The 231,578-nt window shown below is 49.4% G+C and overlaps 6 protein-coding genes and 1 long non-coding RNA gene across 12 annotated transcripts; 3 read left to right on the plus strand and 4 right to left on the minus strand.

The window, feature by feature from the left end:
• Positions 1-29,816: 29,816 nt before the first annotated feature.
• FEM1A (fem-1 homolog A) lies at positions 29,817-36,198 on the plus strand. The gene has a single exon (XM_020794137.3). The coding sequence runs from the start codon at positions 30,207-30,209 to the stop codon at positions 32,166-32,168; it is 1,962 nt and encodes a 653-aa protein (XP_020649796.3). The 5' UTR covers positions 29,817-30,206; the 3' UTR covers positions 32,169-36,198.
• Positions 35,219-44,561, minus strand: TICAM1 (TIR domain containing adaptor molecule 1). 2 transcript variants are annotated; one of them, XM_020794261.3, is made up of 2 exons: positions 44,419-44,561; positions 35,219-41,097 (listed from the first exon to the last, which is right to left on the minus strand). In XM_020794261.3, exon 2 carries the CDS (start codon positions 40,836-40,838, stop codon positions 38,868-38,870), a length of 1,971 nt encoding a protein of 656 aa, XP_020649920.3. In that variant the 5' UTR covers positions 40,839-41,097; positions 44,419-44,561; the 3' UTR covers positions 35,219-38,867. The 2 variants fall into 2 exon arrangements, with proteins under 2 accessions (XP_020649920.3, XP_078234993.1); XM_078378867.1 differs by having other exon boundaries at positions 35,219-43,632; positions 44,419-44,544.
• A 1,232-nt stretch (positions 44,562-45,793) lies between these two features.
• Positions 45,794-53,462, minus strand: LOC110079239 (perilipin-3). The gene is made up of 7 exons (XM_072978168.2): positions 53,280-53,462; positions 52,449-52,644; positions 51,255-51,337; positions 49,974-50,484; positions 48,994-49,193; positions 48,236-48,361; positions 45,794-47,684 (listed from the first exon to the last, which is right to left on the minus strand). The coding sequence occupies exons 1-7, from the start codon at positions 53,325-53,327 to the stop codon at positions 47,049-47,051; spliced, it is 1,800 nt and encodes a 599-aa protein (XP_072834269.2). The 5' UTR covers positions 53,328-53,462; the 3' UTR covers positions 45,794-47,048.
• Positions 53,463-58,565: 5,103 nt separating this feature from the next.
• ARRDC5 (arrestin domain containing 5) lies at positions 58,566-62,605 on the minus strand. The gene is made up of 3 exons (XM_020794232.3): positions 62,356-62,605; positions 60,523-60,731; positions 58,566-59,363 (listed from the first exon to the last, which is right to left on the minus strand). The coding sequence occupies exons 1-3, from the start codon at positions 62,603-62,605 to the stop codon at positions 58,890-58,892; spliced, it is 933 nt and encodes a 310-aa protein (XP_020649891.3). The 3' UTR covers positions 58,566-58,889.
• A 3,015-nt stretch (positions 62,606-65,620) lies between these two features.
• Positions 65,621-93,256, plus strand: UHRF1 (ubiquitin like with PHD and ring finger domains 1). Of its 4 annotated transcripts, none has more exons than XM_020794237.3 (17): positions 65,621-65,957; positions 73,707-73,883; positions 79,573-79,836; positions 80,446-80,621; positions 81,313-81,528; positions 81,834-81,943; positions 82,337-82,523; positions 83,195-83,318; positions 83,715-83,822; positions 84,300-84,404; positions 84,808-84,914; positions 85,081-85,243; positions 85,414-85,551; positions 86,347-86,452; positions 86,569-86,726; positions 87,171-87,269; positions 91,864-93,256. In XM_020794237.3, exons 2-17 carry the CDS (start codon positions 73,731-73,733, stop codon positions 92,008-92,010), a joined length of 2,361 nt encoding a protein of 786 aa, XP_020649896.3. In that variant the 5' UTR covers positions 65,621-65,957; positions 73,707-73,730; the 3' UTR covers positions 92,011-93,256. The 4 variants fall into 4 exon arrangements, with proteins under 4 accessions (XP_020649896.3, XP_020649893.3, XP_020649897.3 ...); XM_020794234.3 differs by lacking the exon at positions 65,621-65,957 and adding an exon at positions 71,352-71,477; XM_020794238.3 differs by lacking the exon at positions 65,621-65,957 and adding an exon at positions 71,353-71,574.
• A 3,195-nt stretch (positions 93,257-96,451) lies between these two features.
• On the plus strand, positions 96,452-217,924 carry KDM4B (lysine demethylase 4B). 2 transcript variants are annotated; one of them, XM_078378873.1, is made up of 22 exons: positions 96,452-107,724; positions 112,809-112,976; positions 117,329-117,504; positions 118,386-118,500; positions 119,259-119,452; positions 142,790-142,839; positions 149,780-149,883; positions 157,571-157,708; positions 179,629-179,825; positions 182,852-183,024; positions 190,709-191,205; positions 199,618-199,738; positions 201,204-201,382; positions 203,240-203,456; positions 207,362-207,438; positions 207,827-207,882; positions 209,573-209,681; positions 212,583-212,768; positions 212,898-213,062; positions 213,362-213,481; positions 214,110-214,202; positions 214,719-217,924. In XM_078378873.1, exons 2-22 carry the CDS (start codon positions 112,836-112,838, stop codon positions 214,920-214,922), a joined length of 3,312 nt encoding a protein of 1,103 aa, XP_078234999.1. In that variant the 5' UTR covers positions 96,452-107,724; positions 112,809-112,835; the 3' UTR covers positions 214,923-217,924. The 2 variants fall into 2 exon arrangements, with proteins under 2 accessions (XP_078234999.1, XP_078235000.1); XM_078378874.1 differs by lacking the exons at positions 199,618-199,738; positions 201,204-201,382; positions 203,240-203,456; ... (6 more) ...; positions 214,110-214,202; positions 214,719-217,924 and adding an exon at positions 194,916-195,497.
• On the minus strand, positions 116,895-118,392 carry LOC140701695 (uncharacterized). The gene is made up of 2 exons (XR_012080614.2): positions 118,144-118,392; positions 116,895-117,623 (listed from the first exon to the last, which is right to left on the minus strand). It is a non-coding gene; the product is annotated as an uncharacterized LOC140701695 (long non-coding RNA).
• Positions 217,925-231,578: the final 13,654 nt, after the last annotated feature.

Genomic DNA, 231,578 nt, shown 5'->3' on the forward strand with positions numbered 1-231,578 from the left:
GAATAGTGCTTGGTATTATGTACTGTATAGTGTTTGCTACAACCCACATTTTTCAGCATCCACATGGTGGGGATCGGCACCAATCCCCCACAGGGGGGAGGCGCAGTCCTACTCTTGTCAGATTCTAGTCCTCATGGGCTGATTTATATAGAAGCTTTCTAGTTTGCCCAAAGTTAGGAAATGACAGACCGCAGGAAAAGACCTACCAGAATTTCGAGTGCGGGGGTGGGGGGAGAATTAGCATGATGGAGCCATGATGATTGGATGGGAAAACATACAGGCTTAGAAAGTGCTTTTAAGGTCTGGAAACCACAGAGGGGAATTTGGAGGATGGGGCGGGCTGAGCCCTGTTTGAAGGTCCTCAGGAGGACCCATAGGACCCATGAAGTGGGTTGGGAAAAGACCATTTCTAGGTCTTGTGTGTGTGTGTTTGGAGGGGGGGGTTCTCTTGTTAAATTAAGTTGGGGAGGCCGTGTAGCATAATGGCTAGCCCGTCCCAAGATCTAGGTTCAAATCCCCACTCAAGCCATGAAAACATCCTTAGGGGGCAGCAATGAGATGCCAATTCTTGGGACAGTTCACAGTCCCCATAATCTGTGCCCTCTTCCTCCCCTGAAGAGGAGTTATGTGACATCCAGAAGCTTGCCTTCTTTGTCGCTTTTCTCACAGTCCGCTAAAGATATTCCTGGGACCAGAATCTATCTCGCTCTCTTTCTTTCTTTCTTTCTTTTAAGGAACTGACCCACAATTCTTACCCCCTTCCTCTAAGACCAAACCAGGATTTGAAGCCCCGTATCTGAAAACCAAACCCATGGTCTTGTTTCCAGCGGTATTGTATAATCTCTGCCAACCACCCCCTCGGGGGGGGGGGCACCAGCCAAGGGGGCCAAAGTGAAGAGGCAGGAGCCCTCAGTCCCCTGTATTTTTAAATTTTCTTCTTCATTTCGAACAAGGCAGCTGTGGCAACCTTTTTATGCCCGAGTGTTTACTAAGGAAAAGAAGAAGGAAGGCTTGCAAGGATAATGGAACTGGAGGAAAAGCTCGTGCGGGTGGAGGTGGGGGGAACTGGGGCATGGAGTCATTTTCCATTTCCTTCAAGAGCCCTCCAGGAAGATCTCTTTGTACTCAACCAGGAATTAATTTAACAAACAACTAAGAGAGTTGGGTTTTTTTTAAAATTGCCTCTTCCTTCCTCCCCCCCCCCGCACCGCCTTCTTTCTTTCTCTTGGACTGAGGCTGAGCAGGGAGGGCAAGGAGTGCCAGAGGACCCGCTGTGGGTTTTCATCCGAACCGTCCAGGAGCCATCCGGCAGCAAGGCTGTAGGACTTCAGGCCAGATCCTCTCCTAATTGAATCCTAAGCATGTGCTGACAAGCCAATTCCGTCTTACGCCGACCCTTTGCAATGTTTTCCAGGAAGGGGGGGGGTTTGTCTTCCCTTCCCTTCTTCTGGGAGGGTTCCGCTTGCACCCCCAGGCTGGCTCTTCTCCCTGAAGGCACGCCGTGAGGGATTCGAACTCCCAACTTCTGGCTAATTTGTAGTGGAAAAAAAACACAAAAAGACTGTACACATGGATGTCACCAATAAATGGCTTGTTTGTTTAAAATAATTCCTTGCCGCCTTTCGCGCCCAATTAATGGTGCATGGCCGTGTCGGTTGAAGGTACTTTGTTCTGTGGGGCCTTGTGGAGTTCTAAGTTTTAACCTGTAAGCTACGTGGTGTAGTGCTTGCATTAATAGAGTGGTCTATAAATCAATCAATCAATCGACCAACCAATCAATCAATCAATAAAGTAAATCACAATAAATAAAGTCACCCTTCCCACCTCTTGAGTGGCATCAAAAGGTGCCGTTCCAAAGCAATCTGCAGCATTTTCGTTTTGTTTTATTTTATTTTGGTCAACACAATAGAAGGGATGAGCATTTCGGCTTTTGTTAAAGATATAAAAATTATAATTTGGCCGCTCCATCCCACGCCCGCAGTCGTGGAGGGAGGGATGAGAATAAGAGTCCATTTGTACCTAGACTTGGGGGGGGGAGTGCATTAATGAGCTACTTATAGCTAATGCTCCTTAGCACCCTTTCCTATTAGCACCAGCTTTCATATTGGAAACCACCACCCCTTCAAAAAAAAAAAGGCAGGAAAAAGAATGGGCTGTGCTTGGCCAGGGAAGAATAGAGATAATATTTTAAAGTAGCTGTCATTTCTCTTCTGTAGTGCCAGTGATAGCATGTCCAAATGGGTTCAAAACCATTACCATAATGAAGGTAGAGGGGGAGAGGCCTGTCTCTGGTGGAAAGGGGGGGGGGGAAATAAAATAATAAAAGCACCCACTGATGTGGTTTTCTTTAAAAAAATTAATAAATCTATTTTTCTCTTGTTCCCCGGAAAGGAAAGAGAGAGACTTTGGTGTATGATTTTGAGTGGAGGATTTACAAGGTGGGGGAAAAGAAAGAGAGAATCAAAAGAGAGTTAAAATGGGGTTGAGGGGAGGAGGGAAGGGGACCGGGAGGAGGGATAAATCAGCAAAGGTGGGAAAAGCAGCAAGGTTAAGCCGCGTTTCCTCTCAAACCAAGAAGCAGGTCCCTGATCCTTTACAAAGATCCTTTACTCCTGCTTAACCTTGCCTTCAAGGGTTTAGGGCTTTTTTTTAAAAAAGGGTTGAGGTCCCATTGGGCATCAGGAATCATCCTTAGGGATCATGTTGATTGGCACTTAAAAACCACCAGAAACGGACTTGAGCGGTTTTCCACTCTCCCAGAAGCAGGTCTTTTTTAAAACTCGTGGCTCTCAATTGCCAATCCGACACCAAACTGGCTGGTAGTACATTCTCAGGCCACCACAGCTGAAATCCCACATCAAGTTGCAGCTAGAGGAGACCCATTGATTCTGAGGGGACGTGGAGAGTCAACTCCTCCCTGACTTCTGTTGATTCACTTTGAAAACTAACTTTGATATATTCTTTTTAACGTGAGCTTTCGTGGACAAGTTCACTTCATCAGACATAAGCGAAAAAGATACACGAGTGAATATTCGTAATGGGCGAATATTTATATATAGCTTTGTGGTGGGTGGTTGGTGAAAGCTACTGGGTGTTAATTTTTGTGCAGATAGAGTATTTGATATGCAGGTCTATAGTAGAAACTAAAAAATGGGAGCACCTCTGTCAGAGATTAAGGATTATAAAATAACGATGGTAAGAGAATGATGGTAGAGTAACAAGGCTGTTAATCAGAAGGGCTGTTTACAGTCCTTGATGAACTTTTCCCCTACAAGCTTTTCTTTGCAGTCAGTTCTAAAGTGTGTGAATTTACCCCGAGATGATGGATGAGCAGGAGAGCAGAGTAAAAATCCAGGTTACTTTAGAAAAAGCCCATCTGATGAACATCCTTGTTATTCTACCACTGTAGAATAAGCGAATAACACTTATACCACAGATACCACTGTTATCTTACCATCTTTACTTTGAATATTGTTGTAAGCTGCCTTGGGTCTTTTTCGAGCAGACAAGTCCACTTCACCGGACAGAAGAGAAGGAAAAATAGTGTGACAAATATATATATATTAATGTGAGCTTTCATGGACAAGTCCACTTCACTGGACAGGAGAAGGAAAAATAGCATGACACATATATAGATATATTTGTCATGCTATTTTTCCTTCTATATATATAAAACGTTTTTGTCTCTTTAAAAAAACTTTTATTTTTATTTTGTTGCGGCTGTCCCTTCTACCATTGTTCTCAAAACGCAAAATGCAAGCTGACTCTTCATTCAAGAGGTCTAAATGGAAGCCAGTTCAGTTCATCTCCCCGGGGTGTCAACTCGTCGCTGTCAATTTAATGTGTACAAAGGCACATATTTCTTGATGTATGAATATTTCAATAGAAAAAAAATTCCAGTGTCGGAATTGGCACGTTTGCGCGGGGTTTTAATCCGAACTTTAAAATAGCTACCTAAGGCATTAAATCGACTGATGTCTTTGAATCTGTTTGACCAGCCACGAAGCACCTCTAAAAATTCAATTTTCAAGACTATACGATGCCTTAGAGTGTCAAACTTGCTGGGAGATTGTGGGAAATGTTGTTGTCTCCCCCACCAAAAAAACCCCAGTAAATTCCTCCAAGCCCTCGGCCAAGCATGATTCAATTAGCAGTGAGACAGAAGCTGCGGCGCTCCAGCCACAAAGCCCAGCTCAAGTGAAAATGCGGACGCAATTCAGGGACGTGAGCAGGCCTGTGGGGTTGTGATTGTCTTGGCCCTGGAACACAAAATGGCACAAAGCGTGTGTGCCTTTTTCTCTTTTTTAAAAAAATTGATGCAATTGGGCGTTCGGGGGGGGGGGGGAACAGCATGCCAGGGAGGTTGGAGGGGGTGCATGTCTAAAATGGAAAGAGAGAAAAGATGTTGGATTGATAATGTTCGCTTTCTGTGGCTGGTTTTAACAAGCTTTTGATTTTGTTTGTTTGTGTGTGTGTGTGTGTGTGTGTGTGTGTGTGTGTGTGTGTGTGTGTGTGTGTGTGTGAGAGAGAGAGAGAGAGAGAGAGAGAGAGAGAGAGAGAGAGAGCTCCGTTATTCTCAGCCTTGCTCAGCTCTTACAAACTCAGAGGTGGTGGCTTCCTTTTGGGAGTCAGTCCATCTTGCATTTGGTCTTCCTCTATCCCTGTTGCCTCCCGTCTTTCCCAGTATTCTTGTAAGACAGAGGGTGGGGGGGGGAAGGACGTTTAGCAATAATGAACCAAGAAATCCTTCGTTTCCTCCCACTTTCTTTGGATGTGTGTTTCAATGGTTGTCAAGGGTCGGACAGTCGGTCGTTTTTAATGTGAGTACATGCTTGGCGGTGTTTTAGCGCTATAACGTTTTGCGTGTTTTTTTAGCTACTGTGCTTTAACGCTACAGGAGCAAGACCAACTTTGGAGAAAGGTGAAGGTGTTTTTTTTTTCGGGATTTTATGCACTTTGATTTAAAAACTTTAAAAGACCACGTGTTTTTCCTTCCTTTGATTTAGATTTCACTTGCTTTTCCTTTGTCAAATAGTCTGCGGACAGCGGGCAGATGAAAACAAACAGATGAAATGTAGGGGAGAAAATATCAAAATTAGCAACAAACCTTCTAGATCTCATGGTTAATAAACAAACACGGCTCTTCAAAGCATTTAAGATTACGGCTATCACCACTCAATGCTGGCCGCTCAAGAGGCATGATGGGAGTCGTAGTCTGACCCCTCTCCTGTCAGGTTGAAAGCTCAGATTAACAATTAACTGACCATTAGAGAGTTTTCTAGACACAACTGAACTCCTTGTGAAAGGCTGTGCCGCACAGCACCCCAAAAAGTCACTTTGTGAGCTGCTAAATTATTGTGATCTCTTGCCACAGACAAAAGATTAAGGGATTTTTCCTGCCTTAGGTACAGTTGGTGAATTATTAAGTGAAGGAAAATAAAGTGGAGACATCAGAAGTGAAGAAAAAACATCTTAACCCCCACACCACCTCGAAAGCGAATTGCTGTCATGGCTTGACTCTTTTTTTTTTTAAAAAAATTACTCTCCGTCGGTCTTTCCTCAGAGACATCCAAGTTCAGATCAAGTAACAGCTGCAGGTCCATGGTCAAATCCGCTGCAGGTTTGAGTCCGAAACGTACAGTTCAGAATAGGTTCCGCATGTCGGAGAGGTCCCTTGACATTCAGATAAACACTGAGGGTTGGATTTCATTGCCTACCCCATGAAATCAGGTGCACCTACTCACTCACAAACCCGGGAATGGTAGATTTGACAGGCGTTCCCATCCCAAAATAATCTTCCCATCAGTGAAATTTCTGTAAACTGCTGGCTTACCTTGCAGGGGTTTGATTCAGTGGGACTACTCTAGCGAGAAAGTGCTCAGAAACGCCCGTGGGTCCAAAAGATGGCAGCCAAATTGGTAACCAGAGCTGTTACGGGGATCCCAGGATATGCACACACTCGCACCTGGGACAGCCGCTCCACAGACTGCTGATCCGATGCTGGGAAAAATGCAGAGTACTGGTTCTGACCTATAAAGCCTTAAACGGCTTGGGTCCCAGCTGTCTCAAGGGCCGCTTCTCCCTGGATGAGCCGGCTTGGGTGTTGAGATCGTAAGGGGAGTCCTATCTCTCGGTCCCACCACCACCACCATGGTGAGGACCGGGGAGAGGAGAACCTTCCTTTTGGTGGCTGCTCATTTAGACTCTGGAACTCCCCGCCACTGGAGGCCCACCTGGCCCCGTCTTGGCTCTCCTTCCGCAGGCAGGCCAAGAAGACCTTTCTCTCCTGGCAGGCTTTCCTTTTTATGACCGCCTGCCCCAGAGAGGTTTTTAAATGGATGGTCGGGGCCTTGTTGCTTTGAATGCGTTTTCAGTACAGTATTTATTTTGTTTGCCATTTTAGTGTAGTATTTGTGTGATTTTTTCCTCATATTTGTATACTTCCTAGGGGGTCTTTTTGGGGTTTTAAAATCATAATGTAAGCTGCCTTGGGTCTTTTTTAAGGAGAAAGGCGGGGTAAAAATATTTCTAAAAAAACTTGCAATATTAGAGTGGCCCATGGCTTTGGGCAGGGGTGGGGGGTGGGACGTGGTAAAAGGAACCAAATGTTCTCCCCGGGCTCAGGCAACCCAATGTCTTGGGACACTCCAACGAAAGCAGGAGTTGGCGTGGCATTTTGTAGGCCACAAAAAGCCAACACCACCCATCCATCGCGGGTCGGTCTATATTTCCCTTTCCGCCATCCGTGGAGGGCTGGGGCGGCGTTTGCCGGGTGCTGAGACGGTTCCCTTGGAAACGTGGAAAAGCTCTCGGCAACAGGTTGCTACCCGGGAGCGTCATGTGAGTGGGGAGATTAATCAGGGAGGTTGTACGAACAGGGTCAGCCAAGAGCGAAGTCCAGAGCGCTGCCTGCACACTCTCGCACACGCACCCACACGCACTTAACTTCTTTCCCCCTTGTTGCTAATTGTACAGAAGAAGAAAGGAAGGGGTGGGGTGGGGAGAGACGGAGGTTCAAAACAACTCAGAAATAATTAATTGCACTGTCCTGACCTTTTAGCATCGTTCGCCTGTTCTTTAGCAGGGCTCTCCACCTTCTGAGCAGGACCTGCACACTCACACCTTTGACCAAAAACCCTGACACACACACACACACACACACCGAGAATTTATCCACACCCAGCCTGAGGCCATTGTGATCCAAACTTTAATGATCATAATAATCATCTTGGAACGGCAGAGACGGAAGGGACCTTATGGAGATCTGTGATGCTTGCAGAAAATAGCAAACACTTAAAACAAGGAGCTGATGAAGGTGAAAGAAGAAAACATGGAGGCGGGATGACCGATGAACTTTAAGACAGCGAAAAACAATACTTAGGAAGCAAATGACGTAACTTCAGTGTTGAGGGTGAAGAGGTGAAAGAAATTCTGTCCATCCAAGAAATGCAGCCAAGAAACCAGAATTAAACTGAGACTTAGAAAGGCAACTGGAAAATAAGACCCTCAAGAGGAAGGATGAGTTGCTTAGGGACCAAGATTGAAATAATCTCTACTATGGTATTCAGATTAGCATGTACAGAGGTAAAAACTAGAAAGGGGGGGGGGGGGAAATGAAGAAAGCTGACAAAGAAGAGACCTAAGAAGGAAAAGACTCTGATCCATTTGAAGAGGGGTTTCAGAGCAGAGGTTCATGCACGGTGTAGACCGGCAGAAAGACTAATAAGTAGATTTCGAGATCAAATAAGGTATGAACGCTAAGAGAGAGGCACAAGAAAGAAAGTGGCTGGAAGGAAGGAGGAGGGAAGAAGACCTGAGAGTACCAGTGTGCCTGTAGATCTGGAAAGCACTTCCCATTTTTGAGTTTCTCTGCCTCCTCCGCCAGGTTTCTGCCCCTCGTGGAAAACATACATGCACGGGAGGTGAGAAGAGACCTCCGAGGACCACGGAGATCTGTCTGTCTGTCTGTCTGTCTGTCTGTCTGTCTGTCTCTCTCTCTCTCTCTCTCTCTCTCTCTCTCTCTCTCTCTCCCCCTCTCTGGCTGTAAAAATAACAACTTCATGAAATGAACAACTCATCATGTGTCACCTTTTTCCAACGCCCAAGACGTGCCATCTGCCTTATAGGAGGGCCGGCCCAAGCCTGCCACCACCAGACCCCCTTCCTACTTCTCTGAGACAGACTTTCTGAGACAGGAGGTGGCTGGGCACCTCAAATCGAACGGCAAGATTTTGAGTGGGTTTATTTGTTTATTCCCAAATCTATCTCCCTGATGACCCCTCCACCTTTGGTGAAGGAAACCCTCTCTGTCTTGGCTGCGATTTCATCCTCTTGGCGCCTCCATCTCTTCTTTTTCCCTCTGCGGTTACTATAGAGACGCTAATGTTGCCGTTATAAAGTGTTTACCAAGCCGGGCCTGCACAGACAGATGGTGGCCTCCAAGCCACCTGAACCGGGTTTCATGTTTTCCCCATCCAGGCTGGGATTTGGAGCTTGGTGGGGGATTAGGAAGGAGGGTTAAAATTTACACATCTGTTGTGCCTCCGAAACTTGAGCTGTTCGCCCAGGTTGGCAGGGATTAACTGGCCCCGCCGCGTCGCCAAGGTCTCGCAGGTAGACGCGCCGAGATGCGGGAACACCAGGTCCAGCCGCCTCGAGGAGCTTCTTGGCCCCAGCCGGTGGCAGGGGTTGGGGGGCTTCCCCACGTCTCTCTCTCTCTCTCTCTTTTTTTCTGTGTCACCGAGGCATTTTTTTTCTTGGATTGTGTGGCAGACAGAGTTCTCCTTTTAAATTTTGTTTGGGATGCAGATGTAGTCGCATGGATGGAAGGAAGGGCATGAGGAAGGAAGGAAGGAAGGAAGGAAGGAAGGAAGGAAGGAAGGAAGGAAGGAAGGAAGGAAGGAAGGAAGGAAGGAAGGAAGGAAGGAAGGAAGGAAGGAAGGAAGGAAGGAAGGAAGGAAGGAAGGAAGGAAGGAAGGAAGGAAGGAAGGAAGGAAGGAAGGAAGGAAGGAAGGAAGGAAGGAAGGAAGGAAGGAAGGAAGGAAGGAAGGAAGGAAGGAAGGAAGGAAGGAAGGAAGGAAGGAAGGGACGGAGGAAGGAAGGGACGGAGGAAGGAAGGGACGGAGGAAGGAAAAGAGAGGAAGGGAGGGAGGAAAAGGGGAAGGAAGGAAAAGAGAGAGGAAGGGAGGGAGGGAGGAAAAAGAGGAAGGAAGGAAGGGACAAAGGAAGGAAAAGAGAGGAAGGGAGGAAGGAAGGAAGGAAGGGAGGGAGGGAGAGAGGAAGGAAGGGAGGAAGGGGGGAAGGAAGGAAAAGAGAGGGAGGGAAAGTAATAAAAAGGACAGGAGAGGGTGAAAAGAAAAGAAAAAAGGCTGAAAATGATAATAATCGGTATAAAACATAAATTAATTTAGTTGTACAGATGCCCTTTCAGGATTTTTATATATATATGGAACTGTATAATTTCATATATATCATTTATGTGTCAATGCTGTATGGTGCCTGTTGAGTGAAAAAGATAGAGACCAGGTCACCTGTGTGGCTGATGTGCCGAGTCTGCTGGGCTCTAGCTACTGGTCTGAGTGGATGATGGGCCACGGCTGTCTTCCCCCTCCAGGAGTTACCCAAAGGTCACAAAAGCCACTACATATCCCAGAACCCCCAAGCAGCGGCCCTACGGTCTGAGGGATTATGAAATTAACAGTATTGTTTTTTTAAAAATTTTTTTATAAAAGTTACTTTTGCCAGCTTTTGCCCCTGCAAGGCAGCCAGCCAGCTCAGATCTCCAGCCAGAGGCACCATGGCGAGCCGGCATCTTTTTACAGCTTTCCAGATGCCACATTTCATCTCCTCTGCCCCTCTTTGCAATTTGAAGTTCACAATGGGACTGCTTTTATTGAAATGCTCTGTGCATCTTCAATTTGGTGTTTGAACAGGAATGGATGGTTTTAAAGAGAAACACACTCTGTGTGTGTGTGTGTGTGTGTGTGTGTGTGTGTGTGTGTGTGTGTGTGTGTGTGTGTGTGTGTGTGTGTGTGTGTGTGTGTGTGTGAGAGAGAGAGAGAGAGAGAGAGAGAGAGAGAGAGAGAGAGAGAGAGAGAGAGAGAGAGAGAGAGAGAGAAACTTGTTTGCTGTGATTGAGTTCATATTGTTTCAGCTCATATATTTCAACATGGCCCTCCTCTGGTGTCCTTTGTTATTTACTTTGGGAAGGTCTGATGAAAATATGCAAATAAACCAACCCGAATCTATCTCAAATTACAATTTATTGTTTCATACATATAATTGGAAAAAATAAAGATGTACTGCTGAAAAACAAGGCAAAGATCCTCCGTCGTATGAGATCCCAGTTCCTCTCCGCACAAGTGAAAATTGGACAATGAAGAAAGCTGATGGGAGGGAAAGAATTAGCTTCATTAGAAATGAGGTGTTGGAGGAAAACTTTCGGGATACATTGGACTCCCAGAAAGACAAGTCAGTGGGTCCCGGATCAAATCAAGCATCGACCCTCCTTAGAACTTTGTGCACATCACAAGAAGACAAGCTTCACCGGTAAAGGCGATCATGCTGGGAAATGTGGAAGGGCAAGCAGGAAAAGAGGAAGGCTGAAATGGGAGATGGATAAAAGCTTCTCTCTGAATGATTAGAATGGCAACGAACAAAGTGAAGCAAATTTTGGAAGTGCCCTCCTTTCGCTTGCTGAACGCCTGGCTTCATCGGACGGCGTCAGCATGTGGGGATAAGGAAATTAGAGAGGCAGCCGGGCTACCCTCCTGTGGCAGGGAGTTCCATAGTCTGAGTGTAGCCCCCTGGCGACCCCCTTTTAGGTCCTCCCCAAACATCTCTCTGAAGTTGGCGGGACTGAGCTAACGGCCTCTCATAGAAGATCCCATGGCCTTAGGGAAGGCTTGAGGACAGCTGGAGTTCAGGGGTTGAGGCCTCTGTCCATGGAGCCAGAGGTTGGGAATTCGATTCCCCCCACTGGGTCTCCTTGACAAGTGATGCGCTGGATGATCCATGGGGCCCCTCCCAGCTCTGCCGTTCGAAGATGATGATGATGGGTGTGTACAATGCACACTTGAACATCAAATCCAGTGGTCCGTCATGCCTGGCGGATCCTCGACATCACCATCTGCAAACCTTCCTCGGTGCACCTTTGACACACCACCATTTGGTGCACCCATCTTTCCTCCTCCCTCCGCATCGTCCACCCCCTCGCATGTTGTGTCTGAAATGTCTACAGAACGGCTGAAAGCACAGGGGGGACAGTGCCTGTCTTTGCAAGGCGGAGGTAGACATGTTTTACGTCAACAAATAAATAGTGCTTGTTGAGAGGGGTCCTGCCCCCATTTTTTGAGGCCAAGGAGCCTCCCCCACCCACGCACCCACCCATAGCTTTGCTATTGTGTAATCCTCTCTTTGCTCACTTTAAGTTCTCACTCCCAAAGCTTCACCAAGCATATTGCTGGCTGCTTTTTTTCCTGCCTTTCTTGCCCCCCCCTCTTATTTTTTTCTACCTCTTGCCTTCCCTCCCCTCCCTCCCTCCTTCTCAGGGTAAGAGAGGACTTCTATTCTGAAGCCAAAGCTACGGATCCATGATGTAATTGTTGTCTTGGCCATCGGAGAAGAGAGGAAAGGAGTGGGGTGTGTGTGTGTGTGTGTGTGTGTGTGTGTGTGTGTGTGTGTGTGTGGCCAGCAACTTATTGGTTGCATTAAAAGGTGTTGGGGAGGGGAAGGATGGAATTAGAGGGGAGGGGATGCAAGGGGGGAATTACCCCCACCATGTGGTCAGATCCCTGAAAAGCCCCTCCCAGGCAGGTTCTCTGATTCCTCTATAAAGAGGGAGTTTCTGAGTGCTGGCTGCTTTCTGGAGACCTACCGGGGAATATCACTTTTGAGAGACAGGTGAGGTCTGCATCTTCATATTTTTAAAAACCCTTTTTCTTCCTCATGAAAAACAGGTTGCAAAGGAAGGAAGGAAGGAAGGAAGGAAGAAAAGGAAGGAACTGATGATGGATGGAAAGAGTTGATGAAGGAAGGAAGGTGTTTATTATGGACAGAAGGAAGGGGGGAAGGAAGGGGAGGGAAAGAGATCCATTTACCTGGCCGATTCACCTCTTTAAAGGCCACCCAAGAAATCCTGATTCTTAGGTGGGAAGCAGGACATCAATTCCTAGGCAGCCAGAGTTTGGACGTGTGTTTCTTCGATTATCCCAGACCCATTAGCTATAGAGAGAGAGGGACAAACTAAAAAAAGGGGGGGGGATGGAGAGGAAAAGACAGGAGGAAAATACCTTATAGAAGAGGAAAGGTCTCTGAGCCTAAGAATTAAGGTTTTGAGCCCAGGCACTAAAAACATAAGAGTCCTGGCCTTTGGTGTGGAAATAAATAGAAATAAAAACCCATGCCTCTCTCCTGGCTTTCTTAATTTCGGGAGCACAGGAGGAAGTCTCGGCTGGGTGTGATCCTTGAAGCAGTTGAGTTATCTTTGACGAATGCTCCATGCCAAGCGCCGGCAGTTCAGCGAGAGTAAGTCCTAATCTCTGAGCGGCAGGAAGAATCCAGAAACCACCTGTAACTCTCTCTCTCTTTCTCTCTGTCTCCCGAGGAGACAAAGTTTCAAAGACTAAACGGATTCCCTATCCTTCTGGCTTCTTTCCTACTTTTTCAGGTTCCCTGCTTGTGCCTCCCCATCATTGCTTTCTCTCTCTCTTCTTCCCTTTGTCCTGTTCCTCTTAACTTCACCTGCCGGGAGGAGTTTCCTTTCCTGAACAATCTCGGGCTAAAGAGGGTCTGGTTATAGAAAAGCCATTCTTGTCAGGATTTTTTTTTTTTTTTGCCTGCATTAAAAAAAAAGACTTCAGAATGAGAGAAAGAACACTTTCTCCTCTGTTTGGTTTCCAGGGAAATTAGAAAGGTCTTTGGGCTTTTTCCTTCTTCTTTTATGTTCATGAAATTGACTGTTTTGCCTCTGAGTCTTAAGATGTAAAATTAAAGGTATGCTTGTTTTCTCGCCTCCTCGTCGCTTCCTCCCCTCATTCATCACGAAAGGCCCCCCTCTCATTCTCCACAGATTTTGGAATACAATTCCCATCCACCAGCAGGATCAGGGGGCGAGGGGGATTAGAACCTGGGGCCCACAAGACTGGGATAGTGCCGAGCCCCATTCACCCCATCTCGAAGGAGCTGATTTTACATTGTAAGCTCCCTGGGCAGGAGGATCTGTCTTTTTTTACTATTATAATGTCTAGCCATGTTGTGTTCATTGCATTGAAACCAAGAACCATCCTAATACCAGAAGCCTCTAAAACAGAGAGCAAATGCTGATGTGCGTTGCAGCCCACCCCATCCGATCCTCTGAGTGCCATTATTAAAGCAAAAATATAAGTGTGCTGCTTATAGACCACCCCATGGTACTTAAAGCGTTCTCTTGGCAGTTTACAGTTTAATTTTGCAGGCAACACATTGCATGTGCATGCACGCACACATGCACGTGTGCACACACAAACACACACACACACAGGCAGGTTGGCTTCACTCACCAAGGCGCCTTACCAGTGTTATGAGTATTAAATATAAAAGCTTTTCCCGAAAAAAAAAAACCCGCAGCCCTAATGAGTTTACTTGTAAGTAGACCCTCCTTCATTCAATGAGGCTTCTTTCTCAGGTCCATGTTGATGGAAGAGAATCCTTCCTGAGTTGCTGATGGCTACCAACCCATTGGTTTTGAACCCACTTGGTTGACCAGTGGCTTCGCTAGGAAAAAAAGAGCACTTTTTATTTTCAGCACCACGGATAGTTCTTTTTTAATCTTATGAAAGCGTGAGCAACCAAATATTCCTCAAATGATGTAGAATTGGTTGTTGTGCCTTCTGGATTGCCTGGGCTCCCAATGCCATCGTCCATACCCAACCTGACTAGGGCGATGGGAGGTGTAGTCTTCACACCCCAGGTTGAGAAGCATGTTGTAGAAGAGGAATGATGGGAAGCTAAAGCAAGATCCGCTCGCCCAGTCTGCCAGTAGTTCTCCTCACTAGGAAGCAATCCTAGTGAGAACAACCGCTGATGAATTAAATTAAATTTTAAAATATATATATTTGAGGGGGAACGAAAAGAGAAGTTGACTAATATTAAAACTGATTCTTCAAGCTTGATACCTGTTTGCCAACCTTTTGGAGACGATGGCCTGGCATCCTAGAGGAACATAAGATTTTTTTTTCTTTTTTGACATAATACTTTGTGTTGGCTGTAGGAGACTTTCTGGCCACACAGAACTCTTCCTCTTCGGCCAGCGAAGCTGAGAAGGTGCGCTGTAATGCTTAACCCCCTCCAATGTAGACACTGTTCCACAGGGAAAGGGTTTTCCCCTCTGTGGATCTCTAGAGCTTCCAAATGAAGCTGATGTGAGGCTTCAGGAGGATTAACGTGACTTAATTTTCATTTCAAGTAGTTTGAGATTGCCTGGGACCACTGCTCTTGTCTAAATAGGAATTGCGTATGCATTGGTCACAAACCGGGAGCATGGGTCCTGTTGGACTATATCTCCCATCAACCTCTTGCCAGGAACGGCTAGTCGCACCCCAGTAGAATCCAGAGGGCCGGGTGTGCCTGGTGTTTCGTATAGATCTTTAGAAACAGTGCTAAAATGTAGAATAATTAACCTACCCATCAAACCATGCCATCTTTGGGGAAGCTCAGAGACATAAATGCCAACTTAAGGAAAAAATACCACTTCTCAGCAGGGACCAGAGTCACTTTGACACACGAGGAAACTCACAATATGTTATTTTAAATTTTTTAGAAGTCTTGACCTCCTTTTTCTAGGAGTATTCCGAGCATCTAGCAGCAGAGAACTGGGAAACAAATCAAGACGCAGCCCAACTCCACAGGGTGACAGTAGTTAAACTTGAAAGTTGAGCAGACTCCTGGGGTCTCCCAGTTGCTAACTTAGAGATGTCCTCCAAGCACGAATCGCTTCCATTTCGGCCGACTTGTGTGCCTCTGAGCCCAATCTTGACTTCAATTTAAGGCTACTTCCTCTTAGATCTCACCCGTTGGGGACAAATCCTTCCTGATTTCAGTCCAATGCGGCCTCGGCCTGCCCTTGGCTTCCTCCTCTGAGCAAACGGTGGGGGACATGGCTCCCTGTCTCGAAACAGGAGTCTCACAACAACCCCATGAGGCAGGCCAAGCTCAACAAGAGAGAGAGAGACAAAGAGAGAGAGAGGGCCACCAGGTGCCAAAGGCAGCTTAGTGCCCTTTTCCTGCAGGCACAGCCCTTCTTCGTTGGCTTCATGCCCCCTCCTCCCTGCTCATCTGTATATTACTATCCGGCGCTCTGCTACGCAACAGTGCATGGGGATACGGCCAACTGCATAGAGAGAGGCGAGTGCTGCATTTCCATCGGCTTAAGAGGTGCGTTTGTGCATTTGTATCCAGGTGTGAATCCCACTCTGTTTGCTGGTGCTTCCTCCCAGGTAAGTGTGTGCAAGCTTTTCGCCTCCCGCACCCCTTAACTCTTGCGTCGGCTCACGCTGGGCGTTGGTCCCGATTCCACAGGTTTTGCAGAACCCGGCTGGGGAAGACGAATTATGTCGGGCTGGGCTTTACCTTGTTGGCAAAAGGTTTTCCATGCATCCAGAGGTTTACAGAATCAGCACCGTTTTGATTTGTGCTTTTGCTGCCCGCGGGGAATCTATAGGGCTCGGCCGAAGACATTACGAAAATGACTAGCCCCCCCCCCAAAAAAAACCTGCTAGCCTGTTTTGTTTTTTTAAACTCCTTTTAGGGCCTGGCAATCGAAAGGGTCCCTTGAAGAGTAGCAGGGGTCATTCTGAAAAATGATTTTACAGCCGCCGTTTCTGGACAGAGGAGAGAAAATGGGAATTTCTGCTCCTTCAAAGCATAGAAACACCTGGTGCCACTTGAGGGGTAAGGGAAAGGCTATTGCCACCTCCACTCCCCTTGATTCCCTCCGTGTTCAGAGGAAAGTGCGGTTTTACAGCCCCCAGCCTGGTACGTCCTGTTTTCCACCTGTCCACTCGCCTGCTTCGTCTCCTTTGTCGCCCAGGGCGACCAGGTAGCTGGGTCACTGCAAGGCCGGTGTGCCTCATTTCATGTATCTGGGCAAGGATTTAAAATGTCTATAAATCGCTTTCCTGCCCATGAGGGCCCTCAAAGCAAATAATAAACAGTACAATACAAAAATAGAAGAGAAGCAAGGCATTACAGTATTTAAAAGCAGATTGGAGGCTGTTTTGGCCTTACTTCCAAATATCTTTTCTACAGTTTTTCTGTTCATAAAGGTTTCCAGTCTGTTTAAAATGTTTGGTGCTATCTGGTTTTCAACTCTAGCTCTATTCTGACAAACCTTCCTTCCTTCTTATCATTATCAGCTCCTTCCTTCCTTCCTTCCTTCCTTCCTTCCTTCCTTCCTTCCTTCCTTCCTTCCTTCCTTCCTTCCTTCCTTCCTTCCTTCCTTCCTTCCTTCCTTCCTTCTCTATCTATCTATCTATCTATCTATCTATCTATCTATCTATCTATCTATCTATCTATCTATCTATCTATCTATCTATCTATCTATCTATCTATCTATCTATCTATCTATCTATCTATCTGTCTGTCTGTCTGTCTGTCTGTCTGTCTGTCTGTCTGTCTGTCTGTCTGTCTGTCTGTCTGTCTGTCTGTCTGTCTGTCTGTCATCTTCCTTCCTTCCTTCCTTCCTTCCTTCCTTCCTTCCTTCCTTCCTTCCTTCCTTCCTTCCTCTGCTCTCTCTCTCTCCCTCTCCCTTCCTTCCTTCCTTGATCTACTGCCAAAGGCACAGCATGGGTCCTGATAATTTAAATTAGAGAGAAAGGAGAGAAGTGAAATATCCACTTAAAATCAGATTTAAGAGGATCAGGTATTAGCTGCACTGAGCCACCATCTTCTTCCAAGCTCCAGCCTGAACTGCTGAAATCCCATCCCAATAACCCAGAATTAATATGCACCCGCGGGAGAGGCATTCATTAGTTACGAATAAAATCTCCATCATTACAACACAGAAAACTACAGATGCGGCTAAATTCTTTCTCCATCTAATCCAGTATCTCCAACTCTGGCTGTCAGCAGCTCTCCAGGGTTCTTGGAAGAGGAGGGGGATCTTCCCTGATCTATAAGGCTCTAGTCCTCGTGATGTTCTTAAAGACAGAAGGCTCTAGTCCTCATGATGTTAGATATAAGGCTCTAGTCCTTGTGAAGTTCCTAAAGACAGAAGGCTCTAGTCCTCATGTTTTGAAAGACTTAAACCTCTAGTCCTCATGATGTTATTAAAGACAGAAGGCTCTAGTCCTCATGATGTTAGATATAAGGCTCTAGTCCTTGTGATGTTCCTAAAGACAGAAGGCTCTAGTCCTCATGTTTTGAAAGACTCAAGGCTCTAGTCCTCATGATGTTCTTAAAGACAGAAGGCTCTAGTCCTCATGTTTTGAGAGACTTAAGCCTCTAGTCCTCATGATGTTCTTAAAGACAGAAAGCTCTAGTCCTCATGATGTTAGATATAAGTCTCTAGTCCTTGTGAAGTTCCTAAAGACAGAAGGCTCTAGTCCTCATGTTTTGAAAGACTCAAGGCTCTAGTCCTCATGATGTTCTTAAAGACATAAGGCTCTAGTCCTCATCATGTCGGGAATGAAGAGGCAATTTACATAGGAACAGGGCTGCAACTCGAGAAAGGAAACTAGGTCTTTGCCCCAGGACATCAACATTTACAGGGTACCAAAATCTATTGGTGAACGGTTGCCTCTCCTGGGCCTATTCACTTCCTGAAAGAAAGAAAGAGAGAGAGAGAGAGAGAAAGAGAGAGAGAGAGAGAGAGAGAGAAGATTTTATTTTTCTTTTGGAGCACTACCCCAATCTTTCTCTTTTTCCCACCCAAAGACAGGGTCATGCCTGTGGGTGGAAAACCATCCCCTTTTCCCCAGGCCGTCCGTTGAAAGGGCTAGTTACGGTTTTGTCTCAGAACGTGGGTCACTCCCCCTGATCGTGGGTCATTTCAGACCGAAGACTTGGTCCCGTTTAACAAGAGACCCCATCGATTCAACCCCAGGAATTTCTGGGTGTTTGGCCACCAAGCTAAGATCCCTCAGGCCTTCCCGCAAGTCTGATCCCCTGACTTTTGGAGTGTCTTCTGAAAACTAGGATGTTCTGCCTCTGGTTTCATGGCGGGGATTTTGTGAATGAGATCCTGGGTTCAGACAGCCAGGGGTGTGGGGGGGGAGATTTCTCCCATCACAACCCTTTTCTCCCGGTTATACTTTTTAAGCAGGAAAGACGAAAGAAAGAAAGAAAGAGAGAGAGAGAGAGAGAGAGAGAGAGAGAGAAAGAAAGAAAGAAAGAAAGAAAGAAAGGAAGGAAGGAAGGAAGGAAGGAAGGAAGGAAGGAAGGAAGGAAGAAAGAAAGAAAGAAAGAAAGAAAGAAAGAAAGAAAGAAAGAAAGAAAGAAAGAAAGAAAGAAAGAAAGAAAGAAAGAAAGAAAGAAAGAAAGAAAGAAAGAAAGAAAAATTCAGTGTGGCACAATGATTAGACTTATCAGTCTGATGGGCTATCAAGCTGAGAAGCTTGGACTACGTACTCCATCTCTCTCTCTCTCTCTCATCCTGTCCTACCTCACAGGGTTCTTGATGTGAAGGAAAGGGGGAGAGGAGGAGAGCTCAGGTAGACTTAAGCTTGTGGGGGGGGGGAGAAAGACGGCAGAGCATCAGTGGAGCTAAGAAATCGAGACCAATCCACGCCTCAACCTGTCCCCTCGCTCTCTGCATGGCTTCACCCCTCTGTTCTCACCCACCCACGCCTGGAATTCTTCCCCCCCCCCTTTGCCCCAAGGTGATCCTAGAAGCTTGGGTTGTCTTCGAAAGCCGGATTCCGCATGTGCCAGACATGAGGCCGCCTGGATCTGGCTGGAGCCCCCCAGCCTTCACCAGCACGGCCAATGGGCAAGGAGGATGGCCATTGCAGTCCGCCATTATTTGGAAGCCACTAGGGACCCCTTCCTTCCTCTCCTCCTGCTGCGAGAAGATGGGTGCTGTTGGGATTATTTCCACTCGTTACCCTCAGCTTTCAGCTTTGGAAGGTGATGGAATTCCCTATTCGTTTGAGGTTTGGGGAGCCATCTTTGAGCTTCATTGTGGGGTCAGACTGGACAACCCTGCGGAACCCTTCCAGCCATGCCACTTTAGGACACTGCCATACTAGGCCAACTCTTGCCTAAATCAGCCTGCAGCATCCTTCTTGGTTTCCCAATCGGTTCTTGAAGTGCGGGAGCCCGGTTTGCATTTCGGGGTTTTTCCACAGAGCTCAGTTCCTGGACAAGATCCTCTTTGGTTTGCTCTGCAGATATATGGCTTGCAGTGAAGATTTCTCCTATTGTGAATCTTCTGAGAACAGCAGAGCTGGAAGGGACCCTATGGATCATCCAGTCTAGCCCCTCTCAAAGAGGCACCGTGAGGGGATTCAAACTCCCAACCTGAAACTCCTGTACAGAACTCACCAGGAGTTTGTTCAGCTGGCTTATTGCCCTGCTAAATAGTTTGTGTCTACTGAGCATGCTTAGTCCTTCTGGGGTGGCTTTTCTGGGGATGGGGTCGTCCCAGTGGCGACTGGTGGCCCCGATGTCAGTGGGGCTGTGATTCCAGGTTCCAGCTTCACACCCAGAGCTCTCCATGGTGCTGGAAGCTATTCCATGAAAGAGGCACCACGCTCCAGATTGCCCCTTCAATGTTCAAAACCCGGATTGGATTCGGCGCCCCACTGCAGTCGGAGCCACCGATGTTGACCTTCTTTCTCTCCTGCTTCCATGTGCACAGCTTGGGGTTGCCCGAAGTGGGATATTTCCCTCTTTCCTCTACACCAAGACATTCCTAACCCCAGATGTTCTTGGACTACAATTCCCAGAAGCCTTCATCACGAGCAGTGCTGGCCAGGATTTCTGGAAGTTATAGTCCAGGAACATCTGGGGACCCCAGATTGGGCACAACTCCCCACTTTTCTCTTATTTTCTCCACTGTGCTCAGCATCCTCCAGTTCTGTACTGTTTCTCAAATTCTGGGTTTCTCTCCATCTTTATTCTCTCTCTCTCTCTCTCTCGACACACACCCCCCCCCGGCTTGGATGCACCCTCTCAGATGAAAGCTGTGCTGAATGCAACCTTAATCTAAAGTAACCCTATTTAGGATTAGGGCATTTAACAAATCAGAACTGCTTAGCCGGGGGTCTGTTTTCTCCTGGATGTGGCCAAGATAAGCTTTGATTTTCTTTGACCAAAGAAAAGAGAGAGAGAGAGAATCAGTTCTCCTTAGTGGTCTGTCGGCAATAACTTACAATAAATAAATAGTTTATTCTGATGAATAATAGAAATAAATAATGTTTAACACCCTGCCCTTCCTTCCTGTCAATCATCTATGGGGGGAAACGGTTTTCCTGCTTCCTCATCCCTTCTTGGTCTCGGTCTTCTTGCCCACCTCTCTCTGTCTTTTTCCTCCACTTTCTCCACCCAAGTTCAAATTCTGATGTAGGGTAGCTGCTCTGGCCTTCTCCTGTAAACAGGAGGTGTGCCCAAAACCTAACTGCGCTGATAGAGGTGAGTAAATCCATGCATAGGGAAAAGAGAGAGATATATAACAATCAATATTTGTGCATGTTAACTATTAAAAAATATTCTGCTTAAAAAAATGGTAGTGAAAACAATTCCATCGAACACCGGCCAAAGGTCTCCTAGCCCCTTAAACTAAGACAGTTCTTTCGTTGGCCTAAATTTTGATGGCCCGGCAGGTCATTTCGTGAGATGCCTCCATTGAAAACAGGTGCCGAAGGAAACGGTGAGCCGCCATCACTTCTTGGCTGACTGCCCCCCCCCCCCCACCTGCCAGGCTACCCATCAGGAAATTTCTCTGAGTGAAATGTGGCTTAAATTAGAAAAACAGCCCTTCTCCATCCAGGTGGGTTGGGAGGCCCATAAATTACATACAGGGAACCTTTGGCTTTCTAGAGGTGTGGATCACAAGTCCCATAAGGCTCCCTTGTTGCTGGCGGGGGGGTGGGCATTGTAGTCCCATGCCTGGAGCACCAAAGCCTTTACAAATAAAGATAAATATGGCATCCACTCATTTTGTTGCTACACACACACACACACACACACACACACACACACACACACACACACACACACACACACACACACACACACACACACACACACACACACACACACACACACACACACACACACACACACACACACACACACACACACACACACACACACACACACACACACACACACACACACACACACTGGGTGGCTTCTTTTCTCTATGCACAGGTATGCTCTATCGGCTGACGCATACCTCCCAGTGGTAACCATGGCCATAGGGTACGTACCTTCTGCAGTGAAGAACAGCGGTTATGTAAGCCCGCCTTGCACAATGGTGGGGAATTCATGCAAGGTCATCCATGATTGTTTTTCCTCTCCTTCCACCAGCAGAAGGAGAAGGAAGGGAGGAGGGGCGGGGAAATCTGTCACAAGTATGAAAAATAGGGACCCTTAAGGACTAGAAACTTGATGTGTTCCCTTTCAAAAGGGATTTCTTGTCTGGAGAAGGTGGGAACTGTGCACACAAAGTAGCAGCCAGGCTGAGCCGAAATCCCAGAGTGCTAAAACTGCTCTTCTCTCTAGTGAGAAGGAGCAGAAAGCCGATTAGGGGCTTGGTTTTGTAGTACCTACATATCCCAGAACTCCCCAGGTGGTTTTCTGGAGGATTCTGGGACATGGAACTGTTTGTGGGATTCTGGGAATTGTCATTGAAAAAACTCACCCCACTAATTTCAATGGTTCTGGTGAGAACCTACCCCTGCCTATCTGTCTTCCTTCCTTCCTTCCTTCCTTCCTTCCTTCCTTCCAAGAGTAGGCTGATTTCCCCCACCCTTTTCCCCCCCTTCTTCCTCTCTTCTTTTTTTCTTACCCAAACAGGCTTTCATGAAGGAGAACTGCCTCTGATTGCTTCCTAAGCAGTTCCGTGGAAGTTTCTTGAGCTCCAACTGGTGGACCCTTAATTCAGGACTTACGATGCGGCGCCTGTTCCCATTATGCCGGATGGGCAAGGTGACGGTAGGTCTAACACAGAGAAGAGAATAAGTTCTTTAAAAGGGCCCTCCACTGGCTGTGCAGCCCAGCAACCCAGCGGAGTGTCATTAAACCACGGAAACACATCGCTTCCGTGGGAAATGAAGTCTGCTCCCTCCCGGGGATGTAAAGCCGGAAGGCTTGGGAGTGGTTTGACGAAGGATCCGTTTTGATGTCTACACCAGCAAGGGGGGGGGGTACCTTTCCTCCACCTGAGAATCAGGCAGCCAGAAAGGTCTTTAGAGGTCATCTAATCCAGCCCCACTGGTGGAGAAAAAGGGGAACCACAGGTTATTTCTTGAACTGGGTCATTTCCAGATCTTTACCAGACCATGAAAACCTGGATAATTAAATATCTCTTTCTTTCTCTCTCTTATTCTGTCTCTCTCATTTTCTCAGCCTCCCCTACCTCGCAGGGCGGTCGTGGAGGAAGGCGTCTGCCTCTTGACCTCACCGGCAGGCTAAAACTGTCAAAACAGTAGTAAAACACAGCTCACCTCAGCCCCCCTGATAGTGCTTGATGGGCTGGAGAGGGTGTGGTTCTCCGTCTGTTTCTGGATTGCAGTTCCCATCTTTCTTTGCTGGATAAGGCGAATGGGAGTTGTAGCCCAGGCACCTCTGAAGAAGCAAACACCAGACCAGAGGAATATTCAGACTCTACGAGGTGTCGTACAACACGAGGTAATGTAAATCATTTGGCGACACCACCTGTAAGCGGAAATCTTATTTGGCAGGTTTACAGGCAAAGAATAGACTGAAAATTGCAAACCTTGTTGTTAAGGCTGTATTGCTTACGTTTTAGCATTTCTGACATCCCACCTTGGCAATCTGTGTGAGGTTGAAAGCTAACGTATGTTTGCAGTCTCATAAAAGCATCTCCCCCACCCTTGCCTTACGGAGAGGAGGCGATGTTATCCGGTTCTTCTCCTCCTTTCTGATTTCAACCCCATGAAAACAACCTTGTAAGGTAGAGTGGGCCAAAGTGGGTGTGTGTGTGGGGGGGGAGATACTGTAAGAGAAGGCTAAATCTTTCCCGGATGCCTTCTGAGACAAAGAGGTGGTGGAGGTTGATTGCCAGTCTATCCATTTCGCTTTTTGGTGTGAACTTTGCTGCCACTGCCCGAGCTGCCAGAGCCGGCTTTGGGGGTGAGCCTTGGGAATGCTTCCTGAAAAGTTTGGAGCGGCTTCACACGGCCCGGCCCTCAATAGGTGGTGGTGGGCAGAGCATCAACCTAGGGCTCGGGAGGCCTGGGTTCGAATTCCGGCTCAGACAGGGGAACTCCCTGGTTGTTGGGGGAAATGCCAAAGGTAAAAGCTCTCTCTGAGCATCTCACGGGCCCCAAAAATCCTGTTAGGATTGCCTGAAATTGGGAGCCACTTTGGGGGCCCAGAAAGACAAAGTCAGTATCCCTAAGGCTGAATCATCCCCTTTTAAGGGGACTCTTCGAGGAGTTGCTCGAACCCCTGCTTCATTTCCCCAAAGAAAAAAAGGGAGCTTCTCTCAGGGGCCCTTTCTTCAAAAGCTGCCGCTTCCCCCCCATGTAACCACCCCCTCCCACGACTGTCCGTCCATTCCTATACTGGGTCTTTATTTTAAAATTACCTTGCCTTCCCTTGCTTTCTCTTCTCTCAGGGGCTGTCAGTTTTATTATTATTATTATTTGTAAAAATGGAGAGGGGAGTAAAAAAGAAGAATCGGGGAATGGGGGAGGAGAGAACGAGGGAGAAAAGGAAAAAAAGGAGAAAATTGCAGACTAAAATGGATGAAATTGCTTTTTGGACAAAAGGAACTATCACAGCCCCATCAAAAGGGCAAAGGAGGCTGGGAGGCCAGGAGGAGGCGAGCCTCTCTCTCGCCTACCCCTCCGAAGCGGCTGCATGGCCTTGCCTGGCACTTTCGGAGCAATTAAGTGGCTCCAAGGAGAGACACCTCGGTTCATGTGGCGGGGGGGGGGAGGATAAGGAAGGGAGGAAGGAGCTGATCATGATTAGAAGGAAGGAAGGTTTGTCAAAATAGAGCTAGAGTTGAAAACCAGATCCCACCAAGGACCCTAAGTCCTTATTCTGAAGCTTTGCTGGGGGAGAGGGGGGGAATCTTGAGGCCAGGCCACTGCTCCCTTCCATCCATCATCAGCTCTTTCCTTTCATCCATCAGTCACCAGCTCCTTCCTTCCTTCATCAGCTGGTTGTTTCCTTCCTCTCATCCATCCATTCATCATCAGCTCCTTCCTTCCTCTCATCCATCATCAGCTTCTTCCTTCCTCTCATCCATCCATTCATCAGCTCCTTCCTTCCTTCCTTCTATTCATCATCAGCTCCTTCCTTCCTTCCTTCCTTCCTTCCTTCCTTCCTTCCTTCCTTCCTTCCTTCCTTCCTTCCTTCCTTCCTTCCTTCCTTCCTTCCTTCCTTCCTTCCTTCCTTCCTTCCTTCCTTGTGAGTGTAGCGGGGCTGAGAAAAGAGCCTTCCCTGAAGATCTCACAACCTACAGCGGGGCAGCTTGGAACCCATGGATGCAGGGTTCCTGTTATATCAGTTTCGTTGTTGATCTCCCCATACTTCTTTCTTTCTAAACCTGTATTTTCTTTAAAATGCTGGTTGGTGGTTTTTTTTCTCAATGCTCAAGACAAGAGGAGTCCTTGGCCCACGGAAATCCAAGGGAAATCAAAAGCAGAGTGACTTCTTTCAGATTTCTCCTCGGGTGGAGGAAGAACCGAGCGACCTTTGGCAGCGTGGCAAAAGATCAGCAATGAATTGGGGTGGGGGTGGGGGTGGTTTGGAGCTAAATGACCTTCTTTGGTTTCTGATTCAAGGAACTCACAGACGTTTCTTTCTAGCATGGAAGCCGAGCAAAGAAGGGGACGTCCGGGGAAAGGAAAGGCACCCCGACTTCTTTTGGCCTGATTCTGATTGGAAGACTAGTGATTTTGTTGTTCTGCCTTATCCGAGAGACAACAAATCACAGCCTGCCATCCAGAACTGGCCCATGCTCGCCACGATCCCCCACCAGCCCACCCTGGCCGCCTGGCTTCCTCTTCCTTCATTCCAGAGCCTCCTCCTCCTCCTCCTCCTCCTCTCCCAGAACACGGTGTCGGGATCGATCAAATGGGTTTCTCTATTGCCTCTCATCTGGGACCTTGTGCGATTCTGCCTTAATCAAACTGGGAGGGAAAGGAGGCTGGCTGCTGTTTAAAAAGGTATTTAAAAGTTGAGCACTTCGTACATAGCTTGCAAAACGAAGACCGCGCAGGCCACCGCTGCAGCCATCCTCTAGAAAAAAAAATCAGGAACAAACCCTGGATATAGATTCCTGGAACGATGGATTCCGAAAGCGCCTAGAAGGCCATATTTGGTGTATCTTCATTTATGTGTGTGTTTGTTTATTTATTTTTCCCATTGGCAGATTTTGTGTGCAGCCATGATTTAGCGCAGGGTTCGGTTTTAACGAACGGCGGTGGGTGTCTGGGTGCTTACACATGCACAGATTATTAGAATGGGTGTGAATGGTGCATACGATAGAGAATTAGGTAGGTGGGGAAATGAATGAATGGTTGTGTGTCTGTTTGTGTGACCAATGCAACACCCAGTGGTGACCCCACATGCACGGCCCTTGCCATGGAGCAATCATGCTTTAAGAATGCATCCCAGTCAAAACTAATAAAACCTACAATTATCAGCTTTTAAGTTAATACACTCTTTGTACAGCTGAAATAGTGTTCCTGTTGGTGTGATAAGAAAAAGATCCTGTCTTTTAAACTTACAGTGCTTCTTAACCTTGGGTTACTCAGGTGTTTTTGAACTACAACTCCCAGAAACCCCAGCCAGCATAGCTGGTGGTGAAGGCTTCTGGGAGTTGCAGTCCAACAGCACCTGAGTAACCCAAGGTTAAGAACCACTGCTTTAAATCAACTTGAAATCATGGGTGGGCCGTTTGTGGACCTCCAGTTTAAAACCTGGTTAATGCTCACGGCAGGCTCACTGGATTGTGTGAATAAAGCCGTTTCAAACGGGGAGGGTTGGGGTTCCCCCCCCCCCGTGGCTTGGGCTGCCATGCAACAAATTTTGGAACCTGGATTATAGCAAATGCAAGACATAGCATGGGTTCTGGCTCCCTCTAGTAGCCCAGTTTGGTAACTTCACCTTTAGAAATACTGTATATATTCCTAAGATTTTTCTTTTAATATTCTCCCACTGTGGATCAGTGAATCTGTGGATACTGGTCCCGCAGATAAGGACGTCCCAGCATAGATGTTTTCATTCTTCACCTCCCAACCATACTAGAGTAAAAGAGGTCCTATAAGAGGTAGGTTCCTGCGCCCTTGCGCTTGTCTTATTTACGACTCAAATCCAGGGCGGACGGTCCCAGCTGGGATTTCATGGTGGGAGTCCTAGTCTGGGAAATTTTTATAATGGGAGTTGTAGTCCAAGTCCACAGTGGCTACTAGGGCGTCTCTGTTGCCAGCTCAAATTGAGAAACTCTCTGGATCTGGTGGATTTGGGTGCCATGAAATGCGGGCGACAAGCCAAGTCTTGAAACATCCCTTCTTTCTTTCGGGGGTGGTGGTGGCTAGTGGACCTACAACTCCCAGAATCCACTCATCCACCCAGGGGAGCTGTCATGCGGACATGAAAAGAGGATTCTGGGCACTGTAGTCTAGAGGAAAGGTGCTGTGGGTGATTTCCTATGTTTCTTGGACTCCCAATTCCCAGAATGCAAGCATTTCCTTGCTCAAATCTATATAGGGCTTTTCCTCCTATACAAGACAGTTGTGTGCATGCCCGTGCATAGTTTATCTCCCCTTGCAAAGCAACCCTGCAAGGTAGAGCAACTGGAAAAGCCAGAGCCTTTGAGATGCAATGGTTTGGCACTCTGACATTGGAGATATAGTTCACCTTTGCAATGAAAGTCTTGTTTGCTCATCCTTAAATGTTGCTCACTCCTTCGTAGACCCTGGGTGAGTGTGTGTGTGTGGGGAAATACACTGAATTTTTGAATAATTTTTGGAACACAATCCCACCCAAATCCAGCTGCTCTAGGGGTCTCGGGGGGAGTGTTGTCTGCTGTCAGCGAAGGAACAGAAAAGGGATGCAAATTCATAGGAATGGATTAAACTTCCTCTCCACCGTGTGCATCTGGTGAGTCGTGTCCAAAAAGGGGGTATATCATGATCACCTCCCCCGGTCGCCCTCTTTCTAAGGTTCAGTTTTTCCCCTCCTTTGGCTCCAACCTATGCAAACCCTTTCAGGTGGTTTGCTAGAAAATGTAACCTCCCCCAACAAAATCCCTAATGAAAAATAAATTAAGAGGCACCCCAAAAATGATCTCAAAAGGAGAGAGGAAAAAGCAGGGAGGCGATGGTGCCAGTTTTAAGAGCCGAGGTCGGCCACTTTGGCCCCTAGTCAATTTCCCGGCCTCCCGAGGAGGACCGATCCTGTCCCGAAAGTCCTCCGAATCAGGGTGACCCTTTTAGGGTTTCCAATATGTGTTGGGATATTTGAGGAGGGGTTTTGTTTAAATGGCTTTCCAAGTTGGAGTGGGGGGGGAAGGCAGCTGGAAGTGCCCCCCGAAAAAGTTTGGCTTCTTTGTCACATCGTTTGGAGAAATTCTATAGCTTTGGAGGAAATATCCTTGTTCTGAAAAAAAAACATGCTTTATACAGGTAGCCATACTAACATCCTTCTTTGCAAATTGTATTAGTACAGTAGGATCCACATATGCACGGCGGATCGGTTCCAAGCCGCCCCCCCCCCCGTGTATGTTGAAAAATGCAGATGATAGAAAACACAATTTTAATAGTGAATTCTATACATAGCATGGTCTTTGGCTCCCTGCAGTGGCCAGTTCTGGTAATGGCACTGTGGGAATTATAAAGAGCGTTTAACATAGTCTCTGGTGTCCCCTAGTGGTCAGTTCTAGTGACTTCACCTTTAGAAATCTATACAGTATTTCTAGGACTTTGCTTTTCATATTTTTCAGATCGTGGTAAAGTGTATCCTCGGATACTGATCCCATGGTTAAGGGGGGGGGCTACTATAGTCATCTCACAGAGCAGGGCAATATGAAAGTTTTATAAATAAATAAATAAATAAATAAATAAATAAATAAATAAATAAATAAATAAATAAATAAATATTTGAAGACAGACCAGAGACTGCAAGATCTCCATCTAGCGTGAGGCCCCGGATGAGCCTGGAACAAGGCAAGGCTGTCCCCAAACATTTCCCCACCTGCACTCCGTTCCCTCTCCATTGAATCTCATGATGAGGACTGTCGCGAGTTCTAATCCACGCCGGATGAAATTAAAAGGAGGAAGCAGATGAGGATGATGGGTTTACCGAATGTTACCACGCCAACATTGTTTGCACTTAGGCCCTCCTTGAGGTGTGAGCGGCTCCATGCCATACCAAGTTTATTAGTTTATTTGTCTTATTTCTTGCTTCTACAGCTCACCCTTCGGGCAAGCAAGAAAGGGGGGATGGCCTGCAAAGTCAATTGCACAGCGCGTTAAGAAGGTGGAGATGATACAAAGGGTAAGGAGACAATCTGGGTGGCAGGGAAGTGCCATAACAAGGGGGTGATCAAATCACACCTCTGGGCCCCCGTGCAAAACCCCCTGAAAAATTATCTGGAGCAGTGGAAACCACGAGAAGGCTAGGAATACAAGGCAGCGGGAAAAGAGGAAGGCTGGATGTGGGTGGGACGGGCTGCCTAAAGGAAGCCACGGCTTTGGAGTTTGGAGGCACCAAGCAGGGCTCTTGAGGAGATGATGCTTTGGAGGTCGCTGGACAGCATGTAATAAGAAAGCAATACTGAGATGGTCTAATCTGGAAGGAAAACCTGTGTTTCCCTTTAAATCCTGAAATTCTTTCAAGACCATGAGGACTAAAATCTCTAATTTTAGGAGAAAGATGATTTGCTCCTCCTCTCCTTGCCCGCCCAGAGAGGTTCAGCCAGAGATTGCCTTTGGGTGGGAGTTCTGTGTAGGGGATGTGGGTGGGAATGTTTTCTAAAATACTGTAAAAGGTTTCAATTTTTAAAAAAGATACATATTTTATTTTCTCATCCAAAGCGAACAGGTTTGGGATCACAACGTGTCACAAACGTAAGGGAGGGAATCGATGAATGGACAGGATGGGAGGAGTGGTGGCTGGGGATGATGGAACATGTAGTCATGCGTTGGGGGATGTTGGAACAGCTGTCTATATATAATAATGGGGGCAGCCTAGATGACTCTAAGGGGATCCCAAAGTGCTTCACTCTCCAGGAAGAGCCCTTAAGATCTCAGCCGGACCCCATCCCTAGGGGAAAAAAACCCTCTTTAAGCCATTTATTGCACCCGAAATACATTTCCCACAATTCCTTAGGCTCGTCGCCTCCTTCCCAGAAATCCTTGCGCTCCCCCTTCTCTTTGGTAAGCGACATCCCCTCTCTCAGCAACCCGGCGACCAATAGCAGAGTAGCCCCTGGCCCACGCCCGGACTGCGTTTCCCGACAGCCCTTGGGCGCAGGACACCCCTCCCCTCCTCCTCTTCCCAGCCTCCCTTTCTGCCCGGCCAGACGAGCTGAGCGGACGGCTCGCGCGAGAACTGCCGGGAAACGTAGTCCTCCTGCGGGGCCCCTCCATGTCCTCCGCGGGAAGCCGGACTACCTTTCCCGGCGTGCCTTTCCGCCGCCCCGGCGGGGAGGGGCGGGCTGGCCGGCGAGCTCCGCCATTTTGTTTTCGCTCGACCGGGTTTAAGATGGCGCCGTGTGGAGGCAGAGCCTGAAGGTTGCCTAGGCAAGGGAGGAAGGAGGAGGAGGGCTGGTTGCTAGGTGACCAATCCTCAAAGCGCCCCCGTCCCCGCTCAGGCCCTTTGCAGGCCTCCCTGGGGAGCGAAGGCTTCCCTGCCGGGCGGAGGAAGGGCGGGGAGGGGGTCCCCCGCTTGCGGCTACCCGCCCGGAGACCCCCGAGGGGCGCCTGGGCCCCGGGAGCAGCGGCGGCGGCCGGAGAGGGAGCCCAAGGCCGGGGCCCACGGCGGCCCATGGGGAGGAAGCGGCCCCCGGGGCCCGCCCTGCCGCCATGGACCTCCGCCTGGCCGTCTACAACGCTGCCCGCGAAGGGAAGCTGCCGCTCCTCCAGAAGCTGCTGGGCGGCCGCAGCCCGGAGGAGCGGGAGGCGCTGACCGCCGGGCCCGGCCGGGGGGCCGCCGCCGCCGAAGGGGGACCCCGGGGACCCCCTCTGCTGATCGCCGCCCGCCACGGCCACCGGGAGGTGGTGGAGTACCTGCTGGACCACTGCGGGGCCCAGGTGGACGCCGGCGGCTCGGTCAACTTCGACGGGGAGACCATCGAAGGGGCGCCCCCGCTCTGGGCAGCCTCGGCCGCCGGACACCTGCCGGTGGTCCGGAGCCTGCTGGAGCGCGGGGCCGGCGTCAACCAGACCACCCTGACCAACTCCACCCCGCTGCGGGCCGCCTGCTTCGACGGCCACCTGGAGATCGTCCGCTACCTGGTCGGGGAGCGGGGGGCTGACCTGGAGGTGGCCAACCGCCACGGCCACACCTGCCTGATGATCTCCTGCTACAAGGGCCACGCCGAGATCGCCCGCTACCTGCTGGAGCACGGGGCCGACGTCAACCGCCGCAGCGTCAAGGGCAACACCGCCTTGCACGACTGCGCCGAGTCCGGCAGCCTGGAGATCCTGCGCCTGCTGCTGGCCGCCCGAGCCCGCATGGAAAAGGACGGCTACGGCATGACCCCGCTGCTGGCCGCCAGCGTGACCGGCCACACCAACATTGTGGAGTACCTCATCGAGGGGGCCCTGGAGGAGGAGCCCGCGGATGGGCTGGAGGGAGACGGCGAGAGCGACGGCGCAGGGGCCGAGGGTGGCCGGAGCCAGGTTTACTGCACCCGGGAAGCGGCGGTCGAAGCGCTGGAACTCCTGGGAGCCACTTTCGTGGACAAGAAGCGGGACCTCCTGGGAGCTCTCCGGCACTGGCGGAGAGCCATGGAGCTGCGGCACCAGGGGGGCCAGTATCTTTCCAAGCCGGAGCCTCGGCAGTTGGTGCTGGCTTACGACTACGCCCGGGAGGTGAAGACCGCGGAGGAGTTGGAGGCCTTGGTCACCGATCCGGACGAAATGCGGATGCAGGCCCTGCTGATCCGGGAGCGGGTCCTCGGCCCCTCTCACCCGGATACATCCTACTACATCCGCTACCGTGGCGCCGTCTACGCCGATTCGGGCAACTTTGAGCGGTGCATCAACCTCTGGAAGTACGCCCTGGAGATGCAGCAAGGCAATCTGGAGCCCCTGAGCCCAATGACGGCCAGCAGCTTCCTCTCCTTCGCCGAGCTGTTCTCGTACGTCCTCCAGGACCGCTCGAAGGGCACCCTGGCCACCCAGCTGGGCTTCTCGGACCTCATGGGCGTCCTCAGTAAAGGCGTCCGCGAAGTGGAGCGGGCCCTCCTGCACCGGAAGGACACGGTAGCTGACAGCGCCCAGTTCACCAAAGCCCTGGCCATCATCCTCCACCTGGTCTTCCTCCTGGAGAGGGTGGAGTGCACCCCCGAGCAGGAGCACCAGAAGCGCCAGACCATCTACCGCTTGCTGAAGTGCAACCCTCGGGGCAAGAATGGCTTCACCCCGCTGCACATGGCGGTGGACAGAGACACCACCGCCGTCGGCCGCTACCCGGTGGGGAAGTTCCCCTCCCTCCACGTGGTGAACCTCCTGCTGGAGTGTGGCGCTGACCCCGACAGCCGCGACTACGACAACAACACCCCACTCCATGTGGCCGCCCGCAACAACTGCCCGCTCATCATGAGCGCCCTGACAGAGGCCGGGGCCCACATGGATGCCACCAACGCCTTCAAGCAGACGGCCTACGAGCTCCTGGACGAGAAGCTGCTCACCAAGGCCATGATGCAGCCCTTCAACTACATCACCTTGCAGTGCCTTGCCGCCCGCGCCCTGGACAAGCACAAGATCCCCTATAAGGGGTTCATCCCGGAAGAGCTGGAGGCCTTCATTGAGCTCCATTAAGAAGGGGGCGGGGGGGGGAGGGACACACGCTTGCTCCCGCACAGCTCTGTTCTCGACACTCAGTGGTCAGGATCCGGGGAGGGGCATAGCGTTGCAAAATCTTAGTCTTCCTCTGCTTTGAATCTGAAAGCTCTCCTTTGGGGTCTGGACCGAGTTATACAGCCTCTCTCTTTCCTCTCTCCCCTTGTGACCGGAGGAGCAGAGATTGCTTTTAAAAAATATTGTTTTTAACACTTGTCACGGCCGGCATCGACACCTTTTAGCCCCCAGTGAGCCCCAGGATCTCAGCAAGGTCCCTTTCCTTCCACTCGGGGGCTGGACTCGATGATCCACAGGGTTTCTTCTAGCTTGGCCGTTCTAAGGTTAGTTTATTATTATTTATTCCAGCCCAGAGCTTGGAGCAAAACGGGCTCTTGCTGGCTTTTTTAGTCCTCTCATCAACCCCATTGGGCACCTCCGGTGCTGTGGGCCACTGTGAAATGAAAAGGCTAGCCCATCCTCAGGGCGGCAGCCAGAGGCTTGACCTCGGGTGACCTCCTCCAAGCGTCAGACTTGCACACACACACACACACACACACACCCCGTGGACAGCCAGAAGGGAGGAGCGCGGGCTGGCCGGTGGGGAAGTATAGATTCCCTGCTCGCTGCCTGCTGCCATCTGTTCTTAAAAACACCGACAGGAGTTCTTCGTTTGATCGGCTTTTTTTTTAAAGCTTGCTTTATAACTGGGGAGCTGCTGATTTTGCACCCTTGCCTTGCTGCCCTTCCTCTGTCCCATGGAAATCTTGAAATGGCATTTAGGATTTCAGGGAATCTTTGAAAGCGTCTTAAAGTTCCTTTTCTCCTCTCTTTCCCCCCCCCCCAGGTTTTTTTCCCCTCTCCAAGCATGGGCTGCTTGTTCAGCACTGAGCGGGAAGTTATTTACATTGCTGCTTGCACCCAGGGCCAAGCGGAGTGCCGTGGGTTGGGGTGGCGTTCTGGGCTTGGATTTCTGGCTTGGCCCCGTCGCATCTGCTGAGATTTCACTGGCTGTATTTGAAAAAGCTTTGAGTGGTGGCGATTCTGTTTGTTGGGGCACAGGCGTATGTTTCAGGCACTGCACTAGCGCTGGCAGAAGTGGCCAAAAAAACAAAACTAAAATCCCAAACTTAACAGCTGGGTTTTGTGTGGGATGGAAATGGTACCACCGATGGGCCCCACCATAGCCTCACCTCTCTCTTGGAAAGTCCCCCATTTCCAGGGAGGGGGATCTGGTGAAACTTGGAGAGATCAGGACCCTCCAAGGCATGTGAGTCTCCCTTTCAGGGGTACAGTAGGAACTCCTTATTCGTGGGATCAGTATCCCCTGATTGATTCACTTATCTACAGTGGGGTCTCAACTTACGAACTTAATCCGTATTGAAAGGTGGTTCTTAGGTCGAAAAGTTCTTAGGTCGAATCTGCATTTCCCATAGGAATGCATTGAAAACTATTTAATCTGTATCTGCTCTTTTCTGTCCATAGAAACTAATGGGAAGCTGCTATTCCGCCTTCTGCCACTAGAGGTTCAGGAAACGAGGAGGAAGGCAGGGAACAGTTTGCAAAGCACTTTAGAAATCGTTTTTTTCAACGAAGCCAATTTTAGATCATGTTTTAAAGCAAGCCTCCCCAAGGCTCTTCAGAGCCAGCCCATCAGCTGATAGGCGGGGAGAGGAGGGTGCAGGAGCAGAGAAAAGCACAAAATGGCTGCCAGGCTCCCTTCTGGGTGTCAGCTTTTAGCTGTTTCCTGCTCTTTTTTCCTGCTGTTTGGGGGCTACCAAGGCCTGGTAAGTGACTTTCTTTTATTTATTTTTAAGTTTCTGACCCTTTTTTCCCCTCCAGAAGCCTCTAAGGGGAGGGAGGGGGCACTTTTTTTCCTGTACGTAACTCGAGGGAAGTTCGTATGTCGAGTCCTTGTTTCCCCTATAGGGCGGGTTCGTAAGTTGAATTGTTTGCAAGTAGGGTCGTTCATAAGTCGAGACCCCACTGTATGTTCTGAAAATATAAAATGAAAAATCCTAGAAATATATATTTCTAAAGAGGTAGTCACCAGAATCGTCCACCAGAGGGAACCAGAGACCATGTTTATTATTATTGCCTAGAGAAATACATTTCTGAGATGTCACTACCAGAACCGGCCATTAGACGAAGACACAGACCATGCAATGTACAGTATATTTATTATTTTATTTTATTAGACTTCTATCCTGCCCATTTAGAACATAAAGTAGCGTTCACTATAATCCACGCTTTTCAGCATCCGCAGGAGGGCTTGGAACCAATGCCCCACAAATATGGGGGTCCTACTGTATTTTCCCATACCTACTTTATGTGTGGCTTAAACTGGGTCAGCGGCTGTCACAGGGAGATGAATCAGGTTGTGTTTGGAAAAGGATTGGGTGCCTGGATCCTTTGTGGGCTGCCTTTTTTTATTATTTACTTATTTATTAGCAGAAGAGAGCCAGGGCAGGGTCCCCTTTGCTATTCCAGGCACGAAGGGCTTGCCTCTCGAATGGATTTGATCTTGTGAATATTATGAGGGGGGGGAGTGTGGTGTGTGTGTGGTGGCTGGCAACGCTTTGCTGCCAGTGGTTCTTTGGCTTGTGGATATGCTGGCAGACCTTGTTTGGGAAGCTGTTCGGAAGGAGTAGGGGAGAACCCTTTTGAGATTAGGCTGAGTCTCAAGAAAAACTTCCTGACTGTTAGAGCAGTAGGACAATGTGGGACCCGTGATCTCAAGGGGGAGGGGGTGAGCGGTCCAGTGCTAGAGGCCTTCAGGATAAATTTAGACAACCAGCTGACAGATCTGCTTTGGTCTGGATTCCTGCCTTGAGCAGAGGGTTGGACTGGATGGCGTCTGAGGCCCCCTTCCAACCCCATGATTCCATGATCCCAGGACAGAGAAGTCGAGGAGAAAAATGGGTGTGGGATGGCATGGTGTCATGTCCAGTGTTTACTTGTGGCTGAAATAGAAATGTAAAATTTCCCCCCAAAAAATCCATTTTTTCCCCTGGGTAGTTTTTTTTTTCCCCCCCCAGGGGAAAAATTGAACTTTTTGGAAATTTTACACCTCTCAGATATCTGAACGGAGCCTGCCAGCTTTAGGGTCTGGTTGATCCCAGGTGCATCACTTTCCTCCAGCAAAGGCGAGAGATGTCCCGAGCCTCAGTGGGCCCGTGGCTTGTGGGGTTTTGCACTGTGGGCTGCAGGTGGTTTCCCCCGATGGGCTTTTAAGGGCACTTCAGTCTATAGACAACACAAGGCGGTTGGGAGCAAGCTCTTGGCAGGCCCCGGGTCGCAAACGCGGCAGCCCAGCGCCCCCCGAGCATCTGTGGCATGTTTTTTTCTGTGGTTCTTTCAACCAGCTACGGGGGGGGGGGAACCCACCATCGACCCTCCATGCAGCCAGTCTGCTGTCTCGACCCCAAGGAGTGGCGTTTTTGCTCTTGGTGGAGTTGGAACGAGAGAGAGGATACGTTCCAAGTGTTGTAAGAGTCGTCCCATACCTGTATTTTTTTTTTCTCCCCTGGATTAGGAGAATATCTAGATTTCAGCACATCTTTTCTTGGGACGTAAGCATCGCACAGGAACCACAAAACCCTTCTTTCCCTTCCCTCTCTCTCCTCTCTCGGCGGGCTTGGGGGACTTCTGCGGGGTTGGCCCATTTCGGTCCACGCAGCGTTAGAAGCAAAGGACCCTCCTGACAGTTTGCTTTTTTTCTTGAAGGTTTTCAGGTTGCCGTTGGTTGTTCTCCCCCACCCCCCACCCTGCTTTTCATTTTCTCGTTTTTGCTTTTTTCAGTTTTGGCTGTCGGGGGGAATTTAAGTTCCTTTTACAACTTTGAGGGGGGGCAGGAAAAAAACATAAACCACAAGCTGCTGAAACGTGTGAATAATTGCAAGCCAGCACTCCTGACTTGAAATAAATAAACCCAGAGGTTTTGGGGGGGGGGGATTAAAAAACAACAAAATAAAATAAAGAAAACAAAGTTATTGCTGCTAAAATCTACAAACGTCTTCCGGTTCTTTTTGGATTTGCACATAGCTGTGGGGGGGGAATGGGTTTGCTTGCTTTATCAGCATGACAGGGGTGGGAAAGAAAGGGTTTTGTGTATTTGCGAAGGCTTTCATGGCCAGGATCTAATGGTTGTTGTGGGTTTTTCTGGCTCTTTGGCCATGTTCTGAAAGTTGTTCTTCCTAACGTTTCGCCAGTCTCTGTGGCTGGCATCTTCAGAGGACAGCACTTTGTCCTCTGAAGACGCCGGCCACAGAGACTGGCGAAACGTTAGGAAGAACAACCTTCAGAACACGGCCAAAGAGCCTGAAAAACCCACAACAACCAAAGGGTTTTGTGTCCGTGACAAAGCACGCCACCAACAGAAGACTGGCCGATGGATTGTGTAGTCCATCAACCAGAACCGGATGACCCGGAAAGTAGCTCACGAGCATCCAAGCCAACTCTTCTCAACGGGACCCAGTTCTTCACGCGCCACCTTATCAGCTTTGTTATGTGACTTATGCAGATCCTGATACAGCCTGTGTTTTTCACGCTGTCTTTATGGCCGTGGCAAAAAAAAGTTTGAGACCCCTTCCAACTCCATTGATTCTCTGATTCTATGAGTTCCAATAACCCCAATGGGCTCTATGAGGTATCTGACACATTTAACAGGTGATTTTACCATTGCCACTTCCCTGGGGCGTTTCTGTGGGTGATCGGAGATTCGAACCCAGGTATTCCGCGTCCTCCTCTGGCCTTCTGCACCGCAGTGTCCCTGACAATACAGTGGGATCTGTTCATGTCCTTCCTTTCCCCTTTGTGAGTTTGAACCAGTCCAAAGTGCTTGTTCCCCCCGCCATTGCATCCCCACAACCGCCCTGCGAGGTGGATCAGGCCCCCCCCCCGGGCTCAGCAAAGACGAGACCCAGCCCCTCCCAAGACCTGGTTCCGTTTTCAAACCCGGCTGGTCAAGAAAACCTTTGCGGACGGACTTTGGAGCTACCACCAGCTTCTGGTGAATTTACCCCCCCTTCCAAAAAAAAAAAAAAAAAAAAAAAGCAACCCAAAAGCTTCAGAAAAAAAGAGAAGTTAGGTCTTTTATTGAAACAACATATTTCTTCTAAATGAGATGTTAAACACCCACTATTATCATTGCACAATTTTTCACATTTGAAAAGCTTCTAGCCTCCATGCTTCACTGCCGGCCTTGGTTGTAAAAGGATGTGTCCAGCCGCCTTTAAACGAAGCCCTGTCCCACCCCAAGCCTCCACCGGTTGCCGGCCTCACAATTGCCGATGGCCAGCAGGACCAGTGGTTAGTGAGGCTGGCTGTTGAAAATCCAAAGCATTTTAGCAAAGGGCCAGTAGAATACGTCCCCATGTCTAGCGAAGAGTGGTAGAGGATGATCTTTTAAGACTGATACGGCCACGTGGGGACTTCAGTTCGTGATTTTTCTCCTCTTCAGCCCAAGGAAGCGAATATTATTCGTGAAAGCTTGTGTTTAAGGTTTGATTTTTCGAGTGGTCTGCATAGAGGGACCCCCTCTTCTGCTATAGGATTACGTCTGGAAGGCGTAGGGTTTGAAGATCCACCCCGAACAACTAAGCCTTCAGGTGCATGCACACCCTTGCCCTGGGTGAGGGCGGAGGGTTGCTTTCTCTTAGGAAAGTCCGTTAGTCGTGGCCATAAACCCAACACTGTCTTCAGGATCCACTCCGCCTGCACGGTTGCAAGATGGACCTGGTGTGTCTGCACTTCACGGTTGTATCCATTTGGCGCCACTTCTAAGTCCTGGCTCCGATCCTGGGGGATCCTGAGAGTTGTACTTCGCCAAGAATTCGAGGGGATTTGTTAGAAATGCGAATCGCTCACAATGCTAGAAACTCCAGGACTCCTTTTATCCATGGAGCCGTGGCAGTGAAACTGGTAGTGAACAAGTACCCCTTGCTTGTGCAGAGACCACCTCTTGCAACACAGGCCTCCTCATGAGCAGGCCCATTCGCGTCTGCCTGCATAAGCTGGCCCAAGACTGCAACTTTTCCTTGGGCTTCAGCAAACGTTTGGCCCACAGTGAAGGAGTTTTATTGGTCAATTAATCGGAGAGGCTCTCTGGATCCTTTGTCCTGATTTGTGTTGTTAAAGAAAGTTTTCATTATTAGACAGACTTTTGTAGCCAAGGAGGAAGAATAGCAGGAGGCCAGCTTTTTCTTGGGTCAGGATGAGAAGAGATGATTGCTCGGCAAAAGAGCACACAGAGCTGGGTTCAAGTTCTGCCATTTTTGAGAAAAGCCGCCGGATTGCTCTGCTTCACACATCAGAAGACCTGCTGGCCACGAGAGGAAGCTGCATGCCTTGCTGTGGTAGATGGTGGGACTCATTTGCCACCCTACAGAGTATGTTTTTTTAAATTGCCCGAAAACGGAACTGGAAGAAACAGGAAAGAATCTGTCCCACCTGAGATTCTGGAAGGAAGAGCAGCTGCCGGTCAGAGCAGGCGGTGCAAGGCAGCCAAGCAATCCAGGTGAAGTCCTGAGTCAATTTGGAAAGGAGGGGACCTGTTTCACAAGGCAGGATCCTAGGTTTGATCCTCAGTAGCATTGGTGGAGGAAGAGGAAGAGAGAAGTCGTGGAAGGAGCCCTTAATTTTCAGCCGCCATGTCTCCTCCCTGACACGGCCTTCCACCCCTCAGTCCTCTCCACCGTCTTCATCCGCTGTGCCGAGCGTTGGGTCAATCCTGTCCGCCTGCATGCGGTTATAGTCTCCGATCTGGATCATCTGAGCGTTCTGGATGATGAACTGGGGCTGAGGCCCGCCGGAGCCCAGGGAGAGCATCCACGGCTGAGTCAGAGATGGGTGATCGGGAGGCTGGCCCATCCTGGGAGCAGGGAACGGCGTAGCCGCAAAGGCTGGTGGCGGCGGGGATCCACAGGGATCCTGGAATCCCGGAAAGCCCCCCAGTGGTGCCCGAAGGCGCTCGTTGGGGCTGAGCTCAGAGAGACGTCTCAGCGTCTGCTGGTACTCGTGCTCCCGTTCCCGTTGTCGGCGGATTTCTTGGGCCCGGCGCAGAGTGCTCCACATGGCTTTCTTCTCTTGGATCGCCCTTGCGGTGAAGGTGTTCTGGACCCTCTTTCTGAAAACGGGGGAGTTTTCGTCCATGGCGACCAGCCCAGCCAGCAGGGTGGGCATCTCCTTGAGTGGGATCGGGTTCTCCTTGGGAACAAACGGGATGACCGTGTTTCTTTTGCATAAGCGCTGGAAGGAGTCCATCAGGGCCACGCTGGTCTGGTAGGCGCACAACCGGCTCTGGAAGTTCTCCGTCAGGAGTAGGAGGGTGAAGGCCGAGTTGTCCAGAGCATTTTGGAAGCAGCCGAGCAGGCAGTGTCCTGGCACCAGGAAATCTTCGCTGTACGTGGCTCCGTCAGAGACGCCCAGGCGTTCCAGCTCATTCTTCACCCGGCAGGCCACCTCCTCATCTTCTCCAGCGTGCAGGACCACAAAGCTAAAGAACTGGCTCTCGTCCCCCGCTGGAGCCCCCAGCGAGGAGCCGGGCGGATGTGGCGAGGGGGCAGAGCCGGGATAATCTTGCGGTTCAGCTTCCCCCTTCTTTGGAATCGGGGCAGAGGGACCGTCAGTCAAGGCCGGGGACCACCTTGCAGGGTTGGGCAAGCCAGACTGTGGCACAGAGGGGTTGCCCAGATTTTCTGGGAGACCTTTGTTGGGAGCCTGCAGCCCTGTGGCAACGGCGTTTGGGGGCTCCATGCCATGCATCAGGCGCTGAGCGTCTCCCTCCGCAGACCGGGCCGCTTGAGGGTGACTTGGACCTGGCAAACAGGGCGGGTTGCTTTTGAAATTGCCTGTACTTGTGTTCTCTGGCTTGGTGTCTTTCATAGAGGAGCCGCGCTGGGCGGGTGGCTCAAGGCCAGCTTCCCCTTCACCAGCTGATCCCAGGCGAGCGGAGGTGTTTCCACCGACCGCACCAGTCCCGGCGCTGGGCCCTCGGTCTGAACCGGTGCCACACTGCATGGTCGTGGCCGGGCTAATCTCAAAGTGACTGACGAAGGAGAGCGGGGTGCCGGTGGAGCGCAACGAGCGGGGATCTAAGGAGCTTGCGATCGGCCCCGGGTGGCTTCCCGCCGGCAGGGATGGGGACCCACCACCATGATCTCCTGAGAGCAGGGCAGTGAAACCCACCCCACATTTCTCCTGCGTTTCATCCGAGAGGCTCTTTAGCTGGTCTGCGTCCGCACCGCTCTCCTGAAAAGCTCGGACCGCAACCCGGTAGGCCTCGTCTCTGGCCGGGGGCTGGCACAGTTTCTCCTCCGCCAGAAGCGAGTAGATCCGAGCCACCGCCAGCGCCACCTCTGGGTCTGGTTGGGGGGGAGTGAAGTTGGCCTTGCTCGCCAACGAGCTGCCCCAGTGGCTTCGGTAGATATGGGCCGCCACCAGGTCGTAACCCAAAGCGTCCAGGCTCTCTCGGGCCTCCGCCTCTTCCCTCAAGGTCAGCAGGATCATGGCGCGCAGCAGAGAGCAGATCCTCCGGTCATGCGGCCTGTGGGCCAATTCATGCTTGTACCAGACCAGCTTGTCCCGCGGGATTTGAGCTAGGATTCCAAAGATCCCTTCCATGCTCGGAGGCCCATTGGCCCTCTCCGCCATCTTTCCCAACAATCTACGGAAGCACCGCCTCGGTGGCGGAGGAGCATCTTACGCCTCGGAGGGACGGCGTGGGTGCAGAAGCGAGGCGGGCATCCCCAGAGCCGACAGGTTTGATGAGGCCAGGTGGGGTCGGCGGGTTAATGCTTTGGTCCGGGGGGGGGGGTGCGGATGCTTGCGTCGATCTTCCGTGATCCCTTCAAGAAAGGGAGCTTGGAGAGAATCAGCTTGCCTCCCGTGTCTGCTTGCCCACCCAAGAGACCTGAAATGAAGAAAAAAAGAATGAAAAATATATTGGTTGAGTTTGGGCACTCCCTATTAAGCCGTGGCCTTTAAGGCAGTGTATGCTAGCTGAGTTTTTCCACCATATGTCCCATACGTGGGGCACAGTCAGAATGTGGCACTGGGGCCACCCACAGCCTCACAGGGTTATTTTTGTGGCTCGCGTCTCAATGATACCATTGCCTCGGCCCTACCAGAACGGTGTCCCCCCCCCGATCCCTGCAGAAATGGTCAGTGGTCACGCTCCGAACTCTCCCGGACCAGCCCCTTTTAAAATCCATCCCACAGACTGCCCTGCCGGGTCTTGACAACAACAACAGCCTCTGACAACCCGTTTTTCAAAACCGGCCGTGGATTTTTCAGCACTGTGCAGACTTGTTTGTTGTTTACACACACACAGACACACACACTTTTGTTTGGTCGTCTCTGTGAACCCCAAAGGATTCCCATGTGCGTAAAATCAGCCCCTTGGATGTGCCGGAGTGGTTTGGCTCTGCCACGGACGCTCAGGTAAGGAACCCTTTAAGGACCGAACAGGGTGGATCTGCTGGAAAAGGGACGCCGGTCAGACTAGAGAGGGGTTGCCGATGAAGATTTTGGGGCGAGAAGAAGGGGGGGGGAAAGGAGGGTGTCCGAAAAGATCGAGAGAGGCTTTAGCCCTGGCTTGAAAACAGCAGGATGGAATTTGACAGGGGTAAGGGCAAAGCCCAACTCGGAGAGCAAAAACAAACAAACAAACAAAAAACCACACAAATGCACAGCTGCAAGATGGGGGGCATGCAGCTCAGCAGTACTATGAGCGAGGAGGATTCCTGAATGGTTGTTGATCACAAGCTGAAGATGAGCCCACCGTGCAATGCAGCTGCACAAAAGGCCAATGCGATTTTAGGATGTGTTAGTAGAAGCAGCGTCTCCAAATCCCACGAGATACTCGTTCCTCTCCATTCAGCACTGGGTTAGGCTTCCTCTGGAGTCCTGTGTTCCAGTTCTGGACACCGCAATTTAAAAAGGATGCCAATAAACTGGAGTAAGTTGAGAGGGGGGCAAGGAGGAGGATTAGGGGACTGGAGACCAAACCCTCTGAGGAGGAAAGACTGGAAAGAACTGGGCAGGTTTAGCCTTGAGAAAAGAAGACGGAGGGGAGAGAGGAGAACCTTCTTCAAATACTCAGAAAGGTCATCATGCAGAAGAAGGGCGGGATCTGTCCTCGATCATCCCAGAGTGCAGGACGTGCAACCATGAACTCAAGGGACAGAAAGCCAGGTTTTGGCTGAAGATCTGGAAAATCTTCTCAAATGTTAGAGTGGTACAACAAGGGAACCCGTACCCTTGAGAGGCAGGGAGCGCTCCCAACGCTGGAGGCCTTCAAGGAGAAATGGGACCCCCACCCTCTCGGATCTGCTTTGACTCGGGTTCCTGCCTTGAGCAGTGGGTTGGACCTGATGGCCTTATAGGGGCCGCTTCCCATTCAACGATTCTAGGATTCTCTCCACAGGTATAAAAACCTGCCTGCTTCGATTTCCAATGACCCGATCCAGCTTTCTCCCGTGGAGCCATCAAGAACAAGTCATATCCGTTTCTGGAGCAGCTGTAAAACTCAAGAATCCCTCCTTCTGTTAACAAACCATCATCATGGTTATGATGATCTGAAGGTCATTTGGCGGTGGACATTTTGTTCACGAGCCATCCATTCACCTCCTCTACATGATTAACAAAACAACCCTGTAAAGCAGAGGAATATTATTGTAGCCGATCTTCCCAAAAGCTGAGTGAGGGTGTGTGAGAGAGTTTGCAAATTTTCTTCCTGAGTTCATCGCAGAAATGAGATTCAAAATGGGGGCTTTGCAACTTTCTCCACTCCGTTTAGCCCTGTGCTGCTTCGTCAAGGAGCAGGAACTCTGTGTTTTCACCAGAGGTTAGCTCAAGGGTTTAGGCATCTGGCTCCCAGGTTGGGAGTTCGAATCCCCCACGGGACCTCTTTGACAGGAGCTGGACTGGATGATCCTTAGGGGTCCCTTCCAGCTCTTTTTTATTATTATTATCATTGTCATCGTCATCCCACCCACCCCTAGCTTCTTTGGAAGGAGGAAATTAGAAGCCACTTATGAATCTTCTCTACCTGGAAAATCCTGGAAAAGGTCGCCTTCAGGCAGAACAGATTTGACAGCACACAATGATGATGATTTCTATTAGGGAATACGCCAGATCTTCTGTCCCCCAAAATTAGTCCCCTCCCAAAAAAAGAGGATGAACCTTCATTGATCTGTAGTAACCTACAGTTGGGGGATCACTTTATCGGGATCAAGTCTCTTTACCCTGAACGAGCTACACATTCGCAATCCACGAACACTCACGTGGAGATGAAAGGTTAGGGTGCCGTGAGAGTCTGGTTTTGCTATGGCTGAAGATGGCCTAATTTACAGAATTCTTTGTCAGTGAGATAATTTAAAAAAAAAATTAATGGTGCAGGCCGGGAGCTTGGCGATCCAAATATGCGATTCATCACTGCTGCAATCTATAAATGCCAAAAAAAAAATGGAGGGGGTTTAGATTTTCATATTTATGTGATCTTTGACAGGCCTCCCTGGGAAAAGGACAGGATGCAGATGTTTCAGAGAGAGTTGGGCCTGCATTAGCTGTCGGTGGAATATATGGTTTCCTTCGTAGCCTGAGCAGAGGGAAAGAAAAGAAGAAGAAGTGGAAGAACAACCCACAAAGCTGGAAATTGGATTTAATTTATTTGGCCAAAGAGGCCCTTGTGGGTAGAGGGAGAGACAGAGACGTGTGAGGCTCCGGTGCAGCCTGGCGAGAAAGCTTTCCTCCTCATTCGATCCTGCCCTGAATGGGTTAACACTCCCTGGAGCAAATCTGGGGTCGAGAACAGAGGAGGCTGCACGGATCCACAGGAAGAATCCGGAAGGCTGCCTTGAGGAAGAGCCCAGTCAAGTCTGAAAGCTGTCACCCTTTGTGCCTTTAGAGAGTCCATCGGTTCATTCTAAGGGACAGAGGTTGAGTGTGTTTCGGAGGCTGGGTTTTGCCCCCCTGAGAGACAGCCGGGGATCAATATTGCCGGGCTCTCTGCCCTTTGGTTTTCCCCACCAGCCGGTTCCCTTTTAACCAGAGGTCAGTCCAGGACTTCCTGGTTCCAGCTGGGCCGGTGATGAAGGGACCTGCGTGGCTCCTTCTCCTCCCCCTTCCTTCCAGTCCATCCCCCCACCCAAAAAAAAACAAGCATTCCTCGGACAACAGGCCTGAGGTTTCACGGGAGAGGAGGTTTCCACTCCCCGAGCCACTGACTTACCTTGCCCTGCAAACTTTGCAAAAGTTTGCAAGAAGTTGGAGGCTGGGTTGCAAAAGGGCAGGAACTGAGAGGCGGAAGCTGCATCGTCCCGGGACCAACTCTGCACTCTGCACCTCTCCTCCCCTTTCTCTTTGTGGGTGGGCGTTGCGTTGCAGGGGCGGGAAGAGTGGAGTAAGCATGAAACAGGAAGGGTCTGGAAAGAAAGTGTCTGGAGTGTTTCTGAGCCTAAAGAATTGTTTCTAACAAAAAACAACAACCAGCTGCCGGAGAGGTTGGGAGTTCGAAGCCCCCACGGGGCCTCCTGGACAGAGGCTGGACTGGATGATCCTTAGGGTCCCTCCTGGCTCTGCTGTTCTGAGATTATATACATATATACTGTGGAAGCAGAGCCTCCCTATCTGGTCAAGGTCCGGACAGGCATAGCAACCCTTCGGGGTACAGGCCCCCAAGCTGTTGGCTGGAAGAGCAGCCAACGTGTGGCGTTCTGTGCGATGCAACACTCCAAATCCCATTAGCCCCAGCTGTGCTACACTCCAAATCCCATTCGCCCCAGCCAGCGCAGCTCACAGGGCCCGATGATCAGAGCTGCCGTTCAGCCCCATTGAGAAGCCTGCCTGTTCCCTGGGCCCTGCTTTTCTGGATTTAAAATGCCCGGTTAATCTGCAATGTCATCTCTTTGCTGACGCGAGGCAGCCGGGAAATGTTTTTTTAAAAATCAGATGCAACTAAAAACTCACAAAGTGGCAGCATTATAAAAAAAGATGATGAAGAAAACACACACACAATATTATGAACAAGATTCGTAATGTAGAAAGATTCCCAAAACTCTGGGGAAGCAGGCAGAAACAAATGTGGAGTCTGTCCAATTTAATTCCTCCCAGGAAGGCTTTTACTGTCACATGGAAGGATTTCTACAACCCCAGAAAATACACACGCACATACCCAAAAAAGAGGGTTCCAGTGTTTCCCCGCATTGTCGAGCCTCCATGCTTCTTGCCCTCTGCCTCGGGGTGGGAGCTGTTTCGAAAACCACCCGACTGGTTGCATGGCTTATGAAATTACAGTTGGCAAAGATCTGTCCTGCCGTGAAGTTTTGGGGGCTTTCAGTTCTCTGGCGCAAGCCTGAAGAAGCCACCCTGATGCCTGAAAGCTTGCAGATTATACCAAGATTTATTCATTTTTTAAAAGCCTCTAAAGGCAAGCACCTACTCTTGTGTTTGCATTTTACTTAAAACCGAGGGACTGGCAGCCGGAGAGCCTGTTTCCAGCCGCACTCCATTAAGAACCATCTGGACGGGAACCACCAACCCGGAGCATTTCCCATAAGTCTAGATTCTGCAAGAAGAAAAGCCAACATAAATCACACCCTCTAAGCTTTGCTTACTTATATTTTATTTTCCCCACATAGCATGGGAGAGAAACAAGCAGCTACACAAAAAAATTCCTGTACCCTTTTGCCACTATCCCCCTGACCTCCACCTCGGCACACCTAAAGTCCATTGCTTCTTATATTCCTTCCATTTCCTATATTTTTTGAGGACTCTCCCTTTCCTGGGCAGCCTTTCGGCTCCGCCTTTCACTCTCCCGCGACTGTTTCCAAGTTAGTCTGCAGCCACAATGAGGACTAGAAACACAGGGTTTTGAAGGGAAGGATGCCTTGATTCTAACACAGCGTCTTAAATTTCATCTTTGCTGCATTATGCTAACAGACAGATGCCACTATATATTCTGCTAATAGCTACTGCAACCAGGTATCACAGAAGGAGAATTCCATGTACATAGTTTGACTTAAAACTGAGCCCTTCCAGCTATTAAATGGTAAAATGACCCAGGATTTTAGGAAAGCAGGAATGCAGAGGGGCGGGGGCAAAGGAGGTTGTTCCAAACAGGAGATCTGCTTGCGGGGATGACAAGGCTTTCAAGTTTTCTCAGACAGATTCGCATCGGGTCCTGGGAACAGGGAGAAAGAATCAAGAAAAGGCCAGACACTGGTTGGGTTGGGTTTTTCCTCTGGCTCTCCTGGCCCAGCAAGCCCCCCCCCAAAAAAACACAAAACTTCGGTTCTCCTTTGAAAAATCGGGGAGGTGACCTCGGGGGGGGGGAGCAGCCAGGAAGACCCTGGGCAAAAGCGAAGCCCGCTGGACAAGTTGGAACAAGGACGGGAGAGACCTTCAGCCCCGGGGAGAGCTTCCACGTTGGTCCGATCTGCTTTGATTGGAGTCTTGCCTAGAGCAGGGGGGGTGGACTGGATGGCCTCAGGGCCTCCCCTTCCAACGCCGTTATTCTATGATGAACTCCGGAGAGGATTTTGCGGTGGTGCCCCACAGACAGAACTGGGAGAATCCCCCAGGTGCCTTGCCCGTGTGGGTTTATGGACGCCGGCCGTTTCGTGACGAGCGTCGGCACCCGGGGGTTGATCCACCGCAGAGAGGGTCCCCATGCGTGCACGCTGGAGTGAAATGCCCCTCCACCTGAAGCACCAGAGCCGGGAGCGAAAGATCCGGGGGCGAGTGGGGGGGAGGACATCTAAGAGGATCCCATGGTGCCCAGCCCTGGCATGAAGGACCGAAAGCTGACAGCGGGCATCCGACGGGCAAGACAGAGCCTCTCAGAAGCCAGGCGAGGGGCAGCTACTGCTGCTTGTGGCTTTCTGGGACTTGGTTGAGGGCACTTTTGCTGGGCTTCTGCCCGCTTCCTTCCTTGGTGGCTTCTTTGAGGACCCGCTTCCTTGCCTTCTTGGGCATGTCAGACCAGGTGGCCACCAAGCCCTCCAGGGTCTCCTTGGCTTCACTTCCTTCCCCCTTCTTCTCCTCCTCCTTTGCCGATCTCTGCTCTGCTTTGGTCTCCTTCAGGATCATCTCCGACAGGGAGGTTTCATCGCCCGGCTCGGCGCCTTCTTTTCCCTCCTGGCCACCGGGCTGAGGCGTCTCCATCTCCCCTTCCTCGGGGGCGGCCGGCGAGGGCCGGAAAGGCCCGATGATCCAATTCAGCGGCGTGCTCTCCGTCATGTATCGCACCAGGGCCTCCAGAACCTCGCGGGCTTGGGCGATCTTCTCCCGGCTCTGGGCCAGGAGGTCAGACGAGAGGTCCCGGAGGGACCCCGCGGCCGAGAAGGAAGCGTGGAGCTGGCGGGCGTTGGAGACGGCGTGATCTACCTTCTCCCGGAGACTGACGGGGAGGCCTTCGATGCCGCCCACCAGCCGCAGGTAAGCCGGTCCCAGATCCTGAGTGACCACGCGAAGCATGGCCAGAGTGCGCGACTCCACCTGTCCGGATGAAAGAAAGGCACACTGAGCGCATAAGGTCAAGGAGGCGCCGCGGGGGGGGGGGGATTCGAACTCCCCACTTTGGACTCCGCAGCCAGAGACCCAACTTCCCTGAGCAAAGAAGAGATACGAGGCTTAGAGGACCTCCCTGCAAAAGCATTCTCGTCATCATGATCTTAGAACGGCAGAGCTGGAAGGGATTCCTAAAGATCATCCGGTCCAGCCCTTGTCAAGGAGACTGCCTAGTGGTCTGGATTTGCATTTACAAAATAAACTAAAAGGAGGACAGGAAATTGGGAGCATCTTTATATATAGGCTTTCAGTCGGAATTTAAGAAATATTTTAAAGGTCTAAAAGGAAGCATTGTCTCCTGTCAGATCACAATAGCCATCCTCCTTTTCTTGGGTTCCCTGGCTGGGGCTGATGAGATTTGGAGTCCAGCAGCCCCTGGGAGGTTGCCAGTATCCCCACCCTTGGCTTACAGTCCATGGTGGGCCTCTCTATACAGGTCCAGAGCCTCCTTCCGGAGGTGGAGAGGGTCTCCAAGGTACCTCTGGCGGTGTGTCTCCGACGGAGGCGTCTCCCGGCTGCGTCCCAGTCCATTCCGCCACAAGTTGGTGCAGTTTTAGCTGAGCTTCTTGGAACTGCTGGCCGACCCCTTCTTTCAGGTGCTCGACCTATGAAGGCGCCAGGGAGAAATTGGGGGGGGGGGGGGAGAGAGAGGAGGATGTAAAGATTTTTATAAGACAACCAACACTGATTACGTTTTCCTCCCAGGGAGCTTGAGACAGTACTTCTCCTCCGCTTTTATCTGCACAACAGCCTTGCAAGGTGGATCAAGTGAAAGATTTCCCAGGAAGTCCCATGGCTGAATGAGACTAGAAACCAGATCAAACTTCTCCACCCTCCCACTGCTTCCCCTCGCTGGATGTCTGTCAAAGAGGGGACCTTTAGAGTATACAGTAGGAGCCCTGTATCTGTGGGGAAGGGGTCAATTCCAACCCTTTCGCGGATATTGAAAAATGTGGATTATAGCAAATGCTATGCATAGCATGATATCTGGCACACTCTTGTGGCTAGTTCTGGTAATGACACCATGGAAATATATTTCTCTGGTGAATGCCATCCATAGCATTGTCTCTGGCTCCCTCTAGCGGCCAGTTCTGGTAACTTCATTTTTAGAAATAAACAGGATTTTAATTTCCATATATTTAATACAGTATTTTCAGATCGTGGATAAGTGAATCCGCAGATGCTGATCCCGCAGGGAAGGTGGTCATAAAGTTTCAGTCAAGGACGCCAACCTTACCAGATTGATCACCCGCTGGAGCTGGGAGAGGGTGTTCTGGGTGTTTTCCTTGATGAGATTCAGCCGGCTAAGTGAATGCAAGGAGGCCCGTTGGCGGACCTTGCTGGAGAGGGACCCCAGGCGGACGAAGTAACTCTGTTGCCGGCGCTGATCCTCCAGGGAAGGCGGTCCGAAGCCCTGGACTTCTGTGGCCAGCTTGACTGCAAAGAGAAGTAGCCATGGGAGAAAGGAAAGGAAGGCTTAGGGTTAGGGAATCTGTCCAAGCCTTAGTTAATGTGTCCAAACTGTGATAATAAAAGTTGCCACAAATTTGAGTCAAGTCTGGAAAATACAGAGGTGCAATGCAGATCGATCTGGATTCAGTGGATCGGCTTCGGCTGGAATATTCAGAATCAGACTTAGCCCACTGATTCCGCCTTGCAGAGAAAATGATGTCACTTAGTTCCCCCCCCCCAGCACCCTGGCTTTCTAGCTGCAAGGAAGCTTTGTCCCTGACCTCACGGAAGAAGGCAGAAGGCGTGCAGATACTTTTGCAGACTGCAAAGGGATCATTAACTTGTTTTTCTTGGTCCCCTTTGAAGGGAACAGCTCTCCGACTGGTCCCGATCCTTATCTGACAGGGGTGGAGCTGTGATTCAGCGTGAAAGCGGATGAGTGGGTGTGCTCATTGATCACGTGCACAGGGCAAATCCCAAACGTGATCGGGTCTTCAGAGGGCCCAGCCTCGGCAGGGTTCAACCTCCAGAAACCCTGGCCAGCCCAGTGAGGGGTGAAGGCTTCTGGGAGGTTGTGTCCAAGAACATCTGGGTGACACCCCCCCCCCCAAGGCTGGGATCTACTGGCCGATAGGACCGAGCAGCCTTCTCCAACCGGTTGCAAGTCAGGGACTACAACTCCCATCAGCCCCAGCCAGTGATGAGGGAGGATGAACCTCGTAGCTCAACGCCCTGCCCCGGAGCCATGAAAACGTGTTGTCTCACCCAGTTCTTCTTCTGTCATGGGAAGGTAGTAATCGATCATCTCCTCGGTCTTCTCCAGCACAGCATCCACTCCGGTGGCAACCCACTGCTGTATAAAACTGCCCATCTCTATGCCTTCCTGGGCGGCCCCACAATTCTTCACTTGGCCCGTCACCAAGAGATCCTTCGTCCCGGCGGCCGCTTGGAGGGCGGTGTTGACGGTGGAGGACACCACCGCCTTGGTCAAATCAACGCTCTCCTGAGCGGTCTCTTTGCTCAAGTTGACCACGTCGGTCACCCGGTGAGACACGAGGGTCTTGGCCTCGTTGGCCGCGCTCAGGGCGGTGTTGACGGTGGAGTTCACCACCATCTTGGTCAACGCGACGCTATCCTGGACGATGTCCTTGGTGAGGTCGACGGCGGCGGTCACCCGGTGGGTGAAGAGGTGCTTGGCCCCGTTGGCGGCATCCATGGCGGTGTGGACGGTCGAACCAACCACCGACTTGGCCAGCGTGACGCCTTCTTCAATGACCTGGAAGGTCGAAGGAAGCAGATCAAGAACAGGGGAGAGAAAAGCCTCCATGGGACAGAAGGACTCCAGTGGTTGCCCTGAGGATCAGACCCGGGATCCTCCCGCCCTGCGGGTCCACTAAAGATGGTTCGTACTCTCAGACCTCAGCCGAATCCTAAATTGATGGAGTCGGAAGGGGGGCCTCTAAGGCCATCGAGTCCAACCCCCTGCTCAAGGCAGGACCCCAAATCAAAGCAGATCGGACGCGTGTTTGGCACGGTTTCATCTCTTGAAGGCCTCAACATTGGAGCGTTCACCAGTTAACCCGGGGTGAGTGAGGGTCACGAGGGTTAACTTTATGACCGTGGCTTTTGACGGGTCTCAGCCAACCCTTTGGGGCCACTTCTGAACAGACACGTGTAAGGTCAACACGGAGAAAGGCTTCAGGACGCCGTGACCCCCTCCGTGAGGCCTTGAAGGGGACTCCAGGGCTGCCTAGGGCCGAACGACTCGCTCTTTCACGCCCTCTGATCACACTTTCAGTCTTTCGGGGGCTTTACTGAGCCCGAAATGTTATCCTCCAAAGTCTGGGGCCCGCATGGGTGGCGTAATCCTTTTATCTAAGCCAATGTTAAGAGCAGAACCCCATAGCTCCTGGCTTCTCTGGGACCCATTCTTCCCAAGCTCTGGGGGATTTCTGTCTTCCTGGCAGAAAAGACTCGCCAAGGATCGCACTACTAAAGCCCTCGCTCATTAAATGCACAATTAAGAACGAGGATGTAGTTGGTTACCTGATGAGCCGGCTGGTGAAGGCAAGGCACCCTTTCTTCCAGAGTATCCAGACCCTTACAAGCGTATTCATTCATGGCTGCAACTGTTGAGGCAGAATTAAAACCAAAAAGTCATGTGTTGTTTTTGTTTTTAGCATTCCATGTTAAAAAAAAAATTATTGCACTTTGCTTAAAGAGCAAAACAGGTGGATTTTTAAAATTTTAAATTTATTTCATTTAATAAAAGTACCCTACGCTGGGTACTTTCAAATGCCAGCTGAAGACATGGATGTACATCCAGGCCTTCCCTCCTGTCAACTACTGATTTCTTTTGCTTTGCTATTTATTATTTATTTATTCCTGCACTATTTGTTATTGTTGTATGCTAATGTTTTTATGTTTTTTAATTGTTTTGCTATTCTGTAAGCCGCCCAGAGTGGTAGAATATACCAGATGGGCGGGATATAAATCGAATAAACAAACAAACAAACAAATGTATCCTGTCCCTTTCATTTGCAAGAACTAAGCAGGGCTGTTAATGATAAGATCTTATGAATATATAACAAAACAACAACAGTAACAACAATAACTACTACTACTAATAATAATACTACTAATACTAATACTAATATTAATACTAACAACAACAACACCACTACTACTACTACTACTAATAATAATACTAATACTGTACTACTACTACTACTACTACTACTACTACTACTACTACTACTACTACTACTAATAATAATAATAATAATAATAATAATAATAATAATAATAATAATAATGTAATAGAAAGTCAATTCTGACTTATGCCAACCGTTTTTAAGGTTTCCAGGAAGAGCATACGCAGAAGCGCTTTCCTCTTCCCTTCTTCTGGGACGGTGCGGCTGGCCCAAGGCCACCCAAGCACACAGTGGGGGATTCAAACTCGCAACCTACGGCTCTGCAGCTAGCAATCTCCACCCCTGAGCTCTCCAGCCACCCATTCACTGATCACCGAAATTTGGAAGCGACGCGATGGTCTATATAAGGGCCACACCCCTGCCCTTTAGAGCTCAGGGAGAGCTTGAATTGGACCCCGGCCTCTGCCTTCACCCCAGAGGCGGTGAACGAGCGATCCTTCAACGCTAGCAGGCCTCGTAGGGGGAGACCTTGGGATGGGATGGTACTTTTTTTTCCCAGAATGAAAATGCCCAACAGGACACTCACTCTGGGGCTCGAGGTGACCGACGAGGGGCTGGACGCCGCCCTTGGCGCTTCCCACGGCCATCGAGGCCACCATCTCTGCCACGTTGCAGGCGGTGTTGATGCACGGGTAGTTCTCCTTGGCGTAGGCGTACACAGAAGACAAGAGGTCGTAGGTCGAGGTGACCAACGGCAGGCTGGCGACCCGGGTGACGACGCTCTGGGAAAAGGCGGGCGGAAGAACGTTACCCTCGGTCCGGAGAGCCTTTGCAAATCCCCTGCTTCTGCGCATCTCTTTCCATCCCGAATTAAGGATCTCCCACCCTTCCTAAAAAGCCAGATGCCTTCCCTGCTCAGCTCTCCCCACGGCGGTGCCCTCAAAGAGAACCCAGCCTCTTCTCTTTGGGGTCTCAGGCGATGGTCTTGTCCGGATCTTGAACCCGGGGCTTCTCAACACTATGGCGTCTTAACTCTCGGTCCCACAGCCAGCCTAGCTGGGGGAAATATTCTCTAGAGGTTACAGTTGGAAAAAAGAAATATCTAACTTTCCCCATCTGTACCAGGATCAAGGCTCTCCTTACAGGATGGACAGCTGAAGCCGGATCTCCTGTGCAGATTTTCCTGCCCCACCCCAAGGATCCATGGGTCACACCTGGCCAGTCTTTGGGCAGCCAGCCCTTTCCATCACCACCAGGATCTCCGGACACAAGAAGTCAGCATTTCAGGCCCAAGCCTCAGCAAACCAAGTGGAAGATTCCTTACAGCTCCGCACAGCTTCGCCCAAACTCAGGGAACAGATAAAGGACTTCCAACTTTGGGACCATACTTATAGCACTGGGGTATATTTTTACCTACCTCCGTCCTTGGGGCCTCTGAGCTCTTGCCTTTCACATCGCTGGCCATGGCGTAAGCGAAGCGTTAAGTCTAAAGGCGGAAAAAGAAAGGCATAAACCCAGCTTCAGGAACACCGATCGAGCCAACAACAGGAACGGCTCTGCCTGAGGTCGGATCAGGAAATGCAATCCTATTCCCTGTGGGTTGGATCAAGATAAGGGTGTGTTCTTGTTTTTTCCCCCCAAACCCAACTGCTGATTATCGTATCAACACCAGGATGTTTCTGATGGCTCACTGCTTATTTTACATACATTAAGGCTCTCATAATATGGCCACAGATAAGACATCTTGCATTTTATTCCTCTCTGACCTCACTCAATCGGAGCGCAGAGGAGGTACGAGTAACCAGGACATGACAATTTTATGCTGTGACCTTTTTTCTTCTTCTTCTTTGCACGCATGTCTATCTTGATGAATAAGATCGGACAAGCTTCTGTTATTTTCTGCTCATCCTCAGTGGCTGGCCATCCATCCCCACGCTTCGGTCTTCCGGATTTAAGCTCCATCGTCCTGTAGGGGCTTGAAAAACCCACAGAGGCCGGGAAGGACTTCAGGTTTGGGGCCCTGGGCGAAGCTACGCCGCACATCTCAAGAATGCATCAGGCGCCACGGCCGCCCACACACGGCCGCCAGAGAAGCACAACCAGTTTGGCAACCCCAGCGGTGAACATCATCATGAGATCACAAACTCTAGAAGTAATCCCAATGAGGAAAGACAAGCGAAGGGTTGAGAGCCTCTGCTTGGAATAAGGTCCATGTTTGCAAGAGGACCCCAGCCTTGCCAAAAAGGATCCCGATCCATCTCTCTCCCCCTCATTCACACTCAGGTGGATCTGGAGGGAGAGCGCAGGAGACACAACAGGCGGCTTACTCCTGGAGCCCACGGGCTTGACCCCGTCCTCCGACTGCTCTCTGTTGCCTGGCACAGCTTGAGAGTAAACTACTCACAAGTAACTCAGTGGGCTGTAACTACCGTAATTCCTGGTATGGCGACAAGTCATACAACTAGCACTTACCAAGTTCTTTTCCAAGTTTAACAAGTGACATATACTTTTAGAGGACATTTAAGGATATTTTAACAGGTATTCAGGAAGCATTCCCCCCTCCCCCAGATTTTATAATAATAAATCCTTCTGACTTGGTTTTCCCAAACAGAGAGTTCTCCAAAGTGGTTCCCCCTTCCCGTCTTCTGGGTGGGTGCAGCTGAGCCCCCAAGGCCACCCAGGCTGGCTCTTCTTCCTGGAAGCACACAGTGGGGGGATTCGAACTCCCAACCTAGCCAGAGACGAACACCACTGAGCTTTCCAGCCAGCTAACAACAGCAGAAGAACAGCCCAAACACAACAGCTCCCTTCAGCTACTACAGGAGTCTTTTTTAGAGTCACAAAAAAGAAGAAATTACAGGAAAAGATGCTCGGATGGGGCAAACCCCTCTAGAGTCCGAGGGAAGTCCATGGGGAGCTCTGGAAACGGAGCGCCTTTGGTTTAAGCTGTGGAGCAAAGCGCTGGCTGCGATTCTTGGCAGTCGTGTTGGGGAAGGAACTTCCAACAGTTCCAAATGAATGAATGAATGAATGAATGAATGAATGAATGAATGAATGAATGAATGAATGAATAAGAAAGAAAGAAAGAAAGAAAGAAAGCTGTGTGGTCCTTAGAATCATAGAATCACAGGGCTGGAAGGGGAGTAGAGACAGAAACCACTGACCCATTTCAGATTCTCTACTATCCTCTTATTGATCCCAAAGCACAAGGAACGTATTCTTCAGTTTTCTCTTTTCTGTTACTATATTTTTTAAAAAATGCATTATCAGCGTTGACTGCTAGAGCAAACCCCCTCGAATTTGTGGGGGGCGGGAGGGTGTCAGATTAAACAAAACAAAACAAAACTTTTCTCCTGATTGATTTCCATTTCACTCCAGCTTTCTTATTGGGTAAGGATATAATCTCAAATGATTAAAAAACAAACAAAAAACAAAAAACACAGATACAGTTAAAACCATGCTAGGCTATGTCATTGCATTTTTAAAAAATTAAAAGTATATCCATATTCAACAGGCAGAAGTTAAATCAAAAAGATCAAAGTGGTTAGTGGTTTTTTAAAAAGTTGAAAAAGATTAGTTTAAAATGTGATAATGGGAGTACAATGAGTTTATAATGCACAATGCAACGAGCTGCTTGCGTGATAATGATAACAGCAACCTGGTTCATGAGCAGGCATGAGTAACACACAGAGTTCCTTTTAAAATGTAACTTCTTGGAAATCTAGCATCTCGTTGCACCTTTGCCGGCACGTTCTAGGACCTGGCAAAGGTTCAGGTGGCTTCGCTGCTAGAAATGGTTCTGATGCCATAGGATCTGCTCTGGGTTTATCCTGAACTTTACAGGACCTCTACAGAATGCTGAACCCTAAAATAGATCCGGTGCGTTGGACATTCCAGAGTAAAACCCGGATGTGGATTCAGGCCCCACTGACATCAGAGTCACCAGGCCCCGTTGCCCAGCTGAGCCCAGCACCCCTGCCTGGTTTGCCAACGAGATTCAGGAGAGGGTCACACACCCAAACTGGGCTGCCCTGACGGTGGCTGGACTGGATGATCCTCAGAGACAGGGGTCAATTCTTCTTACAGGCTCCAGACACCTGTCCGTCTTGTGCAGCCTCCATCTCTGGCATGAGGCTGACCAGGAAGGGGGGAGGGGACGAGACTTAAGAAAGAGATCGTGTTGAGTAACTTTATCACGGGGTGTCTGTGGTTGCCAACGATTGCGTTAGAATGGGTGGATGGTTACGAACGAGGGAAGCCTGGATCTCACCCAAACAGCACCCGGGTCGGACTGCCCTGGTTTCCCATACCGCAAACAAACACACATACAGACACAGTCACAGTCCGGTTTATATAATTCCCAAGAGATAAACAGACTGAGGAAATCATTGACCAGTTCACCCAGTGGCTTTCGGAGGTGGGAGGGCAATCTTTCTTCCCGAGCAGCTTCTCCGTGGCACACGGAGGTAGGCTGCTCCAGCCCATGGAGGTTTTGTTTAGCTCGTCCCAGTTCCTTGTGGGGAGACCAGAGGAATCGTCCCGTTTCCCAACAGGAGTTAATCTGAGGCTTCTAAGGAGCTCCCAAACAAGGACGGGAAGGCTGGAGGCGAATTAACCCTTCTTAGCTAGTCATTCAAGATACACTACCCCTGTTAATGGAGGGGCTATTCTGCTACCACAATAGCGCTCTAGAAGAGTCTGGCGAAGGGAAACCGTATAGGACAGTGCCCTAACGAGCCAAACGAGCTGATCCCACCCCCAGGGAGTCCCACAAACGGGGCACCGGACGACCAGAAACCTCGTTTCTTCAATGTCTTACTTTTGAGCTCTTGCTTTCTTTGTGCCTGATTTTAGATGGGCGGAAACCTCCGCCTTACCCTGTGAATCCTGCTCTTCGTAAAGGCGCCCGGCGCCCAGAGATGCCAGAAAACCAAGCCTTGGGGGAAACCCGACGGGATCCTGGGCCCGAACGTTGTCGCCCTTGTGCGTAAAAAGGCACTTGGGACCCCTTTCCTTTCTCTGACCCCTGGCCTACCTCCTAGGGTGGTTGTGAGAACTCCCAACCTCTGGCTCCACAGCCAGACAGTCGACCCTCCTGGGCAAGAGGCGTCAGCTCTCCTCCGAGCCTCTCCGGTTGGCCCTTTCCAGCTGGCCTCCACCCCGGCACCCTCCCGACCACAGCCATACCCGCAGAGTACCTCCTTTCTGCTCCTAATCTGATGCAGAACAGAACCCGTCAGGACAAACCACCCAGCCTCTTTCTCAAAGTCACTGTTTCTCCCCTCCCATCATCATCATCATCTCTCCTGCATTCCCGTTTAAAGCAATCAACTTCCCAACTTCTTTCTGTCCTAAGTCTAAAGAAACCAGTTTTTTTTCCCCCTGAGCCCCCAGGAGGAAGGGGAGATAAATGAAATAAATCGATTTGGATCGCAACAGGCTGGACGGAATTCCACCCATCTCTCCGACCTGGATAAGATTCCCATCCAGCCCTGTTTCGCTTCGGGAGAGCAAAGGTATCATCATCATCATCATCATCATCATCATCATCATCATCATCATCATCATCACAAATGTTCTGATCCTGCAGCACGCGAAGGACACGGTTGAGCTTCCCAGTTAAAGAGAACAGTTTAAGGGAGCAGCTTTTCTCGGTTACCTGTGCTTGTCTCCTCTCCTCGTTCACCTCCTTCCCGCCTGTGCCAGCCTGCCCGAGCACCTGCTAATAAAGGTAATTGCTAAGCATGTGATGGGTGGAAGAGCAGGAACCTGGCAAACCACTCGGGATTTCCATTCCTCGGCCCAATTGCAACTGGAGGCGCAGGCGTGAATTGCAAAACGAAGGTGCAATGTCGGGACCCGCCAGGATCCACGGCTCTCCTGGATCCGTAGAAACAGGCGTGCCCCAACCCAGTGGGCCTAAAACAGGGCACAAAGCGGGACAGGTGGGATTGAAGTCTGGGGTCCCCAGAGACCCACTCCAGAACCAGCTCACTTGAACTGATTAATGAAAAAAATAATTCTGGAAGATGAATTGGCGACACTATTATGTGATCTCCTTCTTGTTCCGGTTGGCCTCTGATGAACTTGATTGTAATGGAATGTCATTCACTTTTCTCTTTTTCTCTGTCTTCGCTCGTTATGAAATGTTCTTGTAATAAAAGCTTTTTGAACGATCGGGGGGGGGGAACGGTTGCTACTCTCAAAGTACTTACCCGTCAAAGACAGAGCTGGGAAATCTGGGGCTCCCAAAAGTTGGGGGGCTGCCTTTCGAGCTGGACTGTGGTTGAACAGGACGAAGAGGATCAAAAGGACAGCTAGAGAGGAACTGCACAGTTTGAATCTCGACAATGAAGAAAAGGAAAGGTTTAGAGATTTTGTATCATCAATCCGAATCATCAATCTAAAGGGGAACCTGTAGCCAAGAAATCAAAAGAAGACTGAAATTCAGAAGGGAGCCATGAAAGAACTTTAAAAGATCCTCAAGTTGTAAGAGTGTGTCCCTGGAGACCAAGGCGACAATAAGGCACATTCTTGTGTTTCTGATCACCCTGTGTGGATATGAAAGCTGGACAATTGAGGTAGCTGATGGGGGGGAACTGATTTGTTTGAAAAGTGGTGGAGGAGGAGAGCTTAGCGGATCCCCCAGGACTGTCCAAAAGACAAACAGGTAGGCCTATGATCAAATCAAGCCTGAAGGAAGGCAGGAAGGCAGGAAGGCAGGAAGGAAGGAAGGAGCTGATGATGGATGGATGGATCAGGCGTAACATGATCTATACAAACATAGAATAAAAACAAACAAACAGAGAGAATCAACACAGATCCATTGAATCGTAAACGTATCCTGGACTTTAATTGATCTGGGTCACTCCAGCATTACTTGATGCATGTCTTTAGAAAGAAGACCTGCTGGCAAACAATAAATATTCTTTGATGTAATTATTACATATGATATATATATAAAAATTCAAAGTGTGTGTGTGTGGGGGAGAAGAGGTCAAGGGTCGGGGGCAGCCTCCCGGGCCTTTCATTCAGGAGCCGGGTTCCTCACCACTACGGGGATCTTGGCCACCACCTTCTTCAGGCACCAGGGGAAGTGGACGATGCCGGTCAGCTCGTAGCCGACCTCCATGATGTCCTCCGGCCCATGGGCGTCGCTGCTGACGGGCAGGACCTCCGGGAGGGGGAGGGTGCTCTGGATCCGGGTGACCTCCCCACGGCCGCTCGCCACGGGCGACTCCAGGCGGGCCACCTCCTCCCGCTGCTCCAGGGTCCGCCGCTCGGCCCGGAGGTTGAAGGCCTTGTAGAGGACCACCGAGTGGAGGGCGAAGACCACCTTCTTGATGGACTTGCCCGTCTCGTTGGTGATCTCCGTGGTGAAGGGGATGGTGTCGCCGGGGGCGTAGATGCTCCGGGCCAGGGACATCCGGAGGGTTACAGGCCCGCTGGTCAAGCAACAGTGGTAGAGAAGGACCTTCCGGACTTCCACCACTAAAGGGAACTGGAAGGGGTTCGGGAGGAAAGAAGAGGGGATTGGTGGGCGAGAGTGGTGGGGGTTCAAGGTTCAGGGTTCGAATCCTGACACCCGGCTGCAAAGCAGGCGGGAGGGACCCCCTTGGGCCCACAGCCTTCTGCCGTTGGAGAGCCTTCGGGTGTGGGCCAAATGGGCCCGCTAGAGGCCGTGGGACTACATCTCCCAGCAACCATTCCCCTTGGATATCCTGGCTAGGGCTCCTGGGAGCCGGAGTCCCACATCCCCCGAAGGGCCACGTACGGCCTGACCTGTTAGAGCATTATTAGGCAAGCGATGTGCTCCTAATCGGGCGGGGGGCAGGTTTGTGGCTTTGAGAACTACGATGCCCAGAATCCTGAGAACCATCGTCCAAAAACCAAGAAACCTGCGTACCTTTTTTTGAAGACTGTGCAATAAATTGTTGCAACATCACCCTTATGTTGATGAATCAATGTTACGAAATATGACAATATGTAGCAGTCAAAATACATATGGTTGTTGCACACGCTGTTTGGATTCCAACGTTTTCTATATTTTTGGCCCCATGGATGGTGTTTTAAGTCGGAGAATCCACACTGAAGGATCGACCCGGAAGCCTTCCGTGTTTTGAGGACTTTTGCTCCCAGAAGGGCTTCGTCGGTTCCTCTCTATAAGCTCCAGCAACACCTGGCCGGGGGCACAAGTTGCCGACCCCCCAGCTTTAAGAACGTCTGGCGAAAAGCCTCCCTCTTCATAGAACTTTCCCAAGTCTCTAGTTCTCTCCAAGGATAAAACAAACTCCCCCCCCCCCAAAGCAACAGGGCGACTGTACCGCTCGAGATTTCCTTTTTATCTGAACATTTATATAGATTTATATGGATCTATGCTAGCATTCGTATTCAAACCTACGACCATCCCTGCAAATTGAAATCCAGCAGCACAGTGAAAACAGAGCGAGACTTCCTCCCCTCCCTGATATGCTAGATTTCAACTTGCAGGGATTTGAAATTTTTATTTTATTTTTTATTTTTCAGATGGTGGATGGGGAACACCAAAATAGTTTTGTCGACACCTTGTTTCAGGATTTTAAAGAGCTAGCCTGATTTGTTCTCTGTGAAAACCGCCCGCCCACCCCCTCCTCTAGGGCAAAAGAGTCCCGAGGCTTTACTTCGGATTCGAGGGTGTCCTGGCGGAAAATGGAGATCCCTTGGACCAGGATGTACTTCTTCTCTTTCCTGAGGATGAGCTCCCGGGTGGCGCAAAGGGCCTGCAGGTAGTACGAGATCCGTCCAACGCGGCTGGTGAAGGTGGACGGGATGCTGGGAGGCAGGACGAAATGGAAGTCAAAGGTATGGACGCCGGGACCCAGCCAGTTTCCTGCAGGCCAAAGCAAAGCAAAAGACCTGGTGAAGTATATGTGTGTATGTGCGCGCGTGTGAAGTCAGAACAATTCCAGCCCCCCAGTGAGTTTCCGTGGCTGAGCAGGGATTCGAACTCGGCTCCCCAGCATCCTAGTCCATCACTCCGTCCACTCCATGCCACTGAGCATCCTGGTCAACTTGACCGGCCTCCAGAACACCACAGAACCAGGTGGGGGCCTTTCATCCGTCCACTGGTGGCGGGGTTCCAGCTCCCATCGTCTCCAACCTAAGGGCCAGGGATGCTGGGGTTTGTAGTTATGAAGCTTCTAGCAGGACTCCAGGGCGTGTGGGAAGCCTGGCCTTTTCCAGGCCAAGCCAAGCCAGCCGACTCTAAAGAGCAGGCAGGATTCTAGTCCTCAGTGTTTCAAATCACGTTTTGCTGGCTCATTGCAGTCCGTCCGGACTTGTATAAGGTGAAGGGGGAGAATAATTTAATATAATTTAAATTCTGCAGAAATGTATGGGGGGGGGGGGAAATTCAGGACAGAGAAGATGCTCCAGTGGTCCATTGGATGCCGGATGAGTTCATGTCTGACATTCGAACTCGGGACTCCTTAGTCCCCTCTCCAGCTTTGTCAAAAAGGCACTCAAGGCGCGCCAGTCCTGTGTGACATCCTCGGAACAAGACCCAATGCCTCTCCGCCTCCAAGAGTGCCATGACTAGATTCCTCGTTAATCAGCCTAGTAATTTGGTCCGAAGCACCTCAAGGACAGGCTTACGGTGTGTGTCGTAAGTGATACCGTCGCCCTGTCTGTCACCTGCCTCGCCACCTGCTTCGCCCGAAGGAAGGCCCGGAAGGCCCAAGAGGGAAACGCTATGGAATGCTGTGGGTTTGAATCCCAGCATTTCTGAGATTCAAACCCACAGGTGGAACAAGGCGGGTCCTGCTCAGGGAATCTTAAGGTGGCCTCTGAAAACAAAGTCAGATCCCAGGAACATCTCGGACTCTATAAGTGGCGGGCCCGCCACTCCGAATCCCATCCTTCTGCACCTGGGTGAACGAGGGAGGGCTGCCCTTTACAGACCTCCTCCCCAACAGGAAAACCTCCCAGAGCTGGGAAGCAACCAGCGACCAGGAAAACAATGACACGTCACTAGTTACTTTAGGGAACAAGCCATGGAACGGGCAGTTCCCAAGTTACTTTTAGGGGTCACGAGTCACACCCCAGTAACCCAGCAGAGAGGACAGCAAAGAGGTTGCCTGGCAGCCTCATTTGGCCCGCAAAGCCGCCCGTGGCTGACCCCCCCCCCCCGGGGGGGAAGCAAAAAAGCAAAGTGTGCTGCTTATATACTGCCCCATAGCACTTAAAGCACTCTCTGGGCAGTTTACAAGTTAATTATGCAGGCTACACATTGCTCCCCCCCCTCCCCCAGCGAGCTGGGTACTCATTTTACCGACCTCGGAAGGATGGAAGGCTGAGTTGACCTTGAGCCGCTACCTGGGATTGCACCCCAGGTCGTGAGCAGAGTTTTGGCTGCAGTACAGCAGTTTAACCACTGTGTCACGAGGAAACCACCCCGACCCCCAGTTCCCACCCCTCTCTCCCGCGGCTGGGGGTGTGTGTGTGTCACTCCTCACTTTCTATCTGGAAGGTTTTGGTCTTGTGGACGTAATCGGCCCGGTTGACGCACGTGGCCTGCTGGTGGTAGTCCCTCTCCCCATCTGCCTCCTCAATCCACTCCAGGTAGCCGCGGCCGATCAGCTCCACCTTCAGCAGAGGGTCCACGAGGGTGCTGTGGAGCCGGACGACCAGCTGCCCGGCCACGTCCGAGCCGGCCACGTAGACCTCCTTGGGGATCACCAGCTCGATCGACCTCACCACCGACATGGAGGGTCCCGCCTCCCCAAAGGCCTCCGGAACTTGTGATGGTTCTGCGGCTGCTGTTTTTGTGACATCATCACTCCCTACAGGGATAATGGGAGGGATGATGGGTGTGAAGTGTGGGTCGGGCTCTGTCCATACAGCCCAGAAAAGAGTTGGCCTTTAGCTTGAAGGGGGAAAATCAGGGTGAAAATAAATCATGTGGGACCCCCTTAGCTGTGGGATCGGTATCCACTGATTCACCAATCCGCGGTCTGAAAATATTAAGAGTCCTAGAAATATCTATTTCTAAAGGTGATGTTACCAGAACCGGCCCCAAAAAAGAGCCAGAGACTGTAATATGTATAGCATTCACTAGGAAAATTGTGTTTGCAATCATCCGTGTTTTTCAGCATCCACAGAGGTGGGGTTCAGAATGAGTATCCTGCCATGGCAGAGGTTCAACTGAAAATAAAATTTAAACAAGGTGGCCAAGGTGCAATGGGAGAATCGACCATGAGAGGGAGCCAGAGAATAATTCTTGGCCTTTTCCTGGCCTGTGGGCAATCAAAGGACGGCCATGTGGTTCATAATATGCAAGGCAATGAATTAACTCGGAATAACCACAATGATGATGGCAATTGGGGCCCTCAGAAACGATAAGCAATGCAACCAATTCCAGTTAAAATGTAACTTCCTGAGTTCCAGTCCTGCCCTCTGGTGCAGAAGAAAATGGATTGGGCTTCCCAGGTTTGTTTTGCACCGGGCCCTCATTTTGGGCCACGGGGCCTTCTGGCTGATGGGCCTTGGGGTCCAAGAATAACCCCACACACACACACTATTCTCAGGGTTCACGATCCTTTATTCACGATCCACCCCAGGCACCTGAGGGGATCTGATGCACGGGAGTTAAGAAATAGCGGAAAGGAGTACACAGGATCCATGCCTCAGACAGCCGCCCCCAGATAGAGGAGGCCTATTAAATCAGTGGGACTTTGGCTTCCGCAGCCATCCTTGGGGGCAAAGAAGCGAGTGTGAGATGCACAAAAGAGAAAGTTGATTGTGCCAACCCCTCTCAGGAAAGTTTTGAAGCGCCGGTGAGGAAGACTCTGTCACCAGGCCCATTGCTGTTTTCTGACTCTCATAATTGCCGACTCTTGACCGTCCTGGCCTGGGTCTGATGGGAGCTGGAGTCCACCCCCATGCAGAAGACCACATGCTCTCCTCTCCTGTTTTAGTGAGAGGGGCATATGAGAAAGAGCCTGGAAATCATGTAAGGTAGCCACATGGCTCCCTTTTACAGAGGACACTTCTCAGAAAGGAGTTAACTAGGCTTTCCCCAGGCCATGTCCAGTTTAAATACAGCAGGACCCTCTATCCGCGGGATCAGTATCCACTGTTTCTCTAATCTGCTGGCTGAAAATACTAAAAAAACCCAGAAATACCTATTTATATGTATTCCTTGCATGTATTTTCCAAAATTAGCCACTAGAGGGAGCCAGAGACGATGCAATGCACTGTATAGACTCAGAGCCTCGTGGTTAAACTGCTGTACTGCAGCCAAAACTGTGCTCACGACCTGGGGTTCAATCCCAGGTAGTGGCTCAAGGTTGACAGCCTTCTATTCTTTGGAGGTCCGGTAAAATGAGTACCCAGCTCGCTGGGGGGGGGGGCAATGTGTAGCCTGTATAATTAACTTGTAAACTGCCCAGAGAGTGCTTGAAGTGCTATGGGGCGTTATATAAGCAGCATGCTTTTTGCTTTTAATGTGTTTGCTGTTTCCGCATTTTTCAGTATCTGTGGGGTGGGGTGGGGGCTTAAAACCGATTCCCTGTGGAAACCTACTGTGTTTTTTTTTTGTTTTTAAGTCCAAAGAAGAGAGACCAGCAGGGATCTTAACAGGGCTAGAGAGCCAACCCCTCCCAGATCATAGATATTTCTCCGGGCAAGAGAGATTTCGATTTAAATTCCCATTTTAATTTAATTCTTTTTTTTTCCCAATACACTACAGTTCATTTCTGTACTTAGGCACTGGAAAAAACCCAATAGGCAAATGTCAAATACAGTGGGGTCTTGACTTGAGAACTTAATCCGTATTGGAAGGCGGTTCTCAAGTCAAAAAGTTCTCAGGTCAAATCTGCATTTCCCATAGGAATGCACTGAAAACCATTTGATCCGTATCTGCTCTTTTCCGTCCATAGAAACTAATGGGAAGCTGCTATTCTGCCTTCGACCACTAGAGGGGGATATTTTGTTTCTTTTTTTCTTAGGTCAAGAAAGGTTCAGGGAAGGCAGGGAAAATACAGTCCAGGCAGGACAGTACCAGGCAGTCTGAAGATTGTCTCCCAATCCACTCTCTAAACGCTGGGAGGAGTGAGGAAGCAGGCAGGCACCCTTTTCACTGGCCAACAGTTAACTGAAAGTTCACATTTTGCACTTTCCCTGCCTCCCATGTGGGTTTTTTTCAGTTCTTAACTCAAATCTAAGTATGTAAGTCAAGTCAATATTTTCCTGAGAGCGGTTCTTAAGTCAAAATGTTCTTAACTCAAGCCGTTCTTAAGTCAAGACCCCACTGTAAATAGGTGTTTCTTAAGGTGTGTAATTCTGTATCTTTTTTTTCCCTAGGCGTCGATGCCTTTAACCGCCACTTGCCTACACCTTTTGGAGGCTCACTTGCAGGTCCTCTGAGCATGCACAAAGTATTCCCCACATCCTCTTTTTCTCCCCTCGCCTCAGTAGTGGATCCCCTCCCAAACCTTTAAAGGGAAGCCCATTCCCATGCTCCCCCCAAAAAAAGTCCCGAGGAAGCTAATCGCCGAAAGTAACGAAAGCGCTCCTGTTAAAAAAGAACGTAGCCGTTTCAGAACGAGTTTTAGCGAAGCGCATGCGCAGAAAACGCGGCCTCCCTCCTCCTGTCCGGCTTAGAGAGTCATGAATGGAATGCCCCGGGCAAGCCACGCCCACTTCCCCCTTTTCCCGCCACCGCCAGCCAATCAGGAGGCTCCGAACGCCATTCGGCGTTTTTCCCCGCCAAACTCCAAACCCGGGAGGCGTAAAAAGGATTTTTGGCGCCAGTGGCGGACCGAGCAGATCATTCCTCTCTTTTACGCGGTTATAAGTATATACATATTTATAATTATATATATTTTTTATCTCCTGCTTTTCACCTGCAACCTCCGCCGATTGACCAGGAGCATCTGGAATAATTGGGGGAAAAATCGGATTGATTTTACTGTTTTTCTTTTAACTGCCTGGAAAAAGGCGCGCTTTCTTCTCTTTCCTCCCCCCCATCGTCATCATCTCCTTCTCAAGAGATCAGAGACCAAAAAGAAGCCTCAAGCTGTGGTTCTTGTCCATTATCGCCCTCTACTTGAATCAGGTGAATGACTTTTATTTTTTTAGTTTTATAGCCCATGGAGAATATATATATATATCAGAAAATCCAGCGAAAGCGGGTTTGCAAAAAAAAAAAAAAAAGTAAGTTTCCCTGCTCTGCAGTAAAATTCAAGAGTACTCCCAGGTAAGTTTTTTAGATGGAGGGGGTTTACTGAATATGTATGTGTGATTCTTTGGAAACCATGTTTTGGGTTGGGGGGGGGTGATGTTCCCTTTTTTATCTTCCTCCCCCTGTTATAGGGCAAGAAAAGTAGCAAACCCACCTTTCTTCCAATGTTCTGTGTTTAATAATAATGTGTTTCCAGTTTGCAAAGCTAAGTATTTATAACTTGTAGATTTGCAAGATCCAAGTTTGGTGGGTGGGTGGGTTTTACTCTTAAATAGGTGGGTGCAGGATCCGCCCCCAGTGAAAGCTAAAGTGTCACCCCTTCCCTTAAGACTTAAGTGATGCTACTCTGAAGAAAGCTGCCAGGCGTCTAACAGGATTGGTTCACAGGAGAAGGGACAGCTGGATCGGGCCCGTCCATGGGAGGATCCGGACTCAAAGTAAATTTCGCCGGATCCTTTTTCCTCGGAGGGTTTAGGCAGGAAATGGAGCTACAGAGACGTAGGGAAACCTGTGGCCCATGATTCCTCCTACACTTCCCATCAGCCCCGCTCAGCACAGCCAATGACAAGGATGATGGTATCTGTAGTTGCACATTTTGGAGACTTAGATTTTGGGATTATATATATTTCTTTTTCTGCTTCCAGCCAAGGTTGGAAGCATTTCTCCAACCAGAAGTGAGCCAAAGAGTGTCTGCATTGGGTGTTTGTTTTTTTTCTCTCCCTAAAACTCCAAAAAGAAATTGGAACAAAAACATACGCTTTAAAACGATTCCCTTACCCTACCAGATTAATTTATGAAGAGGAAGAATTGCATCAATTGAAAGAAAACAAATCCCATGGTGATTTTACAGAGGCCTCCAGCAGAGGGCAGCCAAGCTCTTTCGGCTGCTGCCCCCTTGTTTTGCTGGGGGGCATTTCTGCTCCAAAGAGAAGCCTCTCTATTATGTCATTTTCTTGGCTGCTGTTGTTTTTTCTCTCTCCTCCATGAGGACTAGCACCCCCTTCTCCGCTGGAGCCTTTAAATTGTCCACCCCTCTGTTTTGCTTTGCTTTTTATTCCCACTTCAAGCATTTTTTCTTTTTCTTTTTCTTTTCTTTTTTTTTGCAAAGAAGTTGGCGAGTTATAATTGGGTGGGAAAGCTACATTATTAAAGTCTTGATATATAACATGTACAGGTATTCTGTAAAGCTGCAAAACCCCAGCTATCTCGGAGTACTACCACCCTCAGCCAGCCAGCTGGGGAAGGCTGGCAGATACCGTAAATGGGTGACTGGCGCAAACCAACATTTCCAGGCCTCTCCCAGCTTCCTCACCTGGATTTGGTGTTTTTTTATTCCTCGCTTCCATTGATGTTTTAGGAGGCTTCACCTGCTTTAGGCAGGTATAAACTGAATCAGGATCACGGGCTTGTGTGTGTGAAGGAGACAAAGAGGAGACCCTGGTTGTTAGGAGATTCAACAGAGAAGACTAGAAACGTAGTTACAAATAGCAAGAAGCGGATCCCCTTGGGTAAATAGGAAATTTTTCCAGATGATCATGAAAATGGTTTGACATTATGGAGTCTCCAGTTCAGACCACAGAGACCCAGATTCAAGTTTTCCCATCCCTTCCAAGCTCCCTGGATCTGTTGTCACTTCAGCTGAGCCTACCTCGCAGGGTGGAAAAGGATTCAGAGCCCCCTTCCTGGACTTGAGCTGCTGGGGAAGGGGAAGAGAACACGTTTAATTCATTAATTAACCATCGATCGATTAGGTTCGGAACTTGTCTTTCTCGGTAGCTCAGCATCAATTTTGCATATACTGTACAGTAGATCTGGGGTGGGTCAGTGGGTGGCCGAAACGGGCCGTGTGCCACCCTTAAAGGTTGAGGGTTCCCCTCTCGGGACCCCGAAACATGGTCACCTCCTGCTTTGTGGCTTGCCCTTTCTTTCCCAGCAACTCGAGTCAGGAGTGAAGTTTGATTTCTTTCCTTCGGGCCTTAATAGAGAGAATGGTGTCTCTTTCCATACTGTAGCTATGAGTTTATACCACAATCCAAAGACGTGGTGCCCAGCTTGGCAATGTTAAGAAATGTTAAAAGGGGATTCTGGGAGCCGTAGTCCAAAACATGATAAATGGGTCACAGTTGGTTATGCATACCTTTAGTCTTGGTCTGAAATAAGTTTGTTTTCAAGATGGCACCGTGCATCCTTTTTGCTTAAAGGTTGATATGTGTGTCTCTCTCTCTCTCTCTCTGAAACCTTTAAAAACCTGCTCCCCCACCCACCCACTTACAGCTGATAAAATGGATTATTATTGCTATTACTTAAAATTGGTGGCATTTGTAAAGCATTTTTAAATTTTGACTGGGCTAGGCATCTCAACGAAGCAGGGCAAAGGCTAATAGAGTTTTGTCAAGAGAACAAGCTGGTCATCACAAACACTCTTTTTCAACAACACAAGAGGCGACTCTACATATGGACATCACCAAACGGGCAATGCCGAAATCAGATTGATTATATTCTCTGCAGCCAAAGATGGAGAAGCTCTATACAGTCAGCAAAAACAAGACCTGGATCTGATTGTGGCTCTGATCATCAGTTTCTTATAGCAAAACCCAAGCTTAAACTGAAGAAAGTGGGAAAAACCGCTGGGCTAGTCAGGTATAATCTAAACCAAATCTCTTATGAATAACACAGTGGAAGTGAAGAGCAGATTTAAGGAACTCGGTGGACAGAGTGCCTGAAGAACTTTGGATAGAGAATCATAACACTGTACAGGAGGCAGCAATGAAAACCATCCCAAAGAAAAGGAAATGCAAGAAAGCAAAGTGGCTGTCCAGTGACACCTTACAAATAGCAGAGAAGGGAAACCAAATGCAAGGGAGATAGGGAAAGTTACAGAAAATTGAACACAGAATTCCAAAGAACAGCAAGGAGAGACAAGAGGGCCTTCTTAAATGAATAGTGCAAAGAGAGGAAAATAATATGGAAAAACCAGAGATTTGTTCAAAAAAATGGAGATATCAAAGCAACATTTTGTGCAAAGATGGACATGATAAAGGACAAAAATGGTAGGGACCTCACAGAAGCAGAAAACTTCAAGAAGAGGTGGCAACAATACACAGAGGAATTATACCAGAAAGGTCCCGGACAACCCAGACAATGTAGTTGCTGACCTTGAGCCAGACATCCTGGAGAGTGAAGTCAAGTGGGCCTTAGAAAGCATGGTTAGCAACAAGGCTAGTGGAGGTGATGGCATTCCAGTTGAACTATTTCAAATCTTAAAAGACGCAGCTGTTGAGGTGCTACATTCAATATGCTAGAAAACTCAACAGTGGCCAGAGGACTGGAAAAGATCAGTCTACAGCCCAATCCCCAAGAAGGGCAGTGCCAAAGAATGCTCCAACTACCGTACAATTGCACTCATTTCCCACGCTAGCAAGGTTATGCTCAAAATCCTCCAAGGCAGGCTTCAGCAGTATGTGGACTGAGAACTCTCAGAAGTACAAGCTGGATTTTGAAGGGGCAGAGGAGCCAGAGACCAAATTGCTAACATGTGCTGGATTATGGAGAAAGCCAGAGAGTTCAGAAAAACATCTACTTCTGCTTCATTGACTATGCAAAGTGTTTTGACTGTGTGGACCACAGCAAACTATGGCAAGTCCTTAAAGAAATGGAAGTGTCTGACCACCTCATCTATCTCTTGAAAAATCTATACTGTATGTGGGACAGGAAGCAACGGTTAGAACTGGATATGGAACAACTGATGGATTCAAAATTGGGAAAGGAGTATGACAAGGCTATATATAGTCTCCCTGCTTATTTAACATATGCAGAATACATCATGCGAAAGGCCAGACTGGAGGAATCTCAAGCCGGAAAGAGTGAAGGTAAGAGGAGAAGGGGACGACAGAGGATGAGATGGTTGGATAGGGTCACCGAAGCCACCAACATGAATTTGACCCAACTCCGGGAGGCAGTGGAAGACAGGAGGGCCTGGCGGGCTCTGATCCATGGGGTCACGAAGAGTTGGACACGACTTAATGACTAAACAACAACAGGGGCTAATAAGATAATCTATGGAGAGTGAAAAATTGAACGCCAAGGAGGATGAAATAGGAGTTCAATGTGATGTGCATGTAAAATGTAGTTTGTATTTCATGTTGGAGAATTAGTGCAGGGTAATCGCCCCAGAGGGAGCAGTACTTTGGCCATCTCATGAGAAGAGAAGACTCCTTGGAAAAGACCCTGATGTTAGGAAAGTGTGATGGCAAGAGGAGAAGGGGACGACCGAGGATGATATGGTTGGACAGTGTCTGCGAAGCAACCAACATAAATTTGACACAACTCCGGGAGGCGGTGGAAGATAGGAGGGCCTGGCGTGCTCTGCTCCATGGGGTCACGAAGAGTCGGACACAACTAAACGATGACGAATCGCCCCAGAGGGAGACCACAGCTGCGACACAAGGAGATCTGCAAGCGGGATCTGAAGGTCTTAGGAATGGACCTCAACAGATGGGAAACCCTGACATCTGAGCGTTCAGCCTGGAGGCAGGCGGTGCATTGTGGCCTCTCCTAATTTGAAGGGACCCTTGTCCAGCAGGCCGAGGCAAAGAGGAAGTCACAAAAGCAGCAAAACCAGGGAGCTGGACAGGGGACAGATTGTATTTGTCTTCAGCGTGGAAGGGATTGTCTCTCTCGAATTGGCCTCCTCAGCCACACTAGACGCTGTTCCAAGTCCTCAATACAGAGCATGTTACCATAGTCTTTTGAGACTGAAGGATGCCTAACTGAATATTTCATGTTTATGGCAAACAAAATTATTTTGATTGAACAACTCTCTTTAAAAATAGATGGGAATCACTGTTGTATTATATTGTATTATATTATATTTTTCACTGATTTTTATGCAATGGGGAGAAAATACTGTAATATAGTATAGCCACCTAAACTGGGTGCCTGTCGCTTTAAATGCGGAAACACTTTTCTCCCTCCTTTTTGTTGCAATCGTTTTGCATAATGTCGCGAGAATTTCCCCTCGAGCCAATCGACACGCGGGGGCGTTCCCATCCGTGGCCCCGCCCCGCCTTTTTCAATTTGTGGCGCGCGCCTCGGCCAGGTCCGCGAGGAGCCTGAGCGCTTCTTACAGTCAGGGTATCGCAAGGAGGGGGCGGGGCCACCAGCCGCGCAGCCTACCTCGTTGGAGGGAGGAGGGGGCGGGGCTTCGTGCAAGCAAAGGGCCAATGGGCTTCGGGGTTGGTTTCCTTGCCGCCAATGGGGAGGGAGCGGGAGCCAGTGCCCGTTGGAGGGGCTGGAATGGTGGGGGGGGCGGTTAAGTTGAGTTGAGAGGTCACGGCTGAAGGAGTTAGTGAGGCGGTCGAGTGGCTCTGAGGGGGGAAAGAGCCGAGGGCTGAGGTGAGGCGGGAGCCCCCTCAAAAAAAAATTGGGGAGGAGAGAAGTAACTTGAAATATATTTGGAACGTACGTTACGTAACGTTAAGACGTTTGTGAGGTAAAAGGAGCCGTTAGAGAAGTGGCTTTTTGGGGGGGGGTGTCGGAGCGAGCGGGCTCATGGGGAGCATCAACATATTTATCATATCTATGTGTTGTAAATAAGACCTAAAATGGACGTTTTTTTTTTTCTTACGGGGGGGGCACGGTCAGGGTAATGGGGATTAGAAGTGGGGGTCGTTTTGTGGAGGAGGCCACGGTGGGTGTGGAAATGGAGGGGTCGACTTGGGGGGCAGAGGAAGGCGGAGTGCGTTCCCTTCTGGGGCCCCCTGAGAAGTGGGGGGCTAGGGAGTGGGGGCCCTCGAAGTGTGTGTGTATGTGGAAAATTGGGGGTAATAGCTTTGGGGGTTTGAGGGGGTTTAGGAAATGGGGGTGCGGGTCCTGGGGGCCTCTGGGGCTCCATGGGAGGCATGTGGGGGGATCTGGGGAGTTAAATATTGGGGGAGGACACGCGGAAGGGATATGGGTGAGGAGAGATTGAAGTGGGAGTGGAAAAACGAGGGGGGGTTGGGATTTCAGGGTCCCGAAAGCTTGGGCAGGGGGCAAATCGTAAGGGTCCCTGGCCTGGTGGATTAAAAAAAAAATCAGGGCGGGTTTGACAGTTAAAATTAAAAAATAATTAGATGTTTTTTAAAAATTTAAACTGATTCCAATCCATTTGATTTCACATGAATTGTGGCTTAAATCACTCATTTTAAAAAAATCAAATTGATCTCTATCCATCCAGGATTGTGTTGTTGGCGGGGGGGGGGGAGGTTGCCCCAATCTCCTGGCACATGTGGCCAGGAGGCGCCATGGAGGGGAGAAGGGGCTGGGAAGATTGCGGAAAGAGGAGGACTCCGTTTGGGGAAGATAAAATGTCATCAAATCAGAAAATCTTGCACAGGGCCATTCATTTGCCTTATATTGATGTTTGTAAACAATCCTAGGGACCGAATGAATACGTATGCTGGATATTTCTGTTTTTTTTTTTTTTTTTTTAAATTGCAGTCCATGTTAACAATCCCCACTGTTTGTGCCAATAGGGTTTTGGGCGGAAATGAGGGTTCTGCTATATCTCAGAAAGTTAAGAGTGAGCACCTAAGCCCGTATAAGGGCGGGAACAATTCTGTGTATAGGTGAAAGAAGCAACCATAGTGCACAGGAGATTCAAAAAGAAAAGAAAAAAGGACAAGGGAAATAACTGGTCGGTTTGTCAAAAACACATAAACAATGCCTTTGAAGCCAAATAAATCCCAAAGTAAGCTTTACCTTCTTGCTTGTTGGAATGTTAGAGCCCAGTTTTGCATAGAAGCATCCTGTGTAGTTTTAAGTTTCAAATAAAATGGACACGAAGGCAAACTGTCAGGAGTTAGTTCAACGGAAATGAAAGGTCTTAGCAGCACAGAAGGACTCCTTTCCATGCATTAAAATAAAGACTAAGAATGGCAAAGTTAGAGGAGAAGGTGCTTCTTATTGATCGATTTGGTGGAAGGACATGGGTGGGCGGAGGGATTATTAGGCTTAAAATGGCGGCGGAGGAAGGGGTGGCAACATGGAGGGAGGCTGGCCGTGGTGGGAATGGTGTGGAAAACGGAGCCCTTGGATTTGGCAGACTTGGGGGGGGGGGGAGGATTGCAGACCAAGGGGAATGATAAGGGGAGCTGTCAGACAGGGCCGTGTTTCCGTGTGAGGCTACTGGGGATTATATTGGAGAAAGAAGGATGTATTGCAGGCATGTGGACTTTGGGGCCTAGCTGATGTTTTTTGCTAAGGGGGGTGGAACGCAGTCCCACCATTGGGATTTGGAGACCGGGGGGGGGGTTAGAAACTGGTGGGAAAATTGGTTGGGAAGAAATGACACTGTATATTTTGCTTGGGGTGGGGTGGGGAACTAAGAAGCAGCTGCTAAGATGAAGAAGTTGGAAAAAAGGGAAAACAGACATTGGCCAGTAGAAGTGTTCTCGCTCAGTATCCGTCTCGGAGGGCCTCGATAGAGAGGAACTAATTTGAAAGCCGTGGCCAGTGGAAGTGGTGGTTTTTGTCCCCTTGTGTGGAAGGTGTTGTTTGGGCAGAATGGTGTCATTCCTCTTGTCCCTGCTTCCTTCTCCCCCATCTTCCTCTACGTGTTCCTAATGGGTATTCTTTTGTCAGTCCCTCAGACAGACTCCCGCCACCATGTGGATCCAGGTGCGCACCATGGACGGGAAGGAGACGCGCCGTGTGGATTCCCTTTCCAAGCTCACCAAGGTGGAAGATCTCCGCCAGAGGATCCACGAAACGTTTGGAGTGGAGCCCGACAGGCAGAGGCTGTTCTACCGGGGCAAACAGGTATCCTCTCTTGGTTTCGAGGCCCAAGTGCCACAGGACCGGAGAAAAATTGGGTTCTGGGCCTTTGCTTCAGGGTTTCAAAGGGAACGCAAGCAAGCAGGGGAACGGAGGAATGAACACGATGCCTTTTGTCTTGCAAAACAAGTCCGGCCGCTTGGAATCCTCCACAGAGCACGTGGTTGCGGGCGCTGGGCCTGCGCGAATTGCATCAACACATGGGACCCCTCGTGGCGCTCTCAGGAGCAAGTCGCTCTTGGGTGATATTGGCAGCCAAGGATTGGCAGGGTTGTCTTTATGCCGCTTCAGCTGCGTGGTGCTTAGATGGAGTGTCTGCCAGGCTTGGTGGAGAGGCATGTATGGATGGAGTGGGAACTTTAGGTTTTGTCCTTAACTTAGTAACAAAGGGAGGGAATTGCAGTGCCATCTAGTGACTTTGTTCAAACAACGCTTTCCGTGTCTTGCTGAGTCTTCGCGTGCTCTTCCAGTTGCGCCTTGCTTTGTTCTCCAAAGCAGCTGAAGGACTTGCAGCATTTTTGGCGTTGTCTTACAGAAAAGAGCGTTGTGATCTTAGCTTGTGGTTCTCAGAGTATGTTGCTGCTTTCCTCAGTCTTCCCAAAGGAGATTGATAATCCTACGCCAAGTTAATGGGGCTGTTTTGAGGCTCGACCTCAGCTTGTGCCCATGGAGTGTCAAGCAAATGTGGGAGCGCACAGCCCTTCCTTGCCCCAACTGTAGTCCTTTTGCGCACCCTGACATCCTGGGTGCAGAACTCTCTGGAGTATGTTTTTTGGCCCAGTGGAAGTGCTGGGAGGTTTGGAAGGAGGAGGGGACCGAGAAATGAAGCCACTCCCAAGTGTGATATTGAATGTAGGCCCTTGTTCTTGTTGAGTACAGCAGGTTTCTTTGTACGTAGCTACTGTTTCTGAGTGATTGTGTGCACTGTTTGAACTTCCAAAGCTTGTACGCCTCAGTTGATTATTTTTTTTCCAGTGTTGGCACAAAAATTTCAAGGAGGTGCTCAAGGTAATTGGAAAAGCCCCAGCCTGCTCAGCAAACCCGTTTTGCACTTCAGCCTGCCTCCTGTGTGAAACACATGGCAGAACACTTTCCTGTGTTCTGGTCCTTATTCAGGGAGTGGATTTTGATGTTTTGGAGAAACGGCACTGCCTTGAACACTGAGGCAGCTCTCTATCACTGAACATCTTTACTTTCCCTGGGGCTGGGAAATCCAAAGGGGTGTCCAGAAGACCCCCTGCCTCTGGAGAAACATCCGTATCAGTCAGCTTGACTTCTGTTTGCTGAAAAAGCTTTTCACCCTGTGGTCATGTTTGTTTCCTGTTTTTATCCGTTTGGACAGTGGTTCTTAACCTTTTTGAAAGAAACGCCCCCTTGAGGCATTGAGGAAGTTATCATCGCTCCCCCCCTCGCCATGGTGATGATATCTTATTAATATTAATTAATTAATTAATTAATTACACTTAAATCCAATGACCCCTGGAAAAAAAATTCAATTCCAAGAAAATGAAATGCCCCCAAAAAGTAACATTTAATGATTTAGTTGCAAGCGAATTTTAAGACGCAAAAAGAAATATAAAAAGGGCATAAAAACAAACCGCAGTGCAGGAACTAAAAATTTCAAGACAAAAACTCTGAAACTAAATTAAGAAAATATATATTCATACACACTGTAAAAAGGCTGCAGCCATCTTCACAGGTTTGGCTTGCTCCAGCGCCCCCCTACCGCCCCCCTCCTGCTCCAGCGCCCCCACGACACCCCTTTTCGTTCTACTGCCCCCCTGAAAAATGAAATCACCCCCTGGGGGGCATTATCGCCCACGTTAAGAACCACTGCGTTTGGATACGATTCTCACAAATGAGCTGAGTTATACTGAATGAGACCAGAGTCTTGTGTAGCCCAGAATGGAGAGTGCTGGCTGGCAGCTGGTCAGGGGTCTTTTGCGGCTCTACCTGGTGGGTGCAGGAATTGAGTCTGGCCCCTTTGACATGCAGAGCATGTGCGGTGTCTCCCCTGCCACTGAGGTTTGACACCCCCCCACCCCGCAACCAGAGAAGGCTGGGAATTGGCTTTCAGGGGTCCTTGACAGGAAGCTAAAATTGGCTGGGCTTGCTAGAGGGCGTAGATTTGGAAGCCTTTGCCTTGAGGCTTATGTTAAAGCTAGTCGCTGAGTGGATCTTGAAGTTGTGTAATGGGTTATGCTCTGTTTTGTACTTAAGTTGAGAAAGAAGCATAAATGTTTCCCTTGAATTGCCCAGGTCTGAACAGCATGGTTTTATATAGATTTTTCCCCAATCAGTACTCAATAAATAAATATTAAATATGGTGCTGCTATTCATCTCTCCAAGAAATGGCCACCAAAGGATGGGTGTCGGACTTACTGAGGCCCCTGTTGTTGGCCGTGTAGTGGCCCCTGGTCTGATGGCGGCAGCCTGGCCGGCCCCCTCTCCTGGCATGACGGCTCCACGTGGTGGCCAGGGAGGGTGCTGAGGTGTGTCAGGAGGTTGGTGCACATTGGGGGAGGTGTGTGTCTGTGCGCATGTGTGTTTGTTCATTAATGGGTTATGCTTTGTGTTTATTTTGGGATGGGGGCATAAGAGTTATGCATGGATTTGGAAGTACACGGGGGTCCGGCACCCGTAATCCCAGCTTTCTTGAAAACTCAGCTCTGCATTGCATTGCTTGAAGGTGTGGTAAAAGACTTTGAGTCGTACGATGTTATCTGTTCCCATCTGGTGCAAGCTGGGAAGAAACCGTGGGTTCAAGCGTACATTCAAGTTTTGCGGTTTGGCTGCAGTTAGAAATAATTAAGTCATTGGGGTTGTGTGTAACTCCTACACCTTTCCCTTTCTGTAGAGATCTTTGGAAAATATAACACGAATTTGAAACTGGAGAGCTTGCAGGGTTTTTGGACCGTTTGCCCGTGAAGCCCTGCTCGACCTGGCATTGAAGGCCAGCAAGTGCCTCCTCTTTTCCTGAGAAAGGCCAGGCAGGAGGGTGTGTCTGGCTTCTCCCCTTCTCCCCAGAGTGTTGTTTTGCAAGGGCTCCCTTAGCCCCATTTGTGCCGATCTTTTGCTGGCAGGCTCCCTTCCTCTGAAGGAAGGAAGGCCCCCTCCAGCCCAGAGGCCTCTTCCTCTCTGTTGTGCTTGGCAGGTGCCAGGGAAGAAAGCGGTACACCTCTCTGTGCAGCTCAGTATGGGAAAGAGCGGAGGAGTCGGTTGGGGTCTGGGTGCCACCTGGAGACTCAGTGGGTGGAATCCGTCATTTCAGGGGGAGAGGAAAGGAACCCACTCCCTTTTTCGAAAAACCCTTTTGATGGGAAAAGGCCAAGACTCCGACTCCGTGGGGTGGCTGTGCAGCCGTGGAAATCTTGAGGCCGTGTGTGTTTGGAGGCAGCACAACTTGGAGAAACCCAGCAATTTCATGCAATACACATACAAGCGCATGACGGGTCTTCTTTGGTGGCTCCTCAGAGTCTCTACCAGAGAGTGGGACAGTGTCTGTCTTTTCGAGTTGGTCATCCTAGTTTTGTGGGGAGGTTGTGAAACAGTTGTGCATGGTTGCCACCTCAGTTCTCTTGCGGTATACATACAATAAATGAATGGAGAACATGAATGGATGTTCTCCAGCCTAGTGTGGACGGGGGTCTCCCCACCCATTAGACTCCTCTTACTCTCTACACTGATGATCACGGGAGTCTATGAACGAGCTCTGGAAGGCCAAGAGGCCGAGCTTCGCTTCTTAAGATGCAGATATTCAAATCAACATTTTTCCTAACTGTGGGCTTTGTAGCCCATTGTCTAGCAAGACAAAGGGGATGTCTCACTGCCTCCTCCTCTTCAGGTCATTCTGCATACAGATGAGGGCCCTAATTGATCTAATGGATGGTGATCTGCAAAGGAGTTGAGGCAAATAGAAGGCATGGCTGGTTTTCCCATTCTGCCTCCCTCCCCCAATCCCCTACAGCTTCATCACCTCTTTCCTGCTTCGTTGTGTAGAAGTGAATGGACGTGTCTGGAGCTTTTTCTAAGAGACGATGTATTTCAGGCCGAGGGAAGTTTCAGGCCGAGGGAAGTGTATTATTTCCCAGGAACGCCAACCGCTGCCTCTCCTGTGGCTCCCATTCATTTTCATGCATTAAAAGCCCTTCTGTTTTGTGGCCAGCTGCTGGTCCCGATGGCTGCCTGCCTCCTTGTGTCCGACTAAAGGGTAACGTTTTGGTGGTGTGAGCGAGAGCTGATCGCTTCTCATAACCACCGTGGTTATTCTGCTTTTAAGGATTTTGAGGTCATTTTACATCCCATTTCTCAGGAAGTTTAATCTGGCGATCATGGAAGAGCATTAATGGAATTTCTTTCAATTGACTGCTTCTTTATGGGATTCCGTGTCCTGACTCAAAATGTGGGTGGACGCTTTTGTTCGAAGGGGGGGCACCCTGTATGCCTCAAATCTGGATGGCAAGCCAGTCGCTGGGAGTCACCTGCCAGGCAGGCAGTTTGGCAAAAGAACTAGAATTGTAGATGGAGCCCTTTAGGTCCATCAGGGTGGGTTGGGGAAGGGAGGATAAACAACTGGAAGAATTTTTAAAAAGCTTCCTTCCAACTCACAGTGTGGTGTTTCCACCCAAGCAAGAGTCCTGAAGTATCTTTAACTGTGATGTGGCACAGACCTTTGTGGGCCAGTGACACCTATCTTGTGTGACCTTGGCCCCGGGGAGCACAGGCTCTGCGAATTTGGTGACCTCCAGGGTGGCGAGGGGCATGTGTTTCCACTCTTTTCGAGGCCATAGTTCTCCTCTGTGTTGCATACGTTGCCTCAGCCATCTTCTCTGCAAACCAATGTAGGCTAAAACCCCCACAGAAGGGGAGGTGGAGAGAAAAACGTGCTCAAAGTCGGTGTTCAATGAGATTTGGATTCTTGGCAGGAGACAGCCTGTCCTCTCAGCCCTGGAAATGCAAGTAGCACACTGAATGAACTTTTTTTTTACCCACCCACCCTGCCCCTGCCAAGGCAGAGATAATGTCAGAAAGAAATATGGGAGGAGAGAACTTCTGAGCCACGTATGTGTCTTTCATTAGTAACAATAGGAGGACATAGTGTGAGCCTTGTGTTTTGTGGGAAAGAAAGCCTGTTAGGTGGTATAATGAATTCTCGCAGGGTGGATAAAAATCAGTGTTGTTGGGTTTTTTTTTTTTTAGTCAAGTGGATTTAAATCAAATTTAAATCATGATTTAAATTTAAAAAATCATTTTTAAAATTTAAACTACTCCCCCGAATCTGGGTTTTTTTAAAGAAAGTTAAGTTGTGATTTAAATAAAAAAGGGCTAGGATAGGCTGTATCTTCCCCCACCCCAGCTGCTCAAATCCATCCTGGTTTTGGGAGAAACAACGTAGGCCCACACTGTACTTGTTCTTTGGGAGACGTTGGAAGTTTCTTGCCATTTATGAGTTGAACCAAAGATCTTCAGCTCGATACAGTAGGTGGGAAATACCATTTTGCTTCAAATTGCTTAATGTGTTCCTAAGAAACGCTGGCCTAAAGACTGGCATTTCAAACCAGGCAGAGCGAAACGTTTTTGTTGTTGTGCGTGCCGTGTAGTTACCCGCCAGCCTCTAGGGACCGTTCTGTGTCATCTAGTGACCTGTTCCCTTCTTCCAACTCTTCTTTCGCAGATGGAGGACAGCCATTCCCTTTTTGATTACAACGTTGGCTTGAACGACATTGTCCAGCTGCTGGTGAGGCCAAGCCCTGCCAGCCAGCCTCTGCCGAGCAAAGAAAAGGACTCCGAACTTTCGGACACAGATTCTGGCTGCGGCTCGGGCCAGAGCGAATCGGACAAGAGCTCCAACAATGGGGAAGGGGCAGTGGAGCTGGAGGGGCAGGCCAGTGTCGCCGCTCAAGCCGACCTGGTCGATCCGGGTTTTGGATTCTACAAGGTGGGCTGCTTTTCGGGTGGATTCAGAGGTCCAGAGCCATGCCTAGCCAGAAGGGCCCGTGTTCCTTATCAGTTTTAAGTGCATGCAGCATGTCCTCTGCCAGAGCAAACTTCCACAAAACAAATCGTGACCTTTTATAAGAAGGTGCTGCCGAGCTTGGAGCCTATGAGCAGCCTCCTTAGGCAGCTGTTTGGCCCGCTGTGCAAATGTGGTGTTGCGATAGGGAGGCTTCTGGCCTGATCCAACTTTGGGGCTGTTCTCAGGAGCTGGAATAGGATGGGTTGTCCTGCCTGCTTCCTGTCCTGGGTTTTGCCTTGGAATGCCACCCCTTTTGCCCTATGACCCCTGTGACAGGTTGGGATGTGAGTGACTTCCAGTCATCCTCTTAGAACTGCAGAGCTGGAAGGGTCTATGGATCCTTGAGCCCAGCCACCCTGTCAAGGAGGTCCATTGGTGGAATCGAACTCCCAGCCTCTCTCTGGCTCCACAGCCAGAAACCTAAACCCCATAACTCTTCAGCTGCCTCATTCCCTCCACTTTTACAACCAGACTTTGCTCTTTCAATTAAACTTATGGCAAGAAGCTAAATGTTTGGGCTTTTGTTTTCAGATCAACGAGCTGGTGGATGCTCGTGACACGAGCATGGGAGCCTGGTTCGAAGCGATCGTCGTCAACGTGACACAGAAAGGGAAATCGGCTGAGAAGGCAAGCGAGAGCGATGAGGAGTCGGATCTTCAAGAAGCCATCCTGGAAGAGGACATTGTTTACCACGTGAAATACGAAGAGTGAGTGTGCGTCTATATTTATCCAGTTCCTTTAGAAGGGGGATGCTGGTTCAGGAAAGCCACTTGCTCCTGAAGAGGTCCAAAGAGGAAGCCGGGCTTCCCTCTACTTGTCAGTCTTTTCATTTTCTTTTTCTGTCGATTTCCCATCATGAAGTGGAAGAGGCGCGGGGGGGGGGAATAGTTCTGGCGGAGGCAACCAGCGCACCTTGTCTGTACAGGAAAGGCCTGTGTCTCCTGTGGCTGTTGGAGATTGGCAGGAGCAGAGGTTCTCTCTACTGCCCTGGCTTTCCCTTTTACGTGTCTTAATCTCCTGAGCTGGAATTGATGGCTGGGGTGCGGCCCTCGGGAAGGCTGCTTTGGATGGTCTTTCGCCGGTATGCGTTTGTCTCTGGCGATCAGGTTGGAGGACCTCCTGGTTTTAAATTGGTTTCCTGATGTTTTATTCTGGAGGATTTGGCATCTTGGCTTGCACTTCTTGTGATTTTCAGGAGAGGACCTGGATTGGCTTGGTTGTTTCTTCCCTCTCCATTCTCCCCCCTCCCCACTCTCTTCCTGTTTTATGTTCTGTACAACAACGGGAAAACTTCCATCTTTTCTTCTGGGGGGGCAGTCACTCTTGCATAGTGGTAGGGAGAGCCGGCTGCATTAATGTTGTGGAACTGTTTTCTTCAACCTCCTCCCCCAAATCAAGTTACCCGGAGAATGGCGTCATCCAGCTGACCTCCAAAAACGTGCGTGCTCGTGCGAGGACCACGCTCAAGTGGGAGGAACTGGAAGTGGGAGATGTTGTCATGCTGAACTACAACCCCGACGATCCGAAGGAGAGGGGCTTCTGGTATGACGCGGAAATCCTACAGAAGCGGGAGACCAGGACGTGCAAGGAGTTGTATGCCAAGATCGTTCTCGGGTAAGCAGCCAGCCGTGCATCAGGTCTGCAGGACCAAGGGTCCCGATGGAAATGTTCGTCCAAAGGTTGCTGTCTGTGACGGGCCTGGCAGGGAAGTGGGAGGGGGACAAGATCTCACAGTGTGAGATTAGAGGAGAGAAGAAGGAAGTGGGGACCTTGCTTCTTTCTATTCCACTCTAGGGTCATAGGCGTCCACTGTCATGAATTCTCTGTCGGACCGAGAGTGCGAAGGCAGCACCCCTGCCCAAGTCTCTAGTTTATGTCTCTTCCTTCATGTCGGCTGATGTTGTGCTTTTCCCTTCCAGTGACGGTGGAGACATCTTGACCGACTGCCGGATCTCTTTGGTGGATGAGATCTACAAGATCGAGGAGCCCGGGTGCGCTGTGCCACTCACCTCTGAAAGCCCCATGAAGAGTGAGTGGCTCGCTTCTCCTTGGGGACGACTCTGCCCTCCCTCCCCTTTTTAGCGCTGGACAGTTAAAGATTGCCGGAAGGTTAAACATGCCCTGTGCCCTTTGGCCTAAGACCTCCACTGAGGAGGACCAGCCACCAGTTGTTCTCTCTGGGTTGTTTTTGTCGGAAGAGATGAGGATTCTAGGCCTTTCGCACTCAAGGCCTCTGTCCCCTTTGGGGATCAACGCTCATCTCTGCTTGGTAAATCTCCATCTGGTTTGGGAGTCCTGGGGCAAACTTTCCCAGCTTTTGGCTGAATTTTATAAGTTAGGCCTCGGGGGGCAGGGACGTTTCATGTCCTACAACTGTGGTCCCTTCAGCGGGGGGCACTTTTGTCTGCTTCCATTCCTCCAGGGCCGAGCGGGCCGGTGTGCAGGCACTGCAAAGACAACCCGGACAAAACCTGCCGGATGTGTGCCTGCCACCTCTGTGGTGGGAAGCAAGATCCTGAGAAGCAACTGATGTGTGACGAGTGCGACATGGCTTTCCACATCTACTGCCTCAGCCCCCCTCTCAGCAGGATCCCGGACGATGAGGACTGGTGAGTCGCGAGGAGCGGGGCTGGCCTTCCAAGTCCTCCAGAACGATCCCCCTTAAAACATGGCAGTCTTTTCTGGGAAGGCCACAGGGATGGGCCCTACCCATTCCTTGGCTGACTCCCGCCATATTCTTTCTCTCTCTCCCTCTCCTTCTCTCCCTTGCATTCCTTAATGTTCTGGGGTTCTTTTCTTTCTGTGTTGCCTTGCCTGGAGGAGTTTTAGCCCCTGGCCATCTCCAGTGATTTAGAGCTGCGAAGGACATTTCAGAGTCACTGCCAGCTGAAGCAGAGGCCAGTCTGACCCACGAGAGAGCGGTCAATGTAATCATTAATTCAGTGGGTACTCCTCCAGTATTCTCTCTTGCTCGTTCTCTCTCTCTCTCTCTCTGTGTTTATATATGTTTGTGTTTATCTGCAAACTGTCATGATTCTACAACACACTGAACGGTATGTAGATTTTTTTTGTCAGACCGCTGTTGGCTTCTCTTAGTGGCTTCCACCCAACTTATATCACTTGCAGGTCTTGGTCTGAAACTTAAGTGGAAACGTTTTCCAGCCAATCTTTGCTGGTCCGGCAGATAAAAAATATGAAACCCAACGGGCCTTTAAAAGACAGAGAGTCACCAAGTTTGTATATGTGTCTTTTTTTTTTTCTTGGGCATCTGATAATTCAGGTATTGCCCCGAATGTCGCAACGACGCGAGTGAGGTCGTTTTGGCTGGGGAGAAGCTGAAAGAGAGTAAAAAGAAGGCAAAGATGGCATCTGCCAACTCGTCCTCCCAGCGGGACTGGGGCAAGGTGAGGGCCTCCTGGTCTTCCGCCGTCTCTGACTAATCACCACAGCCAGGCGTGTGAGGAAAGTTTCTTGAGGCACAGCTATAGATGGGGGGAGGATTCTTGTTTCTTTGTTGATCGTTGCCACGGGGGGAGCATTTCGTGGTGAACTGTTCATGGAGTGGGAATTTGTCTCCAAGGAGAGGGCCCATGGCAGTCACCATGCTGGGGTTTCAGGATGATGACTCCATTGTTGGCAAGGAGTCCTGGGCTGGGGTACAGCCAGTCAGCATGTCTGCCTCCTGCTCACCTCTGCGTGACATGCACAACGCAGCAGAGATACCAATTTCTGATGACATTCCTTAACATGTAGTGTTTTTCTCTCTGTGTACGTGTGTGTGTGTTTTCCTCCTTTGGTAGGGCATGGCTTGTGTTGGCCGGACCAAGGAATGTACCATAGTCCCATCAAACCATTACGGGCCGATCCCTGGGGTTCCCGTTGGAACCATGTGGAAGTTTAGAGTCCAGGTGAGAGACCGTGTCTGGAGCAGGAATTGGGGTGGACAGAAGGGTGGGGGACAAGGAGACAGCTGCTGGGTGGATTTCAGGAGGTGCAGGTGGGCAAAACGTTCCTTCAGTCTGAAGGGAAGGAGGAGGCAAGCAATACAAAAAAGCAACGAGGTGAAATTCTTCTGCATCCACTGGAGCTTAAGGGGGAAGAAAAGGATTCTGAAGCTGGCAGTGGAGGAGAGAGAGAGAGAGGGTAGTGTGACTGTGAAAGGGTTGTGGGGAGGCACTGGGATTGGATATCCTCTTATCAAAGAGGCTTGGGCTGTGCCTTTCCTGTTCCATCAAGAGAGCTGGGCTCCGTGACCCTTGAGGTCCCTTCCAACTTGACCAGAGTTTTGCAGTGCCATGACTACCGCTGCTCTGCTTGAGGTATGCCTGCCTTGGCCACGAAATCAAAAACACCTGGCCCCGCTGAACAGGCCTGTCTCTCTTCAGGTGAGCGAATCGGGCGTCCACAGGCCCCACGTGGCGGGGATTCATGGCCGAAGCAACGACGGCGCCTACTCTTTGGTCCTGGCAGGAGGCTACGAAGACGATATCGTAAGTCAGCGCGTGCCCCCGTCACCCCTTTCCCAGCCAGTTTAATAAGGCACCGGGCATTTTGTATCCTAATGAGCTATCCAAGAAGACATTGCCTTCTGGCTGACCTCCCCTCTCTCGCTCCACCACGAGACCCTCTTAGCTAACGCCTCCTGCTTGCAGGCCCATATTTCTTAGAGCACCTGGGGCCTCTGCCTCTCTCTAAATTCCCTCCCATCGCTTCTTCTGTTCAGCAGTCAGGGTCCCTTGTCCTGCATCCACATATGCCTAGCCAGTCTGCAAGCCTCAACATGTTTTTTTAAGTCCCAGCCTCAATTCATTCTGATGCCTGAGACCAGCTCAATGGGTCCCCCCCCCCCCCGCCTTTTCTTCTCCAGTCTGAATGTTCTGAATGCACTTTCAGGACCATGGAAATTCTTTCACTTACACGGGAAGCGGAGGCCGGGACCTTTCCGGGAACAAGCGGACAGCTGAGCAGTCTTGTGATCAAAAACTTACAAACATGAACAGGTGAGGAGAGCCGCGTCCTCTTGTCCAAGAGATGCCGAGGGCAGCAGCTCTGGAAGAAAATATTGGGCTCCCTGTTTATCACTTCCAAGTGAACAAAGACCAAGAAATTGTACAAACCTTAGATTTGTCGTTCAGCCTCACGTGTGTATGTGTGTGATTTCTGCAGGGCCCTGGCGCTGAACTGCAGCGCCCCGATCAATGACAAAGAGGGTGCAGAAGCGAAGGACTGGAGAGCCGGCAAGCCTGTCCGGGTGGTGCGCAATGTGAAGGGTGGAAGACATAGCAAATACGCTCCCAAGGATGGGAACCGCTACGATGGCATATATAAGGTGAGGAGGAGGAGTGCATTTGGGGCATCCATCTGTCAAGGGCACTCAAAGCTCTGAAGCCAAGGAGATTTAATTTTTTAAAAACACATAAAGAAAGCCCTCTGCCCAACAGCTGTCCAGAGAAGCTACGCAGGGGCAACTTTGCAACCTCCCTCCATTTCCTTTTCCAGGTTGTCAAATATTGGCCCGAGACGGGGAAATCTGGTTACTTAGTGTGGCGCTACCTGCTGCGGAGGGACGACGAGGAGCCCGCCCCATGGACCAGGGAAGGCAAGGAGAGGATGAAGAAGCTGGGCCTGACCATGCAGGTGAGCCACGCAGGGTGGACGGGGGACGGCTGGGCAGCATCATCACTCTGGGGATGAGCCTTCACAGTAGACACACACAGCGCTGAAGCCCTGGTGGCTCGTTTACTGTTGCCTTCCTTCTGCTTTCTGCTGGGCTTGGGCACCCAGACAAATAGGTACGCGGATTAAAAACATCCTGTAACTATTTACTCTCTGCTGAGAGGATTAAGTAGCACGTTTTTCTCTTGCTCCAATGAAGCCGGGAAATGCCTTGTCAGTCCATTGTATTTGAAGCAGGAGGTGATCTGGGAGTGGATCACAACCGCAGGACAGGGTTATGTTTTGATAAAAGGCAACAAAAATAGGATACCTTTACTTGTTCAGTAGGCGGCTGGGCTGGGGAGTGGGTGATTTTTCTTTGTGGTACGCTTACTCTTGACCCTTTAGACAACCCACTGTGGTAGACACGGACAATATCACACATTAGCTCTTGGTGACAGGGGGCCCTAGGAGTGGAGTTGTGGCTGCCAGAGCCAGCTCAGCCCTTTGTGCCGGGAGAAGAGGGACTTCAAAACATCCTTGGGGGTAATTCAGGCTAAAACTAAACAGCTTGGGGGATTGGAGTCAGAGGCTGAGAGTTCGAATCCCCTACTGGGCCTCCCTAATGGGCTGGACTGGATGATGCATGGGGTCCCTTCCAGTTCTATGATGATGACGATCTAGCATTCTGTTCCAGTACTCGCAGGAGTTTCTTTTTTTGGAGGACTTGGATAAAGGCTGTTTATATATAATCTATTTTTCACCTCCTCCATTTAGTATCCTGAAGGGTACCTGGAAGCAGTGGCAAGCAAAGATAAGGAAGAAAGCAAAAATGTAGAGGAGGTGGAAACCCCAGGAAAAGGGAAGCGGAAGAGGAAATCTGGTGAGTTTACATACTATCATCAAGTGGCCTGCAGTTCTGCTCTTGGATTTTTTAACTTTCTCTCCTCCACCCCCTCCGGAGAAAATAAACCCAACTCTGTCTTGTTCTTTTGCCAGGAAATCAGTCGGACTGTTCCATTTCTCCTGCCAGCACCCCAAAGAAGGTGAAAGTGGAGGCGTACAAGCTCACCCCTCAGCAGAAGGGTCTTATTAAAGAGGACGAAGCCAACACGAAGCTCTGGAATGAAGCCCTGCAGGCCCTTAAGGATGGACCGGTACGTAAGGGGCAGGTAGTGTGTGTGTGTGTGTGTGTGTCTTAGTTATCCCCCCAACTGGGTGAGGAGGTGGCCCTGCCTTTAGCTTGGTCTGCCTCCTGCAGCCCTCAAGAGAAAGGCAAGACTGGGCCTCACCAAGCTGGGGATTCTGCCCTCCAGAGACAAATAGGAACTCAGGCCAGCAGCCTGCCTCTCTTCTCCATACCTGCCTCCTGCCCACAACCTTTTGAGCTGGCTGGCATTCTGAGCTTCTTCGTAGGAACGCTCGCTGTCGTGGCATTGGCTGCAACTTGACCAAGGGGGGCACGGCCACATAGTTAGATCTGCCGGTAGACACAAAGCTTGACAGAGCATGTTTTGGGCACCCGGGGGGGAGGGAAAGAGGTGTCCCCTCCTTTTTTTTAAAGCAATGTTCTGATTTTTCCAACTCCCGTTTCATGGCAGAAATTCCTCAAGAAGGTGGAGGAAACCTTCCTGTGCATCTGCTGTCAGGAGGTGGTCTTCCAGCCGATCACGACTGAGTGCCAGCACAACGTCTGCAGGGTGAGTACCGGTCCGTGAGCTTCACGGCTGCCCTCCTTTACAGGACCTTGAAGTGCCCAAGCTTTGCTTAGCAGGTTCTGGGAAGCGGTTTTTGTTTGTTCGTTTTTTGTGACGTGTTTGGAGACCAGCTCTTGCCCCAACGAGTACAACAAAAATAAAGGAGAGCGATCTCAGCTGATCCTTGAGGGACTGTGAGAACCCAACAGAGGGCCATAGCTTGTGATTTTTAGGATCCAACTGAAAGACGGCTTCAAGCTCTCCTGGCCTACAAAAAAAGGGACGACTCTGGGTTCCTCTTTCATGGAGGCTCTGGAAACCCAGTATGTTTCTTTCTTTCTCTGTTTACTAGCCTTTGGTTCCTAGCATAGGGCCAAGGTAATTCACCACCTTCCTGATTAGCAAGATATACATCAGAATACCACAGCTGAAGTATCTGGGTTGTGGCCAGTGTAACAATAGAAGGGCATAGGGGAAAAGAAGTGGTGTGCCTAAGATCAGATTTCTAAGTGTCTGCAGCCCTATAATCTTTTGTTGTTGTCTGCAAAGATGTTGAGATTCTGATCTGAGAGCCCTTTAGGGCTACCCCTGACCCCTTAGTAACAGCCTGGAAGGTCTTTCTGTCTCCATGCAAGTTGAGAGGATCAAGTGACCTCTGGGAGCAAGATTTTGGAGATGTTGTTTAGTCCTTAAGTGGCAACAGGGTCTTTTCCAGGGAGTCTTCTCATGAGATGGCCAAAGTATTGGAGCCTCAGCTTCAGGATCTATCCTTCCAGTGAGTACTCAGGGTTGATTTCCTTTAGAATTGATAGGTTTGTTCTCCTTGTAGTCCAGGGGACTCTCAAGAATATCCTCCAGCACCACAATTCAAAAGCATCAATTCTTCAGTGGTCAGCCTTCTTTATGGGCCAGCTCTCACTTCCATACATCACTACTGGAAAAACCATAGTTTTGACTATGTGGACCTTTGTCAGCAAGGTGAAGTCTCCGCTTTTTAAGATGCTGTTTGTCATTGCCTTCCTTCCAAAAACCAGGCATCTTTTGATTTTGTGGCTGTTGTCACCCTCTGCAGTGATCATGGAGCCCAAGAAGGTAAAATCTGTCACTGCCTCCATATTTTCACCTTCTATTTGCCAGGAGGTGACAGGAGGAGTGGCCATGATCTTCGTTTTTTTTTTAATATTGAGTTTCAGACCATTTTTGGTGCTCTCCTTTTTCACCCTCATTAAGAGGTTCTTTAATTCCTCCTCACTTTCTGCCATCAGAGTGGTATCATTTGCATATCCGAGGTTGCTGATATTTCTTCCAGCAATCTTAACTCCAGCTTGGGATTCCTCCAGTCCAGCATTTCGCATGATGTATTCTGCATATAAATTAAATAAGCAGGGGGGCAATATACAGCCTTGTCGTACTCCTTTCCCAATTTTGAACCAATCAGTTGTTCCATATCCAGTTCTAACTGTTGCTTCCTGTCCCACATATAGGTTTCTCAGGAGGTAGATAAGGTGATCAGACACTCCAATTTCTTTAAGGACTTGCCATAGTTGGCTGTGGTCCACACAGTCAAAGCCCTTTGCATAGTCAATGAAGCAGAAGTAGATGTTTTTCTGAACTCTCTGGCTTTCTCCATAATCCAGCACATGTTAGCAATTTGGTCTCTGGTTCCTCTGCCCCTTCAAAATCCAGCTTGTACTTCTGAGAGTTCTCAGTCCACATACTGCTGAAGCCTGCCTTGGAGGATTTTGAGCATAACCTTGCTAGCGTGGGAAATGAGTGCAATTGTACGGTAGTTGGAGCATTCTTTGGCACTGCCCTTCTTGGGGATTGGGATGTAGACTGATCTTTTCCAGTCCTCTGGCCACTGTTGAGTTTTCCAACATATTGAATGTAGCACCTCAACAGCCTCATCTTTTAAGATTTGAAATAGTTCAACTGGAATGCCATCACCTCCACTGGCCTTGTTGTTAGCCATGCTTTCTAAGGCCCACTTGACTTCACTCTCCAGGATGTCTGGCTCAAGGTCAGCAACTACATTGTCTGGGTTGTCCGGGACATCCAGAACTTTCTGGTATAATTCCTCTGTGTATTGTTGCCACCTCTTGAAGTTTTCTGCTTCTGTGAGGTCCCTACCATTTTTGTCCTTTATCATGTCCATCTTTGCACAAAATGTTGCTTTGATATCTCCAATTTTTTGAACAAATCTCTGGTTTTTCCCTTTCTGTTATTTTCCTCTACTGTATTTCTTTGCACTGTTCATTTAAGAAAGCCCTCTTGTCTCTCTTTGCTTTTCTTTGGAATTCTGTGTTCAATTTTCTGTAACTTTCCCTATCTTCCTTGCATTCGGTTTCTCTTCTCTGCTATTTGTAAGAGGTCATTGGACAGCCACTTTGCTTTCTTGCATTTCCTTTTCTTTGGGATGGTTTTCATTGCTGCCTCCTGTACAGTGTTATGATCCTCTATCCATAGTTCTTCAGGCACTCTGTTCACCAAATCGAGTTCCTTAAATCTGTTCTTCACTTCCACTGTTTATTCATAAGGGATTTGGTTTAGAGTATACCTGACTAGCCCAGTGGTTTTTCCCACTTTCTTCAGTTTAAGCTTGAGTTTTGCTATAAGAAACTGATGATCAGAGCCACAATCAGATCCAGGTTTTTTGTTTTGTTTTTTTTTTGTTTGTTTGTTTGTTTTAAACTATATAGAGCTTCTCCATCTTTGGCTGCAGAGAACATAATCAATCCGATTTAGGTATTTATTGCCCATCTGGTGATGTCCATGTGTAGAGTCATCTCTTGTGTTGTTGCAAAAGAGTGTTTGTGATGATCAGCTTGTTCTCTTGACAAAATTCTATTAGCCTTTGCCCTGCTTCGTTTTGAACTCCAAGGCCAAACTTACCTGTTATTCCTTTTATCTCTTGACTCCATACTTTAGCATTCCAGTCCCCTATAATGAGAAGAACATATTTCTTTGCTGTCAGTTCTAGAAGGCGTTGTAAGTCTTCATTGAATTGGTCAATTTCAGCCTTTTCAGCATCGGTTGTTGGTGCATAAACTTGGATTACTGTGATGTTGAAAGGTCTACCTTGGATTTGTATTGAAATCATTCTATCATTTTTGAGATTGTATCCCAATGCAGCTTTTCCCACTCTTTCGTTGACTATGAGGGCTACTCCATTTCTTCTATGGGATTCTTGCCCTCATAATCATCTGAATTGAATTCCCGTTCATTTTAGTTCACTGATGCCCAGGATGTCAATGTTTATTCTTGCCATCTCCTGTTTGACCACCTCCAGCTTCCCAAGGTTCATAGATCTTACATTCCAGGTTCCTATGCAGTATTTTTCTTTGCAGCGTTGGACTTTCCTTTCACTTCCAGGCACGTACGCAGCTGAGCGTCCTTTCGGCTTTGGCACAACCACTTCATTAGCTCTGGAGCTACTTGTCCTCCACTTTTCCTCAGTAGCATGTTGGATGCCTTCCAACCTGAGGGGTTCATCTTCTAGCATCATATCTTTTATCCTTTTGTTTCTGTTAATGGGGTATTCTTGGCAAAGATACTGGAGTGCATTCGCGAAGGCTTTCACGGCCGGGATCTAATGGAATAGGAACTCTGTCCACTCTGTTGTGGACAGAGTTCCTACTGCAGTTCTCTGAAGATGCCGGCCATAGAGACTGGCGAAACATCAGGAGGAACAACCTTCAGAACACGGCCAAAGAGCCCGAAAAACCCACAACAACCATACTGGAGTGGCTTGCCAATTGCTGCTCCAGGTGGATTGCGTTGAGTCCGAACTCTCCACTACGACCTGTCCGTCTTGCACAGCATAGCCCATTGCTTCTCTGAATAACTCAAGCCCCTTGGCCACACAAAGCAGCCATCTGTGAAGGGGAGGCCGCAGTCCGTGAAGGGGCTTTTTTTGGAGATTGGTCAGTTGTAAAAAGGTGTGGCTGAACCTCCTGGCATTCGTCGCCTGGATGATTAACCTAGACTACCTTCCGGGAGGAATCTCAGTACTTTGAGTTGGTTTTCACATTTCTGCATCCTGTTTGTTTTTAACACACTAAAAAACAAACTAAACTTTAAAAAATATAATAACTTGAAACATTGTCAGGGGAAATTAAACAAAGTTTACAATCTCAAACACCTGCTCCTACACCTTGTTTCTTGGAGGGCATTCAGAGGGCTGAGGTTTCAAGGGTGTCGGATCGTTGAGCATCCAATGCAACCGGGGAGGTGATATAAGTTGTGAATTTGCTGTCTTTTATTTGGTTGCCACCATATTCTTAAAGTTGCAACCTAAACGAAGACTGTTGAAAACCGCCTTGGGCTCTGGGGAGGGTGGGAGAGAGGCCCCCCGAAGAGCTGTGACTCCAGTCTCCGTGTCTGGCTCCGAAATCCACTCTACCATTTTCAGAAAGAGTTTTAATTTTAGAAAAGGGAGCTGTGTGAGTTAGGCTGCCTTTTCTAAAACTACAACCAGCAAGGCTGGAGCTTTCAGTTTCCCAACGGTTCCGTTTTTAATTGGAAGCACGCCGTCACCGCAGTCGTCCTGTACAGAAGGGCTTGCCCTAAACCCTGCCTCTCCTTGGGTCTTTTCCAGGACTGCTTGGACCGATCCTTCCGGGCAGAGGTCTATAGCTGCCCAGCGTGCCGTTACGATCTCGGCAAAAACTACACCATGGAAGTGAACAAGCCGCTGCAAGGTGTCCTCAACCAGCTCTTCCCTGGCTATGGCAATGGACGGTGATTCTAAACAAAAGCACTTCTAATTTCCTGTTTGTTTGTTCTTTTTAATGAAACATGTTTTTTTATGTGTCCCTTCAAAAAGAAAAACTTTATGGGGATTCGGTGGGGGCCTTATTTAATTGCATAGCCTTTCAGAAAGCTTATGTCCTGTTGTTCCCCCTCGTCCCGGAAAACGATGGAAGTTTTGTGATGCTTATGTATTTTATGCGGTAGCGCTTGGGTTTTTTATTATTATTATTATTAAGTGACTTAAATTTGAGAAGGGCATGAGTTGTTAGGCCAAACCGCTTGTTTTAAATGCCGCTACCAAATTTCAGTTCTCAGTAGGGTATTTTTGCGAAAAGAGTGAGAGAAAGAAGGGGGGAAGGGAACCTAATTACATGCCTTGCTTGCTAGAACAATCTTTTGAGACCAACGGATTCCAGCCACATGTTCCATGTGATGATATGTTATTGTTTTTTCTGGTGGCAGCTGAGCATGAGGTTCTCAGCTTGGGATCTCTGCCCTTCAGATCAACTGAGAAGCCTCTGTTCCTTCCAGTGGTATATCACTGTTGACAAAAGCCTCTTACCCGTTATCGTCTTCAGGGCCTCTCTCTGTACACAGCTACTACCTCAGTCCCTGCAATATACCAGCCACCTGCTTTCTCCTCATCTTAGTGCCATAAGGGAGAACCTATAAAAGCCATTCAGAAGTGCCTTCTCTGGTCCGTTTTTTCTTCTTCCTTCCTTCCTTCCTTAAACAAAACCAGCTGCATGAAAGACTGTGTTTGGAACCATTTGGGGGAGAAAAAGCACTGATTTTTTTAAAACCACCATTTAAGATTTTGGTCGAGAACTTGTCCGTTGTTAACACTGCTGCTCTAGGTAGATCCTGCTCCAGCTGCTTGTGTTTTCTGCTAATTCTGAATCTTCCTCCTTAGTATCCTTAGAAAGGAAAAGTAGACTTGTAACTTTTCAATGGGAAGACTGGTGGTATGTTCCTGGTTTGCTCGGTTCTTGCCTCATCAGCACCAAAATGATACAGTTCAGTACCTCAGGGTTAAAACAGGGTTGATGCTAAATCACTCCTCACCTCCTACAGACTGGAACAAATGTGATGATGATGATGATTTTTTTTTTAAGCCTCTTATTATAAATGGATAATACTTTTTAGGGAAAACAGGTCTTTTTTGTCTTCATGAATTACGCCAGTTTTGTACAAATGTTCATTTAGTTATCAAAATAAAATGCCTTTTTCATATCAAAGAGAGCTCGTGACTTTGTAAGTTTTTGCGCTTTGGTCTGGAAATCCTTAGATCTTTGCAGGTGGAACGCCCGGAGACCATTTTCAACCAACAGGGATTTCACTTCTGCTAATCCAGGAGGTTGCCACTTTATCCTGAAATAATTGTTAGAGTTTGGAATGAGTCCCAATGACAAGAGTTGAGGGGAGGGGAAAATCCTGCAAACTCTTGCGGTATTTTCAGAGGGAGATATATGAGGTGGGATGCTTCCTGCTGATGACATGGTTCCGCGTGGAAGGAATTGCCCCTTACCCTGAACCTCATTCTTAAACATCTAGTAGAAAGACAGCTGGGTTAGAAGCACTCTGTTTTCACGTCTTAAAAAAATCAGAATTTCTAAAGCTCACAACGTAACAGTGTCTTGTGGGATTTTTCCGATTCTTAGAAAGTGAAGATGGCAACCCAGCATTGCCCATGCACAGGGAACAACTCTATTTCAAGACAGCAAGACTTATGGCCGAGTTAAAGATGTTACCAAATGGAGCCGGAAGCTGATAAAATTCTTGTTCCCTTGGGCCTGGTAACTGATTGTTTGCCTGGGCCTGTCTTCTGGTCTGACCCTACGTTTACATGGAAGCTGGATTGGTGGCCTGGGCCCTGAGGAGATCCTTTGGCCCATTTAAGGCAAAGCCAGAGTGAGTTTGTGGGTTTTTCTTCTCTTGGTGGAAGAACTCCACGTCATACCGAAGGCCCTCTTTCCAGTTTCTTGAAACAACTTCCCAGTAGTAGGTCCTACAGAGGAGCAGCAGTTGGCTTAAAGCAGGACGCTTTTGAACACACACTTTTTAAAACAGCCCAATCCCTTTGGGAATAAACTCCAAAGGCTTAAGGAGCCTCTTCCAGATTTACAAGACCTTGACTCCACCCAGCGAGATCATTTGTCCGGGAGGAAGCCCCGCTGGTCAGCAAGCCCCAAGTCGGATCTCACCAATGTGTGGAAATTAAAAAGGGTGGCCGGAAGAGGTCGGGATGATGGAGTTGAGTGTGGAGGAGTATCTTGGAGGTTGAAGCGGGAAATGTGGCGCTAGAGTCCCCTGTACTTGAGACCACAGGCCAAGGGAAAGCCTATTATCCTTGCAAGTGTGTGTGTCTGTGTACACAGAATGCTTTTCTATCGCCTAACTCCTTTTCCTGTGAAGGTTTAGCCTTATAAAATCTATCGTCCTATGACTGGCAAGGTCTCATCTTGGCAAACCATCTTTCACTCCCCCCCCCTCCCAATAGGAGCAACAGGAAACAGCCCATCATGGATTTGGTAAACTTGCCCAGTAGCCTTTCCTGGTAGTCCTTTCCCTGGCGTGACAAGTCTGTTGGCAACCCAGGTAACTGTGAATCTTGTAGCACCTTTCTGAACGCTGATCAGATTTCTTCAGCTGAGGCACTGAGGACTTGCAGCCCACAGAAACCTTTTTTATTGATTTAGTGAATTTGTATATCGCTGACTTTGCGCAGCACACTAAGTGGTTTACAAAGGTAAAAGAAACAAGAACCCCCAACCGTCCGACAAAGCAACAAAGACAAATATATGCGTCAAATAAGAGCCGAAATCCTGATGGTCTCTGGGAAGCATGGGTGGAGACTCTGCATGTGTGTAGGGAGAACCTAAAGTGGCTTTGTCCAGTTTGTGTGCATGTGGGTCACACTGATGGGGAACTAAATTTCACCAGAAAGCACAAGGGAAAAGCTGTGTGCTTCCCAAACCTGCACTCCTGCATCCCAGGGTGATGCCTTTTCTTGGACCTAAGAAACTTAAAACCCCTGTCAAGCTTTCCTGGGCGAAATCCACTTCCTGTTGGGCTTCAGGAAGTGGGTTTCATCTGCGCCAGCTTCCTACCTTTCATTGCTTCCCTCCCAAGTCAGTGCCTGGAGAAAGGAAATCCCTTAAAAAATGAAATTAAAAATGCATTAAAAATTAAAATAAAAAAGCATTAAAAACTTAAACATTTGTAATTTAAAAATGCAATTTAAAAATGCCTGCTTCGAGCATTTCTTTGTAATCCTTCCTCGCCCCCTTCGCCCTCCCAATCCCCCTCGTTCCCTAACGTTGCTTCCCGTCCTTTGGTTTCCAGGCGTGCAAAAACCGTCGTGCAAAGCCGTGCAAAAAAAGGGTGCACGGGTTTTGCAAAGGGATCCTTCCTCCGCCCCGCCCTCTTGGGAGCCCACAGCCCCCGGGGGGGCAGCCCCGTCCCGCCCCCTCCCCTCCCTGATGTTGTGCACGTCCTCACGTACGCACTTTGCTTCACGATCCATTCTCAACCAGGGTCAATGAAAGGAGGGGCGGGGTGGGCGTGGCCGAGCGTGGGCCTGGGCGGCCCCGGCTCCGCCCACCCCTCTTTTCCCCCACCCTTCCGTTCCCTTTAAAGGCCGCCGAATCCAGAAACGGCTACTACTCCTCGCCTTCGTCCCCTTTGAAAGCGGCCTCTTCATTGGCTCCACTGGGGAGTGGTGCGCCCGGCCAATCCCGCGGCGGTGTAAGCCGGACAACCCCGAGTAGGTCACCAATCACAACAAGCCAAGGACCCTCGCCCTCCTCCGCCCGGGGAGCAGCAGGCCGCTAGCGCCTGGGCACGGAGGCGGGGCCTGGCTTCCCGAGTGGCGGAGGAAGCCGTCCGTCTCCGCCCTCCGGAGACGGCGCCGGCGGCCATTGGCCGGGTGGCTCCCCCAATCGGGGCCCGGCCTCCGTGGGAGGAGGCGGGAGGAGGGAGGAGCGACGTGGGCAACGGCTGTTCCCCGGAGGCGCCCCTCCCCCTTCGCTGATTGAGGCGACGCGCGGAGGCCGCTCCGGAGGGACGACGACCACCCCCGGGAGGAGGAGGCCGAGGTCGAGGCCGCGGAGGAGGAAGAGGAGACGGTAAGGGGGGGGCTTGCCGGTCGGGGGAGGCCGCGGGCGTCGACAAACTCCCGTTTCTGAGGGGATTTTATCTCAGGAAAAAGGCCTCTCGGAGGCGAAGTGGGGTGGGGGGGCGAAATAAGAGGGTCGCGGGGGGTTGGCCATGGCGGCCGAGAAGCCCCTCCCCCCCTCAGACGACGAAGCTGAGGGAAAAGGGTCTCCCCTCCCCCTCCTTCCCCCGGTCTCTGTGTGTGTTGTGTGTGGGGGGGTTGTGTGCGTCGCCTCAGGGTGTGATGCTGAGGAGGGGGTGTTTGGGAGGGCGGAAAGAGACTTGCTAGCCACCCACTCCGGCCCTGGTCTTGTCCCCCCCACACCCTCCCCCTTTCCACCGTTTCTCCCCAACCCCCCCTACCCGTGTGTGTTTTCCGCCTTGAGGGAGGGAGGGAAAGAAAGAAGCCCTCCCCCCACCCCGGAAGAACACATAGGCGGCGAGCCGTCCTCCCCCCCCCCAAGAAACCCACCGGGGATGGAGGTGGGAGAACCCCGTGGGAGAAGGATCCATAATAACAATAATAAAGGGCTGTAAAGGCCGAAGTGGTGGTGGGGAGAGCCCCTGGAGGGGATGTTTGTAGTGAGACAGGACGGGCCTGACCCACAGACCAGGGAGGGTTTTTTTTTCTCCTCCATCTCTGCCCCCAGCCCCAGACTTCATGGAGACTGGCGGGACCCACAGACACCCCCCCCCACCTGGCCGTCCCCAAACCCCCAGCCTCATGTGTTGTCTGGGTCGCTTTTTGTTGTTATGGCACATAACCTAGGGGACTGCAGACCCCTGGTCCTCCAACCCCCACCCCCACTCCAGGTGTTTGTGTATCTTTGTGTTCCTGTGGCAGACGACTAGGCATCCTCCACTCCTGACCCCTGACACCAGGTCTTTGTGTATCTTCTGTGTGTTGTTATTGGAAATAGTGTGATTAACAAACAGCATCTCTCTTCTCTCCCCCCCCCATTATCATATCCATATTATTTTTGTATTGTTATCCATATTTGCCTGCTGGATCTCCCCACCCCATCCCTATGAACCAAGAAATGCAGAGGGCGGCCATTGGATGCCCCTTTTTCTACCATCTTGTTGAGCCAGTGATGGTGTTTGATGGCCTTAGAGGACCCCTCAGACTCCCTGTATAAGTAACTAGGGTGATTAAGAGATGCAATCGGGATGGAGAACCCACTTGTTTGGAGTCTGTGTCTCCCCCCCCCCATTCTAAATTGCATCTGATTTATTGTTACAAGTAAATAGTGAGACTAAGGAGCCCATTATCTGGCCAATGGGTGTCCCCCCTCTTTTTTTTTCTATAATCCCATTTTCTGATCTGGAACTAGCGCAATCAATGGACACATAGTTCAGTCTTTAGGTTCCCCCCACTCGTGTTTTTTTTTAATTATGATAAATAACTAATGTGACCAAGAGATGCATGGCTCAGTCACTGGATTCTCCTTCCCCCATGTTCTAGAATCAGAATACATCTCTTTCATTCTTGCAGATAAGTACCATGATCTAGAGACTTGTATCTTGGCCTCTGGGTGCCCCCCCCCTTCTTCTATCATCCTACCAGTAGGAACTGTTGTGACCAAGGTTGGTTGGATAGCTCAGTGGTGTAGGTTTCTGCCTGCAGAGATTGGGAGTTCAATTTTCTTTTGGGAGAAGAGCCAGCCTGGGTAGCCTTGGGCAAGCCACACAGTCCCAGAAGAAGGGAAATGGAAACCTCTTCTGAGTACTCAATACCTAGAAAATCCTGAAAAGGGTTGCCAGAAATTGGAATTGACTTGAGGGCATGTGTTTGTTGTTACTGTTGTGACCAAGAACTGCTTTATCTGCCTGCTGGATCTCTTCCACCCCCACCATTGTTTTAACCCCTCATCTGTTTAATTTTTATAAATGGAGTGACCGACAGAAACATAGTCCTGCTGCTCCCCCCCCCCCGCCACAAACATACCTCTTTTGTCATCGTATTCTATTGGAACAATCTGGTGTGACCGAGAGATGCCTAGTCCAGCCAGGAGACCCATCTTCCACTCTTGAACGTCTGATCAGCTTTATTATTATAAATAATTAATGTGATCGAGAGATGTGTCATTTCCCCCAATAGATGCTCTTTGTTTCTGTCTTTCTCCTGTGTTTTTATTATTATAAATAATTTGTGGGACCAAGAGATGCAAAGTCCAGCCAAGAGATTTCCCAGTGGTGTTTTGGTTCCTCTTACTGTTAGTAGATGGGATGGCCAAGAGGTGCTTGGAGACCTTCAATCTTGACCTTTTTTTTCTGTCTTGCTGTTGTTGTCTAAACATATATTGTTGTCAAAGTGCAAGTGCCATCATCACCAAAGACTTACATTGAGCCTCCCCCCCAAGTCTTCTCCCCTGGGTTGTTATAATTATAATCAAGACATTAAGACCAAGGGATTGTGCCCCAGCCTCTGATCAGGTTGTAGGTTGTGTGACCAAGAGACTTGCAGTCTTATCCCTCCCCCTCCCAAGTCTACATTATAATTTCCAGGTAAGCAAATTCCAATACCTTCCCCTGTTGACCAGGGCTGATGGGAATTGTAGTCCTACAACAACTGTAGGACCGTGAATTGCCCATTCCTGCTTTAGAGGAACGAGAGCAACTGTGGGGATATTGTGACCTCTTTTTATAGCATAGCCATGAACGTTTCTGAAATCATTTCTCGTTTTCTTAATTTCTGTTATAATACGGCCAAGAGGGGCCCCCTACCATAACTTGAGTCCCTCGATCAGGGCGTTGCAATGCTGTTTGTTTGCTCTCTGTCGGTCAAGTCACCTCTGACTGAGGGCTAGCCTGGTAGGGTTCCCAAAGCGTATGAGATATTTAAGGAATACACTAGTTTCCCTTTGCTGCTTCCTGGTGAGTTTCAGTGGCTGACCAAGGATTTGAACCCAGATCTTCCGATTCTCTCAAAGTGTAGTATTATCAAAATCAGTTGTGGGGACATTGTGTGGCGCTCCAGTGCAGTTCCCATCAGCCCCTAGCCCAAGAGATCAATCATCCTGTGAGCTGCAGTCTGGTTCCAGGAAGATAAGTGGCAGGTGAGGGTAGCGGCACCCTTAAAACGCCAGGGTGCATCGAGTTGTCTGTGCAGGTACCGACTCTTTGCTGAAGGTCTGCAGGACAACACTGGACTTTTCCCTTCGTCTCCCTGTCCACCGAGTCATAAAAATGAGGAGACTGTTAATAAAAAGATGGTACTACTTTATTTTTTGCTCTTGAACCAATATTCTGTTGTTTGATTCTGTGTAATTTATGTTCCTCAATGGTTATCAGATTAGAATTTGATTTAAATGCCCATCAGATTGGATTTTGATCTTAGTGCCTATTTACTTAGGGAGCTTGCATCCTGTTGTTACGTTGATAAAACGCTCAAGGTGGCTTCAATGGAAATAAGAGGAAGTTTACTAGCAGTTCCATGATCACCAAGTGTCTAGAAAGTAAAGACTTCACAAGAAACATGTATATATTTATAGTTTTAATTGACTTTTGAATGCCGTATTCCATATGCACCTCAAATTCCATTATAGCTCTTCACAAAAGTCCTTATTCTATTGCAGTGAAGATGCACAGATTAGAATATAGGGCAGAAATGGATCTGGGGATCAGGAAAAGTAAAGTTGATAGGGCACTCTTCAATGTTCAAAGCGCCCAGAACTGCTCTGTAAAAAAAATCAGCTGATCCTTCTGTATTGTGGTTGAAGTCTGTAACTTCCAGATGGGACACAAGAACAGAGGGAGTTTTTTTTTTTTAAGCACTAGAAAAAAAGCCAAGCAAAGACAAAAAAAGGCAGGATTGCCAAAATTATACGGTTCCCTATGAGTTTGTAGAGTATAGCATTATCAGCTAAAAGTGATTAAAGTTTTTTGGCATCTGACTTCACCTTGCAGTAAGTTGTGCAGTCATTTCTCGCGAAAGGTGGCGACACATGACCTTCATCCACCCAGTTGTGCTGGACTTCTGAGAACCTTGAGGAATGTTCTGGTGGTGTTTTAGGGATTATTTTATTATTATTATTGAGTTTTGGAATAGCTGATGCTGCTTTTTTCAAACCTTTTCCAGCTTTGCATTCTACGAAATATGTTCTAATCCAGTCAGGCCCCTTTGGAATATGTCCGGAGATGGATTACAGTGCCCATCATTCCCAGCCAGCATGGCCAATGATCATTTCTAGCTGGAGATGATGGGAGCTGTAACCCAAAACATTTGGAGGGCAATTTTATCATCTGTTGAGTAGAAGGTGTGGTTTGTTACACTGGTTCACAGATTCCCCACAATCACAGGCTAGAATGTTTTGAGTGTTGATGTCCTCCCCCCCCCTGCCCCCAATACCCTTTTGTTTCTGGATCTTTGAGATGGAAAACCAGCAATGAGCCTTCCTGTGGAGCAGCTTTATTTGTAACTTTTTCTAATTGCAGCTCTGGCTGATCTGGGTGGTTTCTGTGGATGTGGGTGTCTGCAACCCTGAGGCAAGATCCCTGAAATTGTTCTGGAAAGGCTGATTGTCACTTATTCCCTCAGGCATTTGGGTGTGGGCTGCTCCTGTGAAGGGCATACAATGGAGCCCACTCCCAAGTGCCCCAATTTGCTTTTAGTTTCAGGGGGCTTGCAAGCAGAACAAGGTCATCTCATGCTGTTGATCTTCCTATCTGAGATTCCTGGACTTTGTGTGTTGTTCCTGGGCAATGCTACTATGGTTTTCTGGGTCAGGGACCATTTTGACCTCCATCCTAACCGTTTTGTGTGTTTGTGTGTGTGTGTGGGGGGGAATACAGGAAGGTTCTGCCAGACCTTCCCTTCAACCTGGTACAACTTCTTGCATTGCCCCTAAGAGCATGGTAGCAATAGCTCTAATAAGAAAACACAAAAGATGGTGAGGCCGAAGGACTTGGGGCTTTTCTTGGCTTAATCAGTGTTGCAGTTGATTCAGAAACATGGTTTTTGGTTGAAAAGCATAGATCTAGTGCTTCTCTTAATTCAGCAGATAAAGGGGGACGTCTTCATGGAGATACCTCTGTATGCCCCAGCATTACCTGGTGTAGCTACTGTCAAAAAAAGATTGAGCCATAACACTTGTGAGCCTCTAGGGTGCTCTGAGACTACTGTTTTTTTGATGTTGTTGCTGTAATTGGTTGCTTTGGCCATCCGGTGAAAATAAAGTACAGTAGCAGATATAATTACAAAATAGACCGCTGTGTCGTTCCTGGCGAGAAGTGGTAGCTGTTAGAGAGAGTGACCCTCTCTGCCTGGGCAGGAGTTTGTGGTTCGAGAGGATTCCTTTTTCTCTTTCAGCTCTAAAAAGCAAGTGAAAAGGGGACAGTGAAAAGCCATATTACAGTCATGCCACTTTTCAGTACAGGTCTGGGTCGCTGTGGCTGAAGGGCAGGGCACCCCACCCCACCCTTAATCATTGTTTGGAGCCAAGGAAAATATTTTTTTATGCTCAGGTACCACATATTATTGAGTCTAGGTATACTTCTCCCCCGGGCCAACCAAAACAAGTCAGAAACAATTTGGCTGTAAATAGTGATTATATAGAAAATCTGCTCTTCACCAGTGAACATTTCAGCTTTGCTGTCACGCTTTCCATTCACTGGGTTTTGCAGATGATTCCTGTTGTTTGCATGGGCTGGATGCACCTGCAGGCAGTTGGTGTCAGATGATCAGCAATCCTGCTGTGTGTTTTGGTGTAAAGTTTCTAGTCAAAGCAGAGAAATGTGTGATTTTAGAGCAGCTGGTTCCAGAGTCCCACAGACAGCAGGACCTGAAAGTGCAAACCTGCATCCTCTTCATTTCCAGCGAGATGTTGTCATGTTGAAAGGCGTTTGCTCAAGATCTTTAATGTGTACACCTTCAGAAGGATGAGCAGGTTTCCTGGCTAGCTAGCTAGCCAGTAAGGGAAGAGAGAAATGTTTTAAACATCCACCTTCAGAATTGGAGATTATCCCCAGGAGTGCTTGAAGTGAAAGACTTTTGTGGACTTTGTGTGATTGCAGTCTTGTTTTGCTAGTCACCTAATTTTTTTTAGAAAATTGGTATATACCTTGGGTAACACTGCCTGTTTCAGATTATCTCTTTTAAAAACACATTATCCTAATAAGCATACCCATCCTTACAGTTCTATATTATATGTAGTTGAACATGGATTTTTTTCTTCCCAGTATCTAATATGCATGGCTCTCTGCATTAAGGTTCAGCTATTGACAATATGCTTGGCTTGTGCCAAATAGTAGAGCTATACATGGGTGGATATTTCGTGCCCACTTACCTGTTACATATTTCTGTTAACTTTTCTCTCCTTGCAAAATAAACAGGGGGGAAACATGCACAAAGTACCCCAAACAGGGTGAAAACAGTAAAAAAATCCTGTATACAGACAGGGGAAGGGCCTGAAATCCAGAAGTAAGATGTAACTTGAGTAGACCCCACTGACTCAGTGGAATTTATGAAGGAATGGATCCCCACAGATCCACTGGGCCTGCCCTAGTTGTGAGTTACTGCTGGATTTCAGCCAGGGGGTGACATGTAGGTTAGCATCTGAGTACATTTGTTTTTCTTTGTCCCCACATGCCATATTCTAAACATTTGTTTGTTTGTTTTTATATTTACATAAATATTTAGCCAGTTTCCTGTTGTGCGAGAGTATGAAAATAGAGAATGCTTATTTGGATTAGTCATGCTGGATATGTTTTCTTTCTTTCTTAAATTTCGTTCTTCAGCTGCTCATGTTAGATAGTAGCAGCAGCTGTGTAGTTAAACAGCCTTTTGCTGGTTAAGGTGCTCAGCTGAGATACAGTAAGCTGGGTGGCCACACTGAGTTGATCATAATTAGGCTCAAAGTTTACACCTCATTAAGACTGTGAAGCTTGCATGGAGTGCTATTATTTCAGCCCAGAGTTTGATGTTGGAGGCCCTGTGTCATTAACACATGGAGAGGAGGTGCTTTGTAACCAAACGAAGCTAAATGCAGCCAGTTCTCCAGGGAAGCACCCACTGTTCTTTCATGTATTATCTTATGTCTGTGTGGAAAAAGTGCAACATTTATTTGCTCACTTTTTCTTTTTAACTTTCCCGTGGCTCATAGAATTATGGAGTAGCCCGGAGAGGCAAGGTGTTTGCCCAGAAGAAGTTGTGGTTGAACCTTTGCCTCCTTGCCTGGCCAATGTAGGCACTTGTTCTTGATGGAATGATTGAGAGAGATGGTGTGAGACCATGGACCTTTGAAATGGGAAACCCTTCTGGGTTTCAGTTCAACCTCAGGCTTACATGTAAATTGCAAAGCATTTGACCAATTAAAAGTTTCTTGTAAGCAGTTGGAAATAGTCTCTGGCTTGAATATTTCCGCAACTGTGCATGCTGTTTATTGCAACCTGTGGTCAATCAACACAGTTACCCTTGCTGGGAAACAGTGGTCATTATGGTGTGTTGGACCCCCTACATAGGATTTATAGCAGTAGAAGGTGTGGGCCGGTGCCAGCCATGCACGGTTTCCCTTGGCAGTAGCCCTTGGCAGTTGTTTTAGCATTGCGACTTCGAAGCCTGTCCATGCAGCCCATGTGTGCTGATTTATCAGAGGCTGTCCTTTAAATTACTTGTAATTTACCCCTGAAAAGATCGACTTGAATAGGTCAGAGGCCCATAAAGAGTTATCCTCTCCATTGTTACCCGTTGTAGGTTTTCAGACAACATGAGGTGACAGCCAGTATCTCAGGTGGCTTGGCCAAGGGGATTGGGCCAGTTCATGGACGGGAAAGTTAATTGTGTGGTTATGATAGTGATCAGTAGCTTCTAGGTCAAGGGGCGGTATTTCCCCTCGGAGCCAGCTACTGGAAGACAACAGGGCATGTTGTTTGTAGCCTGTGTGATTTCCTAGAAGTATCTGGCCAGTTGTTGTGAGGCCTGGACGGTGGACAAGATGGGCTTTTGAGAGAACCGAACGGGGCACTGATCATTCCCAACCAATTCGAGCATATGGGTGTTGTGCTCATTCCATGTGTGACTACACCTGCGGTGTATCTTTCTCTGGCATCTGGAGATCCTGTAGCTTGCTTTAATCTGATGGTTAGGATGTTCTGAATAGAAGCCTTTGAAACCCCCTTTCCTCCACTTTCAGAACAAATAAAGGATCTAATTTCATCTTCTTAAAGGGATATTTTAAAACTCTTTAAGGGCACGAGATGGGAGTGGATTAGGGAATCTGGATGTTCAGGACATGTCCAAGTCTATTTTTTTCTCCATGAGGGAAGATTTCTGCAGGTCTCCCTTTAGGCTAATTTTCATGTTCCAAACTGAAAGGAAGGCCTGTATGATGGATCGGTTGCTTGATGCACCATTTAGCAGGTGATGAAAGTGCTGGCTGCTCTTGAGCCTTCTGATATGAAACAATTCTGCACTTTAAACTTAAAGAAACCCCCTCCTATCTTGTGGAGGGAGATGTAGACTAGACTTTTGTTGCGCTGATGTTCCAGTTTGCAGGCACAAGAGTGAGGCTGTTACTCTTGGGTGAGCTTTCAGACATGGGCTCGTTTCACCAGCAGAGATAAAAGGCTAGTAGAGGCCAATGAAGGATACTTGTCATAAGTTTCGCTGTGTGTCTGCTTCCTCTCTTAAGAGAATTTACAGAGAAAACACACACATTAAGCATGCAGCTGATCATCTCTGATGTTTTAAACTCTGTATAACAGTTTTGGATGAAGCCTTTAGATCTAAGCAGCTTTTTCTCACTTGCCCTGCTCGGAGTTAACAGCTGGGAAAATAAGAAATAAAGGTGCCTGCATAAGACCTCAGGTTTTAGAGTGGTGTTTTTTCCTGCAAATTATGAGGAGTGGTACAGTATTCCCGCTAATGAGTGACCTAATGAGCCTAATCATAATTGTGCACATACCAGAGGAAAGCCTCTGTGAGATACCGTTATGCTGCTTCAGGATGTGAGGCGTCTTTCCTGTTTGGGTTCTTGGGGCCATGGCACATTTTCTGAATTGGTTTGATAGCTTTGGAATGGGTGACAAGAGGGTAACCGCAGCCTTATTACAGTTGGGGAAAATATTTTTGGTAACCTTGAAACTCTTGGGGTTTTAGGGTTGCTTGAGTTTGTAGCTGGAATGGGTGTGTTAGTGTGTGTTGGTGACAATTTTGAAGTATCTCCCTTCCCACAGAGACTGGATTCTGCTGTTGTGGAATTAGAAATCTAGCATAGGAGATAAGCCTGTTTCTTTAACTTGAACTAGAGAATACCCTTAAAGGAGACCAACTGGACTGTTAATGTAATTTAATTCATTACTCTGTTTAAGAAGGTCTGTTGCCCTTTTAGTTTGAATGATCCCCAAGCCAGCTTAGTGTCAGCTGCAGAGAGAGGCACAGCAAACAGGTGTGTGTCTTTGCATTGTGTCAGAATACACATCTGTCTGGAGTGGAGTGGCTGCTTGTGTCTATCCGCAGCATTTTATGATGACACACTTTAAGGGGATAGGATTTGGGGAAAGTTGCTGGCGGTGCTTTGAATCGTCCCTCTCCCTCAAAACAGGTCATTGGCGTGAAGGCCCTGGACAGAGTCAGTCTCTTGGCCATCTCCCTAAGCTTCTTAAGCAGCTTTTGGGATCTCTGCCGGATTCCCCTTTGCTTTGTGTTTCCGCACAGAGCGGGGGAAGGGTTGAAATGCTAGCTATGTCCAGCTCTCAAAATGAGACCACTCTGATTTTATACCATCAGTGATGTGTCGTGGCCTATTCTGGACAACCCTTTTGCTATACTTACACAGAGACAGAGGGTGAACTGTGTCATCGGTTAACTTTATGGAATATTTGACCACAGTCACTATAGGCAGTCAAATATTAATGTATGATCAGTCAGTTCTTTGTCATATTAAATACTAAGCCATGATTCTTTTAATAATTTTACTATGCTACAAAAAAACCCTAAAGCAAACAAAAACTATGCCAGGGTTCTTTGTAAGCTGCTGGGCAATATTTGTGTAATCCATATTTCTTGAATAGCAGCCGCCTTCGATGGAAGATGGATTTCTTTGAAGGCATTTGGGGTAAATCCTGTTTATTTAATTTTTTGCCCCTGCTGCTTTATGCACTTGCTTCTTTTCTCCCACAGCTGTTCTCTTTCTGACTTGCAGCTGCAGGAAAGCGCTGAATCTGGGTCAGTGTGTCACACCCACTGGAGGAGGGCATGCAAGCCGGTCGTGTGACCAGCAGCTCAAATAGGAAGGCTAGTTTAGAGAGGCTGTACAGTTGAGGCTTTTTTCTTTATGAGATTCTAGAGCTGAGCAGAAAATGGTTGGCTTTGCATTTATCAAAATGCAGAGGGAGGGGAATGTGGTTCCATGAATCACACTGAAACATAAAGGTACAGGCCTATAATCTTGTTGGGAAGGTATTTTTAAGGCCCTGTTGATGCAGCTTCAGCAGCATTGTTTAAACTGTCTTCTGTGCCATTTCTCTGCCTCACCCCATTGGAAAGGAGGAAAATAAGTATTACTTGTAAAAAAGATACCTGTGGTAGTTAACGTTCTGTGCCCCCCTGGAGTAGAAGAGGCCTGGCTTATTTAGAATGTGGACACTGTGTCTGTCTGTGTTTTGAGACTTGAAGCTGCTTCTGTGCGCCATTTTTAAACTCTTAATTAGATCTTCCCAGCACTTAAAACTTCTTACAAGTATGTTTATTGTCTTGTGCCTATTAATTGAACTTTATTTATTCATTTAATTTCTGTATGGCCCTATTAGTGAATATGCACTATTCTGGGGCAGTGAACAAGCTAAAAGCAAACAACCAAATGGACAATAAACCAAACAATAGTGTAAAATAAAAATAGACTGGACATATCAGATACAGATATGAAATGGTGTCTGTCAGAATGGATTTGATTTAATTTTTTTAATCAGATTTTTTGACAATGTAAATTTAAAAAAACACATTTTTAAAATTTAAATCACAATTTAAATTGTGGTTTAAGGTGTTTTTTTTTTTAAATCATTGATTTTTATCCAGTCTGGTGTTGGTAGATTTTCCCTGCTCCCTCTTTTGATGACAAAAGTCTACATGGCTTCATGACAGCGATAACAAGCATCCAACATTTCCCGAGCATGCTCAGGAAACTAAGGCTGTCGTTTACCTTAGAGGGGTGCTGAATCTGCTAGCCAGGAGGAAAATCTTCTTCCTCCACCCCTCACTAAGCCTGGAGGATTAATTTCCACTGAATTCTTCAGAGAAATTAACAGCCATATGGCTCCCAAGTGGGGAAGATTTCCAGTTCTGTCTGTGTTATTTGAGGATATCCACCTGTAGACGTGGGCTCCTGTAGAGTCCATATGTGGCATGGAAAATGCACTAGAAGCTGGGCTCATTTGTGTTTTTATTTAAGCAGGCCACACAGGCATTTGTTTTACGTTTTCAGAGAGAGGCTGTCTTGGTTCCAGGTCTGTTCGGATTGTGATAAGAATAGATGAATGCCTGTAGACAAAAAGTGGTGGTTCCTTGGTGGATTGCATCCCTGGAAACAAGGTGCAAGAATTCCGTCACTGGGAGGTTAGTTCGGGAATAGTAGTGAAACTTGAAATTAGGGTAAGAGGGAATCTTCAGCACCAGCTTGGTGGAGCTCTTTGGTTCCTGTGCCCCGTCTGGGACTCCTTGTGACTCCTTGTGTTGGCGTTTCAGAGCTGTGAGATCTGTAGCGTCTGGGGCGGCATTCCTTGGCGTGAGTGAGGCAGGACCTGCACTTCTGAAGCAGGATCCCATTTAGCCTCCTGAAGCAGGAGGCCCAGGCTTGGTCATCTTGCTTTATTCCTATATCTGCTGCAAGCACAGTGCGTTCTGATCTCAAGCTCAATGGGTGCATTTCGATGCCGGTACAGCAGATGTTTAAGAGAGTCAAAGAGGCGATTAGCAGATACCACCTACCCTGCTCAACATTACACTTCCTGGGAATAGAATTGTCTTTGTTGGTTTCATTTTAGGGTCCTGAAATGGGAAAGAGTGTTTTTGTTGTTCCATGTGACAAGATGATCTGCCAACACAGCAAATAATTGCATGTGATGGGAGGGAAAACCTCTGGTGCCTTTGGCTGCCTTTAAAAAAATTTTTTGGGATGCATGTAGACTTGGAGATTTTGGTGTTAGGTGTGAGCAGGGTGAATCTGATTCAAATCCAGTTGATTTAAATCGTTATTTAAATTTTAAAAATCAGATTTTTTTTGGATGATTTGAATACAGAATTTTTAAAAAGAATTTAAATCCTTATTTAAATCAAACTGATATTTTAAAATCATTGATTTTTATCCACCCTGGGTCTCCGTGAGTAGTCCTGAATGCGGTGGAAGCTTTAGCCTGTGAAAGCAGTTTACCTGAAATCTCAGGCGGGTTGTGAAGTTGTACATCTCCATTAGTGATTCCCGCTCCAGGGTCTCCAGATGTTCCTGTTCTTTGCCAGTTCTAGAAGTCCCGGCTCCCACAGGCATGTTCAAGGCACCTGGGAGTTGTAATGCACAAATATCTGGGGACCCAAGTCTCCATGCTCTGGAGGTGCACCGTTACCTCACCAAGAAATTACACGTCGTCAGCTCGAGAAGAAACTCTTGTCCTTATTTTATCCCCTTTTACTCATTTACACTTCCCACTCCTGTTTGAGACATCAGCCCCAACCCACATGACCAGTCACGCTTGTCATGAACAACATTTCGAGGGCTATCTCAGCATAAGTCTTTGAGGGGATCAGACTGTTGGAGAGGTCTACGCTTACATTTTGAGGTGGCTGTTCAGATTGATAATACATGACAGCTGTTAAGATGATGCTATCAGGGATGAGTTTTGTCTTGCCTGCCCAGCAAAGATTCCCCGAGGCAGTCTTTGGAAGACTTTAAGCCTGCTCTCATGTTGATAGAGATATGCAGATTTACTAATAAATGTGTTCCCCCTGATGTGCTTGATGTGTGTGCCTGTGTATTTCCAAGGGAATCAGTGCTGGAGGAATTTTCAGTTCCTAAGTAAAACACATGCATGCCTATTTTTCTTTTGCTGCTTCATCCATTCTTTTGCAAGTGGTTCTCTCACTTTTCATGCAGCCGTTCTTGCTGTTCGGTCTCTGAAGTAGCAGCTTGGCTGTCCTGTTGCTCTACTCCACTCATTTTGCTGGTGGCAGGTGTTCAGCCCATGGCGCTTTTCTCAGTCGGTCTACAGGTGCTTTTTGCTGAACAGTAAGACTCTGCAAGATGGGAGGCTGAAATTGCCAAGAGATGCCGCAGGTGTTTCTTGGCAGCTCTTAACGCCACTCACCCTACCCTTACCCTTTTTAATTCCACTTTCTGTGGAAGCTGCTTGGGAAAATTAAACTGGTTGTTTTGGCCCCAGCTCTACAGTTTGCTCCTCCCAAGTCAAGGAGGGAATCACTAAACTTTCCAGAGCTGTAACTAAAGCAAAGTAGAGTGCCGTAGTTGTGGTTTTGGCAGTGGGTCCCAACCTTGGCATCTTAAAACACCCAGAAGCCTTCATTGCTAGCTCTGCTGCGGCCAGGATTTCTGGGAGTTGAAGTCCAAGAACGGGTTACCCAAGGTTGGGAACATTTGGTTTTATGGTAGAAAGGTCCGCAAGGTGTGATTCAAGGTGAGGCCCTGGGGTGGGAAAGATTTAGAAAGAGTGGATTTGATGCTGCTAGAAGATAGTGCAGTTACTTTCAGGGTGTAGAAATGTAGCAGAGTGGACAAAAATCAACGATTTTTAAATAAATCAATTTAAATCATGATTTGGTTTTTTTAAATCCGATTTTTTTGACAATTTAAATTTTTAAATTGATTTTTTTGTCTAAATCGTGAAAAACCTGATTTTAAAAAAATTAAATGGTGATTTTCATTGATTTGATTGCAATCAAATCCATTCTGATATCTAGTTGGCTTACAGATCCAGGGAAACCAAATTGAAAAAAAGACATTCTGCTCCGTGAGAGGGCTTTTTCCCCCCCACTTTTTGCTTTCCACGTCACCTTGGCTGGAAGGCATCTTAAGGACTCCAGAACATCATCTTCATAGTAGCATCGCTTGGGGTGAACATAGTGCCTCATCATTGATGTAGAATAACAGCCCTCGCTTTTGGCACTATCATGAGGTGATGGTTGTTGCTGCCAAAGCTGCAAATGGAAGGAAGAAGCGCCCCACCGCGTGCACATCCATGCATGAAAAGTCAGATTTATAAGCAGCCTGTTGTCTCCCAACAGAACATTTGTGAGGTTCCTGACCACAAGCAGGTGCTGCTTTACTTTGTGGTGCTTTTTATAATTAGTGGCTGAGCATTGACTTTGCCCCTCCCCTTTCCCATCATGGATTCTATAGTTAGCTGTCCTAATGAGCTTAATCAGGTGAATTAAGCTGAATGCACCTCTGGGCTAGCATTGTCTGGGGAGCCCCTGGAGGTTCTCGGCAGGTGAGAAGGGGTGGGTGGGCAGCAAAGAAGTTTGCATTGTTCCTTGCTTGATATTGGGGTGGCCTTGAGTGGTGCAGGATTCTCCCTCGAGTCTGTTTGGGGGATGTGCGGCATGGGCTGCTCATACAGCTGAGCGAATGGGACTCTGACTTCTCCCTGTTTCCTCTCACCCCCTTGAGGGTGTGCCAGGGTAGAAGCGTTCACTGGTGTAGCGCTAGATGCCATGAACAGCAGCTCGTAGATGAGGTTTGGATGGAGCCTGCTCCCACATCTAGTATGTTGCGTGGAATTGATCCTCGAGACCCAGTTTCACTCAAAACCAGGGAGGGGGCTGAGGTGAGCGTCCTCTTGTGTGCGTCCACACGTCTGCATGGACACGTAGTCCACTAGTGCACAGCAAGGGAACAGTTTCTGCTTCTTTTAAGTTGAGCCGGCAAATGCTTGCTTTCCTTATGTTATGGGATGGCAGCTCTGCTCCTCCATTGGCTATACCAGCTGGGATTCACAGAGTCCAGCAATATCTGGCGAGCAAGCCTAGTTTGAAGTGGTCCTGATGTTGCCCTTTTGCATGAAAAACAGCCCTGATGCGCCTGGCCTGGAACCCCCGTCACCAGAAATTTGCTTGCAGATTAGTGGCTTTTCTTCTCTGTTCTTTCTGCATCAAGGGCTCAGAGAGGAAAGAAAACAGGCAGATGTGTTTGTCTGTGGACTGGATGAGTAAGTCTCATAATCCATTATTAGCATGTGTGTCTCTCTTGTGTTTCTTTTGGGGGGGGCAAACCTTGCCCCTTCCCCATATTCTTCTAATCATCATCCTCATGTGCCGTCAAATGAACTCTGACTTACGGCAACCCTTTTCAGAGTTTTCCAGGTAGAGAGTACTGTTCCCGAGCCCTTCTTTTGGGGGCATTTCTGGGACTGGGCCCATATATGCTTTGCTTCTGGCTGTAGGATTTAGTTGCCACTCACTCCCCTTTGCTCATTCTAGCCACCCGGAGCTTCTGTACCCGCTTCGATGCCCTCCTCTTCTTGTGATTCTTTTATTCTTCCCTCCACCCCTGCCTGAATATTGAAATAACTGCATGCTGTCAAGTCGGTTCTGACTTAAGACGACCCTTTCTCAGGTAAAGAATCCTCCGAGGTTGCCCTGGAACTCTGCAGCTTGCCCAAGGCGTTAAGGTACTCCTGCCTCACTCCCACGCTGTATCTGAGTATATCCTGGTCTATAAAGGAATGGGTTCTTTCTTATTCTGGTTTAATATTACACTTTTATTTTACACTTTAGCGATGGGGTGAAGCTGTGGTGGATGTAGTAATTGCAAAGTCCTTTACTGCCCTCTTGTGATATTTCATTTGCATAGCATTATCTTCAAAAATACTGTTCTGTATATGTTTGCAGCCAGAATTGTTCTCTCCATGTTAATTATGACAGCTCCTTTTATAAGGTCAATCTTCATGTAAAATTATTGACATAAAACTTATCATGTAAAGGCCATGGAGACTTAGAAACCTGAAAGAAGCTAAATTGTTTCTTTTGCAAGGTGGTGTCTGTATTCCAGAAAGCAGAGTGGATAAAAATCAGTTACAGTATTTCTTAAAATCAGATTAATTTAAATCATGATTTAATTTTTTTAAATCAATTGTTTTGATTTAAATTGTAAAAAAAATCTGATTTTTAAATTTTCAGTTGTGATTTAAATCAATGTAAATCAATTTCCAGCCTACCACATAGCCATAATTTTGCTTCTGATCTATCATCATCATCTTAGAACTACGGAGCTGAAAGGGATCATCGAGTCCAGTTAAGTAAAGAAAAAAAAAGTACCATCCCAGAGGTGATAGACCAGAGCCCATGAACTAAATAGGCAGATGTGATTAACTAAGCATTTGGGTCATATCTCATGGGTTAAAGAATTTTGTTGATTTTTGTTCCTAAACTCCTAAACCATTGAAACTTTGACGGAAAGGAGTCTATTGAAGAACTGCTGATGATTGCAGTTCTCACAAGGATTACTCTGCACTGAGCTGAATATTTTAATACTGCCTAGGATTGATTAAAAGCCTCAAAAAACATGAAAACAAGTTTCCTGCGAGATTGATAATCAAGGAAAAAAATTACCTCCCGAAGCATCATGTGGTTTATCATTAACTTTTTGCTTTTCCATGTCTGCTTCTTATTTTCTTTCCCTTCTGTTTTTGCAGCTTACCTGTGAAAAATTCTCCAGCGCCATGGGGTCTGAAAACCCAAGCCCGCAGAACCCCAGCTGTAAAATCATGACGTTCCGCCCCACAATGGAGGAATTCCGCAATTTCGGAAAGTATATTGCTTACATTGAATCCCAGGGAGCTCACAGAGCTGGGCTGGCTAAGGTGAGTTTGTTTGGGGCTTCCGTGGGGGGGAATGGGGTGTGTCACAAGATAGTCACAATTTGATTCAGTGGGTGTGTAACCCTTTGGGGGGGTTGCTGTGGGGCCAGTCTCCCATCCCCCTGGGAATGTCTGAAGGTTGAAAGCCAGAGATGCATTCTCTGGCTTCTCAAGTAGTTATTTTCAGTAACACAAAAGGTCTGCGTGCTGTACATCTCAAACGTGAGCATCTGAACCCACTGGGGCACATTAACTAGGATGATTTTCTCTGCATGGTTGTGTCTCACCACTCCATCATTGAGGCTTATTTGCCTCCACCTGGCACAAAAAATACACACAGGGGACATTTAGCTGAACAAAGTCGAGCGTGGCTCCGGCACAAGGGTGAGAGTTAAATGATGAAAGGCACACCCTCATTAGAGCAAGTCAATTACTGATTTTTCTTACGGTTTCACAAAGGGGTTGGTTATTGATGAAAGCTTTTGCAGCCGTGTTTCCTCGTCTGAGTCCAGCCAGGAAATAAATTTCACAATGCCCAACTCCTCAGGTATAGATTATTCTAAATGCCTGCTAGCCCTTGATGATCGGCGCAATCAGGTTTCCTTCTTCCATTGGTACCCACTGTTTAGGTCTCTTAAATTCTTAATTCTTGTGCCTAAAATTGCCACTCATGCCCTTTGAGGTAGGAGAATACCTGTTCTGTTGGAGAACACTGTTGGGTCGTCTTTCCACGTAAGGAAATAATATTCCCAATATTCAGGCCTGAGCGAAGAATGAATGGCAAGGATTATTTAAAGGTCATGGCTTTGGGCCCTAGGTAGGAATACTTCCCTATGGGACTTCTAAGGTCTTTTAGGAATTAGTCAAGACCCTTATGAAACCACAGTGAGCATGGAAGTTTTGTTTTATTTTATTTTTAACCTTGTTCACAGAATTTTAAACTGTATTTCAGATGGAAAGTGAGACTCCTTAGGAAATTAACAGCTTGGAAAGAGAGTGGGCAACAGAATGCAGGTCAATTGCACCTGCTGAGCTGTCCGCAGCTAGAGTGTGCCTCTTTCCAATTTTTTATGACATTGTGCCTCTTTGTTTGAAATCTTGTGACTTGGCGGCTATGATTCTCTAATTCGGTCTGGCTAGGCGTGTTTAATTCTGATGGGCAATGGCTGATTTCAAGACTGTGTCCGGTATCCCAGGACTTTGGCTGGATACGATCCAGAGAGCCAGCCATCGTCTAGGTACTTGATTCCTATGATGGCTGTGAAACAGATGGCAGGCTTCCTTTCCTGACCGCTGTTCGTTGAGTCTTACCAGTAGGAAGCAATCACTTGGCGTTCGTTCCCAGGTAGCCTGCTTGTAAAGTCAGCAAGCTTCTCTCTTTCTCCTTCTCAGTCCACACGAAGTCAAAATTCAACTCCATGCTGTGTGAGTTCCTCTACGTGGAGTTTGTACATGGGAAGCTCTCGCTGTGGAATTGATTTGGGTTGGACTAACGATGCATCCGAGAGACGTGCCATTGGTTGGGATGGGAAAGCCATCTCAAGCACGGCCCTGTGAGCCAGTCCGTTTTGTAATTCCAAGAACACCTCTCTTTTGGCGCTGATGCGTCTTGCCAATTCCAGACCGTCAACCATATTTTCATATGAATCTGGGGATGATCCAGCCAAGTGTTTTAACTATCGAGATGTTACATGACCAGTTGGCAGTACCATATAATGGTCAAAACATTTAAAAGTGTAAACGTCTTACTCCTTGAGTGATCAGCAGCTTTGTTGCTTAAGCAGCCCTGTGTTAATAGTTTCACAACTGCAAGTTGACCTGCAGTCTCAGTAAGAGCTTAATAAACTAGGTGCAGTTTCTCTTAGAAGTCAATGTTCAGCCAAACTGTGTTTCTCCTCTGCTTTTATCCTGGAACACCGAGGCCAGCCTGCAGTTATTAAAAAAGAACTATTTATTTGTTTGTTTGTTTGTTTGTTTGTTTGTTTGTTTGTTTGTTTGTTTGTTTGTTTGTTTGTTTATTTAGTATCCCGCCTATCTAGTCAACTCAGGACCACTCTAGGTGGCTAACAAGCAGAGAATAATAAAAGTAAACATATATAAAACAGCATAAATAATAAAAACCTTATGAAGATAGAAAACCAGTGGAGGGGGAAGAAAAGGAATTGTGTTCCTGTAGCAAAGTGTGACGTAAGAGGTACCCAGGCAGGGCGGTGACTTCTGCCACCAAGGAGAGCTCCTCCTCCTCTGCTTGGCTTTTTCCTTGGCTGATGCAAAGCCCAGTGTCAGGTAGGCTTTGCTGTCAAGACAACACCCTGGTGGGAGAAAAACGTCCCTCTGCACTGTGGAATCTTTCGCTTCACGGCATATTTTCACAGTGTTCAAACATAGTAGGGCCCAGCAGAGGAAGCCTAGGGTTGACCACTGTTTAACAAGATTTGATGGGTCAGTAGAGCGGTGTGCTTGTTCTCCCACCTCCTAGCCCCAGACTTATCAAGCAGCCCCTGAGGTAAAAAGCTGCCAGTTGAGGATGGTTGGAATCATACAAGTGCTGTCCACAGGCAGCTGCAGGGAGCATCCAGATATGTTTTTATCATTCAGCCCTTGCAAATAAGCAGCAGGATAGTGCCCAGATGCTATCGGGTGTTTGTATATGATATAAACGGCTCCTTTAGGGCTGCTGGTGGATTGAAGTGCCTGAGGCTTTCTCAGAGAGCGTGCGGTCTGCTGGACTGCTTTGATGAAGGCTCTCTCTTGCGATACCCCAGGCTAGCAGAGGATGTTCCGAATTTCTGAAACCGTCCCTCTCCATTAGGCACCCTCGGTAACATGCAGTCCTTTCCCCTTTGATGTTCAGTGCCATGGGTTGTGTGCGAGGGGGGGAAGCCAAAAGCAGTCTTGATCTAGCAGAGAAGGCGCCTCCACCTTCAGGGAGCGAGTGTGCTTCTTTGCGGCACTGCTAGTTTTCTCTCAGCATCTTCAGAAGGGTCCACAGCTCCATGGAGTTCCCATGCAAAGCCGGCCTTCTCTGAGCTGAACCAGGGATGTGGAGGGTGAAGATGCCCTTGGCTGCTCTTCCTGGAATAGCAAAAGTTTTGGAAGTGGTCAGAAGCTTTCTGTATGTCTCTTAAGGGTGAGGCTTAAGAGACACACAGCCTTACCCTTAAGAGACGCACAGAAAGCTTGCGGTTCCCCTCTTTTACACTGGCTCCACTTGCTGCCAATCTGTTTCTGGGCAAAATTTAAAGTACTGGTTCTAACCTATAAAGCCCTAAATGGCTTGAGTCCAGGCTGTCTCAAGGACCATGTTTCCCCTCATCTGTTTGCTCGGCTGTTAAGATCATCAGGAGAGGCCTTTCTCTTGGTCCCGCCACCTTAACCGGGCACTTGGTGGGGACACGGGAAAGGGCCTTCTCTGCAGCAGCTCCCAGATTCTGGAACTCACTGGAGGCCCGGCTGGCCCCATCTTTGCTGCTCTTCCGCAAGCAGGCAAAGACCTTTCTCTTCCGGCAGACTTTTCCTTAAGGACTCGCTGCCTGAGTGGGGTTTTAAAATGGATGGTTGTACCTTGCTGCTTTGAATGTGTTTTGATGTTGCTTCTCTTCACTGTTTTTTTGGTGTGGTGAGTGTGTTTGTTTCTTTTTAGTACAGCGGTGCCTCACTTAACGATGATAATTGGTTTCCAAAAATCGCTGTTAAGTGATTTCATTGCTAAGCGAAACACGGTTTCCCATAGAAATGCATTGAAAACCGGATAATCCGTTCCAATGGGAATGGATTGCCGTCCTTAAGCGAAAATCGCCATAGGAAACATCGCTAAGCGAAACACGGTTCCCCAATTGAAATTCATTGAAACCTATTCAGTGCATCTCAATGGGGGAAAAATATTACAACAAATTTAAAAAGAGTCGGAACAAAGTCAAATTAGTTTAACAAAGGGTTTATTAAGTGCACTTATGATTTCAAGCATTCTAAACATTTTTAAACATTTTTAAACATTTAAAAAACAGCCAACATGAGGCTGTCAAAACCATCGTTAAGCAAAACAGGGGGACCCAAACTGTCATCACTATGCGAAGCATGGTCCCAAACATCGCTATGCGAAAATCACCCATAGGAACCATAGTTAAACAGAGCGCAAGATCGCTCTGAAAAAGTCATCGCTAAGTGATTTCATCGATAAACGAAGCAATCACTAAGTGAGGCACCACTGTATTTGTATATTTATTGTTTTTAGCTTGAACTATTATTTTTTTAATGAGGCAAGCTGCCTTGAGTTCCTTCATAAGGAAAAAGGTGAGATAACAGTACTTTAAATAAGTAAAATAAATACTGTAAATACATTTCATCCCGTGCAGGTGATTCCTCCCAAGGAATGGAAGCCACGCCGTTCTTATGATGACATTGACAATATGGTCATCCCGGCACCCATCCAGCAGGTGGTGACGGGGCAGTCGGGCCTCTTCACCCAGTACAACATTCAGAAGAAACCCATGCTGGTCGGGGACTACCGCCGCTTGGCCAACAGCGAGAAGTAGGTGCCTGGCAGGGTCCTGAGAGGGTTGAGAGAAAGGGTGGCGCCACGGTAGAAGAAGCCCTTTCTCACTCTGTGTGGGTTTGTTTATCTGTCTTTATTTCTCCCGATAAGGCAGCCTACAAATAAGGAATAATATTGTGAGGTGGCTTACAGGATTAAAAAAAGAATGGAATTGAAAACAGAGAAAGATGCACATTAACAACAATTAAACTATAAAACTGGTTAAATTGCTTTAGAACATTAAAAACGGTTTTGACTAAGTCATGATGAAAAGGCAGGTCTTCAGGGTCAGTGGAAGGACAAAAGGGAGAAAAAGGGGCCACCTTGGTCTCCCAAAGGAGACCCTTTCATCACCTGGGTGCAGCCACAGAGAGATCCCTCTCACTCACGTCCCACCATCAGCCGTCTCTGCACTGGCAGAGGGACTGAGAGCAGGGCCTCCTCTGGTGATCTTAAACACTGAGAAGGCTCATATGGGGAGACACCCAAGCCTTATAGGGCTCTATAGGTAGGACCAGCACTGCATTGATAAGACCCACTTAAAATGAATTCTGTTAAGGAGAAAGGCAGGGTAAAAATATTCTAAATACATAAATACATGCATGCATACAGTAGAAAGCTGCCTGTCACTCATACCTGGTTGCCTCTGTGCCAGGCATGGTGGTTGAAAAAGCTGCATCTTCTGCTGTGTTTATGTCCTTTCTGAGTATCCCGTACAATGGTTGCTGTCCGGTTTCCGTGGGGTGTCCCACATGGTATCGCCTGTGCTTCCAAATGATCAGGGTGCCCGGGGGATGTACAGGATCAGTCCTCTCTCAGAGTCTCCACATCGGGTGACTTCTGCTGCTTCTCACCACAGCGGTCCTTCTCCTTGCCAGGTATTGTACGCCCCGTCATCAGGATTTCGATGATCTGGAACGCAAGTACTGGAAGAATCTGACGTTTGTCTCTCCCATTTATGGGGCAGACATCAGCGGCTCCTTGTACGACTCTGTAAGTGACGGTTGGAAATGGGATCAGAACACGTCCACACCCCAGACATTAGACCAGTTTGAAATGGGGGGAGGGGAGGATAGTAATTGGAACCCAGGGAGAAATGCAGTTGGACAAGTGTGTAAGACAGAACTCTTATGCTGACTTCTTTGGCCTCTCACTGCAGAGTTGCAGTTCTCCAGGAGAGCTCAAGTGGATTTGAAGCTGGCCTTATATTTGTAAATAGCCCATGGGGCTATTATTACCCTTCAACCGCAATGGGCCATATGTGCTTGCTTCCGGCTGCTCTGGGTGCAGGGACTCAGTTGTGCCTCACTTTGGCCAGCTTCTGCATGTGACCCTCTCACATGTGAGTGATGCCCTCCCCTCCTTTGACTCTCCCTTCCACCCCTGAAATAATTGTGTGCCATCAGCTCAGTTCTGACTTATGGATACCCTTTCCTGGGGTTTTCTACATAGAGAATGCCCAGAAGTGGGTTTTTCACTTCCCTTCTTCCGGGGGTGCCCTGAGAAGACTGTGCAGCTTGCCCAAGGCCACCCAGGCTGGCTCTACTCCTCAGAGGCCCAGCCATGGCGGAACAACTCCCATCACCCAGAGACCGGTGTATTTCAGCTCGCTTTTAAAATGCAATCCTGCAGCCCTTCAGGCCCCTATGTGGGTTGCACACCTCTAGAGTCAGGCAGGGTCTCCTGGAGACATGTGGCCACCAGTGGGCCCCTCCTTCCCCTTCTGATAGGCAGTTTCTTTCCCGGCACAGGATGTGGAGGAGTGGAACATCGGGAATCTGAACACCCTCCTGGACATGGTGGAGCATCAGTGTGGTATTATTATAGAAGGCGTGAACACTCCCTACCTCTACTTCGGCATGTGGAAGACCACCTTTGCCTGGCACACGGAGGACATGGACCTCTACAGCATCAACTACCTGCATTTTGGAGAGCCCAAGTCCTGGTGAGTCCACAGGGTGGGAAGCGGGCAGGAGAAAGGGACCCGGAGAGCTTCTGCTTTGAACCCCAGCTTTGAACCCCTGTTCAATTTAGAGCCGCGGGTCCTGGGCTCTGACTCCCAGAAACCTTCACCACCAGCTGGGCTGGCCAGGATTTCTGGGAGTTGGCGTCCAAGGACCTCTTGGGGGGGGGGGTTCACATTGAAAGTGAAACGAGCCCTTGAAAAGGACTCTTTTATGCTGCTCTAGGAAATGGTCCTTCCGTTTGTCCTCCTTCCCACTGCCACCACCTGCGCCCGTGTTTCCAAAGTGAGACCAAGAAAACCTGGAAGATGTGAACTCTGTGCCTTTTCCCACGTACTGTTTGTACGCATCCCTGGTTAATCCTGTTGCTTTCCCCCATCCTCTTCTCCCCCTTGTCCTCAGAGCAGAGGTCCCTACTCTGTTTTCAGACGTCATTGTTTAAAGGGACAACCCCGTCGAAGAGGGGGTGGAGTTGAGATTGGAAAAGCCTGATTTGCTTCCTGGGGTGGTTTAAAAACCTTCGAAGTATGCTTTGTGGCCATAATCCAAATAGATCAGGGTGATACATAAAGAACTTGAAAAAACTGGAGTGGAAAGGTCGGCCCAGAGGTGTTTCCTTTGGGGATGGGAAGGGAACGCTATTTCCACCCGCTTCTCCTTCGCAAGGAAACCTAGGTTCTTGGGCTAGCTGTTTGGAGGCGAGGGTGAGTGGGCTGGGCTTATGGCCCTTGAGAGTCCCAAGTCCCTCTCGAGGAAGTGATGTTGGAAGTTGGAAGCTGCTCCAGAATCAGTGAAATAGGTTGAGCTCAGCGATGAACCTGCACAGGAAGGGGGCAGGAGGGATTGATGTGGGTCTTGCTCCTCACTTTTGTAGCCTGTGTGGACGTCCGTGGCCTTGTGGGGTGATGGACAAAGAGAGCGCTGCTGGCAACTCTCTGGGCAGCTTTATGTGTCCTGGGTCTCCATTTGATGGTGCCTTTCTCCAGTTTCTCTCTGTGACTGGTAAATAATAACATATCAAAAGGAACTAGTGCATCCCGTGAAATCTTAGCTGAAAAAAGAGAGAACTGTGGTCCCAGGAGGCAGAAAATATAACGTTCTTTGTTTTAGTGGACATTTTACTTCCTGGGACTGCAGTTCCCTCTTTTTGACCTTAGACCACGGATGAGCATGGACAGTTGCATGCAGACGGGAGCCACTGATGCCACTGGAAGCTCTTGTCCACCAGGGCACCATGACGTGATTTCCTGCCCTTTTCATAACAACCCTGTCTCTCCCAGCCCTACTGTGGCTCTCTAGCCAGGCAAAAGGGGGATAGCAGTAAAAAGAGGCCTTGAGCTGCCGGCTTGGCATTTCGTGCCATTGCAGAACTTTTTAAAAAATCACAATTCCTTGATGTAGCCATGAGGAAATGTGGGTTCCAGGACAGGGCATTTCTTCATCTCTCTGTTTCCCCACTGGAGTTTGTAGAAAGGCAGTCTGTGCTTCACATCCTCTTATAGTTAGTTGCCTGTTTCAAAAGAAACCTTCTGTTTTTTTACTTCCTGGTATCCACTGGGTGGCGCTGACGGCCCAGCAAGTGGGCTGATCTGTTCTCCAGACTGCTGACTTTTATTTTTCAGGGCTTTTGGTTGTAGTGGCCGAGAGACGGGTGGCGTCCCTTCGGTGTGGCGTCCGCGAATGCCAAGATTTTGATTTTGGTCCACTTTAATTTTCCTCTCCGCTGCTTGTTTTCTTGTTCGGGAAATGCCATTCTGGAGTTCCAGCAAAGTTTGTACTTCATTCGATTCTTGGCTGTTGAACTGAAACCTTTTTCCCCCCTGCCTGAAGATTTCTCCAAAATGGCAGGTGACTGGCCCCGAAACTCATTTTTTGGAGTAAAATAAACCTGAATACGTCTATTTATTTCCTCTTAAGAAGTGTTGTTCAGAGTTGTAACGGGGAGTATTCCTTTTGCTTATTCCTCATTCTGTCCTCTCAGTGCTGCTGCTTTCCTTTGTGGAGACACATCTGGTGTTTGTTTCCTGGGCGTTTCATTCATTACTTTCAGAAGGTTGTGGAAACGAGCAAAGGGAGGGCTGCGTAGCGTAGCGTGAAACAGCTTGTAGATATTTCCAGAAGCCAAGGGGAGGTCTAGCTCAGAGTGATACCACCTGTTCTGAATGGCAAAGGCCCCAGATCTAGGCTTTGGCACTGCCGGGTAAAAGGGCCAGGTAGCAGGTGATGGGAAATCGCTCCTTGGCTTAGACACTGAGTTTATTTTAAACACCCTCCAAATTGTTAGCCAGGTGCCTTTTCTACATGCCAAGGTGCATGCCAATGGGACACGCTTCTCGTTGCAAACCATACTGCTGCCAGGGAAGTGTTGACGCCCGAGGGCACCTCTCTGACATTGGCCCAAAGAAGCCTCTGAATGACAGCTGCATGGCTAGGTGCTAAGAAAAGCCCCAAAATTTTCAGCCCATGTGCTTTTCCCGGGTCCTTGGGCTGACGGTTGTGGCTCCCGTGAGAGGGTCCACCAGGGACCTCATTTCTTGCAGACAGCTGGTCAGATCCCCCCCCCCCGGGAGGTTCAGATTGGGGTGTGACAGTAGTAGGCATCCCTCCAAATCAGGTGTCAAGCAAGTAAAAAGGACAAAGGTAGGTTCTAAGACCTGTCCTTTTGGAATGACTCTGTTCTTTGTTGCCTTGTGCTGTAGATGGGATTTGTGTGTTTGTGTGTGTCCAGCCCTTCCTGTGAATGATCAAATCCATAAGCTGCCTCATTTTACATTCTTGGGCTTTACCAGAACGGCATCATGTCTCTGTGCATAGATTTTATTCCATCAAAGAGAGAGGGTATTTTGGTTTCACCAGGGCTGGAATCTGTTCCGTTCAGGGGGTAGGCTTGAATTAATTGCTTCTGACCCCTCCCATCGCTGCAGAAGCCCCTTCGTAAATGTGGCGTTAATACTTGGCTGGATTGTGCACTGCTTAGTCCCGCATTAAAAGATGCCTGAGAAAACCCTGAACGGGCACGCTTTTGATAAAAGGAGACTAATCCCGCTTCCTGATTTGAGGGGGTCTGTAATCAGAAGGCCACTCGAACAGATGTTGCTTTTTGTATTAAGGCCAGAAGTGGTCTGGGCAAAGATTTATTAACAGAGATTAGTTGAAACCTCTGCTGGCCACTGAAGGAGGCTGGGGTGGGGTGGGGGATTTCTCATTCAAAACGCTGGCCATCTAAGATTGAACAAGCCCAGATGGGCCCCAAAGGCATGTGTACCACCAGGGTGGGCAGCGAGCAAGGATGGTCAATTCTTCCTCTAGTTGTTGTTATTGTTGTTGTTGTTGTTGTTGTTGTTGTTATTAACATCATAGCTGTGTTTGCTGACCCCACCATTGACAAGAGAAGTGGAGCTGCGACAAGGCAGAGGAATCTGTAGATGTGAAGCATTTCCTAGCCGCTAGGGTTTTTTTTTGTTTTTTGTTTTGGCCAGGGTGGCGGACTCAAGTTTGGGTCCAGGTGGTCTGAAGAACCATAACTCCCCACAGGAGATTTTTTTGGCATTTAAGATCCTCAGAGCAGGCCCTCCGGTCGGTTCCATGGCCAACACGGGCACGGCTGATGGGGACACGAGATGGGGCCTTCTCTGTGGCAGCCCCCCCCCCAGGCTATAGGATGCTCTCCCTCGGGAGATCAGGATGACCCCCCTCCCTTTTATCCTGAGCCATCTCTTCAGGCAGGCTTGTTAATATCACCATTGAGTCCCTGAATGCCTTTTTAAAAAAAGTTAAGATAGTTTTTTTAATGTTGACATGCTTTTAATTATTCAGTTGTATTTTTATTCACTTACAGTTTTTTTTAAATGTTTAACTTGTTATGTTTTTAATTCTGTTCCTTATAAGATGGTGAGCCGCCTTGGGTCCCCTTTTCGGAAGGAAAGCAGTGTATAAACAAACAAACACACCAAGGTGCAAACAGGGCTGCTACCTTTTGTTGGAGACCAAAATAGATTGGGTTCCTACCCTTGCAGAGCAGGGTTTCACAGCTCTTTCACCCGCCCTCGTCTCCCTATCCCGACCCCAAGAGCACCCTGAGCCCTGGTGAGGCTGGTGTGCCCTCTCTCGGCATTCCCATTTCTGGCCTCTTTTCAGCCAGACCAAGATGGCTGCTTTTCTTCCTCTTTTTTTTTCCACCACGGCAAAAATGGCCGTCAGGGGGTGCTCTTGGATTTCGAGAACCAAAGCCTGAGAGGGAGAGAGAGAGAGAGAGAGTCAGAAAGAGCAGCTAATGATGGTTTTGTGACTCCCTTCCCCCCCCCACCTCTGTGGAACTTTCCCTCCCTCCTTTTTATAGACTCTTCGGCCCTGGTAGTGATCATCTTAGAGAGGACCTCAGGGAACAGTAGCAGCAAAGAGAATTATGAACTCCACTGACTTGGAGGCAGTGACATGTGGGGGGGCTGGTGCGAAAAACCCTCAGCCCAAGCAGCTTCTGCATTGGGTGGCTGCAGGCAGAGCTGCTCTGGGTCCTCCCTTCCAGCCTTTTACAGCCATCTCTTTGTGAGCAAGCCTGATAGACGCCATCTACCCCCCTGCCCCCCCGCATCCTGCACTAATTAAGACGGTGGAGGGTTGTGAGGATTCAGCCAGTGGCTCGGACAACTGAAGTTTTGGTTGATTAAATCTGCAGAAGCCAATTGAATTAGCGGGGCATGTTGACAGGGGTCGCCCTTATTAAAAGGGGAGATTGATTGTCGCATGTTTGCCATGAATGATTCTGACTCTGTTGACATGGGGGAGCCTTTGTTGCATAGTCAGTAATCACATCCTGCCTTTAGTGTCTTCAAAAGGCAGAGGTAGGCTGTGGCTGCCGGTAGTTTTTCCTAAATTAATTGATGGGTAATTGGGTTTAAAAGGCAGGTGATCAGCACAAAGGCGGTAGGTGCTTCTAAATCATAGAATAATTGAGGTGGAAGGGGCCTATAAGGCCATCAAGTCCAACCCCCTGCTCAAGGCAGGGATCTAAATCAAAGTAGACCCGACAGAGGGTTGTCTAATTTTCTCTTGAAGGCCTCCCAAGGTCATGGGTCTCATTATCATACCGCTCTAACAGAAAGTTTTTCCTGGTATTTAGCCAAAATCTGTCTTCCTGTAACTTGAGCTCCTGCACTGTGGGATGATCGGGAACATATCTTGCCCCGCCTCCTCTTTAGGACTACCGAAATGGTTCCATGTTGCCCCATGTGCCGCCGTGCCCAGCAGCAGCATGACGGGAGAAGGGTGAACTGTGGTTTCGTGAAAACAAAACCAGAAACAAGCCCAATGGCTTTGACCCACACAGCTTGTGAGCGATGTTGAAATTCATCCCAGGGCTTTCATCCCTTTGCCTTTTGCCACGAAAGTGGGGGGCCGAAGTGGCTGGTGTTGCCCTGCATCATTGGGAAGCAGCTGCTGTATTTCTGAGCCCTGGGGGCTGCTATGGGGCCCCCCTTTGAGAGCCAGGCCACCGGCGGGATCTTGAGTGGGGGCACAGATTCCATGCACCAGGCAGAGGCTGCATGCCGGTCAGAAGGGGGGCTGGATGCCCCCTTTGGCATTGTAGGAAGCCATAGGGAGCAGAGGCCAGTAGCCATCCAGAGGGTCTTGGGGGGGGGCGCGCCACATCCTTGGTCCTGGCGGTTCTTGCTTCAAGGTGTCAGGTCCCTCTTAACACTGGTTGTGAGTTTGAAATCCACTTCCCTTCTCTCTCTCTTTCTCTCTCTCTTCTTTCCTTGCACTAGACCCTGAATCTGCAGGGCTGTGAACGGCCCTAACCACTGCAGGGATCTTTTGTGCTGCCAGGAAATTTCATTTCCAGCTACCCAGGTGGGGAGCTGCCCAATGGGAGCCTGTGGCTTTGCGTGTTTCTCCTCTCCTAATTAGAATATACGGCTCTTTTCATGCCCTGGCTCTAATTACCCCCGCTCCCTCCCCACCTGCCCACTGCCTCTGTGTTCGGTTGTCTTCCACAATCCCATATTGAACCTCTTGCGGCAGTGGGGAGGTGTGCGTGCCGTGCTTGTGCCAATTAGGAGCATTATATATAATTACCTCACACACTTGCATGCAAAGATTAAAAAGCTGCAAATTGCCAAATTACATCACTGGGGAAGTTGAAGAGTTCTCTTTTGAAAAGGGAAAGAAAGAAAAGAACTGACACACACACCCAACCCTGGACACACTTTGGAGATGTTGGGTGCCGACCTTGGGGGATGTCAGAAGTCATTCAAGGATCATTAATTGCAAGGAGGAGCAATTGGTCTTAGTTCGTTGGCTTGCGGGTGGTTTGTCTGCCGCCCTCCAGATGTTGTCTGCATCCAAAAACATCTGGAAACCCACCTGTTGTCGCTGAAGTTAGAGTTCGCCTTATCTCTGCTGGCACCAGCACACACAATGCAAATCCAGGAGAATAGCTTGGGTCTTCTTAATTAGAACCACTGTGCTACAGCCAATAAGAGTATCGGGTTAGGACTTGGAGACCTGGATTCAAATCCCTGCTTGGTTACGGAAACCCGATAAGGAGGTGGCAAATGGGCCATGGCAGCTTGAACGTTTCACCTGCCCACAAAGTCCTGTGAGAGTCTCCTTAAGACATGGTGCCGTTCTCAAACAGAAGCCAGGAGAGCGATGTTCGGTTCAAGGAAGCAAAGATAGTTGAGGTCTCTGGTTGTGGAGCCTGAGGTTGGGAGTTTGATTCTCCCACTGGGCTCCTTGACGGGCTGGACTGGATGACCCCGAGGGGTCCCTTCTGAGATGGTGAGGAAGATGGCGCTGAGGATTATGACTAAGATGAGGCATACAGATGTGGAGGATGGTAGAAGGAGGAAAGGTGGTCACTGAGTCCCTGTGGTTGGGGACCAGGCTTGGGGGGGGGGCAGTGCTTCTCTCCAAGGGCAGCCACAAGGCATTTTGCCTCTTGAGGGTGTTGCTCCAGTGGTTGAGAAGGCTGCCGGCGGTGACAGGTGAGGTACCTCAGTCCAAGGAGCAGGGGTTGGGCGTTGCCTGTCTGGGCCAGTTGCTGGGGTGGGGGGAGGCACCCTCAAGGCCTCAACATGTCGGGATGAAACCCTTGGCCTGCCATGGGGGGCATCTGGAAAGGGAGAGCCCTGGCTTCCTGTTCCAGGGTGAGCAAGGGAGGGAGTTGCGGTCTGCCAGGGCGAGGCCTCGACTTCCAAGAGGATTTGGATTTGGTGGGGTCCCGCAGGACCAGAGAGGAGGGCTGGGAAACTGAGGCGAGGATGAACTGGAGAAGATTCTGCCGGGGAGAGGCTGGCCTTGAGGAGCGAGATCTGTGGGGTGAAGTGGTTTGGGGACAGAGAAGGAAAGGACGCAGGACTCTCAGGGCTGAAAGGCTCTCGGGCCTTGCCTTTGTGCTGGCCACAGCGTGGAGGGAGGAGGATGGGTGGGAGGAGGATGGGTGGGAGGAGGACGGGTGGTCCTCCCATTTCAGACTTCCTCAAAGTTATCCTGCTAGAAGTAGTGGCCTTTCTAGCTCTGAGCAGGTCCTCACATTTCACCAGGGCCCTTGTGCCCACAAGCCGTCTCTCTCTTGTTCCAGTGTGACTATGGAAAGAGCATCTGTTCCTAGCAGGATGCCTGTTGTTCCAAAATTTGACTCACTCTCTCACACACACACACCACCCCAACAGGCCATTGGGAGAAATTTGACTTCTCCTCAAGTTTAGAAGCAGCCATATTGGAAGAGGAATTTTTCTGTAGGGGATTGCAGGAAGATTAGAAGAGGGGGGGGGAGAAACTCAAAAAGCAAAGGAATATGGGCTCCATCCCTCTGGCACACTTCTTTCCTCCTCTCATCTGGGGGGGGGGGGCTTTAAAAACAACCACAACCCCGAATCTGCAGTCCTAGATAGAAGGAGAAGCAAGATTTATGGCACTGTTTGATTTACGGCTTGGCTGCACCACCGTTTGGCAGAGCAAAAGCTCTTATCAGTCGATGAGGTGGTCAAGAGCTCCGGGAGGCTGGCTTTCTTTTATTCCTTTTTAGTGGGTGGCGAGGAAAATCCTGGCTCTGGTCTCCCCTGCCTGGCCCGGTGTGGAGAAAAGTCTTTATTAAAAGTCTCTGTGTGGGAGGCGCAGGTTTGCTCTGGGATCAGAAATGGTGTATGTCTTAAGAGGCCGGGTTTGCCTCTCACCCAGGGCAAGCGAGAGAGAGAGAGAGGGCCGGAGTGCGGCACAGAGTTATTAATACAAGCTTTCAAGCTTCATCTACCGCAGTCATTAGTTAATCAACTCGCGCCACGCCAGCCCACCTGCTTCTCTTTCAAACCTGTGGCCTGGGTTTCTCCTGGAGGGGGGGGGCTGTGGTGACAGTTGCCAGGAGTCAGGCTGCGGTGAGGCTGTCCCTCTGTCCGAGTTTCGGCTGGGGAGGGGAGGAAGGAGCAAAGCTTCCACAGGGCGTAGCCTAGCCCACGCTTTCTGGCTTCTCCGTTCGGGCCTGCTGCTTGAACAGGTAAGCAGAACAGGAATGAAGCTGCATTTTTCAAAGTTGCAGCTTTAGTCAGGGTTGGGTGGCCGAGAGGGTCTTGACATTTCCTTTTCTAGACCAGTGGTTCCCAACCTTGGGTGTCTCCCCCCCCCCCGATATTCCTGGACTACCACTCTCAGGATTCCTGGCCAGCAAAGCAAGTGGTAAAGGCTTCTGGGAGTTGGAGTCCAAGGACATCTGGGGACCACCTCCCTCCCCACAAGGTTGGGAGTCACTGGTCTAAAATAGTTGAGTCATTGTCTGCCTTTCTACACTTGCCCACCAAAAACCCTTGTATGATTTCTGTGTGTTTACAAAGCCTGTTAAAGTAGAAATGAATCAGCTTTAATATTGAAACCCCTCAAACTAAAAGCCGTGTACACATACATACCCGTAGCTGAGAAGCTCCTTCCTTGTGTAGCAGCAGTTGCCATTCATTACTTGAATTAAAAGGTTGCTCCTTGTGGGTGAAAAGAACAGAAGGAGGCAGAGGGAGGGGGGCTCCTCCAGCCCCCCCCCCCGCCCCAAAGGTCTCATTCAGCCTGAGATTTGCCTGAGTGGTTTTCTCACCCTAGCCTGGGCGCCCGGCTGGTTCTTTCCCCCAGCCCTTGTCTATCAAAAGAGGCTCCTGATCCGGCTGCGTCTGGCGTCAATGAGCTGCCTGCCTCCCTCCCCACCCTTCCTTCCAATGCTAATAATTCATCACAGGTCTGGTAGGCTGTCAGGATTCTCTCTGGAGGGGGAGGAGAGGGAGAGAATGGGTAAGTCTCTCTCTCTCTCTCTCTCTCTCTCTCTCTCTCTCTCTCTCTCTCTCTCCCTCCCCTTTCCCTTGAAAAAAGAAAAAGTGGGAGCATCTGTTCAAAGCCTGGCCCGAGTTTGAAATGAAGATCTCTGGAAATCTGACAGCCTCGCAGATTGGGTTTAATAACGCTTTGCACACTTTGTCTTCTTCCTGCGCCGGGCCCTCCCCTTCTGCCAGCCTGATCTTCTGGCTGGGGTCTCCTGCCCCCCCTTGCTTGTGGGCAGAGAACCAGCTGATAGGGAGTCAGCCAGGCTAACAAAACTCAGCCCTGTTTTCCCCTGCTCCCCCCCCCCAAAATAAGCCCCTTGCAGATCTTTTCTTAGCAGAGACCGGAGCACCCAAGCTGGGTTTCAGGCCTCCTCCACTCATGGCCATGCTCGGAGGCAGCCATCCTCCCATCCTGACTTACTCATTTAGAGCCCTTTCTCCTGGGAGGAATTTTGGAGGCCGTACGGAATATTCATTTGGTTTGCTTTCACGCCCCCTTACTTCCACCCTGGAACTCAGAAGTATCGCTGCTTGGGTGCTCTCCATGGTACTGACCAGACCCAGGCAGAAACAGCACATTTCGGCAGCCTAAAAACTTGCTTTTTTAAAAAAAGAATGAAGGCGTTGGTATCTTAGGTGGAGCCTTATATATACACCTTGGGTCCCCAGAAATCCTGTCCAGCACAACGAGTGGTGAAATTTTCTGGGAGTTTTGAATCGGAAGAACATCTAGGGACCCAAGGTTGGGAACCACGGTTCTGTATGAGAGGTGCCTGCTCTTTCTACCTTATCAAGTCCTGTGAACGATGAGCTGGTCAAGGTGTAGAGTGGGGGTGTGGTTCAGTTGCTCCTGATCACCCCAGTTGCTGCTGCCTAGAATTATTTTGTTGTTTGTATATATATACACTTAGAGTAAAATAAGAGGAGTTACAGTTGTTGGAAGTCTCTGGGAATGGTGACCTGTCTCTAAAGCCAAGTCCAGGTCCTTGTTTTCTCAGGTGGTTTTTGTTGTTGTTGTTGTTGCTTTTGGTATATGTATCGCTTCCCTACCATGGAATGAAATTCCAGCCATTTCGATTTGCAAAAAGCAGCAGCGTTTTTGGGTAGGGCTACAGAATTGGATCATGAGGCAGGGAACAGAGGTGCCCCCTGGATTTGCTGAAGTTGCCAGCTTCTGAGACCTAGGGAGGACATTTCAGATTTCACTTAGGTTTGCCCTGCATAGAAATTTGTATCACCCGATCCCATGAATCTGGTTGCAACTATTTAGCGCCCAGATCTTTTCCCAGCCTGGATGCCCAGAGAGCAGGAGGAGATTTCTGCTCTGTTAGCATCATCTGACACTTGTTGGGCATCCTTTTTGCTCTCCCAGTTGTTGAAATGTGCAAAGGGAGATGGCCGCTATGATTGGAGGCAAGGATCCCAGAGCAAAGAGCAGGTTGCTGGGTGAGGTGCAACCGCTAACACATTTCCTTTGGCTACAGGGATCATAAATTAGATCCGAAGTCAGCAGTGAGCTTGAGCACGGTAGCCTAACTTGCTTTGTGCAGTTGTTAGACCTAGTGGCATCTCTTCAACCTTTCTTGCGACGGAGAGAGATGGGGTGAATCCCAGACACTTGATTTTGTATTGTATTGTTTTTCATCAGTAGATAACCATGTGTTGTAGGAAGGAAAGGTTGTAAGGACCTCCTTTCTGGAGAGTTTTAACCCAGTCCCATTTTTGGCAACTTATGGACTGAACGTATGTATGAAAGTCATTTGCATATGTGTTCTTGTTTAAAATGGGACAGGTTTTTCTCTTTCCTCGGCAGGGGACTATTGATCCTGGCCTTGTATGTGAGAGATAATGAGGGTGGCGTAAAAATGCAGCTCAGTCACTCTGAACCTCCCTAATGCTGTTTCTCAGCTAACTAGTTGGTTGAGAGCCCTCGAGGGGGGATTGAGAGAGAAGATGGAGGAGAGCGAGAGGGAGAGAGCAGCAATTAAGAAGCAGTTCGAGAGAGAGGTTCCCATGAACTGTGCCTTGTGCGTAGTGGTGTAAATTGGTTACTCACTCATGGCTTGGGTGTACCTGGGATCCTTCAGGTGCAGGCTTCCCATCCTAAAACTCAGTGCGCTGGGGCATTGAGTCGATGCTCCTGCATTTTATTTCAGAAGAAGCCCTGTTGTGTTTCTGATGGGCCCAGAAGTCATTTCCTGAGTGTTGCAAACTTGGTCTGCTTTTCAGTGTGGCCTTCCGGCATGAGCCAGCATTTCTACCATGCTAAGCTGAGCCTCTGACATTTCACACCGGGAATGCCTCCCTCTGTCAGGACCTGTCTTTCATGGTTCTCTGTCCTTAACCCTTGTCATTCACAAATGTTAAGGAGGGGGAATCTAGGGGGTGCCTTAAGTGTGGGGAAGTCATCTCTCATGCCTTTTGTGGGGTGTTTTGGACAGTCATTCTTCCCTCATTCTGGGCCTTCCTCTATCCTACTCTGGTTATTTCTGGAGAAGTCGGGCCTGCCCTGGATTTTGCACGCAGATATTTCAAACGTGTCTTTGGGAGGGAGGGAGGCTTAAGTGGAGGAGAAGGGGGTATCTCTGACCTCTGATGTCCTCGAGCTTGTCCAAGGAGAGACAGGAGCCTTGGCAATCCTCGGCCTGGCGATTGCAGGGGCTTTTATCTAACAGGCATTCAGTGGCAGATAACACCGGGTTGACATTTTTCATTTTCCCCTAGTAAGAATTTATTAAATTTCCTCTTCTGGGACAAAGGATGTAGGATTCTGCGCTAAAACCTCTTTGCTCAGATAAGTGGATTAATGCCGATTTTTGGCAGCTCAACGGGCCAGCTCGTACAGGATTCTGCAGCCCCGGGTCACTCTTCTCGTCTGTAATCATTCCTAGGCAGAGAGGAGGAAGGGGCGCGTCATAGAAGGAGACCGACCAAATAGAAAGGGGGTACTGATTCCGAAGGTGGCGGACCCGTTCTGGAAGCCACTGTTTCCCAATCTGGTGCCGTCCTCCTGTGTGACATTGAACTGCAGTTCCCATACTCTCACAGCGAGCTATCTGAGCACAATGAGCTTTGTAGTCCAGTGCCAAGCTTGGGCACATCCTTCAGAAAATGTAGCCTTGGGTTGCTCGACGCAGCACCCCCTTGGCTGGCGGTCGGCATTCCACACCCCCTTCCTCGGCATCCCTGGGATAGGATTGCCAAGACGTGAGCGAAGGTGGCTACAACAAGAACCCCCTGCCCTGTATTGTGCAGATGTTCAGGAGAGGGCATGTTAATAGATGCCTTGCCCTTCAGAACGGGCAGGAGGCCAGGCAGTGCTCTTTATGTTTTTTCTAGGGGGAAAAAAGCCATGCGTTTCTGAGAGGTTGGCATGCCATTCATTAGACCTCACTGCCTGTTTCATGTAAGACACCCTTTTTTGGGGAGGGGCTTTCTTCTTCTCTCTTCTCCTCCTCCTTGTCCTCCTTCTTAGTCTTATTAATATACCACCTTTCTCCTGATAAGGGGACTCAAGGCAGCTTACTGTCCCAAAGAGAATGCAATGGATTTTTTTAAAAAAACCCTGTAAGAACCATTAAAATACCTTTTCCCTGATTACAAAACCATAAATCGTTAAAAACTTTCTTAACTAAAAAGCAACATTCAGGGACTCAAGTCAGGATAGTTAAAAGCCTGCCTGAAAAGGTGGGTCTGACCCCACTGATCTCCCCACCCCCACCCCCAGCGTTTTTTCCTTGGTTTCTATCTCTATGTGCCTGCCTGAAGACAAATCCAGAGCCCGGCATGGCCTCCTGGAGAATGGGCTGAAGGCACCCTGGCCATCTAACATAGTCGTTCCCATCTGTATTTCACTCTCCTTCCAAGGCAGCTTCTGCTGCGGCTTCCTTTATTCCAAAACCTACTTTTCACTCTATTTTTCTAACCTGGGAGCTCTGTGCCGTTCCGGTTCTTTGTCCTGCCATTCCTCTTCAACGCTTCCTCTTTGCAGTCTTCAAGCAGAGAGATTCCAGTCCTCTTGGGTCCTCGGATTAGGCCAGTACATCTGCATGTTTCAATTTTTAAATAAAAAACCAACAAACAAGCCAAGCCGGGTTCTGAAATCCCAGTCAGGTGGTGGCCCAAAAGCTCAAATCCTATCCTCTTCTGCCCTGCAAGACAATCCAGCAACAGTATGTGTGTGTGTGTATTTTTTCTCCCCCCTTTGAAGCCCCATGCTCCTTTGTTCTCTCCTGATCTCACCTTCAGAACAAGTGTTTATATTCATCCTTCAAGACTTTTGAAGACAGGTGTGTCTCTGCATGTGAGATGTGTATTGTGGGGGGGCACAACTGGAGTTAACACCTCTGTGTGAGACCTCCTGGAGGCTTCCTGTTTTGGGAGTACCTGAAAGATTTTTTTTTGTAGCCATTTGTTATGAGGGTGGGGTTTGTAATGGCATCTCCCCACCCTCTTGACGGCTCCTTCTGTGTCCCTGCCATGTCACAATCTTGGAGGTGACCTGCCAGTGATGCATCAGTGCACGTGATCACGGCTGTACAATATTAGTAGTGCTGCATGTGCTTATATGTTGAAACAGTAGATAAGTTCCCTGACCTTTGCCCCTGGGGTGGTGTGCCTTTGGCCAGAGTAGGGTGAAAGGTGCATTGGGTGCTTCTCGACTGGTTTTCTAGAACCAAGTTGCAAACCTCATCAGTACTTCTGTTTTCATTGGTGTACATAATTGTCTTCGGTAAGGTCTCGAGCCCCAGGGGTGCAGGCATCAGTGACAATGTTCCATTTACCTATTTCCAGACATACGTATATCTTGCAGCAGTTCAAATAATATTGTCTCTTTTTTTGTCATTGTCATTTTTGTCATTGGTCTTTATTCCTATAAAGGATCAGTGTGTCTGGCGCACGTAAATCTTCTCAACCACGGATAGCTGCTTGACTCATCTTACATGTTCAGCTCATTTTTGTTTGGGTTGCCGTCCCGGAGTTCAGTAATTATAACACGATAGGAATGATGTGGGGGCCTCTTGTGCCTGGATCTTGTGCAGCCACTGTGAAATTAACTTCTGTACTTTCCCAAATGAGTTGGACGGAGATGGCATTTTCAGAAGAAAGACTGCTGGTTGAACCCTCTGCTCATGGCCTTTCCCTCTTTTGGAGAAAAGGGAAGCTACAAGGAAGTTGAGTGACCTTATTGGTGCTTAACTCCCATGGTCTTGAAGCTGGGTGATGGTGGTAGGGCACAGAGAGAACAGTGAAGAAGTGCAGTGATCTCTGAAAAATCCACATGTGTCTGTAGCGCTGGTTGATGAATTTGGAGTCATTCAAATAGGACAGTGAGAAGCCGTGGAGAGTGAGCCTTGCCATAGAAGGAGCCTGGCGCATACAACCCCAGGAAGGAAAAAAGGGTATGCAGTTATGTCAGTGTTTTCTATATATATTTTTGTTGTTGCCTTGGTTACATTACAGCAGCCCACCTCTCCTTCGTGGTATAATCACAGTTCATGTTGCTCTTAAAAAGCTAACACTCACCCAGTTCCCAGAGCAGTCATCCTTTTTGGCACTGTAGCATCCCCCAGAGCCTAGGCCAGCCTGTGGTCGTCCCACCTCCCCCTCTGTCAGACCACGGGGCACTTCCAGGGTGGTCTCTGGATCTTTTAACAGCCATCGCGGTTGAGTCAGGGAGTCTCTGTCATCTCCTTCAGGTACAGGCTACTCCCCTTCTTTGTTAACACAGGCAAAGAACTCTTTGGTGGTGCTGAGGGCTGTGGGCAAGCCCCCCTGGGGTGGCCGGTTTGGGAACCCCGGCACCCAGCAAGGAAAGCGCAGAGGTTATTCCTCAATTCGAGCATGCCGTTTCAGTCCTGAACTTTTTGCCAATGTGACCAGAACAGAGCTTGCTTGGCTACAGGGCTGTAGAACCCCCTGGCCATCCAGACAGTGCCAGACTACAGCAGCCATCATCTCCAGCCAAGAGTAGGCAGTGGATGGAGTGCAGGAGGGGGGTGGTCCACTGACACCTCGTTGCCACATGTCCCTCAGCCCTGATCTGCTTCAGGAAAACTCTTTCTTCTCTGGTGGATGTCTGGCAGAATCTTGGAAGCTGAGAGGTTTATGTGTGGTACCGGGGGGTGGGGGTGGGGAGCAAGCACCTTGATGATCAGTCCCTAGGGAACAGATAGCCCTCTTTGTAGGTACATATGCTCTCAAGGTGGAAACCGTTCTTAAGCACTTGAAAGGGATCTGGGAAAAGCAGTAATTAGGGGTGCCCAGCTGGTTTTGCACAGGAAGAATGAAACTCCGGGAAAAGATGTGGGGTAATTTTTAGGCTCAGGGGATTGTTGTTTAGGGTAGTGCTTCAGCCGTGGAAGGAGCAGCCCAAGAAAGACGAGGAATCTTACTCCAGAGCTTGCTCAGAGAAAGGGAGTGTGGGTCCTGAGGTTTCTGGGACTGGACACCTCCTTGCTCAGAGCAGACGGAAGAGATGAGCTCCCAGCTGGAGTGATGGGGGAGAGCTGAACCCGTCTCAGCCGGGCTCCCGACGGGAAGCTTTCTGGTGGAAACGTTTACCTTTAAACAGGGGGAATGGCTAGAGGAAGCCACAGATAGTCACTGGCTGCCGTGTTCTGCAGAGGATAAAAAAACACAACAGCATTCTGTGATGGGGAATCAGACCAATTAATTTTTCTCCCTTTTACAAGAGGACTGTAAGGTAGACGAGGTAAGATGGTCCCCACAGAGTTCTGGTGGCGGTGATGTCTCTATCAGTGTGACTCTCCTGCCTTGTCATCTTTTATCAGTTTCCTGATTTGGTGGTTGTACCCCGAGATGGTTGGTCGGCCTTCCCTCTTTTCTTGACACGCTCATTCAATTTTTAAGCTCGCCGGGCAGTTGCTTATTTATTTTCATTGTGCTTGATAATAATTCTGAGCCGTTAGAGGGGAAAATTGTATTCAGAAATGCTGTTTCACACTTTATTTGTTTGATGATGTGGAGTGATAGAAAATAACACATTTGCTTGCTTTTATAGTCTGATAATTATTCACATCCATCAAGCTATTCTAGGGGAATAAACAAAGCACCAAGAATATTGCACTATTAATAGCATTCTTCTCTGCGAGAACAACCGTATCTTTCTCTTGGGACTGTCCAGAGAACAGGCTCCCAGAAAGAGACCCTAAAAGTTTATATATTTTCCCCAAAGGATGTTAGTGCCAAGGGCTCTCCTGCTCAATAAGTAGAGCAGGCGAGAAGAGGTGCTGCTGGACTCCAACTCCCATCAGCCCCAAACCGGCTGATGGGAGCTGGAGGCCAGACGTATTTGGAGGGCTTCTTGTTCCCTGATCCTACAGCAGAGAGTTATGGTGATGGAAAATGTCTAGAACAAGTGCGAGGAAGCCCCTAGGGAAACCTAGAACTCAGAAAGATTTCCGGTTTGCTCACGCAAAATGTGACGTCATTATTACGAGCCCACAGATGACTTGAAATGGGAGCCAAATAGCGCCCCCCCCTCCGCCCGCCCGGCCTGTTCCTTCTGCCCGTGACTTGGGCAAAGGTTATCTATCCATCTGGTTTATTTGAGGCATGAAGTCATGGCAGAGTTTCAAACACCCCATCTAATGGCCAGGGCACAGAAGGAGATCCTCTTTTGCAGGGGGGCGCATACTGATCAACTCTAAATACACAGAACATTTGGGGATGGTTCCCTACCTTGTTAGGAAAGGGTTCACGTGTAAATTCAGCCTTGGGGTCTGCTGGATTTTCTCTGGTCTTCGAATCGCTGTGTGTACCTCTCCTATCTTTGTAACAGGGCCACCTGCAGAGGAGAAGTCGGGCACCCACCAGTTGGACACCCCCCCCAATCCTTCCCTGCCACACTGCTCTGCAGGGAGAAAGCGTTTCTAGCTTTCCTACGTGGGGAGATCAAGCAGGAGAACAACAGTGATGATAAGCCCATCGGGTTGCTAGGGGCAACCCAGGAACCTTGGCATGTGGGCTTTGCAGCCTGGGGGAGTGAGGAACTGGGCTGGCACCGGCTAGAGCCGAGATCTGAAGGAAGAGATTGGGAGAGGGTGCGGGGTGGTGGTGGTTGTGGACCTGATGAAAACCGGGAACATCTGTTGGGCTTGAAATAGCACTCCAGGGAGTGGGATTGTTCTCCGCAGGCTGCCTCCAGTCTCTGCTCTCGGAAGATCTTTCTTGTCACCTCCCAGGTGGCGTGTAGGGTGGGTGGGTGTCCTTGAATCTGTTGCTAAGTCCTCAGAAGTGTCTGGCGTGTGCCCCTTGCCCCATAACCCCCCCAGCCCTCTTTGTTCCTATGAGGGCCCCCTTTTATCTGCAAGAAGCAAGTGGGTAAAAAAAATTGTGCACTAGAAGTGCCGGGAGGGGGCGAGACCTTTGATGTAGAAAAGAGCACCCGTTCCTTCTACAGCTGCCTGCTGGGGTTTCACACTGGCAGAGCCCAACAGGGATGCCCGTTCACCCTGCCCAGCACAGAGTTGGGGTATGACAGAGCCTCCAGCCCTTCGAGGCCGGCCTGCTTACTGTCCTGGAGGGAGTTTGGGCCGTTCCTTCCCACCCAGATGGTACCCAGGCAGATCAGCAAAGGTGAGACACTTGAAGGATTTATTTATTTATTTATTAGATTTTTACCCCGCCCCTCTAGACAACGTCTATTCGGGGCGGCTTACATAGATAAAAACACATCAGAATAACATATATAAAAATGCAATTATAACAATGAATTCTAAAACAACACATTTCCAAGATGGCATGACTCAAGAAGAGGGGGGAAAAAACCATCACCTGTCAAGAGGCATTTTGCAAAGGGCCACCGTGGGCTTGTGTCTCCTGAAAGCTAGGCGTGCATTTAAATTCTAGGCTTTCCTTGAAGGAAGTTTAAACTCTTCCTCCCCTGGAAAAGGGGAGTGAAGTGATGTCGGCGCACATGTATTGTAAAGTAGTGGTCCTCAACCTTGGGCCTCCAGATGTTCTTGGACTACAGCTTCCAGAAGCCTTCACCACCACTTCTGCTGGCCAGGATTTCTGGGAGTTGAAGGCCAAGAACATCTGGAAGCCCAAGGTTGGGGACCACTGTTGTAAAGAGAAGACCTTGGCTATACTTCTTTCTTTACTCCTCAGAAAGCATTCCTGGTTTGGATTAAGTCACAAGAGGCAGTTTTCATCTCCTGGAATGAGGAGGTGCCTCCTCCGCGCTGTGGATGCCCTGAAGTTCTTTGCTCTGGACCAGTCTGGGTTTACGGTTCTTCTTGCCTGCCTGCTCTCCTTGGGTTTCAGGTTCTCACGAGGTCTTTCAAGAGCTCCTCTGGTGTCAGAGGAAAAACCTTGGCACTTCGGCATCCAGCGGGGGCTCGGGCAAGGGGTGGCATATTCACAGATCATAAATTTCCACCCTCGCTTTGTGAATACCTTTAACCCTAGTGAATGAATGTGGTTGGTGTCTGCCACATGGCCCCCTCCCAGCGCTGTTGAAAACCCACAGCATCATGGCCATGGCCGGTGTCCCTTCTGATGCAGGTCCTGCTTGTTAATTTGAAACTTTCAAGAAGCAGTAGAAAAACATCATCCTCCCCATAGCCTGGCACTGAAGAATGCGGGGAGTTCAATTCCTCACTGTGCCTCCTGGGAATCGAGCCAGCCTGGGTGGCCTTGGACAAGCGGCACAGTCCCAGGGTTGCCCCCAGAAGGAAGGGGATAGCCAGCCACTTCTGGATCTTCTTTACCTGGAAAACTCTGGAAAGGGCTCCCAGAAGCCAGAATTGTTTTGGCAGCACACGGTTGTTGTTGTTGTTATTTCTTATTTCAGTTGGACAAGTTGCAGGAAGGGACTTTGAGACCTTGCCTATAATAAAGCAGGCCACTGGACGGGGGTCAGGGGAAGGGCCCGTCTCCTTCACCAGGGTCCTTCCTTGCCCTACGGCTTGGTGAGGAGGAGTCTTGTCTCTTTGTTTGCTTGACATGAGAGATGAGCCTGATGGCTCCTCTGGGCTGCTGTGAAGATACCATGGGACTTGTGTGCGTGATGGGCAGAGCCATAATAAGGGGTGGGGGAGGCTCCCAGGTGCTGCGGAATGACAACTCCCATGAGCCCTTGACAGCAGATAGTTGGTGTGTGTGTGTGTTGTTAACAACAGATGGAGGGCCCTGGACTTCGAAGCTGGCTAGTCAGCAGGGGAGAGATTTGTGATCTTTGTATTCAGGTTTATTCACATGTGATGTGCATCCTCCCCCCCCCCCTTCCAATATGCCTCTGGATACACAGGAGAGTTCTGGGCCATTAACATTTTCTCAGCTTTGGTCCACATGTTTGATTTAAGGTCCTTTGTGTTCTGGAAGAATTATGGTTGCCAGTTTGATGAAACACAATTAAACACACTTGGCAATTCAGAGCCTCTCTTTCCCCCTTTTCAGGAAAGATATTTTTTTTAAAAATGATGTGTGTAGTAACCTCACTGCTGTGATCAACTTCTGTTTTCTCCCAGGGGTGTTTCTGTCTGTCTGTTTGTCTGTCTGCCTGATCCATTAAGGGAAATAATTTAATGAGGAGAGATCTGATGGTGCTATGCCTGGGCCGTACTTCCACCATAATGGAAGGGTTTCAGAGCGGCTGGCAGAAATGATATTTCTGGATATTTGAACATCTCCCTTTTGTTTTGACACCTTGCCTTGAGGTTAATGAGCGAACAGTTTGATCTTCCCTGACATTTTGACTTCTTCCCCAAGGACAGCCTGTTATCACTGTCTTTCCCCGAGCATAGGGACCAGCGTTTTAAAAAGAGCATTAAATTAGCGTTTGGCACAGGGCAGGTTGGGCGGACATGGGGGAGACAAGCTGGATGCTGGGAGGGTGTGCAGCGTGGGAGGCCATCCCGAACCCGTGAGATCCCAGAGTGCTGAACTCAGGGAGGGGGATGTTGGATTTAATGACTGTGGCAGTATTATGTCACATAACAAGTTGCAAACAGAGATGGGGATCTGGCTATTGCTGGGAATTAAACAAGCAGATCGCTTTCCTGCTGGCCTTATCGGCAGCCTAGGAATCTGAATACCATCCTAGCTTACAGGGCTGTCTCTAAAGGTTGCTGAGTGGATTGCTATGAACATGACAACACACTCCACAATAAGCACATGAACCCCAGAAGGTTTTTGTCCACACTTTTCAGAAACTGCTGGGGAAGACAGCTTGAATCCTGTTTTTCCCTCTGTGGATCCCAGCCTGGGGTCCCCAGATGTTCTTGGGGTCCAACTCCCAGAAATCCTGGCCACAGCAGATCTCGAGGTGAAGGCTTCTGGGAGTTGTATTCCAAGGACGCCTAGGGACCGCTTTAGATCAGTTAGATTTTTTCCAGGGGTCATTGCCTGCATCAAGGTAGGCTGTGGAGAGGAGAACCTGCTGAATAGCAGCCACCTCTTGAGTAGTGGAAATCCCTCTGGGGGCCTGCTGTGTCTCTTTTGTTCCCTGGATGCACATGCATTTTGTGGACATTGTGCACAGAAGCTAAGTATAGTAAGCACGGAGCATGGCCGGAGGCCTTCAAGGCATTGCAATCATGTTCAGGAGCCAGCATTTCATCTTTTAAGCCTTGATTTGTACCGGGGTGGAGGGGTGTTGACAGCCTCCGACTTTGCCACAGTGAATGAATTTTCCTGAATTCTTTCCTCACCCGGAGATGTCAGGAGGACTCAAACCTGAAGTAGGAAACAGAAGCCATCCCCGCCAGTCAGCCCTCAAGATTGTCACAGTTGCCTGCGCTCATCATGCTGGACATGTTGAACATTTGCGCTTCCCCATGGGCTACAATGTCCAGAGGTTAAGAGCTACTTCACAGTCTCCTTAAAAACTTTCCTTTTTCCAAGGAGGTGGAGAGGGGTGGAAGGAACAGTGCATAGTCTTTCCAGCAGGCCATTTTCCTGTTCTGGCTGTGGCAGAAGACACAGATAGCTGCTAGCAGATGGCTAGTGGGGTGATCCAACCGCTTGGTCACCTGTGCAAAATATTAGAGTCTTCTGTAACTACCGACCAGCCAGCAAGATGCTGAAATGGGAGCTTCCTTCTGGGGTTTAGAAGCATGTATGGCTTTGCTAGTGTGAGTCGAGAATGCCACAGCAGTCCTGTCTCTTTCTGATGGCAAATGGAGCATGCTGCCGCCATTCTCCATGTTTATAGCATGGCGCGGTTGGGAAGCTGCAGATTTTCTCCTCCTGCGGAAGGTGTTAAGCACTTGAATGCAATTTCCTGGGTTCGTGTCCACGCCAACTCCATTTTAATTCCCTGGGCCTCCTCTCCCTCAGTTCGCTGCCTGTTGCAGTCTGTAGACTCTGATAACGCAGCCACCGTGTTCCAACATATTAAACTTTTAACATCCCCGAGATTCAATTAATCTTATCTTTACAACTCCCAATTACAGACACTAATTAAGTGAAAGTAGCATAGTAGACCGAAGAATGTGGCATTAATCATCGGCTGCCTCGTAGCCACAGAATTAGTCCCTTCGCAAATCCTTCAGCAGCCCGTTCCCAAAAGGAAGGGAAAGCAATTCGGCTTCTGTTATTCCTTTCTGTCTTTCTTCAAGGGCTTGTTCGGTTGCTTAATCCCACAAAGGGCCCTTTGGATCTGGATTAATTTACTCATTTGTTTCATGTTGGTGATAAACAGGCCTTTAGAAAATAAAAAAATAAGTCTGAGGCAAGCAAAGCTAAATTATTTGATAATTACACAGTTTAAAGGGCAATTGTTTTGGCTTTGGTCGAAAGGGTCTGGGGCACTTTAATAGATTTCCCCTTATTTTATGTAAGATTAGCCATTACAGGACAGGGTTTTTTCCCCCTGGAAAATTGTATGTTCAATTCTGTTTTAAGCTGCCGGCTTAAATCGGCTTAAAAACATAAAGTCTGGAAGCTTCCTGCTGTACAGATTTTCTTCCTGGACATCCTTCTTATGTTAGATTACGAGTCTTTAGATGACTTTTTACGGAGGTGGCGATGGAGGGATTGTTTTGGTTAGAAGAGAATTTGAAATATGATTTCCGCTCTTTCATTTGAATGATGTCTCTCTGATGTTGTAAAGTTGGTTTTCCCAGAATGGGAGGTAAGCTTCCCTCATATGTGACACAGGGTGTGGGTGTGGGTGTCTGTGTCCCTGCTGAGATGTGAATTTACAGAATTCAGACCCTCTTAGCCACTGGAGCACTTTTATCCGAAGGAGGTGGTCTTTCTACCGTCTCTAGAAGCATCCCGTGTTCTCCTCCCCTCCTTAGCCAAGTTGTTCCTTGTCCTTGGCCCCTTCAGATGGCTTGGGCCAATTCCCTGAATCCTTGACTGTCTTGGCCCAGGCAGATGAATGCTCACAGGAGTTGATGTCCCATATTGCGGGAGGACCAAAAATTGATCCTGGAAAGTCAGGAAGTAGAGAAGCAGGTCAGGGCCACCCGAAAGAGTGCTGCCAGTTTCTCTGGCACAGGAAGAACCAAACATAAAACCACCCTTGACACACTTTGTGGCTGCACCCCTTAGGTATAATAGAGGGAAGGCTCCCTGAGAGCTCTCCGAGGTCCTGATGAGGCTTAACTGAATCTGGCAATGGTGAAATTTCTCCCGTTCTCTTGGGGTCTAGACTGCTCTGCAGGTTGTATTTTTCCTGAGAAATGGCAGGTGGCAGAACCCCTTTATCATAGAATTGTAATATCTCCCTCCAGTGAAAGGTAGGTAGGTAGGTGGTGATGGGAGGGAGGGAGGGAGAAGGGAGGGTTCAGTCACCCCAGATCATGTGCTCTGGTAGCTGTGTAAAATCCTGGCTCACCTGCAGATATATGGAGCATCTGGAGATGATGAGAGCTAGTGTCTTGTGTCCTCCTCTCACAGCAGGGAAAATGGTGGCTGACAGGGAGGGGTGGGAGTAGCCCTAAAAAACAGCTTCTTCTGAAATCTCGAGTGACCAGGAACGTGAACTTTCCAGTTTTTCGCTGCTCAGTTTTGCTGACTGCCCTTGTCTATTTTCCTTGCCAGGTACGCCATACCTCCGGAACACGGCAAGCGGCTGGAGAGACTGGCCAAAGGTAGGACTCTCTTTCCGGGTTGTACATGTAGGGTTCCCTGAAGCCCAGTGATGGAAACAGGAGGCAGAAACATTGCAGTGCTTTGGATATGGTACTTTTCGTTTGTGGTGGGAGGTGAGGGCATCTCAGTGCCACCAGATATTTGGGGGTGATAACAACCTTGTTTTCCCCCACCCGCCTAGTTTAAATTTCAAAAATGTCAGTTTTAAAAATTGGGTTTGTTTACAATTTAAGTCAAAGCAGTCATTTTTTAAAATTTAAATTGGGGTTGAAAGCCATTTAAAAAAAATCATGATTTTTAATCCACTGTGTGTTGGGGCACTACAACCTGAAACAATTTTGGCTGCAAGGTGTTGGGTTTTCTGCCCCTGCACTGTGGAAATGTAGCCCCTCTAGGAGAGCAATTTGTCTTGTATGGGAGGAGTGAGCAATATAGGCACCACGCACACGCTTATGTGGTCCCAATATAGGACAATCTCTTTGGTTCTTGCACAGAGGATGACGCTAACAGTGGCACTTAGTCTGTGTGTGTTAGCAGAGTTGGTGTGGATTTGCACGCTTCTAAGGCTGGCTCCTTCCATCTCTTCTGGGCGAGACTTAAAACGCAGCGCAGGAGATCCTTAGAGCTGAAGGTGTTTACCTCTCCCCTGCCTCTTCCCAGCACCATGTTTCAGCTCATCCCCTTTTGGTCTTCTCAGTGATCTTGTGAACAGCAATGGCCCTTTGCAAGTGGCCTCCGTGTTCAGACACCCCCCCCCCCAATGGAGAAGCAAGGGGCACATTCTGTTGGCCTTAGGAGCTTCCTGAGCTTGGTTTTGGAGTGGCACCATAGGCCTGGCTTCCTGGTGGTCTAGCGAGCAGCTGTGTCGCTCAGTCTAACCCCATCCTTGTGGTACGGCATCCAGATCTCTTGCTTACTGTGCTGGTTACCTCTTCTTTGCCCATCTCGGCACAGTGAACATTGCAGTTTCTTTGGAATGTAACACCGCAGTGGGAATTCAAGGAACCAGTTTTTACCCAGCCACCGAAATAGTGTAAAACAGGCGTCCTGTTTAACCATCTGACAGGTGCTTTGGAAAAGCTCCAGCGGTACCTAGCAACCCGAGATAAATGTCAATAGCACAACGCTTGGGTGCCTGGGGCGTGTTATTTTTGAGAGGTCCATTACAGGCGGCAAAACTTTCACGAGAGTTTGCCGAGACAGCAAGGAGCGGAGAAGGAATTTTGAGGCCGCCTTTTGACATATCTGTGTGGGTTGTCAGCAGGGCTGTGTTTTTCTACTTGAAGCGCCAAGGCTGACATTTTAGGAGGCATCTCTTCTGTAGCAATTGTGTTAACTTTCCGTCTTCCTTGTGTGTTCTGGTTTTTCAAATCACTCTCTTATATCAAGTTGTGTATCATTTTTAAAAACCGCCAAAGAGTTTCAAAATAATGTGTCAGACAGTTTATTTGGAAGAAAAAAAAACTATTGTAGCATTATAATCCAACAATAAAAGAGCAGAAACATAAGCAACAATCCCTTCCAAAGCTAAAGGTATTTTTAAGGAGTGCCCTCTTTACTAATTTCACTGACGACAGAAGCTGAGGGGTTGTGTCCAGGGTTGCTGGGCAGGAAACTTTCCAATTCCCTTCTGTTCTTCAGATACAAATGCGTGGGAATGTTGGACCTTTGAGGTTCAGGAAGACCTGGAGGGGACATGCGGAAGCCTGTTTGTTAGTCCCAGCTAGAGTAGACCTCTTGAATCAGATTCCATAGAATCCTAGAATCATGGAGTTTTACAAGGCCTCTTGAGGTTTTTGAGTCCAAAACAGGAATCCAGGTCAAAGCAGATCTGGCAGAGGGTGGTCCCATTTTCCCTTGAAGGCCTCCAGCATTGGAGCGCTCACTAACCTCCCCTTGAGGTCATGGCTCCCATTGTCGTACTGCTCGAACAGTTAAGAAGTGTTTCCTGATATTCAGCCCAAATCTGGCTTCCTGTGTTTGGGGAGAAAGAGGGGGACGACGCTGTGCTGTGTGGATTCCCACACCCCTTTCCCCATGTTCAAATAGGGACAGGCAAGACTGCTGGAGCCGAAATCTGGCTTCCTGTAGCCAGATTTGGTTTGACATGTTCCCACGCAGTCAGTGATGCTGTTGTGGCTTGGGACTAACGATTGGATTCAGCTCAGAATGTTAAAACAAGTCCTCTGGAGCTGCAGGGAAAATCAAGCTTTGTAACTTAATATGCACTTCCTAAGAGGTGTCTGATACGATTGCTTTAGTTGGCTGTCTGGCCACCAGGTTGGAAATGGTGGGCCCATCTAGAACACCTACCACACCCGTCCCTTCCTCAGAGGTATTATCATAGTCTAATCCTATCACTTGTTCCTCAGTGGATTTGAGAGGGTGTCCCCTTATCCATTCATGGACACACACCCCTGTTTCCCATAAAAAGCAGGCTTTGATCTCGGGGACCCCCCCAGGAGTACGGCAAAAGCATGGGGCCTCTTTTGCTCTCCCGACGCTGATTGAATCCTTACCAATGCAGAGGACGCCTTCCTAATAAAAAATTTCTCCTCCCTGCATTTGTATTGGGCCTGTTAAATACAAACACCGCTCGTATTGATTGCAGGGCATTTTTCATTTCAAAAGTGCTTACAGGTTCAATAATTGTGGATCTAGCAGGGCATAATTATTGGAGTTCTCTCTTCTTGATGTATATAACAAGGCGTGCACCACTTCAGCTGGCGATGTTGCAGCCTGGATGTCTCTTTTCTGCGGATGATCATCTCCCTCTGCTTTCTTTCCCCCCTTCTCTCAGTGTTATTGATTCCACCTCTTCAGAAAATAGGGGAGGCGGAGAATTAAAAGGCACTCCGTCAAAAATAGCCAGTGATTGAGATGCCTCTTCCTTCCTGCCCCACGCGGGGGGGAAATCAAAGCATTCCTGGGGTGTGATTTTGGAAAGGAAGGGACAAAGCCCCTCATGGCTGGAGAAGGGAGGAGTCCGGAGTCATCCTTAGGGAAGAGTGAGGTGGTTCCTCAGGAGCCGGGCATGGCCTGGGAAAAAGAGGAAGCAGCTTCTGTGCAGCTGGCCCAAGGCTACACAGGCTGGTTTTATGGGAACCATAGGGTTCACCGTGAGGGAATTGAACTCCCAACTTCTGGCTCTGCAGCCGGAGACCTCAACCCCTGAGCTCTCCAGCCAACTTCTTTGTTTTTATTAATACTGCCACATTATTGATGGAAGTTTAGAGCATCCACTGTGTAGCCGTGCAGGCTTTCTGGACAACTGCCATTCCCGTTCTGATTTTCAGTCCTCATCGTACGCTGTCAAAATTCTGAGATTCTTTCACCGACATACCTAACTGACCATTTCCTTTTCGGGGCGGGGGGGACCAAATGAGAGAGGGCCCAGCCAGTTACTGGGCTGAAATTATAGTGTCAAAGAAATAGAACAACCACGAGGGCCTCAGATGAAGGCAGCCCATCATCGCCTGTCTCTCGGGGAGCTCTTCATGCTAGTGGCATCGTATAAAATAGAAATAACATATTGAAAACCACTGACTGGAAAATGAGAGCTTCGGAGCAATTTTATATTCACTTGGTCGTATGTCAAGCTTTACAAAAGCCACAATTCGAGCTAGCATCAAACCCCCATAAATCCTGATTGCCCGTAAGATGATGCATGTGTGTGTGTTTTGTGTTTTGTAGTTCGGAAGAATTTGGATGCCTTTGTTGGAGGTGCATGTGGCACTGCTTCTATTTCTTTTTATTATCGCTTCGTTATCCAACGCCGGGGCTTAAACCGTTTTCAGAGTTGTTCGTGGTGGTGTTGATGGAGGTGCCACCAGGCAGCCAGTCAGAAGTGTTTAAGAATCTGTTTTCCAGCTGTGGCTTTTTGGACGCCTGTGGGAAGCATTACCAGCAGGCCATTATGAATTTACCCATCGCCTCCCGCCCTGAACACCTGATGATCGGGTAAAAACTTAAACAGAGCCCTGCTGGGTCAGATAAAAAAGGCTGTCTAGTTAAGCCTCCCTTTCTTACTGCTGCCGAATGAGTATTTTTATGGAGATTTTTTTTTTGGCAGATCAGAAGGGTATATCTTCTTGTGTGCTGGACCAGGTGGACCTATGCTTGGGTTCCTTCAAGCAAAGGCTGAACAGCACGAAGCACCTGTGTTTTCCCTTTAGGGTTCAGTTCCATGTCCTTTGAAGTTTGTGTCCCACCACTCTCTGCAGAACCCTCTGCCACTATATATATAGTCAGAGACCCTTTGCCCTTTGTTGAGCCGCGGGGGAATTTTGTCAAGTGATTTGGATAGAAAATGGATTCTTTTCTTCCTCTCCGGCTGCTCAGAGAACTTCCCTTGGTGTTTATAAAGTAAGGCCAGTTGTTTTGGTTTGTGGGTGAATCACTTTGGTCTCCACAAACTTGGACCGAGGGTTGAACTTCCAGAGGCCGTGCCAGTGGTCTGGATTGGTGTGTTCTGTTCTTTCCTCTTCCCTCTCTGGCATCCAGGGTTTTTGGAGAGGGTGGGGGCAGCCGCCGGCATCAACTGCCCGCTTTTCCGAGGCAGCCCTGTTCCCGAGATGTTTCAAAACGTAGCATGAGCTGGCGATTAATACGGGAAATGAATAGCGGAGCTATAAATGGGCTCGCTGGGAGAGCGGTGAAGCCCATGGAGGGGACCGCTAATGTGCTGCCACGTTATTGGTGCTAATCACTTAAAATGTGCTCCTTTATTAGTCGCTTTAATGAGAGCCACTTAAACTGTGCATTAAAAAGAGGAACTGCGGAGAAGGACGATGAACAGGGTGGCGGAGGCTCTCATAATTCTAATTGAAATGCTTTTAGTGTGAGAGGAAAAAGTTGCCAGGAGCTGGTAATTCTTTGCACTTTTAAAAACCTCCTCCATTATGTGGCATCAATTAGTGTTTTGTTGTTCAAGTGGCGGGATTATGTTTTGCCCCCACCCTCTCCTCGGCCGCCTCTTGACCTGGCAGCGATATGCCTGTGGACAAAAGTGAAAAAGGGAGCTACTTCGGTGCGTGAGGCTGAAGTGTACCATCCCATGCCTGCTCGCCCTACGTGGCAGCACGCTTTCTTGGCCTTAGGTCCCAGATGTTCTTGGACTCAAACTCCCAGAAGCCTTCACCCCTCACTGTGCTGGCCAGGATTTCTGGGAGTTCTAGTCCAAGAACATCTGGGAACCCCTGGTTCAGAATTTTGGCTCGTTTCGGCAGTACAGGTTGGCCTGTGCGCATGCCTGCATCCGTTTTGCCCATGGCTGTAGAAGCCTTGGTTGTTGAAAACCAAACCCTTCACGCCTGAGGTGGGTTTTAGAAAGCCGGCAGCTTGTCTTTCTACTTGCCAAAGGGGAGAATGTGTTTCTTGTGGGAGGTGGCGTGCCTTGCCCCCTATCTTCTCCACAGATCTGGAGGGAGAGCAGACCCCGTTTTTGCTTGTTCTCCTTCCAGGGGCAGCTGAGGATGGAGATGCCAAGAGGCGTTATCTCGGGCATGGGAAGGACAGGAACAGAGCAGTCCCTTCCAGTCAAATCACACTATGTTCTGCAAACGGCTCAGTAGCAGATAAAATGTGCTTCTGCGTTCAGGGCCAGGGACTGAAAACCTCCTGTTTTGGCAGCTCGCCTGACTTCTTACCATAAAAGGCGGTTGATTCACATATCTCAGCAAATTCATTGGGATAGTTAACAAATAGAACTAATGCGACAATGAATGGGACTTATTAGGCTCTTGCTGTAGTTCATTTGCATGTCACCCTGTCACCGAACCTGCTTGTCCAGTTGCTGGAGGAGGTGCGGTGGCACCATCTGGTTTTCAGCCGTGCGCCTTGCAGAGTGCGCAGACACTCACACTCACACTTATGTGAAAGGGTGATGATAGGAGAAGCCAACACACCCACCCTCAATGGCAGGCCTCTGAAAAAAACAGGAATAAAAACCTTGGGGCGCGTTTCAGCTGAAGTTAGCATCGGTTCCAGTGATGTCGTAGCTTATCCTTTCCGGCGATGTACATATGGGGGTGCGCAGTGAGGGTGCTTGATCTGTGCAAGACCCACTAAAGGTGTTTCAGGTCCCTGCGTTACATGCCAGTATAAGTTCTTCTGCCCAACCTAGAGCGGGATTGAACAATAAGTATCACAAGGCAAGGGGGAAGGAAGGCGCCTAGAAACCCACTAGTGATTCCAAAAGGCTTTAAGGCCTTGGATAAACGAACACCACCCTGGCAGTCATTGGAACAGGAAGCGTCGTGTTGTGTCAGGCAAACGGGCTCTTTAGAGAGCTTTTCCCGGTGCTGACGGAGGAGCTGGTGTGGAATAGCAAGAAAATCTCCCCTTGTGTGGAAAGCTAGCACGGAAGAGGGAGCACCGCCTCTTCTCTGATGGACGAGCTTCATGTACATAGGGGAAACGGATATTCTTGTGAACGTCCGCCTGCATACTGTCCAGAATCCATTTTGCCAGACCACTTCCTGTCTGTATGAATTCAGCCACTCTTTAGTCTGGTAGATACAGTGCCACCTGGGGAGCCTGCCAAGCCAAGGTCCCACCACTCCAATGTTGAGTCTTTTGTACTGAATCATCTTCCTCTAGCTGTAATTAATTGGGGGGGGGGGAGAGCACATTTCAGAAACATTTCACCTTCACCTCAGAGGGCCAGAACATTTGCTGATCCGTTGTTTGTCCAGCCCTACGTGAGTGGTCCTGCTTCCCTCTCTCCACAATCTTTGCTTTGACCTTTCAGGGACTTGGCGATGAGGCAATGATTCCCTTCCAGGGCTCATGAGAAATGTGATTCCTTTGGGAAGGAGCCAGTATAAGATGGTTTGCCCCTTGCTTTGAGCCCTCAATGGGTGCACGTGTCTCCCAGGAGGTACTGTCTGCCTGTGGTGGTAACTCTGTGTTTTTTTTTCTCTTCAAATCTTCCTGCAGGGTTCTTCCCCGGCAGCTCTCAAGGATGCGATGCCTTCCTTCGTCACAAGATGACCCTGATTTCTCCCTCCATCTTGAAGAAATACAGCATTCCCTTTGACCGGGTATGTACAGAGAGAGAGAGGCGCATGGTCCTCCTGCAAGCTTTATGAGAAAGTTAGCCCAGGGATGCTTAATCCTTCAGCCCATTGTTATGCAAAATCTACTGCTATCTGTCCAAAGCAGGCATCTCTCCCTCAAAGAGAAGGGTCCATAGCCAGGATTAAGTCCTGACTAGGAAGTAGGGAGGAAGTTGAGGGGACTCCAGATGTACCTTCACCTCCCACGTCCGCTATCTGGAAGCTTGGTTTTTGCACTGTTTTGTACAGCAGTATGTTTGAGAAGAAGTGTGATCCAGATGATGTTTAAAAGGAAAAAGGATCACCTTTTTGATATATAGATATAGAGAGAGAGGGAGGGAGGGAGAGTCTCTCTCTATCTCTGCAAAAATGTCAGTCTCTTAGCTGCTGGAATGAATTGCCTACCCCACTTTTACAGAGGGGGTTATAGTGCGGTGCTTCTAGGCGGATCAGCACATGGAGATGTGGGGCGCTTTCGCAATAAGGTGGGAGGACCGAACTAGCTTTGGGCTTGGTTTCTCTGTATCCTCCAGGGGCCTTTCATAAGACTCCATGCTTCCACATAGAAAACCTTCCCTCCACACCGGAAACCAGCATGTTAAGAAGGTGAAGTGATAGCCCTGCCTTCCACCCCACTTGCTTGTTTTCTGCATGGAATGGTTCCTTTTTGCATGGGGGAAAAATCCTTACATGAGCTACCCCTCCCCCCAAATCTGCAGCCTGGAGAAACTATACCTAGAGACAGGCTTCCGAACTCTGAGAAATTGAGCCATTGACACAGAACCAAGCTAACACAAGGATGTGGCAGGAGTTTAAGGAAGCGCTGGTTAACAAGGCCAGAGGAGGGAGGGGAAAGCAGAGCTGAGAAAAGAGCGGGCAGTTGAATTTCTAGCTACCCTGATGACCAACCATATGGGCAGCGGTCTTGGCATGGGCCAGTTCCTGCACCCCTTCTGGCCTTGGCTTGAGCCCTTTATTGCTTAGGCCGCAGCAGGGCTGCTTTCGAGCCCCCTACTTTGACTGTGGTCTCATCTTGGAACAGAAACCCCCGAAGCTCCTCTTCAAATGAAGAGAGGGGTTTGTGCACACCTTTGCTGTAATGGGTGGGGGGACGACGACGACGACGTAGAGATTGAGAGAGAGAGAGAGGAACCATTGTCTGCTTGCAGATGAAATATCCCGGCTCCTACACTCTTGTCAGGGTGGCCCATTTGTTCAATTTTCTGCTCTAAAGACTCACTCATTTTCCCCCCTTCCAAAGCCAGTAGTGAATGAAATGTCGAAGCAAGATCATTTGTGAGGTGTGTGTGTGTGTGAATGCATGTCTAAAGATGAATTTGCTGGGTGTGTGGCATGTCTATCCCAGGAGAGGTGTGATAAGGTCCCTGCAGGGAGTATGCTTACATGAATAGATACAGCATTCCAGCCAGCCCAAGGTCTTTTTGGCGCCTTCCGTGGGAAGGGCCTCATTCTGTCTGACTCCAAGGACCACCCCAGTGCTGCAAAACGCAACAGCATTAGCTTGAGCACCACACGTTGTGGCCTGTCACATACTACGTGAAGAAAAGCCAGTGTGTTCCCTGGCTTTGCAGGCAACAGTGAACCAGTAGAGGGGCAGAGACAGAGGTAGTGGCCTTGGGTCCCAAGAGATCTGGATTGAAATCCTTCCCGCCCCCCTTCCCAGTCGTTGCGTCGTAAAGGAATAAACTCGATGAGCCTCGTTGACTGTGCAGAAGAGCAAAACGTAAAAGGCTTGGGAGCCGGGTCTGGGAGCATCGCAGCCAGTTTGTCAGCCCTGATCTGCCCTCCCAGCCAGACTCTTGCCAGTTTCAGACGGTCCCCGTTTTAGATTAGTCTTTCCGCGACTTCCGGTTTTGAGCATATCATGCAGCTCATTGTAAAATACCCTCCATAACTCGTCTCATCAGGACTGAGGTTTCCTTCCAGGTGGTACAAAGAAAGCACTATTTTAGCTTTCAGCACGGAGACCTGTGTGGCACAACTGTATCCTGCCTCTCTCCTTTGTACTTAAAAGCTCCTTTTAGTCTCCTCCTCCCCCTCCTTCGCTCCCTTTAAAATCGAGAAAGAAGGATGTTTTCTGTCTTCTTCAACTCAGTCTGAGTAGGTGACATCAAACAGCCCTGAAAGACAGCCTGTTCACAGCGGGGGAAAGCGTCTGAACACAAGATCTCTTTGACGCTCGCCACATGCCAGAGAAGGCGGTCTGCGCGAGGAGGGCACTGCGTGGGCTGGCTTTTCCTGGAGCGGTGTTGGCCAAGAGAGCAAACATCGGTCAGATGGCAACCTTCGCCTGGTGGAGACAGTGGGGGGCACGCCGAAACTCTGCCCTCCAGGGTAACCATGTGGGGAAATGGGCACAGGGTTCTCGGATCGAAGCGTTTGCCCTGTGAAAAGAGAGGCCTCAGAAAGCTGCAGGATCTCTTGGAAGGCTGAACTGCCCCGCTTCCGAAAGAAGGGGACGGGAAAAATGAACATTCTAGGGACATCCTGGAGAAATGACAAGACACCAGCCGGAAAAAGAAAGACTTGTTTTAGCTGTCCCTCTCCACTTCAGAGGCTCTTCACGTTTGGCAGCAAAGAAGGGCAGGAGAGGACTTCCTTGGTAGTAAGCAGCTTCTCCCTGGTACAAAATTGCCTCTAAATTTCTCCTTCTTACTGATTCAGGACAATGAAATGTCCTGATCATTTGGTTTTTTTTTAAGTTCTGCCCAAGGCCTTGGCTCCAGCTAAGAGTGAGTCAAAGAGCCATGGGTGTAAGGTGGCTGAAATTCACGCCGAAGAGACGAATCTGGTTTCTTTTCATGTAAAGACACGGCAAGTACAGAAGGGCTGAATGATCGTGGCCAAAAGACGTGAGCAACCCATCCAGTGCTTCAGATGATTCAAATGCCCACAACACACGGCAGCAGCCGTTCTGACCCTGTCCTCCTTGTGGACAAATTGCACGCTGAGAATCATACAGTGCTTTGGGGGTGGGAAACCCTGAACTGTCTGAACAAGGAATTATTTTCAGTTTGGCAAGACCACCACAGAGAGCAGTTGTGATTCCACCCCCAGCTTGTTTGTGCTGAGGACAAAACCGTGTTCCTCATCCGCTGGAATGCTACATGTTGCAGAGATAGAACCCAGCATCTTTCCCGCCTCTCCGTCTTCAAAATGGCCGCTGGGGGTCCCTTTGTCCCGATTCCAGGCAAGCTTCAACCCGGGCAAACGCCTGGGCCTTTGTAAATCTCCGTAAGGCCATTTACTTCTCCTAAGAAAATCAGATCAATGCCCTGAGCTTTTTAATAATTAAAAATGTGTATTTCTGTAATCCGCTATTGATTTCTCCATCTCGTCTTATGATGGCCTTGGAGAAGTCAGTAAATTTGAGGCCTTTTTTTCCCCTTTTCGCGGTGAGTGGCAGCCTGCACTGGCTTTTCCTCAACAGTTATTACATTTCTACCCGGGTCTATCCATCAGGCCTTGCGTTTCTCTCCCCCCCCCCCCGCTTAATTTATTAGTGGGATAACGTTGACAGCCCTGATGTGGGAAAGGATGTGCACCGTGGGGTTTGGAAATGAAGACGGGGGATGGAAATTCTCTGACAGAAACATAATCTCTCTGTCTGCTTAACTTAACCATCTGCAGCTTTGCTTTGATTTATGAACAGGTTCGAGCAGAGCTGGGCATCGGGGACCGGCCTCACTCTTCTCTCACCTATGAGGGAGGTTTGGTGAGCAGCGGGAAGCCTCTTAGGGCCCTGCCGTTGGCCTCCCCATCTTTTCTCTGGGTGGCTCGTCATCTGCTGTGCATTTTTTTGAGCAAATCCCCAGGGACTTTGGGGCCGCACCCCCCAGCCCCATATCCGTCAGAGGGGGTGGTGAAATTGTAATTCCTCTCTGCAGAAGTGTCTGGTTGGACTTTAAAACCAAACAGAAAGCTCCTCTGGGTTTTGTCCCCTCAACCCCATTACCACGGCCTTTTTAATGAACTGGAAACAGTCTGTCCAATCTCCTTGGATCAGGCTTCTTGCCTCGAGCAGGGGGTTGGACTTGATGGCCTTAGAGGCCCCCCTTCCAACTCCATGATCCTAGCATTCGTCTATGATTCTATGAAATGGGCTTTTGAGCTGCTTCCGGTTTGGGTTTTGTGTTGTTGTTTTGGTGGAGTTTCGCTTGCACAACCGGTGCTCAAGTGTTCTTGCATCTGTTGGCCCCCGTAGCCCCATGAGGAGATGCCAGGAAAGGCCAGCCTGTTCTGCTGCTCTCTCCCACCCCTGCCCCCTCTGGCGCGATGCCAACCAGCACATTCTCTTCTCCCTCTGAAGGGTTTCAAGACCTCAAGAATTGTTTTTCAGACCGCAGCCACTTCACTGGCTTAATAAGGACCTGCTCCTGTTCCCGCAACCTCTCCAGTCTGTTGACAACATTGGTCGCCGCCAAAGCAGCCCCAGGGTCCAGCTGTCCCAATGCCTTCCAGGGCCGCCTCAGGCGCAAGGGATGCTCAACGTCTCTTCCATTCAGTCTCATTCCATAGAGGGTGGCCCTGCTCGCCATTCCCTCATCAGCCCTTCCTATTTAGATTTTTGGCTGGTGTGACAGGAGAGTGATGGCGTGGTAGCTGGGGAAGCCAGTCTGAGAAAAGCACAGAAACCTGGAAGTCGCCTTCTGGTGTGGTGGACTATGGTGAGTTATTGAGGCTCCCATGCTCCTTGAGCCTTTGATGGCCCTGCCCTGTAAATGCACCAGCGGTTTTGAGCCGAGTATACTTTGCACCTGCTGAGGTCAAGTGGTCAGAATCTGACCTGTGTCTGCTTGGGAGATCAGCAGATTCCTGTGTTTTGAGGCAGAGATCTATGGTTTTGGGCAGCCACCCCAAAAATGGTGGTCATTAGGAATAGATCCGTGCTTTTCTTTTAAACACCAGACCATCCTGAGCTTGGCCGGTCTTGTCTCATTTCGGATGCTGAGCAGAATCAGATACGGCTAGTAGTACAATGGGCCCTCTACTTACGAACTTAATCCGTTCTGGAAGGAAGCTTGTAAGTCGAATCAGCATTTCCCATAGGAATGCATTGAAAACCATTTAATCCGTTCCGGCTGTTTTTGGTTCTTAAGTCAAGCAGCGGTTTGTACAGTAACTCAAATCATTAGTTCCCATAGGAACTAATGCAAAGCTGGTTAATCCGTTCCTACCACTAGGGGCAGATTTTTTTTCCCTTTTTTTCCCTTTTAACCTAATATGACTTAGGTTAAAAAAAGGAAAGAAAAGAGGGAGGGAAGGAGGGAACAGACAGCTTTTCAACAGAACACCTTGAAAAGCACATTTTCAGCCAAGAAAGGCCGCTTTTTTGGGGAAAAGGGACAGCAAACGAGAGAGGGAACAAGCATCTTTCAGATAACAGAACACCTTGAAAGACATTCCTCAGCACAAAGAGAGACATGGCTCTGAACTCCATTTTTACCCTGCTTGCAAGCAGGCTTTCTTCCCAACAGAATTCCTCAGCACAAAGAGAGACACACACAGCAAGGAAAGATTCCAGCAAGCATGCAGACATTTTAAAACTGTAAAATCTACCCAGGAAAACCCATGCCTCCATAGCAAAAATGTCCTCTGGGTCCACATTTTAACCAGACAGATTCAGAACACACACACACTCAGACAAACACAGCAAGGAAAGATTCCGGCAAGCAAGCAGACATTTTAAAACTGTAAAATCTACCCGGGAAGACCCATGCCTCCATTGCAAAAATGCCCTCTGGGTCCACATTTTAACCAGACAGATTCAGAACAACAACACACACACACCGAGACACACACAGCAAGGAAAGATTCCATCAAGCATGCAGACATTTTAAAACTGTAAAATCTACAGTACCAGGCAGTCTGAAGACTGTCTCTATCCACTCTGTAAATGCTGGGAAGTGCGAGGAAGCAGACAAGCACCCTCTTCGCTGGCCAACGGTTAACTGTAAGTTCAATTTTGCGCTTTCCCCGCCTCCTGCGCCATTTTTTTTGTTCATAATTCAAACACACGTTCATAAGTAGGGCCCACTGTTTTCTATGAGATCGGGCTTGTAACCCGAAACGTTTGTAACTACGGCCATTCGTAAGTCGAGGGCCCACTGTACAGTGGTGCCTCGACTTACAAACTTAATTGGTTCCAGAACTCCGGTCGTTACTCAAAATGGTGGTTAAGTCGAAGCACCATTTCCCATAGGAAAGCACTGATAAGCAATTAATCCGTTCCGGTCAAAAGGGGGGGGGGGGGAAGCAAACAAACTGTGCAGGACTCTTCAGAAATGTAAAAAAAAAAGCAAACAGAAAGCAAGCAAACCGTGCAAGACCAATCGGAAATGCAAAAAACAAAACAAAAAACAAAGCAGAAAGCAAGCAAACCGTGCAAGACCCATCGGAAATGGGGGGAAAACCCAAAAAGCAAACAAACCCCCCAAGACCCATCGGAAATGGGGGGGGGGGACCAAGAAGCAAACAAACCCTGCAAGATCCATCGGAAATGGGGGGGAAAACCACCTAAAAGCAAACAAACCCTGCAAGACCCATCACAGCATAGAAACATAATCCCACCACCCGCCCCGAAACCACGCTGAAAAACCCACCCAGAACAGTTTTTTAAAAGCAGAAAGCAGCACCTTACCTTACCAGGCAGTCCAAAGCCTCCTCCGATCGCACGCTCTCTAACTGCTGGGGCAAAAGAGTTACAAAGAAGCAGCCTCTTTGCCAACCAACGGTTAGCAATTTGAATTCTCCACCTTTTTTTCCCTACCGCTTTTCTGTTTGCAACTCAAAGCTCTGGTCGCAAGTTGAAGCAAAATTTGGTGGCCGGAGCTGGTCGTAACTCAAAATGACCGTATGTCGGGACGTTCGCAAGTCGAGGCACCCCTGTACTTGAATGGGAGACCATGAGGGACCTCCAGGCAGGGCTAGAACTTGAAGCTCTGGGGAGCCCACGCTGCTCATGGGAGTAAACATTGTCCGTTGCCCACCTTGGGTCCCCAGAGGTTCTTGGACTCAAACTCCCAGAAGCCTTCACCACTTGACTGGCACAGGCCAGTCCAGGAACATCTGGGGACCCGGGGTTGGGAACCCCTGGCCAAGACCAACCATTTTGTGACTCGAGGGTAACCTAAGCAGCCTTCCTTCCTAGTCTCCTGGGTTAGTGTACGAGGGGCTGAAGCAGCCCTGGATCCCTGTATTTGTGGCTTTCCTACAATTAGTTGTTTCTCCTGAGAGCTTATCACGAGTGAAGCACCGAGCAGGAAAGGTTAGCAGCCCCACAGGGATACACCAAAGACTCAGAAAGCATGTCTCAGAGCCAAGCTGTTGGCAAAGGGCTGTGCTCCCGCGATGGTTTGGACTGAACTCCACGGGGTTCTCCATGAGCTGTGGTGGCTGAGGCTGATGGGAGGTGTAGTCCAAGGACACCCGGAGGGGAACGCGTCGCTCACCTGCCTGGCCAGCGTTTTGTGTTGTGTTCCGAGCGTTGAGGCCTTTTCTTTCATTCTACATTGTTTCGGGGAAGCTGATCCACCGAAGTCGTTTTTAAAAAACAGAACACAAGGCCGCCTCTGGGCTTTGTTTGGAACTCCTCCTCCTGTCTGCTGGGCCCTAACGCCATCTTTTCCTCTCCTCTCTGCTCTGCTTCCAGATTACCCAAGAAGCGGGAGAATTCATGATCACCTTTCCCTATGGCTACCACGCGGGTTTCAACCACGGCTTCAACTGCGCCGAGTCCACCAACTTTGCCACGCTGCGGTGGATTGACTATGGCAAGATGGCCACCCAGGTAAATCCCTGCCTTTTCGGGGCCTTAGTTGGTTAGTCAGAGAGAAGCAGAGGGAGGCTGGTGAACTCTGCCCCCAGAAAGAGGCCTAGTGGGAACATCATGCGGGTTCCCAATGAAAAATCCTTGGTTTACCGTCTTGGGAATCCACCATCCCTTTTTTCCTGTTTGATCCCAGAACTTGGCTGCTTTCCATGGCACTCCTCTTCCAGGCTCTCCTCTTCCAGGGCGAACCCTCCATGGATTTCTTTCCACTTAACTGTAAATCATTCTGGGAGTTCTTAAGAACAGCATGCAAAAGAAAGACATAGGGAGAAACAGAGGGAACCATCTTTTCCAAATGCATTTAAATTCTGGCTTCTTGAGCTGGTTTTGGGAACCCTGGCTAAATACGATTGTTGCTGAGCAGAATTACAGTGTGAAATCCCAGGGAGGGCCAACTGAGGAAAGGTTGAATTGGGGGGGGGGGGGCTAGCTGGCTCCCAGTTGGCACAATGGGGTTGGCCAACACTGGTTTTCTTTCTCCTGGGCCAAGGACCATGATAGACAATGGTGCGGCTGACAGAGGCAAGTGGCTTCCGACGTCTAGCAAAATATTCCTGTTTGATCTCCTCTGTTTGCCCGCACATAAGACGGCTCATGGTTCCCCAAGGGGCCAAATCCAATATCGTGCTTCTGAGATGTGAGGGACGCTTTATCACAATTGCAGCAGATGTGGCCGGAGACCTTTTCTGATCCAGCTCTCTCCCCCCCCCGCCCAGTGTTAATTAATTGCATTGATAAGAAGTAATCGTCTTGATATTAAGACTGCATTCCCATCACCTCCCTGTCCCTATTTTAATCCTCATCTTTGGGGATATAAAGTTCGGGGGGGGAGGTGCGAATAAGGAAAGGAAAGGAAGAAATAGTGTAGGGTGGCCTGTGTTTATTGATTCTCTGTGTGTGTGTGTTTTGGGGACTCGGTGGTCTCAGTGGAATATGTGGGACAAACCAAGACTCGGGTTTCAAACCGATACTGCGTCTCAAATGGTCTCTATATTCCAGATTTTTCTAAAATGACCAGTCAAAACTGATTTTGGTGTGGGAGAGCACAGGCGCAGGCCGTTGTCTATCCTGTGACACCCACCCACCCACCCCTTGTCTAATACCTCAGTTTGTTGTGGCAGACCCCAGGAAAAAAATAACAACAGCCCTTTTGTCATGGAAATCCCGACGAGGGCCTTAATGCCAGGGCGGTGCCAGCGGGCAGCTGCTCTAATATTAAAAGCAATTTGGGGCTTAGCCATGTGTTCGCAAATAAGTGACATTTGGGGAAGTGGCGGCTTCAGATGGAGGCGCCGGGCTTACATTGTCGGGCGCTGTAGCGTGAAATTGCCGAACAAGCAGCGATGGGGAGCGAGAGATACTATGCGCCAGCAGTCCGAGCAGAAGGAAGTTGGAGAGGGAAAAGGAAGTGCCGCCCATCGCCCTCATCCTGGCCTCTTATCCCCCATGGCTATTCTGCTTGCAGCCTCCTCCAGGATTCCTTTTTTCCCCTCATAGTATCCACATCCTTGCCGAAGGGCCGCTGGAGCATGTCGGCCCCCATTCTATTCATGGCTTAGACCAGTGGTTCCAAACCTTGGTACCCAGAGGTTCTTCAACCAAAAGTCCCCCCCTCCTTCACCACCAACTGTGCTGGGGTGTGTGGGTGTGTGTCAGTGTCACCTATTGCAGTGTTCCCCAACCTTGGGCCTCCAGATGTTCTTGGACTACAATTCCCAGAAGCCTTCACCATTAGCTGTACTGGCCAGGATTTCTCGGAGCTGAAGTCCAAGAACATCTGGAGGCCCGAGGTTGGGGACCACTAACCTATTGGATGGCACTCTATCAGGGACTGAGTTCCCAATCCATTTAAACCAGTGGTGAGACTCTGTCTTCTAGATCACTGGTTCTTAACCTTGGGTTACTCAGGTGTTTTTGGACTGCAACTCCCAGAAGCCTTCACCACCAGCTATGCTGGCTGGGGTTTCTGGGAGTTGCAGTTTAAAAACACCTGAGTAACAAAGGTTAAGGACCACTGTTCTAGATAGTCGACAGGCATTTTCATAACCCTGACTAAGATTTCACTCTTGCCACCCCCATGCGCTCCTGCGACTGTTGATCACCTCTGGCACGCATGACCCATCTTTGGGATGCTGGCAGCAACCTTCGTGTGTCTGCCTAACAATCCTGTTTTCTCCGCCTACCGGTTTACCGTGGTTGCCAAATGTGGACTTTTCCAAGAAAGATGGGCCTGGAAAATATGCCATAGGTCCCTCTCTGCAAAAGCAGCAGACGTTGTTGAAGGTTGAAAGCTCTGGCTCTGCCTGAGGTAGGAGATATGAAGAAATAGTAACTTCAGTATCCTGATCCCTCTTGTAGCTGTCTATTATCTCTTGGTCTGCCTTCCTACCTATCTCTGTGTTTCAGCCGTAGGAGGAAAGGCTGAAATAACTGGGTATGTTTAGCCTTGTGGAATGAAGACTGAGGAGAGAGAGGGTAACGCTCTTCAAAGACTTGAAAGGTAGTCCGACTGAGGAGGGGCAGGATCTGATCTCCATCCTCCCAGAGTGCAGGACACACCACCATGGGTTTGAGTAACAGGAACCCAGATTTTGGTAGAATGTCAAGAAAAACTTCCTAACTGTTAGAGTAGTACAACAATGGAGCCCTTAACCTTGAGAGGTGGTGAGCATTTCCAACTCTGGAGGCAATCAAGAGAAAAATTGGATAACCCACTGTCCAATCTGCTTTGCTTTGGCTCCCTGCCTTGAGCAGGAGGTTGGCCTGGATGACCTGAGTGGCCCCTTCCAACTCAAGGATTTGATGATTCTATCATAGGTTTCAATCTCACTTTTCCTTCGGGAAGTTCGAAGTTTGGCCTACTTTCTCCTCACAACAGTGCTTTGAGATAGGGCAGACTGAGACGCCATATGTTAACCTAGCTAATTTTGTTCTGGGTCTCACTAATGTAACTACAGAGAGAGATGGTAGCCAGGATGGTCTTTGCCACTGTACACTTGAGCAAACCGCCACTGAGCGATGAGACCTGCGCCTGCGGGCAAGTAGCACTAATCACTCACCGGACCAACAGCGCCGCTAATGACAGCGGGACTTGACCAGGCCTTGCTTCCCAAACGCACACAAGGGCAGTTTAATGATCGGCTCATTAGAGGCGCGCTCTGCCGTAATTGTCAGACAAGCGTCACATTAGCCGGGAAGGAGCTCTTCAGCTAGAAGAAGGTTTAAAGGTGGCAAGTGTGCCATTGGGAACAGAAGCAGGTGGTTCCGGAGAGAATTCCAAAATAGGTCTTCTCAAACGATCTGATTTAAGCTATGCAATTTGCCCTGGCGTGTGCCTCGTCTGTCATGCAAATGGGGCGCGATCTTGCCTGGTGAGGTTCTTTCTCCTCCTTTTCCTTAAAGGTCGCAGGTCAGCTGGTACAGAGAGAAACCTGCCCTCTTTTCCTCCCAGGAAGGCAGGGAGCAGAGTTCCACAGAAACAGAAGCAGTAAGATGAGGGGAAGCAGGGACACTTCCTGTGTAGGAGGCAAGAGAATCTCTGATCTTTCCTCCCTCTTCTGTAAAATAGGGGAAGGAGCAACTTACTCAGTGAGATGGGTAGATAATGAGGATAAACGGAACAGAATAATCAGGCGTTTTTTTTTTTCCCTGTAACGACTAGATCTTTCCATTAATAGATTCCTCTCACGCAAGTGCAAATACAGTATAGGCAATACCTTTGCAGATTGCTTTAAAAAATAATTATCACACAATACACGAGCTTTCATGGATTAAAACCCCACTTCATCAGGTCTGTATCAGTGTGGAAGAACTTAAAAGACCAACAGTTTACATCTAAGAGCAACTTTCCAGAAAAATCCATCTTGCCATGACCTTCTGGACTTTTAAGTTCACTGATACAAACCTGATGGAGTGGGGTTTTCTTCCATTAAAGCTTGCTTATCATATGATGATTTTTAGCGGTCTATAAAGGTATTGCCTATTTTTGCATTCGGATTTTATTTTGCTTGGACCCCACGGCTCCCCTTTACTTCCTCTAATGCAGTGGTTCTCAACCTTTTCAGTTCTCAGGTTTTCCTGGACTGCAACTCCCGGAAACCTTCACCCGTAACAGTGGCAGCTGCAGTCCAAGAACATTTGGGGACCGGGGACTGGGAACCACTGGTCTAATGGATGGAAAGCCCGGCCTCCCCACCACATTCTGCCCTCCAGATGTTTTGGACTAAAAGCCATGCTCGTTCTAATCACGGGGCCATGCCAGCTTGGGCATTTGGGAAGAGCCTCGAGGGCAAACAGGCAGGCTGTTTTGTTGGTTCGAACGGAGACGAACTCCCTTCTCTCTGTATCTGTCTGCCTGTTCTTCACTCCATTCTCCATTCCAGCAGGGAGCGAGCGCATGCCTTTTTACGAACCAGCATTCCCAGTGTCTGTGAAGGCAAGCGAGCTGCGTGGGGTTCATGCCCAAGCTTGAGTGTGTTGCTTTGAGAGTCCTTGATTTCGGAATATGAACCGAGACCTTCAGCCCAAGAACATCTCCCTCCTGACCCACATGTATCCTTGTCTCCTGGGGCAGCTTCCTGTCTAAACCTCTGTCCTTTATCCCCACCCGCCAGTCCTCCTTCCGTTCACTTCTTGCCTCGCTACCTTGAGAGGCTTTCTCGGGTCCTTTTCTGCCCGCATCTGATCAGGATTCATTTTTCACCCCTTCACCCCACTGCATCAGAAGCCCTTTCACCGGATTCCCTTTTCAGCACGCCGAGGCTGGTCTCGGTCAGTAACCAGTAACGCCTTGTGGCTTACTCTGTGAGTTATTTTATTGTTTGTTGCCTTACTTCAAATCTGAGCGTCATTTGGCTGCTCGGTGCTGGTTCGTGACGGAGCTTGTCATGTCGTGAGAATGCCATAACACTGAGACGCTGCTGCTTTTCCCTTTCTCCTCTCCCCCCGTCCGCCACTTTCCGTTTGGAATTTGCTTTCTTAGCACCTTGTGAAATCATTTCCTCTTTTGGGTCTTGCTACAAGTTTCTCCCCCCCCCCCCCCGTGTGCTGTTTTCTTCTTGTATATACATATATATTTGGTGTTTAGTTGACTCAGCTCTCACCTTGAACTCCAGCTAGGCCAGACGAGACCAGTAAATACCTGATATGAGAAAGCTGCCTTCTCCTCTTGAAACCCCCCCCCCCCCAGTCTGGTAGTGTTGGCACCAAGCCGCTACAGTGGCTCTACAAGATTTGAAGCAGAGCTTTCCTGTTTGAAGACTAGAGGCTTACTAGAGGCTCAGCCCACTTCCATCCTTTCCCCTGAAAACACTTGTCCCGTTTATTTATCTATCTTATTTCTTTGCCACCTTTCTCCCCAGGGCACGTCACAACGGCTAGAACTATTAAATAAAGACAGTTTAAAATGTTGTATAAATGTATTAAAGCAATATTTGAGATTTAAGAACCATGATTTTACGAAGGAACATTCTATGGGGCGTATGAATCATCTCTGTGTGTCGTGGTCTGGACGTCCCCGTTCGAGGGAAGGTTTGACTGGAGGGCCCATGGCAGAAAAGCAGGTGCTTCTTTCACATCCCGCCAGCCCCTTCTGGCGGAACTGAGATCACATTGGGCCTTCTGGCTGGAAGGCAGTGGAGCCTCTGTTTGACACCAGGCCATCCTCGGGAGCCTGGTGACCGCCCCCTCTTCTAAAAATAAGCATCCCTACAGACCTGAGTAACCTCTCTCCCCTTTGGGGCCTTTCCAGGCCCCATCTGCATCCAAGCCCAGGCCATTGAGGGTCCCCTCAAGGCTAGATCTGGCCCGCAGCTGACAGCTCTCTTGCCCTTCCAGGTGGCTGGGCAGAGACTTCTGTGGGGCTCCGCTTGGCACCTGGCTTCCTTGGATGTGTCCCTCAGCCAATCTGCCCCTTCTTTTGGCTGCCAGTCGTGCATGCAAAATCCAGGCGGGCGCGGAGGGGAGGAAGAACAAGGCCTGCAAGACCAAGCTCCCCCATGCGGAAGGGGTAGGGGCGAGCCCACGCTGCCTGAGGACTTCTCAAGCGGCACCTCCGCACCTGCTCCTGGCCCCCTCCGGAAATCTGTCTGAACAGCCCACTCCGTGACGGTCCTGCTGGCTGCTCTTGGGAGAGGGTTTGTTGCTGAGCCACCAAGGTTTAGGATTGTTTCCTCTCTTTATTCACCTTCATTTGGCCTTAGCCCTTCCTCTGGAGCCGTTGACCCTACTGTGTCTCTTTGGCGGTCAGATAAGTGGCAAGGTTTGATCCGTCCCTCTCCCACCACCCTCCTAGTAGAAACTGGGGAGAAGGCGCGAATTCTGGTCCGCGTTCGTGATGGCACACAAGACGAGGAGGCGTTGCCTTCCCCCATGGTGCATTCATTTATTTATTCGTTCGCTTGCTTTTTCTCTCTGATGGTCCGTCCAGACAGCTCAAGCCTGGGGGCTCTCCCCATGCGTGCTCTAGCATCTGTAACTCCAAAGGCTGTGGGGCTAGAGTGGACTTTCTTCACCACGTTAATCTAAAACACATTTCCTGAGAGCAGTTTTCTGGCTTCAGCTCAGGGACGCCATTTCCACCCCCTGCTGCAGCACCCGTCAATGAAAGCATGTCTCTTGGCTCACGTCCCTGTCCTGTACGTAGGGTGTATTTTGTGCAGTGGCTTGACCTCCGAAGCCTTTCTGGTGTGAATGAATGCCCTTGGAGTACACGGTTGACCGCTGTTCTTGCTTTCTGTCAGTCAGTGAAAGCACAGTCACGTAGAACACTTGACAACCATCTCTCGGATCTGCCTTGAGCAGGGGGTTGGACTTGATGGCCTTCGAAGCCCCCTTCCCAACTCCACTCTAGCATAATTCTATGGTCTGTAGCCAGAGAATGAGAGTAGGGGGTTTCTTGCGGACCAACCTTGTGGACCAAAGCGGGCTAGACCACCTGTCGTCGTGTGCCGTGTTTCTCTCCCTTCCTTACCTTTGTGTCCAAGAAAAGCTGTGTGTATCGTCAACCTTGGCTTGGAGGTGGCGGTCTGGGTCAGGATTCCACCCCCTTCCGCATATGCTTTCCTCCCTTGCCACGCCTGGCGCCCAGCAGCCACCCAGCAAAAGCCCAGAAGAACCCTATGTGTGGTTCAGGAGCGTGTGGGTGATCTTGCCCTTTCATTTCAGCAGGGTCAGGGAAACCTGGATCCCACAGGAGGGGGGCCCTCGGGTCTGCAGCAGGCACTGAGAAGGCTGTCCAAACCAGAAACCACTAGCTTGTCCTGTAGGTCACATCGGCTGAAGCAGCTGTTTTCACATGGAAACCCCTCGTGTGCTCTGTCTCCTCTTTCCCCAAACACACACACACACACACACACACACAGAGGGAGAGAGCGTGCATGTGTATATATTTGGCAAATCTTGACTGGAAATGGGTGAAGGAGAGCAATTTCTTATACTCCCTATTACATGAATAGTCGTCAGCTCAGGGAGATGATAACATCAGCGCTGTCCCAGCCTTCTATTTTCACGGCTTCATTTTTATCTCTCGTTTGCTCCTAAGATGCTTTCGAATTATCTCTCTCCATAATGAACGGGGTCATTTTCCTTCTTGCACAGCCTGACTCCCCGTTTCATGGGCTTCGGGCAAGTCGCTTTCCCCTCTCCCCACCCCAGGTGGGCTGTCGTGTGGATTGTATTTCGGGAGAATCAGCCGAGATGGGGGAGCCATCTGCCAGGTTCCTCCTGCCTTGATCCCTTCTCAGGCCTCAGATCAAGAGCCCCCCCCCCCCCGGCACTTGGTTCCCTAATTTGAAGGACGCCTACTTAGATAATTTCCCCTTGTGAGGTGGAGGGGGAGAGTCAGAGTGTGGCATTCTAGCTTACCCATGTTGGTACCTTCCCGGTAATAGCTGGGTGGTGGTCATCCTACTCTATGCAGAGATTCCCAGGTCAGAGAAGGGTGTTGAAAAGAACCCACCTCTAAAGCAATCATAACTGCTTTATTCCTTCTTAGAAAATTAGAAAATGGCACCTGGGAAATGTGGGGGAAAAGAGGCGCACTGCTTGTCTCTGGTTGTTGGTGCGCTGTCAAGTCACCTCTTGAGTTATGGTGACCCCATGAATAAAAGAGCTCTAAATTTCCGGTCCTCAACAGCCCTTCTCCGTTCTTGTAGACTCAACAGTCATGGCTTCCTTGAGGGAGCCCATCCCTCTTGTCCTTGCCTGCTGCTTTCTCCCTGTCCCAGCGTTCTTATCTTTTCCAGAGACCCCTGCCTCCTCACATGGCACCCGAGACGACCAAACGCCAGGGGTGGGTTGAGGCCACCCAGCCCATAAACAAACTAGCTCGGGACCCCACATAAGTAGGGCAAACGGACCCTCTCTGCAGCCGATGCCCCTTTTGTGCCCCGAATGCTTTGGACTAGTTGTTATTTGCTCCTCTTCCTCCCCTTCTCCGGTTGGCTCCTCTTCTGCCTTGCCACCCCACTTCTATGCCTCAAGTGCAGTGTTGTGCAAATGAATAAATAAATCTCCCACTGCTCCAGGCTGGATAAATGAAGCAATTTAGCTCTCATTTCCAAAGGCTGGCATTAGGCGGCCGAGAGGCACGCAGAACCCCAGATAACTCTAAATGCAGCGTTCGAGGCCGTTTTAACAAGGCGAAGGAACTAGGCTAATACCCAGCCGCCCGCCCCGCCCAGCGCCATCCTTGAAACAAAACCCAGCAACTGCCTCATTAATTGTTCTGCCAGACGCATTTCACAGGTTGGTTCTGCAGCTCCTAAGGATTGCTGCTTTGTCTCTGGTTTTGGTTAATCCGCCGGCTGGCTTGGGGTGATTACCCAGGATGGTTCCCGGAGGAAGAGTGGCCTGGGTGAGAGGCTGCTGGCTTGGAATAGAAAAAAGCTAGGGAATCCGGAGGTCTGCCCTAATCTCTCTCTGTGCACTCTGCCTCGCTAACCCTCTGATCCTGAGGGTCCAGGGTGGCCCGCGTGGCAGTGGCTGCAGCAAAGCCCTTGGCCTAGGGCTGGCTCGCCTGTGGCTCCTGTTCTTTGTGGCTTGTTCTCTGTCCGTCGGTGGGAGGTGGCTTGCCTGGTCAGGAGAGGCCCGCTCAGAGAGCCCCCGGGGCTTTCAGGAAGACACAGGGAAGGAGGTGGATGCCTGTGGGACGGAAATGGGCAGAGAACAACCCTGGTTCTTTCTGTTCCTCTCTCATGCCCTTCCTTGGGGCTGGACGATGGGGACCCTGAAAGTGCCACGGATCTCCAACTACGTTGCAATCCGCCCTAAACCATCTCTTGCCAAACCGAGAGAAGCAGAGAACTCCCTTCTCTCTGAGAGGGTAGAGGAGGGCCATCCCACAGGCAGGTTCAGGGGAAGAGTCCCCCCGCCCTCCTCAGGATTTACCTTCACCTAGCTTGCTCTGAGTGGTCCTCGGTCTCCAGAGAGGCAAAATTGGTGTTTGTTTGTTTTTTCCTTCCTCGGTTGCAGTCAGGAAGGGGATCCAAGCCAAAGGGGCAGGGGTGTGCGTGGATCTCTTGTTAAGCTGTGGAATTCACCGCCCCAAGGGACAGCTTGGAAAGAGAAGGAATTTGTCAAAAAGGGAGGGCTCTCTGTGGCTGCTGGTCAGGATGGCCATACACAGCCTATAAGGCACCTCTGGCATCAGATGATCTGGCTTCATCTGTCCTCTTCTGGGGCATGTGAGCCGGAAGGGGTGATTGTGCTGGTGGATGCATCCCATGGATACCTGCGTGGCCGCCGGGTGACCTCCGTGTTGCCCGCATGGGTCCTTGGAGGATCTCAAGATGAGAGGAACCTCTACCATCATCCTGCCCCATAGGATGTATGGTCCAAAATATCTGGAAGCCCCAGACTGGGGAACGGGTCTCTGCCGTTCTCTCCTGGGTGGGAAGAGGACTCTTAAATGGCCTGTCCTGTGGGCAGCTTGGGTGGTGTTTTCTCCTTAAACACTTCCCCTTGGCTCTCGTGGAGCTGGCAGGTGGGAGAGAACTCCCCGAGACCCTCAGTCTTGGCTTCCCTCTGTGGGGTGGGTGGAAGGAGGCCGTCACCCCTGCCTCGGCTTAAGGGATAGCCTGGCGGACCAGCGCCAGTGGCGCCCCTGCTAAATTCAGAAGATGTGGCCCGTGAGGGCTTTTGGCGTGTGTTGAAGGTCTGTTTTCTCCCTGGTTCTAACATTGCGTCTGCCTCGCGGACCTTCCTCTCCATGAGGCTGTTTTTTTTTGCTGAAAGGGTCCCTCCCTCGGTTTCCTGGAGGAGTTTGGTTTGGAACGGTCTTTTATGGTTTAACCGTCAACCCATTTTATGGTGGAGGGGAGAAGAAAGGTTTTCTCTCTTTTCTCAAGGTGGCGTGGAGGTGAGGAGAACCACCTTTGGCTTGCTTGGTCGATTAGACTTTCAGGGTTTCAGAAGAAAGAAGCAAACAAGGTCTGTGTGTGTGTGCGCGCGCGCACGCTTGTGTGTTTCCCCTCCTTTCGGAGAGGCAGAAGCCTAAATTGGAGAACTCTTGGTGCACCTTTTCCTTGTATTGATGAATGTGTGCATTAAACGGATGTCAGTACAACCAAGAAGTATGTTCTCCATTTGCAGGCTCCCCCTCTTGCTCCTCTTTTAAATCACTCGGCTGCTTAGCCTGACCTCTTGTTTCTAAGCTCCTCTTTCCGTCCCTCAAGGCGCTCCATCCAGGAAACAATTCTTGCAAGTTCGTTCTCTCTCTCCCCTTGGTTAGCAGTCTAGCCGGTGGGTTTATCGGCAGCTGTCTTGTCGGCTGAGATGGGTGTGATCAGGCAGGCGAGAGCAGTGTGTGCGTGCCTCTCTCTCGCTCTCCTGCAACAGGAATTGAGAAAAGGGGGCAAGGATAATTGCTCTGCCTGTCAGGGTGTGCTCGGCTGAAGCCTGAGCAGGACCCGGCTTTGCCGTTCTTGGTAGAGAATATGGGGGTCCACGGGAGCCGATCATGCCTCACCCTTGTAGGCACCGGGGTCTAGCTTCTGAACAGCACGGCGCCTTGCCAAATTCCACTGTTTAAACTGTTCCAGGCACCCGTTCATGCTGGTGGTTCAAAAACTCGCAGGTTTGTCTTGTGGGCTACAGGGACATGGCTCCAGTCCAGAGAATGGTACCTTGACGGACCCATGCTGAGATTCAGCCCAGGACATTTGGGATGAAATGTGGATCTCTATAACTGCCAGAAAGACAGACCAGTGGCTCCTAGCGGAAATTAAGCCTGAACTTCTCTCTGGAGGCTAAAATGTGGAATCTCAAGCTCTCCTACTTTGGGCTCCTCATGAGAAGGCAGGATTCTCTGCCAAAGACCATCCTGCTGAGAAAGACGGAAGGCAGCAGGAAAAGAGGAAGACCCCTCCCATGTGAGAAGGATTGACTCTCCAAAAGAAGCCACAACTTTTGAGATTGCAAGAGTGGAGCAGGGCGGTGGAGGACAGGAGACTTTTGGGAGAGCGCTTCTTCATTGGGTTGCCATGAGTCAGAGGTGACTGGATGGCACGAAACAACCACAGCAGCAGTGCCTGAACCGTTCCAAACTCTTTCTTCCCCAGACCTCCTGTGGGGCTGTCGGAAGCCATACCCGGTGCCCCAAATCCGTCATCTTCCACAAAGACACCAAAAGTAGAAACGGCTAGGAAGATGGCATCCAGTGTTCAAAACGGTGGCAGTTTCAACCAAAGACGTGTCCCCTCTTTTTAGTTGCCTCTGGTGAACGGGACATTCTTCTGGAAGCAGTAGGTGAACCAAGACTGCCCCCTCCTTGTCTAGTTTTAAAAAAACCCACAAGGTTGGGCAATAAGAGTACAGTGGTGCCTCGCAAGATGGGCGCTCCGTTTAACGACAAATCCGCATTACGACGAGGTTTTTGCGATTGCAAAAGCGATTGCAAAACGACGTTTTGGATGGGGGAATTTCACTGCGCGATGATCGGTTCCCTGTTTCGGGAACCGATTTTCACTTCCCGACGATCAAAACAGCTGATCGTCAGGTTTTCAAAATGGCCGTCGGGTGCTCAAAATGGCTCCCCGGTGTTTTTAGGAGCTATTTTTCACTGCATAGGCACCCGAAAATGGCCGCCCCTATGGAGGATCTTCGCTGGACGGTGAGTTCTTAGCTGATTGGAATGCATTAACCAGGTTTCAATGCGTTTCAATGGCTTTTTTATTTTCTCTTACGACGTTTTCATTCTATAGCGATTTTGCTGGAACGAATTAACGTCGTAATGCGATGCACCACTGTATTTTTTTGTGGCCTCCCAGACGGATGCCGTGGCTTCGGAAACTGCCTTTAAAGCGACGTTCCCAGATAGGGCCTGTGGAATTGCTAGAAACCCCCTGGACATGTGTGGATCCCAGATGGCAGGGTTTGTGGTCAAAGGGAGCCCCCCCACCTTGCCTTTTCTCAAAGCATGGGGCCTTTGCCTCGTCTGGGGGAAGAGGCTCCCCAGAAACGTGGGGCCAACCCTGTGCGAGAAAAGCTGAAGATCCCTCTGGGGGGGGATCTGGGCGCAAAAGTAGAAGAAGAGCCGAAGCGGTGCTCCCGCTTGGCCAAACTAACCGGGTGGACCGTGTGCTTTCCTTCACGGCACTCTCTTTTGCCTCCTAAACACGGCCCTCCTAAACACTGGTAGGAAGGAGGCGGTAGCGGTTTTCTCACAGATTTCACAGAGCGACTTTTTCTGTATTTAAACAGTTCCCCCCCGGCCATCTCCCTTTCATTTAATCGTCACCTCTCGAATCATCTTCCTTATCACATCAGGTGACAGTTGCCAGCTTCTACAGCAAGGTGTTTAGCCCTCTTTTCCTGTGGCTGTAAAACCTTAAGTTTTTGAGTCGTATCTCCTGAGCTGGGCAATGCACCAGCCGCTCACGCTTAATGTTGTCGAAATTCCCCACAGAAAAATTCAGAGAAGGGAGCATATGGGATTCTTCTTTTTCAGGCATTTTAAAGGGGCAGCGCTTCATAATTCCTTAACTTCCTGTTTCTTTCCATTTATTTTGACTGGAAGGTGCCAACATGGCCAGCCACTGTCCCTGGCACACCCTTGGTTTGTGCCACGCACATCATGCTGCGGAGCACTTCCCGGATAGCACATGGTTTTTCCCACCAAAGACTCTGCAGTCAAGCCATGGTCTCTTGCAGGTCGGGGTGGATGAAACCTGAAACCCTGGGAACACTCACAGTCAGCCCTGCCCATGCTGGGCGAAAGGGAAAGGGGGCTATGGGTTGACTCTGTGGAGTCCCTTTCCTGTGCGTGAGTCCATGATGGGCTACACGCCTCCTGTCCCAGCCCTTTTGATACCATGAACACAGAGACCTCGGTTCTATTGCTGTTTGGGAGTGAAGCCTTGGAGGAGGGGCAGGATCGGTCCTCGATCATTGCAAAGCGCAGGATAGCTCAGAATGGGCTCAAGTGACAGGAAGCCAGAGTTTGGCTGAATTAGTAGGAAAAAGCTTCCTCGCGGTTAGAGCAGTACGACAAGGAGAGCCTTGGGAGGGGTTGAGCGCTCCGATGCTGGAGGCCTTCAAGAGACCCTTGGACAACCTTCTGATGTGATGTGTATTCCTGCACGGAGCAAGGGGTCAGACTTGACGGCCTTAAGAGACCCCCGTCCAACTCTCAGGATTCTGTGTCCTCAGCAGCTGCCCACCCTTGGTCTGACTCAACTTCGTCCCTGGAGAGCGGGTGGTCAGCTCAGCGGCCCTTCTGCCCTCTGCACAGAGGCCAGGACCCAGAAGACGGGATCTTCATCCCCGCCTTGGGAGTCACCAAGCAGGCCAGCAGATAGCTTTGCCTTCTGCCAGACAGGCGAATTCCCATCTAGCCGTTGGGGGGAAATGGAGTTTTCTCATGACATGTGAGAGAGCAGACCAAAGATTGCCCCAGTACAGCCGCCGCCTCTCCAGGAACTGATGTTCAAAGGTGGATCGCTCGCGGTACTGAAAGGAATATATCCATCTGTCATGACACATTGTTGCAGACCGCTCCGTCCTCCGTGGATGCACCCGATTTCCTTTGAAAACCACCCAGGCTGGCCATCATTGCCCCCTTTCTGGCTGGGAGCGCCACTGCCACAGAGCGGCTCGAGAGAGAGGAAGGAGGGACAACGCAGTAATGCGGGCATGTGGCTGCAATGGGATGCAATGGAGAAAGCAGGGTGCAGAAGAAGCTCCGAGTCCAACGGTGAAGAGTCCCTGGATTCATAAGACTTCCCAGATCCAGAAACGGGGCTCACGGGCCCCCATCTTGGACACACGGGAGACACAGGCCCACAAAGCACCCTTTCCGCCCTCTAGTGAGGAAAGGGAGGAAGGGAGATGAACCCGCTGGGTTACCAGATCCCATATTGAAAAGAACGGATTTTGGAGACGGTGGCACCCGACTGGATCACAGGTTTGGGGAGGGTTACGTTGTAGGGAGAATTCTTTTTAAGTAAATACAACCGAAAAGTTGGAAGCATGGCTTGCATGGTTGCTGGCAGGCGGCTGGTGGCTTGTGTGGAGGAAGATGGCCCCCCAACTGCCCGGTTTTCTGGCATAATTACCCCCGCTGCCTTGAGTCTCGGCAGTGTACCAGTTCATTAGGAAGCCCACTGGAAACAGTGGCGTGCTTCATAAACAAAGCGATTAGGGAGAGCTTTCCGAAGGGCTCCCTCGATCAGCAGCCTTCAGGCACGTCCTTCCCCTCCCGGCCCCCCAAAGGGAGGGATGGATATTATCAGGAAGAAACTGGGATTGAATAAAAGGGAAGGGGACCAAGCAAAACCCTCTGAATGCTCTGTCTCGCCTCTGTTTGTTCTCCTGCGCCCTTGATGTGGTTGTATTGAAACTGGCTTTTTTCTTTAGACTGAGTCTATTAGGACACATGCAAGGGGGGGGGGAGGAATGTCCAGCTCTTCCAGAACGGTCAGCCAGCATTCACTGCAAAACACACATCACATGGATCTAAATAAAACATAACCTATGCCAACCTTGGTTTTCATAATACCTGGAATGACAAGCAATGAACCGTTCTCACGATCAGAAAAGCAGATGCCCGCCCTGCTGGCCAGGGAAGGAACACGGCCGTGGCTAACTGCAGGAAGACCGGACTTGGACACCCCCCCTCTCCTGCCTGTTTCACATGCCAGCCTTAGCCAGGATGAGTGCTGTACCAAACAGGGCAACGGCAGTCCAGCGGCCAGATCTCATTGCCCCTAAGACGATCCAGAATTTCACAAAACGCAACCACCCGCTAATAAGTGCCACCTGGAGCCCATTTCCTTGGGCAAAATAAATTCCTCCAATGGATTAAGGAGATGCCCGCTTTAATGAGATGCTCATTAAAGGAGGAGACAAAGACAAAGGTTTTTGAGCCCAAGAGGGGACTGGGATGAAGAGCAAAATTTCCTATCACAATTTTTTCTATTTAAAAAAAAACCCCGTGCAACTGAGGACTTCGTGTCAAATAAATAAACAAATAAAATAAGCTGCCAACTCCGTACAGCAGCTTTATAAATCTACCTTGAAGGATGCTTGCCAGGTGTAACTGTAGTTCTAGAGGATTTGTTCATCTTTGTCCCTTGAGGGGCCAAGCGGAAGCCCCGGAAGAGATGATGCCTCGCTCTTTCCACCCACCCCACCATTGGAGGAGTCGTATGGGACATCCTTTTAAACTTATCTGTAATCTAATTTTCTGTTTCTACCCAGCAATAAATGAGGTTTTATGTTAACATTCCACGCGCGGCTGAGCAGATAGAGTTCGGCTTTTGACTTAATGGCTTATTGTTGAAAAGAGGATCCCCTTTCTGTGCAAGTGAACTGGGCTTTGCTTCCCTTTTTTAATGCCATTTTATTACTCATTTTTTAATAAAAATGAGCCGTTTTGCTTAATTTCTCTCATTACATGGAGGATTATTAGCAGGCATAAAAGATAATTTAACATATCCGGGGGACACGATCAAACACTGATGAGCGTTGGGTTCCTTTTTTTTTCCCTCCTTGTTTTTGACTGAGAGATGAGAGGACGCCTTTGGGTCGCTTAACAAGGACCCGATTAAATTGCCATTCGGCCTGGGGGGGGGCAAAAGATGGCTTTGAGGAGAGAGTTGATTTGCCTGTCTTCAGGACAGGGAGTCCTTCATCTCCTTCCCTTTGGTCACATTTATCCAGTTGGTTTAGGGCCACAGATTACATTTGAAAAAAAAATTGGGGGTGATGAAGATGGGGCCCAGCGGCTGGCCCATAACAGGAAAAAGTCATTTGGGTGATTCTGCCAGAGGCTTGCTTTGACATTTGAGGCTGGATTGTTCAGAACTGGGTTGGCCATAGAAGTCATCCAGAAGCAGGGCTGTGATTGACAAGTGTATTTTGTTCCCGGCCTCGGGTCATGGCAGGTGCCCAGTCTTCGTAAAGCGATTCTGGGCCTCCGAATCTCTCTGGATGATTTATTTCTTACATCCCTCCCCCTCCCCCTGCCTTTTAGCCAAAGTCCAAGGGGCAACTTCCAGAAACAGATCAGAAAAACCTGACCCTACGGGACCCCCCCCCCTTCCAGCTACATGCGCCCACGGCCTTCACGGCATCCCAAGGCAAAATCATCCGAGAGGTTGATGAAATCTGTCCAGAGCTGCCCACCAGCAAGCTGTTGTTCGTTTTTTGCGCACGAAGTCAATTAGTCACTGCTTGGGGTCTTGGATTCCCCATCCCTGGAAGTGAACAGCCAAGCTTCGGCTGCATCCTTTGTACACCCGCCCACCCACTTTTTCCCCCTTACCTCACCAGTGGGTCCTGGGAGACTTGGCTTATGAATATTCCTCTCCTTGATCTGTCCCTCTCCCGGGACGCCCGGTGACAGCCACGGTGTTGCTCAGCTCCCCCCTGCGTGGCCGTCGGGGTGCCAAACGAGAGCGGGAAATGGCATGAGACTCAAAAGACGCTTGATGAGGTCCCCAAGTCCCTCCACACGGTAGATGTGCCTTTTTTTTTTTTAAGGAGAAGAACACAACACTCAAAAGGGGTTCATCTGTCACATCGTACGTGACAAGCACGCAGCCCTTGTCACTCTAGCACCCTGACGGGTGGGCGGGGAGTCCAACAGGAAAGGCGAGCATGAGGGAGAGTGGAATATTTATCCCAGGGGTCATGAAGGGCCATGGCATCCGGGATGCGGAGGTTGGAGGAGAGCCTGCTGGTATGTCTAGTCTTCCCCTTCTCTTGGCTGTCAGGATCTTGCGTTGGCCAACGGGGTGCCCACCAGGGAAACCTCTGAGTTTAGCATCTATGGCATCTGCCTTGGGCAGATATTGGAAGAACGTTTGCCTCTCAGGACACTTGGCCGGGACTTCGACCAGGACTTGTCTCGATTGCTCAAAAACAAGAAGGCCGTCCCATTAAGCCCCAGAACCCATCAGAGCTACCGATTAGCAGCCGTGTGTGTTTTCTTCGCAGCCCATTTTGTCCTGACCTCCTTGTCTTTGTAAATGGATGCTCCATTTAAAGACCTTTTTGTCACATACCCAGATGGGAGATAATAACACATTTGTGGAGGTCCATGAGAGAAAAAAGCAGAGAGAGAAAAGTAGGGAGGTTGGGCCCCGGTTGAGCCGCCTTCCATCCAGAAGACATATCAGCCTGCTATAAATGAAAGGAGAGGCAGATGCCATTCTTAACCAGTTGTTTTTCAGCGTCATTTCTCCAACACTAGGGTCCCCACTGCCGAAGGACTGGTTTCCTCAGAGGCAAAGTGTTCCCCCGGGCCTGTGACAGAATCTCCTCCCTGATCCAGGTTGCGAAACACGCTTGCCCTTTGCCTGGTAAGGAGCCGAGAACCGGGGGGACCCCAATTTCGTCTTTAGAACAGCTCTGTGGGGTGGAGCAGCCCGCTTAGGTCTACCCCGCCAGCTTCCCGGCTCCATAGGGACTGAGCCCTGCCGTCGGTGCTTCTGCCCACACTGCTGCTTGGAAGCATGCTCAGATAACGGTCTGTTGGAGGATAAGTATGTCTGGGCTCCTCTCTCTGGGCAGGGTGTTGTGTGAAAATGACGCTCAATTTGGCTGGTTTTTTTTTTTTTCATAAATCGGTGGAAGCGTTCCCTGTTGTTTCATCCTCCAGAACAGAACAGATGTCAAAAGTAACGGGGAAACAAAAAGATTAGTGGGCCTTACTTGGATGATTTATGTTTGCCGGCACCCCAGTAAATAATAATTCCTTGAAAGTAATCCTGTAACTTGAGTTTATTTATGTCGCCTCTATGGCCGCCTGAGCGCAAGTCATCACTTCTTGTCCTGAACTTTTTCTTGGGGGCTGTGTGGATTTCGGGAATTGCCCACCTCCACCCCCACTCATGCACACCGAGGTACAGCTCAAAGATGAAATCAACTGAGCCGCGTCAAAGTGTCAGCCTCAGTCTCCCTGTTGAGACAAAGCTCTGTCGGTTAGTGCCTCTAAAATGTAAGGCTGTGGAGGCGAAGAACCCCTGATTGAACGTTGCACGAATGTTGGAGAAAAGTGGCTCCCCCCACCCTTCTCCTGTCTGATGTCCCAGTTTCTTCCAGGACTCGCGTGCCAGGTCTTCAAATGTGGTGCATCTCTAGAGGGCCCTTAATGCCTCCCAGAACATGTGGTTTAGCTCTTCAGAGTGACAGGGCTCGTTCCCAGCTCATAGTCTGCCTTGGTCTGAAGTGTCACACTACAGATGCTAATACAGCTGCAGTGTTTTTGGGGTTATGTGCCGTCAGGTCACTTTTGACCCGTGGCAACCTTATGATTTAGTGGCCTGAAAAAGATCCTGCCTCTCACAACCTTGTTTCAGTCTTGCAACCTCAAGGTGGTGGATTCCTTTATTGAGTCCATCCATCTCAACGTTTGGTCGTCCTCTTTTCCTACTGCTTTCTACTTTGAATAATATTATGACCTTTTCCCTTAAGTGATGGTTTCCAGTAGGGAAAAAAACCTATGTGCTGGATTTTTGAGATGGGACAGGAATGTTTTCCCTCTTGCCTTGTCTTAATGTCTTCTGCTTTCGTGGGATGAGAACCCGCCCCCATTTTTTAAATTCAGGCCACAAGGTAAGGCGTCAGGTTTGTTAATGAAGTCCAGATTGTGGTGCTAACAACCAGGGTACCAAAGAGAAGCAGGTGGGACGCGTACGGCTTTGCAGCTGGGTAAAATGCCTTGAATGCAAGGACAGGGGGAAAGCAAACACCCCCCAAGTCCCTTTATATCTGTCAGAAGGGTGGTGATTTGCAACTGCAGCCAAGCTGCTCAGCTGCCCCAGAAAGCCTTGCGCAGCTGTGTTGGCGGGTGTGTGTGTGTGTGTGTGTGCATCCTTTGGGGGGCAAAGGGGGGTGGGATGGGGGGAGCGCTGCAGCACCGCAGCCGGGGAAATATCACCGCCCAGGCAGAAAGGGGGCCCTAGAGGATCGAGGCCGGGTGTGAATTATTCATCCGTGCCAGCATGGAAGCGATAAAACAGAATTAAAATTGAAATGCAGACATTTTTCTATGGTGGGTTTACGCTCGGAAAAGAGGGTGCATCGGGGGGGGGGGCTGGAAGAAAGTGCCAGCTGTTGGGTTGGGATGAGGCCGCAAGACCTGAGGAAGCAAGAACGATAGACTGCATGTCTGTGCAGGAAATTTTGCACCCTGGAGAGAACAGCAGGGCCGGCCCTTTGCTGAGCTTGGCCCTGAACAACCGAGAACTGCTGAGAGCTTTTTTTGACCGGCCTCATGGATTAAGTCGACGGTCATTTGGATACCTTGCTGGCTTCCTTCTGGTTGCACTGCTGCCTTGACCGCGCTCCCCTGCGCAGGTGAAAAGAGCTCTGTTTGTACAAGAAGCCGGCGCCTTCCTTCTCCAAGTGTCTCGTTCTCTGTCGGTCCCTTTCCCTGGGAGCAGACTCGGGTGCTGTTTTCATTACTTAAAAGGAGGGGGAAAGACTATGGAAAAGCCGCTCGATACAAATCCCTTAAGCCGCTATCGACGGGCGCCTGAAACGTGCTCTCCATCTGTGATTCTGCGTCTCCCCGGCCAAATTACATTCCAAGATCTCTCTCTTTCCCCTGCTATTTTTCATTAAGTGAATTGGGCTTGCTGGAAATCGCCCGGCCATAAATATTTTTCCCTGGCTTGACGCGTGGGCGGGTTATTACTATTCCCCAGCTCGGCATTTCCTTTTTCACAGCGGAGCAGAAGGTGACGAGCTCGGGGTCTCCGAAATGAAACAAAAAAAGGGGGTGGGAAGAAATCAAGGTGAGGAGCAGATGAGAAATGGTCCTCTAGCAAAGAAGCTCCAGCCAGGCAGGATTTGGCCCTGAGTAGTCCACTGGTTCCTCAGAGCTGAAGGTGCGAGCCACGGTAGCCACTTGCCCATTGGACCAGTTCTTCTCACTGTATCTAGGCAGTGGTGTCATCCCTTCTCCCTGTGACTTCTGTGGTTCCCAAATGGTATAGAATCATGCCCCCCCAATGGTCTTCCCTGTGTCTATTCCTCCAGAGCTACCTGCTGGCCTTGACATCATTTTTCTTTCCACGGTCTGGAGAATTCCATGGTTTAGGTTTCGGGCTGCGGAGCCAGAGCTGGGAGTTCAAATCTCCCGCGGTGCCTCCTTAATAGAGCCTGGACTAGATGATCCTTAGGGGTCCCTTTTAACTGACATTCTCAGATTATGATTCCCACTGGGGAAGGAAAGGGGGATGGATGGACTCATGACCTTGAAGCGATCAGATCAAAAAACGCCATGGGTGGAGTTGACAGTACCCATGTCAGCAGTCAAAATGGTCTACTCAAGATACCATCTGGTGCTCAGCTGCAGAGCCAGAGGGTTGGGAGTTTGATTCCCCACTGATCCTCCCTGACAGGGGCTGGACTGGATGATCCATAGGGGTCTCTTCCAGCTCTGCCGTTCCAAGATGATGATGATGAATTATCTTTCTTCTCACCCCAATTTTCTCACCTTTTACCCAGAGATAGCTGCTTGATCCCCTCTCCTTTTCCATTTCTACCCTAGTATCCATTTCTCAGTTTTCTGCTTCTTAGCCCTGCCGTAGCCATAGCCCCCTCTATTGCTTCCTACTTGCCTGGACCTCCTTCTGTAAAGCTTTTCATTTCCCTCCTCTTTCTCCTTCCCTTCCGCTTAGCTCTTGCCCTGTTTTCCTCATCTACACATGGGGATCCACTTGGATCTAGGTCAGCCATGGCGGATTGCAGGCCTAGAGGTGGATTCCAACCATCCTGGAGTTCCAGTCCAGCCCTCTTGAATTTCAAATCCTTGAAAGGTCATCCTCCAGAGGAGGGGCAGGATCTGTTCTCAGTCATTCCAGAGTGCAGGACATGTCGTCGTGGGCTCAAAAGTACAGGAATCTAGATTTCGACTATTTATTATAGAAAAACATCCTAACCGTTACAGCAGTACGAAGACAGGAATCCATGACCTCAAGGGGAGGGGGTGAGCACTCCAACGCTGGAGTCCTTCAAGAAGAAATGAGACCACCCCCTGTCAGATCTGCTTGGATTTGGATTCCTGCCCTGAGCAGGCGATTGGACTCGATGGCCTTCAAGGCCCCCTTCTGACCCCATGATTCTATGAGATTCTGTGGTTCATCAGTTAGACACAGTCGTAACACCAGCATTTGGCAGTTTTTCAGCTTTTGCTTCCCTCGTTTTACAAAGTTGAAATGTCCGATGCCTTCGGTCTTCTCTGAGTGGGACTTTTTCATACGCCAAAGCACTCCCGGGGGTGCTTGGAAATGTTGTGGGGCAGCCAGTTTCAACTTGGGGGGCTGTGCCGTGATTCCTTGCGTACACTGATCTCTGCTCCCTTGGTCTCCTCTTCAGTTTCCTTTGTCACACAAAACTGAGCCGCCGCCACCCACTCCTTTCTTTTTCAGTGCACTTGCCGGAAAGACACAGTGAAGATCTCCATGGACGTCTTTGTGAGGGTCCTGCAGCCTGACCGGTATGAACTCTGGAAGCAAGGGAAGGACATGGCCCCCCTGGACCACATGAAGCCGACCGCTCTGACCAGCCCGGAGCTGGAAGCCTGGAATCAGACCAAGGACGCCTTGAAAGCCAAGATGCTCCGCAGGTAAGAGGGTCTTGCTTCTGTCCTCCTTCTCTGGTGTAACAAGAAGCCCCTTCACCCAAACATATCTCCTTAAATTGGGGAGAAAAGACCCTGTTGGGAACAGAGCCCAAAGGAAGGCGTGTAAGCCTCTCCCCCCTCCCCCAGAAGGACCTCCTGGGAAGGGACACTGGAGCTGTGCAGAGCCTTTCAAATCTCTGCGGCGGCCAGCTTGGGTTGCAAGGTGGCTGCCTAATTGGATTTTGCTCCCGGTCCGGTGGCGTTCTGTCTTGCCTTTCTTCCGTCCCCAGGAGGCAACACGTGGGTGAGCTTGGTGTGCATTTCCAGCCGGCATTCATTTATGTCTCTGGCAAGTTTCTTTCTTGGAGCAGCTCGTATCTCTCTCTCTGATCCCTGCACAGTTTTTAGAGGCCTCTGTCCAGTCATCTGCCATGCTGTCTTCCTTCCCCTTTACCTCTTTTGGGCGGCAGCGGTCATGGGTCAAGCTTACCTTCCAGCCTGGATTCCTTGGGGCCAAGGCTTGGTGTGTAACTTCCATTTCCAAACACTCTGCCCAAATGTGGAAGCAACTTAAGATCATGAATTATGGTGGTTTCCCTTCAGCTCTGCTGGTTGAGGCGCTTGGTGTTCAGATTGTCTTGAATTTTCATAAGCTAAGATCTTCCGGGCTTTTCTGTTCCTTATTGTCATGGACAATGGCTTGCAATCCCTTTGCCCCTTTGTTTCTTCCATTCTTTTTTCCCCCTTTGCTGGTCTAGTGCTGTTTTCCTGTTCTGCTTAATCCAAATTACGTTGATGATGATGATCATCATCTTAGAATTATAGCACTTATCGAGTCCAGACCCCTGTGAAGGAGGCCCGGGGGGGGGGAATCGAACTCCCAACCTCTGAGTCCTCGGCAGAGACCTCAACCCTCTGAGTGATCTGCTTCCCTCACTATTATAAATTGTCCTTTATGTCATCAGCCATCCATTCACTCTTGCCTGCACATACAGGACATCCATGCGTCCATCTATCCAGTTAAGGCTCCCACCTTCATCCTGCTATGGAGCTCTGCATCAGGTCTATTTTTTCCCCTAGAGTTCAAACCTTCTTCCACTTGAGTCTCACACCCGAAAGCAACTCCTCATTCCTGGTCCTTCTCTCTGAGGATGAGTTGAGCGGGATACATGCCCACTTTTTTTCCTCCCTAATGTGTTTCTTTAAAAATTCTGACTTCTCCCAGAGACACGAAGCCAAACCAACTCGGGTCTGGTTCACCAAAGCCGTTGTGATCCCTAAAATCAGAACCCAAATGAGGAGGTTAAAATGATTCTATATTAAAATATGAAACTATCAGGATGTCAATATGCTTCAAATAAAACATAACACTAAAAGCATGCGATCGGAGGGGAAAGGTCGTCAGACCAAGATTCTAAATAGACCCATTGCAGATGGGATAAAAGAATAAGCATCCCTGTATATTTCTTCTTGTCGCTTTTCCTGATCCCTTTGATCCTCCAGGTCTCCTGATCTCTGCAGGGCTCCTCATGGATTATTTCTCAGCAGACCCTCTTGCTGCGGTGTGCCAGGTGTGGACCCCCATTCCTCACCTCCCAGAGCAACCAAGCTCCTATGGTCCAGATGAACATCCTTACGTCACTCGTTTCTGCCTATTTGTCGCTCCAGGGCACCCACTTTAAAACCCACGGAGAGGCACCCTGGATGCTGGCGGCGATGCTCGGGTTCCTCTTCTTCTCGCAGTCCCTCCTCCCCCTGACCCTCTCTGGCTAACAGCATCTTGTGGTATTAAATTGAAACGCATTTTCTCTGCACAGGCGGGCCTCTGCTGCACGAGCGAGGCCATCCTTCTCCTTGAAAACCTTGTTAACGCTAAATCAGCAAGCCGGTCGTGTCTGCTTCTAGCAGACGAGAGGGCAACCAGTTCAGCATCTCGGTTTTCAAGTTGCCTTAAATCTTCCCCCCTTTCTTTCCAAGTAGGAGTCAGAATCAGGTCGCTCAGCAACCTTGACACCTGGATTATCAGTCGATTGATAATATATTGGCGTAGTTTCTTCCTGCTCTGTGGCACAGAATTGTTACTGTTGTTGTTATGCACTGTCAGGTAGCCTCCAACCTAGGGTGATATCCTACGAATGAGTGATCACTAAAATGTCCAATCCTCTGTGCTCCACTCTTGCATACTCAAAAGCCGTGGCTTCTTTAGGGATTCGGTCTATCTCACATTTGGCCTTCCACTTTTCCTGCTGCCTTCCACATACCGCACCATGATGGTCTTTTCCAGAGAATCCTGCCTTCTCATGAGGTGTCCGAAGGAGGACAGCCTCAATTTTGTCATTTTTGCCACCAGAGAATGTTCAGGCTTGATTTTCTCCGGGACCCCTTTGTTCCTCGCTCTGGCAGTCTGGGGTTTCCACAAAGCTCTCCTTCAGCACCCCATTTCAAACCAGTCATTCCCCCCCCCCCCCAGTCAGCTTTCTCAACTGTCTAGCTTTCACATGCATTGATGGTGACTGGAAAGATAAGCTTGTGGGTTGGTAAAGAATTAGGAGCCATTATTTCAGCATTAGTCTGTTACCCCCCAATGCAGTAGAATGTCCACAGTAATGTTTAAGTTTGTGACTTAATTATTGAGACTGCAACAACACTCTGTGTTCAGCAGCTAATACTTCTCATTGCTTCTATTAACCACCTACCTTTCTCATGGTTGCTGTTATGTGACTTCAAGTTGCACATAAGGTGGTGGAGAGCTCGGGCGTGGTCGTGATGTCTGCACATCATCCTCCAGATACCCTAAGCTGGCGTGCTTCTGGATTCTTCCAGGCCAAGGATAGGCAGGGAGGTGGCCTTTCCCAGAACAGAGACCGCGCTTCTTAGCTCTTCTCCTCTGAGTTGATTTCCCCTGGAAAATGTTGCTGAAGTTTTGTTATCGTCGTCGTTGTCTGGAGAGACCCAGAGGCCTCTTCCTCTCCGATCTTCGCCTTCTCCCTTTCCAGAAGCCCTGAATGTTTTCTCTTTCCACCCCCCAGGGCAAACCGGAAGCGCAGCCAACCCCGGCGGCACAAGACTCAGGACCAGAAGCTGCTGGGAGAAGCCGTGGCAGCCGAGGCTGGCCTGGAGGAGAGCAAGGAGAAGGAAGGTCAGAGGAGGCTCCCTAGCTTGGAGGAAGAAGAGAAAAACAAGACCCCAGACAGCAAAGAGGGTAAGGCTGGGGGAGAATTTGCCCCCTTTCACGTCACAGACATCCCAGCTGTCGTGAAAATTGTGCTTCAATGTCTTGAATTCATGATGATGGTGATGATCAGGGCGCCTGGTCTGTATACAGTCTGCATGCGTCTTTGGGGCATTTCCTAAACTTGACACCAGCCCACATGTCAGAGTGGGTGATGCCTCTTATTGGACCACTAAAAATCAAACATGTTAAGCTTTCGTGGAGGAAAAAGGTCCTTATGCTTTCAGACCAGCGTCCTTGTAAGCAAGGGCTAAGTTATACGTTCTTGCTGAATGAGAAAGTAAGACTAAATAGGTTGGAAAAAGAGGTGCGGGGGTAACTCACTTGGAAAACGCAGTGCGTTTTGGCCTGTCTAGTCTGTGGCCTTCTTCAGGGACGGTCAAAAAGAAGAAAGAGGAGCCAGACGGTCCACCGGTTACTGTGCCGATACATTCAAGAGGCCTTTAGTTAAATACATTTGAAACCTGGATAAAGTCCCCACGCTTATGTTGTGCGCTGTTCACAGTGGCGGTACATTACATGAGATGTTTTGCTTGAACACATGGAAACCCATTATTTAATGGATTTGTTTGATGCCTGCCAATAATTTAGCATTGTGAGCAAAGATCTCTTTTAATCAGTTGCCCCCCACATTTAGCGGTAGGTGGTGGCTTTGCCAAGAGCAGAACCAAGATTGAATGGTGAGCCTCTTACACAAACCCATTTTCTTGGTTAGAGCACAGCAACCATACAGTGACATACACATGTGTGTGGGTAATGGCTGCCAATTTATACTTTACCCATCCCAGACCAGAAGTTGGCCTTTTTACAAAATATAATCTGCTACAGAGAGGGAAAGAGAGAGATGTTAGACCCTCACTACTTTTCTCCAGGTTGACAGGATCAAGAGGGCTAGCCTCTTAATCAGTACAAAATCTGTATCTGCCAAAATACATCATCCTTTATTAAAGCTGGTGACTTTATTAAAAAAAACCAAAACCCCTTTTTAGCATTCAGCCTGAAATGGCTCTCTTGACAGGCTTTGGAAGTTCCCTCCCAAGGTGCTTATGCTTTGGTTTTTAAAAAATGCACATTTTTAATTAAATACTTCCTTGATGGAAACTCTTCTTCCCTTTCTGCATCTGGGCTCACCTTAAAATAAAATAAGAGAGTTGAGTCCCCGTCCCCGTTCCCCCCCCCCCCGCTGAGAGGCTGTAATTCCAAGGATAGTGGCTGCAGCAACAATTAATTCATTACCTTTACTATACCTTAATTTCTTTCAAAAAATATATTTACTTACAAACATTGGTTTTGGTGCCACCGGTGCCCAAAAGCAGAGAAGAACGCAATAATCCAACGGTGTAATACAATGGTGACAACGCAGCAGGAAGTTTTTTAAACCAAAGGGCGTAACACAACCCAAAAGTTAAACAAAACCAGCCCATAATCTGTAAAACTAACAGCAGCCATTCCTGAGCGGGCAGGAGCGAGGCCATGTGAGAAATAACGGCAGGCCGGGGCAAGGAGTGTGAAATATACCGTATTTTTCGCACGATAAGACGCACTTTTTCCCCACAAAACAGGGGGGTGGAAAGTCTGTGTGTCTTATGGAGTGAAGAAAAGAGATTATATTTTCCTGTTTTCTTCTCCTAAAAAATTGGTGTGTCTTATGGAAAGGTGCGTCTTATGGAGCGAAAAATACGGTACTTTTAGGTTTGTAGTTTCTCTGCGGACGACCATCCAGCAGCTCTCAGAGCGTGGACAGCGTGTCCCATATATATTATCCTGATACTGTTCTCCCCTTGCTCACCTGCAGCTCCAGCCTTGGCTTTTGCGATAGTCTTTGTTTCATCCATCACTCTCCTACAAGAGGCTTCTGCTCACTTGATGCATGATGCTTAGAACATATTCCAGTCTCCTTCTTGATTCCAAGAGCAGACTTTTGAAGGGGCTCTTCCTTCCTTCCTTCCTTCCTTCCTTCCTTCCTTCCTTCCTTCCTTCCTACCTACCTAACCTACCTACCTACCTACCTACCTACCTACCTACCTACCTACCTACCTACCTACCTACCTACCTACCTACCTACCTACCTAATATGCTGCTTTTCTTCTTGGGAATTCAGTGCAGCTTTCAGTATCATCATCATCATCATCATCATCATAGAATTGCAGAGCTGGAAGGGACCCCTAAGGATCACAGAGTCCAGCCCCTGTCAAAGAGGCTCAAGCCCCCAGACTCTGGCTCCACAGCCAGATGCTGTGACTCACTGAGCTACATTCAAAGAAACAAAGTTTAAAACCAAGAAGTTATAACATTTAAAAAGCATTAAACAAATATATTACAAGCCATAATAAGAGCAAGTAAAACACAGAATAAGATGATCCTTTTAAAGAAATCTCCTTGGTCAACTGGTCGTTGAAAGGAAAGCCTGCCTGAAGAGGAAGGAGAGTAAAGACGGGGCCAGGCGGGCCTCCAGTGGCAGGGAGTTCCAGAGGCAAAAGGAGCAGCCACAAGGCCCTCTCCCATGTACCCAACAGGCGCCAGTGTGAGGGTGGCAGGACTGAGAGAAAGGCCTCCCCTGTCAATCTTAATACCCGGGCAGGCTTAGAAAGGGAGACAACGGTCCTTGAGGTCACTTGGACCCAAGCCGTCTTTGATGGTGACTTATCCACCAGGTTTGCATCCCAGGAGGTCTGGCAATTCAGCCCAGACACAAGCCAGGGAAAGGATTTTCATATCCTGTGATCACATCAGACCCACTCAGGAGTTCAGGAACAAATCATGACCCTCCTGGGCTTCCTTTAAAAAATAGCATATTTGACTGGCTGCTAACCAAAACACACTGAGGACTGGATCTCCGAGAAACCTCAGAAGCGTTACGGGGCCTGTGCTGGTCTGAGTGCAGTCCAGGGGGGTCCCTTTTAAAGTCTGCACAGCAGCCGGCTTTTCTCTCGCTCTGGGAGAAATGGGAACAGCCCCTTGGGAAGGGTGATACAGCTGGCGTTCCTTGATCAAAAACCCTGCACCCATCGTTCCGAAGGGCTGGGTGGAACCCCGTTCATGTTTTGGAAAAAGTGCACTTCCCCTCAAGCATGGCTCGGAGGCCGGTGGCGTGCCGTGGAGGAGTTGCACGCGACTCCTTCCACTCCATCTTGAACAAAAAGGCGAGGCGTTGGAGCAGGTCTGCACTTCTGTGCCAGCCCCAGCCCCGCTCCGGCACAAAATAGATGGCCCCCAGAATGCCGACGTCTCATGGGGGGGGGGGGGAGGAATGAGAGATAAGTTGCCCATGGGCAGAGCTGGAGAGTCTGGCGCAGAGAAGAGGGGAGAGAGATGGATTGATGCGTTCGAGGTGAACGGCTTTTAAATGAGAGCGGAGCCCTGCTTCTGGGCTTAACAAGCAGCATCGGCTAGACAGAGACTCTTTCCATCACGGGAAGTCTGGCGTTCTGGCTGAGCCGCTTTGGGGCTTGTCTCTGGGACATAGCCATCGCCAGCCTGGGCTCGGTTGTTTTCTGTGACCGTCAGGATCTGAACTGGCTGCTCCATGTTGCCCCTGAACTCTAGGACGGACCGATGGATGGAGAGAGAGAGAGAGAGAGAGGTCACGTTTTCCGTTTCAGACCCCACTGCAGGCTGAAGGGTACAAACGAGCCCCTAATTCAACAGAATCTTTTTTTTTCCCCCAAGTGCCATAATATTCCACTTTTCTGCCACTGCCACTCTTTCCTGCACACGCAGGTTAATCCATTTCTGCCAAACCAGGTGCCTGTGAATCCAAGCTTTGGCAAAGAGAGGCCCTCGGCTGTCTTCCATGATCCCGTGTCAGCGGCATCTGTTCAGGGGCACCAGAATGAAGTGGAAGGGGGTTAAGAGCTTAGACTCGTTTCCGATGCAGTGGCTCTTCCTGGATCAGACCAGCCCGCGCTCTTGTTCACAGTTGGGGCACAGTTTCCTAGCATTCCTCCCCACCGATCTCCTCCAACCCCCTGCTTTCCACCCTGGATAACTGGATCCTTCCGGGAGTCCCTGACATTTGGGGCTGGAGCCAAAATGTTCTCCCTCCCCATGTCTCCACTGTTCGGTGGCGTGGAATACTCGTAATGTGTAGACCTTAGCCTCAGGGCTTGGGGCATTGATCCAATCAGTTTACAGTGTTCCCCATGAGTAGTCCAGCTCAGGAGTGTGGGCTGCAAGGCAGTCAGAGAGCAAGTTTGCAATCTGCAAAGGGTAGAACCGTGGAGTCTTGGAATAATTTGAGTCAGAAGGGTACTCGAAGGCCATCGTGTCCAACCCTCTGCTCAAGGCAGGAATCAAAACCGGTGGTCCCATTTTCTCCAGCGTTGGAGCACTCATCGCCTCTTGAGTAAATTGGTAGACCTAAAAAGAGAGAGAGGGAGAAAGGCTGAGAAGGAGATGCAGAGAAGTGAAATGTGGGAAGTCCTGACTCATCCCATCCGGCTTAGTTAGCTGTGTTTGGCGCTCATTCTGCCAGGTATTTAAGACCACTGTCTGGGTGTCTCGGAGAGGCTCCCAAAAGAGATGATTCTCTAGATGAAGCTGCCTGTGGGATAGACCTGCTGGAGAGACTTGCTGGCTCTAGGGGAAAGGATGATAGATAGATCGGGGCAGCCATTTTAAAGTGGACGTCTGCTGACTACGAGCGGTCAAATCAACGGGTGTCTTGCCCTCTTCAGAGACTTGGGGACTCCAAAGGAGGTGGGGTTTGCTTCCCTTCCCTCCCCCCCCCCCCCAGCATGTAGAGCATGTAAATACAATCGTCGCCTGGCCAGAGAGGAATCCAATTTGACTTTTCATTCAATGGGTTTGTTTTCCTCCAAGGAAATCCAATCCTCCTTTCCACGAGTGGGGGACCTGAGAAACAACAGCACTTTATCTTCAAGCGTGGCGGCTTCACAGAAGGCACCGCCAGGTCTTTGGGGCCGACTCCCTTGGCTCCTTCTTCTCTCTTTCTCTCTCCTGGTTTTCTTTTTAAACAAATGGGCATAAATAAGCCTCTTTGAACACGGGCTCCTGGGAAATGCTCTGCCCGAAGAACACTGGGAAGGGAGAGTTTCAGAGCTCCCTCTCACTTCAGCCCTAATCATTCCATCAAGCACTCCACTCTCTTGGATCCCTCCCCTTCCGTGCCATATGTTAGGCCGGTGGGTTTGGCAGGCCACTAATGTCTGCAGCTCAAGATGAGGAGGTGAGCTGATCCATCTTCATTATTGCCTTAGAAGGGCAGAGCTAGATGGGGGACCCTCTGGAGCGTGGAGGGTGGAGGAGGAACAGTGGGGGATTCGAACTCCCAACCTCTGACCTCGTAGCTGGAGACCCAACTTTTCTGAGCCCAGAGGAGATAGGAGGTTTAGATCACCTCCCCACAAAAGCGTGTTCATCATCCAACGGACCCTACAGATCATCCAGTCCAGTCCCTGTTCAGGAGGCCTGGTGGGGGATTCGAACTCCCAACCTCTTGCTCCACAGCCAGAGACCCAGCTTCCCTGAGTACAGAGGAGATAGGAGGTTTAGATCACCTCCCTGCAAAAGCATTCTCATCTCCTCATCTTCATCTTAGAACGGCAGAGCTGAAAGGGGATCCCTAAGGATCATCCGGTCTAGCCCCCTGTCAGGGAAATCCAGTGGGGGATTCGAACTCCAAACGTCCTAGCCTCAGCCTCAAAGGATCGTCTCCTTTTAGAGGCCGAGCTGTCCGGGCACCTGGTAGGCAAAAAGCCATTTCTGAACAAACAAATGGGTTTTTTTCCTGTGTGTGAGAGAGTTTGCATCTTGTCCACTGAGCATCTGTTATTTACATCTCTCATGAAGGGGGGGGGTGTTGTTGTGGGGGAAGGCAGGGTCAATAAAGTCTGATAAATTCACCACCCCGGCAATAAGGGAAGGTCGCGTTCAGACCTCTGCCGCCATTGTCATCACCTGCTTGAGCCCGGGGGGGGCAGGGAGGAGGATTATATTTTATTATATGTATTTTTCATCCCCGTGGGGAGAGGGGGAATGCACCCAAAGGCTTGGGAAACCAGTGGCCGGGCACGAGGGTGACAAGGGGGATGCAGGAGGGGGTCCCCTTTTGTTTTATGGTACGCCCTCTTGTCAAGACAGGGAAATAACTTCCTGGAGAGTCCGAAAGCACCCTCGAGGATTGACAGCCTGAAGATAAAACGGATGGTGGTGGCCTTTTTTTGGGGGGGGGGGATGAGATGAAGAGAGTCCACCTGGCCGGGGAGACACATTGCAGCGGCCAGTCCCATGATTGCATTTGGTGATAGATGCCCGGTTCAGTGGCGTGGCTTGATTCATGTCCCCCATGGCCCGAAAAGCCGCCCTTGGGCTCCCAGGACCTTGTAAGCGAAGTGCTGTGGGGAGGGGGATGCATGATGGAGAACCCTCTCTCTCCCCCCGATTCATCTTCTCCCAAAGATGAGGAAGGGGGCCACCCTTCCAACCCCTGGGAAGCCCCCTTTCCCCCCTCGTTCTTTGGAACCAGGCCCCGCTGCTCCCACCCACTCCCCCACTCCAGAAACGAGGAGGACCCTGCTTGCCTTTGACGTTTGACAGCAACGGCCCCTATTTCTGCTAACGGCAAGCTCCGTTCTGTGGCCCCTTCGGGGCCGTGCGTGATCCGTGGTCCCTTTAGGGTCCAAAGGTGATCAACCCTTTCGGTTCTTGACGTATAGGCTGCGTTTGCAGAAAGGGCTCCTTCAGACTCGCCCGGAGCTCCTTTTGAGGATGCCTGTTTTGGATTTGGTCCAATTAGGGCCCCACATGCTCCTTCCTGGCCAAGTCCGATGACTCTTGTAGCCCAACAAGGTTTTTTTTTGGGGGGGGGCTTTTTTTTGAGTTAAACATCGACATGGTTGGAAAGGTGGACATTTTGCTTTTTTCCCCACACTCAGCCCTTTCAGAAGCAGCTGATTTGAACTAAATTGGGATTCCCCCCCCCCCCCCCCAGAGGCTGTCTTGTGTGATCATAATCTGCCTGGAGTTCCAGGAAGGTGGGCGCTGGACTTTGATCAGATAAAGAAAATGCCCAAGCTGTGTGGCGGAAGATGACTGGGCCTTCTGTAGGCCGAGGAAGAATGTCCCTTTTAGCGGTTGTTCAGATTGGCAAGGCATGGAGGGGCCACAGGGGGAAACCCCCCCCCAGCCTTTCTGGCCCATCAGGCCGCGTTGTTCAGCCCGAATGTTAAACAATGGCAAGTGTTTTTTTGGGGGGGGGTGCAAGGCTGGGCTATCTGGGCTTCCTTCTCTAAAGGCCTTCAAACGTTCCTCATCACCATCATCACTGAAAAGCCCGAGATGAGTTGGTCATAACTCCTGGTAGGCGGATTTGAGGTGGGTGGGAACTCATTTTGAAGTCCCCTTTCAGGTCTCGGCACTGGCTGGAGAATGGTCAGCAACTCACCCCCTGGGGGAGGCAGTTTCTTGGCTTACCGACAGACTTGGCATGTGTCGCAAGAGCCGCTCAGAGGTTGGCGCAGCCTTTAGGCACAGTGTGTCCATTTTGAAACGAACGAACCGCAATCGCAAGGGTTTTTCTGGACCCCCAGGGTTGGGGATCTCTGCTGGAATGAGCAGAGTGTGGGGTATGGCGCTGGCCCTTCTTTCTTCCTCCCTCCCTCTTTATCTTTTATCTTTTCTTCCTTTCTCGCAGGAGGAGAAGGCAAGCCAAAGGTCCGGGTCCCGAAGGTCAAGGGGGAGAGGAAGAAGAAGCCCCCGCCCCTTCGCCACCCGCTGGCTCGGCCCCCGCAGCTCCCCCTGCACCGGCTCCTGCCGCCCTTGTTGCTCCCCCAGCCACCTCTCCTGAAGCAGGAAGAGGGCCAGCCGCCGGGCCCCGAAGCCGCCTCCCGCCGGGCGCTCTCCGGGGAAGACAGCACTCCCCCCATGCCTGCCCTGGACAACCTCTCTGCGGAAACCCCTGGCGAGGAGGAGGAGGAGGCAGCGGCCAAGCAGCGCTCCATCATCCCCATGCTGTATGTGGTGCCACGGCGCAAGAAGGCCCCGGCGGAGAAGAAGCGCCTCTCCTGCCAGGAGGTGTTTGAGCGCTTTGTCACCAAGGAGGCAGCGACCGCCCTGAGCCTCGGGGTGAAGGATGAGGAGAGCGGCGACGGGGAGACCCCCGAGGTGCCCTCCGAGCCCAGCAAACTGCAGGTATCGTAGGCCTGGAGAATCTTCCTTTATGGGACGGGGCTGCCACTCCCATGGGGGGGGGGATCTCCACAGCTCTGAACTCCGTCGGTGGGCGGCGGCAGAGCCTCTTCCCTGACACAGGGGGTCCGATCTAGACCGCTGGAAACATTTTGCCATAGAGGGGAAGCAGGAAGCCTCTATACCAGCCATTTCCCACCCTGGGGTAACTCCGTTGTTTGTGGACCTCCGCTCCCAGAAATCCTGGCCTGAAGGGCTTGGCGGGGGGGGGTGGGGTGAAGGCTTCTGGGAGTTTTCGTCCAAGAACCTCTGGGCATCCCCAAGTTTGGGAAAACCATGGGTCTGAGTCAAGCATAAGAAGAGTGGGGTTTTTTAGCCTCCTGGCGGTCCTAGACCATGAACAAACTCCACTCCCTAGAGGGTCTCGGGAGCAGGTCCTTTTCGGGTTCTGCTCTTTGGGGTATTTTTCATGGCGTCTCGCCAGAGCCGAACCCAGCGGCGTGAGCATCAGCTTCTTTCTGGGTGAGGCCGGCGTTTCCACGTTTCTGGAAAATCTGCCCACCAACCTCTTAGTTTGCCCCCTTTCCAACAATTTTTGTGTTTTTTAAGAACTTGAGGGATAAGAGGGACCTCTTTAAAGACAGACGAGCCGGTGTCCCATTTTCTCTCCTGATCAGAATCGCAAGGTGCAAGTGAGCCCCTCAGAACAGAGCCTAGGTGCTTCTCGGCTGCGCCGGTCCCTCAGTCTGCCTTCCTGCCCTCTGGGTTCAGCAGGCCTGGCCCAGAGAAGTCCCAGAGGTGTCCTGAGACTTCCTCGCAGGGTGCCTCCCGTTTAATTTTGACCCTGATTTCACCCAGGTCCCCACTTTGCTGCGGATGAGCAATCCCCATTCTATGGAAGGAGTTGTCTGGCTTTCTTCCTGCTTTGTCTTGTGTCCATTCCCCCCACCCCCACCCCTTGGTCTTCTTCCTGTCAGGCCTTTCCTCCTTCAATTCTGTCTTCTTTGATCTTAAAACCACAGCAAAGGTACAAGGTGAACGGCTGGGTTGACCAGCCCTTCCTTCCCATCCCTGAGAAACCTGGCCACGTGGGACAGGAGTGGGCTTTAGGATATTCACCCTTCGCTGGGGGCTCATGTATTGGGAGGTTATGTTAGTAGCTGTGTGGGGGCCGTGCTCTCTCTGCTGCCGGAACACTCTGGTCTTTTCCATCCGGCTGTGGATTTTGTGGTGTCTTCGGCCTCTGTACTCTTCCTCTCCTGAACCCGACTCTGATTCCAAGGTTTGGAATTTTGATCTCTCCAGGCCTGTCGGTGAGGCTCCTCCACTGTCACCCCAACAGCTGTGCTTTCCCCCCATGTGCCCAGCCAAGATGGAACACAGTCTCTGGCCTTTCCAGAGTGTTTATGGGGGGCCGTGTTTCAATGTGCTTTACTTCCCCCCCCTTTTCTGTACATTATCTTGGTGTTTTCCTGGAAGAGGGTCACAGAATTGAGCCCCTTTTATTAACAGAAGTGAGCCCCCCCCAAAAAACTTTGCACAGTAAGGGGCAAATTTGAGCCCCAGTTTTGGGCGAAACCTTCTCACTGCAGGAACACGTAAAATTACACAGAGCGGTGGTGGTTTGGACCGGTTAGGAGGCCATGTCATGGGCCATGACGGGAGGAGGTTGGTCCCCACCACGGCATCCCCACATGCCTTGGGAGGGATGGTGTCTTTATTTCCTTCCCGGTTTAATCCAGACTTGAAGATGGGGGAGAGGGGTTACCTTTGGCTAACTCCAAAATCGCCCCGGGTGACCAGGCGTGGCGGATGAGCCGGTCCACGTTTCTTTTAGACCAGTTTGAGAGACACAAGGCAGGTTAAGAATTGTGTTTGTGTGCGAGCCACAGTGAGGCTGCCTGGACGTTTTTGTCAGGAGGGCCTTTTAGTTCACAGGCCTCTGCCTTTTCTGGGGGTGTTGCTTTAACATTCTTCTGGTCCAAAAGCAGAAAGAGAGAGAATTCCTACATGTGATCTGAAAGAGACATGAGAGAGCGGGTGGGGGTGGGGGTTAATGCTTACAGTTGTAATGAGGGAATGTGCCTTTCTTCCCAACCTGCAATTAATTTCTGTGCGTTTGCTCCAGTCAGGTGGCAGAGTCAGGGCCACCTGGTCGGCTTACGTCCCTTGATGGCCCTTGTCCTGTTCCAGGATTTGTCTCCTCCTTCCTCTTCCTGTTGCATTGATAACATTTCGCCTACCGTTGAACTTGCACCCGTTGTTCAAACGCGTGCTTTGCCTCCGGCGCGCCAGTTGGTCAGGCTCGGCGCCTCTCGCCGTTTACCTGTCCTTGCCTTGGAAAGGAGGCGCCAAGAAGACCTTTAAGGGGGCGAAGAGACAATGTGGCGCTTCCTCAGTCATGTTGTCGTCCTTTATAGACTTGCCTTTGCCTTTGCGGAAATTTGGCAGCAGTGGAGTAGAAGGTCTGGCTCAGCCTCACGCCTCAGTGGGACGTCTCGAAACATGCTGGGCGGCTACAGACGATCGTCCCGTTGGCACCCGAGGCCATAAGGGTTGAGATGACCGGGGGGGGCGGCTAAGAAAAAGGAGGTTTGGGACCCCTTTGCAGCTGCTTCAGTGTAGACGTAGGAAACGTGAGAAGGTCCGGCATAGATCAAGGTAGCCCTCTGCATGTTTTTTTGTACTTCAGTAATCATCATCCCCAGTTGGCAGAGGTAAAGGATCTTGGGGAAATAACGTTCTGTGAAGTGTGGGGCTCCCTCAGCAGCGTCTTCCCGTCTCTGTGTGCTTCTTGTCTGACTCTCCCTCTTTTGTCCTGTTGCGCTCCCGTGGGGAACACCCGCCTTTCCCTCTCCAGCCTCTGTTCTCTTGTAGACTCACGCACACACGCACACCCACTCGTCCGCTCTTTCCAGAGAGGGAGGGAGGCCCCGACTAGGACAGACTCTTCAGAATGGGGGGGGCTTCCCGTTCCACAAGGCATCTTCATCCACTCACCCAGAGGCCAAACAGGAATCCCTTGTCAGGACTCAAAAGTCGGCCACGTGTCCCGCCTCATGTTCCCCTAAACTCTTTGTGGACGCAGGAAAGCTGCCCTCCCCGGACTGGAGGTGGGATGCAATGCCCCACTGGGGCTAGGGAACATCAGTGGCCCAAAACTCCCCTCTCCAGTTTGCTTTTAAAGGTGTTCCTAGTTGTCGGCACCACTGCATCCTGTGGCGGTGAGTTCCCCAGTTTTTCCACCTCCATGAAAGACGCAGAAGTACCGATGGGGAGGTGGATTATGAGAATTTTGCTCTCCCCCCCCCCCCTTCTGGTCTGTTCCAACTCCTCTTTCTGCTCCACTTCCATGCGTAGATACACGGACATGCACAACCACACACCCATGCTGTCTCTGTAAGCGCTGAGGAGCGGCCGTGTGTGTTGGCGCAAAATAGAAAGGAAAGCAGGCAGCTCTTTAGAGGCCCGAGACACCCAGGAACTCTGTTGTGTTTTCTGACTACTCCTTGTTGCCAGTTTTCTGAGCCCCTGCTTCCCCCCCCCCCAAAAAAATAAAAAATAAAAGGTGAGTTGGGTTATATAGAGGTTGATCTGTCTTCACACACACCTGCAAACAGGGGTGCTGCATGTTTGCTCTTGTGGATTTGGTGCGGGGAGGCGGCAGTGGCTGCAAGTTGCCACACAAGTAACCCCACCTTCCCCTGTTACAGGCGGCCCCACGCTCGGCGGATATCACCCTGTGGAGGATCCCTAGGAGGGAGAGGCGGGCGTTGTTCAAACGCGTTAGCGGCCGGCCGGCGAGCTATGCGGCGGCTTTGTTCATCCGGATGGTCCCCCCGGACGCACTGCGGCGGTGGCGGAGTGCGGTCAGCTACCGCGGGGGCCGAGGGAAGAGGGCCCTCCCCCTCAACGTGGTAGCCCGCTTGCGGCACCTCCTGTACAAGCAGTACTCGGACATAGTGGCCACCGACTGGCGGAAAATCCGGTTGAAAATCAACAAGATCCTTTGGGCGTAGGGCGAGGCGGCCTCCTCCCCTCCACCCGCTCATGGATGGCGCCGGGAGGAGTTCAGTAAAGATCGGAACGTGGCTGTGTGTTCCGTGGCAGGCTGTGCCCAAGACCTCCAAGACAAAGGAGACCGTCTTTCCGCCCGTTGAGCGCTCGATGCCAAAGTTGGGACTCTTGTGTGTTGTCTGTGTTTGCGCTGCTGGCCGGCGCAAGGATGTCGCCCTGCCCGGCTGTGAAGTGCCCGTGGCTCGTTGCCTGGGAATAAATGTTTTCTACTCATTGGCTCCCTGCCCTCTGTGGATCCCTTCTTTAGTGCGCTGTTGTGTGTTTCCGGGGGTCGCTTCAGGGCGTCCACTCCGTGTCTGTTGGCTGTGTAGGCAAAAGCTTGGCAGCCCCAGATGGCAGTCATACTGTCCCCGTGTGCATGGAAGACCCCCAAGCATGAGTTCTGGTTTTGTTATTCTCAATGCTTGTTGGCTCGTTCGAGGGCGGACACTGGTGAGCCTCGGAATCTCCTCTCGCTCAGCCGACCAGGCCGCGTTGGCTCTCCTGTGCCCGTGTCTTCACGGGGGTCCGGAACCCCTTTGTAGTGCCCTACAGGGGCCTTGCCTGGATGGGGGTCCGCCCTTCAGAGCAGACGAAAAAGAAGCTGGAAAGCCAGAAACAAGAGTCCTGAGTCGGACATGTGCATGGTTTTTTTGGAATGTGTAAGAGGAATGATCAACCATGAACTGCTGCTGCAGAGGTCCCTGTTTTAGGTCTCTGGCTGAGGAGCCAGAGGTTGGGAGTTCAAATCCCCCACCGAGCCTCCCTTAACAGGCACGGGCTGGAATCCATGATCTGTAGGGAGCCTTCCAGGTCTATTGTTGTAAGATGTTGATGCTGATGATGTTGATGACGAAGTCATGGGTGAAAGAGGAAGGTCTGATGTGCGTGTTTATTTGCTTTATGCGTTCCCTCTAAAAGAAAAGCTCAGGACAGTATAAACACACATCTTAATAATCGGGGTGTGTTGGCTTTTTGAAGCCATCTGCAAAACAGCCGTTCCTTTTGCCAAGGACTGTGGATTTGAACCCGTCAGCACTGGGGACTGAAGCCAGAAAGGTCACCCCCCCCCAAAAAAAAAATGCAGCCAGGTTTTGCTAAAAGGGCTGTTTATTTGTTTCTGTGTGTGCATTTCTTTAGGAAACTTAGCGAGCCACTACTCTGGGTGCCTGACATATAACAACAGGACAACATTATAACCAAAATATAAATAAATCCATCCATGCCAAGGACAACAATGGCCACATAAAATTTATAGAGGGGGGCGGGAATCTTAAGAAAAATGAGAAGCTACAAACGTGTCAGGTCTAGTCAGTGGTTGGCAGTGGCCCCTGAACTGTCCCGTGAGGTAGATCAGGCCAGTGGGAGTCTTGTCCACCACCTCTGGAGACCACACGTGGCTTGTTAGCCAAACTGGCCCATCCTGGAAATCACGGCCGAGTCAGGGGCTTGAAGTAGGATCACCCACCTTTTGGGGCAGTAGCCAAGGGCGGTGAGATCTTATGAACTCCCTTCTCAGGTGCCATGGCCTCCTCTCCTTGCAACAGAGGAGACCTGATCCGTGAATCGACACGAGGGGAGCCCCTCCGGCTGGGAACTCCTTGCCAGCTGAGGCTATTTTACACCGGGCTTATTAGCCACCCCCAAAAGGTGCATTTGGAATTCTTCCTGCATCTTTTTCACCCTGTGCCTGTGTCTGCCAGTGGTTCCCAATGTGGAGTTCTCAGATGGGCTGGCCAGGACTTCTGGGAGTTGTAGTCCATAAAGACACGTGGGGAGTCAAGGTTGGGACCCTCCAAGACTCACACATATAAAACCACAACTCAGTGCCAGATAATTCAGGGACGCCTCGCCTTGTGGGTAAGTTGTTTCAAAACCCACAAGAGCAGGTACCTCCCGGCATCCTTTCTCCGGCTAGCGAAGGTTTTCCTTCCTACACCTTGGGTTTTTGTTGTTGTTCCTGTAAACAGAAGATGGGCTGTAGAATTGGCGTGTCTCGATGGTCTGGCAATCCCTTTCCTTAGAGGAGGATTCCCACGAGCGAACCTTCTCTTTATTTATTTGTTAACAATATTTGTATGCCTTTCTCCTTAAAAAGGACCCAAGGTAGCTTATGTTGTTAAGAGACAACATTTGCAAGGTAAACAAAAAAAAAAAAAAGCAAGTGTGCAAATATTTAAAAGGAATCAAACAGACCACGTTAAAAAATCAACACCATAAATTCCCACCTGCTCACAGGGAGCGGTGTGGGTTTTGCACCTTAGCCTGGTTGTTCAACATGTACATTCTTGTCCTTGTCCACTCGGGAGAGAAACTTGCCAAGAATCAAAACCAGATTGATCACCTTGAGGTTTTATTTTTCCTCTCTTAAAAAAAAGAAAAAGAAAAAGAAAAGGAAATTCTCACCTTGTCCCCGTGAGAATATTCATGGTAAATCTAACATGGTTTCTGGATGGAGAGAACCTTTGGCCCTCCTGCTGCTTTGGATATCAGTTCCCATCAGCCCCGCCTGTGGACGATGGGAGTTGGAAGCCTGGAACCATCCAGAGAGATTCCCAGAACCTATGGCTTTGCTCACCTTCCATGACACTTCAGCCTCCCAGGGTTCGTAAAGTTCCTGCTACGCTTTTAAAGGGGATGATCCATCTATTTCTGGACTGAAATGAAAGACCTGTTCCACCTCCGTGGTGTTTGAAGTAACGTAGATGAGGAACGAACGGGTGCTTGGCTTTCTCGGGTCCTGAGGGCACTCTTTTCAGAAACGCCGAGAATCCCTGTCGGCTCGCTCACTGGACTGCATGGGGGTGGGATGTACACGTGTATATAAAGGTGAACAAAAAAGTGTGATGAGGATGATGGTTGATTTATTTAATTTCTCTATTTACTTCAAATATTTTTACCCCGCCTTTCTCCTTCAAAGGACCCAAAGCAGCTTAACATCATTTAAACGATAGTATTTAAAAGTCAAAGCCCTACAAAACCTCCTTCTCCGACAGCCGGTCACTCAGGAAAAGCCTGCCTGAAGAGGAAGGTCTTTGGCTGCTTTTGGAAGGACAGCAAAGACGGGGCCCGTCCAGCTTCCCGTGGGAGGGAGTGCCACAGCCTGGGAGCATCACCGCGAAAGTACCAGACAGTTCTGGAACGCCATATAAGAGAAAGGAGAAAGAAGCAGGAGCTCAAGGTTGGGCCCTGAAATTTAGCCAGTAAATGGAAAGCATTGGATCTGCTACTCTGGCTGGACAACCACATTTTGGATCTGCTTGGATTTGGATTCCTGCACTGAGCAGGGGGTTGGACTGGATGGTCTCAGAGGCCCCTTAGAACTCCATGATTTTCTGATTCTTTGCTTAACTGTTGTAGAAAGACTAAGCCTTGGGTTGTGCTTCTCTTGCCTTGCCAGCTTCGTGCATCATATAAAACATAGCCTTCGATCAAGGAGGTCAGTTGTGTCCCCTTTAGGGGACACCAGGCTGGTGTTCCTCTCGAAGATCTCGCCGGGACATCCAGGGGAAGGTATTTTGCCCCATAAATGGGCCCTTGGTTAGAGACGGTCAGTCTGTAGCATAACAAACGACGCCTTCTCGTATGTTAGGGAAGTTGCCGAGTGGTTTTACATTTCGTTTAGTGATTTCATACCCATGAGGACTAGAAGCTTTTAGTGGAGCATGGTGTAATACTACGATACCGCCTCTGTATCACCTGCAGGAGGCTCCGGTTTCATTTGGGGCGTTTCTGCGGAAAGTCAGGAAGCAGGCTTCCCCGTATCCGGTCCAGCACAGAGGATGCTGAGCCCGACAGGGCTTGGTAGAAAGCCCCTACTTTCCTTCAAGGGTTGTGAGAGAGCCTTCCAGACAAGCCCAGGGTTGATACAGCCAAGTGGGGCGAAGTTCTGCTAAAAAAGAGATGAGCCTGCTTCAGCAAGTGTGGGGCCCCAGCGATGCATAAGAGGCCTAGGGCACCCCCAGAGTGTCTCGGCAGCCGGAACCAGTGAGCTTTGCTTTCAAATGCATCTCAGGGGCTTCTGGAGACAGAGAGAAAGCCGAGGAAAAAAGGGGTTGTTGCTTGACCGACTCAGGGAGCACAGAGGTTTGTATTCATGCTCCGGAATCAACTTGGCCCGGTGTAGATTTGGCTTTCGGCAGTGGTTGGGCCCTATCTGGGGTATCCAATCCGGATATCCTCCCCTTCGTCCTAATTTGTCAGCCTCCGCTGACCCCAAACCACCTCCAGACCTGGTGTGGGAGTTGTCTTTTCAGCGTGTCTCTGTTGGGTCTTTCTGCCCCCCCACACACATTATAAAAAAATGACGTGTTTTTCTTTCTTTTTCCCCCCTCCTTTCTCCTCCCCCCCAAACCCCAGATGACGTCCACTTTTTCAAAGCTGAAGATGGAGATCAAGAAGAGTCGCCGCCACCCTCTGGGCAAGCCCCCCACCCGCTCCCCATTGTCGGTGGTCAAACAGGAAGCCTCCAGTGATGAGGGTGAGTCCGCCGGCCTCGATGGCAAACTGGTTTGGCTCTGTGAGCCTTCGTAGTCTTGCGCTTAGCTTAATCGCCCCTGGTGACCTGGAGGTCTAGGGTGGCAAGTGAGAGGGTTCTGCCCTTCCTCCCTCGTTTGCCTCGGTTTCTTTTTTGGCTGTCAAGTGATTGGGCAAATTGGTCAAAATCTCAGAATAAAGGGTTGATTTCACTACAGAGGTTTGGCCAGCCTCAGCTCGCCCATTCCCTTGCAATTTTTCTTTCTCCTCTCCCAGCCTTGATATTGGGCTTCCTTCTGTGGCCTTCTCTGCCACTCCCTCCCTCCCTCCCTTCCATCATCAGCTCCTTCCTTCCTTCCTTCCTTCCCAGTCCCTTGATTCTAGCTTCTGTTACTCCCGGTTTTTTTCCTCCACCACCCCCTGGTAGATCCACTCCATTTCCCCTCCTTCCGCCATCTTTCTCTTGCCCAGAGGCAGCTCGGCGGATCCCACCTTCCCTCCGCTTCTCTTTTAGGAACACTTGCTAATCACAGGTATAGATTAAGAGCCAAAAAACTGGCGTTTCTGGTCGTTCACAGACTCTGCACAAGACACAGACATGTCCTCTCCTGACAGCTCCCCCCTGGACCATTAAAAGTGGCCGCAAATATTGATTTCCATCACAGCCCCATCACAAACCATTTCCATTGGAGAACAGGAGGCCGCGTATGCGTGTGTGTGGCAGTTGACAGCCGTTAGCCATTTAAAAAAAAACAACAACACATCTTTATATCTCACTTCTGGTTTGGATGGCGGCTTCTCTGCCTGTCCACAGGCTGAATCGGGGACTTTTTGCCTCCCGCATGGAGGATTTCCAGGCGCCTCAGCGCCGTGACTTCGTGAGGGCCCCCAGTGGCGAACCTGTCACCGGAGCAAGCTGTGGCTTGGCCTGCTCCCTCTCAGGGGGAATCCTGAATTTGTGGATTTGGAAAGGGCCTCGAAGGCCATCCAGTCCAACCCCCTGCTCAAGGCAGAGAATTCAACTCAAAGCAGGTCTGATGGACGGTGGTCTGACGTTCTCTTGAAGGCCTCCAGTGATGGAGCGCTCACCCCCTCTAGCGGGAGGGGGTCCCCTTGTCGTACCGCTCTTAACAGTGGATTCTTATTTCCACACCTCATAGCAGTGGTCAGATTTTTTTTAAACAAGCAATGGCTTCAAGTGTCCCACTGCAGAGTTAATTCATTGGCCCTGGGAAATCATTTTTAAAGGTGTGCTGTCTGATGTGGTGCTCTCAGTCCCCCATGGGTGCAAATCCCATAACCAGTGGTCAAGGACGATGGGTGTTGTGGCCTGAAACATGTGCTTTATCGACTTAAGAAGTGCAAGGGTTCTTAAGCAAAGCATGGAAAGAGCCCCGGATCCCTTGGAGTTCTTTCTCATGCTTGCCTCTGTGCCTAACCCAGATCTCCCTCTGTCTCTCTTTCTCCAGAATCCCTCCCGTTCTCTGTGGAGGAGGACGTGGGCGACCCTGGACCCTTGAAGTCCTTGCTTTCCCTCCAGTGGAAAAACAAAGCCCCCAACTTTGCCACCGAGAGGAGGTTCAACGCGGCAGCTGCCCTCCTGAAGCCCTATTGCGCCATCTGCACCCTCTTCTACCCTTACAACCAGGTAAGGCCGACCGAGGGCCAAACAGGGTCATAGAGTCACTGGGAGGTGATGTCCCCTCTGTGGAGAAGCGTTTTTTCCCATCGCCTCCCGGAATCAGAAGTGGCTGGATCCAACCTGCCATCTCAGGATCATGCCCTCTCTCCTTTTTCTACCACTGCACGCGTGCGTGCATCTCATCCGGAGCTTTCCTGCCACATGGTTTCGCCCAACACTGGAAAGGATGGCATAGTGCACTCTCTCTTTTTTTAGAGTTTAAATTGAGTTTAATTTTCCTATCCTTGGAGTAAATAAGGAATAATATGTGTAAGTGTTTTCTGGGCACAGTCCGGGCTTCTTTGTTTACCAGAAGGTGCTTCTGGGATTTCTGCTTCTGAGAACTTGTGTTGAGGCAGGGGCAGAGGTAGAAGGCAGGATTTTTTTCCTCAGCAACAGTTTGCCAGGAGTTAACAGGCTTGATATCCTGCGTCAAATCTTGTCATTGTTCATTTCGAAAGTTCATTAGGGATTGGGCCGTGTGAGGCAGGCCCTGTTTACTCCAGGAGAAGACTCTCCCTGGTTCCTAAAGTATTACACTGTTTCCTTGAAAATAAGACCTAACCCGAAAATAAGCCCTAGTAGGATTTTTCAGGATGCTTGTCATAGAAGCCCTACCCCAAAAATAAGCCACATGTTAAGTGAAACCCCGCCCTCCACCCTTGTGCAGCAGACAGAAGAAGAGGACAGGACTGTATTTGAATACATGTAGGTGGTTGTACAAGAAAAAAATAAGACATCCCCTGAAAATAATGTGTTTTTTGGAGCAAAATGTAATATAAGACCCTGTCTTATTTTGGGGGAAACATGGTAGATCTGTAAGGATTCCCAAGCTGGCTCCAGCCAAAAGGTCACTATAGACCAGTGGTTCCCAGACTTGGTTCTTGGACTCAAATGCCCAGAAGGCTTCACCCTTACAGGGGTTGGCCAGGATTTCTGGAAGTTGTAGTCCTGGGACATCCTTCTGGGGACCCCAGGTTGGGTACCACTGGCCCAAGAGGCTCATCCCTGGCGGCTGTTTGAATTGAGAAGGGGCAAGTGCCCTTCCATTGCCAACTGTGTATTTGATCGGCAGTTCCAATATTTGCCCCTAGAAAACGTAGCCAAGAGGAGCGAGAGTTGCAGCTGAAAAGAAAAGAAATACCAGCAGGCTCACTGTGGCAGCGCTGGTTTTGCCATCCAGGGACAGGAATCCTACCTTTCCCTGTTGCAATTTGCCCTCCTGCTAGCCGCACTTTGTGCAAAGCTCGCCCGGGGCCGTGAGGGGACGCCTCCCTGGTTGTCCGCGTTACGAAAGAGCGACCCCCACCCCAGGCCAGGGAATCGCTCCCGATCCATTTTGCTGACCCCAAAGGGCAGCCACTCTCCATAATGCTGCCCGGCGCTGAGGGAAAATAAGTGACCAAGAGACCCAGGCTGTGTTTCCAGAATCCTTGAAATGCCCTTCCAGAGCAAGAGGGAAACTTTGCTGAAAATGCGGAAGAGGGTGCCAGGCAGGGGGTAGCGTCAGAAGACCACAGAGCCTTGCTTTTCTCCTTTGGTGTGTGTGTGTGTGTCCATCTTCCCTTCCTCCCTTCCTTTTTTTGTTTCTTTGTTTTAAACCCCACTCTCACCAAAAGTCTTTCCCGTGCTGCCTTTTGAGGACCCACCTATTTTGGAGGTGGGAAAAGAGGCGATCCCTTGGGTCTGGCCAGTAAACCAGAGGGTGTGGGAGGTTGGCTGTTCTCCTCTCGGAAGGTGAGCGTATAGGTGTCTGCTGCTCCCCCCCCCCAGCAAGAGTAACTAATCTCTGTGGCCATCTTGCTATTTTTCCCCTTCTCCAAGGCCTTGCAGGTGGAGAAAGAGGCCGGCCCGCTCCCTTCTGCCGCTGAGGGTGCCTCACCTGTGAAAGGCAGCCGGAAGACCAAGCCTCTTCTTCCTGAAATGTGCTTTGCCTCCAGTGGGGAGAACACAGAGCCCCTGCCTGCCAACTCCTACATCGGAGACGACGGAAGCAGCCTGCTGGTCTCCTGTGCCCGATGCTGCCTGCAAGTCCACGCCAGTAAGTCCAGCTGCGCATCGCCTCCACCAGGCCTCTGGGTGCTTCTCTTGTCCCTCCTCCAGGTTTTCCCAAGGGCCAGGAGCGCTGGATGCCGAGCGTCCCCCTCCAGCCCTGGCAGCTGTCCGGGAGGAGGAAAGAGAATTCCCTCCTGGGAAGAAAAGCTGGACGTTGCCCCCTCCTGGTGTCCAACCACGCCCTGCTTAGCCCCAAATCTGTGGCCCTCTGTCTCTCTCACCCTGTGACATCCAAGCTCCCCTTTTGGCTCTCTGCCCTCCGCTGCCTGACAGCCTCGGCAAAAGCCCCTCATCTCACTTGTATCTTCTCGGCGTTCTCCTGCGAGCCTTCTGTTCATTTATTTGTTAAATCTATACCCTGTCACCCTTCATCCGTCTTCCCTGGCCAGCTGGCAAAGGCGCGTGGACAGGCGGCCGCTCTTCTCATGCTCCGTTTCCTGTTCTCTGGGAGCCACGCAGTTCTGCCGAGACTTTGATCGATAAAACGTCGATGTGGAGGAACTTTTCCTGTCCTTGCCTCCCAGAGGACGTGACCTTTGGGGAGAACTGCTTGGCAGAAAGGGCGTGGTGAGGCTCGCTCTGGTTCGAAACCGCTGTGGAAGGCAGGTGATCGATTCTCCGTGCTTTGATCTGGACGTGGACGTCCCATTATCGCTCAGATGGGGCATGGCTGGGGGGGAGAAAGGTGACCTGCGGACATCATCACAGCCCAGATTGGTTCCGCTTTAAAGAAAAGCAAGCCTTTAAAAACCTACAACAGGCCCAGTGGAGGTTATGACCAATCCTCATCTCCAAGACATCAAGCCATCCTATTTGTGCCCGTCCTGAGAAGGTAGGGTTCTCTGGAAAAGGCAGACTAGGTGGACAGCAGCAGGAAAGGAGGAAAGGCCGAAGACAAGATGGACGGACTCCCTAAAGAAAACCACGGCTTTTGAGCTTGCAAGAGCTGAGCAGGGCGGCTGAAGACAGGGGCATTTTGGAGAGCCCTCCTTCATGGGGTCGCCGGGAATCAACAGCCACTGGACAGTGCATGAAACAACAACGACACCAGGGAGGTAAAATCTGTGATCCGAGCGCAGAATAAAGTCAGACGGGAAGACAGAAAGGGGAGCTACTTTTAGGGAAAGGGCGAAATGGTGTCTCAGCCCCAACGTCTTGGTTTCTCCTGGCCTTTCTGAATACCAAACAGGGTGGTTGCACTGGGGCACGCAGATCCCCCTTGTGCAGGTCCACTGCCCTGTCCTTTTTTGACCTTTTACTCCCTTCCTAAGGACACATCGGGTATGTTTGGGGGGGCAGAGAAAGGATCCAGCCTGTTAACGCCCCCCCCTGGCCCATCCTTGTCCAGGAAGGAGAACCCCGAATGGGGGCAGCTCACAAGAGAAGGGTCTCTCTCAGCCTGTCTTGGAAGCAAGGGCCCAGATCCGACCCTGGACAGAGGAGAAGAGGAACAGGGGAGGGTAGGCGGGAAGCCGATTTTTAGAAGGCACGTACAGGGAGGGGTGCGTAGCCTCCAACCGGTTCCAGTGGTTTCAACCCTCATAGGCCAACCAAAGAAGAGCCAGGGGTGCAGCGTATTTTGAAACCCAAGTGTTACTCCTGCCCGGACGGTTATTTCCACCTCCACCTCCCCTCCTTTCCATGGACCTGCTCCAGGGGTTTGTTATGTGGTCACCCTTGCCTTCTTCATTTTGTCCTCACCGCCATCTTGAAAGATGGGTCGGGCAGAGAGAGGGAATCCGGCGGCCGTCCCAAACCATGGGGGGAAATCCCAGCTCCACTGTTCTAACCCCTACACCACCCTGCTTCTCCTTTCGCCCACCTTTTCTGAGAGCTTTTGCTCCCGCATTCTCCGTCACGAGCACGGAACCCAAGGCATCTGTTGAAGCCATGGGATAACGGGCTCCCCTGCTCAAGATTGCCTGTGAGCGGCCGAGAAACTGGATCTTGCCCTTCGCAGTTCGGGCACATGCACCCAAATCACAGTAGGGCGTCCAGAGAGCCCTGGCTTCCCACTTGGAGGGATAAGGATGGAGAAGACCCCCCCAGTCCTGAACATGTCCCCTCCCCTCTTTCTCTAGACTCGGTTTGGAATTCTCTCTTGCAATGGGTAAAAAGGGCATTTTTATGTCCACTGTGGAAGCTTCTCTCTCTCTCTGACATTTCTCAGTATAGATTGGGCTCTTGAAAAGACCGTATCTATTAGAGCCGAGTCCATTATTTTATCAGAGCCTTTTCTCCCTCTGACACATCCATTATGGACCGGCCTCGTCCGGAGGCTCTCAGCCTGAGTGGAATTGCTAATTCGCCTGTCCCGGGAAGGACGTGGGAATTAAAAAGGAGGAGAGGTTTTCTTTTGCAAAGGCAGCTTCAACATCTCGCTTTCTCAGGGCAGTCAGGAATCTGGATCTCGCTTTGCTGCCAAGGGGCGGGCTCACTGTTTCGAGGGGGGGGTGGCCGGCCTCCACAAAAGGGCCAGGACCAGAAGGCATTCCACGCAGGAACAGTTTCTGCAGATCCTTCTTCTGGAGCATGAAATAAAGCTCTCCGGCCAACCTTAAGCATGAAGTAATTATCAAAATCCCTCTAAAAGCTGCCGAGACTTAGCCACCCATGACCGTTTCTCCCTTGCGCCTGGTCTGATCTTTGGAAAGGAGTTGTGTGCGTGCATGCACATATGTGAGTGTTGTGTTTTTCCAGCCTTGTTCCTCATTTTCCACCACCCTCCCTGGTCTCTTTTTGTGCATCCTGTGGCCATTGTTTAAAGCAAGTATCTTTTCTTCAAAACGAGTGCTCCCGTCTCTTGTCTCCCCCCCCACCCCCGATCACAAAGCGAGAAATCAATGTTGAAATCCCACAGCTTTTGAGCTCTGTAAATGTTTCATCCAAAGGCAGCCGGGCTCATTTTGCGTTTTCCTCATCAGCTTTGCTGAAAGAATAGCGGTGGAGCCCTTCCCTCCTCATTTCAACTTCATCTGGATTCACCCTCTCCCCTTTCCTCTTTTCTTTGTTTTAATTTGGTGATCTGCAAGTCGGTTCAAAGAAGTAAAGGAGGGCTTTGTGTTCCTGACTTCGCCTCCTTTTTCTTTCCCCCCTTGAAGGTTGCGCCTTATCTCCGCTAACTCACTCGCTGGCTTTTACCGAACACAAAGGCTTCAATAGCGCCTGAAGATTTATTCTCTTCCCTCTACAGCCTCTCCCATCAGTTCTTGAGAAAGAGAGTATTAAAATACCTGCCTTCAAAGGAAGCGATGTGTTGTTTGTACGTACTGCAGGATCCCTTCTGTGTGAAATTGTGCACACCTTTTTTCCTGCCTTTCTCCGAAGAAGGAGGGCTTTTTTCCCAAGGGCTGTGGGGGTCTCCTCCCTGTTTTTTGTGCCCTTTCCCTATGAGATGCACTTAAACCCCAGCTTGAATCATTAAACACAAACGTTTGTCCCAACACTTGCCTTTCAGATCGCTTTAGAGGCTAAGATTACATTTCTGATCGGAGGAACGGCCCAGCACCCACTCTTGATCGCCTCCGATCAAGGCCCCTTGCTTGCATGCCAAAGGCGCGCAGGCTAGACCTATGGGGAATTCACACGCCCAGGGCTGGTCGCCGGCTTTTCAATGGGTTTTAACAAGAGACATTTCACCGGGTCTTCTCAAGTCATTAATGCAAAAAAGAAATCGGCAAGCGTGCCTGGATTCTCCACAAATACAAACAAGCGGCTGCCCTTATTGTGAAACGCAAGCTTTCTCACCCTGAAAAGCACCACATGGGGAGGCCAGGTCCACCGACACCAGTTCCCGTCTCACTGGAGGGCCACATAGAGGAACACATATGTTGAAGGGTTGTTATTGCTTGGGTTTTTTTCCCAACCCCAATGTCTTTGGATCCACCACAGGTTGCTACGGGATCCACCCAGATCTGGTGAACGAAGGCTGGACCTGTTCCCGGTGCTCGGCCAACGCGCTGCTCGCGGTAAGCCAAACATTCCTCTCGGGTTAAACTTGCCAGGGAAGAAATCTGCAGCTCGTCTCTCCAAACCTGGGTAGAGAAGCCCCAAGCGGTCCCTCTGGGCGGTTCCCAAAATGTCAGAGAATCCTTTGCCCGGTTTCACACCTGCTTTCCAAATCATGAGGGCTAGAAACATGGCCCCCAGCCACCTAGAGTGGTCGAAATGATTAGATAGGCGGGGTATAAATACAATAAATAAATAAATAAATAAAAATTAAATAAATATTTGGCAAGGTCTTGCTGCGATGGCCCACGAGAGAACCCTGAATAATAATAACACCAGAGACCTTGCTCTTTCTGGAAGGCATGCCTGCGGTCTGCTAACTTCTCTTTTGACTTCCCCCCCTCCTAGGATTGCTGTCTGTGTAATCTCCGGGGAGGGGCCCTCCACAAAACCACAGACGGAAGGTAAACGGGGTTCTTAAAAATATGTTCTCTGTTGATTTGCACTTACTATAAATTTTAATCTTTGGTTGGGTTTCTGACCCACCAAGAAGAGTCGGCCTTAAAAATGTTACTCACCTGTAAGGCAGGGAGGGTGGGAGGCCAGGAGATCTCTGTGCAGTACAGTTTGGGCTGTTAAGCGCCTTATTTCACGCTTCTTTTCTGGGCAGCAAGCTTTGTTTGGCTTGGATTTTTTAATTATTGGTTCTTCCCAACCGTGGCAAGGCAGCTCCCCCCCCCCAAATCTCTTCGCTCGTCGCTACCTTTTGGAGTGGGCTGGCGTGATTATTATGTTTGCGGATTCTGTCAGAGACTTGAGGAATAGAGCCTGAAAAGCCCACAACAGCCCCTTGAGGAATACCTTAATCTGTGTGGGCTCCCACCCACCGCCACCCGCCCTGTATATAAAGTCCTTTTAATGCTTCGGGGAGATTTTCACGGCTTAATGGCTTGCTTAATCTTGACAGGTTTGTCGTCTTCCCCCCCCCCCCCGTCTTGAAGTTGCCATCCCATGGCTGGGCTTTTACGGTGCCCGGTCCTTTCCGGGTATTTACTTGGTGCTTGGGGTGGGGCCGGAGTTTGAAAACAAACTAAAGTGGGGGAGTAGCCCCCTTTTGAGGTTTTTGTCCTCTTTGGAGGCAAAAACTACCAGATCCGGTGTGTTTTTCCTGATCGGCGCAGCTGCCCGGATTTGGGGACTCCTTGTGGGGGCCCGACCGAGGGGACGCCAGGATCAGTCCCTGCATTTTCGGCCGTTAATGTTGCACTCCTGGCTTCGTACGGAGGAGAACAGGGGAGGCCGACACCCTCTTCCTGCTGCTCTGCTCGGAGGGGCAAGACAGTCTATCCCTAAAGCCTTCCCCCTGCCCTCTGGGTTGCCCCCCCCAGGGAGGCCAGGAAGTCATCCACTAGAAACAGGGCCTCCTCGGTCGTGGCCCCAGCTTTTTGGAACAAAGCTCCCGGCGGCGCGACACCTGGCCTCCTCTCCACTTGCCTTTCATGAGGATGCTCCGAACAAGGCCCTTTTCTGACACTGAAGGCCGTATGGACAGAGAGAGAGAGAGAGAGAGAGAGAGAGAGAGAGAGAGAGTGTGTGTGTGTGAGAGTGAGTATGCCGTATTTTATTTAAGAGATATTCTGTATTAAATTTGTTTACATTCAATATAAACTGTATATTGAATGTAAACTGCTTGAAGCAATGTCTCCCACTAATTGGTGTGATATACAAGTTGAATGGATGGATTAATGGATGGATGAATTAGACAGATTAGCACTCTCATATTTAGAGTAGCATCTTGGCTCCTAAATGGATAACCATCCATCTAGGCTGGTCGTTGCCTCTCAAGCCGTCGGCCCGCAACCCTCCTGGCCTCAGGCGGCACCAGTCTCCTTTGGAGCCAGTCGGGCGACGAGGGTTCTTCCTCTCTCTCACGTTCTCTGTCTCAGCTGACAAAGTCCGCTTTGAAGGGGTGAAAGCCAAGGGACGCAGCGGACGCCCTGCTGGCTGCCCTGTACTTTGGCCAGCCATGGCGCTGACCAGTACCCTTCTTCCTGTCAGTAGCGCCGGTGGCGTCCCAGAGGCAGCCGCCCCTGTCCAGCCTCAAGGAGCCCCAGCTTTCAACCTTCTCCTTCCCTCCTTGTGCCCGTTCCGTAGGTGGGTCCATGTCATCTGCGCAGTCGCTGTCCCCGAGGCCCGTTTCCTCAACGTCATTGAGCGCCAGCCCGTCGACGTCACAGCTGTTCTGGAGCAAAGGTGGAAGCTGGTAAGCGGCCTTCGGGGGGAGCAGCCGGCGGGGTGGGGTGGGGAACGAAACCCGGGAGCCGGTTTGGAAATCATCTCGAGGGGCCCGGGCAGGCTCCGCTCGGCAACCTGGGGCACACGGCGTGAGTCCCGGGAGAGTGTGGCCTTGGTTCCACCCCGCAGAGGAGGAGCATGTTCATGATTCAGGCCGCCGGGACACGGCTGCGTCGATATCCTAATGATCAATTGCGTGGAGCCCCGGGGGGGGGGCAGTTCTTTTATTGATAACCTGACGTTTCCAGCTCCCCTTCCCCTTCATTACCCACGCTTGTACCAGCAAATTAAGAATCCTTTTCTTACACAAGCCCCGCATGTCGTGCTTAATGGGCCTCCCCAGAGAGATCTGTTAACTCCTCTCCCATCTCCAGTCCTTGCGCAGCCTTGCTGTCTGAGAACAACTGGCGGTTTGGAGAGGTGGGGGCTTGGCCCGCTGGCCTACATTTAACCTCCTTTTCTCCCCCACTTTGCACCCCGGGGGGGAGCTGAGTTTCTGTCCCCGGCTGGTTGGTCAGTTTTGCGATCAGAAGCTTAAGGTGCAAAATAAAATGAAATAAAAGAAACATAGAATCCTGAGTGGGGAGATGCACCAACAGCAGTTCCCAACCTCACGAACCCCAGATGTTCTAGGATGACGGCGCCCAGATGCCTCCACCTCTCAACGCTACTAGCCAGGATTTCTGGGAGTTGTAGTCCAAGAACCTCTGAGCACCCGAGTTTGGGAACCACGGGTCTAAAGTTTGCATGCTTCCCCCTCCCACCCACCCCCAAATGTAGTCTGTTTTTGAGGAGGCATTGGGAGGCCATGGATGGAAGTCAAGCGGATGCCAGACGGCCGAAAGAATCCAGGGAAGGGCCTCGGAAAGGAGGGGATGAGGTGGAGGCTGGTCCAGGGTCCCGACGGGGTGCTCAAGGCTCAGAAAGCAGCTAGGGGCAATCCGGAGGGCAGGCCTTCGGTTCTGCTCCCTCTGCCCCTGCATGCCTCAAGGCCAGGCTGCGATGGATGGAAGAGGAGCCATCTGTTAACTCTGCTCTGTTGCGCTCCTGTGTATGTTTGTGAGTGTGTGTGTGTGTGTGTGTGTGTGTGTCCTGATGAATGGGGCTTTGTGGAACCCTGTGTCTGCAGATTTATTTACGATGCAAGGATTCAGAGTAATTACCTGTCAGCCCTTCTGTGGAATATCAGAACTGTAGCATTCTTCATCACGGGGCAGACAGACTATTCCTTACTCTTAGCGATGGTGAGGATGACGACGATGATGATATAATCCCCCCCCCAAAACATCAGTTTATTTCTGAGATAGATGAATCTCTTTACCTGTTCGCTCCCCCACCCGCCCCCTTCTTTCCCTTTAAAGATCTCAACTCTCTCCTTCCTTGGTTGCATGAGATGGGGGGAGACTGAGGGTGGGGTAGAACGTTTATCCTGTTTATCCTTATCAGATTGGCGGGATGCATTTGAGGTCTGGTTGAGCCCGCCTCTCCCCATCACCTTTTCCTTCTCCGAGAGCGCTCTCCTGGGACACGGGTTTTCGAATCTAGCCATGCGCTTTGAGTAGAAGGGACAACAAGAGCCAGAAACTGACCCACCCCCGGACACCCTTGTAGGAAAAGTGTCTTTCCAGAGCTCTGATCAGGGATTCATCTCTTGAAGGTGTGATTCCACAGCACGTTTGACCCCTTTATGTAGACAACCAGAACCTAATGCTCACCTTGGCCCGAACTCTGGTACATGACTTTCTGCCAACTTTCAGCAACCAAATCAGACAGCTGAGAGGAAAGTTTTACTGCGGATGCAGGAAGGGCCCTTGTATGGCTTTCTTCGATGTCTCTCCCATGCCCAAATTCCCAAGTTATGTTGAAATGATGGTGTCTTTTCATGCTGCTCTCAATATTAGAATTCATTTTCAGTCCTTCGTGAGGGACCTTGGGTCTCTGACGTGGCAAAGCCAGGCTTCACAGAATAAAAAGAAAGAAAAGAAAAAAAAGAGTCTTTTATGATTTTAATGTTGAAACGGGTGAGCTTTTAAAGGAATAATGAGCAGGCAGGGCTCTGGATCGACATTAGATGGATGTGGTTAGTTACCTTTTATATTTTTGTATTGAATACTGTGATTTATTTGGTTTTGAGGGCAATTCTCGTTAAACAAATGTCTTCATTTTTTAAAAAAAAGCCCATTGTTTCCGCTTGTTTGTTGATGTAGCTGGAGACACACACACACCCTCTGTGTGTGTGTGTGTGTGTCTGTGTGTGTGTGTGTGGGTGGGTGGGTGTGTTGGCTGCGCTTCAAGGGGAATTGGACAATTAGTTGTCAATGTTGCACCCATGTTTGCATGATTTCTGCAGTGGAGACAGACCATCATTACTGCAAAATGAGAAAATGTGTTTTCCAACAATGTTTTTGATGGCCTTCCTCCTCCTCCCTAGTGTCCTATTTTGATACTTCCTTTGGAAAAGAAATATATACACACCAAGCTATGAGTGCAGCCGGGGCAGTTAATCAATACCAATGAGATCCTATTATCAAATTGTCGATACCGAAATCTCTCCCTGTTGAGGGCGAGCGCTGATCCAGTGGCACCATCCCAAGGGCCTGCTTAGGGGCTCTGTTTCGGCTTAGGGGGCCTGTATTCCCTGCGGCGAGGCGGTCTTCCTTGAGCGTGGCCATGGGGGAGGCTGGCCTCTTGGTAGGCACCAGAACGCGGATATTGGTTACATCCCAGTTTGGCGATCTGAAACACTGAACAACGCTCCCTCTGCCCCTCTGGGTTCTCCCAGCGTCTGGCAGTATTTCCAGAAACACACACACAACTGCCTGGGTGCCGCCTCTGACCCGCCTTCCGGTTGCACTCTCTTCCTGTCCAGAAGTGCGTCTACTGCCGGCAGCGGATGAAGAAGGTCTCGGGCGCCTGCATCCAGTGCTCCTACGAACACTGTTCCACTTCCTTTCACGTTACCTGCGCCCACGCGGCAGGCATCCCCCTCGAGCCGGACGACTGGCCCTACGTCGTGTCCATCACCTGCTTGAAGCACCGCACCGCCAGCCATGCCGTAAGCCCTCTCCCTCCCCATTCCCCCCCCATTTGTTCCCCTTGGCTTTTTCCTCTCCCTGAAAGCCCTTTGGAACTTTATCTCTCTCCCTCCAAAATGTTTCTTCAAACCTCTTGGGCTTTTTTGTAGGTCCCCTTTTCCAGGGAGGTGTCCCTGGGCCAGACGGTGATCACCAAGAACCGGAACGGCCTCTACTACCGGTGCAAAGTGATTGGCGTCACCACCCAGACCTTCTACGAGGTCAACTTCGATGATGGATCCTACATCGACAACATTTATCCAGAGAACATTGTAGTAAGTCGCCAGGGACCACAGAGGGGGTTGAAACAACCCCACCCCACCCCTAAGCTCTGGCTCTGCGGCCAGAGACCTAAACCATCTTCATCATCGTCTTAGAACAGCAGAGCTGGAAAGGACCCTAGAGACCATCTGTTTAGATGGGCGAGGTATAAATCAAATAAATAAATAAATACATTTTCCCCACCCCAGCCAGCGAGTCAGGTGAGAGGATCCCCCAGGTTCCCTCCCATTTCTCTCGTGTCCTGGTCTTCCCTGCCACCTGCCCTCACCTTCTCCCTGACGTCTCCTTCCAGAGCAGAGACTGCCTCAAGCTGGGGCCACCGGCCGAGGGGGAGCTGCTCCGGTTGCGCCTCACCGATGACGCCGTCTACCAGGCCAAGTTTGTCTCCGCTCACATCAGCCAGATTTTTCAGGTCAGTCTCTGGACATCAAGCACCACCTGCGGCGGGGGCTTGTTTTCGGGACGTGGGCCATACTTCTGGGATCCCTTGGAGGGATGTTTGCTCGTGTCGGGGTGCAGCTCACGAGAGAGAGAGAGAGAGACAGACATCCTAAGTGCTGGCCCAGGAGAAAACAACACACATTAGCGGGCCGTGTTCCCCCCCGCCAATTACTAGACATATTATTTGTCACACTTTCAGACTAGCATGGGGACCTAAGGTGGCACACGTGGGTCTTTCCCCCACTCCCTCCGGGCTTCCCTCCTTTCGTTATCATCACACCGACCCAGCACAGTTGGTCAGTTGCGCGCGAGAATGGTCGATCTAGCCCAAGGGCACCCAGGGAGTTTTGTACGTCAGTGGGGACTTGACATTTAGTATCCTAACTAGTATAATCGTCACACTGGCATGTCGCCGGAGAGGTTAGGGCAGAGGACTGGAAGCGGATCGGGTTTTCCCATCTCCCTCGCGCTGCCGGAAGGGCGCTATCTACCCGTACGGATAGCAGCCTGCTGTCGATTCGGGAAGCCACAGAGCCGATGGTCAAGCGGACGGGGGTGGCTTTCTTTCACGATGCCCGCTCTCCTTTGGCTTCCGACAGGTAGAGTTTGAAGACGGCACTCAGCTGATGGTGAAGCGAGGCGAGATCTTCACCCTGGATGAGGAGCTGCCCAGGAGAGTCAAATCCCGCCTGGTAGGAACCGGAGAGGGCCGTTTTCTTTCGGGCAAGAGTTTGGAAGAAAGCGAGGACTCGGAATGTTCACAAACATTCCCTCTCTGCAAAGGGGAAGTGAGACCTTGCTTTGCCCAGGAGGAAGAACGAAGTGGAGAGAGAGGGAAGCTCTTTTCCTGCTCACACAAGACCCAAGCCAGGGGACCTCCACTCCCATGGAGTGTTGGGAGAGCAAGAAAGGACGAAAGAAAAGATTTCTTGACCCAGTGTGTGGTTAGTCTGTGGAACTCCTTGCCACAGGATGGGGGGATGGCATCTGGCATCTAGAGGCCTTGAAAAGAGGCATCTGGTGGGCCACTTGTGAGACAGACAGGAAGCGGGGCTCGAGGGGCCCAAGACCTGATCCAGCACGGGGCTCCGCTTAGGTACTCAAGAGGCTTTGGACCCCCGGGCCCTAGAGTTTCAAGGGGGCGGGTGCTCTGACCTTCTCTGTCCCCTCTGTTTTCTCGCTCACCGCCTGTTGCTTTTCGTTTTAAGTCCCTCAGCACCGGGACCCCTCAGGAAGAGACGTTCTCAGGAGATGACTCGAAAGCAGCCAAGCGGCCCCGGGTGGCGGGGGGCGTTGCAGCCAAGAGCCCCGAGGAGAGCCGACCCAGCCCCGACTACTTCGCCCTCCTGGAAACCCTGCTGCCGCCAGCCTTCCAGCCGGGAGCACAGAGCAGCAGCGGCCCTGTGCTGTAAAAAAAAAAAAGCCCGGACAAACGATGGTTTAATTTAAATAACAATAGGAACTCTTTCTCCCCCCCCCTTTTTTTTTAACCCTCCTTGTTCAGATCCCTGCGGAAATTATAATTTAAGAAGAAAACTGTGGAGTGAGAAAGTCCCAGCTTTGGTGCAATAATATAATTTGCAAAACCAATTCCCTTTTTTTGTTGTTGTTTTGTTTCCCCCCCCCCTTTTCCTGGTTTGGACCCTGGAGAAGTTTTGCTCTGGCCTTACCTACCTCTGTTCTTCCCTGCTGACCGGAATATATATATATATTTTTCCCCCCAGCGGACAAAACCTCTGATGGGTGCATGGGGAGTGGGTGACCGCCGCCACCCTCTTCCTCCCCCGTAGGAACTGTGGAAGAATTTGTGGGCCCGGGGACGAACAGGCGGTTAGACTTTTCCAATTTTGGCTGATTTTGCTTTTCGTTGGTAAAATATTCTCTTGTTCAAAACCAAAAAGCAGTTACTCCCGGGCTTTTTTTCCCTCCACCCCGACCCCGTCCATCACAGCTTTTTTCCTCTGTCCTGCAAGCCGTTTTTCTCTCCCCGAAGTATATTTTGTTACATGTTCATTATCTTTTTGAAAAGGTGCTATTTCCCTGACTACTGAAGCCGCCTTTTGGAATGAGCGATTTGTGTTTGTATATATTATAAATATACATATATACATATATAGAATATGCAGCTATATGTATGTATGTATGCAGACACACACGTGTATAAATTGTCTTTCACTTGGCATTTTCTATAAAAATAAAAAAGAAAGACAATGTTTTTTTAAAAAACAGGCAAAATTAAAATGAAATCGTGAGGATTCCCCACATGTATTTCTCCCCAAAAAAAACCCTGGAAAATGGCTTTAAAATATGAATTAAATGCCCTTGTGAGATGCCATAAAGTGGACGCTGGCCATCTTTGATCCTCCAGATGTTCCACTCCAACTCCCATCAGCCTGGCCTGTGATTCAGGGACGATGGGAGGGTTGACCCCAGAGCTAAACCAGGACCCCTTGCCATACTGGGAAGCAGGAAAAACCTGGTTCTTTGGCCTGTTGTGCTTTCCCCACCCCTCCAAAAATGTCCTTTTCGGTGGGGAAAACGTTGGTGTCAAACCAAGGAAATTTCTGTCACGGAAACGTGTGGTCATGAATGAGACCCACGCCCAGGCTGACTGGACGGGATTCGGTCTGTAGCCTTTTAATGGTGTTTTTTCTGGAAGTGGGGCATGAGGAGACCCCTGACCGCCTGGTTCACCTTTCCAGCCTCTCCTCAGGGCTTTGGTTGGGGGAAGCCACGTGGGTCTCACTCCGGGGGTGGCCACCCTTCTGTTTCCCCCTTGCTTGGTGATGGATGGAGGTGTCGTGGGGTGCCTTTCAGCACGGCGGGGGTCACCCCTTTTCTCTTCTGGGGCTCCCCTGATCTCCCAAACCTGCCCTGTTTTTGACGCCTGCTACATCCTTTGCTGTTTCCTGAGCAGCCCTTCCTCAGCTGAGGGAGGGGAGCACGGAAATTCGGAACGGAGAACCCGGTCCCTTTTTCTTGGGCCCTTTTGGTTTCTGCCTCCCTCTCTTGCAGGAGCCCACCTCAGAGGCCTTGCATGATGGATGCAGTCCCATTTCTCTCCTTGTTGAATCATCATGGACTTCTAAGACCTCCGATAAGTCCACAAGATTTGAGGAAAGGATGGAGAGAGGGCCAGCCCACGTGTCCCTGGGTATTCAAGGTTTTTTTCATGATCCCTGGACCATTTTTGAAAGGACAGACCAGTTTTCTGTCCGTGGCGTCACCGCCATTTCTTTAGATTTTTTTTTTTGCCCGCCTCTCCCCACTGGGTGGGACATTTCTGCACGGTGAGGAGAGCTGGACAAAGACCCGGAAGGGAATCCCACCAAAAGCCATCTTAAAATCAACCGGACTGGGTTTTTTCCCCAGCGCCTCTCCCGCCAACACCTCCCGGAAATGGAGACGTGGGGAACCTCGGGCCACAAATATTTGGGGTCTCCAGGAGGGAACGGGAAATCATGTTTCCTCGCCCGACGTTGCGGTGTGTGGCGTTTTAACCCAGCGCCCGTATTGGTGAACCATTTTCTTGGAATTTTTGCAAAAGTTCTCCTGCCTGTCCTGCTGGATAATCAGAAATAAAGTCAAAGATTTCCCTAAAGACAGAGAGAAACGAAGCAGAGTTTCAAAACCTTGACATCTTGCCGAGAGCAATCGAGTTGTGGTTCCTCTCCCTCTTACCATATTCCCCTATATTCCCCCCCCCCCAAATGAATGGCATCCTCCCTCACCCACTTGTCCCACCCAGGGAAGCAGAATAAACACAACATCGGAGGCACTTTCCTTGTATAAAATGTATATATTTTTGATTGGACTTTTTAAAAAAAACCCACACACCTTGATTTTGTTACTGGGCTGCCGTTTGGGGAAGTTTTTTGGGGTGCAAAAGTGGGAGAAGGAGACCCAAGCGCCCTTTTCTCAGTCTCGTTGGGGGATCTCGGGCCACGGTGACGGGTTCTGCATGGGGAAAATGCTGACGGGGGTGGTGGTCCCCCCCCCGTTGTTGTAACTCTTGTGTATATTTTTTATTGTAAAGGATAAAAAAAATTATGTGCCCCCTCTCTTGCACCTTGTTCTTTGGATTTTGTTCTGTCCCTGCCAAGCTCTGGGCTGTTTTTGAACTCGGGTCTTCTCTTGATTTCTCGTCGTTTTGAATTGGGGGTTGGGGGGGCAGCCCACCCCGCACCAAACTGTCCCCAGGGCGTCCCTTTTTTTCTAATGCACTTAGCCATTTGGGAATGGTTTTGTAATATTTGGGGGTGCGGGGAAGGAACGAGCCACCTCCCTCCCTCTCTCCCCCCCCCCCGATTCCTTTTCACTCTTCCCGACTGACTTTATATTTGTAAGTGCTCTGTGTGATAAATGCTGATCTATATAAAACGGGGGGCCCTGTTTCCTCTCACGACAAATGTGATTTTTGTTTTCTTTTCTGGTGGCATCTCGTTCCCCCCTCCCCAACTTTTGAATCCAATGAACGCCGATTCATTGAATGATGGCCTGGGGGGGGGGGGGGACGCATCTCAGAGTCCCGCCCAGTGCTTGGCAAAGGGACCCACCATATAGCACATCGGGCACCTCTCCTCTCTCTTCTCACTGCTGGGTTCAGTATGGGCCACCGAGATGGGGAACCTTTTTACAAAACATAACACATAGAAAACTGATCCAGGAAAAGCGATCTTTTAAGATCCAGGGACTCTTAGCGAACACAGATGGGATCAGAACCAAGGGGATGAAAAGTGGCTTGAAATATCACAAGCGATTGAATGGCTGCCCCCTGAGCCCTCCAAGTCCTTGGCCTTCCGATGTGGGCGGGCAGGAAAAGGGGAAATTCTTCCAAAGGGTTGCACAGAAGCAAAAAACCTGGATTTTGCTGCTGAATTCTCAACCTTGCAGCATTCAAGACTGGGAAATCTGTCAGGTGCCTTCATCACAGGGGCCAGGAGTAAGATCTGGTGCAGTTCAACAGCCCTATACAGATTCTGTAGTCACAAGCTTGGAAATAACCAATTACATGCCGGATCCTCCCTTGTAACTAGTTCCTTTTGGGGATCAAGGTAGATCGCATGTAATATGTTATGTTATATGTCAGATAGCACGGTGGTTGCATGAGGGTGTAAGGATTAACAATCGTTAGTTGCTTTCAGAAGTTATCTTTGAAGGATTATTATAGGATATTGGAAGAATCTCTTTGAGAGGGATTTCTCTGGTCTTAACGCCATTTTCTTATGAAACCTAAATGGTAAGGGAGATGCGGTTTTGTTCCTCCTTCATATTTATCATTTTCAAGGTGCCATATCAAAATTGCCCACTAGGGGGAACCAAATATGATGTGGAACAGAAAGAATTGGAAAGCTTTTAGGATTTTTTTAATAAAAGGAATCTAAGAGAACCCATGCTTCTCTTATCAAGCTAGAAATAGGCATGGCCGTTGAATTTGGCCAGGGGAGATGAGCAAAAAAGTTCATTTTTGGTTAATCTTTTGAAGACATGGCTGGAGTTTGCCAGTCCCATCCAAAACAAAAGCAAACTCCCTTGCTGGTTGGGAGAAGGCACCAGTTTGGTCGGTGCCTGGATTCAGGCAGAAGAACCAAACCCACCATTTTGGGGGGCTGACACCCCCCCAGCCTTCATGTTGTTCTTTTAAGCTGATGAATTTGGGGTAGATTGTTGGGGGCCCTCCTGCCGAGCCCCCATTCCCCAAGATGATGGGTGCCGATGACAGGTGCTCTATAGCATTTAATACCATTTCCATCAGCCCAGTTGAACAAGGGACGGTGCTCCGAATTTTGATCTGAACCATCCATCTTAAGCCAACCCCCACATGCCCATCCTTCAAGGTAGGTTGCTGTTACCCAAATCCTCGGGCAAAAGGTGGTAATTCACAGGTGGCTTCTCTCACACCCAGGTCCTCTTTCACTCTGGCTTTCAAGTCACATTGTGGGTCTCGGTTGTGTGTTTTTTTCCTCTCCTTTAAAAAAAAATTAATTGCACGGCACCATTTCTTAAAACTCTTTGGATCCACTTCAGCACCACCACCACCCTGTTTGATCAATGTAAGCGTCCTTTTCCTCTCCATTCAAAGCTGGCTCTTGGTGGGGGGGAGAAAATGATTGGAAATTTGGAATACGGCAAGCTGAGAAGGAGTGGACGTTGCCGTCACATCATCAGGTGGAAGGACGGGGTTTTGCACACACGGAATGGGGGTTGGCATCACATCATGGGGCTTTTCTTTTCAGGAGGGAAAAAGGCGAACCCAGCCCTCCAGGAGAGATGAGGGTGGAGCCGTAAGTTGACTGCAAAGCATGCACAAACTTTATAATTTTATCTTTTTTTTTTCAACCTGCCCCACCTTTGAAATGCTGATAGAATTTGGAAAAGCCAACACACCCCACGGGCTGAGCATCACTGCTCTGAAGGGTCTGATCCCCTTTTGCCCTGGTTCCAGAATCCAGTTTGTTTTCTCCAACACCGATTTCAGATAAGGCCTTGGTGCCACCGGCCCAGAAGGTCTTAGAAGAGCAGAGCCGGAAGGGACCCGTGAGATCATCCAGTCCAGCCCGTCAAGAAAGTTTAGTGGGGGATTCAAAAAAACTCCCCAACTTCTGCCTCTGCAGGCATATGCCTAAATCCCTGAGCTATCCATCATCATCCTCTTAGAACTGCAGAGCAAGAAAGCACATTGGGAAATTCAAACTCCCAACCCTTTTTTTAAATTTTCTTTTTGGAGGTAGAGGAAGAAGCCCCAGCTGGTCTTAACCCAGGCCTGTGATTGGGGCTCCCCCAGAAACAAAAGGGATAGGGGAATAAAACTACCCGGCCATTAAATATGATTGTCACTCTGACGGTCCTATTGTGGGGTGCCGAAAATCTGTGCCTTTCAGAGCTGTCTGGGTGATTGAGAGCAGCAGTAAAAATCGGAAATTAGCAAGAGAATGATGTGCTTCTCCCTGGATTCCCACAAACTGCTTACTCCAGGTACCTCTTGCAAAAGAGCCAGGAAGAGACGGATAAATTATATATATAGTATTTATTTATTTGTATCGAAGCACGGTGCAGATTTAAAACACAGACGTTTATGAAATAACAGATAAAATTCAAAATGAATTAAAATGCTAAGATAATTAACAACTATTTTTAACCAGAAGAGGACTGCTGCAGTAGCGTGATCTCAACCATTATATATGTGTTTTTAATTGCTTCTATATTTCATATAGGCGCCATCCTGGGTCCTCTTGGGGGAGGAAGGTGAGGTTCCAGTCTTTTAAATAAACAAATAAATGCACACCCATGATTTTAAACTGTGTCATGCTCTGATACGAGGAAGGAAGAATATATATATATTCTATAAATATTTAATTCCTTTCCTTCCTTGTATCCTTGTAGCACAGTTTGAAATATATATTTAAATATATAATATATAAATCTTATATTATGTTTCATATCTCCTGAGGGAGACGGATTGGGTCAAAACATCTCAGAGAATATAGATATATATAAGGCCTTGCAGATGATTTGGGTGAGGGGAAATTGACTAGATCGCCCGGGATGAGTGAAGGGGGGCGGAAAGGGGTTCGGCCTCCTAGCCACTGGTGCCAGTGGGGTGAATCCGTGCTGGGTTTTGGTCTGAGGTGTAACAGAGTCAGCCGAGCCCTCGGAAACTGTTTTTGGTTTGTTGGGGGGGGGGTTGTGTGTGGACAGGGATCGGCACATTGACAAAGTTTGGAACAAAACCCGGAGCAGGTCTACAGATACAGGAGCCGCCGGCTTCCCGTGTTGGAAAGCCCTTCTTTACAACCTCAGGATTTCAGGGGGTGGATGGGGACCGTCGCTTATGGCAGCCCCCCCCCAAAGTGTGTCACCCATGAAATGCAAGCACACCCCCTCCCCTTCTGATGCTTGTCCAGATGTTCGGGGGAAGCCATGATCACGGAGATGGCAGGCAGTCCCAGATGTCAACTGGGAACACCTGCCGCTCGTTCCACTCCAGAGAGAGGGGGGGGGAAGCTACCTCTCTCTGGGTTCCTGCAGCCGCCCAGTGGGGGAGCGTCGAGTCCTAACTGCAGTGTCCAAATAGTCTTCAAGGGAAGCCCCACACCCAACTTCATTGTGGCAGTCCATCCCCCCCATAAGCCCCAGACATTGGATTTGGCCTTGGTTTCATTTCCCATTGATCCCATCTTTGAATCCCTGGCTCACCACTGAAATGTTAGGTGGCCTTGTGACCCTGGAACATCCCTGGGGTGGCGCTTACCCCGGGGGACATGAGAAATCACGGACAATTGCCCCCTAACTTTTGGGCAGTGCACCCCAAAATCGAGGTAGTAGTAGATCCCAGCACCCCCCTTTCAACATCACAAGAGCTGTTCTGCCACCAGTACCCTTTTAATCACCATAGGCTGCCACTGTTTTTGTCTAGTGGCAGGGAGTTCCGCCATCTCCACTGCCTTCCTAGGGCTGAGTTCCTTTTGGACTTCTTCATGACAGTTTTGTGGAAAAAGGTGCCCTTGGTCTGAGATTTCCATTTTGGGGAGTGTCTGGTGATATAACCCCAAGCCCTTCCCCCCCCCAAGCCAGGTTTCCTCTCTTCCCCTCCCCTCACTCCCGACTCCAAATACCCCCCCCCCCGATAACCTATAAATTCAGAAAGCCCTCCCCAAAGATCTGCCACAATCTGATAACCGAATCTGTTTGGAACAGCTGCCGGGTGACAAGTCTCATAAACTGTATTAATGGTGTCGTTATTATTCCCTAATTAAAAGCTAATAACGAAGAGTTAATTGCCTTTAAAAAGATGAAGCGGCACTGGGTGGTGGCGTGGATTTATCTCTGTTTTGCTTTGCTTGCCTGGCGGTGCTGATATTTGCCGGGGTAATTAACTGAGCCAAATCCTACCAGCAGCCTCCTAATCTCCCTGTATTGGTACAGCCACTTGAATTTTTAAAAAGGTGTGTTTGCAGGAGGGTTTCCCCCCTTAGATCTCCCCTCCTGTTTTTCTCTCCCCCCCCCCCCAGTACTTTCTTTGTGATTTCGGGTGTGAGAGATGCGCTAGTCATTGTTATAGGTATGGTTCACGTTTGTGCGCCTTCAGGGTGCACATGGCCACTTTTTCCTAAGTGGAAGAGCGCGCACTTGATAGATGAGCTGATTTCACCTGGCAAACAGCTTCTTCCATCATTGTCATCATCTCAGAACTGCCAAGCTGGAAGGGATCCCTAAAGATCAGCCAGTCCCGCCCCTGTCGATGAGGCCCCGTGTGGGATTCAAACTCCTGACCCCGGTCTCCACAGACAGAGAACTAAGCCACCGAGCCATCCAGCAGTTCTATGTTTATATACTGTACATTTACACTACAGAGTAGCTCTTGACATGGCATACAAGCTTTGTAAATCAATTATAATGATGAGAATAATCTTAGAACCGCAGAGTGGAAAGGAACCGTCTGGAGGCCTGGTGGAGGAATCGAACTCCCAACCTCTGGCTCCACAGACAGATGCCTAAACCACTGTTCTTATGGTAGAGGGCCGCCCGTCCGGGGAAGTTAATGAGCAGCCCACGCTGCATTCTTAAGGGGGAAAGCTGTCAAGATACAGGAAAGCTTGCCTGCCCGCCCAACCCCGGGAACCCCTTAGGGATGCTTCTTCTGCATTTGGGGAACTGCCTGTCACTGTTTAGAAGAGGGGAACCCCCCAAAATCTGTGGGAAAACCCCTTGTGTTTTGGAAGAGACCCCTCAAGTCTTCCTCTTCCCCCCCCCCCACCTCCACGCCTGATTTTCCTGACATTGTTGCTCTTTTATTAGGGCTTGCTCAAAGCCTTGGCTTTGTGATTTCGGCGTCTCGGCAGAGTAGGCACTTGATTCGGTTTGGGACCCGTTTCTTCCTCTTTCTGTTGGTCCCTGGCTTTCCGTCCAGGTATTCTCCAAATTCAGACTTGGAATTATTCTCTCCCACTCCGGCAGCTTTCTGTATGATCCTTGCCCAGAACTCAGAAATCGTACAGTTGGGAATCATCCACCCGCTCACTCCTGCGGGCGGGCGGATGGATGGATGGATGACAGGCAGGCAGGCAGGCAAATGATGGGGAAGGGATGAAGAAGTTAAGGAAGGAAGGAAGCTGAGAATGAATAGAAGGAAGGAACTGATGATAAACAGAAAGAAGAAAGGAAGGAGCTGATGAAAGAAAGAAAGAAAAAGACAAGGAAGGAAGGAAGGAAGGAAGGAAGGAAGGAAGGAAGGAAGGAAGGAAGCTGAGAATGAATAGAAGGAAGGAACTGATGATAAACAGAAAGAAGAAAGGAAGGAGCTGATGAAAGAAAGAAAGAAAAAGACAAGGAAGGAAGGAAGGAAGGAAGGAAGGAAGGAAGGAAGGAAGGAAGGAAGGAAGGAAGGAAGGAAGGAAGGAAGCTGAGAATGAATAGAAGGAAGGAACTGATGATAAACAGAAAGAAGAAAGGAAGGAGCTGATGAAAGAAAGAAAGAAAAAGACAAGGAAGGAAGGAAGGAAGGAAGGAAGCTGAGAATGAATAGAAGGAAGGAACTGATGATAAACAGAAAGAAGAAAGGAAGGAGCTGATGAAAGAAAGAAAGAAAAAGACAAGGAAGGAAGGAAGGAAGGAAGGAAGGAAGCTGAGAATGAATAGAAGGAAGGAACTGATGATAAACAGAAAGAAGAAAGGAAGGAGCTGATGAAAGAAAGAAAGAAAAAGACAAGGAAGGAAGGAAGGAAGGAAGGAAGGAAGGAAGGAAGGAAGGAAGGAAGGAAGGAAGCTGAGAATGAATAGAAGGAAGGAACTGATGATAAACAGAAAGAAGAAAGGAAGGAGCTGATGAAAGAAAGAAAGAAAAAGACAAGGAAGGAAGGAAGGAAGGAAGGAAGGAAGGAAGGAAGGAAGCTGAGAATGAATAGAAGGAAGGAACTGATGATAAACAGAAAGAAGAAAGGAAGGAGCTGATGAAAGAAAGAAAGAAAAAGACAAGGAAGGAAGGAAGGAAGGAAGGAAGCTGAGAATGAATAGAAGGAAGGAACTGATGATAAACAGAAAGAAGAAAGGAAGGAGCTGATGAAAGAAAGAAAGAAAAAGACAAGGAAGGAAGGAAGGAAGGAAGGAAGGAAGGAAGGAAGGAAGGAAGGAAGCTGAGAATGAATAGAAGGAAGGAACTGATGATAAACAGAAAGAAGAAAGGAAGGAGCTGATGAAAGAAAGAAAGAAAAAGACAAGGAAGGAAGGAAGGAAGGAAGGAAGCTGAGAATGAATAGAAGGAAGGAACTGATGATAAACAGAAAGAAGAAAGGAAGGAGCTGATGAAAGAAAGAAAGAAAAAGACAAGGAAGGAAGGAAGGAAGGAAGGAAGGAAGGAAGGAAGCTGAGAATGAATAGAAGGAAGGAACTGATGATAAACAGAAAGAAGAAAGGAAGGAGCTGATGAAAGAAAGAAAGAAAAAGACAAGGAAGGAAGGAAGGAAGGAAGGAAGGAAGGAAGGAAGGAAGGAAGGAAGGAAGCTGAGAATGAATAGAAGGAAGGAACTGATGATAAACAGAAAGAAGAAAGGAAGGAGCTGATGAAAGAAAGAAAGAAAAAGACAAGGAAGGAAGGAAGGAAGGAAGGAAGGAAGGAAGGAAGCTGAGAATGAATAGAAGGAAGGAACTGATGATAAACAGAAAGAAGAAAGGAAGGAGCTGATGAAAGAAAGAAAGAAAAAGACAAGGAAGGAAGGAAGGAAGGAAGGAAGGAAGCTGAGAATGAATAGAAGGAAGGAACTGATGATAAACAGAAAGAAGAAAGGAAGGAGCTGATGAAAGAAAGAAAGAAAAAGACAAGGAAGGAAGGAAGGAAGGAAGGAAGGAAGGAAGGAAGGAAGGAAGGAAGCTGAGAATGAATAGAAGGAAGGAACTGATGATAAACAGAAAGAAGAAAGGAAGGAGCTGATGAAAGAAAGAAAGAAAAAGACAAGGAAGGAAGGAAGGAAGGAAGGAAGGAAGGAAGGAAGGAAGCTGAGAATGAATAGAAGGAAGGAACTGATGATAAACAGAAAGAAGAAAGGAAGGAGCTGATGAAAGAAAGAAAGAAAAAGACAAGGAAGGAAGGAAGGAAGGAAGGAAGGAAGGAAGGAAGGAAGGAAGGAAGGAAGGAAGGAAGGAAGGAAGGAAGGAAGGAAGGAAGGAAGGAAGCTGAGAATGAATAGAAGGAAGGAACTGATGATAAATAGAAAGAAGAAAGGAAGGAGCTGATGAAAGAAAGAAAGAAATAGACAAGGAAGGAAGGAAGGGAGGGAGGGAGGAAGGGAGGGGAGGGAGGGAGAAGTGAAGGAAGGAAGCAGCTGAGGATGAATAGAAGGAAGGAACTGTTGATAAATAGAAGAAAGGAGCTGATAGAAAGAAAGAAAAAGAAAGACTGGGAAGGAAGGAAGGAAGGAGCTGATGATAAGAGAAGGAAGAAAGGAGGTCAAATCCATGTCAAAAGGGCTGCCCAGAACGCAGAGCGCCATCTACCCAACGTGTGTTTGTGTGTGCAAAGTCCTGGGAAACCTGCCCTGGAGGGACTGAGCGTAGTTTGGGCACCAGAGGCAGCCAGAACAGGAAGGAAGAGCCGAGCCCCCCCCCCCCGAACCAGTTCCCACCCCAGATTTTGGCCGGGCGGATTTGGAGGGAAGTGGAAGGAAGGTTTTATGTTTCCTGGGGTGAGGATGGAGATGGGGCCCTTGTTTGCCTTTGATTTTCTGTTTATTCCTCCTTGGTGGTTTCTTCTCCTCCCGGAAGGCCTCAGTCTCTCTCCTTGCCAGGCCTACCTCGCTGGGCTATCGTGAAAATAAAGTAGGGAGGGCCAAGAACGCCTGTGCTCACATGAGCCCAAGGCACAGCTTACGACTTTATCCTCACAACTTTATCCTCAAAAACCCACTGCAAGTTCAACCAATTGCATCTGAATTTCCTGAGCCCCTTAACCACTGCACCACACTGCCTCTCAGCTCTATATCTTTCGCGTTCTCCTTCACATTTATTCATTTACTTCTTTAAAATATTTGTGACCCCTTTGAAAAGGACCCAAGTACCTCATTAAAATGTCCCTCATTCAAAAGACAATATTTGAAGCTGCAAAGGTGGGTTTAGTCTTCGATCTGGGGATGATAGGCTTTGTACCTCCACTGGTCCGGTCTGAGCATCCCAAAACCTCTTACTTTGAACAATTTTACGAATCATGACGGAGTCCCTGAATGCCATTTTTAAATCAAGATTATTTTTAAATCTTTCAATTGCATTTTAATCAGTTTTAGAGTTTATTTTTCAATTTTTTTTTACATTTAGCCCTTGCTGTGTTTTAAATTCTGTTCTTTGTCTTATTGCGAGCTGCCTCGGGTCCCCTTAACCGGGAGGCAGGTGGCTTATAATGAATATTAATTAATTAATTATTTGAAATGATGTTCCCTCAGCACCTCAACTCCTTTGCCTAGAAATTCATATAAATCCAAGAGTGTTTTGCTGGCGACCTGATCTGAGGGAGAAAAACATGCGTTTTCTTCCTATGATGATAAATATCGGTCCCGGCTGAGGACCTCACGAAGCCCTGAAAATATTTAATTTTTTCCTTTTCTCTTATTCTTTGCTTTTTAAAAATTTTGCTCTCTTTTTCTTCTTTCGTTGGACTTCATTTTTAAACTTGGATTTGATTTAGAAGTATTAGAGATTCTGCAACGGCCGTTACAAGCAAAGGGCACAGAAGATGAATAAAGAGCTGGAAAGGGGACCCTTGGGGTCATCCAGTCCAGCCCCTGTCAACGAGGCCCAGTTGGGGGGATTCGAACTCCCAATCTCAGACTCTGCGGCCAGAGACCTTGACCCCAGAGCGATCCCGCATACCCGGATGGCCGAGCTTCCTTTTTTCCTCTGCCCTCATCGTCGAAGCTTCCTTTCATGCTGTGCCTCTTGGAATTATTTTAAAGCTTCTTTTAACCCAGCTTCTCAAGCCCCTTTTTTTGGGACAGGTTGAAAACCACTACACTCTGGGCATCTCCCGTTCACCCTATGGAGCAAAACCCCATAGGTTACAATTCCCCGGTGATGCAACTCATGGTCTTTGCTATTTTTCCCGTTAGGGTTTTTCCACTCCTGGGTTTTGGAAACATCACGACCGAAGAGGAGGGTGCCCGCTGCAACTCTGCGTGATCAACCACTCTGGCTCACGGGTCTTTGGGAGAAATCGCCATATCTTGGCTTCCCGCAGGAGAGGAACGTTGTATCTGCATTGCCAAAGACCTCCAGAACGGTCCCCCTTTCAAGAATCCTGGGGAAGACGCCCGGCCACCTTAAAAGGTAGGGAAAACCTGATTTTTCTTTACCTCTTCCAAAGATGGCTGCCTGAGTTCCCTCAGATGGATGGGGTCCCTAAAAGAGATCCTCAACAGCCCGGTTCAGCTCTCTAAAACTCTAAAGCCGTGGTTTCTTTGTGAAGTCAATCCATCTCACATGGGGGGGGTCTTCCTCTTTCCCTGTTGCCTTCTACTTTTAACGGCCCGGCCGCTGCTTTTGCAAACTCAAAGCCTGTGGCTTCCTTTAGGGAGCGGGTCCATCTCACATGGGGGGGTCTTCCTCTTTTCCTGCTGTCTTCCAGCTTTCCCAGCATCATGGTCTTTTCCAGAGAAAAGAACCAATTTTTGAGAAGTTAATAAATAAGGAATTGCACCCGTTCTTCAAAAAGTAACAGCAGCTCCAAAGCGGCCACAGTTTCCCACATTTTAAAGCACATCCCAAATAAAACCTAGCAGTCTTCAAAGCAACACAAGTCTCTGGTTTGTTATGGCCGATGAAGTGTAACTTTCTGCTTTCTGGGGTGTTCGTTTGTGCCGGTTCGGGGAGAGATGCCAGCAGATCTTGCCACCCCATAATATCCGAGATCACTTTCCGGTCCTCAAATTCCCTTGCGTTGAGCTGGTCGCCTCCGAACCTCCATCTGGCCGGTTGAGATGTCCCCGAACGGTGCCAAATGTTTGCTTTTGCAAAAGTTTCCTTGGTCAGCATTAAATCGTCGGCTAATTTCATTAACTTTCCCAGTCTTGGCCAAGTTGCCAAAAAACAAACAAACAAACAAACAAAAACTAGTTTAGTGGTCCGTCTTGAGGAGGGAAAGCTCTCCCCTGGCCTTTTCTGAGCTTTCCCCCTGAAATAAATAATTAAATCAAATTGGAAAAGAAGAGCGGTTGGGGGGGGGGAGATGAGGAAGCCCGCATGAGATTAAAACTCTTCTGGGGGGGTCAGAGATAATTAAAAAGATGATGCTCCAACATAATTCTTAATTAAACGGTAATGAGATAAGAATTTGTGTAGTCTGCTCTTTGTCTGTTTGGCGAGCGGTGCTGCTTCCCTCCGTAATTATGTGATTTATGATCTAACACGCCAAAATGTAATTAGTTATATTTTCGCTTTCGCCTTCCCTCCCTTCCCCCGCTCCTCAACTCGTTTGAAAAGAAATTTAAACTTTATTTCTATTTAAAAAGTACCACTTTTTTTCCCAGGTGGGATAGTGGGGTGTATTTTCCGAACCTGCACATCTTGGTTAATTTAAAAAGAATTAAAGTAAAAATTGTTGGAGAGCTCTGTGGTTGAGGTCTCTCGCTGCCGCGCTAGAGGTTGGGAGTTTGAATCCCTTGCTTGGGCCTCCTTGCCAGGGGCTGGACTGGATGATCCTTCGGGTCCCTTTCCAGCTTTGCTGTTCTAAGATGACTGTTATTATTGTAAAACAGCCAAGAAGAACACTAGAGAAGAAAATATGACCAAAAAGCTGGCCTTCAGAGGAGGAGCAAGTATGAAAAATTAGAGGCAACGAGCAAAGGCTCGTGGGATGATTTGGGGCTAAAAAGAGGACAAGATGTGCTTGTGTCTGTAGACTCTCCAGATGTGCAAAAAGGGTTGCTCTGAAATCAAATAAAACAGGAGAGAGGTCTGGGGAGCAGAACGGGAGATGGTCGCCGGAGCCGGCAATGCTGATAATTCAACACATTTTGCCCTCTTGGAACAAAGAGCTTCTCTCTTCAGGATCCCCTTTTGAAGTTTTAAATCCAACGTCAGCTTCTCGTGGAGAACTTTTCCAGAGACCAACGTGAACTCGACAGCTAAGTAACGGCTCAGTTTCTCTTTTTAACTCCCCTTTTTAAAAAATAAGGATATTTGATGGCTACCACGTTTCAGGAAACGCCGAGGTTTTTATTTGCAAGCTTTGAATTTCAAGCTCCGGCTGAGTCCCTTCGATTTGCAAAGTTCGCTTCCTTTGATAGCAACGCCTTACTCGGTTTTTCTCCCCTAAAAATTCATTTTCCCCTCTCTCCCCCCCCCCTTTCCGTTCTTGAGCGACCCTCTTCGGATGCCTAGAGACCCCCTTAGTGAAATGTTTGCATCTTATTCCCTCCTTCTTCACCCCCAAAACCTTTCCTTGGCCTCCTGAACCGCTCTCAAGGTGTCACACTCTTGTTTTACAATTAAGCAGAATCGGGCGGGGGGGGGGGAGATGTTAGAGAATTATACATTAAATTCTCCTCCCGGTTTCCCAAGAAGTCAGATGGATGCTGTCGAGACAGGCTCAGCAGAGCATCCTTTTATTAAGAACCCAATCTTCCCATCCCAAAGTCTGATGTTCTGGGTTACTATGAAAGGGATCAGATGTTAATCTTTTATTTCTGCCGAGGCCAAGCTAAAGGGAACATGATGTTCACGTGCCATCAAATCGCCTCTGATTTATGGCAATCCTAGGAACGAACCATCTCCAGAAGGCCCTGTCTTCCGCAGCCCCACGCCGCTCTTGCAAACCTGAAAGCCATGGTTTCTTTGAGGGAGCCGATCCATCTCACATTAGGTCTTCCTCTTTTCCTGCTGCCTTCCGCTTTGCCTAGCCTTACGGTCTCTTCCAGGGGAATCCTGCCTTCTTATGAGGTGCCAAAAGCCAAACAGCCTCCCTTTCATCATTTTTCACCCCATCCTGGTCTCGGGCTCCAGGAAGAGACATCCTTACAACTTGAGGATCTTTTCTCGTCCCTTCCCGGCTGCCCTTCTGAGTCTTGGCCTCCTTCTGATTTCTCCTCCTTTCTGAAATCTCTAACCGGCTTCCATGTCTCCATCCCACATCCTGCTGGGTGGGGATTTGAACTCAAATCCTCCCCAGAATCCCAATCTCTGTATCACGGGGCTCCTAAAGAAACAATTCAAGAACCACATTGTGGGCTGGTGTCATTCCACCGCTTCCCACTCAGGGTGACCCCGATTTCAAGACAGGTTCACAGAGCCACTTCCCAAGGACACCCTCCAGTTTTTCACATCCTTGCCCCGTCCATTAGGGTGGCCTCATTTACATTGGATTTTCCTCTCTTTGAAGCGTCTTCCTTCTTTCCTTCCTTCTATTCATCATCAGCTCCTTCCTTCCTTTCTTGTATTCATCATCAGCTCCTTCCTTCCTTCCACTCATCATCAGTGCCTTCCTTCCTTCCTGTCGTGAGTGCAGCTGAAGATCTGGAACCTGAAGGGTTAATTGTGGCTGAGGAGAATGCTGAGCAATCAGAAATACAAACACCTGAATCGCCTCCAGATTCTCCTCCCTCAGTAGACAGGCTGATGGCCAGGTTTCGGGGAAGACTTATGACAAAAAGGTCAGAGGATCGCTTGAAGGCTGCCCCCAGAAACATCCGATCAACTAGCCCTGAGTTCTGACAGGATGAAAAGGCTTCCAGCAGTTCAAGGGCTGTTTTTACTATATAAACAGCTCTCACATGGTTGAAAATCTGTGGAAACAACAAGTCAATCCTCTGGCTTGCATCCATGCTCCTGACAACCTTGAACCTTGTTCCCTTGACCCTTGGCTTTGGACTCTGACCCTGGACTACGTTGTGTGAGTTGGCTTTGGTATTTGGATACCGGCTCTGCATTACCTGAATTCCTGACATAGGACTGGTTTATCGGACTCTGCTGTTGTAACCCCCGGAAACATGACACTTCCTTTTATTCATCATCAACTAATTCCTTCCTCTTATTCATTATCAGCTCCTTCCTTCCTTCTATTCATCATCGGCTTCTTCCTTCCTTCCTTCTAA

This window comes from Pogona vitticeps, chromosome 7, assembly GCF_051106095.1.
Source record: "Pogona vitticeps strain Pit_001003342236 chromosome 7, PviZW2.1, whole genome shotgun sequence".
In the NCBI taxonomy this organism is placed as follows: Eukaryota; Metazoa; Chordata; class Lepidosauria; order Squamata; family Agamidae; genus Pogona; species Pogona vitticeps.

Coding starts and splice junctions, on each gene's coding strand:
- ARRDC5 (XM_020794232.3), bottom strand. CDS start 62,605: ATGTCGGTGGTGAGGTCGATCGAGCTGGTGATCCCCAAGGAGGTCTAC. Junction 60,732..62,355: donor CAAAACCTTCCAGATAGAAA/GTGAGGAGTGAC, acceptor TTTGGCCTGCAG/GAAACTGGCTGGGTCCCGGC. Junction 59,364..60,522: donor AGGACACCCTCGAATCCGAA/GTAAAGCCTCGG, acceptor AACCCCTTCCAG/TTCCCTTTAGTGGTGGAAGT.
- FEM1A (XM_020794137.3), top strand. CDS start 30,207: ATGGACCTCCGCCTGGCCGTCTACAACGCTGCCCGCGAAGGGAAGCTG.
- KDM4B (XM_078378873.1), top strand. CDS start 112,836: ATGGGGTCTGAAAACCCAAGCCCGCAGAACCCCAGCTGTAAAATCATG. Junction 117,505..118,385: donor CGCTTGGCCAACAGCGAGAA/GTAGGTGCCTGG, acceptor TCTCCTTGCCAG/GTATTGTACGCCCCGTCATC. Junction 183,025..190,708: donor GACCCCAGACAGCAAAGAGG/GTAAGGCTGGGG, acceptor CCTTTCTCGCAG/GAGGAGAAGGCAAGCCAAAG.
- LOC110079239 (XM_072978168.2), bottom strand. CDS start 53,327: ATGGCCAGCGATGTGAAAGGCAAGAGCTCAGAGGCCCCAAGGACGGAG. Junction 52,645..53,279: donor CAGAGGCCCCAAGGACGGAG/GTAGGTAAAAAT, acceptor GCCTTTTCCCAG/AGCGTCGTCACCCGGGTCGC. Junction 48,362..48,993: donor TCCAGCGGGTGATCAATCTG/GTAAGGTTGGCG, acceptor GCGCCTTCATAG/GTCGAGCACCTGAAAGAAGG.
- UHRF1 (XM_020794237.3), top strand. CDS start 73,731: ATGTGGATCCAGGTGCGCACCATGGACGGGAAGGAGACGCGCCGTGTG. Junction 82,524..83,194: donor ATCCCGGACGATGAGGACTG/GTGAGTCGCGAG, acceptor CTGATAATTCAG/GTATTGCCCCGAATGTCGCA. Junction 86,727..87,170: donor AGGCCCTTAAGGATGGACCG/GTACGTAAGGGG, acceptor GTTTCATGGCAG/AAATTCCTCAAGAAGGTGGA.
- TICAM1 (XM_020794261.3), bottom strand. CDS start 40,838: ATGGCGGAGAGGGCCAATGGGCCTCCGAGCATGGAAGGGATCTTTGGA.